This window comes from Thunnus albacares, chromosome 3 (assembly GCF_914725855.1).
Source record: "Thunnus albacares chromosome 3, fThuAlb1.1, whole genome shotgun sequence".
In the NCBI taxonomy this organism is placed as follows: domain Eukaryota; kingdom Metazoa; phylum Chordata; class Actinopteri; order Scombriformes; family Scombridae; genus Thunnus; species Thunnus albacares.
This window is the reverse complement of record NC_058108.1, coordinates 29,734,526-30,004,855: the sequence shown is the minus strand read 5'-3', so window position 1 is coordinate 30,004,855 and position 270,330 is coordinate 29,734,526. Positions and strand designations below refer to the sequence as shown.

Here is a 270,330-nt window from a genome sequence, read left to right as displayed (position 1 = left end):
TGAGGTGTCATCTGAAAATTTATTGCATGGGGTCATGTAGCATGTTTGCTATTTCCTATGAGTGTGTGCGTGAGTGTGTGTGTGGGAGGGGGTGGGTGAGGGGAAGGGGGGAGGGGGGTTGAGTGTGGACAAGGGGGCTTTACCATTGTAATTAAGCAGATGGGTGGAGACACATTCCTGTTGATGTTGAGGATTTTTGTGTATCCTCTAAGGAAGTCTACTGCAAATTTCGCTCTTTGATGAGCAACTCTGCAGTTGTTGTCACAGTAGGCCTGTACTGAATAAAAGTCCTGTGGATTGATAGAAAACTCCATGCACAGTGTACTGAGTCTTTCATCAAAATATTTTACGTTTTGATAATATCGTGTACAGTAATTATATATTCTATCATCTGCCAAGCACTGGAAGAAAATTATCTAGACTGTCATGGATTGTGATTTTGCAAAACCTAATGGTGGGCCATTTGTTTATCTTTTTTGTGGCAAAGGGAAATTGCCTTTTATCATGGAGGTAGCTGGACTGGACTGGCCTAGGTGTGTTTCATGGCTAACTCTCCCAGGGTTTTACTCACTGTGCTGTCACCTGTTAGATGACCTCTGAGGTCTTTCATCCACAACTATTGCAACAGACATATGTCGTTACAGTTTAAATAACACCTTATATCCAGGTTCAAACCCTTCTAAGTACAGGCAGGTGCTCAGAGGCTGCATACACTTTGTGAAAGCATGCGATCACACACCAAGAGGTAAAACAAAGCTCTCTTTTATGAGTGAAAAGTGGTACCATTTACTCAGGGTGCTAATATCAATGTAGAGTGTCACAACAAGTATGTTAACACTGTACATTACAGAGCATTATAGGACATGAGATGGGAACCACCGAATGTCGGACAATATTTGTGAGGTGATTTCATTTGTGAACATGTCTGAACATTGGCTCATTAGAGAGATTTATACTTGAACCTTTTTGCATGGACATCCCTGGATTAAAAATCTTTATTTTATATGATCGATCCTCTATATTTTCCAAAAGAGATTACACTGTAATATTCATGATGTCCAGTGAAAACTGTTCCTGATGTACAAAGACAGATGGTCTGTTGATGTTTGGTGCAATCCTAAATTAAGATCATATTGTCTGATGAGAAACAATGACAGTGTGGAGTCTTATGTGAAGCAGGATTTATCCAAAAGTCAAAGATCTCTGTGTGCACAGTTATGTTCAGGTACATTACCATTAAACGGGAAGGTTTACTGGTGTCCTTGATGAGAAAATACTCTGTTTGCTATGTGATACAGGCAAGACTTAGGACAAAGTCCATTTTATGCCTCATTGCTCATTATATGATGATTTAAGGGATACACGCTTTTGTAAAATGTCCTTAATTTATGATTCATTTAAAAGACACAGTCCTTTTTTTTTGCAGTGTCATGTAAGAAGTGTTGTCCTTGTCCATGTTTGGCAAAAGTTTCACAACTGCAACTGTAGGCGGAGCACTTGTATGTGCAATAAATACGTAAATAATGACCTAACTATTATTGGATCCAGTTTAATAGCATGCACAATAGATGTGTCAATCAGGCTTTATCCACATAATGTTTTATGTTTTTGTTATTTTAGATGTAATAAAATATAAAAATCTATAAGTTAGGTTTCTAATGGTTTAAAGTTGAGGACACTGTCATCCTGGCAACATCAAGTGAGAAGTTAACCTAAAACTTAAAGGATAGGTCCACCGTTTTTCTAAGTCTGTCTTAAAACAACAGTCAGGTGCTCATAGGAACAGTGAAAGAGGTTTTCCTCCTGCTCATACTGGCTATTAAAAGATCCTCTTCAAATGCATTCTCAGCGTAAGTGATGGGGGCCAAAGTCCACATTATGTCTACACAGTCATCTTGTACAAAAATGCATTTAAATGTTGATCTGAAGCTTATATGAGGCTTCAGTGGTCCGAGTTAGTCACATCAGGTGGATATCTGACACATTTACAGTTTTTTAAGCATCAAATTCTCTCTTTCTGTTTCGTTGGACAGTGTTTCCCTGTTCCCTATATTAATTGTGCACAGAGGGCAAGGCAAGTTGATTTACATAGCACCTTATCATACATAGAAAGTGCAAGCAAAAAATTCAAAAGATAAAAGTATAAAATAAGATAAATAAAAGTACAGACAAGTTTTAAAACCAAATTAATAAAATAAGTACCATAAAACTAGTTAATTTAAAGCAGTGGAAAATAAAACAGTCTTTAGCCTAAAATGCACTAAACAAAGATGGTGAATATGATAAACATACATGTTATAGCACGTTACCATGCTTACATTAGCATTTAGCTCAAAATGTGCCGTGTACAGGCTTATAGAGCCATTGTCATTAGTAGAACTACCTTCATGTTCTCTTTACTGCTGATGTGGGGTAAATTTCCTTGTAAACACAGAAATAAAACCCAGAACATGCAAATTCAAAAGGTTAGGCTGTTCTCTGGAGGTGTAATGTTTAACCAGCTTGAATTTGAAATTGACGTTTTATTACATAGATACAGTGTGTGAACACGGCAGCGTTTTATTTATTTATATGATTCTTTGCATAAATTGGAAATGTGATGTAAGTTTCCTAAAGGGAACTCTGTAGTTGTCACTCTTTTTCAAATTGCCTTTCCTGAGTTTTTACACATCAAAATGTTATTTGAATTCATGGATGAATGAATGTGAGGTACCTATATAATCCTCACTTTGTCTAGTCAGTTGACATGGCAACAGCTCTTATGAGTCCGTGTAAACTATATGCTATTAGCATAACATACAGTATATTTGTCTTTTAAAGGAACAAAGCCCAAGGGCAGTCTTTGTATTTACCCTCTTTGTCAGAGACGCAGGAAAACAACAGCCGTCTACCTGATGTTGTGATTACTTATTTAAAGCAGCTGTAGCTTACAGGTGTCTTCTGCCATAAGCTGCAGACAAGGGTGTTAATTGTCTGTGTGATCTACTAGCAACCCTTTTTACAGGATGGATTCAATGTTAGCATAAAACATGTGGTTTGAAAAAATACAAGAGAAAATACCACTTCCATGTATTACAACATATTGTGACAAACCAGTTAGTGACTTAGCTTTTACAGAGGAAGGGATCATTTCACAACCAACAGTGACTGTTACATTTCTGTAGTGCCAAGTTTCGAAAGCATTCACCTGTATTTTTGAGAACAGACCCAACGGCAAAATCTAGTTCTGCAAGGACACTCTGTGACCTGAAGGTGTGAAGGATACATGTGAAGGCCCCGTATCACATATCCTTTCTATCCATGTCTCCTGAGCTTTAACATTTAAAATTGATGATCTCATATTGTGTAGACATTTAAACAGAGCTTTCCAAAAACACTAACCGTTTCTAGAGGTGTTAAGGTGCGAACTTTAATCTCAAAATCTGTTTGTGATCGCATGTTTTGTATTAAGCCGGAAGGTTTTATGAACAGAGAGCGTCACAACACTTAACATGTCAGTGCAGATGTTGGAGTAAAAGAAATGACAGTGCACAAAGTTGAGCTGATTTGAAAGTAAGTTTACCAAATGCTTGCTATTGAAACTAATTCTTAATTTTGATGTAGTATTCTGTTTGTTTCTTTAGAATATATTGGCCATTGTGTGTCCAAACTGGTCTGACCAGGTATTATATATGTTCCCTTTGTGGTTAGTTTTCTCTGTTCAGTTTGAGGAAGTTTGTGAAGTTGTTATAGCCTGAGGTTAGTTCTGATTAGTTCACCTCTTTCATGGGCCTTTTGTTTCCTCTCTGCAGCCTGTTACCTGTTTGACAAACACTTGTACACGGATAAAAACCTGCATTCTGTATTTATACTGTGTCCTGCTCAGAGGCACATGAACCGTTTCTACTGGCAGAATGAGTTTATATTATTTATCAATTATTTGCGTCTGTATTTATTGATATTATGATTGTGAATTCATTGTTTAATAACCCAGAATATGATTAGGGCGTCTTTTGAACACTGGAAATTATTTATTAGGCTAAACGTTTCAGGGAAACATTTGGAAACATGGAACTTATGTCACTCATATCAAACCTGATGCTCGGGAATTTTCAGCCTCACATGACTGAATGGAAATGGCAATGTTTCTTGCTGACAGACAAACTCTCCATCGACTCATTTTATCCATAAAAGCTAACGGGGGAAATAACAGATCACGAAAAGAAAAATCTTTCTAATAAACGAAGAAAGTCGTTTATGGTTCTCTTGTTGATCAGACCGACAATTAACAGATTTTCAACTAGATTAATCAGAAAACAAATAAAATATAAAACTTGGGAGTGATACACTTGGGTTTAATCTGTAATCTGTCTCCTCTGTGGTATGAAATTGCAGGAATGTTGTGATGTATCAGATCAGTCCCATCAGCTGCAGCGTCCAAGTGGCGGAACAGAGTGACTTCCGGTTCAAGTGAGGATGAAGGAGCGAGGAATAATCAAATGAGAGACTTGAGCTGTACCCCGGGTAACACAAAGGAAGCATTCCTTCCCATGTTTTCATGCTTCTCCATTGGTAGACAGGTGTTGGTGGTGATGTGCCAAGGAATGTAGCAATGCACCAATAAAGGCAAAGAAGAAGACTCTCAGCTGGCAAACATGGATGTAGAGAATGCTGGTTCATAGTGTGTATTAGGCCCTGTTTACACCTAGCATTAACATGTGTCTCGGGTGATCCGATCACAAGTGGACAGCTCTAAGTACAGGTGTGAACCCGAGACACATTGAGATCCAATCATATAAACCACATTTTGGATGTGGGCCACATTCATTTAGCAGTGTAAACGCCTGGGCCACATTGAAGGACTATACTCAACTGATTTTCCTGCAGACTTGGCACGGGAATTGCATTGCTGCCTCCTGTGTTCAACTTGTTTGATAACAGGATAAAGAAATGCATTATTATGTTTTTCATGTGAATTAAAAGAACGTAATCCACCTCCTGTTTTTTCCCGTTCTCCTAACCCGTTTTTCTCATCAAATCGACAATTAGAATAGAAATTAAACCAAAACCAGAAAATAACTTGTTTACCTCTTGTCTGTCTAAAACAATATTTCAGAAGTTAAACGTTGCTGGATAGTTTCCTCTGTCCTGTCAAGTTGATAACTGCAGTTTTTAGTTTTGCTGCGCTGCTCGATAATGGAGCTCAGGATTTATGAGGAGGACGACTGCTTCACTCCCAACAGTATGAACCTGGACTGTGTTTGTAACAGCTGACCTATTGGATGTGTAGAAGAACACAGAACATTAATTAACATTAGATCCTGACCAATCCTGTCAGCGTGTCAGGAGATTTAAATAATCACTGAAGTTAGGCTGCTGTGCCTCGTGCGTAAATGCGTACAGTGTCTCTGAATGGGGAGACGCAGCTGTGGGGAGATCACTGCATGTAATTCTATATTTGTTACACATATATCTTCCGACGCTGCACAAGAGCAAATCAATAGGACGGGCATTTGATTTTTGTGAGGGGTAAAATAATGCATTGTATATTTGTTTATCCTCAAACAAGTTGAACACAGCTTTGGAGGGTACACGGACCCCCGGTCCTCCCGCCGGTTAGAAACAATTTGGTCTTTGCAAACGGAAATGATGTCCGTGTTTATTTACATAGAGCGGGGAAGTGAGATCCGATCACAAGTGGTCACTCAAGGTGCATGTGGAGACGCATGTTAATGTCTGGTGTAAACAGGGCCTTAGTTAGAAACGGTGAATGTTCGGTAAATATAACTTTGTTTACTTACAAGAAAACTCCACAGTTCACCTTTCACCTATAGCAAGAGTGCTTGATGTACTGTTGCACATACTGCAGGTTAAACTCTTAACAGTGTATCATAAAGATAAAATGCCATTTGGTAAATACTGTGTAGAAGATATCACAGCTACTGAAGAACTGTAAAGTACTTTAATATTTACTTCATATCTGTACATCTCACACCATAGGATAAACTGCCGTGACTTCATCTACCCACAATTTGACAGGCAGCTCTTCAAACATGCAAATATTTAATTACAAGGTGTTACACCAGACAGATGGCCAAATCATGTCACTCCAAAATCCAGTGTCCTGTGACTAAACAGCTTTTAAGCTTTTGGCTATGAAATTGTTTATTTCACATGTTTGTTTTTTACACTGATAAAGATTTAAAGGCTATATAAAAGCCATGGCTGATCTGCTACCACTCCTTTCTTACATCTCTCAACTATCAAACCAAGGAACCGGTTTAAGCAGGAAGGTTCATATTTTCTTCCACACCTATGATAAAGTTTCTAGGAAACAGAGTCATTCAATACACTGAACATGTTTATCTATCTTCTAGATAGATGGGGCATTTCTACCTCTGTTCCATAACACACACACACACACAAACAGTACAAAACTCACTCGCACGATCACACGATTACATCACATGATTTTTCTTTTGAACTGTTCCTTTAAAACTACTGAACCTGAACCTGTAGAAATAAAAATCCAGAACCAGCATTTCACAACTAAAAGCCAGCTGAAAGTTAATAAGTTAATAAGTTAATAATTATTTCATCATGTAACTCTAACCTATTGTGAAGTATTTTTTTTATTATTTGTCCACCTTTTATTTTTTTTTATCAATCTCTTAAAATTGTTCCATTTTCTCTGTTTTATTTTAAATTTTTCTTGCTTTTCTATATGCAACATCTACATCTATATGCAATTCAAATTGAATAAAAACACAACTTTTATTAAAATGTCAAAAAAATACACACAGTATAGGGTGTACTGACTTCAAAACACAACAAGAAAGTGTTTTTTTTCATCTGTTTGTGTTTATTGACATTATGTCATTGTCACGGTCATCAACACTGGTGACGTCCTTGGAAAGTGTTGCAGTGGCCCTGATGTACAAATCACATCTGTTGTCAGTTATTAAAATTCAGTTTTCCAAAATGTAATGAAAACTACATTTATACACTTTACATTTGCGTAAATATTTTTGTATATTGTATGATATATTTCGGTTGAAACACAAGGCACTTGGACACCTTTGAAATACTGATTAGGATAAATCAATGTGCAAACAAGAAATACAAGATAACACAGATACTGGCCACATGTGGCCATTGTCAAACGTCACCCCTTCAAAAATACTTGAGAGACAGTTTTTAAAACAATTGTTTGGCTTCTTCTTGTGTACCTTTTGCATTTTAACATTCATCTGAAGCAAATGTGTACTCATTATTGCCTACTACACACCTTTGTCTACTTGTTCCTACTTGAATGTGTTCCTCAGTCGGTAAAAGGCAGGGCAGATCCTGTTTAGATCTTTGTCTTGGAATGATTAATAGAGCAAGGAGTAGGTAAACTGAAAGCTAAAGAGTAAACTTTAAACCTACATTCATTTGCGTCAACACAGTCGTTTCCTTCTTCTTGCGACTTGAAAAATCACATGGTCAAACATAGCTCTGTGTGCATTATAACCTTTCGTCACACATCGTGGTGTCGTAAAATCTCCCAGACTAATTATGAATCAAGATCTCTCTCTCTCTCTGTGAGAAAATGGTGGCCACACCAAGATCACTTTACAACTAGTAAATCAGCGAGATAACTGTGTCATATTTTGTTGTCATAATTGTTTTGTTTGCTGTGGGCTTGGAAATGAATGAGCTTATCTGAGATGTACATGTTGCACAATTAGTGATCGAAGTCTGAGTCAGACATTGAAGAGTTTTATTACAAACTGTTCTACATGCGTCATGGTATAGTAGGAGACAGCTGTTAAGAAGATAACAACAGTTATCTTCTCAAACACGTCAATATTTTGCGGGTAGTTGTAGTAAAATGATTGGTAGCTTTAACAGTAACCCTTTTTTAAATGCCGGCAGTCATATCATGGGAGAAGAATTATGGATGCTTTATATTGGAATTCTTGACTGTCCCTGAAGATGGATGTACTGTGAGTAGCTAATGTTACATTAAATTATTGTGTATGGACTGTGTTTCCCATTGCGCCCCATAATCCAGCTTTCCACCTCCATATTTATTTATGAATAAAAAGTCAGTGGAAGCGGTCAGTGGGGGTTGTCGTACATAAAAACTACAAAATGGTGAGAACACCTGCTCTTTTCATGACCTGGTGTGGTAAATCTAATACAGGTGATTGTCCACTGTGAAATGCTTTTTGACTGTGAAGTCAAGGTGTAGATGAACAGGTCCACCCAAATTTCACGACTTCCAAGGACATGAGAAGTAGGAGTAGAAGTAGAGTAAAACACCTGCAACCCCTTGAAACAACAGGGTAGGATGGAATTTACCATAAAAACCCAACTGTTCACCAAACAGAGACGGATATCTCAAAATCTCAGCCGATAAAAAATAATCTGCATGGCTTTCTTTTTTCTTTTTGTAATATGGGTGAACTGACCCTTTAAAGTTTAAAGACAGCTGAAACATGAATGGTGCAAAATCTTGCTGCAACCCAACACTCAAAGGTCTTGCTTACGTTTCGTACACTCAACACAAAAACAACTGTAATTTTCAGTCTTATAGTCTGTATTTAGTTGTTTCTGGGCTGGAATGACTGAAGTGCTTTTTATGGCTCTGCAGGTGACAGCAACCTTTGATTTCTGACACACACACACGCTCCACAATCACCCATGCATGTCTGTAAACACACACAGCCAGACATACATGCATGCAAACACAGACACAGAAAAACACAAACACACACTCCCTGGTCTACACGTCGCTGAGTGCACATCTTAACTGACAACAGCTGGTTTGAGGAGGAGAGCCCTCGGGGGAACAACCACCCAAGACAAAGGGTCGCTTTGTCTGGGCCCCACCCCTGCAGACAGGTTCAGCACCTCCCCCTCCAGCTCCCCCTCTCCTTCTTCCTCTTCATCCTCACCTTCCACCTCCTTGCCTGCCATCCGCCCCAGACTTCCCAGAGCTCCCAGCCCCAACATTGATGCAGCTGAAAGTCCAAAGTGTAAAAGAGGGGAGTCGGAGAGGCCGAGCGGTCCCATGCCGCCTCCTCCTCCGCCCATGGAGAACAGTGGTGCCCCATGGTGTCCCAGGGCTCTGGCGTGGCAGAAAGCTGAGAGAGGATAAGTGGTCCCCAGACCCCCAAGTAGAGCTGCAGCAGCCCCAGGGATGATAATGTGAGCCCTGCCAACAGACGGCAGATCAGCAGCGCTCTGGTGCCCGGGGAGGCCCAGCCCAGTCCCCAGCCTGCTCGGAGCACCTTGCTCCTGGGCAACAAAATGCCCATGGGCCTTGATGTGCTTGCGTAGCGAGCTGGGATCTGTGTAGCGCTTCAGGCAACCTGCCATCTTGCAGTAGTATGGCTTGTCCACATAGTGGGTGCGGGTGTGCTTGAAGCGGTCGCTAGAGTTGGAGTAACGCTTATTGCAGCCCTCATAGGGGCAGATGTAGGGTTTTTCTCCTAGAGAAAGAAAGGGAGACATGCGATGAGGAAACACAAGGACAAAGCAAGCAAAGGACAAAAGAGTTATCAATGATTTATTATTTATTTACACTATATATAAGAGAACCAGAGAAGGATTGTCTGAACAGGTGATATTGCAGGCGAATGAGCCACATATTGTGATATAACATTTTGAAATTCTGTACTACTACCTCATTATGCTGTACTGGTGCTGTCATGGCCAATAGCTCTCAGCTGACCATTGTAGAGCAACACAGTTTTTTTGACCGTTACATTATTATCATACAGTGACAATTGAGGAAATAAACCAGGGGAGAGAGATAAGGGGAATGACCTGTAACAAAGATCAGCTTAACGGTTAGAGGTTAAAGCTCCAAAACAGCTAGATCCTACACTTCCCATGATGCAGCACAATAAGCCTGGTAAATACCCACATCAGACTCCATACCCACAGTTTTTTATGCCCTCTGTTAAAAATTTGTAGTCTCCATTACTAGATTTTAACTTCAGAAATGTTTCTCAAGAGACACAGACAACATTAAAAAACTGCCGAATTGAACAATAACAACACAGAAAACAGATGTGCGCTCAAAGAGTCATTAGTAATGACAACTACCTACCGCTGCACAAACTACTGCACTGAGATGATATCTGAGAGAGGGAGAGGCTGAACCACTAACAACTGCATGAAATCTTTCCTTTACCAGAACAATACATACCTTTTGTGCCACATCACAGTTCCTGATACACAGATAAGAGTGACAGGTAACAATCACCGTGAAATATGAGACCAGTCAATGTGGCCGAACACGTCACTAACCATCAATACTGCATTATTTCACAAGGCTTCCTCTATTGTTAGAAAGTTCCTCCACATGCAGCAAAGGTCTCCACCCCGAGTCAAACTGGGAATATGGTTGAACGATGTGGTTTGCATCTTAACTACAAGGCCACCTGATGCCTCAACTAAAAGTGTTTTAAATGAAAATAGTAGCAAATGGAATTTAAAGAAACTAAGATAAAGTCTTTCCATCTGAAATGTTCACAGAAACAAATAAACATGAAGTAAATTCTGATGGTATGGTATATATTTTAGAACCTGGTAAATGTATTTTTCATTTCACTGTGTCTTTAAAGAAAGTACCAGACCTAATCAAGTTGTGCAAAAGTGGAGATTCCTCCCATCTCATGCTTGTGGTGAAAACACAGAGATGACATATAACATAGTCATAACAAAGTCGAACAAGAGTCACTGATTTTAACACACAGAGTTTGACAGTTTGTTCCACAGTATCTGTTCCCTTCAAGGCCAAACAGATTTTTTATTTTATCTGCTTAGTAACAAGCCTAGTTTCCACTGTTACACCTTTAAAGTTACAGTTTGGATGCATCACACTAAATGAGAAATGAATTCAGTAGCCTTTTCCAATAAATAAAGCCACTGTTCACCAGTTATCTGTCAAGACTCAGAAGCTGAAAGTTCACCTGAACACGGACACAGGTCAGTCTGTTGTTGACTTTTTAAACCAAATGCAATAAAAGTGATGAAACTGATAAGCAGCAGTGAAGAGGAGGAAACAGAGAACTGACCCCTGGCAGTACTGCGTCAGCAACAAAAGGGTGAAACCGGATGAGGGTTTTGGTTTTTTTTGTTTTTTAACTATTCAGAAGTAAAAAGGAAAAAAGTACATAAAAAGGAACAGGCTCCACCAACTTTACACTCTAAAATTAGTTTACTGATCACAGGGAGGGCTGCTCAGCCTGTGAAAACATTTGTATTGTGGTTTTGGAGGATGTTTTGTAAGACCTGAGAAAATAACTCTTCTAACAGAAAGCCTGCTTTACAAACTGGGGGTATGGAGTTTGAAAGAGGCAGGCATGTACAAGGCAGGGAGGGTCTAATGAAAAACTATTATAGAGTTGCATTATGGGAAAGAGTATGATCCGATGTGCTTGGAACTTGAACCATAGTAGGAACCAAAAGACACAATATCCTGGCTTCTGCGGCTTTGATTTTGACAATTCTTTTTAAAATCTCAACCATGTTCACCTTGAGTTGCTGTGTTGATCAAAGGATAAGACCGCTGATACTCTATATATTTGTTATAGTCAAAAACACATGAAAATTCTATTTTTTCATATTTTCTGACTTCCCTAAACTGTCTGTGGTACTGAGGACATAAATCTCTAAAAACAAGTCTTACATAATTTGCTCTCAAATATAAAGTTTCTTTTTTTTTTTTTTTTTTAAAAAGTAATTACGGTTATTCTCTAAAACAGCTGCAGTTTTTAGCAAACATTACTCGAACATACTGCATTTGTTTGGAACTATTTTCAGCTGCAGATTTGGTGCTCCTGTGAGTATTTACAGCAGCAGGACAAATAAACTACAGCGGCCATGTTCACTGTAATAAAAGAACATGTCGCCAGTGGAACAGTGTAGCAAATTTACATGTTTTTAATAGATTTGGACAACAAAGGAGCTCAATGGCACAAAGGAATATCAGGCTGTTAGTACAATTAATTCATTGTTGATTTTAGTCTTTTCACTGGATTTGTTGGCAAAAACAAAAATATAGACTGTTACCACACTTTAAATTTGTCTTGTTGCATTTTTTTCATTATGAACTTGCCTGTGTGTGAGCGGGTGTGTATCTTCAGGTTCTCCAGACGTGAGAAACTCTTGTTGCAGGTGGGACAATGGTGCGGCTTCTCATTGGTGTGCGTGCGGATGTGAATCAGCATTTTATACCTATAAGAGACAAAACAAATTATGTTGACAGCACACACACACACACACACACACACACACACACAAATATGTACATTTCAATCAGCTGTGTCAGCATGCAAAGTTGCAAAAACGATATCATCATATATACTGTACAAGGCCATGTAAGGTTATGATCCAGTCAAACAGCCCACTTCAGTTGAAGCTGTGACCTTACTTAACTCTCATCTCATTATAAACAAACACTCTTCCATCTAGTGTGTCTACTGTTTGAGAGCTGCAGATCACATTGCCTGGGACTTTGTTCATCAGGAAACTATTTTTGGGTTGCTCTGCATGCAGCTTTTCATGGGACAGAAGTAATAAGCATATGATGTGTGTGTTTCAATTCGTAATCAAATGTCCAAATATCCTGCCACTGCTGTTTCTTGCCTTATGTTGCTACACTGGCTCTTTTCTCTCCATGTTCTTAAAACTATTTAAAACAAACTGGTGGGTCAAACTGAATCTCAAGGTGATAATATGACTCCCTTATAGTGCTGAAATTTAAAAATATTAATTTGTAAATTAGAGTAATTCACCACTCAGTTATTTTTTAAATCGTGTATCGAGTAAAAAAGCCTTTCAAATGTAAGGATGTGCTTTCTGGTCGATATTTCATATCAATTTAAACTAATTATGCTTCTGGGGTTTTTTTTACTTTTAATCTGGAAAAATGTATAATTTCAAGCAAAAATCCTTTTGCACACTTATGACATTTTATGAGCTACATGATTTGTGATTTATTCAAAAAAACTAGTAAACTATAATTGATTAACATAACTCATTAGTTGCACCCTTATTCACTTGTGTAATTGCCTTTATGACTGTGATGTACAGTAGTGACATTCTTTAAAAAAACACTTAAATGTACAATTTTTAACAACACTACAATCTACAGTTTCAAACATTTACTTCAAATTAGACATAACAATTAAAAACTATGATTTTTTTCAACCCAATATTGTTACACAACCATTTACTGATAAAAGTTCAAACACAACACAAGCTGGTTGTTATATGGTACACAGCTCGTGAGAGTTGCATCACACCAATCCCAAGCAGGATGTTTGCAGTCAATTATCTGTCATGTTGCATGAAATATATTGGCATTTCAGTAACAGGATCAGTGTACCTGGCATTGAAGCCCCTCCCGTTCCGAGCACAGCCCTCCCACTGGCAGCAGTACCCGGAATCCTTTTCAGGCTTGACGTGGAAGTCGTTGATGTGATCCACCAAGTCCTGAAGTGAGTCAAACAGCAGGTGGCACTGCAGGACAGAGAAGGAGAGGGTGATCAGTCACTGACTGTTTCCAAAACTATGCAATTGCTCCAAATGCAGTGAAAGGAAGTTGATGTTTTTGCAGTTTCTTCCACGTTCCATTTTATACAAACTTCATGATTCATCGTTTACTGAAATCATGGTTTTACATTTTCCACTTGATTTAATTTTTTCCACTCCACAATAGCGTGAACTTTTCAGCTCTTCTCCACTTTTTCTCATAATGTATTCTTATATGCTTTAATCAAGTCTTAACAAATGTCACATCAGTAATCTCATTGGGTTTTGTTTTATTAAAAAAAACAGGTTCATAAGTACTCTGACCTGATTGAGACACTGAGGTCATAATTTTCATGAAACCATTAAATTCACTTGATAATATCTTAATACACTGTCAATTAAGACCTTGTTTTATGCTATTGTATGCTTTTTGCTCACTTTTGGTTTATTTACAACTTATTGCAACTTTCCATGCATACAGACTGTCTAAGAATGTAATACTTTTGTTTTTAAATTGATAAGCAACTTGCATTGATTAATCATTTAGTCTTTAAAATCTAAGAATATACTGTAAAATGCTCATCATAAGTTCCCTGAGCTCTGAGTCAACCAATAATCTAAAACCCCAAAATAATCAATTTACCAATAATAATAAAATAGAAAAAAGCAGCAAATCCTCACATTTTATGCAAGAATGTGAATGTTTGGCTTTTTGTGCCTGATAATTTACCTAAAAGATTAGTTGACAATAAATTTTAAGCACCAACTTCTTGTATTGTAAACTCTAGTTATATTTATCCTATACCTCTCTTTTTCCTGACTGCCAGCTGTGATTACATTTTGCTCTCAGCACCACCTAGTGGTCAGAGTAATAGTTGCAGTGTTTTTCACCCAACCCCTTATTATAGGATAGATTCAGTAGCTTGTTGTTAATTGATGTGGATCGATTGCTCAACCGAGACTATTTATACTGTAGTTTTTTTTGTGTAAAAAAAACATAAAGCCTGTATAAAGCATATCTGATGAAGCCTGTGGTGAAACATGCTGTTCTCACAGTTGCACTTGTGATTTAATTAACATAAACCTGTGAAGAATATTGACACAAGCATCTCATTTTGCAATGATTTACTTTTGTTTTCATAATTATATTTACCTTCATCCAACGGCAGGCCAGCTGACCATCCAATGAGGGCTCCGGTGAAACTTGCTTCTCTCTGTTCTGACCAATGAACATGGAGGAGGGAAAGCTGTATCCCTTAGGTGGGCTTGCAATCGGCAGGTAAAACGGATAACCCTGAGGCGAAGCTCCGCCCTCTACCCCTCGATGACGAGCTGGTTCCTGAAAGAGAGGAGGATGGAGAGAAAGGTCACAGAAAGGTCACTGCAAAGGAAGGAAGATCTCAACACTGAAACATGGAGGCGGAAATCCATCTGTTATTCAAAAATTAAGTTATTCAAAATTAAGTTAACATTCTGCATTTATCTCACAATTTTGCTTAAGATTTGGTCGATAAATTTGTCCGATGCACCTTGTAGTTCAATGAAGCATTTACATATGTTATAGGTTATTCTTTTAAGTTTCTGTGTGTGGCTGTCATTGCATGCCTATCTAAACCAGTGACTCCCAACTTGGGGGTCGAGACCCCACAAAGGAGTTCGCAGATGATTACTGTACAAGGATAATAAAGAACTAGATGTTTCTCTAAAACAAAGTGATATATTTTTTAATTTTTGTCTAATTTATTGCTTTTTCTTGTGAAATACAAACATAAGCTGTTAAGGGCCCTAAAAATTGTTCAAATGAAAAAGTCATAGAAGAAGAAAACCAATTTTCAGCTGAACCGCTCTCACTTCTTGTCATGAAGGGTCACAAGTAGACATTGCTTAATTTTAATGGTCCACAAGCTAAAAAGGCTGGGAACCGCTGATCTAAACAATGATGGTAAAATGTTTGAATAATTAAATAATTAAATTTAAATAACTTTAAATTGGAATGAAGACACTAAGTTTGGACAGATGTGGTTATACTGTTTTAACTTGTTTCTGAAAAGTCAGATAACATCCATATATATTAAGCACAAAATACTAAAAGGATAAAATTGGGATAGCGGTACATTTTAATTTATATATCCAAGGTTCCACCCTGAAAAGTAAGAAAATGACTGGGCCATGAATTGAACCCTGTGGTACCTCACATTTCACCTTATTGAAACAAATAACTTGTCAGTGATGAGGGGAGAAGGTAATAGAATAAAATTTGATGATTTCTGCTGTGGAATCTGCTGCCTCTGCTCTGGAAATATTACTAGTTTGTTTATTTTACTCTGAGCACTTTCACTGTTGCGAAAGCTTTGTGATCAGTTTAATATTGTCAAAATTGTTGTTTAAAATGCTACATTGTTTGGCTAAATACTTCTGTCTGTGGTAAGAAAAAACAACTTGTTCTATATTTATGCATAATGAAATCAAGGTATTTAAAGAGGGTTTGAAGTCTTGCATGTTTTAAATCAGACGGGAGATCCACACTGGTCAGCTAAGTGAATAATTATGGACAAAAAGCTGCTGCTAAACATTTCAAAGACATATTTGAAGAACCTAATAAGTACATCTGTGAGGACATAATGAATGCTTCTCACAGTCCACTTTAAATGCTTAAGACAATTTCAAAAAAACATACTTTTTGAGGTAAAAGATGAATCTAGGCCAAGAGGGGGAGAGATTTAATGTCTGTGCTCCAACAAAGAAGCTGAGTGTTTGATGTTTTACCATTCAAGCACGGCTAGAATTTGATTTAGACAGAGTCACTGGACGGCTGTGTGCTGTGTGCAGACACTGCCGCAACAAATTAGATTCACTCCCAGGATCCCAATTCAATTCAATCCTGTTGAAGAAGAGTGGAGCACATTTAGCCCCAATCAGTCACCGGCTGGATTATTCTGAGAAGACTGTGGCCATGCTTCTGCACAAGATTAACTGATTACATGAAGGCACACACCTACAGTGTGTTGCCCTACAGTGCGTACTGGTTTTCAGAAATCTATTTAAAATGTAAGATCTACCACAATGTAATGAAAAGAGAGGAGAATGTTAGTGTTATAAATGTATAGTGTTTTAATCATCAGGAACTAATTAAAACAAGACAGAAACACATCACACAACACATGCAAAGCAATGAAATGGGGAATATTAATGTTAATAGAAATAAGGAGTGAATAAGACAACACAGTGCTGTATTATTAGCCAAGAACTGAAACAAGCAGACACACATTTATATATAAAAAGCCCAGACACCACATAAAATACATCAATCACTCTAAAAGCAAAGCACAATAAAAGATACACATGCAGGTACATGAGGACAGACTGGTGACTGCAACACAGTGATACTGCATGTGACAGCTGAAAGCAAGGCACACAACACAGTTTTAGGCAACACATTTTTCTTAGATGGAAAATTTTCAGATATCCTGTAAATATGTATATATATTGACAGTTATCAAGTATTTGTAATGCACTTTTTGCAAAATTTGTGCATGCATTGAGGGTGTCACAGTGGCCTAAGCAGGGTAAGATGTGTAGCACGTAACTGCAACATCCCCGGTTTAAACTGAGCGAGGATCTTGTATTGCATGTTCAAATCAGGAGCCAGTGTCACCAAATTTGAGGATGTGCAAAATGCAATTTGCAACATGAGATAATTTCCTTTCCAGTTAATTTTGACACATTTTCAATCACAACTTGTGAACTCTGCATGATCATGTCAGAAACCTGTAGGACTTTAAAATTTATAATGCAATTTGCAAGCAACAGCTACATGTGAAACTTGACATTGACTTGTGTAAAATGGGCCCCAGGTCTCTTTGTTATCAGATCTTCAAGCTATTTGTGTGCTCAGAGCTGCTCATCCCTCCAGCTGGAGAGCAATGGGAATTCAGTGTTAAGAATCAAATCTCAGAATCGACTTTGAAACATCAGTTGTCACTGTCAAATCTGATGGTAATGTGTGCGTGCAAAATGTAACTTTTGTATGCAAACGCCTGGACTCACCCGTGAGAAGAGATGTGGCTGGGGGCTGCTGCTGCTGTGAGGAGACTCCAGAGGTGAAGAAGGGGAGGGGGAGGAGGGGGAGGAAGGGGACGGGGACAAGGAGGAGGTGTGGCGGGAGGAGGGGGACAGGCTGAGGTCCATGGCCGGAGGGGTGAAACAGGACCCGTGTCGTTCATGAGAGGAGGATTGGGAATCTACAGTAAAGTATAGAGTAGAGTTACAACAGGATGATGTTTGGTTTGTCAAACTGAAGGAAGATATTTCTGCATGTGTAGTTTCTGACACTTTCCATATAATGGCTTGTTAGCAATGTTGAATTCTAGTTACTGCACGTAGCTTAGCTTAGTTTAGTTAGCTTATACTTGAGGTTACAGTTGCTCTTAGTTTACATTTGGACATTTTAACCAACATTTTGTGAACATATTTTGCACAAAACTTATGAAGAGCTTCAAGCCGTTATTACAGTTTGGGTGAAAAAGGGAAAGAAGATGAAGAAAACACGGTGTGTTTGCTGTTACAACCACTGGTACCTCCTTTGATTCATGTTGAAATCAAGGAAAACAGAGTTAGAAGAAAAAATTCACTAATATGTGTTTTCATTTGTCTTTTTGGATTTTATGAAGTCATAAGTCCTTTGAATCAAAAACAAGTTAACATTTTTCACTGTCACCTGGAGTTGCTTAGAGCTCCATTAAATCCTGTCAGAATTCCAAACTTGATTAACTGTTAACAAACGGCTCCTGTGATATTGCCGCCTGAGCTGTTGATAACTGTAATGCAAATTACAAACAATCCAGCCTTAGAACATCTTATTCAACAGTATGTCATGTGGTTGCATGCCAATTCTAAAAAAAGACATATTATTGTGTGTTGTTTAGCTTGGCCAGGTGTCTGCAGTTAGTTCAGACAGATTATTTTTTAGACAGCTGGAACTACAGCTAAAACGTTGGGAAAATGACATTATATAGCATTGGTGAGTATCATGTATATGGGTGAAGTTAGAGTGTGCTGGTTAGTTTTCACGAGATCTGTCTGGGGCCTCAACTTCTAGTAGCAAAGTGCTGTAGTGGATAGGCTGCTCATTGACTTAAACAGTAAACCAGAAAGACCAATTTCATCGAATGTGCAGAGGCTAGTCAAACAGTAGCTAGCTTGGAGGTGACGTCAGCACTTCAACTCTCTATAAACTTTTATGGGTAAATTGTGTAACTGACCAAGCAACTAATTCCAGTTCATTATTATTTTCCTATTTGCTCTTGTTTGCTCCTCAATAAACTCTTTAGAAATGTAGTTCTTTAGCTGTAGATGATACGTTCTTCACCAGATAATCCCAAACTTTGTCTGGATGGGTTAGTTTAGTAAGTAAACAGTTTTCTAGTAAAGCTGGTGGTGGTGCTGTTGGGAATCATACTGTTGGGAAAATACTTTAAGGACTCCTGGTGCCTCCATTTGGGAAAGTTAGCAGAGCTATATGTAACTACACAATATAGTGCGAAATCACCCTAACAAAACAACAACACAACAATCACACAACAACAAAACACAACGAGTAGACTATATCAGTCATACATACACTTTGGACACTCTACATAATACTGAGCTCTTGGACTACACCAAGGACGAAGGTATACAGTCCATTCGGACTCTCATAGAGGCCGTGTTGTGGTTTTCTTTGAGGTCACCTCATGTCAGTGTCACGCTCCTCTTGTTATGAGAAACACCGACAAATCTGGGGACAATGTATGTCTATTTGAGGACTGAAGAGAGCTACCATTCATGGGATTTACAATATTGAGTTACTGGGAAAGTGAGAACATAGAATCCACTTATTATACTATTGCATTATCAGAGTGATATGCTTAATCACTGCAACGTGGCATCAGCAAAGGCATGTCCTTGTGTATTCGAGAGAGAGGAGAAACGATGGAGACTTTGTCGATATGTCTGTCGACGAGAATACGCTCTCCTTCGAACTCTTACCTGGAGAGGAGGGTGGAGACGGAAAGGTTGTATATATCAGGCGTGGTCGTGTGGCGCTGAGAGGGGCACAGATAGAAGAAGAAGTCCTCTTCCCTAATCTCACTGGACCATCTATCCGACCTGAGGGAAGCTTCAAGTCCAACGGCTCGTCCAATGACAACATGGCTTCTGGTTGCTCAAGCCCACCTGGGGAGAGAAAAACAGGTTGACTGGCTGACCACATAAGTATCCAGTTCCAATTTAGTGTTCAGTGTATCGAAACAAAAACAATCCTTGAAATGTTTTTGTAAAAAAGCTATTATGAAATATTTGGATTACTGCAGAAGTTTCGCACAAATGCCTTCAGCTATTAAATTTAACATCTTTGCAAGGCATGGCAATATCAGTGATTTTTTTTTTCTTTTTTGGATTCATACTTAAACCTGATTTGTTTTTGTTTGTTCTGTCATTTGGCAGCATGTAAACACAACATTGACACACTGTCACCTCATAAAGCAAACCGCTGCCTATTCACACATCCACCAGACGTAGAGCAACATCAAAATCCATTCGTATTTCTGGCCACCTGATGAATGTAAGTCCAACAGTCACTCTTCTTTTAGCTTTGTTTTTGGTCTCCAACAACTCCTGAGGGAAATATCTGACTATTTAGCAGTTAAATACTCAACTATGTTCAACAGCTAGTCACTAACTCTCTGTCATTTGGTGCTAGGCACGTAGTGTACAGTGTGCTTCTCAGAGCTTGAAAACAGCTTCATGCTGTGTATGAAAACCACACTGGTGAGAGTGAATCAAAACAGTAAAGATGTGGGCCATAAAACCATAACAATGAACTGAATGACACTAAAACACAAAGGACTGCAGGCTTTTAGGAGTTTATATAAAAGTAATCTTCTTCTTCTCTATGCCTCCCTTCCAAACTTCTTCAAATACTCTCTCTCTCACTCTGAGAGGGATCCACAGTTCTCTTGTGGTTGTTAACCACTAGAGGAAGTACCTCCCCGCCCTCACAGTGAGCTGTCAGTCAAAACACACGTCTGCTACCTAGAGAGCAAAACAACCTCATGAACAGTCTGCCACAGTGACTGCTGACAAATCAGGATATTAAATTATTTTTGCACCAATCTGCCACTGACATCAGTGTAAAGCGGAGGGAGAGTTGAAGCGATGGCAAAGCAGAACGTCTGTGTGAGGAAAACACTTGGTCACAGCCAGCTGTATTTAAATCTTCTCCATAAAAAATGTCTAGACAACTTTCATTTTAGTCATTTGCTGATCACTCTCACTTTTGAATTATTGTGTAATCTTCAGAGGAACATTAGTCACTTCTAGGGTCGGATTCCTTGGAGATCTTATCAAACTACTATGCAAGTATTGCGGTTTATACCCAAAGTGAAGCATATGAAAAACAGCCAGTGTAGCTGCTTTAGTGAACATGATACGTGGTTTTACATCGTCTGAAAATACACAGCTTCAGATCCAACTTCCAACTTTTCTACTTTATTGTTTCAAGGGGAAAATTGTCTTTCAATCAGCACACAAAGACTTAAAGACACACATAAAACATCATATATTACCTAAAAAACATAACACAAATATGTAAAACAAACGCTACAACCGCCACACAAGCTCACATGAGACGACGTGCATCAAGTGACATCATAATGTACATTTGGGATTCAAATTATTTTGTATTCATGCAAATTTTACTTTTAGATCTTCAGCAGATGCTTTGATTAATATTACCAGGGCCAAAACCAGTCATCTTAATCATGAGGTATGAAATCAATCTGATCAAACAATTGAATGTGCAGATACAAGAAAGAATTAGAAATACTTGCATCCTGTGCCTACGTCCCATAACCCATCACATATATCACAATCACAATTGTAAGTTTGTTTAATCTAGAAAGAGGAGGAGTTTTCTTTTTTTCTACTGATCAAAATGGAAAATAAAATTATAACTTCGAAGCAGCTGTTGTTCGGTGCCAGTTTATGTCTTTACAGATCATTTAGTCAATCTGAGAATGATAGCAGATTCCAATCCTGTGTTTTGAATTTTAGTTGTTGCTCAGTTCCTGAGGGAAAACCTCTGCAAACCATTATGATGTGGATATGTTATTGCGATCCTCTACATTTCTGTGGTCCAGCTTCACTGAGGGGCCAAACGAGAGTTTGCAGTAGTTTTCCACCCATAGCGGTATGATACTCTGGTGAAGCATGGGACAAAAAGCTACCCTGGTCCATGACTCAACTCGTGAGTTCTTGTAACTGAATGACTCAAGACCTAGATATCTGCATCAAAGAAAAAAAAATCTCACAGGAGGAAACCAAAAGGGGAAAAACTCTGCAGTGAAATGGACCAAACCTGCAGAGAAATGCTCGACATCTGCTGGGAAAGTTGACACAGCACACGCCCTCAGTTTTTCAGTAACACTCTGCTCCCCACTCACACTGTTATACAAGATTCACACCTGAGAATGTCCTCCTTCATCAGTTTGTTTTAAAGTTATCTGTGCAACTGCAATATCTGCTCCGATTACCATCACTCACATGATCTTAATATAAATCTGATTGCTTGAAATCAGAAATCTGCCAATAAGATACAAGAAGTGGTGGTGAAATGTTAAAGTATACAGTATATGTCTGAGGTCATTTAGACACAGGGTTGCTATCAAATAGTTTCTCCACCAGAGAGCACTGACACATTTATTTTTCAAATGTTTCAACGTGCTCAGTACATAGTTTGATCGTAATTTTAAAAAAACAAATTTGAGCTGTCTTAATAAAAATGTTTGCCTATATGTTGAGGGTGTCGTTGCTTGAGAGTCGCTTTGGATGAAAGCGTCTGACAAACAAAAATATATAGTTGCAGAAATAATGGCCGTTTTCTCTCTATGATTTTATTATTCAGCTGAAAAAACCTGTTACAGGGAGAAGGTCAGGGTGAACGGATACATAGTGTACAAAGTGTGTGACCTTTGGCTTTTTTTTATCCATCATGGGTATCTTTCCCTAACCTTGAACAAGCAGATTAAGTCGCATAAGGATAGAAGATTAAAAAATGCTCATTTTTCAACAGTGATTCAACAGTCATGTGGGTCATTTTGGAAAGCAGGATGACAAACAATCCTTCTTGTTATGTACTATATCGCTGTGAGGACTTGAAGCTCTGACGCTCATAAAAAGTTAAAGAAAAACTGTTAAAGGAATAGTTTAAACACACTTATTCACTCTCTTGCTGAGGGTTAGAGTAGAAGACCGATACCCTGCAAAGAAGTCACGCTGCCCGACTGCTGTTTGCAAAGAAATAGTTAAAAAAAATCACAACTTGTTTTCTTTTTATTTTTAATTTGTGAGTTTTAGAGGTGCTGGTATGTGTATTTTTAAACTTTGGATACTTCAGGTCTTTACGCTAAACTAGACTAATTGTCTTCTGGCTCCGGCTCCAAACTTCACGCACATACACGAGAGTGGCGTCAACTTTCTCATCTAACACTCAGCAAGAAGACAAACACACGTATTTCCCGAAATGTCAAATTCTTCCTTCAACCTAAGTTTGGAAACTTTGCAAACTTTTTCACTTTCACATGAAACTTTACACCCACAGTACACAAAAAAAAAAAAAAAATCAGGTGTTTCTTTTTTTAAGCGGTTGTTATGTATTTATCCGGTATTTGCCTCAAGTAGACTTCTCTATGGCGCCAGACGTGGGTTGCAAGTAGATTTGTGACACAACTGCAGAACCTCTATTGGGTGTCTCACTATATGGCTCCTTAATGATAGCTGGCAGCGAGAGCATTCCTAATTTACTTTCACTGGCTGGATTTCCAAACACAGTCTGGGATTCAAACCGGCAACTTTCCAGCTATACGTACACCTCTTTAACTTCTAAACTCGCTGTCACCACAAATTCTTCCACAATCACCGACAGGATCCCCCGACATAATATGAGGCAGAGGCTAAACCACAATGAAGTCAGTGTTTAGGTCCTTCTGCCAGTCTGCCAGCTACCTCACCACACTGGTTTCACATTCCACAGCAACCTCGTTGACTTCTCTCTCTCTCTCTCTCACACACACACACACACGCTGCTATTTGGAGGTATTGTGAAGGCACGCACATAGAGGACCATATGTATCTAGGCACGCATGCAGACTGAAATCACTCCAGCAGGCATGCGCAAGACTCATAGCCACACGTGAGCCCTCCACCTCCAGCAGCTCCTCCCCCTCTTTTCCCTCAATGACCTGCCTTTGGGCAGCATGCCCGGACCCTCTTATGGATCCCCTACTGCCTAGCAAAACACATACTTTGGCTATTCACACACTTGCACACAAACATATTGTGCACATGAGCACGGACACACACTCACTTACAGTGTATATTCTAAACACATGTAAGGAGAAGCACTTTCACACACACACACACACACAGTACATGTGTACATGCATACATATGAATGACATGTATTCAGTCACACCTATATTCTGTGCACTGGAGCTCTTTGAGGAACTTAAACCTCATGCATACTGTGCACACTTGCAACATGCAAAGACACACCAAGTCACACTTTCTGATAGAAACGTAGCAAAAAGCTGAACCTTTTTTCACACAATTATATGTAAAACTTTACACACATACACAGAGTGGATGCCCCCACGGGTGTAACGTACGTATGTTAACACACACATGAGAATATCTTTCCTCCTCTGACAGGAAACCTTCGCCCTGATCTGGCCTCTCCCTCGCCTGTATTTACTCCTCTGTTTCTCTCTCTCTCTCTCTCTCTCTCCTTACTTCCCTCCCTCTTACTCCTTCCTGTGGTTTTCCTCTCCCAGTCCTCCAGCAGAGCATACCTCTCCTGTTCTCCTCCCCTCTCCTCTGCACCTCCCACTCCCTTTTTTCTTCTCTCCCATTTTTTATTCTCCCGTGCATTTTTGAACTCCTTTTCCCGTATTTCATGATTATTTCTTGTCATTCTGTTATAACAGATGCCCAAAAAAGAAAACATCTCCCATTAGCGCTTTCTTTCATTTTCCATCATGTATGGTTGTGTTTAACACACTTCATTTAATAGTGTCTTCCTGATTTTTTCCTCTCGGTCCTTTCAACAGAAAATAAATCGGATGAATTACAAAAAGAAGATAAAATCTCAAGTTTCTCAAATCATGAGCTGGATTGAAGAATGAATGCTGTTTTCAGAAGTAGGAATTTTAGGGGTTTTTTGAAGGAGGTCAGTGGATTTCAGGGTTTGATGTAAAAGTAGAGAAGGTATTAGAGGAGGGAGGAGAGACATAAGACCATCCATCACTCCTGGAACGATGTCAGTCCTTGTTTTTTTAAGGGGTTACATCCTTTGATCATTCCATCCCACGTCCTTATAAGGTATTACGCAATGCCGCTGCAACAGCACAGATGACAGGAGGCTTTGTTTTTGTGACTCAGAGGCATACAGAGTCATGAAGAGGAAGACTGTAAAGGCTGACGTGAATTCATGGGAAATGGCTAGAACTGAGAGAAACTGGACACCTGTTTGAAAAGCAAAGAGCCGTGCTCGTTTCAACGCATAAAAACAACAAAAACAAAGACAGAGCAGGGTTTGCATTGAGAAGGAAAAGGGATCTTAAGGGCATATGTGGGGTTGAGAAGGATCGAAGAATGGAGAAAACAGCGGGGGGTTCCTCTTACCACACAAATTGTGGTGAGATGGAGACATAATGAAACATAATGTAGTTTTTGGAGACAAATGTTTGTTTTTTTTTAAAGAAGGAAGACAAAAAAGAGCTCTTCGTCTGTTATTGGCATCCAAGTATTTTTTCAAATAGCACACTATGTTTTTGACTTCTTCATCTTCAAGGGCCCACGACTATGTAGATCATCCAAAACAGTAATGACCATATCACGTTTCGAGCTCAAGTCACAAAAACAAAACCACCGCCACTGCAGTTAGGTGGTTTTCTGCCGCCACGGCAGCGAAAGGAAATTTACTGTCAGTGTTCACAACTTGTGAATGTGTTGAACCACTGTTTTATATGTCAGCTCTGATTCACAGTACACTCTCTGTGCCAGCATTTGAACGAGTGAATTTCCCTCAGGATGCGAAAAATGGCATCGCATGGGGAGACTGGGTGTGAGCGGGTGGTAAAAAAAAAAAAAAAAAAAAAAAAAAGAACGGCAAATAGAAAAACTGAGAGAGAAGAAAGCGGGGGAAAGAGAATGGCTGGAGGGAAAGACAGAAACTGAAGGAGTCAGATGTGGGCTCCCACCCTTTCCTCTCCTCACTCTATTCCCATTTTTTTGTCTCAGTATTATCCTCCCTCTCTCTCTCTCTCCCTCTCTCTCTCTCCCTCTCCCTCTCTCTTGCATCTCAACAGCGCTAAGTGATGCAACTCTGCAGAGCTAGTCTGCAATAGCCACCAGTAGAGCCTGCAGTGTCTCTCGCACTGACACTGGCGTCTTCACCACTTAGGAGGGGAGTGGTGGCGGCTGTCAGGGGAGGAGGAGTGGGGGAGTAATCTCTCAAGACAGGGATTATTAAGTTCTTTGCTTGAAAAATGCTCTTTCCAGACTCTCTGTACATCTCTAAACTCATTTTTGAATCACTCTAAGACTCAGTTCAACTTTTTAAAAAGGAGTCGCTGCAGAAAGCCAGTTGATCTTTGTACAAAACAAAATAAAGATGGCTGCTCTGGCAAGTTGCGAGTGTTTTATAAAAACTGTGGAACTTATTTGAAACAGCCACTTTGGGACTTAATATTTTTCATACTATTAGCATTTGTCATAAAGTGGTTCAAGGAATGTGACAAGGAGTTGAGTCCATGAAAGAGATGTATTTCAAAAATGACATTTACTGAAACTTATCTAACATAAACGGTAAAGTGTGGAAATCAGTAACGCATGTGTGGGGTTGTTTTTGTAGAGCAAAAGGAAGCAGCCACTGCCTGAAATGCAGAGTGGATGCCTGCTTAAGGAAGGGTGGAAAGGTGCTGTTGGACTAGATTTTGCTTGCTAAAATTTACTTACGTGGTGTGGCAAAAAAGGACAGGAAGCAGCATGGGGACGGTTGTTAACATAGATTACGGGAGCTAGCATGGCTAACGGGCTAACAACAACAGATTTTATCAATCACCTATCGCTGTCCTTGCACACACTACAGCCAACCAACCTTCTCCCCTCTCTGCTGCCCGTATTATTTTGCAGTGCAGGTACATAAACAATAGACCATTCATATTTCCTGAATCAGAGTTCAACGCAACCCTCTTTCTCAAACATTGGAGAGATTTTGCGATTGCGATTTTACGTGTCAAAGTTCAATTAGCTTGAACTCTGCACAAAGTGAAAGAGGCAGGTTAACTCACAACACATCTCATCCACTAACTCTTATAAATGAAGGGGAAGCAAAATGCAGTTGACTGCACCTGAAGACTAAGCTCATTGGCCAGCTAAAAGCCCAGGTGAGCTGCAGCTGACGAACCTCCTCAGTCAGCCAATAGACCCTTTTCAAGGCATCCATTTTAACATGTCATACCAGGAAAAGCACGAGAGTAGTTAATACCATGAAGTATAGCTGCATTATGTGTGCAGGTTTCACGGCCCTTGTGTTGGCCTTGTATGCTGGCACACTGGCATGGCTTACTGGGACATCTAAATGGAACAGGAGACATTGTTAACGTTATTAGTAACACCTGTGCTTTTCCTGCTATGACAAAATGTCTGAGAAGTAGACATGGTGGGAGGACGCACTGCAAAAAGGTATTACTAGTATTTAGAAACGTTACTATTTTTGTACGCCTTCTCTACATCACCACTTACTGTAACCGAATCTTTCTATTTTTCCGTCAATTCCCATCCATCCACCCAGCACTCAGTACTATCATGTAACCGTATCTGTACAGTATACTGTATCAATCAATAGTGTCTGCACATCAGAATTTCTTATTCTACTTATACCAAAGAAGGGGGGTTTCTCAAAACTTTCACAAGTCAGAAACTATTGACAAAAAAATGTCTGGAAGTCGATTTTGTGGTCTTTGTAGTGTTGCACACCTGGCACTGCCTGAAATGTTTCAAGCAGGCTAAAACAAGTCATATTCAGCATAGTCTAGTCTAAGTCAAAGGACGAAAAAAATACAATTAGTTATGTTACAGATGATAAAGTTTAAAAGCAGAGCATTTTTCTATTAAATATGTTAATACTACTACTATATTAAATGGTGAACTTGGTTGTCAGTTGTTCTGAATCTTTTTTTTTTTCCTACTGACAGAAGTTCAAATATCCCAGAATGCAATGCAGCCTTGACACATGTTGCATTCGTAATAGGCAGAGTTCCATTTTTCTCAAGTGAAAAAAAAACTCTCTATAATGGAACAAGTTCAGACACAGTCCCTGCGTTGTCTAAATGCCTTCTGGAAAATGTTGAAAATCTAACTGAAGTACATGAGGCAGGTTGACAGAAATTGATCAATTACACATTCTTGTCGCAACATACCAGTAACTCCTGGAGTGGTATATGAAGGTGAAAATTACCTTTCAAAATGTAGAGAGCAGGTGTGATTTTTGGAAATGGAAATTGCTAGAGTTCATTTCAAACAAACAGGAGACTGTAGGTACATGAGCTGCACAAGACTACCAGAACTACAAGACTATATCAGTTGAGGAGAGTGGAAGGATGCAGCAGTGCTTAATACAGGATAAAGCAACCTCATCCCAGTTTATCCCGTCATAACTCAAAGATAAACTGAACCATATATAGTCATGATAAACAAACTGGTATCATGCTGATACCAGTGCAGAGCAAGTTTATATGGACCTGATGATGTTAACAGGGACATATCATGCTTTTTGTGATTTTCTGTTATTTTTATACTGTCAAAAGTCAAAAGCCAGGGCTTCAGCCTGCTCTGAACTCTGACTTTGCAAAGTTACCTTTATTTCTCCATTGACCTGACATCAGACTATTTGCGCAAGCCAACAAATGGTTGTCCGCTCCATAGTCTTTGTCACTAAGGTTGCTCCATGGGTCGATCACATTGTCTACTTGCATATTTCGGATCAGATTCTGGCTCAAACATCTACGGATGTATTTGAGAAGTTTATATTTTGAGTAAAGAACAAGAAAAAGAAGTGAAGTCTGACTACTGTTGTTTATTTATGTGACTTCCAGAGTTGACAGAAGTCTGCCAAAAGGCAACTTTTGGGAGCTAACTATTAAGAACAAAGTGGGCTCATCGGGAGGGGGGCCTTAAAGAGACAGGAGCTACAACGGTCTGTTTCAGACAACGGCTAAACTGAGGGGCTGCATGAATGACCAGTATAAGATAAATGAGTTTGTATAAGTTTAAATAAGTTTTTGAACTGAATGTCCTCTTTGTCCTCTGCTCTGATAAACCAACTGCACACTACTTGCCCAGCATCAAAGTTTAAAAAACATCACCACCACCCAATAGCTACATGGGAAATGCATCATCAGCTGAGTCATCATGAGTATTTAAAATTTCTGTGACCAGAGAGATAAATATTTTTTCAAGATGATAATATGTCAAAGATTGTTTTTACAGCGTGTTCTGCTGCTCCCAAGTGGCAAAAAAAATCAATTATTGCTACTTTAAAGTTTCTGGTCAACACATGGTTACAGCTCTTTCACCAGTTATATGGTAAAATCTGTTGCTGTTGTTACCTATTAAACTATTGACCAGATTTGTTTACGGTGTCCTGTTATATGATTTTAACAGACACCTGCCAGTCAATCAGAAACTAGTATTTCCCATGGCAATGGTATAAAAGTCCATGAGCATTTCTCAGTCTGCATTCTTGTCTGTATTTCTTGTGGACATGTGAAACTTAATCAGTCACCGCCAAAGTACTGTTCCAATTCAAAGTCTGCATCTAGCCAAGTAAAGTCCAAATGACTGGAAGTGTTCTTGCTCAGCTTGTTTTAATGAGGATAAATTGGGAGCTGACTTGTGTGGACTTGAGATAGCCAAATATCCCAGAATGCAGTGGAGATTTTGAGACAGACTAAAAGTTGTTATCTTTTTCATCCTAAGACTGCTATTATGTCATTTTCGGAAAAGTGAGGACCCACTGGCCAGGTGAGATTGGTCGGTTATCTTGGGAGCTGGGCTGCTAGTGGAAAACAGTCTTATCTCAGCAGTCCCTTCAGTAATTTACCACTGGTTCTCTTGTCCCTGTACCTCCTTAAATGTTGAGATATCACCACATTAGAATAAGAATGTATATGTAAATTAAAATGAGAAGATCAGATAATATAATTGATTGCATCTCACTGTCAATTGGGTTATTTTTTCTTCTGAAAAAGTCTGTTCGTGGAGCTTTGAGTTGAGATGATTGTGTCACAATACAGTAAGGTACAGTTGTGTTGAACTGTAATCACCAGAGTTAGTGGTGTTAGCAGGAACGCTGTGGTTCCACTTGCAAATAATTGTACTATGTCCTCCTGTCCTCGGGAGTATGTACTCCCACGTTAAACTTGCCAAGTTCGAACTCCTAAGTATGCAAGTCCAAACTTGGCATACTCTGTATTGAGGAAGGCCTCGTCTAAAGGCCATGAGGGTCTTTTTAAAAATAGAAATCTTTACAACTCTGAAATTATATTTAGAGTTTGATTCATACATCTTGTTCATAGCATAACTGAGTACAAACAATGAGTTTGGGAGAGACATCACAGTCTTCCACAAACCCAAACACTGGGATGTACTGAAGGACAAGAAGACGGCAAAACATTAAACAGGCCGCAGCAATTACACCACAGGAGTTGACACAATGTGAAAAGATGGCATCCCTGTATTTACAAGTATTGTACATTCATTTTGTACCATGAATCTTCCTCTTTTTCAGCAATTTAATTGTGTTAGAGTTTTGTTTGAGCCTCTGAATTAAGACTTATTTGTGTCTTACTGTCTCACTCTCCCACCATGACTTTCTTCCTCCTCTTTTTCCTTCCATATTAGTAGGTCCTCTGTACTTTTCTCTTTCTCTCTCCATTTATTTCTCTCTCTATCCCTTCTCTTCACTCATAACCCCCACCCATAATCCCTTGCACCACCACCATCCCACTGTTTGGCAGCGGGACAAGGTCAACACAGAAACCTCTTCACTTCTCTTCTCTGCTTTCCCTCCCTGTAATTCCTCACCATCAGCGGAGCAACAGATCCCTCCCCCTCCCTCTGCCCCATCCTTTCATCCACCGCCGAGGAGCGAAGGAAGTCAGGGAAAGAGAAAGACTAAAGATGGAGAAGAGGGTGAAGGAGAAGTCCGTGGATTGTCGACGAAGAATGAGTGCATATATCCTGGGCTGTGTTGAAAGTATAAAGACGGGGAGGACGAAAGAGGGAAGGAATATTAGGAAATGAAAGGCAGAAAGAGGAAGGAGAGGAGTTGGTGGAGAGAGACAGAAAGACTGCGGGTGAAAAGTGTTTTTAACCTTCCTTGTCAGGCGAGACAGACGAGGCCAAGAGCGGTTCCAGAAATCAATCTTTCTCCGCCTCTATCACTCATTTTCCTTCTCTTTCTTTCTGTTTTGTCCTTCTCTTTCCCTCCATCCCTCTCATTCCATCAGCCCTGTCATCCAGACCTAAAACACACAAACACATGCGCCTCACATTCCTACGTGCAGAGCAGATTCACCCAATTTGTTTCCACTGCGTGTGTGTGTGTGTGTGTGTGTGTGTGTGTGTGTGTGTGTGTGTGTGTGTGTGCCAAGCCTGTAAATAATAACCAATCCCAGCTGTACTGTGGGCTGTTCCTCTCGTTCTCTGTGGGGAAACAAAGAAGGAGAGAAGGAAAGAAAAGAAAAAAATAGAGGCTCCATCAAATAACAGAGTAATGAGCTGGAAAAAAGTCAGCAGAGAGTTAAGCAGGAAGAATTAATAATGTTTTAATGCTAACAGACATTATGAGTCCTGTACAACTGTTAGTCAGTGGTCTCTGTGTATGCTGTAGGAGCTGCAACTTTTATTCCTTTCAATGTGGAGTTTCAGACTTTTCTATCCCACCAGCAGGCACTTGTGAGGACAGAAATACTGCTCCACAGGTAAATAAACTCTATAGTTTCCTTCCAAATACTTCAAAACAATGCATCACTATAAGTTGCCTTCCTCACACTGGGGGGGAAATCGCCTATCAATTTCATACTGATTTTCCGGGTTTATGTGAAGTAGCTCAGTCTAATTGGGGCTGAATCTTAACAAAACAGAGTATACTTGTTTTCTACCTTAAGGGAAAGGAAGGAGTTTGAGATGAAAACAGGAGATTAGGAGAGAACAACAGTGAACAATGTTGATAGACGTAGCGAGAAAGATCGATGGACAGGAAGGGAATTAGCAGAGAAAACAAGTTAACTGTTGAAAGTTCAAAGTTGACTTGAATGCACTTGTTAATACAAATATTTCCCTCTTAGGATTCAGTCTTGTGTAGGGCTGCAACTAACAACCATTTTCACTATCAATTATTTTCTGGATTCATAGATAAATTGTTTGGCCTACAAAATTTTAGAAAACAGTGAAAATGTCTGTCACGCTTTCCTAAAGCCCATGGTAATGTCTTCATAAGACTAAGAATAGCAACAAATCACAAAACACAAGCTGGAAATGGGGAATGCTTTTCATTTTCATCAATCAACTAATTGATTAATTGACCAATTGTTACAGGTCTAATCCTGTGTTTAAAAAGTTTTAAATCAGTCCATTTCCAAAGTCAATCCTCGCGGAGTTAAAACTTTGACACACAATTGCAAATTATGTTGACAGTGCTAACATAAGACAGGATCCCTATCCTATGTCTCTTCAATTAACTTAGGCCTCATCGTGGTAGCTTAGTTCCGGTTTCAGCTCTTTATTGTGGCTAGCGTTAGCATGTTCTCGGGTTGCGCGACAGCCACACCAACGAGCCCCACAAGTAGTCAGGACATTAGCCATAACATTAGTGTTACTAGTTTGCTTGTAACAAAAAAAAGGCATTTATAGACTAAAATATTAATTAATGTATCAAAAACTAATCAGCAGATTGGTAATCCTTGGTGCATTCATCTGTAGAAGAGTGCTACAAGTGAGAGGCTGACACTGAAGTCAACATCATCAAAGCAGTCATGAGAAAAGAGAAAGATGAAGGAAAGAAGAGAAGCTAACAGTCCATCCATTGTTATCCACATCTATGAGCCACTGGGACACAGAAAAAGTCCATTTCTGATCCTACGCCCATCTGCCATGGCACTTGATCCTTCTTTACAATCGTAATTCCCTCCCTCGCCAACACATCTTTTTTTTTTCTTCCTTACATATCCATTTTTTCAGATTGTCCATCTGTCCGTCCATCCCATTCTCGTGAACGCGATATCTCAGGAACGCCTTGAGGGAATTCCTTCAAATTTGGCACAAACTTCCACTTGGGCTCAAGGAGGAACTAATTCGATTTTGGTGGCCATAGGTCAAAGGTCAAGGTCACTGTGACTTCACAAACCACATTTTTGACTGTAACTCTAGAATTCATATGCTTATTATGACAAAGTTTCTCACAAATGTCTAATAGGATAAAACGATGAAGTGATGACATTTTATATCCAAAAGGTCAAAGGTCAACTTTGCTGTGACATCATAATGTTCTGTAAAAACACTTTTCTGGCCATTATTCAACACCTTAACTCAGAAAACAGAATGGGAGACTGTGACCATATTTCACATTTTGTCAGATACTGAATTGGTGACACTAATCTTTGATGCCCACCTTGAAACTGTGGTGATTGTATAGTAGTATCCACATTTTAGACTTTGTAGCTTCTTTGCAGCAACATCCATATCTGAAGCTTTGTCTACTGTCATGGCTACAACTTTGTGTGCTATCAGATTTAGCTTTATTGGTCAAGCATGTGAACACATACAAGGAAAATACACTTAATACCTTTTATTAAATACCTTCAAAGTCTTCACTACAAATGATATATGAGTCTGGACACACATGGATGTAAACTGCAACTTGACTGGTTGGCAGAGTCGGAGGCATACAACCACGAAGCGGTATTTCTAGTTTTCTCTTTTTTTCATGGAGGCCTGCGTTTCGTTTGCCTCTTTCCTCAAACGCAGACCGAACAGAAAGAGACAGACAGGCAGCGAGAGGGAGGGAGGAGAGGGGAGAATAAGAAGGGAGGAGAGGGAGAAGGGGAGAGATGGAGGGGGGTGTCGGGGTGGGGTTTGTGGAATTTGGTCTATGTTTGGTTTGGAAGTAAAGGCCCCGGCTCTGGGCTCTCAGGAGGATAATGGAAAAGAGAGGGAGAAGAAAGGAAGGTTTATGGATGTGTGTGTACCCTCACAGGTGGTCGGCACATACTGATGGGGGGCCTTTTTGTGTGTCAGAAAGTGTGTATGTGTGTGTGTGTGTGTGTGTGTGTGTGTGTGTGTGTGTGTGTGCGCACGCAAGTCTGTGTGTCTACTGACTTGCGTCGGCATGATGGCACAGCTAATGCTATGTGAGCTCAAAGCATGTGTGTGCATTTGTCTTCGCAGATGTTGGCACGGGAGTACTTTAACATGTAAGAATCAGAGAAGGAAGACAGAGAGAGGAGGTGAATAAGACATTCCTAGGATGGAGGAGGAGGAGGTGGGGGGAGATGCAGGGAGCCAGTGGTTAGTTAGTGGTTAGAAACTAAGGAAGAAAAATGAATATCTGGTCCAGGGCTGGGCCCAGAAACGATACCACAACCAACCATCGAGCCAAGCAGGAGGAGAGGAGAGGAGAGGAGAGGAGAGGAGAGGAGAGGAGAGGAGAGGAGAGGAGAGGAGAGGAGAGGAGAGGAGTGGAGAGGAGAGGAGAGAAGAGGAGAGGAGAGGAGAGGAATAAAGTTGAAAAGAGTTATGTAGAGGAGAACCAGGGAGGCCTCCTCCAGCACCACCACCTCCCACCCGCCTCCCATATGAGGCCTGCTAACTCCTGCTCTGCCGCAGGGGAGAAAAAGGGGGAGTGGTGCTTTTATAGCTGGGCTGAACCCACTGAACCCATCATGTACAAACAGCAGGGAAAGTATGGAGACAACGGAGGGCCGAGGCCAGCAGCCAGCCACACAGGGGGGCTTCAGTGGTCGGGTAGGGTGGGGGTGGAGGGGTGGGGGTCAAGGTCGGGGAGCACAGGAGGGCCGGAGGTATGAGAAGAGGAGGAGAGTGATGGAGAAGATAGAGGAAAGCAGATCTCCTTCTACTCCCTCTCCACACCATCAGTTAGGGTTTGATTTATTTCTCTCTCTCTCTCTCTTTCTCTCTATTGTTTTTTCTCTTTCTTTCTTTCTTTCTTTCTTCCATTGTTTGTTTCCATCACCTTTTTTTTTTTTGCTTTCCCAATTCTGTTTCCTTCACATATTACTTATTTCATTCCTTCTTCGGCCATTTTTGCTTCCACTACTTTCTTTCTTCCTTTTTTTTCTTCACATTTTTATTTCCTTTCTTTTTCCTTCTTCCTTCTTTCCTTCTTTCTTTTTTCTTTCATACTTATATTTAACTCCTTCCTCCCTTTAGTCATTCTTCGTGCCATTTTTTTTGCTTCCTTCATTCCTTTTGCCTTTTTTTACTTCACTTCATTCCTTCCCTTCTTCGTTCCTTTCCCATTCATTTTATTTTCTTTCTGCCATTCCTTGCCACCTCTGCTGTCTTTCTTTCTTTGGTTACCTAACTCGCTCCTCTCTTTCTTGCCTTTACATTTTCTTTGCTTCTTTCTTCATTTTCATCTGACTTAATTTCTTCCATCTTTTTCTCCTTGTCATTGTTTACTTCGCTCTTTGCTTACCCCACTTTGTTCTTTTCTATTCTTCTTTTTTCCTCTTTTTTCTATATTACTTTTTAATCCCTCCTTCCATTCTCTCATTCCTTCATTTTTTAAACTAATCCTTTTGGCATTTTATGCATTTATTTGAGAGTTGACAGTAGAGATGATAGGAAATATGTGGGGAGAGAAATGGGGAAGGACGTGCAATAAAGGTACTTTTTCTTTCTTCCTTCCTTCCTTGACTTTCTTCCTTCCATCACTTTCTCATTACTCTTTCTCCCATTCCTCTTTCCCTTCACTTTCTGCTATTCTTTGCTTCCTTTACTTCCTCCCCTCCTTTTTTTCCTGTCTGGATAAACAATATTTTAACACTCACACAGTCATATATGCCATATATATGAGCAGTACTCCCACCCTGGAGCAGACAGTGTGGGTGGAAGGGGGCTGTACGGCAGACGCACCCAACAACAACAGGAAAGGAGTTCGCTTAGCTCTGCGCCTTTTTCTTAAATCCATCCATGTGCGTCGGTCCAACCTTTAGAGAACAGCATGATGCAACGAGCCTGCAACCTGCACGTTGCTGCCATCACATGAAAACCACACATTCTACAAAACACTTCACCCTGACCATCATGATGCATTTTAGAAAAATTAAGTGGGGCTGACGCACCCATGGGTCACTCCCAAAGCCAGCCCTGCCTCTCGGGACCCCGAAGGTTTTACTTCAAAATCAGTCCAGCTTGAGATAGGATGTTTTTTTTTTCTAATGCAGAGGCGTATCATCCTTTAGGGAGGATTAGGAGTCATGATCAGCAGTGCTGTCAGGGGGTTGGAGGACTTGTGGGATTTGATGACCCAAACTGCTGGGAGGAGGACAAGGGAAACAAAGGTCTTGTCTCCACCCTGCCCCACTTTGGAGTATGTGCAGTATATGCAGGCAAGCAAAAGTCTGCATGTGTATTGTTCTATGCCTCTATCAAAGTTCTCACATTTTTCAAAACATGGATTTACAGGTACACATTAGTGGTCAGACAGGCTATCTCACGTCCAACTGCATAATTATACATACTGACGTACTGTAAATTACATAATACCACAGATCCTCATAATATGAGCTGGCACCCACATTGGGAGGATGAGCAGTACATTTTAAGTTGAGGTAACTAAACATACGTGGTTAAGGTAATCTAAAGGTTGTGAACATGTTTAAAAGAAAGGAAGATTGCCTTTTGACCGGAGATGACAACCAAATCCCAGTGCTGAAGTCAAACACTGTACATCTACCTATCAACCCTGACCTCCTCCATAAGAATTGGAAGTATAAAGACATCACATGCATCCAACAACCCCTCCCTCCACACCTTTCTGAGGTGTGGGGACGCTGCATACTACAACTTTTGTATATTTCTCAAACCAACAGTCTGACAAGCACGCCCTCTTCACACAACGATTGGTACAGGTTTGAACTTCTCCATCCACCTCTCTTTTTTCTCACAAACGTACATTTTACACTTTGTAAAACATAGTTTGTTTGAAGCATGCTGGACTCTTCAGAAAGTTACCCCACATCTTGCTTTGTTACTGAACTTTTCTGTCATTAACTCATATGAACAAATAAATAATCCAGCTGTTTTCCAGGTGAGGACATGCACATTGTATATACATTACATGTGTCCAAAATCAAACACTACACAAGTATTTCATCCGATCCAAAGACTTCCGGTCTGCGTTTTTACGTTTGTATCATAGACATTTCAGTAAAAATGTTGTGTTTTTGCCAAGCAGAAGTACATGTGGGGAAAATAATATAGTTCCCAGAACAGACCCTTGAGGAACTCCGCAACTGTGATGAGCTAAAGGAAGTTAGGGCTGCAACTACCGATTATTTTCATTGTTTTGTAAATAAAATGTCAGAAAATTCTCAAAAATGTCCCTTACAATTTTCCAAATTCCAAGGTGACATCTTCAAATGTCTTGTTTTGTGTAACAATAGTCTAAAGCCCACAGATGTTTGGTTTACTATGATATAACACAAAGAAAAACAGCAAATTCTCACATTTTTGGAGCTGAAACAGAGCTTTCTATAAGCGCCGGTTGCCAGCCAAACAGCCGACTACACATGTAAGTCCAGCCGGCTATTTATTAATGTTTCATTCTAATAAAATAGTTTTGATTAAGAAGTTGCAATTCACAATGTACATGTACAACCACTATCCTCCAATTCAAAACAATGCAAGCATGATGATAAAGAAACATGCTTATCTGTCTGTATCAGTCCCACATGCTCTATATGAATGTGTGTGCACGCTCTCAGCTGAGAGGTTGTGTCCTACCAAATAGAGAGTAGGGAGTCGTCTTCAGTGTTTGACAAGTATCAGCAAATAATTGATGATCAAACACATTAAGAATTGCATTGATTGCACAGACAGGGGACATCCTCATTAGACAGGTTACTTCAGAAAATACCAGAAAAACCCGGGGGCAGCAACCTGACAATTGCATAGTAACCATTAAAAAAGTCCACTGACAGATCTGTATTCTCCATATACACCACACAGAAATGTATGGCTTCATGAATGAACAAATTAATGAATTATCTTTATTTACATTGCACTTTTTACAGCAGAGCCATCTCTAAGACACATTGCAAACACACGCTAAAACAGGCAATGTTGTCCAAGTAACAGGCCTGTGTCATGTGAGGAAAATGTAGGCTATGCCTCGGCCTCACACTCAGGATGATAGCCAAGATGAAAATGAAGACAAAGATGACTAGAAGTTGAGTTGATTCTGTAGATTCACATGATTCACATGATGTGAGTCAAGTGATTCACATGTTTTGTTATTGTAGAGTTATTTTTGGCATAGGTTTATTTTATAGCTAATTTAATTTAAAACCAATACATAGGCTAGATAGGACATGGGATTGAAAACATGTTCCCCTGGACCCTCTAGCTGGCTACTTTTTCCCATTTGCTGGTTACTCTATATCCATGTGGACAGCCCTTCAGCCAGACAATATTGGGTATTTTTGTCTGAAGAATTACTCAGATGATGAATCAATTATCAAATTAGTTTCCAATTACTTTCTTTCAATCAACTTATCATTTCAGTTTTATGTAACACTATATTTGTTTTATGTGAGAATAAAGGTACTGGTATAATAATGGTTCTTTTCACATACACATACAGGGCCTATACCAATCAGAAAAAAGTTCATCTGTTCTTTTTATATATATGTCCAGGTTTATGTGAATTACGGAGGACCTAGGAGAGATCCTTGAGGAACTCCGTGTCTGTTAAGAGCTGGATGAAGAGGAGAATGTAACTGTTTCGATAGTTTTGAAAACCCATTTTCAAAAGAGGCAAATATAACACTAACAGTGGACAAATAAGTCTCCAGTTGACTTGTAACTTTAAATAACTTGTCAGTGATCAATCAACACCTGCAGAAGTTTAAAACTATAAAGGTGTTTGTTAACTTTTAATGGACGTGGAGTTAAAAACACTAACACTGTTGATTTTTTTACACTTAAATATTAAAGATTTTTGTACGTGTAAGCCTCACATTGATAGAGAGAAGCTTTTTATAGGCTATTTGTTCTTATCACATCTGAGAATATATATATATACATATGGTATATATATACATATGGTATATATACATATCATAAGAAAAAATCCCCCCATAGGAATACAGTATATCACGATTAGCCTTGAAATAGCAGATAAAAGCCCCTTAATGTGTGATGTCAAACTCATGTCTGAGCAGCACAAACACATTTTAATACAGTTATACAAGAGCATCAATGGATTGTTAGTTACCAGCGGATGAATCTGGCAAGGACTTACCTTATGACAGCCTGTAGACAGCAAGACAGCCTCCTCTGCTCCCGGCGATCTGTCTGAAGATGCTTTTGATCCTCCGAGAGACACAAACTGAGGACACAAATGACCAAAATCAAACCAGTTTGTCCGACGTTTCCCGACGTGCCATCATCGATTAAGTTCTCAGTTGTCTCTGGATGATTTAAAAGTAAAAGAAATCGGTATTTTAAAAGCAACTCCTCCCACGGGGGGGATCGTTCAAGAGGAGAAAAGAAAATGCCTGTTGCGAGTTTTCAGATATGCAATCTAAAACCTTGTCTTGTGTGTAGTTTTCTCTCTAAGATAGAGTGACGTAGACTAAAGATATTAACGACGAGGAGGGAAAATTAATTGTCAATCAGATGTGAGGATGTAGGCTGCTATGTGAATGTCAAATCCGCAAATAGGTAGACGCTCTCCTGGAGGCGCATCGCTCAGTTGCGACGCTGGTCAACTGAGCTTCCAGCGGTGGTGATGAGGGAAGAGGCTGCCTGGGTGGAGGAGAGAGAGAGGGTGGAGAGACACTGAGAGAGACCGAGAGAGAGAGAGGGAGGGAGCGAGAGAGAGAGAGAGGAGATAGGGAGGAATGCCAGAATACAGATCCAGCCTCCTTCACCAGCTGTTGACTCTCACGACAGAAGTCTAAACTGTGCTTTGTATGTGTGTGTGTGTGTGTGTGTGTGTGTGTGTGTGTGTGTGTGTGTGTGTGTGTGTGTGTAAAAGTTGGTAAAAGGACCATTACAGCAAAATACTACATTACAAGTAAAAGTCCTACATGAAAAATCCAACTTAAGTAAAATTACATAAGTATTAGCAGCAAAAATGTACTTATTTGGTCCTTCTGATATATTAAGATTAATTAAGATTTCTTAGCTGTCATTTCTCAGCACCCACATACATTGAAATTAAATTGATCCTCTGCATTTGACCCATCCTATGCACACACACTGGGTTCAGTGGGCAGCCGCAGTGCAGCTCCTGGGGACCAACTCTTTTTTTGCTAGTGCTGTGGTCAGGGGCACTGACAGGATTATTAACCCTAACATATATGTCTTTGATGGTGGGAGGAAACCAGAGCACCCAATGGAAACCCACACAAACATGAGGAGAACATGCAAACTCCACACAGAAAGGACCTGTGATTGCCAGGGTTTGAATTCAGGACCTTGTTGCTGTGAGGTAACAGTGCTAACCACTGAGCCACAGTTATTATTATATATGATATTAGATTATTAATATTGAAGCATCAGTGTGTAAGCAACATGTTTTTGATGTAGCTGCTGGAGGTTGAGCTAGTATGAACTACTTTATATACATTTATTGGTCCAGTGGTTCCCAACCTAGGGATCGGGCCACCAGACAAATCTGAGGGGTCGTGAGATCATTAATGGAAAAAAACAAAGTTCTGATACACAAATCTGTTTTCAGTTTTTGGACTTTTTCTCTAATCTTTGATCTTTGGTGAAATATTGGATCATTTGAACATTTATTGAAATGAAACCATGTGAGAAGTTTGGAGGGAAAAACAATAACACACAAAAACTCAGAGACATCTGAAATGTGACCCTGACTACACACTGCTTTCTGTAAGATGTCAAAAGCCAAAAAGGTTGGAAACCACCAGCTTCATCTTTAACAATGTGTTGTATTTTAAAAACTTGTTATATTATCGATTGTGTCAAATCCTCATCTGAAAAGTGACTAAAGCTGTCAAATAAATGTAGTGGAGTAGAAAGTACAATATTTCCCTCTGAAATGTTGTGGAGTGGAAGTATAAAGTAGCATCAAATGGAAATACTCATACTCATACTATTAATACCACTGCAAACATTTCATAGAAACTAGAATGTAGTTATAAGCAGATATAATGACATTTTAAGTGTTTGTTAATGTACAGTATAACTTCTTATATGAATACATATTTTATATTATTACAACTCTCATTTATTATCTGTTTATCCTCCAACCTCCACTTATGGATGTCAATAGGAGGAGTTATAGATGTTCACAAATACATTAATAAACACATATATCTGCTAACAACTACATCATAGTGTGTTATAAGCATTTTATTACATCTTTATATACTGCTTATAAATGCTAAATAGGGGGGGGCTTAACAAATGTGTGTGTTATCCTTCCACCGCACTGGCTTTATTATTTCCGTGTGAGCTGTGTGACACATTTTGTTCAAGAAAAATGAAGTATGCCGCAGGCAGTGGTGTGTGATTTCAAGCAAGAATGCAGCAGAAACCCTGGAAAGCAGCTGGACCAGACAGCGTATCATTTTAGAGCATTGCACTGAGCAATTAGCCCCCACATCCACAGACATATTTAACAAGTTACTTCAACTCTGTACGGTCCCTGCCTGCTTCAAATCCTCTACCACAGTCCCAGTCCCCAAAAAGAGATTACGGAGCTCAGCGACTACAGGCCAGTCGCTCTAACCCCTGTGGCCATGAAGGTTTTGAAAGACTCATCCTGTCCCAACTTAAGTCAATCACTAACCCCCTGATGGACATCATGCAGTTCGCATACCAGACTAACAGGTCTGTGGATGACACAGTCAACCTAGGCCTTTAAAGGCTTTGTCCTCTAGCATCTAGACAGCTGGAGATCCCATGCCAGGATCCTGTTCATTGACTTCAGCTCAGCATTTAACACTGTTGTGCAAGAGCTCCTCCACACCAAGCTCTCCCGGCTGACTGCGCCTCAGTCTCTCTGTCTGTGGATCACTAACTTCCTGACAAACAGGAAGCAGTATGTGAGGCTGGGAAAGCACACCTCCAGCCCTCCCCTCCCACCATCAGCAACAGAGCACCACAGGAGGAGCACCCACCTCCTCTACTGCCTGCATATGAATGACTGCACCTCCACATGCTCCTCTGTAAAGTTCGCATATGTAGTCATTGGTCTGATCCAGGATGGGGACGAGTCTGCGTACAGACAGGAAGTGGCGCGGTCAACATCCTGGTGCAGCCATAACAGCCTGGAGCTAAACACCCACAAGACAGAAGAGTTTATAATTGACTTCAAGAGAGCCTTGGCATTAAAAAGTACTCTATGATCATGTGAAGACCTTGTTATTAGTCTTTAGAGAACAGAGTGCAACAGTGTTAAAGGGATAGTCAAGCAAATTAGTATTGCACTTCCATAAAGTTGGAGGACACACAAAGTAAAAAAAAAAGAAGAAATTTGGAGCAGTAGAGGCCGAGATATGCTAACTGTTTTACCCTAAGTATGTGTAAAGCTTAAAAAATACTGGATACTACACTTCCCATAATGCAACAAATAGTTTTTTGTTAAACCCTCCACACTGGTAAACACTCACATCTTTCAAAGTCCACAAGCCTATTTTGTAACCTAACACATGCTTTCTGTTAAAAAATGGCATCTTACAAGGCCAAGCTGACAAGTGATCTCACTCGGGTAATGTTTCTCAGACTTATATCTGTGCAGATTCTCAGTCACCCAGGTTTAAAAAATTAAACAGACAATACAGAGGGTTTGTGACCACTAAACTGTATAATTGAGCTAAGGAGTGGCGGGATTGCATGCAGATAGGAATATAAACAACTATATATTAGGGTTGAAATAAACAAGTCAATTAATTCCATCAATAAAACAAGATCTGCCGCTTCCCCTTGTCTCATGTGATGGGTTAACTAAATATCTTTAGGTCTTTTAACTAGAAAAATAATCAGCAGATTGAAGCAACCATTACCTGCAGCCCCTCTGTATATACACATATGCACAAGAATACATACATACACATATACTGTACAGCCGTGCATACACAGCTTTCTAAATGAGGATGAAAACATGCTGATAGGTAAAAAAAATAGGATAAAATTCCAAACAAGATGGGTTTCTTCATGTTGTCTCAGACTTGACGAAGCTCCCTCTGAGCCACAGAGGACTTTACATGTCTGTTTTCACAGGTTGAGATGTACTCATATCAATCGATCGATAGAGAGACCGTTTAAATGGGAGTTATACAATCATATTAATGAGTCGGTGTAGGTGTTGTGAAGAGCAGGACTGGAGAAGGAGCTGTCTGAGGAGGAGCAGGAAGGAGGAAGGACCTGGCTTGATCAAAGCTTATATATACAGGACTGAGTTCAGGTGTAAGCTTTTTCCATTTACCTGCAGCAGAACCCTGGACTCTCTACTGGCCAACAGTTGTTTGTCTGAGTGAAACTGTGAGTTCCTTTGTTCTTAATTCATTTATGTCCACAGTATCTGGAGTATCTGTAACCTGCCATACCACTTGTAACAAAGACGTACAATAAACTACAATTTGATTGGATTCTTCCAGTGTTTCAATGCGCCTGACTGCACACCCATAGTGTTCATTATATTACCTGGAATTACAGTCATTAATAGTAAGTATTTCATAGTAGGGTAAGTAAGGTTAAGTTTAATGAAAATATAGTACATAATACAGTAAGTATATGAATTATCATTAATTGTGTAAATTGGACATTGATGTGACAATGGCCAAATGGGTCACTTGTGTAGATAAATCAAAATCAGTGGTTCCACCCCCCCAATAAGACATCCAACTGCCTTTATTTTAGCACTCTATTATTAGAGCGCTACCTCACTTCTGTTTTGCTCCGATTTGTTTTTCATCACATAAACCTAAAGGCCGACATTACATTTTTTTTGCTGGTATTGTGTGCCAATCATCATTTCAACATCTCAGAAAGTCACAAAAAACATTGTTTACATGAGAAGCACAAATAAGGACTGTGTTTTAATATAATGTATGCTGTTGGCTGGCAGAGGACTGTGGTGAAAGGGCGGCTATAAATACACACAGTGATTAGGGAATAAAGAACGGGTGAGCAGGTGGGTGTGGGAATCAGGTGAGAAAGTCTGGGGACATCTAGTGGACAGGTAGAGAATGGCAGAGACTGAGGCAGAAAGGACCAAATGAAGTGGACCAGGCAGTTAGTGTGACACTATATAGTACATCATCTGAGACTGTGCACCTCTGGCTGAGCTGCTGTCTAACAGTGTTCATTGTCTCCCTCTAGTGGTCATAAGCGGGAACCTCTCATCACTTCACTTCACAACTAGAAGTCTACTCAGTTATGACGTAGCAGCTCTGTCTTGATCAGACTTATAAAATTCCAAGTTATGTTTTATGACATGAGAATTGAATCTTTTGGATCTTTTAATTTTTCAAAAACATATGGGAGGTTGGACACTAAGGGAGGAGAAAAGGAGTCGTACCGATTGGATAGACAGAAGGTACGAGCTGGGAGGATTTGCAGCAGGGAGACGGAGAAGCAGGAGAAACACTGAATCAAATGAAAACACAGCGACCTCCACTGTTACATAATTTAATTATTTATGCACAGTGTCACATTCAATTTATGCTTTCATCACCTTCATATATTCCATACACTTCATTTCTTTGTCCATAGTACAGTTCATATTTCCTTTGAACAGTCAATATTTTCATTTCAAGTTTTATATCCCATTTCACAATTATCATTATTCCATTTTGTAAATAGATTTTAAGCTTTTCATTTAATTTTAGTGCTACTTTGTTCATTTCATTATTATTACATTACTCTTGTTCTATTTGTATTCTATGTTGCATTTGTAGGAACAAATGCCGAGACACATTCTTTGTATGCTGCATACTTGGCTAATAAACAGATTCAGATACATGCATGTTTCCATGTATGGGTGTATCTGTTATTGAGACAATAAAATAAAATGGTATTACAGAATAAGATAAAATCAAATGCGCCTATTACTCTCTCATAAATGAACGTCAAACCCTCTGAGAACATCACATTATTTCATACACCTCATAGATCTTAATTTTTAATAGCTTATCTTCAAAATAAAATGAACAAAAAGGACAATAACTGGTTAATACATGTTTTACAGCTCTCTATAATGCAGTTGTCAGTTGATATGCGTTTATCAATGTATTAGTCAACAACTATAACTCCTCCTGTGGACACCCAGAGGTGTTTTCTGCTGTATAAATAGATAATGAGTGACAATATAGCAGCTGTAATAATATAAAATGTCTTCACAGGAGAAGTTAGAATTGTTAATGTTGAACAACGACGCTCGCAGCTTTGTGCACATCTGTATGATATATCATAAGTATAACTTTACTCGTACTGTAATAGCAAAACTGAAAAGATGCAAATAAAACTGGAAGTAAGGAAGAATGTTGAATCAAAAAAAAGAAAACAGCATTTCAACAACTGGATAAAGATGTTCAGATGCAGAATTCTGATTGTGAGCACTGAGAAAGAGTCCAAATATCTGCAGATAAACATCAAAGAGCATCAGCTCAGTATTTTCATGTTGCTCCACTGAACTTACATTCATCACGTCAGAAGTAAAAAAAAAAAACAACATGGTGCAAAGCCAAAGACAAAAAAAAGGAGCCAGTTGTCCAAAACACAAAAAGGCTTAATTTCATGCACAGATGTTTGTGTTCTGGCTCCTTCAGTGTGCAACAGTCTTTTAGATTCATCGTTGAGTCTTTTTAAGTTTTCACCTACACTGTAGGTAGGTAGTATCAACCATCTACAAACAGGTGCACTGAGTGGCTCCCTGTAGTCAGAGGCGTCCTCAGGTTTCCCTCACAGGACCTCCTAACATTTAATCCCATCAGTCTAACAACCAAAACTAAATTATGCAAACATTCATAGAACTTTATACAGATTATATAAACAAACGGATCCCCAAAGTATAACTTCCAGCAAAAACAAAGAAAACTATATAATGAAGATACTAAACAGAACCTTGATGTTGCAGAGTGAACGAGGACTTCATAACTGATTTATTATCGACAGCCAAAGAGCAAAACCTCCCATCTGAAAAACGCACTTTTTTGAGAAAACTAAAAAAAAGAATGTCAAATTTGGAGCAGTAGAGGCCAAGATATGCTAACACTTTTACCCCAACTATGTGTAAAGCTCAAAAATACTGGATACTACACTTCCCATAATGCAACAAATAGCTTTTTTTTTGTGACCCCCTTTTGCAGCAATAACTTCAACTAAACGTTTCCGCTATCAGCCCCGCACATCAGCTTGGAGGAACTTTAGCCCATTCCTCCTTACAGAACAGTCTCAACTCGGGAATGTTGGCGGGCCTCTTTGCATGAACTGCCCGCTTCAGGTCCTTCCACAGCATTTCTATAGGATTGAGGTCGGGCTACAACTTAGCCACTCCAAATCATTAACTTTCTTCTGCTTTAACCATTCTTTGGTAGAACAACTTGTGTGTTTAGGGTCGTTGTCTTACTGCATGACACACTGTCTGTTGAGCTTCAGTTCAGACAGATATTGGACATTTTCCTGTAGAATTTGCTAGTACAACTCAGAACTTGTAGCTCCATCAATGATTGCAAGCTGTCCTGGTCCAGAGGCAGCAAAGTAGCCCAAACCTTGATACTACCACCACCATGTTTCACAGATGGGATAAGGTTCTTATGCTGGGATGCAGTGTTTCCTCATCGTCAAACATAACGCTTGTCATTCAAGCCGAAAAGTTCAATTTTGGTTTCATCCATCCTCAGAACATTTTCCCAACAGCCTTCTGGCTTATCCACATGGTCTTGAGCAAACTGTAGATGGCAGCAATGTTCTTTTTGGAGAGAAGTGGCTTTTTCCTTGCAACTCTGTCATGCACACCACTGATGTTCACTATTACACGCCTGCTCTTGATGTGATCTTTGTTGTTCGACCACTCCTGCGGAGGGTAACGATGGTGTTGGATGTCTTCAATTTGTACATGATCTGCCTGACAGTCGACTGAAGGAGTCCTAACTCTTTAGAAATGGGTTTGTAACCAATATCAGCTTGATGAGTATCAGAAACTCTTTTAAGGTCCTCAGAAATCTCCTTTGAGCCATGACACACTTCCATAAACCTGTGTTGTGAAGCTCAGACTTTGATAGTGAAGACCCATATTTCTTTTTTTTAAATAAGGCAGGGCATCCCAGACTGACACTTAATTGTCATCCAGTTTATTGAAATAACCAACTCTAATTTCCCCTTGAAATTAATTGATAATCCTAGAGGTTCACACACAAATATGTAACATTGGATCATTTTCCTCAATAAATAAATGAAAAAGTGTAAGGTTTTTGTCTCATTTGTTTAATTTATGTCTCTTCCATCTAGTTTTAGGACTTGCATGGAAATCAGATCACATTTTAGGTCATATTTGTGCAGAAATAGAGCAAATTCTAAAGGGTTCACAAATTTTCAAGCAACACTGCACTGTTGTGCATTGTTATACTTATCAGCTACCTGGCAGTGATATTTAATCCAAATGTATTAAGTTTAATGTACAGTGATAATATGATATCTACTTTCTGTTTTCATAAAAAAAACAGCATCAGTTGTTGTCAGCCTCCGCTGCCTCGATCAGCTACCACCTGTCAATATCAGCCTATAACCTGCCAAACCGCCTGTAACAAAGACGTACAATAAACTACAATTTGATTGGATTCTTTTGGTGTTTCATTGTGCCTGACTGCACACCCATAGTATTCATTATATTACCTGGAAATCAGCATACCCTTCTTACAGTCCTTATTAGCAAGTATTTCATAGTAGGCTATTCATAGGATCAAGTTTAGCGAAAATATAGTACATAATACAGTAAGTATATGAATTATCATTAATTTTTTAAACTGGACATCACTGTAAAAGGGACCAAATGGGCCACTGGTGTAGATAAATCAAAATCAGTAGTTCCACCCTGCGATAAGACATCCAACTGCCTTTATTTCAGCACACCATTATTAGAGCACTACCTCACTTCCATTTTGTTCTGATCTGTTTTTGATCATCACACAAACCCAAAGGCCTACATTACATTTCTTTTGCTGGTATTGTGTGCTAATCATCATTTCAACATCTCAGAAAGTCACAAAAAACATTGTTTACATGAAAAGCACAAATAAGGACTGTGTTTTAATATAATGTATGCTGTTGGCTGGCAGAGGACTACAGTGAGAGGGCAGCTATAAATACACACAGTGATAAGGGAACGCAGAACAGGTGAGCAGGTGGATGTGGGAATCAGGTGAGAAAGTCTGGGGACGTCTAGTGGACAGGTAAATACTATGAATAATTGCCTTTTTAAAAATCCTCCTTCTAAAAAATCCAGAATTTATGAATATGCAAATATTGTTAATTTCAGAAGTTTAACTGTTGGACACAAGATGTCTCCTGCTTCACTGAAAAGTCCGTCAGGTTCCCACATCACACTTGTGTATGTTGCAAACTGGATCATGATTTGCTTCCAAGCTCAAAAGTATCAAAAGTCTTCCATACTACTATGTTTTGTTTTCTACATATTTTCCAAGTTGTCCATTCTAATGAAGAAATGATGAAAGCTTACTGATATTAACACTTTTTCAGTGTCCTACAGACATACTGTATAGCCACAATCTGATTATTTAAATTAAAAGATTCATTTTTAAAAAAGGAGGAGGATACCACTCTTGTTCATGAATGCTTGTAAAAAAAATAAAATGCTAACCTCAGGCCATAGTATTGAGACTTCCTGGAGTGCTGCTGTGTCTGTTTTATAAGTTGTCACTTTAGCACAGTGCAAAATTCACTCTTGCATAGATATTAAGTAGGCTTTATTAGACAGTGAAAGAGAAAATTCAGGGGTTTGGCCAATGCTTCTTCAATTTAAATAACCAACGAACAGGCCTTTTCTCGTCATGAGGAGTACTGACCTCTGAATACGGTTGCATAATGTCTTCGGCTTCAGTTTCCCTTTAGTTTTCCTTCAATCTATGACAATTTTCTTTTATGAGACCATCAAAATAACATTGATCTTGACCTTGAGACTACAGGTTTTTTAATGATAAGCCTATGGTACGTGCTGGGGTTGTGGAGTTTGAAAGACTTGGGCTTTACTGGATAGGGAGGGTTTAATAAAAGATGTTCTCAAGTTGCATTATGGAAACGTTGAATCCAGTGTCCTTGAAGCATGACCCATACAGTAGAAGGAACTAAAAGTCAGGATATCTCAAAATATGATGCTCTAGTTTTGACTATTTCTTTTTTCTTAATCGCTTTTTCTAAATAATTAGAACCCCTTTAAATACTTGGGAGATTGACACTTAATATAGCCACAACCTAATCAGCATGTGATGTGTGAAATAAGACGGCTTTTTTTTTTTTTTTTTTGAAATGATGAAGTCAAACATTGACACATCTTGCACATATATTTGTGCTTTGAAAGGGTGATACTGTGTCGAGCCATCTGTTTCAAGTGTAAAGCCACTTCATCACAGTTTCTGGGCCGTATGGTTAATAGTTTCTGGTACATTATAGGACAAAATGATGTAGCATTTGTTTGCTGAGCGTCTTTAAAATATCAAACATGCTTTTTCTTCATTGTACATATAATCAGTTATTGTGGTCCACAGTTATGTCATAATCCAAAGAGACATCTTGGTGAAGGGACATGAAGATTTTGATACACGTTGACCACATCCTTATGCAGATATGAACTATGCAGCTAATGCAGCAGTTGCGAGGAATTGAAATATAGTGTGTCCACATTTGGCAATAGTGGTGAAGGTCTGAATATTTTTGCTACACTCAGTTTTTTCAAACTCTGCAGACTTCTCTGTCTGTGCTGAAACTGATTATTAAACTGGATGCCCATGATCTACTTAGTTGAAGCATCTGGTACTGACAGTCAATAGCTGTGTGGGATAAGTTGTAGATTATGTATAATGATGACAGTCTTGCAGGTGTTACAGGTCCCTCATTATTCTTGCGCAACTGTCTTAAAAAATGTTTCAATCCTGCGTTTTGCAGACAAACAAAATTCAATTAAAATTGCTAATTGTTTGAATCGCTTTTGACCAATTTATATAATAGGAATATAGGAGATGGTCAACAATATGATATGATCGATATAGCAACTTTAGCTAACTAATATAAGAAACATTGTTTACAGGCCCAGAGGAGATAATCAAACACCAAAGCTGGTGTTGCACCATAACAGTTTTTATTAATCAATATGTCTGTTCCCTGCTGGTGAAGAGGTGTACAATTCAGAGAACTAAAATTTGCATTTACATTGTTTTCCTCAATTTGGTCTTAGTGGTTATGGTGGTGATGTGCTATATGAAAAGTCAGTGGCTCACTGGGATCCATCCTAGGAACCATGGATCTATGTACCAATTGTTTTTGCCAAACCAATTAGTTGGGATATGATTTGTAAAGTGTGTTACAAATCATATTACATTAAACCTGATCTGATCATAGCACTAAATTTGGTTCATTTCCAGTGATTTGGGTTACTGGAATCTTTGCGACCCCATCAATAAAAGGGAACTTTAAGCAACTGGTTAATTAAAATTCTTCATTATTTCTCAGATGATTTCGATTGTTTTGCTTTTTGGAGATATTTTCATTCTGTTTGCCATCTGAATCTGTGTGAAAATATTCTTTGGATCAATATTTGTTCTGCCTGATAAATGTCTCCATTAAATATAACACTGAGGCAATGCTGTCATGCATTCATCTGGACCAATGTAGGACCAAGAGGACATAAAACAGCTCCTAAGCAACATAATATCAGTGAGATTATATATGTTTTCTGCACCACAAACCAACCACAGATAACATTTTCTTCACTGATAGCTCTGTGACGTTCAGCTCCCACTCTAACTTCGTCAGCATCATATCACAGTTTAATACTTTTGCAATACACTCACCTAAAAGTGCCAAAAAGAAGAAATGTGGTTATTGCTTAAGTGTGAAGAGATTAAAGTGCCTTTAGATGGAATCAAGAGGATGTTTCATGTAAAATTGTGACTTCAAATAAATGATATCAGATATACTCGCAGCACACTTGAGAATAAGTTAAGTACGGAAAGAGGAAGGAAGATGTTTTAATGTCAGAGCTGCATGTTGTTTATCCGCCAACTTCACACTGACTGGCCGTCCGTTTTGTTCTCTTCAACTGTTCCTTTGAAAAAAAAAAAAAAGACACTTGGTTTTGATCGGTGAGTTGCATGATTTATTTGCTTTTTTATTTATTTATTTATTCATTTGGGTTTTCTTCTTGGAGCCACTGTGAAATGGCCGATAGAAATGATATTATGCAATCAATTTTCTGATTAGAAGCTGAAGGACTACAACAGCCATGTTGTTGGCAGAAGCTTTCTGTGTGTTTGTGGGTTTCATTCTGTGCATTTCAGGTATGAATTATTATCTATCTCTTCTTGTACAGTACTCGTACGATACGTGTGATATACGATTATTAATTGTAATCTGTAAAAATCAAAGGGGAAAATGATTGTTTTACATAAATGTGGGGGTTATTGTGGAAAACTATATTTACTAAAATTTGAAAGAACTGAATACATTTTATAAATTATTTTATTTTATTTATATGTTATACAGAAGCAAAAAGAAAAGAAAATGCATATCAACTCTAAAGATTATCACAATCTACTGGCCTGAGCTCTTCAAATGTCCTTAATTTATTGTATATCTTACTATCATGATTAGTAAGCATCCAGTATTTAAAATGTATAAAATCTGTTTACATGTTCGCTAATGAAAGCTTCTGTTAAAGGGGTTCAGGGACAAGCAAACAGCATCTGTGCCTTAAAAGGTTCATCAGTGGATCTGCCCTGCTCAGCTCAACATCCCACTTCGAGCATGAAATGGTTCACTGTAGACCAGAATGGCTCAGAGTATGTTCTGAATGAGCTCTCTATAGATGGAAATCGTGTAACGTACAACATGTCTGAAGAAAGTAACTACACTCTAACGATCAAAGATCTGAGAGAGAGTGATGAAAAGTCTTACTGCTGCAGAAAGACTACAGAGACACCAGAACTCTGCTGGCACAATAGAACTGAGCTCTATGTTTCAGGTACAGTGGCTGCCAGTTATATGTTATTTTAAGAATGGCATCATTATATGAATTCTTACATTATTCACCGTCATCTCAGATCTGCAGGTGAAGGTGATCCCTGCCACAGAGTCAGAGACAGTATCACTGATATGCAAAACCAGCTGTCCTCCGACTGCAGCCTACATCTGGTACAAGAACAGAGAGTTTCTCTATCAGGACTGGTCTCCCTGGTACCAACAGCTGGTCAGCGGCGAGGAAGCAGTCAGATACTCCTGTGCTATCAAAGGCTACGAGGATCTCAGAGCTCCTGAAGTCTCAGTGGGTGAGTGACAACATTACAAAATCCTCAGCTTAATATGTTATACTTTCAAGAAAAACTAAATAATTCAGGTAAATCCTATGACTATTATTAAGTTCAACATAAAAAATACTGAAGTCATTTCTTTTTGCTCAGATTCTGTCACATCAACCTGCTTTACTGTGACCTACGCTGAAGGAAGAATGTGTCCTTATAACAAGACATCAGTGGATGAGCCCTGCTCCATCACATATCCCAGAGGTTAACTTTCCACAAACATACAGACATACCTCCAAATATATCACAGTGACTAATTTGTAATTTCCCAACAGAAGTACATGTTGAGAAGACTCAGGAGAAGAAATATCTCACACTGACCTGTGCAACCAGCTGTCCTACGGTTGACCCTCATACTGTCTATAAATTATTCATGGCCAGAAAGTTATTAAATCACTGCAACAAGCAAAACATTATGATTTTTGGATCGTCTTATGTAAGCTTCTCCTGCGCTATAGAAGGCAATGAAGATCTGCGCTCTGCTGAATTCTGTGAGTATGAACTAACTTAGTCTTTTTTTTTTAACTTACTAATATTATAACCTAAATAATGCTCAAACACCACAGGGGGGATGTACAACAGAAAACACCTTACAATAAAATGCAAATAGCTCTGATGTAAAAACCAGTTTGAGAATTCATAAAGTTTTATTTTTGTCTATTTCTGCTTTCCTTTTTTTTTGTTATTCATTAAATATAACATATTGTTTCGATGTAAATATATTTCAATGAGTGGTTGGTGATGTGATTTTAGCTGGTGTGCCGCCTTAAGAATGCAGTCTTCCCCTGTTTGTTATTATTAATGTTTAGACTCCTCTTACCTCATTAGATACTTTTTAGTTTTTGCAACTTAACATGCAACATGGCTGTTGCTGTCTTTGTGCTTTATGAGTCATCGCTGCTAGAATTTCTGGCTTATCAGTCTCAGAAACTATTACTCACAGATTATGTTATACCACATAACACGCATTATGGCTGTGCAGTGGTTAACACTATTACCTCACAAAATGAAACTCCAGGGTTTGAATCTGTCAGTCCGTGGGAACCTTTTGGTGTGCATTTGCATGTCTCTGTGTTCACATCCTTGTGATAGAGAGGTGATAAATCTGGGATAGGCTCTAGCCCTTTGCTACTTTGCAAAGGATTAGGAAGTATAAATAATGGATAGATGGATGGAAATTAAAAATGCAACTTAAACAATTACTTTATGTATTATGGGGGTCATTTTCTTTTCTTTTTTTTTGACACCAGACAGTAGAGAGGTGACTCTCTCCCTTTATTTCTTTGGAGGAATAAGGGGAGAGAGAGGAGGTGTGACATGCAACAAAGGTTGAACTCTAACCAGGGATGTTGCAATTACACATTCAAGCATTTGCATTTCTGCATTTCAGTTTTTCAAGTCTGTCTTAAAATAACAGCCAGGTGCCCAAATGAACATTGAAAGAGGTTCATTTGCTGTAATCATTCCTCCTGTTCATACTGACTATTAAGGGATCCCATCCTGATGTGCTTTCAGTGTAAATGATGGGAGACAAATCCAATATGAAGCTTCAATTTTTCTAAGTCAAGTCAGCATCTTTCAAACTTACTGTATTTTTACTGCTAAATTCTTTCTTTTTTCCCCCACTGCAGCTAAACAGAAAAACACTGTCTGTTGAGACACAAAGAGGGAATTCTTTACTAAAAAGACTGTAATTGTAAAGATAACCAATTTATTTGACTATCTCAGATGGCTGAAGCCTCATATAAGTTCCAGATAAACTTTTAAATATTTTTATATTTTTAAACATTTGAAGGGGATCTTTTAATAGTCAGTATGAACAGGAGGAATGATTACAGGAAATGAACCTGTTTCGATGTTCATTTGGAAACCTGAAAAATTGTGAACTTATCCTTTAAGACTGGTTACTTTTTTGCAACCACAGACGTGTATGAAGAACATTTTTAATCTGTTTTTTAAATCTATTTTTCAGGCATTAAAGATAAAGGCTGCATGCAGTGGAATTACGTCAGCGGGAGAATCTGCGCCCTGGAAGGCTCTTCAGTGAACATTTCAGTTGAATACTCTGGCATCCAGCAAGGCTTTTCTAAATTATGGAATAAAACAGAGATAGGTGGTTACAAGGATGCTGAGAGTGAGATCAACAAAACAGGTCGTGTAAAGTATGATGACAGCATGGAGAACCACCACATCCTGACGATTGATAACCTGCAGGAGAGCGATTCAGGAGAATACGCATTCAGAGTGAAAAACTACAAAGAACCGAAAGATTTACGTAGAGTGACGTTGGTTGTCACAGGTAACTCTTAAGCTGAAATACCTGCATACCTTTCAACAGAGAATTGGTTGCTCTCTCACTGTACACTAGCAGCAGTCAGCAGATTATACTCATTAATGTCTTTACAAAACGACCAAAGTCTGGTTCATGCTTAATGAGATAACATGATAACATGATGATTTAATTTTCTGGGTAGGAGCCCTGCATTCTGCTTTTTCTATTGTGTATTAAATAGGTCTGAAGTTAAAAAAAAAAGTCTCTTTTTTCTGTTAATTGATCTATCAAACCATCTTTCAGGCCTAAGAGTGAGGTTTAATCCTTCTGCTGAGGTGACAGAGGGCCAGAGAGTCACACTGACCTGCAGTACCAGCTGTCCTCTGACTGACAACACAACCTACATTTGGTACTTGAACAGTCAACCTCTGCCAGAGAGCCAAAACAAACAACTGGTTCTTGACCCGGTCAGCATTCAGCATGCAGGAAACTACTCATGCGCCGTCGAAACTCCCCAGAACATCAGCTCCAGTGAAGAGACTCTCACTGTCGGTGAGTGTGTCTTGAAATGTTTTACAGTTAAAAGTGAAGCAAATGTCTCATATTTGGCTTGTGGCAGGGGTTTGAGCTGTGGACGGTGCAGTTATATGGTATGCACCTTAACCATTAGGCCACCGAGGCACTGCATGTCTCAGTTTTTTTAATGAATAACATCATTCACCCACTTTTAATCTTACATGTATATCGACTATGCAAAATTTATTCCAAAAAACCCCCTCAAGTATCTGTTAAAATAATGGATTGCTGTGACTACCACCCCACCACAGACGCTTTACCAATTTACATTTGGTAGAGGGAAAATGAAGACTGTGGAAATTATAATTACAGTACAGGGCCAGAGCCTACAAAATACAGTCCTGAGTCTTACTTTTCATTGCTCTGAAATATGTTACACTGGTAACTCTCATCTCACATCCATCTCTCTCCAGCTCGAAGGAAATCAGTAGCAAGAATTATGACCGTAAAACTGACTACATTATCACTGAGCCTGTCTGCTGTGGTTCTCCTCTACCTGTGGATGAGGTAAAAGACTTGAAAATCTGCCATTTTTTCATTTCTCATATTCAAAGTCTTGACTTAATAAGTCTGTCTTAATAGTAATTCTTTGCATAATCTGACCAATAAAATCCAGAAAGAAGAAAACTCAGACCTCCGCCGGTGAGCTACATGACAAAACACAAACTGAAGAGGTGAGTACAAGCCTGACACCTAGAAATGACGATAATATACATAATATAATAATGATTATTTCAATTAATCTGTTAATCTGTTTAAGTTGTTCGGTCTATAACAAATGTCAAAAAAAGGTGAACAATGATGATTACAAAGACGTCCTCAAATGTTTTGTCCTGACCAACAGTCAACTAAGCAAAGAAAAAAATTACACAAAATTATTATTAGATTATCAAAATAGTTGGCAATTCATTTTCTATCGATTGATTGAATGAGTAAATTGTTGCAGCTCTAGTGTAAGTCTGTGTGTGTTCCCTCTGTCATCTGTTTTCTCTTCCCTGCAGATGGAATCGTTTTATGCCAGCATCTCACCCAGGGTCATGAATCCTGCAGCACAGAGAGGACTGGCAGAGGAGCAGGAAGACACTCTTTAATGACTTACTGGGTTGGCTTGCTAACTGCAAAGGCACCTATATATGTTGTACAGCCAAACACGGAGGTCACATAAAAGCCAGAAATACTTGTCTTTTATCCTTTCTGACATCTACTTCCTCCTGTGTAGCAAATACCAGTGGTTGGACACGGTGTTCTTATCTACAATTACAATCTGTTCATAGAGACCTACTGCATGTTTGAAATGCTAATTTTAGCTCCAAATTGACAAATGTTCTTGCTAACTTCCTGTCAAACAGGTAGTGAACTGCTGCGCACTGCTTTCACCATTAGAAAACATCCATTCAATTTAGCATTGTCAGTTTTCTTGTTATATTTCATGTTTTAATGGCATATTTATCTTGTTATTATCCTTGTTTATTTTTTCTTGTTTGTTTGACAATCATGTCTGATGTAATTACAGTTCTGTGAATGTCATATTTTTTATACACTGGGGATAACTTTAACCCTCTTGACATTCCTCCTCCTCAGCACATATCCTAAATGGATATGTGCTGAGGAGTTTGTTTGTGTGCCATGATGCTGTAAATGTGCAAATGGATTAAAGCTAAATTACAGCAGACAGATTTATTTTTTTAATAGCTAAAAATTATCATATTTTATATGTTTTAATGTAGTATTTTTTGTCATTATTGCTTATTTTTTGTTTGTCTGACAATTATGTCTGATATAATTACAGTTCATTATATATAATACTTTTTATACATTGAGAATAACCTTGCACAACCCTCTTGCCATTCGTCCTCCTCTGCACAGATACATGTGATGGTTTTATTGCGCAAATAAATTCAAGCTAAATTACAGCAGACTGGTTTCTTTTTTTTTTTTAAACTAAAACTTTTCTCAAAATAGAGCTAGTGGACCACCCAGTTATCAAGTTATCCTAGTGTTTTGGGGAAATTAGTACTGTGTCTCATGCTATTGTTTATATTGTACTGTAGAAGAGACTTGTAATGTGCATTTGCTGATATAATATAATACAATATTAATAATCATTTATTCTAATCATTATAACAAATGATTCATCTAAACACAAATAAACTAAGGATGCGCTAGCAATGCTACAGATAAAGATTTTATAAAGGCTAAACAAGCAAATTACATGCATAGTTAGAAATACGTCGAAGTTTAAATGGAGGAAATGGTGTGGTCTTTGTTGCAATTATACATCATATACAACCATTACATTTATTATTTACTATTGGTCAGTAATGGGTGTTATATAAATAGGTAAGACCGTAAGATATAGTTGAAAGCTCTGAAAAAAAAGTATTTCCAAGGCAGAGATATGCACCCACACACAAGTACATAAAGGTTTATTTAGCAGATATTTATCATATTTGTTTGCAGTAAGCAAATGAATCACTGTGATGAACTTTAAATACTTTGAAGAAGAAGACCAAAATTAGTCTGATAGTCAGCCAACTATTGTCCGTTAGTGTACTCTGTATCTCCCACAACAGCATAGCTCTGGATATGAAGGTGAAAATGAAGCTGCAGAAGAACCTGCAGCTCGGTTTTAATCAGCTAGTTGTACGTGGAAGATGTGGAGTCATTCCCTCTGACAATCATTGCAACCTAAGGCTTCTGTTTAGTCTTCTAAACTTTTAATTTGCTGTCTTTAGCTGTCACTGGACTGTAGCCAATTAGAAAGCATAAATAAAAACAAATGGCAGATGCATCTTGTCTGATAATATTTTAGCTTTTCATATAATAATCTCATCAGTCAGGAAGTATGCTTAGACTTCAGTGTGACCCTCATAAATTTAATAGAGATCAGTCACATTGCAGTGTAGGGTTAATATTGCGGTTTTCAAAATATCCCATAGAGGGCACCAGGTGCCTGCAGAAAGGATCCATATTCAGCTGAGATCAAAGGGAGAAAAGTAGAAAGAGAAGAAAAGAGTAGAGTTTGGTGTGCAAGCCAACTGCGGTGAGAAGAAAAAGTAGTTTTACTAATTAAAGGTGCAGCTTGTAGAATTTAGTGGCATCTGGCAGAACAGACTTGGTGGAAATGGAATACAATATTCATAAGTATAAGTTTTAATCAGTGTACAATCAGCTGAAAATAAGAATCTTTGTGTTTTCGTTACTTTAGAATGAGCCCTTTATATCTACATAGGGAGTGGGTCCTCTGTCACGGAGCCTGCCATGTTGCACTGTCATGTTTCTAAAGTAGCCCAGAATGGACAAACTAAACACTGGCTACAGAGAGGGTCTTTCGCATTTTTCACGAGTTTCACAACCACTGTAGTGCACCCATACACTTGGAAGGGAGAGGAGGGGTATTCAGTTGGTATTGCAATATGCAACCTCACTGCTAGATGCCACTACATCCTGCACACTGAGCACGCTCCATGGATGCATTTGGCCATAGAGCGTGCGCAGCATGTTTTCATCTGTCTATTTCTTTACAGCAGGGAGTGGATTTTTTGGCTTCATGTGCCACTGACCAACTTTCATTTGAATGAATGGGCCTTGCCTTCGCCTTTCTTTATACATCCATGAACATTTCTTATCGGACTGAATGGGCACCATTTTTGGTCCAGTATCCAGCTCTCATAAAACATCCATGATAGCAGTAGGAAGTGGAGACGTGTTGTCCATATTTATACACAGTCAATGTTTTTTTTTACATAAAAATTGTTTATGAAAACTGAAAGTGGAAAGAAAAAGATGTAAGAAAAAGCTGAAGAAAGATTAAAGCTGATGTTACAGTGATTGACATCGCAGATGCAATACACACTAATGTAAAAGTTTGAAGTAGGCCAAAAGAAAAAAGCTGAAAACTTCAATGATAAGTCAGTTGAGGCAATTTGAAAGTTCTTCTCATAGGAATCCATTAAAAAAGCTGAACAAAGTTGAACAAGTTAAAGGGTATAAAAGGTAAGGACAAGAAAAGTAATAGCATGCATCACCTGAAGAAGACGCTGGGTAAAAGTAAGTTTGAAACAACCTTTATTTGGTTAGTTAATTATTGTTATTGTAGATTGTGTTAAGTCACTAAATATTACTCTTAAAATATACCAACCTGGGTTTAATTTAATACGGGTAATAAATTCTATTTATTTAACTGATTCTCACAACACTGCTGTACGTCCCTCATACGTGTGACGTAACGACGCCGCGTTCCTATTGGTCACGTGATTTCTGGCGTATGGAAATGAGTCGCTACATCTAGGCGTTGAGAGCGATTGATACTCTGCTTCAAGAAGCTACCGGGCTACCTGTGTCGACTGAGCAAAGCACGAATATACCATGGACGGCAGAGGCTACGGTTCTGGTAGATATACACTGGCTGTTAACCTACGCAACGCACTAACCCCACAATTACCGGCGCAGACATATTAGCCTTGGCTGCAGTCATTAACGTTTATTAGTTGTCCGGTTAGCCACATGCTTTGTTGCCGACAAACGTAGCTTAGCCTCCGTACGTTACCGTTAGCTCTCCGCTAGTTCCGATTTTTAGCCGTCATGCACAACCCACGCATGGTTGTGAGTTGATGCGAAGAAGCTTTTGCTGACTGTTAGATAATATTGTCCTATCTGTTATGGTAATATCAACCGTTAAAAGTCGTAACGTTTAACGCCACATCAGGCCCGTTAGCTAACTTGAACGAAACATTGCAAGCTAGGTGATCAGGTTAGCCACTTCGCCACTGGGCATTTATTTGCTAACAAGCTAAAATAGAGGACTGTGGTAGCCCATTGTTGTGTTGATGAAGGGTGTGTTAGCTGCGTTGCTAACTACGGATGACCGGCTAATTCCATTAAAATGGAGTCAGTGTAGGAAAAACTGACTTTTAAAGGCTAGTCTGTAAAATGGCCGTCTCAGCAAATATGCTTCCAAAACCCTTACCGTTACTAATCCTGTTCTGCAGTTGTTCTGGCAAGCTATCAATGATCAGATGCATTGTCCAATTATAAACTATAGAAAACCAGACTGAGACTCTGTTGAAGAGTTGAACACTCTTGAAACATCTTTCAGCTGTTAAAGGATGAGTTCACAATTTTTCAAGTCTGCCTTAAAACAATATTCAGGTGCCCAAATGAACATTTGAAATAGGTTGTTTTTGCTGTAATCATTCCTCATACTGGCCTTTAGAAGATCCCATCATGATACATTTACAATAAGTGATAGGGGACAAAATCCACAGGCCTCTTTCTGTGCAAAAATGTATTTAAAAGTTTATCTGAAGCTAATATGAAGCTTCAGCTGTCCTAATTAGTCAAATCAAGTAGATATCTTTCAGTGTTAGTCTTTTTAGTGCAAAGTTCCTCCTTCTGTTACTATATTTCCACTGCAGCTCAACAGGGAAACACTGTCTGAGGAAACACAAAGAGGGACTATTATGCAAAAAAGACTGTGTATGTGTCAAATATCCACTCGATCTTTTAATAACCAGTATGAGCAGGAGGAATGATTACAGCAAGGAAAACCTAACCTAAAAGTCCAGTGGGTTTTGCTTTATAATCTGTCGTCTCACTACTCAGATGAGCTAGGGTAATGACTCATTAATAACCAAATGTCATCCCTGATTAAAGTCTGAAATATCAGAAGTTACTATTCAATTTGTATACATCAATCTTTTCTCTCTTGTAGGTTACTCCAGTTGGGGAGGTGGCGGGTCAGGCAGCAGAGGTGAGTCATCCATCCACCTTACTGATAAAACTATAGTCAGTTGATACTGACACGATCTCACATCATAGAACATTCGACTCTGTAATCCGATCAATATTGTAACAGAGTTTGTGATTTTATTATTGGTGTTTTCTAACAACTTGTCAACTAAACTAGGGAGGTTGGAAGCAGCCTTTCCTCTGAGGGAGAGATCAACCCCTTGCTTTGTGAAACAATAAATGAATCATTTAACTCTATTTTACAATTGATTATTAACATTTGACTTTGACTGATTTTTCTGTTCATCCACTTTTGATTAAGGGACTAGTGATTTAACCACCCCTTGATTATTATAAGGGACGGGATAACGGTCATATTCAAATCTTTTAATTCCTCACCGTATTAGGTTCTGGGAGCTTTGACCTGTATGGGGGAGGTTATAAGGACTCCATGTCGGGGCTCGGGGGTTATGGAGGAGGAGGAGGCAGCCATATGAAGAGAGGGCTCTCGGGAGCATCCCTGCTCTCATCCACAGGCACACACGCAGATGCAGTCATTGCCAAGATCAACCAGCGCTTGGACATGCTCACTCAGTTGGAGGGGGGTATGAAAGGGTCTCGAGACAGGTAAGAATTTTTTTTCTTTTTTTTCTGCTCCATACTGTCTTTATCAGTCATCAGATACCACAAACACACATACATGCCATTGAGAGTATTACATTTTGCAGTAGTGTCTGTCTTGTTTTAAAACAAAAACTTGTGTGGTAGGTTGAGAACTCCGTTTCTGAATTTTCCCTCATGCCTGGACAATGTCCAACCAGTTAAATGTTGCTTGTTTTTAGATTCATCTGAAGAAGAACCCTCAGTAAATGTCTTGGTTCACATTTTGCTATGATATTTAGACACTTAGGCCTTCTAATGCTATTGGTAATTGAAGAAAAGTCATTTCAAGTTTGGGATTCTGAAGCGGCCTCGTTGTAGATCAGAATTCTGAACAGTTTATGCAAACAATTGAAATCAAACCAATGTGGTTGTAGAACTAGTTGTTGTTGTTTTTTTTTTTTTTAGAACGGAGAGGTTGCTCTAGTAAATTTGGCAGTTTAAGCCTGCTAAGACATTTACATACACTGCACATTCAGCCTTGGGGAAAATATTTCTGTTCCTTTCAATTTCAATTCCTTTTTGAGGTGGAGAAGTTGTGAGTTGCTCACAGGCTGCATTTGAATGCCCCAGCATCTGAGGGAGCTTTGATCCGTCTCCATTTGCTATGTTCTGGTTTGTCTGGGAAGAAAGTGCTGTGTTCCTGCAAAACCTTAAGACGTCATGAAACTGCATGCCCCCCTGCTGGAAGTACAAGTACAGACCAGCATTTCCATTTTGTGTCAGATTGGCATGCTTGCACGTGAAGCCAGTCCTTCTTTACCTAGCACTCCTTGAACATTGCCTTTTTGTCTTGACTTTGTTTTCATTTGTTCACACTTTGTTTTTCTCATCCATGTGACCTAACCCTACATTCTGGCTTTAGGTTACGGAACAAAGATGAGTTTACAGGTGTTGGCCTGATATTATTTTTGCTGAATTGTTTATTGAAGGCTGCCAGCTGTATCTACAAAATCACTCTTACCCCTGGAATAAGCCCAGTTTGTATTTCATCCCCTTTCTTGAGTACTTACTATAATCCAGTCACTTCCTTGATAGTTTCCCTCTTGCATCTGTCTCAAGACATCATTGGTTCTAATGGACCATGCTCATGTCTGTTTAAGGTTTCAAAGCCAATCCTTTAACAAGGAATAGTGGTGAAAAGACATTGCAATTCCCCTCCTCTGCAGGATACTGCTTGACCTCCAACAGAAAATGTGGTTGGATGAGTTTCTGTAAATGTAATGATCAGAGGAAAATTCAGTATTATACAATAAAATACCACAAGCAGTGTTAACTTGTTTTGGATCACCAATTTCTGATCTAATGTGGTTTATGAAATAGAGCTGGGAGTGACAAAAAAATAAATGGAGAAAGCGAGACCATGGAGGAGAAGGAATAGCAGGTGGAGAAATCCAAACCTGACTGCCTTTCTGCCTCCCTTGCTCTCTGCTCTTTATCACCCCTCTCCCTCCCTCCCTCCCGCAGGTTTGACCAGTACGAGTCTTTCGACTCGCGTTCCTCCGCTCTCACCTCCTCCCGAGATCTCTACAGATCTGGCGGCAGTAGCTATGGTTATGGCGATGGCCGTGGGGACAACATGCTGTTGGGTCAGCGAGGAGGCTCGGGCTTCGGAGGGGGAATTGGGCTAGGGGGAGGAGGAGGCTTCGACAGCCCTTCCTCTTCCTATGGAGTCGCTAAAATGCGACAGAATATGAGGGAGTCCTTCACCAGTGGCCAGGGAGGAGGTTCTGGAGGTGGAGGATGGGCCGGAGCAGGCCGACGTTCCCCCAGAAGGGGTGGAAGTGCTGGGGGTCGAGGAGCTGGAGGAGGGTTTGGAAGCCGCAGGTCAGACCCCACTCCATTAGGAGGAGGTGGGCGGGGAAGCGGTAGTGCTGGCCAGACCCACCGTGGCCACTCTCCAGGAGGTGGTAGAGGCAAGCTCCCATCCCTCCTGTCCAACCGCATGTACCCTGAGAGTGGGGGTTTCCATCAGGGTTCCAATCAAGGGCCTCACGACTTTCCTGGGAGGCATTTTGGAGGGGGCCCACGGGCTGGCCGCCAGCGAGGCCGCAAGAGACCCCTCAACAAAGTAAGTACCTCCAGCCAAATTAGGAAGCCCTCTTCAGACATTGGGCAAAAGTTAAGCCCTTTCCGATTCCCTCCTTTTTGTATCCTCAACCAAACGGCAAGTCAGCCTCACGTGCTAGTACCTGCTTATGTGCCACCAAAGCAGTTTGTCACAAATAATCCCAGACACACATTTGACGCGTCACTTGCCTTTCCATCTCCGCCCAGCCCTTATTCAATGTGGTCAGAAATGCCTCATGGAGCTAAACTGCCCTTTTTGTACATAAAAGGCAAGTGACACTCCCTGCCCTATTCTTTTTCTTGTTTACATGCGTCGGTGTCAAACGATTTGACTTGGGGAATTATATTTTGATTAATTTAGTTTAAGGTTGGTTAAGTGTAAAGTTTTTTTTTTTTTTGTCTTTTGGGTAATCTCACAATAAGGGTAATGCGAGTGATAAGGACATGCCCAGAAAATGAAGACGTGTCAAGTGTGCTAATTGGCTTTCACAAGCATATAAGGTACCCTGTGGAGTTTTTGACATCTAGTAGTTGGAATATCCCGAGATGATCAGTGTCAGGGTAGGTAGATATAAGTATTGGATTTGGTATTGGCAGCATGTTATTAAAGGACTTGGCTCAGGGACATCTCTATTTAGTAATGTTATGGAGCAGCTTTATTATTAGTGTTTCTCCCTTGTATTTGCCTCATGCACACACATGAGGATAGACATGCAGAAGCCCTGCCAATTGTTTTGACGCTATTCCACTGACAGGTGGCACTAATGCCCCAAGAAAGGTGCCAGCAAGGTCAAGAAAGAAGACTGCTAGCTAGTAAATGAGAATGTATAAAATTCAGGATTCAAAATGTTAAAAGAATTAGGTTTTCAAATGTTTTATTCATCATGTTTGTTAGACCTTAAGAATATGGACAGTGCATGTTCAGTAATACAGAATGCAGTTTTGTTTACAAAAAACTCCACAGAGCACCTTAATTCATTGATATGAGTTTTTGGTTTTACTTCCATATGTTTTTGTCAGCAAGTATCTGTGAGTGCAAATTGATTTTGTTGACTGTAGCAGGTGAAGCCACAGCGTGATGTCCAGAAGAAGAGAAAGCAGACACTTAGTGGAACTGATGAGCCTGAGTCCAAGATTAACAGGACTGAGAGTACAGGATCAGAAGCTACCCAAGGTAACTTATAAAAAAAACAAACAGTAGAAATACTTGATATATTGGAAATAAACAACCTCATTACATGACAGACCACAGTTCTTTTGCTGACTTTGGCTGTTGTTATTATGCTTTACTTCAGAGCAAACAGAGAAAAACGGTGATGACAGTGAACCAAAGACTGACGCTGTGGTGAGTAAATCAAGCTTGTTTGGAGACTCACTGTTGACAGGAACTTTGTTTCTTCTGTCGGTCAGTATGGCCCCTAAATGAAATCTGATAATCAGATAATTAGTTTTCCTTATTGTGCTATACCAAAACTGTTTGTCTGGCTTTATTAATCATGTAACTATGTAGGTAGCATAGCAAGCATCAAATACATAGGTTATGTAATATATACTATAGGTATAAGCTGTGCTACTCCAATAAGCTATGGCAAGAAATATGTATTTTTTAATACATGTAATAAATTTTGGGATGCTTTTCTTCACAGGAGACAAAACCTACTGCTGATGGAGATAATGGTAAGCTTAACTACAATTACCTCTCACTTTTTCCCTCCTGACATTCTTTGTTTCCCTTCATATATCAGCTATTTGTACAGTTAACCTTCAGTGGAAAACTCGGCATACTTAAATTCTCTTCTTGTGCTTAGCTGCATCAAAACAGGAGGATAGTTCCCAGTTGAAGAAAAAGCCACAGGGAAAACAGATCCCAGCCCAAGGTCAGGACAAGCCCCCAAAAATGAGGAAGAGGAGGGGCTTCCTGGAAAGGTGAGAGAGCATACTAGATACTTAAAGGGGTATTTAGAGATGTGTGCTTTCTTTCTTAGAGAGATTGGTTTGTTGTCTCTTGGTTTTGTTGCAATCACAAAGCCAGGTTTATGTAGTGATAGGGGGATTGTTTCATGTCACTGTGCTTGTTCCTGATGTGCTTTAATACTTAATTTTGTATTTTTTCCTCCAGGGTGATGTTTGCATGCTCTGTTTGCAAGTTCCGTTCGTTCTACAAGGAGGAAATGGAAATTCATCTTGAGAGTCGTTTCCATAAGGACCACTTTAAGTTCCTTTCCAGCCAGCTGTCCAAACCCACTACAGACTTCCTACAGGTGACTGAGATTGATATTACATTCACACCATATGCCACGCTCACAGATGCACCAAGAAATAGTGTGTATTATAGCATTTGCTCTTTGTAAATGCACTAAAATAAGAGTACAAGTAATGATGGAGTATAATCGTAGGACTTTGCCCAAATCAGAATTTTCTAGTCACATCTGATTAACTAGTTTGAACTGATGCCTCAAATTTTCACTCCATATCATCCTTCCTGTGGGTTTAAACAAAATATTTCACATGTATGGTTTTCATGGCTGAGTTATTGTGTTGAATTTTATTTGAATTTGGTTTCTGCTTTTTAAGAGAAGTTACACCTATGTTGTGATGTTATATAATTAAATTCTTTATAAGATTAGAACTCACACACAAAACTGCTGGTTTTAAGTGATTCATGCATGTAGAGTGTAGGTGTTCTCTTTATTTTAAATACAAGCATAGTAACCTGGATAGGAAAACATTGGTTCATGTTTTTGTGCATGCAGGATGTTTACTAGAGGAACTGATTCTTATGCAAAGTTATATGCGGTGTAAACTATCAAAAAACATGCCCTTTTGTGTTCTCTAGGAGTACTTGCAAAACAAGTTTAAGAAAACAGAGCAGAGGGTCAGCCAGTTGGAAAACCACAGCGCTTCCATCTGCCAGATGTACAAAGAGCAAGACCTCACCAGGGGTAAGCAGCAGCAGCAGCAGCAGTGTGTGTTGGTATATATGTAAGACAAAAGGGAAGAAGTCACCTGATTGCTCATTGCAGATATTTCTCACACTTTCATGTAGATCTTGGTATGGAACATTTCATGAGGAAGGTGGAAGCCGCCCACTGCGCAGCGTGTGACCTTTTCATTCCAATGCAGCCCCACCTGATACAGAAACACATCAAGTCACCTGACCACAACTACAACCGTAAGGTATGGCCCACTGACCAAGACATCTTAATAATCTGTTGTGACATTAACAGTGTATAGAAAGGTAAAGAGTGAATGTGACAAGTACCGGGCTAATAGGGGTTTGACTGTGTGAAAAATTCACAGTTCTAATATATTAGTTTGTTTTAGGTTCAGTTACAATTAATTGTTGAAATTTTAGATTCTGCATAATTTGTGTTGTACAAATTAAGGCACTCAAACATTTGTACATGGTCTTTCAAAAAATTAGGCAACACAGTCTTTGTTTTGTTTGTGTTTTGATGTTATAATTTACTGTAAAAACCCATAATGATCCAAAACAAGATGATATAAGAGAGTCTTCAACTGCACAATGATGCACTGATCTGAAGTCCTATATTGATAGGTCTGGTACAAGTACTGTCACACCCCTGTGGCCACCGCTGGATGATGTAACGCTTGCTCTTTGGATGTTTTACGCTGTCTTATGTATGACTCGGGACTGTCCTCTCTGTCATTCAAGGGTATGATGGAGCAGTCCAAGAGGGCCTGTCTGTCAGTTGCTCGCAGCATCCTTAACCACAAAATCATTGGCAAGAAGCTGGAGAGTTACCTCAAGGTATGTAGAGTAGTTGCACTTAATTTACTGTTGCTCTTTAAATGTACTAGTACGCCATCAATATATTGTCATTACAAATTTGTTTTTAGCCACAGTACAAGTGAAACCAGAACACTGCCCTTAATGGTTTCATCACATCACACTTTCATACATCGCATCTTTTTAAAATTCTAGTGTAAATACTCAACTCAAGATAATAAAATGATAAAAAAATCAAATATTTGAATAATTGTTTGAATACTTTACCATTTTTGTTCTTTTGTGAAAGGCAATATACAGTAGTATGACCAAAAGTAAATGACCTAAGTGCTCCTGTGTGCTATATTTTGCCATTTTGCTTTTAACTGCCAGTAAGAAAAACATGCCAGCACTCATAATGGAGCACACTTCTTGTATAAATTATACCATGCAAGCATAAATTAAGCCAGGGCCATGCTTTTAAACGTATGACTCATCTAGCAGCAAGTAAAAGATGAGCATTTTTGGAGGAGATAAGCTATTGTATTCTCTAAATTCAGATCCTGGAGTAATGATGACATAGTATACACTTATGATTCCACTTTCAACTAAAACAATGCTACAGTATTAAACTATAGGCGACTAAAAATGTGGTTAAATGTTAGCTAAAGCTGTTCTGTTACTGACTGTACTTTGTTTGTTGGAGAGTGCCACCTTTAAATTTGAAAATCAATGATATACTTTGTAGTGGGTTGAAGATATGTTTGAAACATGCATACACAGATTCACAGATTTACATTTGAACTCATCATGAATGCAAGGGCTCTTAGACAAACAGATATACTTACAAATCTTCTTCCTTTTTTTTTTTTTTTTAGGGAGAAAACCCATTCATTGGTAACCAGGACGACCAGGATCCAGAGGACTCCATGGTGATGGACGTGTCTGAGTTGGAGTTAACCAGTGAGACAGCAGACAACCAGACGGAGGTGGCAGCAGTTAAAGATGAGCAGGTGTCTGAGGGAGAGAAGGACCAACCGGCGGTCGAGGGTGAAGAGGCAGAAGCAGCAGCAGCAGCAACAGTAGTAGCAGCAGCAGAAGCAGCGGAGGAGGAGGAGGAGGAGGAGGAAAAAATGGAGGAGGGGCTTGAAATGGAGGGAGATGAGGAGCTGGAGAACCAGGAAGAGGAGGAAGGTTTCGAAGTCGGAGAAGACGAGGAGGAGGAGGGATATGTTGTACACGATGAGATTGGCGACGAGGGATTACAAGTGGAGCAGGAAGCGGATGAAGAGGAAAGAGTGGAGGCAGCAGAGGTTGAGGAGGAAGAAAAGAATGATGAATGACTTTTGCACCCTGTGTGACTTGTTGATCTTAAAATAAGTCTGGACCAGTCATTGACTCCCACAGTCCCATTCATCCCAATTTTATTGCCAGGCACATTAATGAAAACTACATATTTTGCTCCTGAAATTTGTCACTGTCTATTGAGTCTGAACTTAAATAGTTATATTTTTTTTGTTAAAGAAATAGTTTGACATTTTGGGAAATACTTTTATTGGCTTTCTTGCAGAGAGTTTGATGAGAAGATTCTTTTTATGTATGCCTACCATCTCTCTTAAGAGGAGTTGCTAAGCGTATGTTGGGGCTTTGGAGAGAGCCAGGCTGGTAACCGGACGCACCAGATGGCTTGTTACACTTAACCATCTGAGAAGTCGTCCTTGGAAACTGTTCGGAAAAAGGGCAGGCACTTTCAAAAGAAATACTTGGCAGGTGATTTGATGAACCATCTGTCTATCACCGTCTTACCTTGCAAGGCAGCTGGATTGGCGAGATCACGTGAGAATCCTCATAGGACGCTGATTGTGGTTCGGACCAATCTAGGGATGTAAATTTCAGTTGATTTTGCTTCCGATGCCCATTAACTGGTAACTTACCGGTTAACTTTGTCAGTGTCGGAGCCTCCGTGTGAGATACCTCGGTCAGTTAATTTGCGTTTTTAAAAATTTTGGGGCTGCACTCGCTCTCAGTCCCGCCAGGCACTGAAATTTGGCACCGATTGATCTAACGTGAGGTAACGAGTTCAGCACCCAACCCTAGTATGCAAAGTAACTTGCGTAACCAGTCAAAAATATTCTCGGTGGTTTACCAATTAACGATTAACCACTGACATCCCTAATTCGGACACAAGCGCATAACTTGACGCCTGAGGAGATGGATTCTCGTGTGATCTCGTGATGTTGTGATCTTGTGAATCCAGCTGCCTCGTGAGGTAATCAGGTTAGTGGTTTTCCCCTGCTTCCAATCTTTATACTAAGTTAAACTAAACAACTCCTGGATCTAGTTCCATGCTCGGCACAGACATGTCTCATTTTAAAACTTGGCAAGAAAAAGCGTATTTCCCAAAATGTCAAACTATTCCTTTTTAAAAACTTTTACTTGTGCCTTTGTTCGAATTAAACTTAATTTAGATTATTTGTTTAGAATTGTTTAAGAAATCTTGAGTATTATGAAGTTGAGAGATATACTTTCTTTTCTTATCACATGCCATAGCATTCTGTTCATTGCAAGTATTTATGATGGTGAATGGATGATTTTTCCAGTCTTTTGGTAAAACGTGGAGCAGGATGGGATTTCTATTCTACAGCTAGGGTGAATGGGATAATTGAGATTATTGTGTTTGTAGGATAAGCATGGGGTAATGAGAGTGGATATCAATCATGTAACAGTTTTGTTTCACTGAGTATGAAATAAACTTGTTGAATAAGTGACTGTTTCATTGTTTATGTATATGAAATTTAAATGCCACAATTTTCACCACATTTGAACATGCATTTGCTAGTCGTTGTATTAACATCAAAGGTGTGAAGGTTCATGGGCAGGGTAGCCTTTTTTTTTTTTTAAAGCTACAACCCAAAGTGATAATTTACATTAATTTAGCTGCTAGTAATTTATTAAGTCTCTATTGTACAGCTTGTCTCATGGCCCCATACAAGCTTAATCTGGCCAATTTGCACTACTTTGGACGACTGTGCCAACCTCAGTCAAATGTGATTACATCTTCCTTGGATTTAACACCATCCTTGAACGCAAGGCGGCAAACTAATTCCCTCGTTCCCACACATTAATTATGGCTGTCACAAATACAAGGTTGAGGTGCAGCGTAATATTTCACACTGATAGGATTTCATTTTAGTAATTGTGTGTGTATATATAATATATGTATGTCACCATCTACTGAAAAAGTTTTCTCAGTTATATTCTATGACAGAAGATTTTGCTGTTGCCTCACAAATACACTGGAGTGCGAAAAGTGTAATTAAATAATCAAATTTCTGATTTTGCTCTGTGTTGTCAATATGTACTGCTCTGCGGGGGGGAAGTAATGGCACTTCGGTGCGCATCTTAGGCATTTAGCGCCAGCCGGTGGTGGTGATTAGGAATTAAACATGCGTAATGAGATTATTTTTCACTCGGCTTTATCCCTGGATAGTAATTTAAAGCAAATGTATCATTTGTGTTTCAAAAACACCATTTGTGTTATGAGAAACTAGCTGGTGTCTCTCTGAAACTGTTACGGAGTATTGCATGATGCCACCCCGGGGGAGGGGGTGGAGTCCTGGGTGACATTTCGACTGACAACGTCCAGCCTGCCCCCGTGCGTCTGACGTCATTGACGTCGAACGGGACTGTTTGTTCTGGATTTGGGGCGAGGAAGGTCTGCGAGCGCTGACAACCGACTGAAGAAGGTAAAAAATAGCATTTTATGTCCTTGTGTAGATACCAGTGATATATCAAACGAAAGCGTACAACCCCGGGAATCCGGTAAAAGCTTTACAAGGGACATCGGTGGCGTATTTCGCGCGCTGTCAGTGTGCGCCTCGGCAAGCGGAGCATGAGCTGTCTTCGCAGGCCTTGCACCGGTTCGGGCACACGAGATAGATGAATTTCTGTCTTTTAAGTTAGCGCGATTTGGTGTTGTTGTGCATATTCTGTGTTGTGTCTTTCTTCTCGTAATACTTGTGCTAAGGTTGTTTTCGTGGCGTTGGACACTCCGTACTGTCAGTGTGCACGTTAGCTGCAGGTCGGGATCATGCTAGCCAGCTAGCTTCTTGGCTGTTTGTTTGTAGCCCCGTAGGCCGTATTCGTGACATAAGTTACGTCCCCTCGGCAGCGTAATTTACGCATGATGGCGCAGAAGCTCATGTGAAGTGTGACGTACGTCATTTCGAGAATATCAATCCCGTCCAAGTTGTATTCTGAAAGGCCGTTTACGTGCGGAGATGTCAGTTGCTCACAGTGGACATGGCGATGTACTGTCAAGGAAGGTTAGCAAAGGTGTAACGTTGACGCCGTGTAGCAGTGAAGTAATTCCTCATTAAAGTGTGCCTTTTTACTCATTGTTAATGATAAATATTCGTTTATGCTTACATAACGTTAGCGGTAGTATGAAGAACACAACGCTAAGTTACGTGATACGAAATAGTAGCAAAATGGCTGATAAATTTTGTAGAACGGTTAATTTAGGTGTCAAATTACGTTTATTCGCTTCTCTTTCTAGATGTTTGATACTGTAGCGTCGGTCAAAGTTATCTCCGATATAGTATTTGCTTTACACCTAACGTTAACTGTATACATTATGTCAACACACCTGCTTAGTGTCGAGACTGGGTCTTTTGAGTAACGATAGATTCTTAGTACATGATTATACGTCGCTGGTCAGGTAGAAGTGATGTCATTATGTATTAACGGTAAGGTTTTGACACATCTGGTTTTATAGGACATAGATAACAACATTTGACATTGAACATAAAGAGAGTTGCTCCCATTTATAGTCCACTATTCTAAATTCTGGCGGTGTAGATTCATGTCTCAAATATTCACCACCTGTAATGTCCGGAAGCCTGTTGACAACATCTGATGTCACAGTTTTTGTTTCGGTTTTGTTTCGGGGGAAAAGAGGCACACCTAACACGACACATTTGACAAGAACTTGTTATTTGGATTTGTAGAGGAAAATGGACATTTGTCTTACAGTATTTCCAAGAATTGTATATATACATAGTTAATAAATCAATATAAATATGAAGATTTAGGTCTTTGGTGGAAACTCAGCCACCATCAGAGGATGAAAATGCCAGTTTATGACAGACAAAAGACAAGTTTTTTTTCTTTGAGCATTGGAAAGAGTGTCTTACATAGAAATAACTCAAAAGTACGTTTGACATACACTATCAAAAGGCAACTAGAAACAGTCAAGATTCACTGTATTCGTCAATAAAACCATGGAAATCGCAGTTCTTGTCAGCAAGCTCGAATGAAAGTCACACAAAACCTGAAACAAAGCACATAAAACCTGTAAAATGCCCACATAATTATCTATAGGCATATGAGGAAAAAGCGCCACATAGAAATGATAAAAGAACCACAGGAATACTGAGACTTATGTTGATTGTACTCTTTAATTCCCCAGGGAATGAAGAGAAGAACATGTTTAATTTTCTATATGTACATAGCCCATAGTTTGTACATTTCCATAACTTGGGGGCAAAACAGGCAAAGCAGACATAAAGTAGATCGACAGAAGAGTGAAAATACACTTAATAAGGGTTTCTTGCTTGCGGAGTAAAAAGGCCCAGCCAACAACAGTAAATAAGAGGTAATAAACAGGGGTGTCTGGCACACTGATGCAGAGACTTTAAGGGTTATGTTGCAGCTCTCAAACCTTTTTATTACAAAAACGGGATAGGAGTATGTAAGAGCTAAGAATTGCGTATTATGTAAGTCTCTATTCATCTGGCCGGTTCCAGTTAGATCAAGGTATTTTGCTTTTTTAAAAATTCATAAACATTTTTAATTTACTATGTAAAAGTAGAGTAAGTCTGGACTTTGGACATGTAAGAGACTTCATCAGTTCTGACTAGCGGGGAGTCCCGTCCTTTTTTTAACCTCTGTGGGTTGTTCACACCTTTATTTCACAGGAGAATAGTGAAGATATTTCGTTAGCACATCATGAACTGGCTGGAAAAAGAGGGGGATGTGACAGACTGAATGTTATGAAGGATTGCAACAACTGTCTGTGTCAGTGTTTTGTATGAAAAACTTGCTTTATATCATGATCTCTAAACACAAAACCTTTTACCTTTTACCTGACAGTTCTGACTTCAATTTTAATCTCTCATTTCTCTATTTTCTGTCTCTCAGGTGACACTCGGTCCTCTCTCGGTGTGTGTCGTCGTTTCCTTGCCCCCACAGCGAGTCACCGTCGAACCGCCGGTCTTTACCTCAGGAGATCGCTGCCTCCCGACTGAGATATGATCACACAATTGAATTAGATCGCGGCTGCACGGAGACAAACATGTAAGTCTTTATAAAACAATTTGTCTTCTTCATATTTAAATCAGAATTGACAACTGACTTTTGTCAACAAAATGCTTGATACTAGAAATTTTGAGCTCCCCAATGGCAAATTTCTTATTTCTTCACTTTTCAGCCTCAGTTTCTAAAGTGGAACGCTGCTATTAGTTTGTTGGAAAAGTTATTTTCCCTTGCGTCTGCTCCAAACGTGTAAAAACAAAAATAGTGCTTCTGAAGATATATTGCATAGATTTTCTAGCTGAAATTTTCCACAGATATAACCCAACACTGACTTCAAATTTTGAAATTCTAAAATAGCACTATCATTTTTACTGCTGGCCCGTCACTGTGTACATAAATCAGGGTTTTTTATCCATCATAATTGCATGTTAATGTGTGCTTGATGATTGCATTATTTTGTATCTTTGTCCATTATTCAACTGAATGGCTCATTTGACCATGTGGTATTGCATGTTAATGCACATAAACATGAACATTAACCAGAGCCGGGAAGGCTCACAGTCTTTATTTGATTATCAGCAGTGAGTCAATATTTACTGTAGGAGTCTGACATCCAACAAGTTGTAGTTGGTCTGAATGCATTTGTTTGAATATGTTAACAGAGACTTTGTGTCTTAAAGGACCGGTGTGTATGATTTAATGGCATCTAGCAGGACAGACTGATATTCATAACAATGTTTTAATTAGTGTGTAATCAGCTGAAAATAAGAATTGTTGTGTTTTCGTTACCTTAGAATGAGCCCTTTATATCTGGATAGGGAGCAGGTCCTCTTACATGGAGGCCGCCATGTTGCACCACCATTCTTCTACAGTAGCCCAGAGTGGACAAACCAAACACTGGCTCTAGAGAGGACCTTTAGTGTTTCTCATGAGTTTCGCAGCCACCGCAGGTTCTCCCACACTCTAGGAGGGGATAGGGTTAGGCTACGCTGCCAAAGAAGAGTCGGTGCGCTACGAAAACGAGTCGGTGTGCGACCTCAGTGTGTGTAGACATGAGTCGATTTCAGATTCGAGGCGTCATAATGATGCTGAGACGTGTATCCTGAAATAGATGAGTCAGAGTTGGCTTCACTAACAAGCCTAATAATGGCAGCGGAAGTGGTGATGATGCTTCTTGTCGATGGTCCTTTCAGAGAGACGAGTGAGGAGTGTAATGGCCTGAGGGGGCTCCCCCCGGTCCCACCTGCCCCTGCCAGGTCAAATCCGCCTAAACTGTCCGCTAAGCCACTGCAACCCACCACTGCGATGGGAGACGGCCTGGAGGCAGGCAGCAGCCAGAACCCTCCCTCTGACCCACCACCTCTCCCCTTCAACCCTCCAGCCCCTGAAACATGGAATCCCTCCAGACCCAAACGACAGACCAATCAGCTACAGGTAGGGAGCTTTCTGTCTGTTTGTACATGTAAATTTCGTCTGATGTTTGCATTTAATTTAACTGATTTAACTGATTTTTGCTCTTTTTTTTCCAGTACCTGCTTAAAGTAGTGATGAAGACATTATGGAAACACCACTTTGCATGGCCCTTCCATGCTCCTGTAGATGCCATCAAACTCAATTTGCCTGTGAGTCGCGTGTTTATGTGTTTGCGTGCCTGTAACGAAACTACAGAGTCCAAAACAGCGATAGCATCAAAAAAGCCACTGCATTCATTTTATATGCAAAGCGGCAGCGAAGTACACAGTAGTGTGGGTAGATGTACCGCCCTGAAATAAAATCCGCCTCTGTCCTCTTCCTCTGTATTGATGCTCCAGAAAAAGCTGCATTTTTTTTTTTTTTTTTAACAGATTTTCTTCTTCAATTGGTACATTGTGACAACTGTCTCCAATATTTCTTCTGTGGTCAAAGAGGAGAAACTTAATGAATAAATGATCAAAATATTATATATATTAATTAATCATCTAATCATTATGGTTTGGACTAAAGGAAGCAAATAAGAGTTGTTGTTTTTTTGTAAAGACATACATGTATCGTGTCTTTGTTTTCTCAGATTCTTTCTTTTACTTTTGTCCAGACGTCGTATTTAATCACTGTACTTACCTCTACCTGCTTCCTCTCTCAAGGACTACTATAAGATCATCAAGGTCCCCATGGACATGGGCACGATAAAAAAACGTCTGGAGACCAATTACTACTGGAACGCCCAGGAGTGTATCCAAGACTTCAACACGATGTTCACAAATTGTTACATCTACAACAAGGTCAGCCACATAAGCAGTCCTGCTCCCAGATTTTGTAGTTCAGATAAACAACAGAAACATTGTAATTTGATCACTTAGATAAAGAAAGAAGGCTTCATGCCATCTTAACATGTATATGTGTTTGTTTGTTTGTTTAGGCTGGGGATGATATTGTGTTAATGGCGGAGTCCTTGGAAAAGCAGTTTCTCCAGAGGATCACAGAGATGCCGCAAGAGGAGACAGAGATTCCCGTGACATCCAAGGGACGGCGCGGAGGCAGACGAGAGGCCGGTATGATTTTTAGGACATTATTTTGGGCTTTAAAAAATGTCATACTGTTGTTGTCGCTTCCAGAACCATCCTCTTCGCTTCAATAGCAAAGATTTAATGACGTTATGATGAAGGTTGTGTTAGTCTGAAAACTGTTAGAAGAAGTAAATGATACCAACTTAACCAGTCAAGCTTGTATGTTTGGTTTATATGTTGTCTGTACTGGTTCCTCCTGTTCATCCACCACGCCTAATATGAAACATTTATTAAGTGAAGGTTTGATAGGCTCTTTAGGAGAACAATTATTGTCTGACAGGTTTCAAGTATGTCTGGATAAGAATGGTTGGTTTCATTCTTGTGTTCACTACTTGTTTGTCTTCTTCCTTCCAGCTCTGATCTCTAAGTCAGATTCAGGCAAAGACTCACCAACCCTCTCCCCTAACCCCCACACACGAGGCTTTTCATCCCCTCCAACCACCCCGCAGACCCATGCCTCATCCACCCCTCAAGGCCCTCCCGCCCTGCCTCTGGCCCAGCCTCAGCCCCCACGCGTGCCTCCTACACCCACCTCCCACGCACCCCATCTGGGACCCCCTTACCCACTCTCAACACCAGACGTCCTGGCCCAGAGCATGACCTCTGTCCCCCCTCCGGCCCCGACACACCCAGGCCTCCACCCTACCCCGATGCTGCAGAGCTCCCCCGCCCTCATCAAGGTAAGGAGGCGGAGGTCGCCGTTCTTATTAAACAAAAGTCGATTTGTTATAATTTTCTAACCTCTGATCTCTGACGTTCCAACAGCAAAGGAAGAGCCAGAAGAGGAAAGCAGACACCACCACACCCACAGCCAACGACCAGCTCAGTGAATCATCTCCCGTCTCTGTTGACACTCGGCCGCGCCGAGACAGCAGTCGCCCGTTAAAGCAGGCCAAAAAAGACGCGTTGCAGCCGGACTCTCAGCACCACCTGGGTGGCGGTTTGGAGACGGGAGGGACATCAACGCCCAAGCGTCATGAACAGTTGCGTTCCTGCGCACGCCTTGTCAGAGAGATGCTGTCCAAGAAACACGTAGCATACGCCTGGCCCTTCTACAAGCCTGTTGACGTAAAAGCTCTTGGCCTCCATGACTACCATGAAATCATCAAGCATCCCATGGACCTCAGCACCATCAAGGTGATTTTATGTGGATTGGTGATGAATATTCAACGGACCTGGCGTCATTAAGACAATACCTTGGGTTTAGCACAGATGCCAAAAGGATTTTTTTTTTTCTCTTCTAAAATTACACTCTAAACTGATCAAAGTCAAAATCAGGTAATACAGTGTTTCCCCCGATAACAGTACAACGAGAACCCCCGCCAGGCCAAAAAATATTTTTTTAAATGTCAAAAATAACACCAAATATCCAATGGCGTTTGGGAGTTTCCGAGCAGCGCTCAGCAGTCCGCAGCAGTCGTTGCCTGGGACTCCTTTTTAAGGAATAGGGCAGAGGTTAAGCGAGAGAGGGAGCGGCAGAAAAATAACGGTGAATTCGAGCGGAGCAGAGGAAAAGATTAGCAGTAGGTTGTCAGTGTGGAGGTAAATGTTCAGTACAGACTCCAGTGTGTCAGTTAATAAATGCTGCAGTTTGTCAAGACCATGAAAAGTCATGTTTGTTGTTTCCCCAACTGCTGGAAAAGTGAAGGGGTTAGCTCCAAAGTTAGCAACAATGGGTTAGCCTAGCCTGACAACGCTAAACAAATAAATAGAAACCATTCAACCTAGAGGGAAAGACTGTAATATGTGATTGAGAGATAATTAACAAAAATCAAGCATCGTGTGCCACCTTTTGGTACTTTTCAGCTCAGTATTTGGTTTTAAGGGTAGTTTTGTGGTTGATGTTCAAGTTCAGGATATTCCTCAACAACCCACAGATTTCTGTAATACAAAAAAAAAAAAAAAGGTTTTAAAACTTTAAGGATTTGGATTGTTTTTGATCACGGTTCTCCGTTTGGTTTTGTTTGTCTCCTTCAGAAAAAGCTGGACAACAGACAGTACAGAGACGCTCAAGAATTTGCAGCAGACGTCAGGTTGATGTTCTCTAATTGTTACAAGTATAATCCACCAGACCATGATGTGGTCGGCATGGCACGTAAATTACAGGTAAGCATTGCGTCACGCATAGTGTCAAGCAAACCATAGTCAGCATTGTATACACTATGTAACCAAAAGTATGCAGACACCCCTTTCTTGTTGAAATCCATCCCAGAAGAGCGCAGGCTATTATAGTAGGGAGTTATATTTGTGCCCTCGTTCCTCAGCACATGACGGGATATTTTGAGCAATGAATAAACAGAAATCTGTTTTGTCCTTATTAAATATATTTGCTCCACAAAACATACGTTTATTTGCTTGCAAAGAGTCTTTTTCTTTGCTCCAAATGATCCACTGCGTGTGCTCAGGAAATGAATAAGTATTCGTTTTATATCATATATACTGGAGCATGGTAAATCTATCCATGTAGACTGTTTTTAAATGCATATTACAGAAAGAATGATACGTTTCTTTGCAATTAGCACATTTAATCCTCCCGCTGTCCTCCATCCTAACAGGACGTGTTTGAGATGCGTTTCGCCAAAATGCCTGATGAGCCAGAGGAGCCCGCCCCTGTTCCCACCCCATCATCGGCCCTCCACCCTGCCCCCTCCACTCGACAAGCCCCGCCTCCTTCCGTTGTCTCGGAAGATGACAGCTCCAGTTCCTCCGAATCGGAGTCCTCGGCGGGAGACTCAGAACATGAAAGGCAACACCGATTGGCTGAGTTACAGGAACAGGTTAGAGGATGGAAAATGAAGGGGGAGGGAGGCTTATGAGACACAACAGGTGGGTGGGCCATGCAGAACAGCTTTGCCGAACATGGGTAAATGCTGAAACATGGAGAAACAAACATTCGAAGGCTGCTGTCTTTGCGTCTCTGAACACCGCCGTTGTGTCCGTGTCTTTTTTTTTTGTGTTCGTGTCGTCTAGCTGAAGGCTGTCCACGAGCAGCTGGCCGCACTCTCCCAGCCGCAGGTCAGCAAGCCTAAGAAGAAAGAGAGGGAAAAGAAGGAGAAGAAGAAAGAAAAGCACAAGAAGAAGATGGGAGCAGAGGAACCTGTGGAGGCCCCTCCCTCTGTGATGCTTCAGACTTCCAAGAAAAGCAAGAGCAGCAAAGAGCCAATCATTGTAAAGAAGGACAGGAAGAAGCCCGGGTAGGTTTCGCAGAGGTAATAAGATAAGTGATGTTATTGCAGCTGCATTAACTGGAGCTAATTCAATCATTTGTCAATAACAGTAAGAAAGAAGGAGTTAAAAGCAGTCGTCCAGCTGTGCCCCCTCAGACCGGGCCGACCCCTCTCGTCCCCTCAGCCTCTCTTGAAGCAGGAGATGACATAGGTATGTATGTTTGTCTACCAGATCAGTTTATATCTTGACCCAGTATCAACCTGCTGTTACTTTTCCCTCCCCAGATGTGTTCGGGGGCGTGTCCACCGACAGGTGCAAGCCGATGTCGTACGAGGAGAAGCGTCAGCTGAGCCTGGACATCAACAAGTTACCCGGTGACAAACTGGGCCGCGTCGTGCATATAATCCAGACGCGCGAGCCTTCGCTGAAGAACTCCAACCCGGACGAGATCGAGATCGACTTCGAGACGCTGAAGCCCTCCACGCTGAGAGAGCTGGAGAAATACGTCTCCAGCTGCCTCAGGAAGAAGAAAAAGCCGTCAGGTAGGCCGTTAGCATCCGTGCTCAGGTCTTAACATGCCCTGTGAGGGACTGTCACGAGACCGCCGCGATTCCAACTATTCTCATATGAGCCCGAGCTCTTGCATGAGAGTGTCTGGTTCTACCACTCTAAATTAAATCTGTGTAGCCCTTCAATTGAACTGTCAAATCATCTTCAACACTACATACGTAGACTGGTCCCTCTGGTTTTACAGCTTGTAAAGAGGTCACGACAACACAGGGATGACTCAGACTGCCTCATAAATCACTACTTTAAACAGTTTGTTTGCCTTTTATATCAATCAGTGACATCAAACAAGTTTGATGGTACAATAATTGCAGTATTTTTCTCCAAAGTAATTACTGCCTCACCTGATACAAGGTTTTACATGTTAGAACTTGCGGTTTTTCTATTTTAAGACTGAACCTGGTCTACATCATTAAATACAATCTATGTATTTGTGTATTGATTCTCAGTGGAATCCTATAGTGTCTAAATAAGTGATTCTGAGTAAACTACAATTTAAAAACAAATCATATTATTATGATTATTATTATAGTTAGTGTAATGCATAGTGGTGGAACACTGTTTAATGCTTTGAACATCAGTTTGCATGTAATTAATCATACATTTGCTATACTGCATTGTACGTTAATATTGGAAAAAATATGATTATCATGATTTTGATGTCATGCATGTATCTTTGCCCTGTTAAGAAGCCATCAGATGCATCTTAAAGGAGCACAGTTAATTGCATTTAGTTGTCATTGATCAGTCTGACTGATCAGATCAGTTGACAACTGCTAAATAATTCTCTCACTAAGAGGTTTCTTTCAGTGTCAATTTATTTTTAATGACACCGGCTGTATGTCTTGTGGTTACACAAGTGAGACAGGAGCTGTCAGTCCATCATTTTCTGAATGTTGTGGGTGCGTTTGTTGCAGTAGAGAAGCCTCTGGAAATGACAAATGTGACAAAGATGAAGACGGGATCTTCGTCTTCAGGCAGCAGTGACTCCTCTGATAGTGAAGACTCTGAGAATGGTAACAAAAAAAACTCACTGTACACATTCACAGCATAATCAAACAACTTTGAACAGCTGTACACACACAGTGTACAGTAGCTGTAATTCTTCAACATGTCATATTTCCTTCAGACAGTTTATATCCCTGTGTCTCTGTCTACCAGGGCTGGTTCCCAAGCTGCAGAAGAAGACCTCGACTAACAAGGACACCAAGAGACCGCACCACCAGTCCCTCAGTAGCGTAGCTGGCCCAGTAGCTCCTCAGCTTCAACCTCCAACGCAGCCTCAAGTAGTCCAGTCCAAACCACCGTTTGTCCCTCCTCCTCCTGTCCCTGTCCCTGTCCCTTCTCTGGACTCCACCCAGCTGTTCGATCCTCTGGCCCACTTCATGAACCCTCACCTGACGCAGCCCAACACGGAGCCCAACCCAACCATTACTACTGCTGGTGCCCCCGTCGCCTCTGGCCTCCTCAATGCAAACACACCCACCGGCCAGACGCCCACTGAGACGCACCCTTTCCTCAACCAACATCCCATCATACCTTCACCAGGTGCCTGCTCTTCTGTAACACTGATTAATTGATCAATTTTTTTTTTTAGTTCATAGGCCCTCACTGGCTTCCAGAGCCTAAGATGATGCTTCTTGTGTCTTACCAACAGTCCAAAATTGAAAGATTTTCAATGATATTCAAGGAAAAAGCAGGAAACAAATTAAAAAACAAATTATTTGGCATTTTTGCTGATTTTCATCATATTCAACCCAATTTCTTAACTACTTTTTATGGCTGGTATTAACTCTATTATAGCTGTTGTAGAGGTCTAGCTATTGATGTATTTACACTCACTCATTACACTCTTGCACTGGATTTAAATGGTGTGCACATACTGGACAAAATTCAGAAGACGAGCTGGTGTATGTGCACATTGCATGTAATATGTGCATGTACACATACAGTATGTTATGTAATGATGTAATAGCTGGTCCTGGGCATTTTGAGGAGGAAACATATTTGCATATAGTATAGACACAGACATTTATAAAGAAGATATACATTTTCATCATGGCCAAATAACTGGGAAAAAGACTAATGAGTAGCAGCTGAAAGCAAGTTTCCTGCTCCCAGTAATCAATAAATTATTCATTCGATTTAGGAATAAATTGACTCATCGTTTTAGCATTGATACTTTTCTAAAGATGTCATTCTCTGTCCGCCTTGTTGTTTTTAGGAACTGTATCTCTGTTGTCGACCTGGCTTCTTAGAAATTTAACCCAAAGTTTCAGGAGCAGGTTTCTATTTTGTCTTTAAAAAAAGAAAAAAACTTAATTGCTTGTTTTTTAATCTGTTCTTCTTCTCCTCTTGTCTTTGTTCGCAGCGATCCACAATGCTCTTCCCCAGCAACCATCAAGACCTAGCAACCGCGCGGCGCCACTGCCTCCCAAAATCTCACAGCCTCCCCCGTCCTCGCTCCCCTCTCTGCCTCCATCCTCCTCACCCCAGCTCCAGCCCTCGCTCCCGCTCTCCCTCCCCCAGCCCGTCCCCCGCCCGCGCGTACCCTCACCCCCGTCGCACGGCATCTTGGGTACCCTCTCGGCGCAACCGCCCCAAGCCCTGCTGGAGGACGACGAAGAGCCTACGCCCACCAGTTCCGAAACCCCGCCCCTCAGTCAGGTCCAAACCTTCCTGCAGTCGCTCCAAGTTCGACCACCGGTGCAGACCCAGCCGCTGCACACGCACTCTCCCGTGCAGAGCGCCTCTCAGCTGGTGGCGTCGATGCACACGCAGGCTGTGACGACACCCGCCCCTGCTCTGACGCAGAGGCACAGCTCAGGCCACACGCACATGCAGCAGCCGTTCCCAAACACGCACACCTCAGCGTTGCAGCAACAGAAGGGGGTGGCCCTGCAGCAGAAGGTACAGCAGATGCAGCAACATCAACAACAGCCCTCACCACGCAGCAAAGCAGAGCATTTCTCAACAGGTGAGATACATATCGAAACTCAAGACTGTGGTTCACAAACTGAGGGTTCCAGACACTCAACATAAAATGATGAACATGTTTTTGTAACATGTTTTCTCACCTTTACTCTATTTTTTCTTTGTTTGTTCTTGTGAAATAGTGGTTAGTTTCACTCCTTTGTATAAAATCATTCAAATGAAACGATCAGAGAAGGAAAAAAAAAAAACAATCTTTGGTTTAAATGCTCACAATTCATGTCCACATATGATTATAACAGGTCACAAATAGACATTGCTTCATTTTAAGTGTGTTTGAATGTGGCAAAATTGTACAGCACTTTGGAACAGTCCATTTACATCACACTAATGTTTTTTGTCCTTGTTTTGGCTTCAATCTAAGTGAAACCAAGTTTAATGTATTTGTGTCATACCTGCGTTTGGCCATGTCGTGGAGCAAGATAGCTTCCTGCAAAGGCAGCAGATGCAGCTGAAGAGGCTACTTTTTTTGGAGCTTTGCAAATTAAGCTGCTCCTATTACGTAACGTAGCACCGTAAAACACTCAGCAGAGGTAAACAGTACTTCACAATCAAAGCGCTGAGCCAGAAAATTGCATCACCATCTGTTTTGATCGAAGCTGCTTTTTGAATTTGACTTTATTTATTTACAAAGTTGACTCACTAGGCTCGGGGAATCACTGGACATAACCGCATTGTAGATGTCATCCCACATTTGGAACTATTTAATATTGCATTGAAATGAACAGTTCAACATTTTTTGTTTTTCTAGGTTGCCTGCGTGAGAGCCCCTCTCCCCTGATGATGCATTCTCCTCAGATGCCTCAGTTCCATACAATGGGACAGCAGTCTCCCTCACAGATCAAGAAACATGTTAGTGATCCACCTTTGTTCTTTGTTCATTGTGTTTGCGGTGACTGTCTGTGTTAGCCACATAAGATCTGCTCTGCCTCATTTAAATGTCAAGTGTGTTATTTTTACACAAATGTAGCAGGAAAAGTAATCAGTTTTAATTGTGAAACATCAGTTGACAAAAACAGACTATTTGTATGTTAATGTGCTGTATGTCTGCCTGTAGGACCCAAGGTCCAACCTGGTCGGAGTCAAAGAAGAGAAACCTTCCCAGTCGCCAGTGCTGCCCCCCTCCCCATTCAGCCCTGCCATGCGTCTGGACACACACAAACCTGATAACAAACACAGTGAGTTCAAGAGATCGCCGCTTTGCTATCAATGTCTACGTCATAGTCCGTCATATCTAAAGCTAAAGCAGGTAACATTTACGTAGAAGTAGTACAAATAAATTTAGGAGTAAGTTGCTGCCTTCCATACTTATATACAGTCACATTACAGAAGCGGTATTACTTACATTCAGTGATTTAAGGTGCATTTATACAATTAATCACCACTCGTATAATTCCTTCAGGATTAGATCTGAAGCCATTGGATGGTTCTCGCCCTGGTCCCCGCCTCCCAGACTCCCCGGCGCCACCCTGCTCCCAGCAAGACAACAAAATCAAGCAAGAGCCTAAAACTCCCATCGCTCCTAAGAAGACACAGGTGTGTATGAGCGTAAAATAAGAAAATAATGGAGAAGATTAAGTTATATTACATCTGCAGTCCCTCATCTGGTTTCTCTCCCTTTATTGAACCTGTCACTGTCCGATGTTTTCCATTCTTATCTTCTTTCTCTCTTCTCCAAGGATGTGAAATTAAAGAACATGGGTTCTTGGGCCAGCCTCGCTCAGAGGTCTCAATCCACGCCCGCGTCCTCCGTTCGCTCCTCCAGCGACAGCTTCGAACAGTTCCGACGGGCCGCCAGGGAGAAGGAGGAGAGAGAGAGACAGCTGAAAGCTCAGGCCGAACAAGCCAGGAGAGAACAAGAAAAGCTACGGTAAGCGGGAGGAAAACGGGAAAAGTGTGTAATAGGGGAAAGCAGAAGTCAGTGGCTGAACTGACAGCATGAGTTAAGGCGATTTCACACCTGCCTTGTTTAGTTCGGTTGAATCTAACCTTGAAGCGTTTGCCCCCATGGTGCGGTTCGTTCGGGCAGTTGTGAGCACAGCAGTCGCACTCGGGTGCAAACCAAAACAACCGGACCGAGACCTTGTTGTAGAGGTGGTCTCATCCTGGTTACCAACGAAAGCTGGTGCAGTTCATTAGTGGTATGAACGTGTGTTCTGACCTAGATCCAAACTGCAGAAAGCATTGCATGTTTTTTGGATTAAACCAGCTCCTGTATCCCGTAACCCTAACCCTGCGCTCTGTGTGTAGGTGTGTGTGGGTGTGTGTGGCTGTGTGTGGGTGTGTGTGGCTGTGTGTGGGTGTGTGTTGGTATGTGTAGGTGTGTGTGGGTGTGTGTGGGTGTGTGTTGGTGTGTGTAGGTGTGTGTGGGTGTGTGTTGGTGTGTGTGGGTGTGTGTGGGTGGATGGTATGTGCTCAATATGCGCTCCCTTCTCCTCTTTAGCCGACTGAAAGCAGCAGCACATCTTCGCGTAACGTGAAGCAACACGTTGTTCTGTGGATGTCGCCTTCCAACGTGCCATTCTGCTGGCATGTTTTGTTTTGGTATACGGCCCAAACGATGACCACAATTATGAAGAAATGTCAATTCTGCCGATTGTCCATTTTGAAAAGTTATCCTGGAAGAAAAACAAACTCTCCTTTTATTGTGCCAACTCCACAAGATTTCTGACCAGTGAACAGAGTGACAGCTCCCCACATGGTTTTTGTTGATACATTTTGATTCACTTGAAATTTTGCTGAGTGAAACCGAACCAAACCAAAGGGGAGAATGCAACAAACTAGCAGCTCATCCACTGATTCAGACCAAAGAAAACAGACTATAGGTTTGAAAACGTCATTAGAGGCAGGACATAGAGGGACTTGATGAGAAAGGATCCAAGGTTAAAGAGTCAAACTACAGTTTTTACATGAAACTCGGTTCTCTGCGCGTCTTCCAGCAAAATACAACAGAATCAGCTGCTTCTCAGCTCAAGGAGAGCAAACTTCCTGAGGATAAAAAGGGACTTTAGAACGCTGATTAATTCACAGCCTTTAATTGTGCAAACAGACTAACGTTTTGACACTACTGCATGTTCATCGGAGTCAAAGTGGATAAAGACATGAGGCATATGTAGTCAACCTAGACCAGGATTACAGTTGTCATTGCATAATTGGTTGAGGAGAGTTTCAAATCTTTTGGATAATGATGGATAAAGGGTTGGAGCTGCTATAGTCAGTGTCCCAGTGCCCAGTACAAAAATCACAGGTACTAACATCCATCATGTGTGACAAATTAAGAGGAAGCATGACAAATTCATTTCCTCATTTATGCCTCTGTAGAGCAGTGACTTAATGATGTCATGACCTCTAGGAGAGGGTGATTTATTTTTCCATTCTCCTCTGGTAGGGTTATTACATCTTAAAGCCCCACATCTGTTTATTCAAAAAGATAATGTAATCATGCTTTATGCTGGAAATGAGACACCTTGACATTTGAAACTGCCAAATTCATATGATCATATTCATGTCCGAGTCCTCTTCGTGTTGGTTTGATTTCCAACATCATGCATTAAATCATGGATGCCATGTTTTTCAGCAACCAGCACTTAAAATAGCAACCGGTACATTAAAGACAGCAGCATCTCGCCAGTCCCTCCAGGAAACTGCGATTTTGCAACTACAACAATAAACACACAAGAAATCTCTGTAATATTTGCGAGAGCGTACAGTTTTGTTAAATTACCCTAACTTTGCCACATGAAATGGGCAAATCAACAGACCGCTCGTGATTCGCATTTCGTGTTGTGGTAAAGATATCGCATCGTGCAATCAGCAAGCAGCTGCAGCAACCACAAACCAAAACCTTGTCTTATATCACAATCTGTGATCAAAAGAGAAAAACAGTCAAACTAAAACAACGCTACGCTACGGAGAATGAACAGCAGCAGAAGTTTTAAGTACAGTACTTGTGATTTGTGGTAAATTGGCAAAAACAGTTTGACTGAGTTCCTGTTGATTGAATTTACACACAGTATATACACGCAACACTGTGTGTATGAAAATGTGTATAATGGTCGTGAATTGACATATTTAAACGTTTGTATGCTGTAATAATCCCAAAACAGTAGTTGCTCCCTGGTAACTGGAGATAAATCGTGACTAATCAGTCTTTTATGTGCTCACTGGTGACTCGGTCAATATTTTATCCAGTCAGCTTTTTCAAATTTAAAAACAGGATATGTCTGATGATGAGTAACATAACTGCATAAAGTCCTGAGATATTTATAAAAGAAATATGAGGTAATGTAGAAACAATGTCACCGTTACATAGTTTGACTATTAGTATGTGTATTTTTTCTCGGTCACAGTTCTTGCATCTTCAACTTTAAAGGCTCCTTGTCAAAAATGAATAAATATCAGCTTATATATAGTTTTCATTAAAAAGAAAATCACAGGTACTCAGATACCGACCAGACTCATCAGACCTGTCACGATCAACCCTCTTACTTGTTTTTTTTTGTTCCGTAGCCGTGACGACGAGGACTCCATGGAGCAAGCTCGTCGGGCGCAAGAAGACGCCCGCCGTCGCCAGGAGCAACAGTCACCGCTCACTCCCACGCCTCTGGCTTCTACCCCGCCCACTCACTCCCCACAGGCCCCACCCAGCCAGCAACAAGCCCCGCCCCCGTCCTCCTCAGCCGCACAGAACGCTCTCGACCAGCAGAGGGAGATGGCACGCCGCCGCGAGCAGGAGAGGCGCAGGAGAGAGGCGGTACGCGCTAAAATTTACTAAAAAACCCCACCAAACTGTGATTTTCTTTTTTTTTATTGGCAGCCTGTTAACGCTCCTTGTTCTCGTCTCCTCTGCAGATGGCCGACACCATTGACATTAACTTCCAGAGCGACCTGATGGCTATTTTTGAAGAGAACCTGTTCTGAGAGGGAAGGGAGGATGATGGGAACGAGAGAAGGACCTGTACACACATAAGCAAATTTACAAAATGCATATAGACCACAATGCTCTGATACACACGGTCGCTGCTCACATTAATGTACACACACACACATACACACACACACACACACACACACACACAGACTTAATAGTAACTGTCCCTTTCTCTCAGTAGTTGAAACAGCTGGCTTGTGTCATGTGAATGAGAGGGGGGGAAGTGTCATCGAAAACAAGCAACCCTCTTTCCTCCAACCTCAGATACGTTTTGGTGTCTGGCTTGGTGTTTATGGTTGTTGGTTCCGGGTCTCCGGGGACGACCGGTTGAAAACGGACACTGAAATAATGCGATTGTCGGCTCCCCCGTCCCACGTGGAGTAAAACGAGGAAGGCAGAGTGAAAAAAAAAAAGGAGGGGGACAGAACTTTTACATTTAAAAAAAAAATAAATAAATAATAGTGTTGAAGAGGAGGATTTTAATTTAAGAAAATTACGTGAAAATTATGAAAAACCTTATTCTCTAATGTCTGAGAGGAGGAGAAAGGGGGTATAAAAGGAACAAATTACAAACGGATAGATCACTCTTGTTTTTGTTGTTTCCTCTCTCTCTCTCTCTCCTAATCTTGTCTCTTTGTATTTTAAGTTGGATTTTAACTGGGAGGGGTGGGCTGGTGCGGTCTAGTTTGTCAGGTCCAAGCGGTCATCTTGAGAGTCTGTTGTTTTCTCAGGACACAGCGGGAACGAAACAACCCCGGGCCACATTCACACACTTTTCAAAGACATCCTTCCTCCTTTCACTTCCTTCTACTTCTCTCTCTCTCTCTCTTCAGTCACTAAGCGCGGAGGCTTCGGCGATGTGACCTTCGACAAGAGAGGGCGATGAGGAAGGAACGGTGGCGTTTTTGAAAGTTTCAGAGTGTGTCCTTTGCCTTTTAAACGCTCTGGCCTGTAAGCTAAATGATCACACCCTACAAATTATACATATTATATATAAATAGATACATGAATATATATTATATACGACGAAACGTCAACGAAAAAGAACATGAGAGGAATTTGGATTGCGGGGAGCAAAGCTCGTCTCTGTGTTCATCTCTGAGCTCTGGTTTTGATTTTGTAGAATTTACTGTAAAGAAGAAAAAAAAACTTTTTTATGATTCTATTGAGAGGATTGTTTCGTCTGTCTTATTCTCTCTCATACCTTTTCTGTTTTTGTTGTTTTGTTTTGTTTTTTTTTTCTCTCGACTCTATGCCAAAACCAATCTCTTGAGTGCTGAAAGTTCATTCACATTTTGTACATGTAAAATGCATCTTCTTTTCACTTTATATTAAAGGCTATGTTTTTATTGCTATTTAATTTTCCTTTATCCCTTTTAAATCTGAGGTTCTGCAGCAGTTTGCTCTGTAATAGTTTGAAGAAGCGGTTCCAAATCATTGTATGGCACTACTTTTACTAGGCCCCATCATTCTGTAGCTGTTTGATCTATCTGCACTTAACCGTTTCATTACTTACATCTTCTTACTCCCCTCTTTGTCTTTTTTTTTTTTTTAATTTCCTTTCATCATGTACATGTTTTTAGTCTTTCATAGCCGTCTCGTCCACAACTATCTTCTTCACAGCTCCTTCAGTTTGTATAATAGGTTCTTGTTTGTCATTCTGTCTTTTAGTTTTTATTTTTAAAATGTTTCCACTGTGGATGGTGACAGTTTTTTGGGATGTCATGTGCCATTGTGTTTTTCTGGAAGCGGGAGGTTTTCCCGCTTTCTATAGGTTGGCCCAGAGATCCATGAGTGTTTATCAATTCTATAATCACTTTTTTTTAATGTTTCATTAATTTCTTTTCCCCTTTTCATATTTGATTGTTTTGAGTTTATTTTGTTTTCTTTTTCCTTTGCTATTTTTCTCTGATTTATTTTACCCAGAACAACCTGTTGGTATGTTGGTGAGTGAGGCATTGAGGTCAATAGATTCATCTTGTTCAGATTATGGAGTACAACATCTTTTTTTAAGAAAAGTATTAAAATAATACTTAAAAAAAAACTAAATGTTGGTGTATTTGGTTTTTTTGTCTTCTGCAGTGTACTGCAGTTATAATTTCTTAGAGCTCATGTTCATGTCTTCAAATGCCTTGTTTTGTCTGATCGACAGTCCAAAGTCCAAAGAAATTCAGTTTAGTATCATGTATGTCACTTAAAAGCTGCCAATCCTCAAATTTGAGAAGCTGCAATCAGCAAGTGTTTTGGCATTTTTGCTTAAAAAAACAAAAAATATTCGATTATCGAAATAGATTCATTTTTTGTCAATCAGCTAGTCGATGAATCGTCTAATCGTTGCAGCTCTACTGCATATATGTGGACAAACAGCGAGCTCTGCTTTAATTATCCAGTTTCAGCCAAAGGGGGGAGCTGTAGAGAAAGAAGAGGTTAGCTACAGTTTGGTTTCTCAATCCCAGGTGCTTGATATATGGGACAGTGGTCTCAGGCTTTTGGACCCTACTGTATACGGACATCACTTACTGTTTTTCATAGTTTTGATTAGGTCATGTTGTTCCAAGTAAGAGAAATGTTAATACTGTACCAGACAATGATAATAAAGGCAATAGTTTGGGGATCACCATTACCTGTTCCTCATGCACAAAGCAAGGTCCATAAAGAAATGATTTTCTGAGTTTGGTATGGTTGAACTTGTCTGGCCTGCACAAAACCCTGGTTTCAACCACATCCGACGCTATGTGCCAGGCCTTTACACCCACCAGTGGCCCAACCTCGCGGATACTGTTGTGGCTGAAAAAAAGCAAATTGTTGTAGAAAGTGTGAAACCTGTACAGTGGAGGCTTTTATAGCAGCAGATTGGCGCATGGTTTTAGAAAGAGAAGTTCAGAATATTTACATATTACATTCACATTTGGGTGTCATGTGCATGTGTCCACATACTTTTGGCCAAATAGTATACATTTTCAGGATATCTGAAGGTCATGGAAAGAAATTACAAAGGTCTTGAATATTTATTCTCTCCTGCCGTAAACAGCAGGGTGAGTATTGTTAAAGTGGGACACCTGGCAAATTTGGGACAGTTAAGCTGTGCAATGAATATCTTTTTAAGGAAAACACCAAATAACCCAAAACCAATGCTTATGCACCGATAAGGAAAAAAGGTCACATGGATATGATGTCATATAAGTGGGTGTGGCAACGCGTGCAGTGACACTTGATTCCAGAAAATCAATATATTCCAGTGTGATGTAATTGTGTATCAAAATTTCTATAAATCACTTCTATACTCCTCTCAGCCTTTTGAAAAATGTATCCCATTTTTCGAATTGCCTACTGTGAAAATGAGACACTGCTCTTTGTCATTTTGATAGGAAAAAGTGTTTTTGAGGATCACAAAATACATGTTGTCTTGAGGGAAATCAATTTTCTAAATTGGATTAAATATAATTTCTCTTAAATATGTTATCAGCTAGCTTGCTAAGAAGAGCTAGCATAGCTGTGATTTTAGCTACTCTACTAAAAATATTACTAACCAATAAAAGCTCTAGCTAGCTATTCCTAGCTATTTTACTTGTTCTCTTAACATATATATCATATTTCTAATAAATATTATATATAAATATTTTTTGATAAATAAATAAATTGTCTGAAACACCAAAATTTATGTACATTTCAGAGGAAAGGCAACAAGGAAAGACAAGAGAGGAGAAGCAAGGAAAAGGCAGGGGATTAAATACAATCCGTGGAGTGAGGACGGAATAAAAGGTGCAGTTTTAGAATATGAAGAACTAGTAGAAGCAGGGCAAGTACCCCAGCCACGACTGTTGGCTCGTGCATGGAACGACCCAAAAAGTATACTGCAGACGAGGGTGAAGGGTGTAGTTTAAGGATATCAACATGTCTCAGGGAGAAACTGATTGATGAGGGAAAAGGAAGAGGAACTGGTGACGCTGATTAAGACACTTGCCAAGCAAGGTTTCCCACTGAGGAGGCAAGAAATACAGGCCCTAGTATATCAGTATGCAGAAAAAAAAACATCTGACTGTATTTTCCAAGTTAACTAAGAAGGCTGGGCAGTACTGGTTCAACCATTTCCTAAAAAGGCATCCAGATTTAAGTATGAAAAAAACCAGAAGCCCTTCCTGCTGCCTGGGCAGCTGGGTTAAATCAAACTGTGGTTGAAAAGTGGTTTGACGGCTACGGGAAAGCTTAACAGAACTAGGATTTAAAGATCTCCCATCACATTTGTGGAACTGTGATGAAACAAATCTTCAGGACCACTTTATGTCCCCAAGAGTTGTGACAGAAGTAGGGAGTGTCTGCTATGAGGTCACAGCTGGGGAAACCAGGGGAAACCAGTACAGTTCTTGCCAGCTTCAGTGCAGTAGGAGACTACATGCCTTTGCTTGTCATTTTTAAAGCCGAGAGCTTGAAAGCGGAATGGCTCTACCAGGCACCACCAAACACTCTTGTTAAGGGTTCAGATGGTGGATTAACAGCGAACTGACCCTGGACTGGAGAAGGCTATTTGTGAAAAACCTGTCAAAACAAGACCCAAGGGTACATTTTCTTCTTCTGGATGGACACAATGCCCATGTCTACAACATCAACATTCTAAATTTAACGAAAGAGAACAATGTGCATGTCATGTTATTCAGCACACACAGCACATTGTCAACAGCCTGCAGACAAGTCCCTCTTTAAAAGTTTAAAAACAGCTGGAATGAAGAGGGGAGGAGATTTACTTGGGAAACAGGAGGTTGGAAGTTGAGAAAGACAGAATTCTTCAACCTGTTTTCCTGAGCATGGAAAAATGGCTTCTACTGTGGAGATTGCCCAAAATGAGTTTAGAGGAACTGGGATGTACTCGGTTAATAAAGACACTGTAAATGCTGACGTTTATGAACCAAGTAAAACCACTGAGAAAGTTCAGCAGCCAGCAAAACCAGAGCCATGGGGACTGCCACCACAGTATGGTGTACAAGTGGCGTCATGGATTGGTGCAAAGGTGGAAGTGAGAAATTTCCAATACACTGTTCCTCAAAACAGAGAACTCGGCACAGAAAATGGCATTGGAGAGAAAGTAACTTTTTCCTCTTATAGCCATACCAACATGTAAGAGAGGGGCAACAAGAAAGACAAGTATAAACCTGGATCTGACTCACCTTCCAGTCTCCTTACAAAACCATGGCTTTACCTACTAAGGTATCCCAATTAGACCGACAATATCACATCTAGTTAAAGATGACTTCCATTCAAAAATCCTAACAGTTGGTCTGTTTTAGATGCTGGTCTCCATGTTTCTGTTATAGAAATGAATATACTTCCACAAATCAATTTCTTATTTTCTACGCTCCCTCTCTCTCTTCCCCCACACATTTTTTTAAGGATCTTGACTCTATGTGTAGGAATTTTATTTGGAATGGGAAATGTCCCAGGATCAGCTTTTCCACTCTTTCTTGTCCCAAAACATCTGGTGGTTGGACACTTCTTCAGTTACATCATGGCACTCTTTATGCTTGAATCTTTTCCAATCAGGATTTGACTTTCTCTGCCATCAAACAAAAAAATGCACAGAATCATGTATGGGTCCTATTATGTCTAACACACTATCCATTTGGCACTGTATAGGAAAACATTTATCTATTGATTGTAAATACCATGATTTATCACCCATTTGGCATACAATAATGCACTCTTGTCTTGGTTTACACCTTTCATTTTTCGACAGCAGTCATTCATGTGTTAGGCAATGTTTTTAAGAAAGTGTCCCATTTTAACAATACTCACCCTAACATTAGTTATAACTTCTTTTAGTATGTGGTTGTGGGCTCTCCAAAGAGGTTATACCTCATTTAACGAGAAGTGAGACTGGCGTGACAGAGGATTGTGCTCCAGGAAGCTGGTTAATTTACTTTTGTGGAGTTTCAGTCAGCACAATTAGACCTGTTGCAAACCCTGTCACCACTGCTAGGTCACTCCAGGTCACTTTAATTAAATTACTTATATAACTAAGAAATTATCGTCATCTACAACTGACAAGTACTGACTAAAATGTGATATAATTGTTAAAATATGTACTTGTAATAATTGTAGGCCTTACTGTCCCTGCTGGTTTTCCATCTTTTTTTGACTGATATGTAACAGAAAAGGTATTAAAGCTGGAGTGTGAAACTTTTGTCTCCCCCTTCTGGCAGTGAGAGTAATTACAAAAACAGTCGACACACGCTAACGTCACAGGCTCCACTGTAGCCTACTCCATTGCGACTGTTGCGACTGTAAAGCAGTGGATAAATTGTTTTGAGCGTCACACAACCCCCACGAAATGACTAATTTTACTATCAGAATTTGATCCATTTGGTCCAATTACATTTGGTAAGTATAAAAGAGCCTCACGATTAAATTATTTTATCCCCCATTCAAGTTAGCAGAAGGCCAACCAGACATTAGCCGTCTCGGCTGGTGGGAGTCTGCATTCATGCATTCATGCATTCATGCATTCATAAAAACAATGATAAACTGAGGATTACAGAGAGAGGCCAGAATGTCACGGATGTTCATTTGTATGCAAAACTTGCGCACCGCAGGTTTAAGTTACAATCTATGTGGTATTAAAAAGTCATTTGGTGAGTTAAGTAGAGTGTACTCAGCACATTGATCTGTGAGGGAGATATTAGATTTGTAAGGCTGATACTGATAGCACTACTGAAAATGTAATAATAATGTATCATCTGACAGATATAGTGAGTGTGTGACAATATGCCTGAGTATAGATATTTTAATGCTGAAAAATAAACCTAGTTATTGCAGATATATGTGGCAGTAAATACACAACTTAATTTCAGTAAACATAACTGAAATTTGAATTATTTTAAGGTGCAGTGTGTAGAATTTAGTTGCATCTAGCAGAACGGACTTGGCAGAAATGGAATATAATAATAAGTATGTTTTCATCAGTGTATAATCACCTAAAAATAAGAATTGTTATGCTTTCATTACCTTAGAATGAGGCCTTTATATAGGGAACAGGTCCTCTACGGAGCCCGCCATGTTTCTACAGTAGGCCACACGTTTGGAAGGGAGGGGGGGTGAGGGTAATTCAACTGGTTCCAGTGTGCAACCTCACTGCTAGATGCCACTAAATTCTACACACTGGTCCTTTAAGTACTATCAATAAAGAAAAACACATAGATATTGTGCTGTACTGTATATATGATAAGTGGACTGTGAAAACGTCATGGATATCGATGGAAGAATGTTGTCAATAAACCAAGCGAAAAAAACTTGGAGGTTAGAAAATTATGGTCAAATAAACCAAAAATATTCTTCCAATGAAACATTTATTGCTGCAGTTTCCTGTTTGAGAATTTCTGTTCACACATTAGACAGTGATATGAAACTTACTGAAGCTCTGGAGGCTGCTGCCATGCTGTTGTAAAATGTTTCTATACTCGGACTTCCATATAATATAGTGTGCAACGTTATGACGGATTAATTAAGATTCAACAATCAGATGGTCACAGGTAGAATCAGATGTAGGAGTAAAATGTAAATATTTGAAAAGCTGATTGTACTGTATGACTGCACTTGAGAAAAGGAAATAAAATAAGTTAAAAAAAAAAAAAGTAGGAGTAAGAGGGATAATAATAGGAAACAAAAAGGAAATAAAAGCCATTTTTGTTGAGTTTGTTGAGTGTTTTCATGAGACAATAAGATACACACTCTATAAGTGGACCACTGTGCAGGATGTACTTTTACAACAGAGCAACAGAGGATGTTGTGGTTGAGACCAGTTCAAACCAGCCACCCGTCGGAAAGAAGCAGCAAACAGACTGAGACTTCTGCGTTACTGTCACAGGACCAAAGCAACTTTAGACATCAACGCTTTGCTTATTAAGATGAGCTCCAAGTATTAGACGCATCATCAGCAGTATCACACATCTGAAACCTTGGCACGTACACTGCTAATAATACTGTACACACACTGTTATTTAAACTGTATCCTAAACTATGTCTCCTGTGGCCTTGAACAGTCTGATAATGCACTTAGTACACTGATAAACCTGCTGTTGTGAGGATCTGTTCTGTTCAACATTTCTTTGTTTTTATACAGCCAGCAGAGAGCTTTTCCTCATTTTTGACTTTCAAATGAATTCCTCTGTGGTTTTGCATAGTATTTGTTAAAATGAAATCCAGGGGGCGTGACAGAAACCTACTGCATTTGCAAACCCCCGCTTGGAGTGGAGGTCAGAGAAACTAAATGTGGGAAAACAGCCAAGCATGACAATGAATTTATCAGGTGAGAGGATGAGAAAATATAAAGATAAGACATGCTGGTGATGCCCAGCACTCTCTTCTTCCTTCTCCAGACAAGAACGGCAAAAATACACTTGAAAAAGAACAGTAAAGGCTGAACATTTGTGACGAACAATAGCAGCAACCTGGAAGTGAGATTCAGAAATGTGACAGGGAAAATGGGATCCGGGAGCATTAGTGGGTTTTTAAATGAAGAAGTGTGCCATGAAACAGACAAAATGACAAGACATGTAAGTGAATAGCAGGAAAGGAATGAGAAACATTAGTTACTACTGCATGTGGCAGATACTAGAGAGCTGTCTCAACCGAAGCTGTATGTGTTTGTTCATGCAGCAGTCATGTGATCCTCTCGTAGAAGCAGAGAAGCATGGCTCTTTGCATTCTCGGTGTCCAAACTGCTCAGGTCCAGTTTGTTTTGTGACTTCTACTATTATAGGAGTAACGTAATTTCTTTTGTTGGCACTCGATGTGTTGTGTGATACTTTTTTTCTCTACATTTTACAGGAAAATGTACTTTTAAATGTACTTTTTACTCCACTGCATTCACAGGGCAGCTGCAGTTACTTTACAAGCAGCGGTCAAACCTTTTTTGCAAATAAACAAGTACATCATTTCTGTTTGCAAAGACCAAACGTGTTGTTTTTAACCGATGGCAGACAGCAATGCACTTCCCGTGCCTAGTCTTCGGGAAATGAAAAGAAGTTTGCAAAGACCTTGGCACACAGGGAAAATCAAAACTCTTCGGCCCAAATGGAAATTAGACAGCATGTTCATGAGAATCCACTACTTCTTCATGTTGTTTCACACTTTAATATGACATGGTTGGCGTTGCTTCCCCTTATCACTAGTTTCATATACCTACTGATTGTGTCCAGTTCTCAAGGATTTCATTGGACAAATGACATATGTTTTTCTGCACAGATGACAAATAAAGTTGAACTTGAACTTCAGCCAAAAAAAAATTATCCAGTAGTATCATTATCCAGTGATTCACAAGACAAAAAGCAAAGATTAGAGAAAAATCTGTAGCAGAAAAGTATTTTTCATCTGCCTACCTACTCTAATGATTCTGACCCCTCAGATTTATCTTGTAGCCTTTATCTTGTGCTTTACAGGACAACATTTTTAACGCAAGACACTTGCGTGTGAGATGTTTGAGATGCGCTTGAGATGTTGTCACGAATTGTTTAATTTGACTGTTCAGATCTTGGGACCTAAGTTGAGACCCCTTGAGGAGGTCCTGATTCCCAGGTTTGAAACCTCAGATTTACAATCTACATCATTTGAATGTTTCTTTGTTGTTTTCATGTGAATAAATGAATAATTCAATTCAGAACTTGTGCTTTTGATAAAATGTTTTGCTGCTAATACCTTCGTTCCTTTGTTTAAACCTCACCATTCACTGATTTATTTATTTTTTTGGTCTCGACCAACTTCTGAGGGAAATATCAGGTTCCTCAGCAGCTAAACGCTCCACTGTGTTCATCAGATAGTTGCTAATGTCATCTGTTTGCCATTCGGTGCTGGACAGGTAGCATACAGTGTGTTTTAGTCTTAGCTTTTTTACTGAATGATGCTGATGGGACAGTAAAAAACAGTAAATACAAAACAATCAGTGGAAAGATGTTAAAACGGTCAATAAACCTGAGGGGAACTACAGAGTTGGGTGATAATTTTCTGTGGGTTAATGAGTGTTTTTTCCCTGCAGTACTCATATTTTCCAGATCAGTTTTGTCACTTGTACTGAAGTAAATAATTTGATAACATTTCCATCTCTGCTACTATTGATCATTAACAGATAAAGTCAATTTTATATTGAGACATTTTCTCTCTACAACAGCAAACCAAAGCAGAACCTTCAGCGACACGTTTGTCGTTTGCACCCCTGCTCTGACAGGCACAACCACATCAAGTGTCTACTTAGAGTTACATTTCCTGGGAACTGTGATGTCATCTTTTAAGAGGGAAATGTGTGTGCACTTGTGTGTGTGTGCGTGTGGGTGTGGCGGGGATTTACAAATGCACAGTGCCACATACTAGAAGCTTACACTGTACACATATGGCCTTCTCTCTGCACTCAGATTGAGTAAGAACCACTGCAGTCTTCCTGTTAACGACATTAAAAGAAGTGGGGGGTGGAAATTGGTGATGAAGGCAATCACCGGGACATCAAGGCCCTCCCAAAATCGATGCCAGATGACAATAAGCAACTCCATATGTGAAATACTCACACACAAACACATACAGTTACAATTCAAACACATTGCACAAGACTGCACACACTCGCTGACACATTTCTGCTGCTCACACGCAACTTGCTCTCATATTCTGGATCTCGCTGTTTTATGGTGCACATGGTGGCCCGTGGGAGGTGATCTGGCTGTCATTCAGTTGTTGACTGGGCCTTCCCATCTCTCTGCCTCTGTTGTTTCACCACACTGGTCAAAAAAATGATCACGCCCTCCTCAATAAATCACTCTGAAGCACCTCTGCTTTTCCTCCATTGTTGTCTTGGGATCCACACAACCTTTCCTTTTCCTCCTTCCTCTTCCAAAATAGAACTTTCCTTTGTCTGTTTTGGCTTTTTTAGTAACAAAACACTTCTGAAATAACCTGCCCTTGCTTTGCTATTTTATTATTACCTTATGAACTCCTTGGTTGCAACAGCTGTTCACACTAGTTATAACATAAGTGTTTAGTGAGCGGAGATTACTAGATTACATCACTAGATTGAAACCGGTTGCACCACACAAATTTATGTAGAAATGATTTAATACTAAAATATTTACACCTACTAACTTCCAGATGAAAGTGTTGCGTAAATTGGCTGAATGAGCCAACTGACGAAGCTAACGTTAACCCATTGAAAATGAATAGAGGAGGTCAAATGGAATATGACACTTTTGACCTAACAAGACATTATACTTAACAGAAAAAAACCCCAAATACCTCAAAGTACAAAACATTACGTGACACTTAAAGACCAAATAAGGTCAGTTACATTAGCATAATCCGATATTTCCCTCTCACAGTCAACTGCATGAATACTACTAACTCTAAAACACATAGTATATTTCTCCAGGTACGCAGATATCTGTATACCTGGAGAAATATACTATGTGTATAAGAAACGTTATGAGGTGAATGTTTTTTGCTGAGCACAGTTTAACATACATAAATGGTCGGTGTAGATAATAAACACATTGATTGATTAAAGTAAAATTGATAAGGCTTTTAGGAGCCAGCAGCTGTTACTATGAGCAATCATGACACATTCAGGGAAATGCGTCATGGTTGTCATCTCAACGGCAGCTGTTGAAAACACAAATAGAACATGTAGATGTCCTAAATTATCGTATGTTCAACACGGTATATATTCATCTCGTCCTTTTTGTATTACGTCATGTAAATTTCCTCACTTATTCTTCTGAAATCAATCTTTTTAAATAGTTTGCTCGAGATGAAACTCTGGATCTCGTTGCAGTATCCACACGGACGGTCATGGTCACTAGATAGACTGAAAACACCTGTTAACAATCAAAACGTTAAATTAAAACATTAAGTTAGAACAGAATCATAGTTGACTTCACATTAATGACATTGGAAAGTGACATTGTTAGAGCTCTGGACCTGGTCCCGCAATTAAAACCAGGAGGAAGGCGTTTTAAAGATAGGAACCTTTTGGTGATGCAGGTGTCCATCACGTAGAAATGCTGTTGTAGGCAACCGAGAAAGTCAGGGAAGGTCTCATTTTTTTAAGTTTACAATCCGTTTCTTCACAATTCTTACATATTGCACCTTTAATGTTTACTTAGTTGGTTGCTTCTTAGTGGACCTACAGTAGCACTACAGATGTTTTCTAGCAACAGATATACACATTATTAAAGTGTTTAATGGATAAGACATTTCTTAAGTTTTAATGGTACAAAGTTAAGTTTGAAACTAGTTAGAAGTTACTAATAATTTACAAAAAACTTAACACACAAACTCAGTGATGGATTTACAGCTGGTGCAACCCGGTCCTAGTCACATATATAGCACATTATATCTACTGAGCAGTTACTCTCAACCAAGAACATAGGACCTCTCACAAGGGGCAGCAAGATAAATTAAAGGCTTCTGAGTTTGTTAACATCATAGGGAGATGAAAGAAAGAGTTATAGGTATTGAAAGCTCATTCTTTAACTTTGAAACAGCTGTCGACGAAACAATATCACTACAAGGTCCGTTTATTAGCTGTTCAGGAGCTTTCAGTTGTATTAAGATTCATATGAAACAATCTGAGAAGAAAAAAATCTTGCAGCTGTTGGAAAACACTAACATAGAGTGCAAATGTACTTAATCATGATTTTTAATGATGGTAAAACACGACAAGTAGCACATGTTTTGTGCTGAGTGAAGTTCTTAATACTGCTGTTGAGACCATGTTAATCCGCTCACAAACTCACACCAGTCTTTGCTAATAATTTCACACAGTGTTTGTAGTCTTTACATGTTGAACTCAAAAACATAAAACCAGCTGTATTTCACTTTGCAAGCTGGTTCTAGTCTTACGACAGATGATTCAAATCAATTCCATAGAAGAAGGAAACCGCATGAAACAATGTGTGACCTACAATCAGGGAAATATGAGATTCTAATGAATGGAGAGTATTCAACCCTTGACTTCTGCTTTTGAAATCAACCTCTCACAGAGTTGCTTGAAATGTTATTGTGTCGTCATGGTGTAGATGTTGTGATAATACTGACTCATCAAAGGTTGGACTTTCCAGATACAGGTGCATTTATACTAGCAACTGAAAGTCACTCCTTAACCACACAGCTGATCTCCATTTAACTAATAATCTGACATCTAAAACTAAACTGCACCAGTGATGATTTAGTTGTGTCCTATTAAAAAGGGGTGAATACTTACACAAACATGTATTTTATATTTGATACATCATCTTTTTTTGTCTTTTTCTGTTGATCTGTCAAAAACGCCACATTAAATCTACTTTGATTCAATGTTTTAAAACTATAAAACACAAATTTATATGTACGTTTATTATTAAGAAACTGTTTAACCATGAGTACTTTAGTTCAAAGTTGTAACTTTGATCGTTTGATCACCAGAACCTGTCTGTGAAGATTCTTAGTCATCCAGGTCACAGTTATCCGAGGAGGGTTGAATCAAGGGCAAGTGGACTCGGTTGAAGATACTTGAAGACATTTCTTCAGTTCAGTTCTTCTTCAGTTCAGGACTGAAGAAGCCCCTTGGATGAGAGGTGAAACGTCTTCAAGTATCTTCAACCAAGTCCAGTTGCCCTCATTCAACCCTCCTTGGATCCCAGGAACTCATCCTGGTCCCAGATGTTGTCACCTTTTCCATGTTGCAATCATCTCCGAGTGGATTTTCCTCCTTAGCGGGACATTATTAATCATTATTGCCATAATTTAATGCCTGTTGCTGCCAAAGGATATAATTTATGGTGTAATAATAACAAATTTACAACCTTAAATTTAATTTCTAACTGATTTGGCCTGTTGTTAACCCTGGTCTGGTAGGCTCTAGCATGAAGGATGTGTTTGGTCATGTAAAGTCTCATGTAAACAGGTGTGGAAGGCATGGAGGGCAATCAGCATCCTCGCTGCCGTGGCGATGGCGCACTCAGCCTCCAGGCAGCTGTCTGTGACGCTGAGAGGAAATAAGAGAATGGAGAGACTCGTTATGGATAAACTGGAAACTATGACCGCTGGAACACACACGTCGGCTACACACTGGCAACACGCAACGCCACCTAATAAGGAGAACAGATCGTACATGTTGAGCAAACACGCCTGTCACGTCTCTCTCATGCTAACATCCACACACACACTCCGTTCATGTAAACAGGAAAGAGTATCCACTTTTTCCTCGCTCTGTCTTTTCACTCCTGCTCCATCTCTGTCTGTCGTGCAATCTTCCTGTTATTTCCGTCTTATCTTCTCCCTTCTTTCTACCCTCATTTTCATTATGATACAGTAGTTTGCTCTTCTGATAAACCTCTGGACTTCCATAAATGTTATTGTAGCAATCTCATGTGCAAACAGCTCATCTTAAGCCACGCATTCGTCCACCGTATAGGCTGCGGTGTTTTATTCCACTCTTAAACAATGGAAGAAAAGCAACATACTGGCTTCATTTTGTTCCTGACATGTGTCCCTGTATCATTGTCTGATGTAAAAACAGCCTCTCTGGATTCTGCCCTCTCACTGGCGTGGTGAACCGGGTCGCTTGTGGGCCTCGTGCCCTCCACTTCTGAATAAAAGATGAGCCTGACAGCCCATTGTTGCTGGAGAGTGGTGGTGTTTCTGTGGTTGTCAGTGTCATTATTGTGCTATACTGGTGGCAGCTTGGGTTGTGATTTCGATCAAGATGAGGACAAGGTCAGTAGGCCTGATGAGCAAAAAAGATCTCAGAGTGAAAAAGGTTTCTTCTGCACTGTATGGAGTTATTATCATCTGAAGGATTGTGTATTGCCTCTAGAGTAGGTAACGTAACAATATCTATATTATGTGGCTGTAATTCTGTCCCAATTCATGTATTTGGTCACCATTTATATAGTTCCTCACAAAGTAACAGCATCTACTTTCAGCCTAAAAGCTACAGCTTCTCTCCTCGGCTGTTTTAACAAAATGCAACAGTAAAACTAACATAGTGTCAAATATTTTGCCACTTTTTGTGATTTTCTGTGTTTCTGTTATTGCTTCTCTTCTTATTTTTATCCTTCCAACTGTACATATTTCCTTTAGTCTGTCCATCAGTCCTTCTTTACCCTCGACAAAACCCCAAACCTGCATATATGAAGTTTCCATGAATTAAATTAGGCTAAACTGGACTCCTGTTTGCTAGAACTAAACCTTTATTTTAGATACATATTGTACTGCTAATTAATGCTCCTTTTAAATTGAGTAAAGATTTGAATGCTGGGCTTGTAATTGAGTTTTTTTCTCTCCCACCAGGCTGTTGCTAGTTTTACTCAAGTGAAGGATTTAAGTGCTTCTTTCTAGGGCCGTAGAAACCATAGAGGAAACTGACGCCATATCCTCTGTATTTTAGGAGATTTTGCAACCAGTCATAGTGTGTTTACATGCACATTTGTATCCCAGTTTTATCCTGGTTGTGACCATATTCCAGGATATGGAATTTACAATTTCCCTGTTTACATGGTTGTAACAGCATCCTGGTTTCCGCCTGCAGGTGTGTTTTTATCTCTTAACGTCTCATCCACTTATCTCTGCACCCGGCTGAGTTTCCTCAACAACTGAGAATGAACACAGTTTAGTTTCTGGCTGTCTGGACTTCTCCATCTGATCACCAGCAATGCGACCACACATTTCACAATCTACGTTACCTAGGTCAGACTTTCCCTTTCAGTGTGTCAATCATCATTACATCATTTATCTTCATATTTCTTTGTATTGCTGAGTTTATGATGCACCCATGACATGGTAGAAAATGTTCAGGAACCTGGACATGGGTTTACAAACAACAGTATCCTGGTTTCTGGTACCCCAGCTAGCATACCCTGGTTTCTGAAACCAGGATATGCTGGCTGGTTGGATACTTCAAAGACCTGATACCGCCAGGATATAATCAGTGACTACATCAACTTTTGTTTTGAAATTTGGGGTTTGGCTCCAATATATCATCTGACTGGGTTGTATACGACCTTATATAACCATAATATAATCATGTCTGTTTCATTTTATTGTTTTATTTCATGACCTCAATATTTCTAAAATCCTGGCTACGGCTTTTGTTTTTCCCCACGCTGATGACGGAGACAACTGACAATTTATTTTATTTATAACTGCACAGAAATAACATCATAAAAGTCTTGCAGTAACGCCTTAATAAGTCAATACATGGTGTCAGTTGAAATTTATAAATGGGCAAATACTTCCTTATGAAACTATAGCTGTAAGCTAACTCTGGTGCAACACATCAAAACATTAATGTTTAAAGGGTGGGTTCGCAATTTTTCAAGAACAACAGTCAGGAGCTCATATGAACAGTGAAAGAGGTTGTAATCATTCCTCCTGCTAATACTGACCATTAAAAGATCCCTTTCAAACACACTTACAATGTAAGTGATGATCAGAATCATGATGTGTTTATTAGCCAACTATGCAAGCATACAAAGTATTTGTCTTGGCGCTTGCTATAGTGAAAAGTAGCGGCGCACACAGCTCCAAATCTTGAGCAAAGTATTGGGTGCATGGTTGTAGCAAGGAAATAAGAAGCCTCACGCTGCTTCCTGTCAGTCAGGATGTTAATGATCCATAGACAGAACAAACAGCAAGAATTATTACAGCAAGAAAAACCTGATTCAGTGTTCATTTGGGTACCTGACTATTGTTTTAAGACAGACATGGAAAATTGTGAGCCTGTCCTTTAATACTGTAAATGGTCTCTTATAAATAGCATTAAATAAATAAATAAATAATAATGTCTTACCCACCACAGTATACAGGAAAATAACCTTAACCTCCGGCTAACCTTGAGCATCAATAGTTCACTTTCTCTTACAATCAAAAATCACACCAACTAGCCCTTGACTGTCAATCACTCTCGGTTCACTCTGTCATTGGTTGTTCCGCCTCGCAGTCAGCCAACAGGGGGGCAGCTGGGGGGCGGATACAGAGATCTCAGGTTGGCAGAGGCAACATACCGCCAGTGCTTTCACCCGCTCCTTTGTGAGAGAGGCAGCAGCAGCAGCAGCAACAGTGTGCCGCACCCTTCTGCTCCTCCTGGGACTCACAGCGCGGATCATTGCGCACAGGTAACCACAGCTCAGACTCCCGGAAGCGACGGAAAAGTCAACACAGGTGGTGGAGACTTCTGCTATCAACCAAGTTTGTGGGACGAATTAAGAAAAAAAAGAAAAAGAAAAGCTGGAATGGAGCATCGCTAGAGAGAGAGGAAAAAACATTTTTACTTTTATCTCTGTCGCGTTTTTTCAACTCCCGCTCAGAGCGCGTTGAAAGGTGACCTCAGGTGCGGCCGCGCACTATTTCTCAACTCGACGATTTACTTGATAAACGAGTTCAGGAAACAATAAAAGGTAAGTACAGTTTTTTTTTCTCTCATGTGTTTTAGTTCTTTTTTTGTGTTAAGCCAGAGAGTTTGAAATGTGTGCAGTTGGGATAAAGACAGAGTGGCGGTGGGGGTTTTTTTGTGTTTTTTTTTTTTTTTTGTTCCTCTGCCGGGAGGTGCTAGGGCATCTGCACTGTGTCAGAGTGTCGTGGAGGTAGTCTGGAGTTCATTATAGCCTGAACATCCTCAACACTGTCAGTTGGACCATGCCCTTTCTGAGAAATGTGTAATGCAACCATGCAACTTTTGTCCTGCCTTCTAAGGAGGGTTTTCTTTCAACCATGCAAGATAAAATATACACATTTAATTTCTTGAATCTTCGTTTTGAAGATTACTGTAGAAACGACCCTACATTAGGCAGCACTAAGACGGTATAAAAAAGATCATGCATGAGTCCAGTTTTTGAGCAAAACAGGCAGATAACATGATAAGCTGTTATGGTTCTCATTTTACAGTACAGCTGTTGGTAGCTTTAGTAGAACCTGTACAGTACAGCAGCAGCCCTGCAATAAATCCTGTCTTTGTGAAGGTTGTACTGTGCTGTTGGTGTGTTTACTCAACTCTGTCTGGTTTCTGAGGCTGTAAATAGTACTAATGTGGTATTGGATTGCGGTAAATTAAAAGGTGTTGGGGTGCGACGGAGCATTTTTCATTATCGATCAATTTGCCAATTATTCTACTGATTAATAGTTTTGTCTATAAAATGTCTTGTAGTGTAATGTAATGTCTTAGAGCTCAAGGTTGTGTCTACAAATGTCTTGTTTTGTCTGATCAACAGTTCAAAATCCAAATATATTCAGTTTACTATCATGTATGACACATAAAAGTTTCAAATTCTCACGTTTGAGAAGCTTCAACCAGCAAATATTCAGCATTTATCCTTAAAAAAAATCAAGTCTAAAACAATCATTCAGTTATTAAAGTAGTTGCTGATTTATCTTTTTTTGATTGGCTAATTAGTAGATTCATTTATTTGAACGCTTAAACATCATTAAATCATGAACCATAGCCAATCACATCCAGAGCCCAAGGTGAACTCTTCAAATTGCTTTTTTTTGTCGGACCAATAGTTTAAAACATGAAGGTATTCAGCAATAGCAGCAAATCTTCACATGTGAGAGGCTGGGACCAGTAAATGTTGAGTTCAACAATTGTGTATATATTATTATATGTTTTATATAATCCAAAATGTGGCAGCAGCACCCATTCACAAACCACCAGTTTCCACATCTTGGCACACGTGTCTGGCAAGGTCGCGGGAAGTAGAGGGTGGCACCAGAAGTAGGGGTTCCCCCACTTATCCCTCCTCCCACATTCTTTTCAAGTGGTAAAACACTCTATCCTCACAAATGCCCCTATTTTGCATCATTTACGGTAAAAAGATGTGTCAGTCATTCCTAAGACATGACGTAAAATAAAGCAGACAAACATAAAATGAGAATAATATTTAGATCCAATCAAAGAGGACGTCGTCACACATATCTGATGCATACAGTGTGCATTGCAACCAATACAAATGCTGTGTGTTATATTGTTCAAGTCCGTTTATGATTTATACAGCACATTTCACACAGGGGTAGACTCAATTTGCTTCAAGATAAAAAGCAAAAAAAATAGGTAAAGATCATACATGGCAGAAACATATAAGAAGGTATTACAATAAAAAAGGGAATGAGATAAGAAGGTATCATTATTATTATTATAAAGGGAATAATACTGATTGTAGAATAAAAGTTTTACCTGTTAACCCCGTGCTTTAAACCTAACTAAAAGCTTTCTAAACATATGTTTTCAGTCTGCTTTTAAAAGAAGACACAGTTGTAGCAGACCTTGGTTCATTTGGTAGAGAAAGTTGGATCATAATGACTCAAAGCATCATACAACTGATTCATAATTTATTCTAGATGTAGCGAGATGACCTTTGTTTGATGATCTCAGGGATCTGCCCGGTGACTCAGCTAAGAGCGAAACCATTAGTAGACTTAGAAATACTTCTTATTGTTTTTAAATCAATTCTCTGTTTTACTGTGAGCCAGTGAAGAGAAGTTAAAACAAGAGTGATGTGTTCAGACCTTCTGGTTTTAGTTAATACTCTGGCTGCATCGTTCTGAACGAGCCTATTTATTTATTTAACACCTGCTTTGTCAGTCAGGCAAAAAGTGCATGACAGTAATCTAGCGGACTGGAAATAAACCAGCTTTCCAGAGTCTGACAGACTGTGACAGGAAGCATCTAACTTCAGATATACTTCAGAGGTGATAAAAGGCAGGAGGTATCTGATACGTGCTCCTGGAAGTTGAGATCAGCATCCAAATTCACAGCCAAGCTTTTTGACGCACTCATAAGGTTTTACTAACAGGGGAGATAACAAAGAGTGAATCTGGTGCCTCAAAGCTTTTAGACCTACTAAAACAATCTCTGTTTTTGTGCAAAGCGTTTCCTTTTCGAGTGAAGGTGCTCCCGAAGTTTATCTAGGCTGTCGTAGGCTATGAGTGACATTTTCACAACAGCACGGCAGCTTACATCACAAACACAGCGTTAACATTCCTAACGCCTGCTTGCTGTTACTCAGCCGCAGAAGTGTGTGACTGTCCTGTAGACTCATAGTTTTGGGTAATTGAACAAAATAGCTTCTATCCCACAAGCATGAGTTAGCTGCTTTGTATTATTATCATATTATATTAATTATACCACCACCCGGTGGTGCAAGCAAGCTATAGTTACTCCGCAAGAGTCTATCTACCGCAACACACACACACACATATATATATATATATATATATATATATATATATATATATATATATTTCTACACACACACTTTTTGGCTCCCACACTTCTGAAATGAATCGGGCGTGCCTGGTGTCTGCTGAGATTTGTAATCTTGTTGACTTCTTCTTTGATGAGATGGTATCTGGTTCTGGGATGTCTGCTTGTGTTTAAACATTGAAAGCTTCTTTGGTTAAATGAACAACTTTTTTTTGTTGTTGTTGTAAAAAACACGTTTATATTCCTCAAAGTAAGATAGAAAAGGAATTATTTTAGTATCGTACTGAGAAATTTTGAAATGATGATCTGAAATCAGCGACTACTACAGCGTCAAAGTACCATTCAACTTAATTTTTGCTGACATGGTATCAATAACAACAGAACATTATAAGCGTCTTAAATCGGGCTGTAAGTCACAATTATTTTTGGTATTGATTTGTCTGTATATTTTGTTTTTAATTTTTTGGTCCATAGTTGCCCAAAACTCGAAGATATCTAATTTTAGATGATATAAAACATATAAAAAGCAGCAAATCGTCTTATTTAAGAGGCTTGAACTGGTGAATGTTTGGGATAATTGACTTCACCAATCCTCAATTTTTAAAAATTGTTGATTAAATCTTACTTAATCGAATAATTGTTTCGGCACTATTCACAAACATCGCTTTGCCTGTACTGGATGCTGGTGGATGATCTGAGACAGTTAATATCATGTTTCGTGTTTTAAACAGTTGGCTGTGCTGTTGATTTATAGCTCATAACGTCAACAGTTGATAAGTTCTGTCAAAAGAGATAGAAAACGTCATTCGGGGGTGAGGGGAAGTATTGATGACATAAAACTGAAACCGTCTTATCAAGTTAACATCAGGTCACCCTGCAGCAAACACTGATGGTGTCAATATAAACAGCACTTCAAAAACAGTCTGCTGCAGGGATGTGTTTCTCAGAGATCAGATATAACTGTATTTATTTATTTATTTATTTAAATACATAATCCTAAAACACAGACTGCAGCTTCAGAGCTCTTGTAGAATGATATTTAGCCCTTTTTTTATTCATTTCTTCCAGCGTCTCTAAAGGCTTTGATAGGGAGAAATTAATTTAAAATAGTCACTAATTACAGAAATTCAGATGCATTGTAACAAATCATGATTGTGTTATTCATCAAAATGTATTCTTACAGTTAAAGAAAAGATTCCACAGGAAATGTGTAGTTTCCTCTGTAGTTTTTGTGCAATAGGCTGGTGTATCAACCATATTGGTTTTCTTGTGTTATATGGGAGGGAAAGTGCCCGTGCAAGTGTCTGTGTGATTAAATGGCTAAAGGTAATCATTATGCAGACGACACCAGGTCAGTCCCAGCGTTTACATGTGTGTACTTCACGGCTGGATGGACACGCTTCAGATCAGGCAGTTAATGTGAACAAACACATCCAGAGAGAGAGTGCTTCCGAGGAGGTGAGCAGAATTTCCATTTTTACCTGGATTTAGGCTGTTCAAACAGAACCGAGTGTCTGTCACACACTGCAGCTGCCTCTGTTGCAGTGTGTGTGTGTGTCCGTGTCTGTGTGTGTGTGTGTGTGTGTGTGTGTGGTGTAAATCTTTCCTATTGCAAAGAAGTGCTGTCTCAAGTTGATGTGCCAAGGCTCTTCCTTCAGTGAGAGAGAGAGAGGGGAGGAGGGAGAAGAGACTCGGGTGTGGCTGCTCTGGTAATGACTGGTTTGCATTCAAACTGGTGTTTACTGATTCAGCCCAGTCACACACAAACACAGATATATCATACATGAACACACAGTCATGCAAATGCCAGTCCCACAGAGACACACAGAGTGGAAGAGTCAGTTAGGAACACTTAGTATCCAGCATCAAAGAAGGCAAAACACACTTATACACATTAAGAGCAAGTTTAGGGATTTGTCCAAAGCTTTAATGAGCTATGCTGGAAATGCTGTAATTGGTTAACTCTGATACTGACTTTTTGCATATCTTTTTAAAATCTAAATCATGTTTTATTTGTTTTATTGGGAATTCACTATTAGCTCTGCATCATTAAACAAAAACACTAAAAGCCCTTTATAACTGCGGCCGATTTACCAGTCAATGAACCATCCTGAGGTGGTTTAAAGGAATAGTTTGACATTTTGGGTAACATTAGCTTAGCACAAAGACTGGGAACAGAGAAATAGCTAAACTGGCTTTGTCAAACAGTAATAAAAAAAAAAGGTACCTCCATGGTAAATGGTATCAAAAAAATCTTGTTTGATCCACACAAAAACGGAAGTGTAAAAATGTCAGTGCTCTGCTTTTGCAGGGGTTATGTGCCAGACTCCTGGAAATTAAGTGCTCAAAGCCAAAGTCATTTTTACACTTTGTGTGTGTGTGTGTGTGTGTGTGTTTGTGTTTGTGTTTAATGCATTAAAAAAAAGACAAAACATGTTAATTGGTGAGCTTTAGAGGTGCTGAAAGGCAGATTTTGTTACTTTTGGACAGAGCCAGGCTAGCTGTTTTAAGTCTTTATGCTAAGCTAGCTGGCTGCTGGCTGTGTAGCTTCATCTCATATATGAGAGTGGTATCAATCTTCTCACTTTCCTCTAGAAAGTGATAAGCATATTTCCCATCTTTTTGACCCTATTTAAGTCATGAATAACTTAATATTTAAGAACCAAAACTTTTAGCTTAATGTTTTCAGTGAGACATTTATTAAGTCCTTGGCTAAGACCTACATTAATTAGCCTAAGATAGGTGGATTTTTTATATTTGGACAGAGCCACACTGGCTGTTTCCAGCCTTTATGCTAAGCTAAGGTAACCAGCTGCTGGATTCAGCTATAAATATATAAATAAAAACTTATTTCCCAAAATCTTGAAATATCCTGTTAAGCACCATTTTGTCTGGAAACCTTATGATTGTAAGTCCAATATTTCCTCTCCTCTGAGTTCTGTTTTGCTCTCCACTAACACTTGAGAAAAATGTCCACTCAGCCGCTGAATGCTCCACTTTGTGCACTCGCTTTGTCGCTTTGCCTGTGTCCTCTCTGGTGCTGAGCAGGCAGTGTACATTTGGTTTATAGTTGTTTTTTAGCTGAAACCAGCTAACCGCTGCTGCTGAAAACAGGTGTGATGAGAGCAGGTCTTCTATAGCATTTAAGCTATCAATTTTATTGTGGTAATTCCACATCCTGTTATTGCAGCTGTGTTAACCACAATGTCATTGTCTGGTTTCATCTGTTTCAGTCCCGTTCTTCATTGTATCTTTTCACTTTTTGAGCAGCAGTGAACTCATAAAAAATGGCTTCAGTCTTGATCTTTTATATGTACTGAAGTAAGGCAGTTAGGAGTTAGCTGCACTGAGAAAGAGCTTTGTTGTTCTGTGACCTTTAGCTCAAACGTTACACAGATTCAAATTCACTTGACTGCTTTGCTTGTCTGTTTGCTACTACACTGCAGAAGACGATCAAAGACTGTGCAGAGTTTCCTATACATTGATTTGCGGCGGCCGCCACGTATTGATTTTCTATTTTTGGAGCTCCCTTCCACTCTGACTGTCTTTCTCTCTCACACAAACACATGACAATGGACCTGTCTGTGAATAGCATGATATTACACACTCTGGTACAATAGGTTGCAGCATGCACCTTTTTTAATGTTGGTTCATAGTCCAACAGTAAAACTGAAGAGGAAGAGAAGGGGTTTATATGTGCTTTTCATTAATCTAACATGTCTCTTCGCTTCCCTCACTCGCGTCTGTTCCTCGCGTCTTAGCTCTCAATATGTAGAAATTATAAGTAACAGATTTTAAACTCTAAAGTCTAAACTCAGTTAACAATTTAAACTGTCACTTAATCATTTCTACATAGTGATAGCTGGAAGGAAAACACTGTTTTATTATTTGATTATAGATCTATAGCGGCGTCTGTCTGTCACAGAATAAGACACGAATAGATAATTTAAATCTGTTAATTACTGAAAGAACAGAACTGACAAAAAAGGAGCAATAAAAACAGCTGTAGCCTGCAGAATATGTTTAAATAAAGTATTGCTTATTTAGTTTGTGAAAGTCTGACGTCCTTTTCAGGCTCAGGATGATTTTATAGGAGACATATTATATGATATTATATTTTCCTGAAGGAGCTGAGACGTAGTTGAAATGGAAAAGAGAAAAGAAAAGAGTGTGTTTTTTTTGTGATGGATTCATGATGATTCAGTAATTCTTCTTCTTACTACCTTTTAGCCTCCAGACACACCCTGAAACACAAATATTGTACAGTCAACACTTGATTGATGAAGCACACACTGTTCAACCACAACACACACAAAAGAGAGAGATAAATATCTTTTTCAAAGTTTCTCAATACTAACTGATCCTTACTTTCATGAATATACATGTTTATCATATTGCAAACAAACAGTTTTAACAAAAATAAATTGTTATGTGGACTTGATAAAATCTTTATTTATATCAGGAGCTGTCAGTTGATCCTGACTTTGTCATTGCACGTTTTTCAGGTGGGAAAAAAAGCTCTGACGTTAACGAATCTGTCATCAAACCGGTTATCTCTCCTCACTCTTTCATTAGAAAAGACCAGTTGAAAACATACAGCAGGCATATAGCAGGCTTCTCATGTTTAATGACGGCAGATTAGATCAGATTTAGCTAATTAACATTAATTCTGTTGTGGCTGAAATGAAAAGTTCGGCTGCTTTCTGGTTAATTTGCCATTTTAGGGAGGTATTTTGTGTTAGACTATTTTTTGACTGGTGTTGATGAAGTCACTGTCGATGTGTTTCACCTTATCTTAACCTGCACCCAACCTAGTCTCAACCTCGACCATTTATCTCTGCTGCACCTAATCACAACCAAGACCTAAGCCTTAACTCCAACTGTGGAGGAGGCGCTACATAAAACACAGTCCTAACAGGAGGAAAACACTATTCGAGGGAGGAACGGACTTCGTCACAAGACCTGGTCTAGTAACTTCCTGGTTGCCTGGCAACTGCTCAGAGCTGTTTTAACACTTTGGCTTTTGTACAAATTAAACAAAAGAGATATAGCTATTGATTAGCTCGCTTTAGAGGAGCTGGGAGGCAGATTTTGCTCAGGAGAGAGACAGGTTAGCTTTTTCCCAGTTTCCAAGATAAACGCACTGCTGGCTCTAGCTAAATATTTACTGTACAAAGGTGAGAGTGGTTTCTTCTCATCTAACTCAAGAAAGCTAATATGCATATTTCCCAAAATGTCAATCTATTCGTTTTAAGCAAAAAAAAATCCCAATGAGTCCTATGAGATTTTAGATTTGTGAAAGAGAGTACTGGTACCAGACCAGTACTCACTGTAACTGATGTACTGGTAGAGAAAAGGTATGATTGTGTTTCCCTTTAGTGTGTTGAGATTTGCAGCATGAAGAACTGCAAAGCTGAGGCATAATACTCATGAAAGACAGAAGAAATGTTAGACTTTTTATTTGTGTTCTTAAGCTGTCATTTAAATTCATTTAACCGGAGAAACAGAGATATAAAGATAATTGGAAAAGTGACGTAAACTGTAAAGCAGTAAAAAAAAAAGAGTTCACAGGTTTTTCCTGATGTAGGAAATAGAGCGACTGTGTGTGCGTGCGGCAGTGGTCTGAAAGATTTAAGGTCAGAGGTCGACTGTAGTGGTTGTGCTTGATTGACAGCTTGTGTTTCCGATAGAGACAGGCGTTGAAAAGAAATAGAGAGAAAAAAAGAAAAGGTTTCACTTCCTCGCTGAACAATGTCCGCAAGTTGCCATCTATGTAGTATTCAGACGGTTTCACAAACGCACATTACTGCGTAACACTCCGCCGTACTTTTGTTCAACTTTCCTCAATCGTCTCACATTGTTGCCTGAATCATATCCTTTCTTTTGAGGTGAGTCTCCTCCATCATTTCATTCTCAAGCCTCTAAAGTTCTCACTCTCCCACATTTTTCTGTTTTTGATTTGGCATCGCTCTCCACACACCCTTGGTAGGAGAGTGGGTCACAGAGGCTCCCTCCCTGTGTGTGTGTGTGTGTGTGTGTGGCGCATGTTTGGATTGAGATTGGGTTACATAGCTGGATTGTGTAATTGTGAGGTGTGTCTCCGCTGTAGGGAGCTGCTCTGCTCTTTCCATTGTTGAGAGAGTTGAACTTGGAGTCGACAGTACAGTGCGCGTCGCCGTGCCGTGCTGGCTTTCACAGGAAAAAGGAGAATGTGTGAGGGCAGCGTTGTTTGACTCAAAACGCGCCATGCAGCATGTACAAGTTTACTGTAAATAGAGGAATCAAGCTCGTTGTTTCCGCATCTTGAAATGAAAGTTGCTCTGAGTTGCGGTTTGGTCGTGATTATATCTTCACTGTCATAACACCTCACATGTTCCTGTTTTGACTTGTATGTTTAGGTTAAAGTTGATCATTGGGTTTAGTAGTAGTAGTAGATTGTAGTAATGGCTGCTGTTGCTGCTAACCAAGATTTTCTGGTTTAAGATGGAAATTCTTTAACATGTCAGTTTTGTAAGTTAAATACATTATGTTTCTCTTTTTTGCAAACATATTTTTTCAAAAACAACAACAAAAAACTGTAAAAACATCTTCAGCAGGCTGCATTTACTTATATTATTATGTAGTCTTCAGACCATTGAGGTGCGACTGAGTTCACTCAGTTCAGTGTTAAAACAGATGACACATCTTTTCTCAGCAACAACTTACTTTACTGACAATGAAACTAAAAAAAAAAAAGTCAGCAGAATGTTTTTCCATTATTGATTAATCTACATCTGTTTTCCATATGAATCATTTGGTCAATTAAACACAAAACAGTGAAAAAGTCACAGTTTCCCGGATGATCTGATTCAAATGTCTAGTTTTGTCTGACCAAAGATATTCAATTATGATGTAAGATGAGACAAAGCAGCAAGTTCTCCCACTTGAGAAGGAATCATTAAATATTTGGCATTTTTCTTTGAGAAATAACTTTTGACAATCAATCGAACATCAAAATGTTTAAAGATTAATTTTCTGTCGGCATATTAATCAAATAATTATCAGTTCTAATCAACTTTCAGCAGAATTATGTTGTGATTTAGCAAATTTTACTATCTAACAAAGTTTTTCACATATGAACAGTAATTTGTTCCTGAAGGCTGGGAAACAGCTCATTGCTTTGACCATTAATTTAGAAAAAAAAAAAAAAAATTGCATGCATTTTGCTAATCAGTATATATCGATCGACATTACCTCTCAGATGGTTTGATGTTCACTAGTGTCTTTTGTTTCTACTGATGGGACAATAATAGATGAAAGTGACGGCATTTTGCTAGAAACTGAAGTTAGTTGCTCGACATGACATTCATCTGCAGATATTTTGATAATTGATTAATCGTTTGAGTAATTTTGCAAGTAAAAAGGCCAAACATTCTTTGTTTCCAGCTTCTCACATGTGAGGATTTGCTGCTTTTCTTTAGTTATGTGATTAGTAAACTGGATATCTTTGGGTTTTAACTGTTGGGTGGAAAAAAACAAGCAATTTAAAAACGTCCTGGATATTGTGTTGGGAATTTTTCATATTTATTAATTCATATTCAGAATTTAAAAAATATTTTGCAAATTAATCGATAATAGAAATAATTGCAGCTTGAGACAAATACCGGTCTACTGGTGAACCTTTGCACGCTCGTTGCAAGGCTCGTGTCTGATACACGTTCGTACTGATTAGTTAATAAGTTTGGCTGGACTGTGGTGGCTTAATTGGTTGGTTGAGTGAAATTAATGTCAATTAGTCGATCAGCAGACAATCTGCAATAATGTTTTCTAAATAATCAATTAATTGTTACAGTCATTTATCATGCAAAAATGCCAAACAGTCACTGGTTCTTACTGAAAAAAAAAAAGATCAATGTGTAAATCTGTACTGTTGGTTTATAAACTGTTCCTTCAGATTCATAATCTGTGCCCTCAAATTACTAATTAAATTCCAATTTTGAATAGTTCCATATATGTATATGTATATTACATAATTAAAAAATACACACTGTATATGAAAGCATATAAGTAGTAATTTACTGTAAAAATAATCTACTGGTTAATGAATTTAAATTTTAGTCACTGCCATAATTGTTGTAGTTTTAATCAGCTTAAACATATACGATTCACACAATTATGTTCTGAAAATTGCAATTTGCATACATTTATGTTGGTAATATCATAAATTGGATTTAGAGCTGCAAAGATTAGTCGATTAATCAATTGACAGAATATTAGTCCCCAACTATTTTGATACTCAATGAATCATTTTGAGTCTTTTTTTTTTAAGAGAAAATGTCTAAATTCTCTGATTCCAGCTTCTCAAATGTGAATATTTTCTGGTTATTTAGTCTTTTATGGGTCGTGGACTATAGTTTGGGACAAAAAGACATTTGAGGACGTCACTTTTGATTTTGGGAAACTGAGATTGACATTTTTCACCATTTTCTGACATTTTATAGGCCAAACGGCTAATTGATTAATCGAGAAAATAATGGACAGATTAATCAATAATGAAAATAATTTAGTTGTTTATTACCCACATTTTAAACATAACGTTCAACAGGGTATTTTAGAAGGGACAAAACGCCTCAGCACATTGATTCATCATGAATAGTTGTTGTTTGTCGTCTTAAAGTAATAATTAATTTCTCCACAGATAGACGTGGATCCAAAGTCCCACACCGCCTCACAGTAAAGGCCTGAAACTTCTAACTGGATCCTTCCAGTCCTCATCTGTGCAGCTGATGGCATGTCGATCTCCAACCCACCAGAGAGGGCGAGTCTGAATGGCACCCTAGTCCTTCCCGTCATCTTCCTGTCTGAAAGGCCGCTCTCTGCTCCAACTTCACCAACTCTTCTCTGATCCCACATCCACCAGACATCTCAACATGGGTGTACAGACTCACAACCCAGACGCATGCTACGACAACCGGACTGTCAAATTTTTCTATGAGGAGAGTGGCAAGAACATCAGCGACCACTGGCGTCGGCGTGACTATGTGATCGTCACTCTGGGCATGACGGTCTGCTTCATTGTCATCTTTTCCAACCTTTTGGTCATAGGGGCCATTTTAAAAAACAGACGCTTTCACTTTCCCATCTATTACCTGTTGGGTAACCTGGCCTTGGCAGACCTCTTCTCAGGTACCAAGTTTATTAATACTTTTGTCATTTTACTTCATGTGCTTCTAGGTTATTATTGTAACTACTAGTACTATAAATTATATAAATATACTATCTAGGTTAAAGGGCAAAATCTCACCTCTAACAGATGAACAATACAGGAAATGTCTTCTGACTGCACTGTGAATCTTTATAGTCGTTTCTTTTTAGTCAGCTTCCTGTCTTTAGGAACAGGGGCTGTTTACAAGGTTAATAATAAAGGTGAGTGAAGGATAGGTTTACAGTTTTTCAAGTCCATCCTTAAACAATAGTCAAGTGACCTAATTAACACTGATACATGTTTTTCTTGCTATAATCATTCTTCCTGTTCATACTGGCTATTAAGAGATCCTCTCACACAAGCCTCCTTTTGTGCAAAAATGTATTTAAAAACACATGTCCCTGATTAATTTCAATGGGATCACTGTGTAGAGGGCATGCCAGGCGTTGGCCAATCAAATACCTGCATGCTGACATTTCTCAAAGATTACTTCATAGTATGAATGGAATAATTCTACTGGTTGCCTTGCGATCATTGCAACAGAGAATGCAATTATTGTCTTTTTATTATTGTAAAATGCGGTTTTTATGCTACAGTATTGTAAACTATTGTCTAGTAGTCTGGTGTCTGATGAGCCTTTTAAACTCATTGGTTTATTATTCAACCTGGACTTCCTTGTTTCACCAGTACCCAAAGTAACATGCCTCCACCAACACCGCAGCAGGCCTTTTTTTTTTTTTTTTTTTTTTTTTTTTTTTGGTGCTATTGTTAGTCTGAAAAACTGACACCTATAGCAGTAATCGGAAACAGTAGGCAGTTTACTGTAGTCAACGCTGCCAATGTGTGAACCTGCAAAGAAAAGAAAAGTGGTTGTGTGATTTGAGACTTTTCATAAGCTGCCTTTGCCATAAAGAGGTCAGGACCTGCTTCTCTCAAAATAAGGGAAATACATCTATAATGCTGAGGGTTTAATATGTCAGATTTTTGTGCTGGTTTTTAATAAATATTTTCATAAGTACACACCAAATTTTACATTATCACTTGGAGCTTCTGTTTCTGCAGCCATGGCTGTGGGTGCATGTTAATGGTTTTCTCAAAAGTGAAATTAGTGACTAAAAGTGACACTAAAAGCACCACAGATTATTTACCTACTCTTCCAGCTGAGCTTGTACTGATCCCATAGACATTCAGGAGCTGTGCTAAAAATGGCAAATCTCCCAATTCATCATATTCACAATGCATTGCATGCAAAGACTTGAAACAGACATGTCTTGATAGGTAGGACAGCAATCTCTAAAACTCAAATTACTCCTTGAAGGCAGCACAATACATAATATGCATAACGCATCCTGTAGCTTGTTTCTTTGTTTCTAATGTTTCTTTGTAATGAAACCCCAACTTTCCTCTTCCCAGGTGTCTCCTACCTCCACTTGATGTTTCATACTGGTCCCTGGACCATTAAACTGTCCATTAAACAGTGGTTTGTGCGACAGGGGCTGATAGACACCAGCCTGACAGCCTCTGTCCTCAACCTCCTGGCGGTGGCTGTGGAGCGTCACCAAACCATCTTCAACATGCAGCTCCACAGTAAGATGAGCACCCGGCGTGTTTTCATCATCATGCTGTTTATCTGGGTGGTGGCAATAATCATGGGCCTGGTTCCCACCATGGGCTGGCACTGCCTGTGCGACCTGGAAAACTGCTCCACCATGGCGCCGATGTACAGCCGCAGCTACCTGGTGTTCTGGGCCGTCCTCAACCTGTTGACCTTCTCCATCATGTTGGCCGTCTACACCAGGATCTTCCTCTACGTGAGGCACAAGAGTAAGCAGATGTCGCAGCACACCACCCAGATGAGACACAGAGAGACGGTGTTCAACCTGATGAAGACTGTCTCCATGATCCTGGGTGAGGCAACACACTCACTACTACAATAAACCAAACATTTACCCAAAAACTGACATTACAGATCTCTTACCAAGGTCATCTTGGTACAGAAAATGAATTCCTTCAGACTAGATGGCATTTGTAGCCAACCGCTTCATTGCACTTGAAAGTACAAACAGCCTATCACTGTCAGTCAGTGTGTGCTTTTGTCCTTTTTGTGTGGGTTCATTCATAACACATAAAGACAATTTGTTGCTCCGCCTAGCAGTTTTAAGTACTATAATTAGCCATAAGTGTAGAGAAAACAACTAAAATATCAAAGAAATTGCAGCTGGTGAAGCAAGTGCAGAGGAGGAACAGCTGGTACAGAAAAAAGAGACCAAACCAACAATGAACTGATCTACTTACAAGTATTGTGTGTGAGTGTGTATCTAAAGTCTGAAACATCTTATTATTTTGTGCCATAGATCTCCGTTGTTGCCCAAAAACTATTGACGTAGTTCCGTTTACAGAGCTTCGCTAGCTTGTTGTGCTACATATCACACCCTCTTGACTTTGTACTGAAGTTCTTTGAGAAATTTACAATGTAGTACAAAGTCAAGAGGTTGTGATATGCAGCACAACAAGCTAGCGAAGCTCTGTAATCAGACCAGCATCCCAGTGCATGCACAGTGGCGTCCACACTTTACACAGAACTACTCTCTGGAGATTGAAAATGCGATCACTGTTATTAGTCTTTGGAGCCATTTCTAAATAAACTAACAAGCCTGTACTCTTTGTGGTGAAGGAACATGTCACCAAGTGCAACGATGTGGCTCATTTATGTGTTTTTAATAGTTTCTGGACAACAACGGAGCTCTGCGGCACAGAGCAATAAGTTATATCAGGCTTTGGCTTTAGATGCGCACACAATACTAGGAAGTAGAATCATTTCATTGTTGGTTTGGCTCTGTACATGAGGTTTGTTGACAATAAGAAAAATATAGAAAATCACCAGCCTTATCCATTAAAATGAGAGTGGTATTTGTTTCAAACTCCAAAACTCAGCTAAAGAAGCAGATTTGAAAAGTGGTTTTCAGTTATATTGTTGCTCAGCGTACAAGAGATACAGGCAGTTCTCAGGGAAATTCTCGCCTAAATCTCCACATAGTCACTCAGATCTCTCAAATCTATGCACCCTCATAAGCTGTTATGCAGGCTCTTCTCTTAGCTTGTCTGTACATGTTAAACTAGACGCTACTCCCCCCCCCCCCCCCCTCACCCACACCCACACACACACACATCCCCCTCACTCCTCTCCTCCTCCTGCTGATTCCTCTTGTTTTCTGTTGAACTGGCCGCACACTCTCTCTCTCTCTCTCTCTCCTCTGCTCTGTTGCCCATCCTCCCCTGCCTCTGCTCTCTCGCATTTTGAACTTTGGATTAAATTCCTCAAGTTTTAAAAACGTTACACGTCTTTCTCCCGTCGCTCAGCAGCCAGTATTCAGCACCTCTGGCATGTGAGGAGGTTCGAGGAAAACCCTGAGCATGCCCTGACAAGGACCTGCATACTTCAGTTACTGTGACAGAAAACAGTCTTCTCTCATGCCCATATGACACACACATGTGTACGTGCATGGGTGTGTATTCTTGTACTTTGTACTAAACTACTGTTTATGAGTTTTTGACCTTGAGAGAGAAGACATTCTGGTTTATACTCATGTCTTCACATAGCTATGTGAGGATTAAGACATGTAGTGTAAACACGTGTGACAGTTAAGGTTATGGTCAGGAGCTAGGGAATGCGATTCATATTGTGTGTGTGTGTGTGTGTGTGTTACCATGTCATTTTCACATTTACATCTGTAGCTTGTATGTGTGCATATATTAGTGCTGAACGTGCTGTGAATGTGTGTACAAAATGAATTCCTGAGCTGCCTAATCGAGTATTATGATAATGAAATCTGATAATACAGACTAAACCCAGTGCACATACTGACATGTTATGTATCTGTGTGTGTGTGTGTGTGTGTGTGTGTGCGTGCGTGTGTGCGTGTGTGTGTGTGTGTGTGTGTGTGTGTGTGTGTGCGTGCATGCGTGCGTGTGCGCGTGCATGCGCATTGTCTAGAGAGGAATTTACAGTACATTCCCTTTATCCCTTAGCTACCCCCTACTTCTTCACATTCTTCACCACTGCCTGTCTGCTCATTTTCTTTCCTCTAGTTCCTCCTTCTTTATCTGCCACTTTCCACACCTTTTTTATATTTTTTATTCTCAACGTTATAGCAAATCTGACCTTATGTACCCTTGATCTCCCTCTCCCTCCCCGCCACCACTCTCTCGATTCCTCCCTCTACAGGCTGTTTTGTGATCTGCTGGACGCCCGGCCTGGTCGTGCTGCTGCTCGACGGTCTGGGCTGCGACAAGTGTAAAGTGCTGCGCTACGAGAAGTACTGCCTGGTGCTGGCCGAGTGCAACTCCCTCGTCAACCCCATCATCTACTCTTTCAGGGACAAAGACATGAGGAGGACCTTCAAAGAGATCCTGTGCTTCCTGTGCCGGCGGGGCGGCGACCCCGAAGGCATCTCTGGAGTTCATTTTAACACCCTGGACCACGAGGTACTGTCCGAGAGCAATGGAGCCCATGACAGCAATCACAAACAAAACAACCACTCATACTAAGGACCGTTAGCAGTACAACCCTGAAACCACACTGACTGTAGACTGATTAAATGGTTTGAAAGCTACGCAGTGACAAACTGACAACTTGGATGACTTAACAGCTTAATGTTACATTTGAATGTGGCTCATTATTTTCAGTTTTACTTATAAAATAAAAGTAAAAACTTCCAGTTGCAAATTATTAGATTTAAAAAAATACCATTTGCAGTAACCGCTCTGTAACCAGGTCTTTTTTTTAAATGACTTTTTCCATATTTAAAGGGAATTTGGTTCGTAATCAGAAGCTCTGTTTTCTCTCTGATTTCCTCTTTGGTCTCTATTTTACTTTTTATTTCTATTTTTTAGATTTAAAGTCAGCGATGTCTTGCAGAAGGAACTCATCTAAACTCATCTGCTTGTTTTTTTTTTTTTTTTTTTTTGTGAAAATCCTTAAAAAAAAACGAAAATGATGAGCCTCACAAATGAAAAAAAGGTCCGCACATGTTCGTTATTACCGTGATCTGTCACAAGCAAAACCATCCTTGACATAACAGATTCATCATTAGATACAAATGTGGTGATTCATTATTTGAAAGTTGCCGGTTTGTTTGTGTGGTTTGTGTTCTAATTGCCCGCTTTAACCAAATGTAAACAAAACACGCTTCAGCTTTTTCCGGCCCTCTGTCGGTGCATTAACTCTCAAGTTCAGCAGTATCACTGTGTTTACTGGAGAATATTTAACTGTTAATTAATGTCGCACTTCGTCAGCCTGCAGTCGATACTTATTTGACAGCGCTGCGCGGAGGATGTGGAACTCTGTGCTGCCTAGAAAGCGCTCAGTAGGATTTCTGTAAGCGCTGCCCGTTGCAAAAAGCCGCATCCTCTCCTCACATATGTGGCTACAGCGAATGCATCGCATCTGCATCTTCCTCTCACACAATACTAACCACTTAGACTATATACGTGCCATTTGAACACAACAGTTGTGTACGTGTGCAACTTTCATATGAAAATTAAAAAAAAAAACATTTGAATTTATTTACATCCAGTAAATACAAGAAGCGTTCACACACCGAAAACAAGCCAGAATGATCTTTTTTAATTCTATAGTTTCAGTGAAGGAGAAAAAACTGCACAGATGTTTAGGTCATGTCTTTTTCAGCGCATAATAGTCGTTTAACTCCAGCGTTTACTCTTTTTTTTTTTAACCTGTCACCATTAATGAGTGTCATCAATTCATAACCAGCAGGTGTGTCAGACGGCTACCTCTGGATAGATAGATGTCGCACTGATAGGTCCGCTTACGGTTACAACATTAAATCTTGTTACTATTGAAGCTGAACGACTATAACACTATTTACTCTCCTGTCCTGAAAAACTAAACAGAAAAAAATAAGTTTGGGTGTGCAAACTCTTTTTTTGCTTGCTGAACTTTAACTGTAGTTACACACACCCAAACACTCTGTTTTTGGTTAAGCATGATGTTTTTTTTTCCCCCTCTTACTTCATATGTGTGGAATTATATTTGTGTCTCTGTCCTGAGCACAGAAACATATTTTTTTTTTGCCCCCACATAAGTTTTTATTTTGTGGAAAAATGATTTAATTGGAGCAAACAAAAAATCATTTCTGTTTTGGATCAATTTGTTACATACATCCACAATAGTAGTTTCAACCTGACAGTGTTATAATACACCACAGTTTCAGCCAGAAGTTGTAGCGGGTAATTTCTAATCGGCTGTTTTGTCTCCGGTCCAGTGGTTAGTATGAGTATCTGTCTTGCCTGATAATGTTACACAAAGAAGAATTTGTGTGTTCAAAAAAAAAAAAAAAAAAAAAATCTCAAAATGTGCTGTTGCATGCTCAGAATCGTGACACAAATATAAGTCCGTACATATGAACATCCATCCAGCCAGGATGTCAAACTTTCCGTCCGGCAGACTTTTAGAAAGACATACAGGAATGACCTCGTTTAAACTCTTAAAAACCTCGTAAACCGAGACCTGAACCGTCACGCTGCCTCGTACTATAAACCAGTTTCTTATTTAGAATTACCCAAATGCCTGGAAATAGCGTCGACTTATCCAATAATTATTTAGTTTCTACTAAGCACAACGTTTGTATGTTCTTCGTGCTGTTTGCGCTAATGTGTGTGTGTGTGTGTGTGTGTGTGCATGTGTGTGTGTAGAGTCTTAAACCAGTCCAGATGTGTGCTGGTGGTTAGAGTGGGTCATGCTCCCTGCCATGTTTCCTCTGACGTGTTACTCTGGCATGTGTGTATGTTGGAGGCATGCACTCTGTCATTCTCGCACACGCAGCCTAGTTACTCTGTTATTGCTGCTAGCAGGAAGTGCAGTCTTGAGTGTGTACTTTTGTGTGATGTGGTGTGCGTGTGTGTGCACATGCATATGTGAATGTGTATACTGAGCGACTTTTAGATTAGTTAGTAGGCCAGAGGCGAGGGAAGGCAGACATGAGGTAGTGAGGACATATTTGCATTTTTCCCTCACCTTGTGATTTGATAGTAAAATATCCACTGACTCCCACAATTTAAAGTTAAACATTTATTGATAATAGCAAATCATTACTTATAACTACTTCTAACGGGAATGGCAATACAAGGAGCTATTAAAGGGATAACAGCATATTCAGATTATATTCTTTGTCTTCAGATTCTTCATATTATAAGCTTACTGTTGTTATTGTTTTCACAGTGCAAAAACATTATTATATTACTCTGGGTTTATTTTTGTACAAACATTGTTACAACTAAAATAAATAAATGCATAAATCTGCCAACATCTGTGATTTGTTTGGTCATGTCTGTCTGCTTTGTCTGCTTCGCTCGCTGTGATAACCGGTGAAATTTACATTTCTGAAAAACACTGTCAGCGGGATAAACATGATTTTCAGTCTCTCAACTCATTTCACTCCTTTTGATAGTTTGGATATGACTAACCCGTTTTCTCCTTCCTTTCACCTTCTCCTGCCTGAACCTAATCCCCCCCCCCCTCCCCCACCCATTCCCTCCACCCCCACCCTCCTGATTCTTTACCTCACTTCAACTCTCCCCACATCTTCTCCTCTGTCTGTAGAACGATAAGTCTCGTACCGCCGACCCCGTAGAGAGGAGCAACGGGACGCTTCTCACCCGAGCAGGCTCGAAAGACATCCTGCCCTCTTCAGAAAAGTGGAATTAACTCAAACAACGATAAACTTTAAACAGTCACTCAATGATGTGCATAAACACACTTCACTCTGCAGTCTGTTGATGTGTGTATGCACCGGTAAACATGCCTTAAGACCCTTTTTTTCCCTCAGAGAAGGTGGAAATATTTATTCCTTTTAAAATGTTGGATTTTACCTTTTCTGCAAGCAGACAAGATTCGGCCTGTTGTGTCTCTTAAAGGGATATTTCACATCTTTAGGGAACATGACGGTGGACTTTTCTTCTAAATGGTTAATTTGCGCTCCATCATTGACCTTCAGCAGACGTAAGGAGCCAAACCCCCCATTGCTGGACCAGTTACACAACACTGAGGACATTGGAGGGCGAATTTCCTGTTTATACATAAACGATCTGCCAGTTTCACCCAAACAGACGGAGGTGGAAGAGGCAGCGCTAATGGCTGCTGAACAACTGGAACATGCCGACAACTCATGGAAAAAATGACAATGAAAATGTGCGGACAGTCGCGCAGCAGAATAACAGGCCCTGCCTCGAATGTTTTTTTTTTTTTTTGTAAAATCCTCATGATGGCTTAATGTATGGAATCACTGTAAATGTGATGTGTCCAAGCTAATCTGCACCTAAGACATGAGTTGCACTCAAAGGCCACTAGAGCTCGATACCACTCTGTACTGTATAAAGGGTTATAAGTTGCAACTAATAAACCTGTTAACACTTTAATAAATCATTTACATTTTTTATTAGCAATATGTTGGTCGCCAGGTTGTGAAAAATGTAATTTAACCTGCTTTGTGTTTTTTTAATTAGCTCTTTAATTGCTGTAGGAATAATTTGAAAACTTACAGAGCTTACATTACTTATTATTCACTGCTGCTGCTTTTTGCTACTCATATGGTCCAACCACCTGTTTTAAGCTCTATTCAGTGATGGTTTTGGCCTCCTGCTTGTGCCATGTAGGTACCTTTTTGGTTCCAAGTTGTGTTCAATGTTTGGACCCCAATATATCTGCTTGTAGTTCTATTTTTACCCTTTTGTACAACTTACTTTTAATGACTTATCATTAGAAGTAAGATTTGTTGGATTATTTGATTTTAAAGTTATTACCAAATTAATAAGCTGCAGACCTGATGGATTATTGAACTGAAAGACGCCTTTTAATAGAGATTCCCTACATTTGCAACTGCAAATTTAATTGCTTACTGTTAAACTCATGACCTTTTTTATAGGCTCACAGTAAGAAAAGACAAAGCACATTGTGCCGGAGGAGGATAAACTCCAACCAAATACATTTGTTACAACCTGACAACTCAAAAGTTGTTCTCATTAATGGCTCGTTACGAATCTAAAAGCTTAAGTAAACAATTTATTAGCATTTATAAAGCCGTAGGTAGAATTTACACACCTAAAATGTTTATTCTCCATTTGTTCGTTAACAACTCTGGTTGGATTGTTACACAAATTTTAAATGTAGGATATTTACAGTTTTTACCTCAATATTTCATAATAATCATAAGTGTATGACACAGGTGTCGGTTAACTCTCTGCCCCATTAAAAACTGAGAGGGACACAAATCTCCAGTCCTGCATGACTCACATTTCCGTCATTGTACTTTTTCTCATGAAACCAAAGAGAATATACTGACAAATAGCTTTATGATCAAGATCCTGTTTGCGTCAGCAGTGTCGGTTAAAAACCCCCCGCTGTGCTTAAAGCTCATTTTTATTTTCAACAGATTTAAGCAGTTTGCTGTGAGCTCCTCCTTAATATTTAATGATTGATTTTTTTTTTTTTTTTTTTTGCTCACACTGCCTGATGTAAATTGTCTCTATGAAGGAATGAACAAACAATACTCCTTTGTGAATAGTTTGTGATGTAAAGCTTTATTTATTATCACATTGTGACAGTAGATATAATGTACAGTATTTAGTGCAATTAAGTCATAAAGGGAAATAATTTTTCATTAAGTTAATATCCAGAAATTCTTTTTTTTTTTTTTTTTTAATGCTACCTTTTTGTTAAGCATGACTGAGCGTACAGGACAAGTGTGAGTTAAAGCCGGAGGATAAATATAGTGCAGCTGATTGGTGTTTTGTATTTTGTTGAGTAAAACTGACAGAGATTTTAATAGGAAAAAAAATGTAACTTTCAGTTTCCTGTGTCTTGTTTTCAGCCATGATAATCTGCTCTCAGTAACTGACAATGACGTCATTAAAAACTTTGAAAACATGTATCTCTCTGACTCAAGTGGCCTGTCTGTTGTTCTCTGACATGTTTTCTACCAAATTCAAGGTTCTTTCTCTCTAAATTGTCCATTTTGACTTGGATCCTGTTGGAGAATCATGAGCGAATGGATCTCATTGAGTTTCTTTTTTAGACACTTTTGCTCCATTTGTCTCGTCCTCCTTTGTGCGCTGCACCTTCACAGAGAGAGGGACAACCTCATGTTGATCCCTTTCTTATGATCTTGAGAAAGTTTCCTCTTTATCTGCCCTCCTATTTTTCCCAGCCCTCCTCCATCCTTCTTCTTTCCCAGTGAAACACTCAGAACTGACCCCTTCCTCGTGTTACCCAGAGAGAATCTCCTCAGTGATATTGGTTCTTTCTTGTCTGCTGTCAGTGAGAGTTTCCTCTTCTTCTTTCTCCTCATGCTATCCAGGCTCAGTCTATCCAGTGACAGAATATTCTTCTTCTTGCGTTTATTAGGTAGCGCCCCCCTCAGTTGACTCCAGGTTTTGTTCAGAGGCGACTTCTTCTTCTTTTGCCAAAAAAAGGTGCTTTTTGAGGAGGAGCCACCCATAGCCAGTTGCCCTGCAGGAGGAAGGGAGGTGTTATTTAGCCAAGCACAGATTGTTCTGGAGGCTAGTTTGATCTGTCGCAACAGAGTTATGTACGGAAGCAAGGAGAGGCCAAATAAAAGAAAAATATTTTGTTGCACAATAAGTCAGTAGAGGTTAAATTTCACAATTAGATATTCAGCTGCTTATAAAATATGAATTATGGCTTTTCTTTGCTTCCACACAAAGGCTGATTACTAGATTCTGTTGTAAATTAATATGTAAACATTTCTATAAAATAAAAATAAAAAGATGTCACTCACACTGCTGCTAGGAAAGGTGTTCTCAGCTATTTAATCTGGAAAATATTTCCACACAAAACTACATTGTCAATCATGCAAAACTAGGAAACTAGGAAGTTGATGTACATACATTAGTAGATGCCAGTAGCTGGTCAGCATTGGGACTGAACATACTCTTGTTCATAATAAATATGACATTCCATATCAATAGAGGCAATAAAATGTGCTATACAAGAGATGATGAAAGAAAAAATTGGAGACTATAAATCATTTCAACACAAGTACTGCAGATGTAGTTTCAGTCATACTTCTTAATCCATTATTAAACTCTGCATGCTCTGAATCATGAGGTAAAATCCACATGTGCTCTTGTTTATGCAAACACACACAAAAACCTACACAAACATACATGTACATACACACCTTGCGTCTTCTCAGCAGTCAATCAGAGCAGAAGTTTTCATCGCTGGTTCGTGTTCTCCATGCTGAAGTTTAAACAGAGTCTAAAAATAAGTCTGTTCTGACCATCATGGAAAGTAAATGATGGAGCAGATCAAACAGCACCTTTGTTACACCTACACTTATTCTGAGAGATTGATCACCTACAAGAGTCACTTATTCCTCGTTACCACCGTGATCTCGTCACATGCAATCAGCCAGTAAAACAGGAAAAGAACAAACTTGGAAAAACTGGTTTTGTTACATTCTTACTGGTGGAAGCTGCTTTCTGCTGTTTCAAACACACCAAAAATGTTTGACCCTAAAATGTCCCTGCATATGATTATTTCATGTATATGTATAATTTATTTCAAAGACTTCCCTTGTTGACTTGATATAAGCTGTTATTATGTGTGTTCAATGTTTTTAATGTAGCAAATTGAATAGCTTTTTTCATAGCAGACATTTTGACTTGTCATTGTAGGAAAAGCACAAAGTGTTATTATAACATTAACGATGGCTCGAGTTTATTCACAAAGACCCTGAAACTGAAGCAGCTAAATGGAAGTTAACTAACATTAATTTTTATTATTTACACCTGTGCTTTTTCTTGCAGAGACATGTCAAAATGTCTTACATGGAAAGTGTCTGTCTTTAAAGTCTCATAGCTGGACATTGGTCCTACTAGAAAAGTCTAAAAGTTGTTTGACACGTACTGAAGTATCGTTTGTGAAAACCAAATAAGGGAATGTTATATATAATAGCACAATCAGAGTCAGCTTTTGAATGGAAAGGCAAATTTTTAATTTTTTTTGATTTTGGGCTTCTTTCACTTGTCTGAAAATCAGCCAAACTGTTGGTACTGGTACGTTGTTGAGTGCTGATAAAACACTGGATGTTTTACTGAACACCATCACAAGTCTCACAGAGTTAAAATAGATACATTCATTACATTCATACATATGGTCAATTAATAGCTTCTGCTTCACTAGTCTTGCATATGTTTTGGACTGTGCAAGGAAACCAAAGCAGAAATTATCTGTTTTCTACTGTTTTTGTGTGTTTTGTTTTGGGTTTTTTTTTTGCACTTTGACAGATTTGTCTGTACTGCAACTTCTTTCACAGCAACTGGGCGCGATATCAATGGCAGGATTTCACTGACAGTTCAGTTTAACAGACAATAAGAGCCTGACTGAGTATAGACCTCATTGAACTAAAAGGTATAACTCATTCACTCTTCTCTTCATCTTCTGTTTAAGTGCTGTTGACTCAGAAAGGCACCGAAATCACTTTATCAACACATAAACCACCCTCAGACTGTACATATGCTCAGCTAAGTGTTACATCTCGTTTGCAGCTCAACAGATGTGAATGCTAGATATTATCTTTCTTAATAATCCTACATAATCTTTAGAAAAGATAAAATGTTTCTCGGAACTCATTTAACTTCTCCCACAGTGAAGTTCTGTGTGAGGTCTGTTTTAAAGGAAACCATAAACTTCTGGGTAATGAAAAACACCATGCAGCTATAGAAGGTTTGCTATTTTGATGTGATAAGGTCAGACTAATAATAGTTTTCCTGTTTCAGTGGTTTTTGTGACCTACATACACAGAACATGCAGACACAAAGACTGTGACAACTGTGCTTATGTGTATAGATGTTATTTCTTCACTAAACTAAAACCCTTCACTTATATCAAAACATCAATACAAACAATGGTTGAACATTATTTCAACACAGATTTGATATCTTATGGGCGAATATGAATATTAATTATGTCAGGGACACCTTCAAGATGTTTATCAGCACAGCAAGTAAAATACAAACTTTTATTCTGAAATATAGGAAATCATTAGAGGTGGTGTAGGATATATTTTCTGAAAGCAATTCTGCTCTCAGGTCAGTTTTCATTTACACAAATTACAAGTTTGGCTCAAGGCGGCTTTACATCCTTTCCCTCGACCTCTTGACCCTGTTGACTGCTGTCAAACATATTTAAACTGCTTTACCGATCGATTTTATTACGAATTTAATGTTTTAATTTTGATGTAAGTGTAATATTTACTGCAGACTACAGTGAGTATGCTTCAAGCAGCTGTATTATGAGGGGAAACTGAACAAAGATACAATAACAAAAAAAGTCTACAGCTAATCTTGTAGATGTTGAGATATTTCACAGGATAAGTCCATCCATGCACCTGCTCTGAGAGAGAAATCCATATGTAGGTTCATTTTGCTGAGGTCAGGCCTCATGACTATAAATTTACTGAATACTACCAGAGACACTACGGGGATTTGATCAATCCACTCCTGCTAGGAACACTTTGATTTGGGCTCTGTTACCTCTAAAATGTTTACAGTATGTAGAGATAATTTACTCTGCTGTGATTGTTTGTACATTCAGATCAGTTAGTTCACTTCTTCTTCACTATGCAATGCAAACAAAACCTTCCATTGTGTCCGCTGATCGGTTCACCAGGTCAGTCGATGGGGTTTAAGTGGATGTCTTGCTCAAGAGCACCTCCATGTGGAAGAAGGAGACACTGCTGCTGGTTTATTACCCAGTTAGAAACTCTAATATGCGATCACAGACAAGATATAAACAAATGTAGAAGCACTGACATTACTGCTGCTGCTTTAGCTTGTGTGGAAAATATGAAGGATATGAAAAGCATATTTTCTATGACATCCCCACTGGCCGACATGTGACGTGTACGGGGGCGTGGAGCCGAGCTGATGACATAAGTGAGGTATTTATCCTTTATAATTGATTTTTGATTTTGTTAATAATAAAACTACATGTGTGTAAAGTCTTCCTTCTTGTTTAACTTTTTTTTTGCTACCCTGTTATCATTCATTTGTGTCAGTCTGCATCACAAGATCCTCCTCCATCCTTCCTCCTCCTCCTCCTCCTTCTCCTCCATCATCCTTCCTCATCACATTTTCCCAGTGCTGCTGCTGCTGCTGCTGGTGCTGCTGCTGCTGCCTGCCTGCGTGTCCTCCGTGCGGCACAGCGCAGCCATGGTGGACTCTCCCAGCGCGATGAAGAAGACCTTCTCGGTGCCGGAGATTAAACCGCTGGACCAGTACGACTTCAACCGGGCGAAGATCTGCGCCAGCGTCCGGTGGCTGCTGTCGAAATCGTACGGCTCTGCAGGTTAGACCCGCGCTGCCGTTCACATCACCGAGGCGCCGCTTGGGTGGGGCGCTTAATAATTCATCCATCCCGCTATATATGGAGCTCAGAGTTAGATTGGCGTTTGTCGTTTTATTTGGTGTTGAAGCATCCTTCTGCTCAGCATCCATCCTCCAAAAAAAAAATAAAAAAAACCGCTGCTCTGATGCTTGTTGACCTGCTTTCACCTCCGAGGCTGTGCAGCTTTAATCCCGCAGAGTGTATGTAGGTTACCATGTTGAACAGGATTTTCAGCCAATTACCGATATGAATATGAGGCTTGTCAGACGGAATCTCCTTATTACTGCGTGATGCTTGAAGGAACTGGAGGCTGTCATCGCTGCAGTGCAACAAAGCCTTTTGTCAGTGCCGGGTTACATCAGGCCTTATGGAGGGTTTTTTTTTTACTAATTAACCAGGAGGAAATAAATTGGTGTATAGCCTATAATTTAATAAAAATGCAAAAAGATATCTATATATAGCTTATGTGTGGGCCGGCTGTAAATGGGTCAGGACCGCATAATATTTGTGTCAGTGTTACGCACGCACGTTGTATAGCGCGTGGCAGTATAGCCGGTGAAGGTGACACAGTAGCTTTTATCAGACAATGGGGTGTTTTTGGTGGTAAATGCTGCAGAAGGTTCAATTTCATGAAGCGCCATAGAGATTATTTCTCAAAAACGTGGCATGTCAGAACTGCAAAAGCATCTTTCTACATGTAAATAGATTTTTTTTTTTTTTTTGCATGTCCAGTGTTAAGTGTTGTGATACAGATGTGGACACGAGAGCAGAAACATCTGCACCAGTCTAACGTGATCTCGCTGAAGCTGATTTGATGTTAAAGATTTGTTGACACAGTGTCACAGAGATGCTGGTTCAGCTCCGGTTTGGATGACATCATCTTGTAGTCCATGTTGTAGTTTACCCTGATTATTATGTTAATTACTGATTAATCTTTTATGTTGTTGATTGATTGTTGAATCTTTAAAATGTCACTAAATAATACATGGCCCTTCATCACGTTTCCAGAGCAAAAGGTTAAGTCTTCAGTTTGCTTTGACAAACCAACACTCCACCTAAAGCTATATTGGATTAACATTATAAATCCAATATATCTTTGAGAATGTCTGCCTTTGTTTTTGCCTTTGATAAATGACAAACAACAGATCAATAATCAGAATGATTGTCGATACATTTTCTGTCGACCGACTGATCTTTTCAGCCTGATGTAGGTTCAGGCTCTGCTGACTAACACAATAATGTCAGACTGTAGATGATTACTGCAATAGTAAAGTCTCATAGTTATTCTTTATGCAATAATCCATGCTTTTTTTTGCTGCAGTAATAGCTTTAGACATGGATTTTCAGATTACATTTGTTGTCCGACCTACCAGTCAGTGTGACAGGAGGTGAGATGAGCTGAAACCCTCTCAGCGGGGAGGCCTCATTGTTGTCTGTCAACTGGAAAATGCCCACCGGGTGCCTCATAGACTTTTAATGGAAGCCCAGAATAAAATAGCACTAATAAAGGCACACATGGGGCTCACCACACGCTGCTGATTCAGCTGAAATTTATTCTACCAGACACAAAGGATGGTTGCTACACAAAATACTTACAGTATGGAACACATGTCTTTCTTGTTTTCTTGTGGTTTTGTTGTGTTAGATTAAATCACTTTTAAACCCAGAGAGAATAAATGAAACCTTTGTCCTATTGAGATTAACAATGGTGTGAATTTACAAGTATAACAATCAGTAACCTGCCTTATATACCTTTATTTAAGAGCTGCAACTAAAGATTATTTTCATTATCGATTAATCTGCTGATTATTTTCTCAATGAATCATTTTATCTATAAAATATCAGAAAATAGTGAAAAAGGTCTCATCATAATGTCTTATAGCTCATGGTGGTGACTATAAATATCTTATTTTATCCGACCACAGTCTAAAATTAGAATATGTTCAGTTTATTATCATGTATCTGACACATAAAAGCTTCAAATCCTCACATTTAAGAAGCTGCAACCAGCGAATACGTGGCATTTTTTCTTTAAAAAAAAAGACTAAAACAATTCTTCAATTATCAAAATAGTTGCCAATTAATTTTCTGTTGATCGACTAATCGTTGCAGATGTACTTCATTTAATCACAAGTGACCTTACTGGGATTAAAAATGTCCTGGCCAAGACATCGTAGAAGCACACAACATAGACAGACTTCTAATGAATTGTATTAAGTATGAAAAGAATAAACAAGGGTCACAAAACAATGTAAGACTAATAACATATCAATATATGAATATATGTTGATTAAAATTCTTAAAAACAAACAAAAAATAGATGAATAAAACCTAAAACAGATAACACCGATTATCTTGTAGAGCTGCAACAATTAGTCGATTAATCAATTGGACCATTGGCAGAATATTTATCACCAACTATTTTGATAATTGATTCATCGTTTTTAGTCACTTTTTAAGCAAAAATGCAAAAAAAAAATTTGCTGGTTGCAGCTTCTCCAATGTGAAGATTTTATGCCTTTCAGTGTCATGCAGTTATTCAGTTGCAGCCCGTCTCTCTGGAGATAAAATTTCATCAGATTGTGTAGTGTTTAGTCAATCTCTTACTTTAAAGGGTTGTTTCGCCCAAATTACAAAAAACACGTATTGCAGCTGTCAGTAGAAAGTAATTCTAGTAACAAAGGACTGTTTCTGGAGAGATGTGTAGCTGTTGAATCTTTTAAATGTCATTTTTCAATGCTTTGAGCACCACAAATTCCAATTCATGTCCATTGTGGATTGGATGGATATCTCAAAATGTAGGCAAATAAAACCAAAACTATCTGCATGGCTAGATGCCACTAAGGCTAAAAGAGAAAATACATATTTTTTTGTCATTGCCTTTAAATTTCCAAGCTGCGTCAAAAAACAGCTTCGTGTGTCAACGTTTGTTTGTATGTGTTAGGAAAAAAATATCAAACACCATCTTGTCATAACACTGTTGTGCAGTTTTAGTGCAGCAGCCCCGTTTCTGTTTCTTCCAGATTAGATTAGTATTATTCTAAATGGGTTAGCCGGGCCCTACTCTGCAGTCCAGTCTCATTGCTTCTGCTGTGATCGGGACAGAATGGCCGCTTGCCATTTCCACTGTTCCCATAGTGACGGCAGTCCTATTTCCTCTCCCGGTGCTGCAGAGTGTGAAAGGCGAGGGTTTAACCCCAAATACGGTGGATCACTCCAGTGTATGTCACACTGCAGTGGAGTGTGTGGTGACACAGATAGATTTTATAGTCACATTCATTGTAAACTGTGGAAATGGCAATCGGCCGTTCTCTTTCTTCTTCTCTTCTCTTCTCTTCTCTTCTCTTCTCTTCTCTTCTCTTCTCTTCTCTTCTCTTCTCTTCTTCAGGATGGGAAGAAGGAGTTACAGTTACATAAGAAAGCCTTACAACAGTAGGTAGCAGGGTCATAGTTAGATGTGTATGGACAGATAAGAGGTAAAGGAGTAAAGAAGAGTTAGTAAAATGGCGTAGAGGGAATGCGGATTGACTGTAGAGTAAATGGAAGAGATTTGGACTCTGATATTCCCTTTAGGAAGTCCACTCCAATCTTCAGGATTATCCCGACTCCTTGAGCAGCCTTCCAGAGGCTGCAGAGTCGGAATATGGGTCAGTCAGTGAAGTGTGTGTGTGTTTTTTTGTGTGTCGTCTGTGTGTGTATGTGTCTATGAAATGACCCACTCATAGTGGTCTGAGCTTCTTGTACATCAGAGATTACTTGACATGCACACACACACACTCTCGTCTGGCTAAACTAGCTGAGCTGTTCATGCAGATGATGACATTATCCTCTCTTGCAGGCTCCCCGCAGACACTGTCACGAAGAGTCACCTAATTTCCATTGTGGTGAAACTTCCTCGGTTTTACTCATTATTTATGATTTACATAATTACATTACCAGCCCACGATTTACAGTGTAATGGTAATGAATCAGCTACCAACAAAATACTTACTTCACATATGTAAATAAAGGTAGAGTGGAGGCAAACAAGCCCTTTGATGAACAAGGAACAACTGGGTATTTTGGAAGAATGGAGAAGTAAATTATACTTGTTAAGTCCACTATAGATACGTTGCTGTGCTCCATAAATGATTGACGAGTCCTAAACTATTTCAAAATTTGTACCCCTTTTCTTTGAGCTTCCTACATCATTTTAGAAATGTAACCCATCTACAGTATTTTATATAACCCCTCCAGTTTTGACCGATTTTCCCAAATCCCCTTTCATTCCCTCACGGTAGAGCGCTCTATGCATCTGTTGTCAGTTAAGGGTACATCAACTGAGACCTCGGTCAGAAGGAATACACGGACACTCTCGAGATTAAAGGGGACATGTAGATACATTCACAGGTCTATATTTTTGCTGTTGGAATATCTTTGTATGAGATACACTTCAAAAAAACTCCTTATTTATCTCATACTTGACCTTTATGCAGCCCCTCAGTTCAGCCTCTGTCTGAAACAGGCCATTTTAGCTCCTGTCTCTTCAATGCCACCCGTCCTGATAAGCTCACTCTGTTCTGGTTGGTTAGCTCCCAGCAGCTCCGGAGGCTATGTAAACAAACCATGCAACAAACTATAGTAGTAGGATTTCACTATTTTTTTCTCCTTCTTTACTCGAAATGTCAACTTCTTAAAGACATCCGACATGTTCGAGACGAAATTCGATCTGAAATCTGAGAGTGAACAACGCAAACAACACATGGAACAACCTTAGCAACAAAGGCTACGGAACAGACGGCCGTTTATGCACAATAAACCAACCTTAGCTCGTCAGAAAGGTAGAAAAAAACTTTGCAAACGAAGCGTTCAGAGCAGGTTGATGCCCTGGCTTTTGACTTTCAGGCAGCATTTCTACATACATTCACCTCAAGTTTTGGAACTTTGACCATGTTTAACATAGATATCTGACATCATAGTAGTATATAAATAACAGAAAGTCACAAAAAGCATAATATGTCCCCTTTAAGTTCAATTCATCTTTAATCACCACCACAGACGGTCAAGGACATGAGCACTCCGATAAGTTGGTATATTTGGGTTTATGTGTGTTTGTGTGTTCACATGGATGCACACAGGAATAAATCTGCATTACCATGTTTCCAGACATGTAGTCTCAATAATTTGCTCACTGAGCTCGCTACTGCTCTCCTGACAGAAGGAGAGCAGCAAGGAGCTGAATAACAATACACGAGGTAAAGGAAGAGTGCATTCTGTAGTTTTAAAACGACACATTCTGCTGCAAAGATGATTTAGTCAGGGAGTTCATCAAATTTAGTTTTGTTTCTGAGTACTGTACCTGTCGATATCCAAAACGAAAATACTTAGAGTATAATTTAATATTCCATTCCTCTAAAATGCCCAGTTGTTATTCCCTTGTTCCCTTGGTCTTGTTTTTTCCAGAGTACATACCATTAGGTACCAAGAGGAAATGTAAGTATTTAATTGGTACGTGATTCGTACACCAATATTACACTCTAGATTAGTAAATCATACTGTTTCCTCATCCAGAACAGATAATGCAGTGGAGCTGCAGTCTCTTGGTGGAGCCTGCTTGGCCTTTGTGACCTCTGCCACGTGGGACAGCGCAGTATCAAAGCATTCTCTGCATTTAATTTCCCCTCCTCCTCAGAGAACAATGCAGGGAAGCTGACTCAGTTTTCTTCATGCTTCTGCTTCTCCTCACATGCAGCTCACAGAGTGTGGATGAATGAGCACCTCCGCTTGTAGTTAATGACTGAGTGGACTTCCGCCATCCACTGAAATATTAACTCTGAGCTTTTTTTTGAGTTCATTAGCACCGTCATGTCTCTCTCCTTCTATATTTTGAAAAGCTCACTGAGCCGTCCTCTCTCCGTCTGCAGAGAATGTTCCTGTGGAGTTGCGGGAGCCGCTTTACAAGGACCAGTATGAACAGGAGCACCTCAAGCCGGCCGTCTCCAAGCTGCTTCTCTCCCCGGAGATCTACTGCCGAGCTCAGGCCCTTCTGGCCCAGGCGCATGGGGTCTCTCAGCCAGCGTCGCAGGGGTCCCCGGCCGACAACTCCGCCCTTTTGCAGTTCCTCATTAAGAAAGGTTTCGCCCCAAAGATCCAGGATGTAGACGTCACAGAGGAGGACCTCAGCTGCGTTCCGATCAAGACGGTGCGTGTGTGTTGGCGTGATGTGTGAGTGTGTCAAGGTGTGTGTGGTCTAGTGGTGAAAGGAAGTACTCTGATCTTTTACTTAAGCAAATACCACATTCAAAAAATACTAGATGATAAGTAAAGGAATAAGAAAACAAGTATTTGCAGTAAAATTAACTACAGTATCAAGAAAAAGTGAAGAAAAAAAAAGTTTAGCGTCATTGTCAGGTGAAAATGTTGCGTCTTTTGTTGACGTTAAGAAAAGAGGTAGTAAGGACAGAGGGAACAAAAAAATGCTAGAGAAAAGGAGGAAAGGAAGAAGAGAAGGAGAAAAGTAGGAAAGAAGGAGAGACATAAGGAAATGAAGAAATGTCTGAAATGTAATGAAAAAAAATAGCGATACTCACTGTATCCTGCGAGAAAGTCATGTGCTTAAATCGTCCTTCTTGTCCCTGATTGGTGCAGAATGCCCACCTCGCCCTGATTGACGCGCTGATGTCACTGGCTGCTAAAGAGACAGTGGGCAGGGTGAAGATGGCGGCGGAGGCGGAGCAGATGGGTGTCGGCGCTCCGTGGGAGAACGCTCTGCTCTTCTGGGTCAACAGGGTGAGATCACATTGCCACGGCAACAGCGCAGATGATGTCACTGTCAGTCGTTGCTTTGCTTTTCATTCACAAAATAGAGAAATTTAATTGAAGAACGGATTTAATGTTTTTAATCCCGACCTCATGAAAATGTTGTTTACAATCATTTATAATCATGTGAAATATAACATCACTGAACGCTGTTGTGCTGAAAATCGGGGCCTTCAGGAAGCAGGATGAATCTCATTTTAGGCAACTGTTTTTAATGGTTTCACCAAAAAACTGTCACAAAACAAGCTCTTCTGTCAGGTTCTACTGACTTCATTCTGAAAAGCTTTCTGTTTTTGGCATGCATATAGAGAGAATTAATCATTCAAACCTGATAGAAAACACCACTGTGATCTATTTTTAATACTAACTATACAGACATATCTGACAGAGCTGTGAACTTCCTGTTTTTTATAAAGGGGAAACATGCTTTTTTTGTAATTTTCAGTTATTTTTATGCTATTATGATGTCAGACGTCGATGCTATATATGGTAAAAATTCCAAAACTTGGGTAACCATTTGCAGTGTCACCTCTACTTCCCCATCAAACTGTCAGATTATTCACACATGCCCACAAATAGCCGTCCGTTTCGTAATCTTTGATGCTACGGTTGTTTCCGTGGGCTGTTGACGTTGTTCACTCACATTTGTCATGTCAGATTTCGGCCTGTTTCAGACAGAGACTGAACTAAGGGGCTGCATAAAGAGCTAGTATAAGATAAATAATGCGTTTTTGGAACTGCAAATCATGCAAAGATATTTCGGTACAGCCCCAGAATCTAAATATAGAGTTGTAAATGTGCATGACATGTCCCCTTTAAAAAAGAAAGAATCATTATTTTTGCAGAAAACTATTGTCCCATTGTGCTGCACTAAAAAAAAAAAAACTTTCAACTCTTTCAAAGTAAAAACTGTTGAAGTTATGCTATGAAAGATGAGAAACAATGTTTTAAATAGGAAAAATGATAGATGAATGCTACTTGAATCTGACAGTAATTAAACACTATTATTTGTTCTTATATATTCTTAAAAAATGTCATTTACATCATTCCTTTTTTCAGCCCATTGGAGCTTTTTTCTTGTAATTTTTAATTTATATTCCTTTGTATATACTGTATGTTCTAATCACTATTATCTTGGTACTGTTTTCATTTATTTCATTTAGTACCGCAACTAATGATTATTTTCATTAAAGATTAATCTGCAGATTATTTTCTGAATAATCGATTAATACATTTGTCTATAAACTAATAATTATAATAATAATAATAATGAAAAATGCCCTTTCCAATTGTCTACAGCCTAAGGTTATGTCTTCAGGTGTCTTGTTTTGTCTGATCAACAGTCCAAAATACAAAGTTATTCAGTTTACTATCATGTATGACACAGAAAAGCTTCAAATTATCACATTTGACAAGCTGCAACCAGAAAATATTTGTGATTTATCCTTAAAAAACAAAAACTCTTTACGAGTGGTGCTGGTGTTTTACACATGTGTTTGATTGAGGTCTGTATTTATAGGACAGGCTGTAGATTGCGGTCAACACATCATATGTAGCCAAGTCAAAAATAGCCTTTTAATATTTTGTTCTTTAATGATGCGACATGCCTTGAATTTTGGGAAGGAATTCATCTCCCGCTCTCATGGACAACATTTAAATAAAGTTTGGGCTGATAAACAGTGAACTTGTCCTTTAACTATAGTTGTCTTGTCATTATAGCTGAATCAGAAGTTGAGAGAAAGCACAGAAGAAGAAGAGCCTCCCAAGCCACAGACGTGTACAGACATGCAGCCTGCTCAGGACACGGTACGAATACACACTTAAACACACACACACACACACACACACACACACACACACACACACACACACACACACACACACACACACGCTTTGAAGTATGGCTACCTATCAACTGTCCCTCATGAAGCTGTGTTGCTAAAGCTAACATCGACCTTGCTCTGCTTCTCTGTTTTCTCCCCCCTGGTTCGTCTCTGTCATGCCTTGCTCTCTGGCAGTGTCAATCCACCCGTTGGTACTGGAAACTAGTCCCCGTAAGTGTACTCTTCTTCTGTCTATCTTTCTTTCTCTCTCTGAGTCTGTCCATCCGCAACGGCTGACATTATTGTGCCTGCTGGAAATGTCACACGTACCTCTTATCTGTCCCGTCATGAAAAGTGCCTTTAATATCTGCTGACCTTTTTCAAATGACCAATAAGATGCCACTAATATGTTTTTGTTATTGATTATTATTATTAGCTGGTGATGTTTTGGACACTGAGGTGTTTCTGACTTAACATTCAATCATCAGTTTCATCTCAAACTGCCCAGATTATCAGAGCTGAGGGGGAGAAGGAGATGTTGGAGAGGAGGGAGGGAGGTGAAATTAATTCCTCGCTGATTATTAAATCAACACCCACCTTGTTTGTCCCCTTCCTCTCTCCTCCTCCCCCTCCTCTTTCTCCTCCCCTGCGGCTCCTCTCTCCCTGAGCAGTACCATGTGACTTTGTGGTGTGGCGGTTCCCATGATGACCGGCCCCCTTGTCATTTATGCTTGTTTCCCTCTCTCTGCCATCCCCCATCCAGCATGCTATCGCTTTTTGTTTGAAGGAGTCGGGGAATAAGCCGCCAGTGGTAACGTATAACACCTCGCTCTTCTCTCACCCTCATCCTCCACGTCTCCCGTAGCAACGCACCCGACTGACTGACCGACAGACCGACCAATCGCCACACCTGTCCCACGCTGTCGATGACTGACTGACTGACTAACCGACAGACTGCAAACTAATCACCACTCCAACCCCGAGGTTGGATGGATCCGTTAAAACTCATTAGCTTTTAACACTATTAATGCATTTTTATTTACTTTATTTACTGCTTTTCTTTGAAGTGTTTGTTACAAAGCCATGTTATAGGAGGCATAATAAGACTGGATGTTACTCTCCGATACTGATCTTTGTCCTCCTGCAACAGGGCCGCGTAACGTCATTCAGCATAAAGTTGATGCACTTAGACATTTAGCATTTTGTTTTGTTTTGGATTCTCCTGGGTGTATTTTATCTCTTGTGCACATTTAAAAAAAAAAAAAAAAAAAAGCAATACAGTATGAGCACTTTTGTTTTTGTTGAGTTCACTTTTTCTTCTCTGATTACGTACATCTTACCTGATCAGAAGCAAAAGCTCACGGTGTTGTCAGTGCCTGTTTCTGCTGCATGGACATCAGAAGGCAAAAGTCCTCATCCTCACTTAAAATCACTGACATTTTTTCTACCCATGGTTTTCTGTGCATTATTTGTTTTTATTTTTTCAGTTGTTGTATTTTGCGATGCCCTTTTCGAGCTTTGGACTGCACCTTCTGGTCGGTGTATGTGTGTGTTTATGTCTGCAAATGTTCATTAACTGAGGCATTACTGGTCTTGTGCTTTGTTTCTGTGGGATTTCCTCTCTTTGCAATTTCCTTGGAGTTTGGCTGGCTTCACAGTTTGACTCGACTGTGTTATTTCTTTGCTCAGCAGTTTTTGTCAGAGGGAGGGACAAACTTGGCTGGTTTTATGTTTCTGTTGCCACTAACTCTTTCAATTCTTACTTATAACTTATACATAACCCCTTAAATCTATTCTCAAATCACTAATTTTTAAAAATCTCTTACGATCCCTCCTCTCTTTCCCTCGCCTGCCCGTTTACTGTTTCTGTTCTTTGCACAACTCTCCCTCTTTCCTCTCTCATTTTCCTCCTCCTCCCCTCTCTCTCTCTTCTCTAGATCCGCTATAGGAAGGACAAAGTGCAGTCTAAGCTGACTCCTACTTTCCCTCTGGTTTCCGCGGTCAAAGATCTGTCTAATGGCTGTGCTATAGCGGCTGTGTTGCACTACTACTGCCCCAGCTTGCTGCCTCTAGAGGGTACACACATGTATTCAGACATAAACACACAAGCATGCACGAACATACTGGATGATAAAATATTTATATTTAGCTGATGCATGCTTCCAGACACCAAACAACTTCATTCAGAGAGAAAACTTAACCTTTTACAACATTTGTACAATCGTTTTTACTCTAAATGAGCCTTGACATGATATTTTGGAATATACAGTACATGCATTATATGTTCTATTTTGTTGCTGAAATTCAGTGATTTGTCATTTATCAATGCATTTCACAAGTATAAATAGCATTTGTTGTAATGTTTCTATTATTTCATAGCTACAGGCACATAGATACACAAACATTACACATGTTATCTGCTTCTTCCAGATGTGTGTCTGAAGGACACCATGTCAGTGGCCGACAGTCTCTACAACCTGCAGCTGATCAAAGAGTTTTGTGAGAGCAGTTTACAGAGCTGCTGCCCCCTCCCCGTGGAGGACCTTCTCTATGCTCCACCGCTTCTGCATGTAAGCATTATGACCTTTTACGCAAGAAAGATTTCGTAGCCTGGATGTAGTTACTCATTAAAGTGTTGTCAGTCCACTGTTCATGCAGTGTCCTGGTGCTCTTTGGGATGATGTCATTATTTTCATCTATTCTGACACTGTGAGTTGTCGCTGTTCTTTATAATCTGTCCACATGTGAGTCACCTCCATGGTAACCTAATATGTTTTGTTTTTTTTTCCTCCTCAGCTGAACATCATGAGCTTCATAGCTGAGCTGCTTGAATGGTTTGAGGTTAAGAAGCCTGATTTTGTCAAGCCAATACAACCCATCGACCTCACAGGTCTGTGACTTACAGTTTGTTACTAAAAATATCCCTGTAATGTTAGTATGTTGGCTGTTTGAGTGTTTGATAAATAAATAATAAATCGATGATCAGCTTCTGTAACTGCAGTGCTTCTTTCAGATGTCTCTGGATTACTGTACTGCACGAGTCCTGTCAGTGGGAACAGCAACAGGTACCAGCATCCCAGTAACACAACCTGCACACATTCAAAATGTTGTCAAGGGGGGAAAACTCTGGCCTAAACCAGTATGAACCTGAACTACTGCAGCACTTAGACAGATAGAATCAAACATGATCTGATCTAAGTACAGAGAATAAAGAAACATTAGAAGTAGAAGTCAGACAGGTGATCCAGACTCAGAATCAAAGCTGTAACACACACTATGCTGTGCAACATTACATTTGCTTTGATAAAGATTTGTGAATGAACAGCATTTTACTGTATTGTCCTGTTTCAGTGGTTCTCCTTCCTTCATCTTCAAACAACCTTTCGTGCCAATCTCCTCCCCAGTGTCACCAGGTGAGAAATGGACATTTGAATGGATTTAACCAAAAATGGACTTTTATAGACTCATTTGTTTCATCTATCTGTCTTTCCAGAAAACAAAAGTTGGACAAAGAAACAAATCAGGTAGTTACACTTAAAGCTGTATGTGATTTCTATAGTAAATGTTGTGTTGCATTCATATTTTATCTTAATTTTTTTAATCCTCTTACTTTGGCTCGTGTGGTTTCTGCTTTTTCACGCTTATCTCACACAACCCATCCATTTCTCCATCCCTCCATCCTAATCCACCTCTCTGCAGTCGTCCTCTGTCAGCAGTGACTTTCAGCATCCCATTTGGGCTGGACAGTGATGTTGATATTGTCATGGGCAACCCAATAGATTCTGTCTTTCGCTCTGTCAGCACTGACAGCCTCACCACCGGCATCCCTGCAGTGAGTTCACCAGTGAAATCAGCAGGGATGACTCGTGTCCCATACAGCCCCCCAGAGGACCTCAGCCACCTGGTCAGTGCTTCTGCGCCATCGCAGCGGGCTTCCTGGGGCCCTTTCACACACACAGCGCCAATGGGGGAGCTGCCGACCATTGAGGAGGCGCTACAGGTGGTTCACACTCCTGGCAGCAAAGACCAAAAGAAGGGAAGGACACCAGAGAAAGGTGGAAGAGGGGCGTTGGGAGGAAGGCCAGAGCCCAGGTTGCGTCCAGAAGGAGCCCCTGCTGGTTTTTTCCTGCACTCCCCAGAGGAAGATAATCCTCAGCTCAGTAGCTCTGCTCCCTGCCGCTCTGGAGTCCTTTACCGACCCGTCGGAGGAGAAGTGGGTGATAATGAAAGGCAAGGAAGAGGAGAGAGGAGGGAAAGATCAGGACGGACCACTGATATGTCACGTGATGACGACTCTGTACTACGAGATGGCAGTGTTGACTCTTCTGAAGCATCGGATGATACACCTAGAAACGCCCCTGGTAATATTCGACCCAGCAACGGTAGCCAGGGTAACCACAGCACCAGCAACAGTCCAGGCATGACAAGCTTTGCTGAACGACGAAACAACAGAAGAAGACACCCCGCTGCTCCTGGGGAAGATTCAGCCTCGGCTCCGACCCCAACAACCCCGGGAACTCCACATACACCCTCCACCCCAGCAGGGGCAGCAGGCCAGCAGGACAGCCCGGGTCTCAGAGGCCCTGAGCCAGGCTCCGAGGCCTGGGAGTTGGGGGCTCGTCTGGAGGAAAAACGCAAAAGCATTGAAGCCCAAAAAAGACGTATTGAAGCCATCTTTGCCAAGCATAGACAGAGGCTTGGAAAAAATGCTTTCCTTCAACTAAAAAGAGAGCAAGGAGAGGGAGGAGGGGAGGCAGCAGCTGAGGATAATCTCACGCTGGAGGAGCGCCTCACTCGCATGGAGGAGCAACTGAAACAGGAGGAGGAAAAAGAAAAGGAGAAAGAAAAAGATGGAGATAAGGAGAAAGAGAAGCCATCTGTTTCCAATCCTCCTCGGTTAGAGAAGCAGGTCACATTCTCTATTGACAGTAAGAAAGGGGCAGAGAAAGGAGCAGAAAAAGAGAAAGGAGGTGAGACTGTCATAGTGGAGTACAATGAAGTGGTGCAGAAACTGAGTGAAGCTCTGCAGTCACTACAGAAGGACATGCAGAAACTTACAGAACAGCAACAGCAGCTCATGAGCAACCAAAGACCCAGAAATACACCCAAAACTACTCCAAAAACAACACTTAGAAGTAACGCAAAAACACCACCCAGAACCCCTCCTCACACCCCAACAAAGACGCCACCTAGAACCCCGACCAAGACTCCTGCCAGGAGCACCAGTAAAGCTTGGGTGATTTCTGCTGGTCCCAAATCTCCATCTGCCTCCTCTCCATCACGCCGTTCTCACATTCTCTCCTCGGCCACCTCCCCAAAAACTGTCATCTCTTCCTCCTGCCCAGCTCCTCGCACTAAGATCCACTCCTCCTCCACTCCCCGCAGCCCCAAAAATCACTCACGCACCCAACCTCATCCACGGCCTTCCGAACTCAAGTTCCCCCCTCTCAATCGTGTCTTGACACCAACCCAGAATGTGGACACCCTCCCCCACCTGCGACGTGTGTCCCCCAGCAAGTGTCAAGTTCAGACCTCCTCGACCTTCCGCATTGGTGGGCCTCGAACTCCTCAGGGGTCTCCTCAGCCTACTCAGCAGCCACAGCCTGACGAGAACAACTCAGACACAGGTTCTAGTGAGACCCCCACCCAGTTCAACCTGGAGCTTGAGCAGGAGGACATAGATGTGGTAGGTGGGCTGGCAGGCCTGCCACAGCCCAGACAACTTCATCCTAGAGCCACTGGTGGCAGCAGCTCTGGTGCTCCTTCTGAGTGCTCGTTTGAGAGCGAGACTTTGTCCCTTTCTGCTGCATACAGTGCAGGAGGTGAAGAAGGGAGAGGTGGAGATGCAGGGAAGCGGTGCAGCCTGCTTGAGGTGTCACTGTCATCTCTTGGAGGGCCAGAGGGGGGCAGTGATGAACCAACAGATGAGGGGCAGGAGTTTTCCTCTGATTCTATGAGCGACCACACAGAATCTGCTGTGGAACCTGTTAGAGGACTCGTTGCAGAACCCATAGATCCCATGGAGCAGCTGGATCTGGCCTTACAAACTGTGAATTTGTCAGAACAACAAACTGAATCCAAAGAAGAAGAAGAGGCAAAACAGACTGAAACTTTGGAACCAAGTGAACAGCAGCATGAGCTGGAGACCAGAGGAGGAATAGGATTCTTCTATCAGGTGAGTGTTTGCAAAAGAACATAGAGGAGGGTATGCAAGCACATGAATCCTGTCATGACAATTGATTGTGTGGTTGTGTGATTTGTAGGAGGAAGTACGTTGTGAGGGGGAGATGGCCCAACGAAAAGCATTGCTTTTGGAAAGACAGCAGAAGAGAAATGAGGAGCTGAAGAAGAGGAGACAATGGCATGAGCAAGAAAGGGAAAACAGGTAAAACAACTGCCAACAACAGTTTTTAGCATCCTTGATCAATACTTTGTAATGATTGAATTTGTCATCTCAGAAATCCCCATGTCAAAGTAACGTAATGTCTTCTGTTCTCAGACCAGGATCCTCAGACAAGAGAGTAGCGTCTCCCTCCAATACACCTCCCGCTGGAACCCCTTCCCCCACACCTCCCGCTACTCCAGTTCGTCGTGGAGATTTCACACGAGGGGAGTATGCACGGCGGCAGCAGCTCAGGATCATGGATGACCTGGACAAAGTGCTGCGGCAGAAATCAACCAATCATGGACGATCTTCCGTTAAGAAAACCCATTCCCGGCCTCGCAGCATGACCAGAGAGGAATCACAGCTGTCTCGGAGCCCAGCCAAGCAAACAGCAGGTAAAGAGGTCAACTAATTAAATATGTCAAGTAGATGTTGGTAGATGATTTCATTAACTAAGCTGCTTATATGTCTTTATGCTGTATGTCTACAGCTTCTAAGCTGACCAAAGTCTACTCTCACTCCTCCCTCAACCTGGCAGCTACAGATGAGCCAGGAAACAGTGGTGGTGACCCCATTAAGAAAACCCACAGGTATACTGCTGTAAAGCCTCTCGTCCTCTCTCTGGTTAATCATTTCTGTGCCTCTTTACTTTTATTTGTACAGTTTTTGGCAACAGTTGTAGCTGGGCTGTAAAGATAGCAATACTTCTTGAGCAGTTGTCCTTTTTGTCTTTCAAATTGTTTAGTCCACAGTGAAATATTTTACTAACTATTGGATTGAATGCTATGAAATTTGATAAAAATATTCATGGTCCCCAAACTGTGAAAGATGATTTTGGTGATACCCTAACTTCTTGACAGAACCACCAAGTCGAAATTTCCACTTGTCCAACACTTAATCAAGTAAGTGTCAGGATACGCTAAAATTAATTGCTTACATAACATGCTAATATGCTAAATGTTATCATAGTACACTCACAAGCTAATCATTAGTCGGATGCTAACGCATATTGTAGTTACTGTGATTACAAGTTTCTGACTTGTAAATAGCGTTCATGTCATCCTCCAAGTTGTAATTAAGACTAGGAAACTTTGAGTTTTCTGAAAGATCTGATATGTCTGACTTGGCACTTCATAATACACAAGCTCCTGAAAACCAAGCAAACATGGACGCCACAGGTCAGCCAAAGTCTGTTGTTCATGTTAAACCCAAATTTAACTGATATAATGTAATTTTGTCAATGCACAGTATATTAAACTTTCATACAACCAACTCACTTAACCTACTGGAGTTGTTACGAACGCTCGCAAGTCTTTAACATGGGAATCTTTCCAGTCCTTCCCATCCAGCTGACATAGTGTGAACGCAGCAGAATGGGTATTATGCTAACATGCTAAACATTACTAAATGTTAGACCATAGTTCAGCATTTTGGAAAATATGCTTATTTGCTTGATCACCAAGAAATTGTTATACCCTGTAACTCCCGCTACAACACCAAATTTTCATTTTTACAGTACTGTTTGTGTAGAGATTAAACAAACGAGACACATTGCGGTAATTACTGAGTTTTAGAGGTGCTGGTAGGCATATTTTGGAACTTTGCTAGCTGTTTCCCCCTGCTTCCAGTGTTCATGCTATGATGTTAGCATATTAACATTTAGTAATAGTATTCATGTCAACATGTTCACATGTTAGAATAACAAGCTATAATACTCCATTCTTCCAAGTATAACACAAACAAAGGGCTTTGAGATATGAAGAGAAGGCTCATTGGTTCATTGTTTGATTTCTGCCTGACAGCCGTCCTGATTCACCCTCTGGATGTGTGACACCGAGCAGGCTGGCAAATCAGAATGGAGAAAAGGACTGGGAGACTGGTTCCAATGGAACCTCACCTGCCCCAGAATACACAGGTACAGTACAACACAGTGTAGTATCTGTCATTTAATGAGTTCTCATATACATTGCCAAAATGCTTACAACTGTAGACATGGGTTTGCGTAAACAAGCACCGCTGTTTTTGCCTGTGCAGGTCTAAAGCTCTTCAAAGAACCAAGCTTCAAGTCCAACAAATTCATCATTCACAACGCTCTCTCTCGCTGCTGCCTGGCTGGAAAGGTCAACGAGACACAAAAGAACAAGATAGTTGAGGTATGGCATTAAATTTCTGCATAATCTTTGTGTATTTTAGTATGAGCCACTTTGCTACCACACTTGCAAAATGCATGACATTAATAATTTAGGTCTTGGCATGAATTCTGCTACCTGTGCATTTTTAGGCACCAAACTAGGTTACTTGCATGTTTGAAGATCATAAAAGCAGATGAAAACTAAAACACAGGTTGTTCTTTCTTCAACCGCAGGAGATGGAGAAAAGTCCTGCCAACCACTTCCTCATCCTCTTCCGTGATTCCAGCTGCCAGTTTCGGGGCGTTTACACCATGAACCCAGAGTCCCAGGAGCTTGTACGTTTGGTTGGCATGGGCCCAAGGACAATTAGCTCCACCCAGGTGGAGTCCATCTACAAATACAGTTCAGACAGGAAGCAATTTAGTGCCATCCCCTCGAAAACCGTGGGCATGAGTGTGGACGCCTTCACCATCCCCAGCCACCTTTGGCACGGTGGAGGAGGAGCAGGAGGAGGAGGAAGCAGGAGGGCAAGCATTACTAAGAAGGCTGTCATTTCCAAGTGAGGGACACATCATTAAAGAATCACTCTGTAATTATCAAAAAAAACTAGTAAATCATAAAAAAACTGTTGCATACATACACAGCGTACCTCTCTTGCCCGTGGATTTTTAGTAGAAATACATGATATTAACATTTACTTGTACTCCCCTTAATGTGCATGAAAATGTTAACAGCACAACTTGCTTTTCCTCAAGAAACAACACTCAAATCCTGTGTACAGAGGAAGGTTTGCACAATGAAAAGTTACTTTTAAAAAGTCTCATTACTTATACTTTCATTGTTTGAAGTAAAAATTCGAAAAATTACTTTTTTTTTCTGTCAGAAGAAAAGGAAACATTAATAAGTTGTTTATTGAAAAACACTGACTTTCATAAGACATATGATTACTGTCTGTTCCCTCTCTGGTTCTGTAGACTGAAGTCCTCCAGTAGAGTACCAGTTTTATACATTAAGCCAAACAGAGAAAATGCCTTCTTGTGTCAGAGTGACTGGCGGGACTTTTATTTTATACAACGTTCAACTTTAATTCTACCAACGACTGTCAGTAGGTGGATTAAAAACACATTTTTTTTTTTGCTAAATGAAAGATAGCCATAACGATATGATGCAGAAGTGAACTATAGGACCGTGTCAAAGATCTGTAAATGTGTCAGTGGTTTTCAGAGATGATTACCACAGCATGAATGGTCATGTACTGTATGTGGTATAAGCTTATTTCAAAAATAATATCACAGTGAAAACTTGTGGTTTGATGGAACTATGTTGATAATGGGTATACGTATGAGCATCAGATGCCAATTAAAATAACTTTTGTACACTGAACTAATAGCATATTGAGGATGACCTGTGTCATGCCAAGCTACATTTACAAGTACCTTGATTGTCGCGCTCTAGGTGGAGTGCACACAGTTAAATTGGTGTGTTTCAGACCAGCATTCATGTATAAAATAACAGACTGGATTAAACTCCGCTGATCAAGCTGTCTCTCTGTTTCAGTCTTGTCTTTTTTCTCACTCTTACTGTATTCTGTTCAGTTCTTCCTGGTTTCCGCTCACATGGCCTGTTGTTTCTCTCACACTAATTAATCAGATCTTGAGAGTAGTTTATGATTTAGTAATGAGCAGAGCTGGCATGAGGAATGAGCAGGGCCCCGATGGCTGCTTCAGCTACAAGGGGGCCCTTAAATAATTGAAAATGTGAACTGTTTCGGTTCCTCTGTTCAGTCTTTTGGAAGCTGAGACAGATGGGAGGGCATTTAAAAGGTTTTGGGGACAACTATAATGGTTAAGACCCACTCGAGGTGAACAAATCGCACAGCATCGACACTTTTTGCTCATCGCTGTGGGTGTATCAACGCTTGTAAGCTAGTGAATAGTTTGCTTTTTTGCAAACAGTTTAAAAAAGCTCCATTTAACAAGTTATTTGCTTAGCTTAGTCTGTAGTGCCGGAGCGTACAGTGCATTAGAGTCAAGTTATTTAAATGATAGTCTCTAAGTACAGTATAGCTAACTAGTTAAAGGGGAAATCTGATAAAAGGATCCAAAATGTTTGAGCCAGCCCTGTATGTGTGTCTAGAGAAGGGTTTACAACAGCTGAAAAAAAACTCTTCTCTGGTGGACAAACTATAAAATGAAAACACTGTTTTAAAACATAGGGGAGAACGGGGTAAATAGAGTCAGTGGGTAAAATGAGCCACCCCCTTTATCTTGGTAACCATAAACAAAAGTAATCATGTGATCACAGAGTGGTCAGCAAAACAGAGCAAAAAAAAAGATTTTTGTCATGCCAAGTGAATTCATCATGTTACTAAAATCATCAGTCTTGTATCTTAATTAAAAAGATAGTTTTTGGACATTATTACATGTTAATTTAAGTCAGTGTAAGCTACAAAACAAGGTCCTAAACTTAGCATAACTGTGGATCTGAACCACTGTGTGAAACAGTTTTGTCAAAATGGAGGTTGTGGGGTAAAACGTGCCAGTGACATTGGGGCAAGTTGAGTCAATGGCTCAATTTACCCCCAAAAATATTTCCTGATATTCTAGAGACTAGAGACCCTGTTCATGTTAATGTTTGATCACTGTTAAAAGTGCTACAATGTCGATGAATAAATACCTAATTGTTGATTGACGTTAAGTTTAAGCCACACACAAACATGCTGTATATACAGATAGGTGGCACATTAAAGAAAAAGCCGGCATAAAGTGTCTTAGTAAGTAATTTTTATATCAGTATTTAATGGTAACACTATTTACTCATTGAGCGCTCATTTTACCCCATCCCCATACTCATTTTACCCCTAACTTGGGGCAAATTGTGCCATTGGACTAACTTTTTTTGATGGGTCATTGTTCTAAAACCATAATAATTAGATAACTTTTTTTAATTTCCATGAGTACACAACAACCTGAGGTATATATAGTTACTATTATTTGAAACAAATACACTTTCATTTTACAGTAAAATCATCAAATGTAAAAAGTGGCTCATGTTACCCCGTTCTCCCCGATATGTTTTGCATTTCTGTACCTCAGGTTCTTGTCATTTATCAGATGACTTATACACATACACTGTGTCTATAAAGGGTTGATATTGGCTTGGCCAACTTATCAGTCAGACTCACTAAAGTAAGTAATTTTCAAATGTCTACACATATGTAGTAGCAAAAAAATTGAAGGGTGTGCTCTGAAAGTAAATTGAATCCAAACCTTTAAATAATACACTGAGCCCAACAAGAGTTTGGGATGGATTTTTAATGCACCTTCCTCAGAACATACAATATGTAGCTCAGAGACGCATAGATAGAGAATGACATGTGCTAACTGATGTAATCATTATTGCATTGGTTGATCAGGCATGATTCTTTGGGATCTTTGAGGCAGTCCAATGACATTTAGACTCTGGGTAGCTTCTGAAATATACTACATGATCACTTGCAAACAGTTAGCAGAACACGATCACACCTAGGCTAAAAAATTAAGCTTAGTAATTGTTTTGGACTGACTATCTAGGTATAGATACACAGAAAAGTGAGTCCAAGTTTTAACATTATGGCAGAACTGAGTTAGGACACTATTTTCTACAATGTGCAAAAATCTAATTATTTATATCCTTTAAGACCTAAAAAAAATGTTGAGTGTTAAGGGTTTTAAAACTTAAACTGTGAGAATAAACGTCAAACTTCAGCACATTACTGCCTCCAACTGTTAAGACTCTTTACAGTCAGCAGAAATGTGTTCAGATCACTGCTGACCTCACGTCACAGTGTTTGTATCCACCGTGTGCTGCTAGAACACCAGATGCAAACAATACGTTGACGCGCTCAGCATAACATTGTAATATTGCAATCGATATGGCCAATTCGTTTACAGGCACTTTTGAGCATAAAATAGGAGTGGGTTGGTTGGATTCAGGATAAAAATTACATTTGGGAATTTTGTAAATTATATAGAACTTTACAGTATCAGTACGTAGGTTTAAGGCCACACCACAAAGATCCCAGTGAATAATCACACTTAATTTATAATGAATCACCAATATGCTGCCACATACAGTATATCATGAAAATAAATGACGTGAAGCTAAACAGAGAGCAGAAGCTTGTAGGATGTTATGGCTGGAAAGTAGCAACAGAGAAAGTTTACAGAATCACTGATTAACAGCATCAAACTCCATTTTCAAGAGTAGCTAGAACACAGTAAGATCAAGTTAAGTGTCCTCTGATATAACAGCCCAGTGTAGTTAGTCCCAGTAAACACTTCACTTATTAATTACAGATAGATTTTATTTATAAGTTACTAAGTTAGCTTTTGGGTTAAACTGATGTTAAAGGGCGTCTCTTCCTGCCTTCAGTGTTAGCTAGATGAATCAACACAATTACTCTGAATTCTAATTTTTCTAACTAATACATATATTTTACTTAATTCTATGATGCAACAGTATGATAATCTTAGAACGACAAAGAGGATAGGCATGTGTTTGCTGATACAAGATTGCAGGTGCAAAGCTGTGGTAGAACATATAGTTAAACATTAAGTGCCATAAGAAGGAGTTGGTGTAATACACAGGGAGGGAAGAGAACAGCAAGTTCATCTATCACACACATTCACTCATCTTTTTGCCACAACTCTGCAGTTTCCTTTCTATTTATAGCTTCCATGTTAATATACTTGGAATTGCTGTTTAAATCAAAGGTGCAGGTTTCTAGTGAGCGTCATCTGGCTCGACCATAGGATTACTGTCAGCTTGTGTGTCCAGAGAGCTGTGCGCTGTGCTGTTCCACACGGCAGCGTCACCCTGGGGCTCAAGGGACGGGCTCACAGAGACGGGATCAGAGGAGTTGGTTGTTGGGTCCACCAGGATCTGGGCGGTGGTAGGGGCATGGCTGAACGCAGCCTGGGATGGCAGGTGGGATGAAGGACTAGGAGGGGCATCGGACGGCGGGAGAGAGGGTGTGTCAGAGGGCGTGCCTGAGGAGTTGGATGTTGATGTGTATGAGGACATGTTGGAGGGAGTGACTGAGGGTGAATCAGAGAGTGTGTGTGGGAGAGGGTCAGATGGAGAGCCTGTGGGTGAGTTGGTCAGAGTTGGCCGAGGTGTGTGTGCTGGGGTCGGTTCTCGTGGATCTGTGCAAACTGGCTCCCCCTCGGCAACATACCACACCTCATTGTGTCTATTCAGAAGCTTCAAGGGACTACACACAAACACACAAACACACAAACACACAAACACACAAACACAAGGAAAGAGTGAGAAAGACAAACATGACAGTTAGAAATGCCACTATAACATCACCCAAAACAAAGAACAGAGAAGCTCGGATAACAACACACACAGAGGAAGTGTGACTTTATTCACTGCTCAGGTCACCATTACTCCACTATATCTTTACACAGCAAATAGTTGGTTGCTGACATCCAGTGAGGCTCAATGTCATTTATTGCATCTTTAAGTAATTTCTGTGAAGAATAGAACTACAAGTAATGGTTATTGTTTAAAGTTGATATCATAATTTAGAAAAATAAAGATATAAACTTAAAAAATGTGAGGATGAAGGCACAAACCGTATAACAGAGCCTTCACTCTCTGCTAAATTAGTGTAGCAAGCCAGCTAAATAGCCTAGTTCTGCATCACAAAGGTACACACTTAAAAACGTTAATGGAACATGGGCCAAGCGTCAGGGAGAAGAGAACACTGAATGCTTAAAAAAGAAGCCTATTAAGTATGTATGATAGTTAAAAATAAAATACAAACAGAATTGTGTAAGAAATTTCATCTGAATTGTCAGTTTTACACAAACGTCCTGCAGGTATTGAGTTCATAATTTAGTTTTATTGTACACTTATTAATTGTTCTGCTCTGTTATTGATATACATTGACTAAAATATAAAATATTATAGTCAATACTAAGATTTGTTTGTGGGGAGGTTTAGTTCACTCAATGATAAAATAGGTCACCCTACATACATAACATGCTAAAAGACTAAGGTTAAAGCCACATGTCCCAGGTAAAAAGTCAACATCCTCATCAGTTGATGATCCATGTAAAAGACTTGGACATACAGAAAGAGTTTGTATTGCAGTGTAGTGTAGAGCTAGGTAGTGTTATATGTGCTAAATATAAGATCACACTGTTCATGTGTTGATCTTCAAAAGTTACAGATCAAACAAGGATGTGTTTGTCTGTTTATTTTAATACCTGTCATATCCGACTCCATAGTGGTAGCTGTGGTTGTAGGAAGCTCGAACTCTCTCCAGTTCTTTAATCAGCAGGTGAGCATGTAGCCTGGAGGTGACTGACAGCATCCAGCCGCCATAACTCCTCACATAGACGTCCATCTCTGGCATCTCAGTGAAATAAAGCTGTGGAGGAGACACAGAGTCAGCGTTAGGGATGCTTACTGCATTAGGGACTTTGCTGTATCACAGTAGAGACTGCAGAGAAGAGAAGCGCAGCAGGTGACACAGCACAAAATACTACTCCAAACAGATGTGCAAGCACAACCGTATGCAACGTCTGGACCCCAAACGCATATTAGAAGATGTGAGATCAATTATCAAGATTCAGAATTCTTGTAATTGCAATTCAAGGGATAAGATTGGACTTTTTTTAAAATCATTTGAGTACAGCATGATATTTTTGGAGACAGTATCTCACAGTAAAACTGCAGCTCAAGACTTCACCACAAAGCTGTTATGGTTGCAAGTGAGAAAACTGCCAAAACTGGAATTAGGAGGTTTTTACTAATGAGTATAGCACACAGTTGTAAAAACTAAGGAAATATATTGTAAGGTTTTCTATATAAAAATTTAACAGATGGTCTTTGAATTTCCCTTATATAACAAACTCAATCTGTTAAAGAAGATCCAGTATTTTAAACTCAAACTAGGTGCAGGAACAGATGTTTAAATAAATAGTTATTTGAGTCTTGTATGATGAGTTTTAAGTCATTATTTTAATTCAAGATACATTTTGCAATTGGAAAATAAACCCTGAGCTCACAGTAAAGAGCCACCAAACAGCATGAATATTAAAATGAATGTTAACAAATAAACAGAATAAAGATACTGCCTTTGGGATGAGAAAATTCCTTAATGTTTGCAATAGTATATGATGACTTAAAAAGATATATTATAACTTAAACCAGTGTCAGTTGTTGAAGTAAAAGATTAATACGCAACACGTTCTGTATTATTAGCATAATTACTGGATGTAGTCTAATATATTTGGCAATAGCTAATTAAGCTGATGAATGGTTAGTCAGTCACAGCCACTAATGGAAGCACAGTGCTGAAACATGACTGGACAAGAAGGAAGAAATGATTGATTACAATAAAAGAAAAGTTACAGAGTGCAGTCATTGTTGGATGTAGACAACTGTAACTGTGAAATTAATTGTCATAAATCATTAAAACATAAAACCCCAGTAGATCTACTGTGAACACTGGACTTAATATATTTAAGTTATTCATTCTGTGGATATTTATAGACCATCTCAAATGAATTAAATAGATCAAGAATGTAGATTTGCTCAGACTTTGAATAATGGAATCATAAATTGATAAACTGAGAACGCTGATACCTTCATGAGCCAGCGATATCTTTCCAAACTGCTGAGAGCAGCAGCGGAGCCAGCTGCACTAAATAGCCTACTTTATATCCATCAATGGTCTTTATTGATCTTGAAACAAAAATCAACGATCGAATTACTCACAGGCACCGGGGAGATAAAAGCATTTGACCTCATGACAGACAAGGGCAGCTAACCAAAAAAAATGAAACCGCGACGTCTCTCTGCACCCGTCGGGCTCAGCTCACCTTGTCGTTGGTGGGTGCGGGCGGCTTGTCCTGATAGGCTGCAGGCAGCGGGAAGTTGAGTGTGTAAATAGCTGGCTCCCACATCTTTGTCTCCTCGGGGATCTTGACCAGGACAGGTGCGGTCATCTCCATCTGGACGCCTGCAGAGGACACATACAGACACAGGATAACACACACACACACACACACACATACAATGAAATGAATCTCCACCTCTGTCCCGTCTTTACCTCCTTCATTGGTTCCAGTGATGTACTGGAAAAGTCTCCTGAAGGCCATAGCTGCTCCCACTCCCATGAAATAGGCCTCAGCATCTGTAGATACCCAGCGAGTGGGGCTGTAGTGTCGCACCTAAACACACACACACATACACACATTGGGGAAAAGAGAACCAAACATTGTGAGAAATAAGAGCTTGATGAGAATGTAAAGTGTGTTTGAGTGCTGGTTGACAGTTTCACTCACCTCATATTCATCTGTTTTGCAGACCAGCTCATACTCAAGACACTCCTTTGACTCAGTGCAAAAGCTGGTGTTGGTACTTGGTCTATAACAGAGTGATTTTTAATTCAGTACATGGCCAAAAGTATGTGGACAGGATTTTTTTAAATTTTTTTGGTCTGGGGCAGCTAAGCTAAATAATAAACTTAATTTATAGCACTTTTTAAAAACAGAGGTCACAAAGTGCATAAGGGGGCAGAGAGAGACAGAAAAGATAATTTATTAAAATATTATATATGATAATGTATAACCCACTAAGTAAAAGAAAAAAGAAGAAAACAAATGGGTTTTAAGATACTTTTTAAGGATGTGCACTGATTTGGATTCCCTGATACTTAATGCGAGGCTGCTCCAGAGTTCAGGGGCAACAACAAAAGCAAAAACATGATCACCTTTCGTTTTCAGCCTTGACCTTGGAACAACCAAAAGTCCCTTCTCTGATGACCCGAGGCTCCTCCCAGTGGTCAGCGGGCACAACAACTACCTGACCTGACCACGTGATGCTTTGTATGTCAAAAGTAAAATGTAATATCCGTATCAACTTCACTCATGCTATTGTGGGAGCGGATCCCTGTGGCCAGGTTCCAAAATCTTGTGGAAAGCCTTTCCCAGAAGGGAGGAGGCTGTTATTGCAGGGTAATAATGTGCAGTGTTAATACTTTTGGCCTTGAAGTACATCTATATCCCTCTATTTATGTATCAGAGGTGATCGACTTACCCAACGCTTCCTTCAACTGAGACCACTAAGGCCAGCATCGCCAAGACTGGGATGAAAGCCCTGAGGAAGGACACACACACACACACACACACACACACACACACACACACATACACACACACACACACACATATCATGCTTCCTCATTTAAACTACATTTAGGATTGTCAAGTTGTAGCAGGGATAAACACAGCCACAAATATCCAAATGAATAAGAAACAAGAAAATAAATGAGTCTGTGTTCAAGCTATTAGGCAAAGGCAAGTGTTTTGAGACTATATTCTAAAAAAAAGAGAACATATATTTACATATGAACAATATTTTAGTTAATATTGTGCAGTGAAAAAAAGGATAACAAAATCTTTATTCTTGTTTGACTGGCAGATTTTTAAAAAGCTTTGAGTGTGTATGTGCCAGTATGCGCCTCGGTGTGGTGCATTGCACTGCAGAGATGAAATGGGACACGTTTTCCTGCTCTTTGAGGGGAGAGAGGGAGAGATGTGCTGCATCATGAAGCTCTGTTCTTCACAAAAGCAAAGACGTTTTGAGGTCATGAAACAACAGCGTTCAGTAACTCATCACAACCGCATTATAGTCTTTTGATATTAGAACTTATAAGCAAACATCCGATTTAAGACTCTAAAAGGAAAAAATGAAGGTTAGCCTATTTAAGAATGGGATGAATCACAATCCCTTAAAATGTAGCTATATTTATATTTCTGCATATCTGTTATAGCAGCTTGTAAAAATATTGAGTAAAAAAGCTCAGATTTCCCTGCATGCACGTACAACCGATGGAAAATGACGCAAACATGAACTTTACCTGCCCATGACGCCGCAGAAAAGTCGCTAAAATAAGCAGCAGCTATAATCTAACATTCCTTTTAAAATGTCTAACAATCTACTTTTCTGATATTCATCTAAATAATGATACCCGAGAGCTCATACTCACATTGTCCCGGCTCCGTGTGTATGTGCGTGTGTGTGTGAGTGTGTGTGTGCGTCCTTTCCACCTGCTAGGGGGAGCGCAGGGAGGAGTGTGATGGAGACTGCAGTCTGCTGCACACTGACAGGCGCCGGACTGCAGTGAGCACCAGTGTCCGCCTGCCGCTCGCTGGAGGGCGGGGCTGAGCTGCCACCAGGCTGCAAAACTACTGGACCGATACTGGACAGGTGATACGAGCCTGTTATTGCTGTGAGTTCATCCACAGCGCTGCAGCAGTGAGAAGAAAGTCTGACCGAGAATCCGCCCTCTGTGATGCATCACGCAAATATTAAAGGATGAAGATGAGGAAGTCCCAAATGTATAGACTGCTGCAGTGTTGCTATGAGTTTTTCACATCAAGGACCCCCATATAGTAAGATTTTGCCCCAGGGTTCCCCATCTGATAGTATTTTTCCTTTTATATAACAGAAAATGTATGAAACCCATGACCAAAATAGTCACACATTCTGTCATTGTTTTACTTATAGATGGAATTGCAGTAAAAATAAATGATTCCCCTTTTTAATGGGGACCCCCTTAAGGACCCCAGACCCCACTTTGAGAACTGCTGGCCTACTGCTCCTCTGATATGGGCTGTTTATGGTCTACAGTGGCCTGTGTTTAAATAGTTAAGACAATAGAGCACAGCAATATTGTATTGTCAATGAATTTTTGAATGTTTTGCAGTGTTGCATTATCTTCGTGTAGCCTGGTCATTTAGTTTAGGTTTGGTTTAAGACGTCTGTCCTGCTTCACTTATAATGTTAATGTCATTGATAAACATTACTGCAGACTTGATGCTCACTGTGATGGATTAACTCGAGCAAGTTTCCAGAATCTGTGAGCATTATTTCATTTTGCACTGAAATGAATGGAGATCAGCTGTTGTCTGCATCAGAACAATACATTCAAATACCTAATGGTTTACTAGTTGTGATGTAAATTAGGGTAAAAGTACATTTTTTTATACTGAGTGACCAAATACCCTCTGATATGGAAGCAGTATTTATTATATATATATATATATATATATATATATAGATAGATAGATAGATAGATAGATAGATAGATGTGAAAGGTAATTGATCAAAAGGAAGGAAAGGTATGATTCATGGCTTCCTAAGTTGTTGTTTTTCATAAATACCTGATGTACATGAACACATTTTTACTTTGGGGCGGGTATGAAATCAGAGTTATCACTTAAATCTGAGAAAATAACCCCTGATGATGTCATCAGGGTCATCTAGTATTGGGGCTTTAAGAGTAAATTTTTCATGGAAAGTCTGTATAACAAACTGGGAATGTGAATTCTGAAAGAAAATACCATTTAGCATGAAGGGATGGTTAAACAAAAATATGCTATAGTTGCATTATGGGAAGTGTAGGGTCCCATTATTTTAGGTCAGGATATATATCGGCCTCTGCTGCATCAATTTTGACCATCTTTTTTATATGTCTGTTGCGAGTCCTTTATTTATGCAAATGGAAAATGCTTAAATGCTCTTTGAAAGAACTAGTATGACATTTTTGGGAATATGCTGTTGTTTATTTGTCTGTTAAATATGAAGCTACAGCCAGCTGTTAGACTGACACAGAAGGATAGCTTAGCTTAGTTTAGCATTTGTTTAATCTGTTAAACAAATGTAAATTAAGTCTAAAAACAGCATGTTTTGGTTTTACAGGGGGGGTTATGTGCAGGACTATTTCTTGGCTGGGTGCAGCAACTTTCAGGTCAACAGTCTTTTCATCACTGTGATGTTGCCAAGCAACCAGCAGACTCGCACAAGGAGAGCCAATAAACCCAAAATGCTGGACTATTTCATTACACAAGGCTGAGATAAAAAAAAAAATACTGCAAGATACACATAGACACACATATACATAACTGCTTCATTTGAGACTTTTCCAGAACACCAGCTTTATTGTGACAGTTCACATAGACATCAAACAGCCCTCTGTAACAAGCAGGAAACCTTCTCCTAACCTTTACTGACTGTTTACTCTCATAAAACACATCAACAGTCTGTAAACACTGTTTTAGCTCTGTCATCCCTGCACAGGAGTGCCTGTAGGTAAATCTCAGTAGTCTTTCTTTGATTCCTCACATTTACTCTCCTCTCCATCTATCAAAAGGAATCAAAAAATCTTTAATTGAAATTGAACTTGTGTCATTATTGTCTGAAACACCGTCTATAAAGCTTCTACACAGTTCTTATGAAAGTGTTATGTGCCTCCCCTCGTAAATTATTTACAAATGGCCATCTACCTGCCCGGCTGCACACGTTTCTGATCTTTCATAACCGATAAGTCGTCAATAATTAATAAAATAAGCTTCACATCAAGAGCAGAAAGGTAAAACCAAAAGCAGACAAATGCAAAAATGATCAGTTAGGTCACTTCTCTGCCCAGATTGGCACAGAATGGCCAAAAAGGGGGAAAAAAAAACAAAGGCAGTCTTTGAACACAATTAGGGCCACTGCTCTGGTTATTGGAGAGAATGATCCAAAAACCTGTTTATTCATTAAGAGGTCCACATGTTACCATCTGGGCTGAATTCACAGAGATGGAGTTGACCTCAACCACTAAAGCACTAAATTACAGCAGCGGTCCATGTAATGAACTGGAAGGACCTCTTACACCTCTCCAACATAAACAATAATACTGAAATATAACATATTTCAATATGCAATAAGTAAATATATTGAAATATACAACCTCTAACATCCATATATTTCAATATACAAATCAATTATATCAGAAAAAAGTAACATATACTGTTCTGCGTGGTGATGAAGTTGTACTGTATAATGACCGAATGGACATTACTGACCCCTGAATAGTGGGAGAGAGAAACAATGTGTTGCTTAAATTTTTTAAATATACTGATTAGCCTTTTACCTGAGTACGGGCTATCGTCTCCGAAAAGGAAAAAAAAGAGAAACACAATTGTGTCCGAATCTCGTGTTGTCTGACATCCACACACACGTGTACTCACACCACACACAAAAAGGTATACAGCTAATAGGCTCGCAGAAGTACCATTTTTAAATAGCTGATATAAACACACCCAAAAGCAAGTCTTTCTCTAAAATGATAATTATCTTTGGAGAGCAAGAGAGAGAGAGAGAGAGAGAGAGAGAGAGAGAGAGAAAGAGAGAGAGTCAGTGAGATAAAGAAAAAGAAAGAAATGAAAAACTGTAAAGAACATCGGAGCTCTCTTCTGTTCCTCCACCCTTCCGATGTGGCAGGAGCCCGTCTCATCCTGAAACCTTTCAGAGATTCTGGGTGGATTGTTCCAAGGAAAAATGGAGAGCGTCCAACAAAGTTAGTCTTTTTTTTTTTTTTTTTTTTTTTGCATAGCCAGACAGTGGGCATGACCACTGCAACCACTTTAAGAGTTTCAAAAGGAAAGCTGTCACTGTGGGGGGTGGGAAGCCTTGGTCCATGTGCACCCCCTTTTGTACCAGCTGGCCTGGGGTGATGTTTAGTGGGTCCCTCCCAAATTATGCAGCCTCTCGCTCACAAGGTGGACTCTTTCTGGCGCTCGCGTCCGTTAGATGTCTTCTTCACTTTGGAAATACCCTCCAGTGCACCTGACTCGGTCACTCTGGACACGGGGAGAAAACACAGAGTTGAGTGACAGAATCCATGAAAACCGACTTATTACTTTAACTACACATTAACTACTCAACAGAAACAGTCTGGTATTCGAAGGTGTGGGCTCACGCAGACTGTGTATGCTTACACTTCATCCATCTCTACGTCCTCCTCGTCCTGGGGAAGCTGGAGGTAGGGGTTATTGGACGCTGGTCTGAACTTGTAGCCCGTCAACACGAAAAAGATCAGAGTAGACACCTCTACCAGAAACTGAAGGAACAGAGAGGAGTGGAGGGGCGATGAGAGAGTGTAAGAGTATCAGACAGGAGGGAAGAAAGATTATTAAGACATGTGAACTAACAGTAAAAAGGTAAAAACTGCTGACAGTTAGCTTGTAGCTCCATAGCTACCAAAAGACGATTAACAACTGAGCAAAACAAACTGTTTTCTTCCCGACCAGCAAGCTAATTGTCATTCTATGAGATAAAAGGTCAGTTTATGATCTACAAGCTCAAAATCATTGCTAATAAGCAATTATTGACTACTCCATGAAACGTGAAAGGGTTTCTAGCACTACCAATCCCACTGAGAATCAACCACACACTCTGAACCGTGGGCAGATTCTCCCACCACAGAGGTTGAATCTTCTCTACTTGTCAAGTAAGAGATGGTGGAGAGACAAGCTTCTAATGTAATTCTGACTCCCAGTGCAGCTACTTCATCTTAATGTTCATAGAATATACAAAATATACATGAGTTACACGAGTGGAGCCTCTCTCTAGTAATGCTAATATCTTATCAAACCTCTGGGGTGAAGAATTGTATTTTTATTTGCTAAGTCAGAGAAAGGTACAGGATGCCTTTGACCTTTTATAAACAAGTGTTGTTTCAGTAATGAAGCCAGAATGTTTACGTTGTCTTACCTCATAGCACCACTGCCACTGGAAAGGCATGGTGACCTTGAGCAGGATGGCTATGATCCTCGTAAAGTAGATATAACACACAATCTAAAGAGAGAAACAGCAAAAAGAAAAAAAACGTTTGATGCTTGATCGGATAAAGCGTTAAAAGTGAATCTTCCTCTGACCATCTTGTTGCTAACGCTCAGTAAAAAGGGCTTTGTGACCGGCTTTAATGATATGCATTAGCAAAAAGGTCGAACAGTATGTGGGGTTGTTTGCAAGGCTTTTGTTCTGTCTCTGCTGCAGTGACTCGGCTGAATGAGGAGCCTGCTGTGGCCTTGCCAAATGCTGTGACTCAGTATAATTTACTAAAGGAATAACGCTTGATGCCAGATAATAAATACATGTCTCGTTAAAAAAAATATTTAAAGCAATATCAGCAACATCATAATCATCACCTACATCGGTATTCAATGCAATCTGAGGCAATATTTGTTGGGAATATTAATTTCACTGGCCATCTAGTAATGTGTCAGATTGTACAGATGAAGGAATGAAGGGTTGTTGAGCTGAACTCCTTCTTACCATCACATAATAATGCCGGAAGAGCTTGAGCTTCTCCAAGTTCATGGCAGCTGAAGGAGAGATGAACCAAATTACATGAATAAATTCATAAATTCAACTCATGAAACTTTTTTTTGGCTGTGATTGATCAGGATTCTTACCTTTGCCATCGGTGCTAGAGGCCTCTTGTAGATGACGGATAGACCTGTAAAAGACAGACAATGTTTGAGAAGTGCAAACACATTCGCCTACATGCACCAAAGATATATGTATCGTCATGGATGTACTTGCGTGTATGGTCCATGTAACATTTTACCAGGTTAAATTTGCAGTAAAATCTAAGCAAAATCTATTATTGAGTCAATTTTATTTTTCTTTTTTTAATACATATTTACATTTTTTTGGGTGCATGTCATGCCTTTATTAGATAGCGATAGTTGAGAGGTGACAGGAAGTGAGGGGAGAGAGTCTTATGTGGCATGCGTCTTAACCAGTAGGATACCAGTTTGCGCCTAAGTGGAGATTTTTAACTGCAAATTGTTGTTTTCATTACTATTCATGAGATGAGGTGAACTTAAACCACAGGTGGCGCCACTCTCCCAGCCTATCATCACACAACATTTTGCTTTCTTGCATTTATTTTGGTCTCTAGTTAATCACCACTTTCCTACCGCTGTCAGTAGCTTAAACCTCCCAACACACACACAAAATACACTGAAATTTTTGCCATAAAAATCCTCTTATCTCAACTAACCTCTGTAGAAACAGCAAAGCTTCTTACACACAAGTCTCAAAACTAGTCTTGACTCCACTTTCCAATTTTCCTATTATTGATTTGTTTTAATGGAAACAGACACACACTGACCAGACAACAGGGAAAAGGATGGCTCCGCAGCAGATGAGGTCGACCAGAAAGAGGATCTCCTTCCACAGAGCGTATTCACTGGAGCCTTCCTCTGTAGACTCGATGATGATGTAGGCGACATTAGCCAGGACCTGGAGGTGAACAGGTGAGTGAGTCAACAGAACAAACTCCACGACTATAAATAATCACACACACATACACAACTACTGTTTTTATGCACACACACACCTGCAGAGGGATGACAATCATGAAGATCTTCTTTTCCTTGTCAGACAGGATGTATTTAACGAAAGCCCAGCCGGTGCCGATCAGTGCCAGTGTGATGAACAGGAGAGCCCCCTTGAGCCTGGAAAGTATATCAACACAAACTCATTTACACATGAAACATATAATAATATACTCTTAAATAACTTCACATTCCTGAGAAATTGTACTTACAGATGTGTGATATAATACATGACAGCCCAGCCTTCGATAGGATGCCCCTCAGTGTTGATGAAGTGATAGTTGATCTGAGAGAGAATGCAGAAAAAAGACAAGACATCACTATAAAAGCCTAAAACAACCATGAACGACTACACAACAGACTAGTCCATCTGTGGTGATGGTGCACTTACACTATGGAAAACCAGTGAAATGGACTTGGTGAAGGCCAGTGCTGCCATCAGCCAGTGGATCTTAAACACGCTGTACCTGTAGACAAGAACACAGGGGAAGATGTTGTAACTGTTTATCTACCGGTGAGTTGGTGCTTTTTAAGATGATGGAGGTAATTACAATGGAAACCGCTTACAGTGATCACGTCTGTCCAGGTCAAATTGATCACTCTCATTGGATGACTATTATAACTGATTTTTTTTTCTTTGTCTTTATTTGTCATGCAGATGACCATTTCTATATTTATTACATGCCTATAAAGTAATGAAACAGGCAGCTTCAGTATTTACTGAATTGTATTGACCGTTTCAAACTACAGAGCAGCTGTTTCAAACATGTGTTGTTCCGCTGCTGTGTCTCGTTGGCTTGTTTTGGGCAGTTTGTTTTAAGCTTTTTCATTGAGAGACTTTCTTTTTCCTATCATGATTTCAATGTGCATGCAGCACCAGCCTCAGGTAGCCAGCCGAAAGCAGACGGGTTGTGCATTTAGGGTGCGGGGGTGGGGACCGCAGCGGCTTGCAGCGAGAAAGTTAAACCAGAATCAACTTTTGGAGAAACATAATGTAACTCTGCGGTGGCCAAACATAGCCAGATCAGACTGATTAGAGCTGTAACCCTGCCGTGTAGGAGGACAAAAACATTACTAGGAAGAGAGGATGATATTTCTCTTCTTTTGATCATGTTAAACGTAAAGTTAGGCTTTGCTGACGGCTTCCCGACTCATTTTAAAGAAGAGGAGAGAGAGAGAGAGAAGGAGAAGCAGTGGTCGAGTGTCACTGAAACAACAGGAAAATGTGTTCAAATGTGTATAAATCATCTATTAAATGTTTATATACTGCTTATAGATATTGAATAGGGCGGTTAAAGTAAAGTGTTACCAAGTAGATGATTTTTTTTTCTTCCTTCCCAGTTCACGACTGATGTTACTGGTATGAGGATGTGTCCGTTGTCTTAGCTAATAAGGTTTTTAACAGACTTTTCTCTTGTCACTAGTTAAGCTCTGAATTTGGGGGAAGTGGCGTTTCATTTCATTTCACAACAGTTTCACAGGAAATGCACAAAAAACAGTTTGCAAGATACCACACCACACGTTGCATGTGCAAAACCAAAGTGTTTTGGCATCTTTAAATAAGGAAGCCGTAAGAATCAGCAATGATTATGAGCCTGCGTGCATGTGTACCTGTGCTTCATGAGCGTGTACACCCAGATCATGGCGGCAGTGAAGAAGACTCCGGCCATACAAATGTAAAGGCGAGAGAGGGGGATTTCTGCCGCAGACAAGTAGCCTCCTGGATTCTTCTCTGTCACTTCCACCTGCAGAGGATACGTTCAGGTTAACACATGCACACACCTGGGTACGCATGTACGGCCAGAAGGACGTTCCGCTTACGGTGAACGAGTAGGGCAGGTCGATTCCAGGCACCATGTTCTGACAGTAGTGGAAGTTGAAATTGTACAGACCCTCGGCCAGCAACCCGACCTCCATGTGGAACTGTGGGAGAAGGGGCAGAGAAAGTTTCATGCGACGTAATTCAAATTGAACGTTGCTTGAGATCGGGGGGGAAAAAAAGAAAAGATGTACTTACTCTGAAGTTGTAGGAGCCGTTGACTTTCTCCAAAGCTAAAGTCAGCTGGTTGGTCTTCCCAAGCTAGAAGCAAATACAGGTTAGAAAGTGATTTTGTATATAAATCACGTAAGCACAAAAAGATAAACAACTCTTACCTGGAATTCATTTTCCTCCACTTTCTTAGCTTCTACTGCAACCTCTGTCTTTTCTTCTTTTATCTCTGCTTTGTTCTGATCCACACTGCCATTTGGTTTCTCATTTAATTTTTCTGGCCCGGCTGCATCATCTGATGGTTTACCCCCTTTTGGATTCTCAGTAGGCTGGGGGGGATCTACGGCAGCCCTCCTTTTCCTCTGACCTAAAAGGACACAAACAACCAGCTCCCTGTCATGTTCTCTGGCCTCAAGAGAATGGTTGTGAACTTGAGCTATTTTTAAATTCTCACAGGATATACAGTGCAGTGATTAAAAAAAGATTCTGCCATTATTCTAGCACTTAAAAATAACTGGGAAGTAAAATGCTGGAGGGTTTTGCATCAGTTGTTAAGTGTGAGCGACACTGACCTTTGTCTTTGGAAGGTGGCATCTCTGCCTTCAGTTTTGCTCTCAAGGTGTTGTCTTGGTCACCTAGTGCTCTTACATTGACACTACACAAACACACCACAGTCAGGACAGCATTAACCTTCACATCAGACTGTTAGAGCACAGTCATGCACACTTCTAAAACACCGGCGCTGAAAATTACAAACCTGAGGTTGCTGACATCAATAAGAAAAAGAATGAGTGGCTCATTGTTGGTTGACTTTGTGAAAGTGAGCGGGCACGTCTCCGTCTCCTCCGCCTGGACATTTAAAAAAACAAAAACAAAAACAGAACAAACAGTCATTAAACAATCATATTTACACAGCTCAAAGCAGATTTCACCACTAAACCTACCCTTCATATCAATAATCTGATGACATGTGACAAAGGTTTTCCTTGAAAGCATACTAGTGAGACTAATTTAAACAAGTCTGAAAATAACCCTGCGTAATGGTAGACTGTATATTCATGAACTGATGTACTCACTGTGTAGGACAGGACTCCACTCACACGTGATCTGGAGAGGCTGAAACCAACCTAAAGAGAGTAGTATGAATGTATTATGAAGCACATGACTTCCAGTACGTAGCATATTTTACTCTGTGTGGCCAGTTCACAACTGAATATATCGTACATCCCTCCACGCAACAGAACTCTGGCTCCATTTAAGAAACTTTCAATGTTTTCCACTAAGTACCAATGACCGAGTGAAACTACTCATCTCACAAGCTAGAAAGCAAAGTTGTTTTCTGTCTACTAGTTGATGATTTTCTTGTTCAATTGCCATGATATTTCACTGCTGCTGGAAATACTTAATCACCAATCCAATAAATTACCTCATGGGCAGGACCAACGGTAGTGCTCTTTAAAAAAAACTCAAGACAAAACGGTCTTAATATAAAACGGAAGTTATCCCAAGTTTCAAGGTGATGGATTGCAGCACACAGAGAGCAGAGGAGAGAAGAGAAACTAGCGCGACCATAAATGACAGCAAAACGCAGAAGAGACTCTCACACTGAGCTGAAATGAAACAAGTGCACATACATACCATAAATAACATAAACAAACATATTTTGTTTCATTCAGGAAGGGCGGTCTGCCCCTCCAAGGCAATGGTAGGGGAAACGCTGAGCATATAGTTGTGACATCGCAGGCTTATGAAAGTCCAAATGGCGCGTTTAAAGGCACAGTTTCTAAATATAGCCTGCTTGCATTTCTCTGTGGACTGCGCGTTTTGATACTTTCATTTTATTTATATGGCACTTAGACCTGCTTTATAATCAAAAAAGAAATGTAAATCTCCCTGCCTACAATATGTCACCTTTAAACTTTGAACAACCTCCTTTTGTATACAGAGTGTAACTGTTTTTGATGTTTGATGTAAATTTTAATACTGGCACATCCCTAATTGTAGCTACAACTCACAAGTGATGGCGACTCTTTCAAATACATCTGCACCTGTACAAAGTGTACGACACACACACACACACAACAAACAAACAAACTTCTTACAGGGTACTTGCTGTAGTTCACCAGCTGTTCTGGGAGGCGCAGAGAAAGCAGGCTGACATCTAGAGTCCCATTAGCATAGAAACCAAAGGTGTTGAGGTGGACGACAAACCGAGTTTCATTCTGGGGAAAAATGAACAAATTAAAAAGTGCTGAGCTGTTTGTAAAAAAACTGTTCAGATGGGTAACATTTACAACTCAGCTGTTAACATTGTGTTTTCATCTTTTCTTTAAAATAAGTTTTATATTATCAAAACACACAACACCATGTTTGTTTCATCGTCTGACACTGAGGCTTTTTTTTTTTTTTTTAAACAGCTTCTTTATTTATACAAGTATACAACAAGTTTACAGCACCTTGTGTATACAACTTATGCATACAAAAACGCCAGGGGGACTAAAGGCTGTAATAAAAGAAAAAGAAATAGTTAAATAATGATTACTGGCATGTTTGTAGACACAAGTTGTATACACAAGGTGCCGTAACCTTGTTATAAACTTGTATCAATAAAGCTGTTTAAAGGATTTAATCAGCTTTAGTGTCAGAGGATGAAACAAACATGGTATTGCGTGTTGTTGTGTAAAACTAATGAAAAGCCAATGTTACACAATGTTAACAGCTGTTAGATAGAATTTTTTTCTTAGTTAACTTATAAAGCTTGTAAAGTTACATGTTTAAAGAGCTATTTTGTTGATACATTCAGATAACCTATAGAAGAAATGTACTGTTTGATATCGACAGTCAGCTCTGAAAGGTTGCCTTTTTGCTTAAGAATTTTGATGTGCGAGTTTAACATTTGGTCAAAATAGTAGTAATAGTAATAATAATAATAGCAATAATAATAATAATAACAATAAACTTTATTTGTATAGCACTTTTCTTAGTGCTTTACATACAACAAAACCAAGGGAGACAGTGATGTAAAATTACCACAATTAGATAAAAAAGCTTAATAATACAGAATACAATTAATAGAAGAATAGTAATATTACTAAAAACAGGAACAAGAACATACGAGAGCTAAAAATAATCAACAGTAAAGTAAGCACATTAATTAAATAGACCTGCTTACAGAGATTACTGTCACATTCAGTAAGTCCAAACAATACTCTTTTTAAAGCTATTTTTTTATATTCTACAGCTAACTAAAACATACAAGCTAGCTAATAAAACGCCGTCAGGGCACCAGCGTACTCTCCATGTTAGCTCCCCAGCTAACACAGCTCTAGTTTGAGACAGTCGCCTTACCTTTAGGGCGAGCTTGTGTATCCTCGCCTTGCATCCAGCCAGAAGAAATAGGAATAAATATCCAGCCACGACACATCCTCTGTGTGCCACAGCCATCCCCAGGCAGTAACCAACCTGCTAACGGCAACTGACTGCTAATGTTAGCGAGCGACAATCTTACCAGATGGCTCAATGGCAAGCTAGCTGGCAGTCTAAACCGTAAACGAGGCGCGTTACAGTGATGCAAATCTTTAAACTCCGTGTATCAGCTCTTTAATTACGTCGTAATATCAAATTATATCCATTTATGTAATGTTTTCCGATTCTTTTGTGCTTTCATCGCGTACGGTAACAGCTAGCTTGTAGATGGCAAGAGCTCGCTTCCTGGTGTTGAACAAGGACCCAAACATTCATCAAGGTACGGACAGAAACGTCATCCGCTGTAGGCTTACATCCGTTAAATTGCCACATTTATGATTCAAGAGGCGATATCGTGCACCAAAAGTTACGAGAGCTGAACAATTGTGATTTATAGACGCTTTCTGTATGAACAACCCCTGGTTGTGTGTTATTTTTCTGTCAAAGAACGGAGTTTTTCACTTCAGAAGTCCTGACTGCACCTTGTACTAATTGTCCTAGCTGGGGTCACGTGGTTGAGCTTTGACAGTGAACTTCCGGCTCAAAGTGTTCACGTGAGTGACCCTCCACGTCGGATGAAACCATGGAGCCTGCCGGTTGCCATGTCTGCAGATATGATGTTTGACATGTTTGACACGTGGAACGGAAGTTATTTTTGGGTTAAAGGGCTGTTTTATCTTCCCTGAAAGAAAAATACTGACAGAATTTGTGTTTTTGATTTAAATCTTTATATTTTGCATGCCAAATTTTAAATCAATAAATTAAAAAAAGAAAGAAGTTTTACTTTTGTACACCTTATCCTTTTTGCTTTGTTTTGTGTTCTTACATTATCAGAGATGTTTTAACATATATAAAAATAAAAAATAAAAATAATATGTATTTGACATGGTTTTCCGCTAAAAAGTTCTGATACCTAGTTAAAATGACATCTACTCCTCTTTTAATAGTTCAGAATCTATGAATATGTTAATAGTCTTCATTCCAAACTGCTGGACACAAGATCTCCAACTTTCACTGAAATTCTGAGTGTTTGTGTACTGGAGGTTTTACATGCACTTCAAACTTGTGTAAATTGCATGCTGGACCATGATTGGTGCATTTTTGATGCCACAAATCAGTTTGTAAGTATACGCCATTTATATACAGTCACGCGCTGAACTCAGGTTTTAGGTGAGCATAATGCTGGGAGGTTTGAGTTGTCTCAGTACACTCTGGACTTCTAAATGTATTGAGTATTCTGAGTTTTCTAGTACTGGTTGTTGTTCACCTCTCAGACCACTATAATGCAAGGCACTCTAACCAGATGTGTGTGCATCAAATGGTAGTAAATGCATTTTTTTCTTCATTATCCTCCCAAAATATTAGGCTGTATGCTAAATACAGCTGGTATTAAACATTATTAAATCAATTTGTTTTTTATTTACTTACAGTGATAATTGTGTTGATGCTACATCTGTATAATTTTTTACAGTAAATAAAGAAAAGTACCAACTCCTATTTGTATCATGACAAAATAAGAAATGACCTGGGGAAAATAAAGACATTTCATTAAAAATTCAAAACAATTATTCACAGGCACCAAAGTAGTCTAACAATTGTATCAAGCAAACTGCAGCAGAGAGTATCTCCAAAGTCAAAAGGCAGCTAAGTATCCACAGGCTAACAAGCTAACAGGCTAATAAGCACCAAGTCTACTGTCTCCAAGCTAACAGGCTGGCAAATACTGTCTGACTCTGGTACATGAACGAATCTGGCAAGACCCCAAGCCCTTGGTATTCTTCAGCATAGAGGAAGCAGATCACCATGTATGAGATGTGTCAAGGGCAGCGACTGTACAAGAGCTGCTATCAGCAGTCGAGTCGAGTACAATTTTGAGTACTGAACGATGTAAGCATAGCAGGGAGTCAAGTATACTTGTTTTTAGTGGCTAATGAACGGTATCAGTAACAGGAACAAGACGAAAAACATATTTTTTGACTGGAGGGTGACTTTAAAGCAACAGTTTTATAACTTTTACTGAACAATGTCCACTGTGGCAAAAAGTGACAATTAACTACTGGATAATGGCACAAGATTTTATTGGTCTTTTGTACATCAGACCTTTTGATTTGTCACAGTAGAGAAAGCACATTAATAATAGCTCAGTTTTATTCAAGTGTCCCAGTAAGTCATGACAGTGTGACAGCGAGTCAGCATGCACAACACCTGGACACTGAAACTGAGGCGGCTAAATGGAATTCAACCATCATTAATTTCATTATTTACAGCTGTGCTTTTAAAAGCCAGCCCCCAGGAACAGTGATGGGCTGTGGGGTGAATGGGGAGAGCCCTGTCAGTCAAGTGACCCTCATCTTACAGGTCGTTGCGGTCATTTGAGAGTCTCCAAGGACAAATTTGACAGTGGCCACTGTTGGAATTGCACGTCACCTGACACCTACTACTTTATGTATAGAGTTGCGAAGGTGCGATCCTGTTATTTTTCCCCGTAGACATTGTTACAATGATATTTATAGTTCATTCTTGAAGATGTCTATTTTTTTTTGGCAGTCCCCAAAATTGACCACTAGATGGTAGTTGCAAGTTATCCAGTCATGTGACTCTGACATTACACTTTCTTCCTTTGTCTGCAAACGTCTGTCTTCCTTATCACACATGTTGAAAGGTAGGCCTAATTAGTGATTTAATTTAATTTAGTAAGTACAGTTTATTTAGGTTAGATTCATGTACATAGATTAACATTTCTTATATAGTTAGTGCAAGAGGATATACACATTTTGTTATTACAAATTTGTATATTGAACTTGAAAGGTTGAAAGGTCATTCTAATTAATTGAAGATCATTGTGAATTAAAGATTGAGGTTAATTAAAGATGACATTTTTGATAAAAAGAAACGGTGGTCTTTGTATTCGAGTGTCTGTGTGTCTGTGTGTGGGTGTGTGTTTCTGTGTGTGTGTGTGTGTGTCTGTGTGTGGGTGTGTGTTTCTGTGTGGGTGTGGGTGTGGTCAGGTTTTTGAGCAGCTATTTGAAAGAGGAAACAGTAAGGGTAAGTGTCATGGAAGTGTGACACTTTATAGCCAATAAATAAAACTTAAATAAAGTGATATGAGTATATAATTACATTATCGGCTCCAGTTATTACATTTTTTTTTAACCCAGCTTATAATGTAATAACTTATTACATTATGCGCAAAAAGTTATTACGTTATTGGTTTTGAAATTTTATTACATTATGGGTAAGTTATTACATTATCGACTTTTATTACTTTAAGAATGGCTCTCCTCTGACTGGCTTCTTCTCCATAGCAACAGCGGCTGAGGATCATGGGTATTGTAGTATTCTTAGCCATTCACTATGCCAAAATCAGACAGAAAAAGTGGTCATAAAATAAATCTATAAGATCATTACATTATCCTATGTTAAGTAATATTGAGGAAATTGTTCGAAGAACCATTGAATAGTTTATCTCTGACATGTTAAAATACAGTTGAAAAGACCCATGAAGTTCAGATAACTCGTTTATTATTGCATATAATTCAACTTGTCATTTGTAAGAGAAAATTTGTGTTACTTTAAGTACAGTTTTTAAAAACGTCTGCAGAAATTAATCAACTTTAACTGTAAAGAAACCCCAGTGGTGATTTAGGCTATACAGCTTTACACAGGCTGTATAGTTTAAAGTAGGCCTAAAGCAACATGGACGATTTGATCAAATTTGAATGCGGTGTAAAACCATTAAAAGTCAACAACAGAGACATTTACTGTGTATTTATGTTCATGTTAATTGATACACCAGCGCTGCTGCCGTCGATATGTGGAGCCACGATAACGCTTCTACCCTGGGCACAAACTGAGGAACCGGCAGGAGGAGCCACACCAGAGGAAGAGGAGGCTGAGGAGGGAGGTGTACCAGGGTTGGGTTGCCCAGCTGTTGATCCCCCTGGTGGAGTAATATGGAAAGAAAAGAAAAAGAATAGCAATGATCTTTTCTATTTAAAACAAAGCTTGTGCAGAAAGATGGAAGCCTTGACTAGTTGAAGCACTTCCTAACATAGAAACTCGTGATGCACCTGCATATGCTTTCTTTAACTTCTCCGCCGCATTGTTGTGGTTTATCCTCTTCAGGATTTGGATCGTGATGTTCACAGCTGACTCTTCGCCGTAGCTGTCTATCATCTTACCCATAGTGTCTTGCCGGTCTGCATTCTCTAGGTGGCCCTTACGAAGGGGCTGACATCCGTCCAGCACTGGCTGAGTAAGGTTCCACAGAAACCTTTTGAAATCATTAGCACACAACTCATCCAGAGTGTCTAAGATCAGCTGTGGAACCTGCATTTCTGATCACTGAAAGGAAGGAAAATAAGATTTTTCAGTTTGCAGATTAACCTGCAATGTTGAGCCACTTTTTATGTTTAGTTGAAAGTTCACCCCTATCCAGCATGAAAGCTCTGAGACTTGGTCTTCCTGAATGTAAAAAAAATCTGATATTCTTGGACGCTTAAGATCAATTTGCAATAAAGATTTCAAAGATTTATTTCTTTAACTACCAACAGTGCTTTGGAGGTAGAGAGACGCCACACTTTTAAGATACTCTCCCATTAATTGTACCTGGATTGATCTTTAATTACATATTCATATAAATATAACTTTTCATTCACTACTTTCAACTACACTGGCAAAATGCCAAAAATAACTAAACTTACTTTTATGTGACATATGCACATTACTGTGGAACTGAATATTTCTTTTAGCTTGGTGTATTTGATATTTAGCTTCAATAATTCGACAAATCAGAAGGGAAGTCTACCTTTTTAAATATTTGTCTCAATACATTATTTTAAAAACACACAAATAGAACATCAGACAGCATCAAACTCAGAGTCAACTACATGTAAGCACAATAATAATAATATAGTAAAGTGTTATATTCAAGCATCCGTGTCATAACTTTGATTTGAAGTCTAGTTGTGACAAATCTTTTCTTAAATATTGTAGTAAACGTCTTACCGTAGCAGCACCAGTAATTAGACAGAAGTCCTACACAGAAGACAATCTACTTAAAATGCAGCAGCATTGTGCAGTGATAGACAACTTTTACTTTCAAATTTAGAGCAAAAAATAGGAAGTTCAACAACTGCAAACCACAAGTACATACATATAAGTTCAAGCTCATGTTAGAAAGAGAAAGAAATGCTGAAAAAGAGAAACAAAGTCAAGACAGAGAGACTTAAGGTACTAGTTCTCCTTTGAAAAGTCACGTATGAAAGCGACACAAAGCACAAAGCACGTGTCAAATTTCCCATCATCTGACTCATCTAACCACTAAGGCCACATCAGGGATTTCATTTATGCTTTTGAAGTTATATAAACTTGTATACCAGATGCAAATTGCTCATAGAACAGCATATTCTGTGAGTTTTGAGAACTAACAGTCTTGTGGAGTGCAGTTGTTTGATATTTTATATCAAAGATTTGACAAATCAGCAGGTAAAACTTTAGTCTGTTCTGTCTTTTTAAGTATTCATCTCCACAAGGTTCTATAAAGAAACCAACACAAGACAAGTAGAATTCAAAGATCACAAATATGTATTTATTTCACAATCCTCGTCGTTCTGGTCTTGGGTTGGTCCAAACTAAAATGATATACATTCATCTGCATATTCACTGCTTTCCCAGTTATGTAAAATAATCACTGGTTTATTTGGTTTTAAACAATTTAAAGAAGACAAAGCTTTTAAAGAATTACATGGTGTCTAACAAAGGGTCCACTGACTGACAAAACCAAACACATACAATGAACTTAAAATCACAATCAGAAACAAATCTTCTTAAGACTTTCAACTGTGATATGAGAAATGGCACACAGAGTGTTTTTGGTTATCAGCCCCTGAGGTTTTGCTGCTGCAGCTCCACCTGCTGACGTGAGGTAGAGATGACAAAGCACCATACTGACATGTTGCAACTATGAAAAGAGCTTGAAATCAAAATCTGTTTAAATCCGAGCAGTGACAAACTGGTGTGAATTATAGATAATGAACAGGCCCTTTTCACAGAGAACATGTTGATGTGTCACAACAGGAAAATCACAGGTGTAAATAATAATATTAATAATGGCAGACCTGAGCAATTGTGATGTTATTAGTAACATCTGTGCTTTTCCTTTTATAACAAGTCAAAATGCAAAAGACACTCAGGACAGACAAAGGAATGATAAACACATCATATGTTCAAAACACACATACAGAATACTATTGCTAATGCAGAGTTATAATGCTTAAGATTTTCATATCAAACCCTGATTTTGAAACCAGATATCTACTGTTGAAATAGTTACAATATTTGTTTTGATATTTTGTAGCAAACCTGTAGAAAAAAATCTGATTAAAAATACTGATAGAGGACATGATGTAACTATAAATATTATGATGACAGCTGTGAAAGGAAATTTATATTCTGCCATACTCAATGTCATATCATTATAATTGTCATGGTCATCATGAAATTTATTCTTTAAGACTTTAAAAACAGGGTCAGATGTGAATGGTTGTCAAGACAACAAGATATGATGTGAAAGATCATAGTGATCAAAAAGTTGTTTTACCTGGATACATTTAGCAAAAGTTAAAAGTGTCACATTTCCAAAAAAACGTAACTATGATTGTCCCCTAACCTTAACCCTGTGGTTATTATTGTAGCCATGACGACGAGGGTGATCATTTGAACCCAAACCATGATTTTTACCTAAACCTAACCAAGTGGTTTTTGTGGCTCAGCCTAACCCGACCGTAACCACAGCGTTGTCACATCATAAAACATAATTATTTTTTAACAGTGGTTTTGGAAAGAACAAACAAATGATGTCCTGCTGACTGCTGCCGATAGGGGCACCAGATTAGAAAATGCTCCTATATGTCGTTCTAGAGTCACATGGTCAAAAGATGTATTTGGTCGTTTAATTTATATTTATGAAAGATTCCATCTTTAGGTGTTACCAACTGGGTTACACTGGGTCAAGCATGGGCCTTGAGGTCACAGAGTAAACACCGGTGTGCCGATGGTGACCTGAAGCTCCATGCAACGTGACCTGAACTAACGCGGGTAAAGTGCAGTTCCTTGTTTAGAAACTAATGAGCCAATAGACTAACTTTGCATACGGTAGATGCACTGAGTTTGACCATTTCTGGGCATATAGTGCTTATGATCTGATCTGTAGGGGTTTAAAGACCAAAGTCAGAGCTGAAATCTTCAGAACATTAGAGACGGCATCAATGTACATTCAACTTTGATTGATAAGGGTTTCTGTTCTCCGCTTGGCCAAATGTTCAATAAATATTCTCAGCATAAGACATCAAAGGCTCCTGGACACTTTCTTCACTGATGAGAGCTCCTCCATAACATGAACCACAACCTCATGATGTATTCCCTTCTAGTCATCCTGGTTTGGTTTGTTGTTTCATGAGTTTATTTGTTGATGGTTATCTTCCATGATCCAGAGGTGCCACCGTTGACTATTGGGGCAATGATCACACTTCCATTCTGAGCAGATATTGCAGCAGGAGGAGCAGGAGCAGCAGGAGGTGCAAAAGCAGAGGAGGAAGTGGAGGATGTAGCTGCTCTTCTCTCTGTAATTGAAAATAAAATACAGATACAGTTAAACAGTTAAAGACACGTGAAAACAAAGATGCAATTTTGATTCATCAGTGAATTTAACAAAGTCACCATCTACTGCACCTGCGTATGCTTCCTTTAACTTCTCTGCGGCGTAGTTGTTGTTCATTTTCCTCAAGATCTCAACAGTGATGTTCACAGCCATCTCTTCACCGTAGCCCTGTCTCATTTCATCCACAGTGTCCGTCCGGGATGCTTTCTCTAGACGGGCCTTAGGAATTCGTTTGCAGCCGTCCAAGACATTATTTGTAAGGTACCAATTAAACGTTTTAAAATCACTATCAGGCAGGTCTTCCAGAGTGTCAAGGAGCAGCTGTGGAACCTGCATTTCTGCTCACTGAAGAGATAAAAGAGGGGAAATTAGTTTTCAGTTTTCAGATGAGCTTTCAATGTTAAGGGATTGGTTTGACATTTTGGGAAATAGGCTCATTTGCTTCGTTGCAGAGTTAAATGAGAAAATTGATATGACTTCTGTATCTGTCCATACTGTGTTTCTGTGTTTTACAGGGGGATATGTGCTGGTTTGTTTCTTGTTCAGGAGCAGTGACTTCCTGGAGTCTTGTCATCACAGTGAGGTCGCCATTCAACCGGCAGAGACACCAGGAAGTCACCACTCACGCTGAAGATGTAGTCTGGTCTGTACAACCACAACTTGAAATTTTTACACCTCAATCATTGTAAAAATGAAACAAACAAGATAAAATGTGTTAATTACGGCTAGCTGTAGTTTTTATGCTAAGCTAAGCTAACCGTCGGCTAGCTGTAATTATACTGAACGGACAAATAAAGAGATTCTTACCGATCTTCTCATCTAATTCTGGGCAGCAAAGCCATTTCCTAAAATTTCAAACCACTTGTCAGTGTCAGTGCTCGCTGGCAACAAACACACATGACAGAAAAAGTTGAAATTTTGACACACTAGAAAGAAAACCATCTAATTTTATAGATCAAACAAATCGTCATATTAAAATTGATAATGAAAATAACTGTTAGTTACAGCCCTAATCAAGTCTGTAGCTGTGAATGTTAGTAAACTGTTAATGAAATGAAAATGCACTCTGGTCCAGATGTAATAATAATAATAATAACTTTATTTGTATAGAACTTTTCAAAACAGAGGTACAAAGTGCTTTACAGAATAAGATAAAATACACAGTCATGATAAAACCTGATAAAACAGAGAGTATAAAAGGAACAGGTACAACAGATAAGCAACAGATTTACTGTAGAAAAGCCTTTCTGTAATAGCAAGTTTTGAGGATTGATTTAAAACAGGTTACTGAATTTGCTGGCTGAAGTTCGTCAGGTAGGGAATTCCATAGTAGTGGGGCAATAACCACAAATGCACGGTATCCTTTAGTAATGAGGTGGGCTGTGGCGACAGTAAGGAGGGTTTTATCTGAGGAACGCAGGCAGCAGCTAGGCTCATAGGGTACAAGTAAATCTGTGATGTCAGTGGGAGCAAGTTCATGTGTGTTGCAAGTATGGGTATGATATGGTCTAAGGCTGCTGTGGTCTGTGAAAATAGTCACATGGAGGCCTTCAACGTACGGCCTAAAGTGTTCTTAGGCCCAAATAACGGCCAGACACTCTTTCTCTGGAGTTGGGTGTGGTTCACCAGAGGGTGACTAGCATATGCCACAACAACATCTCTGCTTTCATCATCCCTCTCTCTCATGTGTCTGCATGAATGAAGAAAAAGATGTGTAAAGTCCAGGAATCTCAGGACAGGGGCTGAAGTTATGCAGCTTTTCAGGAGATCAGTCAGGATGAGTTGCCATCGTGAGTTGTTTTTGAAAAGCTCTAATATCAGTTATCTTTTGTATTACTCAGATCAACGATAGCAAACAGGGTTTACATAACCACTATAGCATATAAAATTATAATGTGAAAAGACATCAAAACATTATACTCCTTAAAATCACTCTTCTCCAGAAGAAAAAACTATATTGCTGGAAACACTTGAAGAAGAATACACATTTGATAATCAAGTGACGTCTTGGAACAACCCCTTGATCGACCATATGCTAACTGTGTCTTTCCTGCATCTGACCTTTTTGATCCTACCTGAATGCAGGGCCCCCTCGTGTTTCTGCCCCTTGATTTCAAGGTTTTCAAAGTTTAGTTGAAAGCGGTGTTTCACCCACAGTAGGCTCTGCAAAGCGTCTGGGCATGCCCGTTCATAACTTCGATCTTAACGACGTGCGCAGCTAAACCAGCGTACAGTTCAACACGGCGAATAAAAAGGGGTGAAAATCACTTCACCTCGTGTAGTTGCACTGGTACCGTTTCGTTAAGGACATGCAGACTCCGGTCGTCAAGAAAAATGTCAAAGGAAAAGGTGTTCGGGCGCCACTTACAACAGTTTGGTCCGTGTTTCTTGGTAGAAGTAGAAGAAGACGAGATATCGGAATTTCCGCAATGCTCGTCGTTTATTACTAATATTCACATCAACCTTACCGAGACCGGTTGAACGGCTACTATTTTATCATACACCAACAAAACAGAGGCGACACGTAACCAATAGGCTACTCTTGGGTTGAGGGGCAAAAACAAGACAGGCGCTCAATAACACACGTCCTTTCCCAGGATTCGCGCCGTTCTTTCAAAGAGTACAGGGCGCTGTCTGATGACGTTGGTTCTCTCGTAGCTACGCACTATATCTTAAAGGTACGTTTCACAATTTCGACTTTTAACAATGTGTCAGATTTTTTATTCTGTAAATCATGAAAAAATCATCAAAATGCATTAAATTAGTGATCACAGGTTACATATGCCAGAATTATAATTCTGTAAATCATGAAAAAAAACCACAAAAATGATGAAAAATGTCCCGTCTCACAACGTTAAGAAATGCAGTGACCCTTTTTCATAAGTCACCTTTTGTAAAGGGTTTATAAGTTGTAAATAATGACTTTATTAATGTTTAATGAATCATTTACTAATGTTTTACACATCAGTTTAATAAGAACAACTTTGAGGTTGCCAGGTTTTGGAAAATCCTCCTTCAGCATAACACTTGCTTAATCTTTCTTAGCTAACTATTAACTTAACCAGGAACGCCCCTCCTTCTCCAATTGACTCTTCAACCTTTTAAGTTCTGGAAAGGGGCTGCATGAGTAATAAGTTTCACACTTTTTAATGAGACATCAAATTTATAAATGTAAGTAAATCATTAATAAAGGGTTGTGAATTCACCATGTTCAAATAAGTCATCAAGTCGGCAGTTATAAGTGTTAGTAAAGTCATTAATAAAGGTCCCAGGTTTCTCTCTATTACTGCTATAATAAGCAAACATTAATAGGTAATCTACAGATCTAAATATAAATAAATAATAAATTCTTGATCCATCAGTGATTAATCAGTTAATTCATTAGATAATATAAGAATAATTGGCAATTCTGATACATTTTTCAAGCAAAAATGAAAAACATTTGGTAACGCTTTAGAATACAGCCCGCAATATACAGTGTAATTACTCCGTAGTTACAATGTAATCTTTTGTACTAATGGTGTACCAGTATTGTACGTACCAATACATATATGTAGGTACAGGGGAACAAGATGTGAAGATATGGAATAAGGGGGTAACAGTTTAGAAACTTACAAATTACTTATGCTGTAGTTATTTTTTTAACTATTCTATGATTACAGAGTATGTATGACCTACTGAACAATAATCTGGAAATTTGGGAAGAATTTAGAGAGAATTGATACTTAAGTTGGTAACATTTTAAAATACAGCCCTTGTTTTACTGTGTAATTTCCTGGAATTTACGGTGTAACTTCCTCATATGAATCCGTACATATAAAATACTTACTGGTTCTTACTGGTACTAAAATGTATGTATAACAGAGGAAAACAAGACAATGAGGAACAAGTGTGTAACAATTGGGGATTCTCCTGAAATTTTTTTTGTATAACTACTTGCATACCTTATTATTGTGTAATTAAAGATATACTATGTATATTATTACATTGCTGTATTGTTATTTTTTCAATAACAATGACAATACAAGCCTTCCATGGCTGTGCACTTCAGAAAGGTAAGTTTGCCCGTTATGCTGCAGTGCTGGACCAACATGGCTGCTAGGAGATGGTCTTATAGTAGAGACACATTTCTCGAGTTGTTCTTATTCAAATTCATACAGTGAAGTAGAAGACAAGCACAATAAATCCCTGGAGTGTGAGTGAAGCTTGCCTGCCAAACACACATGCATAAAAAATGCATAATGCATAAAAAATGACTGTCATAACTGCCATGGGCAAAGGGCAAAAACATTAGATTTTACTGCACTTCATCCATATAAATATGTACTGATTCATACAAGGAAGTTACACCAGAAGTTCCAGGAGGTTACACTTTAAATCCCCGATTGTTACTCCCTTGTTCCTCGTTGCCTTGTTTTCTTCTTTTGTACCTACATTTTAGTACCAGTAGGAAAGGGTAAGTATTTTAAAAGTTACCATGGATGTATTCCAAGAGCTAGATAGGGCTCCGCCACTCCGCCAATTTTTCCCAGTGGCCACTCGTTGTGAAAAATCCCCCTGCAGCCCAAAAAGCATTTTCCCCATAAACCACCACTGTAAAAGAGACGTCTGTAAAACTGTTGACAGGACACTTCGAAATGCAAACAAGGTCAACTCTTTTTATTATGAATATTTGATCCATAAGGTTTTATATTTGTAAAACTTTCCTCGAGCCGAGAAAAGCGATTTAAAGATCTGTGATGTCATCAAAACGTAAAGTCTATGGGCCAAACGGGAACTCGTGGGTGGGGTAGTACACAATATGCACTATTGTGCATATTCAGTGGGCTGTACAATGCGGAAGCAAACCTGGAATCTAGGAACTTTTTTTGCCATATGCGCCTATGGATGTATAAAGAGAACTGGATACAGCGTCAGAAGCGGGGCCCCGTTCATTCCTATGAAAGTTGCTCGGTGGCACATGAAGCCAAAAAAGTTAAACTTCTTCCGCATTGCTTCCGCATCTGTACGGCCCATAGAGCAAATGCACTAGTGACTTTCTCAGGCCGAGTCGGCTACTTCTGGTTTAGCCCTCCGGCTAACCTGAATGGGGATAAAACAATTCAATCGTGTGGCTCTTCTAGGCTTTTGAAATGTGATCGGACCGAATGGATCAAATTCTGATACTGAGTCACTTCGTGGGGGTTGTGATGCTCAAAAAAATATATCCGCTGATTTACAGATGTCTCTTTCACAATGTAAGTCTGTGAGAAAAAGCCTTTTTGGGCTAGTGTGCATCACGTGACGTTGTAATTACATGGTTTGACCGCTATGACAATGTTCCTGTATCGAGTTCTCTTTATACATCCATGTATGCGCCGGCAAGTGGAAAGGGTTCAGCTGAGGCCTTGCGGACCCTACAAACCAGACTCACATGTACATGACTATGGTGGCTGAGGAAGACAATAGACTATAGCAGATCAAAAATAAACGAGAAAGTTATTAAAGGTAGCAATCTTAGCAACTATTGAGCAAAGAAATGAAGGTAACTTAGTCTATGTGTTTGAGCCACAGCAATATATGACTGTCAGTGCAAATAATGTGGTCTAATCAATGAATGAATGCAAATAAAAGGTGGCTTAGGAAAGTATGAATACTAAGTAATATTAAGTATGAATGTAGATATTTTTGCAACTATTAAGCAGAAATAATGATGATAAACTACAAATTGTGTTAGTCTAACTGCTAATTAGCAAGACAAAATTTAATTTTAACCAGATTATGAGAAGTCAGGAGATCAATGTTAGTGCAATTCATCCTCTGAGGATATATTCAATTAAGGACTAAACAGTCAAACTGATGGTGGCGCAAGTGGAAAAGTCAGAGGATCACCAAATCGCTATAATGTGTCTTTTTAGGTCTTTAATTATCTGCTGTAAATTTCATGACAAATTAATCCATCTGATAATTGAGATATTTCACTCTGAACCACAACCTCATGGTGTATTCCTTTCTAGTCTTCCTGGTTTGGTTTGTTTCGCGAGTTTATTTGTTGATGGTTATATTCCATGATCTAGAGGTGCCACCCATGATCGTCGGGGCGATGATCACACTTCCATCCTGAGCAGACATTGCAGCAGGAGGAGCAGGAGCAGCAGGAGGTGCCAAAGCAGAGGAGGAGGTGGAGGATGTAGCTGCTCTTCTCTCTGTAATTGAAAAAAAAATACAGATACAGTTAAACAGTAGAGACACGTGAAAACAAAGATGTAACTTTGACGCATCCGTGAATTTAATAAAGTCACCATCTACTGCACCTGCGTATGCTTTCTTTAACTTCTCTGCGGCGTAGTTGTTGTTTATTTTCCTCAAGATCTCAACAGTGATGTTCACAGCCATCTCTTCACCGTAGCCCCGTATCATTTCATCCACAGTGTCCGTCCGGGATGCTTTCTCTAGACGGGCCTTAGGAATTCGTTTGCAGCCGTCCAAGACATCATTTGTAAGGTACCAATTAAACGTTTTAAAATCCCTATCAGGCAGGTCTTCAAGAGTGTCAAGGAGCAGCTGTGGAACCTGCATTTCTGCTCACTGAAGAGATAAAAGAGGGGAAATTAGTTTTCAGTTTTTCAGATGAGCTTTCAATGTTAAGGGATTGGTTTGACATTTTGGGAAATAGGCTCATTTGCTTCGTTGCAGAGAGTTAAATGAGAAAATTGATATGACTTCTGTATCTGTCCATACTGTGTTTCTGTGTTTTACAGGGGGATATGTGCTGGTCTGTTTCTTGTTCAGGAGCAGTGACTTCCTGGAGTCTTGTCATCACAGTAAGGTTGCCATTCAACCAGTAGAGACACCAGGAAGTCATCATGCCTGCTAAAGACGTAGTCTGGCACATAACCTTCTGTACAACCACCACTTGACATTTTTACACCTCAATCATTGTACAAATTAAACAAACAAGAGATAACTTGTTAATTAGTGAGTTTGACTTTGACTGTTTTTGTTACATTTGGCCAGAGCAGGCTAGCAGTAGGTTTTATGCTAAGCTAAGCTAACCGTCTGCTAACAGTAGTTATACTGAATGGACGAATATGAGAATCTTATTGATCTTCTCATCTAACTCTGGGCAGCAAAGCAAATCATTCCCTAAAATGTCAAACCACTTTGTGTCTGTGCTCGCTAGCAACAAACACACATGACAGAAAAAGTTGTTTATTAGACTTATTTTCATTACTGATTAATCTTCCAATTTTTTTTTTGATTAATTGAATATTGTTTTTGGTCTATAAAACATCAAAACAAAGAAAAATGTCCATCACACATTCGTAAAGTCCACAGTGACATCATCAAATGTCTTATTTTGTCATATTTTGTAATATTTCGCTCTTTAAATGTTGGCAACAAATACACATATAAATATAAAAACAAAAAAATTTACATAAATCATGTAAATATTTTTTTCAGTCCGCATCTTAATCTGGTTCGGCATTAAATTAGTGATCACAGGGTACATGTGCCACATTTATTCTGTAAATCATGAAAAAAATCACAAAAATGATGAAAAATGTTCCGTTTCACAATGTTAAGACATGTAGTGTCACCTTTTGCAAAGGGGTTACATGTTGGGTTTTACAGATCAATTAACAACTTTGGGGTTGCCATGTTGTGGAAAATCCTCCTTCAGCATAACACTTGCTTAATCTTTTTAGCTAACTGTTTAATTAACCACGAACGCTCCTCCTTCTCTAATTGACTCTTCAACCACTGAAGTTCTGGAAAAGGGCTGCATGAGTCATAAGTTTCACACTTTTTAATGAGAATCTATAAATGTTAGTAAATCATAACATTAGTCATCACATTAGTGCTTTAATGTCATCATGTTTGCCATAAAATATTAGTAAATCATAAATAAAGGGTTGTGAGTTTATCATGTTCAATAAGTCATTAAGTCTGGAGTTATAAGTGTTATTAAAGTCATTAATAAAGGTACCAGGTTTCTCTCTATTACTGCTATAATAAACAAACATTAGTAGTCATAAGTAAAGGGTCTTAATCCATCAACGATCAGTCGATTAATTCACTAGAAGAATAATTGGCAACTTTGTTACATTTTTCAAGCAAAAATGAAAAACATTCCCCAGTTCCAGTTTGTCAATTGTGAGGATTTGCTGCTTTGTTTGGTCTTATGTGAGAGTAAATGAAATATATTTGGCTTTTAGAGTGTTAGTCAGCCAAAACAAGCATTTTGATAGCATCACCCTGGGCTGTAGGAAACTGCGGCTATTGTCTGACATTTTATAGATAAAACAAATCATCATATTAATTGATAATGAAAATAACTGTTAGCCCTAATCAAGTCTGTAGCTGTGAATGTTAATAAACTGTTAATGAAAAGAAAAAGGATTCTGGTCCAGATGTGGTCAAACAGCTCATTACAGCTGACTTCATGATGAATTAAAGAGCTACAACCTGGCAACCCAAATCATATTGACCTACTTTCTATTTACTCATGATTCATTTTTAAAGCTTTAGTCAATTGTTTATTAAAATTAATAAAGGGAATGACTACAGTTTCTAAACTATTACAGAAATCCTTTGAAATACGGATGGATTACAGAGTGAGGGTCCCTGGCACAACTTCACCTACTTCCAAGGTGCACGGAGAAGGGAAAGAAGTCTAGAGAGATGAGAACTAGTCTGCCAACTAACAGACACACAAATTAACAAATAATCGTCTCTTTCACCCCGGAAATAATGTCATTAAGAAATGGATACTGATTTAAATGAATATTTACAGGATTCTCTCGGTAGGTTTACTGCACGAAGGCACAAAAGTTAAAAATCCAAGAGCGCATCGATCACCAGTCAACTTTTCAAAATGCCAGATGTGTGTGACGGCGCGCTGTGCGTAAAAACACTTTTCATGTACATCTGAAAACAATCACTACTAACAGGCCTCGACAACACGACCAGGGGCCGCCCGGTTCGATGTAAACACACTTCTGTAACTTTACATTTGTATTTTGACCAATAAGTGTTGCACCAGGATGGCTGCACCGTCGCAGAACCAACGTGCCAGAAACTGCGTTTTAATGAGCGTTAGATATAATTGAAAAGAACTTACCGTGTCAACAACAGCCCACGGACACCAGTTACATATGATACCGCACAGAAAACCATCTAGTTTCGTTTTCAGCAAGTTACAGGAAGTTTTGCTTAAGTTCAGAGCGCAGCAGCAGCAGACAGACGAGACATGAGTTAATGTTTAAGTGGAGAGAAACTAGAGTCAGGGTGACGTTTGTTCCTTTGTCTTACAAAAAAGTTACCTATGAAAGAACAAAACACCCTAAATGAATGAATGAATGAATGAATGAATGAATGAATGAATAAATACCATGTTATTGGGAAAGACGCTCATCCTGTGCCCACCAGTAAAGATGATAACCCTTTAGTAAAAGCTTCCATTTGTAAATGTCCATCTTGCTTTCTTTTGTTTTGGAATTTTGAATATTAACAGATTTTAAGGTAAGTTGATCTAATTTTTCCTCACTGGTTTTAAAGGATCTGTGTGTTTTAACAAAGGTAAACACAGAAAAGCATTTCAGTAACAGTTAGGAAATTCATGTGAGGAACTATTCATTAGTTTGATGCAAAATATAAAATTGATTAAAACTGACATGCACATACAATGTCATGTATGTGCATGTGTTTACACGCTTTCATTCCATCCATTTGCAATAACACACGTTACAAGTTACTTTCACTGCCTGTTGACAACCTAAGTGACCGTCTACAAAATTAAACAAATGATGCAAGATGCTAAGCGACCACAAACACCACAATTTAATATTAAAGGACCAGTGTGTAAGATTTAGTGGCATCTAGTGGTGAAGTTGCAGATTGCAACCAACTGAATGCCCCTCCCTTCCAAGTGTGTAGGCGAACCAACAGTGGCAGTAAAAAACATGAAAGACCCTCTCTAGAGCCAGTGTTTGGTTTGTCTGAAACACAGCGGTGCAACATGGCGGGCTCTGTGGAGGAGGACTGGCTCCCTATGTAGATATAAAGGGCTCATTCTAAGGTAATGAAAACACAACAATGCTTATTTTCAGGTGATTATATACTAATTAAAACATACTTATGAATATTATATTCCATTTCTCCCAAGTCTGTTCCACTAGATGCCACTAAATTGTACAATCTGGTCCTTTAAAGGCACATCCGCTGTACATACATCCCTGTTATGTTAAGCTCTTTGTCAATTTTCTTCCCCAGTTAATCAAGTTCAGTTCCATTTTTCATATTATTTTTACTAATAGTTACTCACTAAACAACTACAAGGTCCATTCACCTATTATTTATAGATATTTGAGGGTTGTTACGGTTTACTGTCACCCACAATTAAATACAATGATCATTCATAGTCCACAATAATAATAATACATCAATAATAAACTATACCAGAATTATGGACTACCCTTAATTGAAGGTGCCAAAGGTGACCTTGTGTTTTTCTGTGCTCTCTACAAAGGTTTTCATCAAAGACTCGAAGTCCAACCTGTTCATAATATCATGATGGACATGCAGCAACTGTTAAATAATAAGGGTGTCAGTCTTTTTTGCGTCATGGTGCTCCTTAACCACTTTAAATGTGGAGAATGACCTCTCGGAGGAGGTGACAGACGCAGGCAGGCACAGAAAAAGTTCCATAAATATTTCAATCTCTCTCAGAAGTTCCCGTGTTTGTGGTTGCAGTCCCCCAATAAAATCAACTGTTTAGCTACTGTATTACTGTAAAATCTCTGTTAACTGACCCCGACCCTTACACTTTGACCTGATGTGTAATTCATTAAATTCACACATTTTAACCATCTTTTTTTCATATATTTTCTCACAGGCACCTTGTCATATGCTGCTCAAAATTTAAAACAAATGTGCAGGTAGCCCATAATTTATGGTTAAATAGCCAACTATTTACACATTGTGTTCCACCCTTTGAAAACACGGGGTGCTACAGCACCTTCAACACCCCCCTTCCTGTGCACATGATCCCTAATGGTTTGGGGAAAAATGCTCTGGGGGCATCTTCTCCCTCCCCTGTATTTTTCAGTGCAGTCTCATTGTTTTGATGTGTAAAATTAAATAAAAGACACAATTAGCATTCAGATAAAAAATATGATTAGTGAAGAACATAACTACAATCTACAATAATTTACTCACAGACGTGTCTTTAAATCATAGAAATGTTGACAAAATTGAAAAACTATTAGATATTTCACTTTGTTTAAGGCCTTTAAAGCTACACATCATTAAAATTAACAATTGAAATGAACTTGGCCTTGTTTAACTTGGAGGACTTGTTGAACGTTTACCACGTTCCCCTTGTTGGTTTAGCATGTTAGCATGCCAACATTTACTAATTAGTGAGACAAAATTTCATTTTAACCAGATGATGAGAAGTCAGGAGATCAGTGTTAGTGCAATTCATCCTCTAAGAATCGTGAATGTGTGTAACAAATTTCACAGCAATCCATCCAATAGTTATCAAAATATTTAATAAAAAAACTAAACAGTCAACCTCATGGTGGTGATAGAGGAAAAGTAACCAAAGTAACCAAATCATCATAATGTTTTCTCTGAGGACTTTATATCTGTTTGAAATTTCATGACAATCCATCAGATCAGCCCCTGAGGTTTTGCTGCTCAGATGTGGCTCCAGCTTCACCTGCTGATGTGAGGTAAAGATGACAAAGCACCATACTGACATGTTGAAAGTAAAAGTTTGTTTAAATCCCAGTATCAACAGTTTTCTGGGCAGTGACAAACTGGTGTGAATTATAGATAATGGACAGTCCCTTTTCACAGAGGACATGTTGATGTGTCACAATAGGAAAATCACAGGTGTAAATAATAATATCAATGATGGCAGACCTGAACCATCGTTAATGTTATTAGTAACATCTGTGCTTTTCCTACTTTGACAAGTCAAAATGCAAAAGACACTGAGGAAAGACAAAGGAATGATAAACACATCATATGTTCAAAACACATATACAGAACATTATTACTACTTTAGAGTTATAATGCTTAAGATTTTCATATCAAACCCCGATTTTGAAACCAGATATCTACTGTTGAAATAGTTACAATGCTTGTTTTGATATTTTGTAGCAAACTTGTAGTGAAATTCCCATTAAAATGTTCTGAGAGGGGACATGATGTTACTGTAAATATTATGATGACAGCTGTGAAAGGAAATTTATATTCTGCCATACTTGATGTCATATCATTATAATGGTCATGGTCATCATTAAATTTATTCTTTAAGACTTTAAAAACAGGGCCAGATGTGAATGGTTGTCAAGACAACAAGAAGATATGATGTGAAAGATCATAGTGATCAAAAAGTTTTACCTGGATACATTTAGCAAACAGTAAAAGTGTCACATTTCCAAAAAAACGTAACTATGATTGTCCCCTCACCTTAACCCCGCGGTTATTATTTTAGCCATGACGACGATAAATAACTAAATAACTAAATAACTTAAACCCACATGTTTCTCTAACCTTAACAAAGTGATCATTTGAACCCAAACCATGATCTTTACCTAAAACTAACCAAGTGGTCTTTGTGCCTAAGCCTAACCCGACCGTAATCACAGCGTTGTCACATCATAAAACATAATTATTTTTTAACAGTGATGTGTAACGGTTTTGGAAAACACAAACAAATGATGTCCTGCTGACTGCTGCCGAAAGGGGCGCCAGATTAGAAAATGCTCCTATATGTTGTTCTGGAGTCACATGGTCAAAAGATGTATTTGGTCGTTTAATTTGGAGGACTTGTTGAATGTTTACCATATTCACCTTGTTGGTTTAACATGTTATCATGCTAACATTTGCTTATTAGCGCGACAAAATTTAATTTTAACCAGATTATCAGAAGTCAGGAGATCAATGTTAGTGCAATTCATCCTTTGAGGATATATTCAATTAAGAACTAAACAGTCAACCTCATGGTTGCATAAGTGGAAAAGTCAGAGGATCACCAAATCATTATAAGGTGTCTTTTTAGGACTTTAATTATCTGCTGTAAATTTCATGACAAATTAATCCATCTGAGAGTTGAGATATTTCACTCTGAACCACAACCTCATGGTGTATTCCCTTCTAGTCTTCCTGGTTTGGTTTGTTTGTTTCATGAGTTTATTTTTTGACATTTATATTCCAGGTTCCAGAGGTGCCACCGATGATCGTCGGGGCGATGATCACACTTCCATCATGAGCAGACATTGCAACAGGAGCAGCAGGAGCAGCAACAGGAGGTGCCAAAGCAGAGGAGGAGGTGGAGGATGTAGCTGCTGTTCCCTCTGCAGTTGAAAAAAATACAGATACAGTTAAACAGTTAGAGACACCTGAAAACAAAGATGTAACTTTGATTCATCAGTGAATTTAACAAAGTCACCATCTACTGCACCTGCGTATGCTTTCTTTAACTTCTCTGCAGCGTTTTTGTTTCCTATACTCTCCAGGATCTTAACAGTGATGTTCACAGCCATCTCTTCACCATAGTGCTCTATCATTTTATCCACAGTGTCCGTCCGGGATGGATTCTCTAGGTGGGACCTAGGAATTCGTTTGCAGCCGTCCAAGACATCAGTCTTAAGGTACCAATTAAACGTTTTAAAATCACTATCACGCAGGTCTTCCAGAGTGTCAAGGAGCAACTGTGGAACCGGCATTTCTGCTCACTGAGGAGGTAAAAGAGGGGAAATTAGTTTTCAGACGAGCTTTCAATGTTAAGGGATTGGTTTGACATTTTGGGAAATAGGCTCATTTGCTTCGTTGCAGAGAGTTTAATGAGAAAATTGATATGACTTCTGTATCTGTCCATACTGTGTTTCTGTGTTTTACAGGGGGATATGTGCTGGTCTGTTTCTTGGCCAGGAGCAGTGACTTCCTGGAGTCTTGTCATCACAGTAAGGTTGCCATTCAACCAGTAGAGACACCAGGAAGTCATCACGCCTGCTAAGGACGTAGTCTGGCACATAACCTTCTGTACAACCATAACTTGACATTTTTACACCTCAATCATTGTACAAATTAAACAAACAAGATATAACTTGTTAATTAGTGAGTTTGACTTTGACTGTTTTTGTTACATTTGGCCAGAGCAGGCTAGCAGTAGGTTTTATCCTAAGTTGGATCTTGTCATCTAACTCTGGGCAGCAAAGCAAATAATTTCCCAAAATTTCAAACCACTTTGTGTCATTTCTTGCTGGCAACAAACACACATGACAGAAAAAGTTTAAATTCTGACACACTAGAAAGAAAACCATCTAATCCTCAGCAAACACAGTATGATGGAAATCAGTGATTCCACATCAGAGTTATGATTCATTACTGGTGTTATAATAACAAACAGTGACTTATGATTATTTTCATTACTGATTAATCTTCTGGTTATTCTTTTGATTAATCAATTAATTGGTTTGGTCTATAAAACAACAAACAGAGAAAAATGTCCATCACAACTTCCTAGAGTCCACAATGACATCATCAAATGACTTAATATCAAATATCAAACATATTAAATTTTCTGTAATTAAGACAAGGAAAAGCAGCACATTCTCAAATTTGTGAATATGAAACCAAAACATTTTTGGACTTTTTTGACTAATTGTTACAGCTCTAAAAAATATTTCACTCTTTAAATGTTGGTAATAAACACACATGTAAATATAAAAACCAACAAATTAAAATAAATCATGTTAAGATTTTTTTCAGTCTGCATCTTAATCTGGTTCGGCATTCAATTAGTGATCACAGGGTACATGTGCCAGATTTATTCTGTAAATCATGAAAAAAAATCACAAAAATGATGAAAAATGTCCCGTTTCACAACGTTAAGAAATGTAGTGACACTTTCATAAGTCACCTTTTGTAAAGGGGTTATATATTGCAAATAATGGCTTTATTCATGTTTAATGAATCATTTACTGATGTTTTACAGATCAGTTTAATAAGGCCAACTTTGGGGTTGCCAGGTTGTGGAAAATCCTCCTTCAGCATAACACTGATCTTTTTTAGACTGTTGAATTAACCAGGGACACCCCTCCTTCTCCAACTGACTCTTCAACCACTTAAGTTCTGGAAAAGGGCTGCATGAGTCATATATAGTGAGTTTATCATGATAAAATAAGTCATAAAGTCTGGAGTTATAAGTGTTATTAAAGTCATTAATAAGGGTACCAGGTTTCTCTCTATTACTTCTATAATAAGCAAACATAGTAGGTTATTTACAGATCTAAATGTATAATTCATCATTAATAAAGTGTTCTTAATCCATCAACAATTAGTCAATTGATTCACTAGAAGAATAATTGATGACTTTGATGCATTTTTCAAGTAAAAATGAAAAACATTCCCCAGTTCCAGTCTGTCATTTGTGAGGATTTTCTGGTTTTCTTGGTCTTATGTGATAGTAAATTAAATATATTTGGCTTTTAGAGTGTTAGTCAGCCAAAACAAGCATTTTGATAGCATCACTCTGGGCTGTAGGACACTGAAGCTATTTTCTGACATTTTATAGATAAAACAAATCATCATATTAATCGATAATGAAAATAACTGTTAGTTGCAGCCCTAATCAAGTCTGTAGCTGTGAATGTTAGCTAATAAACTGTTAATGAAAAGAAAAAGGATACTGGTCCAGATGTGGTCAAACAGCTCATTACAGCTGACTTCATGATGAATTAAAGAGCTACAACCTGGCAACCCAGATCATATTGACCTACTTTTTGTTTACTCATGATTCATTTTTAAAGCTTTAGTCAATTGTTTATTAAAATTAATAAAGCGAATGACTACAGTTTCTAAGCTATTACAGAAATCCTTCAAAACACGAATGGATTCACATCTGGATCTGGATCCACGTTTGGTCCATGGTCTAAACTTCCACATTTTATTAACATCTGTTTACATGTTTGGAGATATTCTGCCAACTAACAGACAGACAAATTAACAAACGAGACCGAAATAATTTCATTTTCACTCCGTAAACAGTTTGATTAAGAAATGAACACTGATTGAAATAAATACATAGCCTACAGGATTCTCTCGGTAGGTTTACTGCACGAAGGCACAAAAGTTAAAAATCCAGGAGCCCATCGATCACCAGTCAACTTTTCAAAATGCCAGATGTGTGTGACGGCGCGCTGTGCGTAAAAACACTTTTCACACGATATATTAATACAGTGATGTACATCTGAAAACAACCACTACTAACAGGCCTCGACAACACGACCAGGCGCCGCCGGGTTCGATGTAAACACATTTCTGTAACTTTACATTTGTAATTTGACCAATAAGTGTTGCACCAGGATGGCTGCACCGTCGCAAAACCAACGTGCCAGAAACTGCGTTTTAATGAGCGTTAGATATAATTAAAAAGAACTTACCGTGTCAACAACAGCCCACGGACACCAGTTACATACGATAATGCACAGAAAGGGGCGAAACTTTCTAGTTTCGTTTTCAGCAAGTTACAGGAAGTTTTGCGTAAGTTCAGAGCGCAGCAGCAGCAGACAGACGAGACATGAGTTAATGTTCAAGTGGAAAGAAACTAGAGTCAGAGTGACGTTTGTTCCTTTGTCTTACAAAAAAGTTACCTATGAAAGAACAAAACATCCTAAATGAATGAATGAATGAATGAATGAATGAATGACTGAATGAATGAATGAATGAATGAATGAATGAATAAATACCATGTTATTGGGAAAGACGCCCACCCACTCATCCTGTGCCCACCAGTAACGTTGACAATATTTAGTAAAAGCTTCCATTTGTAAATGTCCATCTTGCTTTCTTTTGTTTTGGAATTTTGCACATAAACAGATTTTAAGGTAAGTTGATCTAATTTTTCCTCACTGGTTTTAAAGGATCTGTGTGTTTTAACAAAGGCAAACACAGAAAAGCATTTCAGTAACAGTTAGGAAATTCATGTGAGGAACTATTCATTAGTTTGATGCAAAATATAAAATTGATTAAAATTGACATGCACATACAATGTCATGTATGTGCATGTGCTTACACGCTTTCCTTCCATCCATTTGCAATAACACAAGTTACAGGTCACTTTCACTCCCTGTTGACAACCTAAGTGACCGTCAAAAAAATGAAACAAATAAGTGACCACAAACACCACAATTTAATATTAAAGGACCAGTATGTAAGATTTAGTGGCATCTAGTGGTGAAGTTGCAGATTGCAACCAACTGAATGCCCCTCCCCTTCCAAGTGTGTAGGAGAACTTACGGTGGCAGTGAAAAACATGAAAGACCCTCTCTAGAGCCAGTGTTTGGTTTGTCTGTTCTGGGCTACTGTAGAAACACAGTGGTGCAACATGGCGGGCTCTGTGGAAGAGGACTGGCTCCCTATGTAGATATAAAGGGCTCATTCTAAGATAACGAAAACACAACAATTCTTATTTTCAGGTGATTATATACTAATTAAAACATACTTATGAATATTATATTCCATTTCTCCCAAGTCTGTTCCACTAGATGCCACTAAATTGTACAATCTGGTCCTTTAAAGGCACATCCGCTGTACATACATCCCTGTTATGTTAAGCTCTTTGTCAATTTTCTTCCCCAGTTAATCAAGTTCAGTTCCATTTTTCATATTATTTTTACTAATAGTTACTCACTAAACAACTACAAGGCCCATTCACCTATTATTTATGGATATTTGAAATTTGTTATGGTTTGCTACCACCCACAATTAAATACAACGATCATTCATAGTCCACAATAATAACAATACATCAATAATAAACTATACCAGAATTATGGACTACCTTTAATTGAAGGTGCCAGAGGTGATCTTGTGTTTTTCTGTGCTCTCTACAAAGGTTTTCATCAAAGACTTGATGTCAAACCTGTTCATAATGTCATGATGGACATGCAGCAACTGTAAAAAAAAAATAAAGGTGTCAGGCCGTTTTGCATCATATTGCTCCGTTAAATGTGGAGAATGACCTCTCGGAGGAGGTGACAGACACAGGCAGGCACAGAAAAAGTTCCATAAATATTTCAATCTCTCTCAGAAGTTCCTGTGTTTGTGGTTGCAGTCCCCTAATAAAATCAACTGTTTAGCTACTGTATTACTGTAAAATCTCTGTTAACTGACCCCGACCCTTACACTTTGACCTGATGTGGAATTCATTAAATTCATACATTTTAACAATCTTTTTTTCATATATTTTCTGACAGGCACCTTGTCATATGCTGCTCAAACTTTAAAACAAATGTGCAGGTAGCCCATAATTTATGGTAAAATAGCCAACTATTTACACATTGTGTTCCACCCTTTGAAAACACAGGGTGCTACAGCACCTTCAACACCCCCCTTCCTGTGCACATGATCCCTAATGGTTTGGGGAAAAATGCTCCGGGGGCATCTTCTCCCTCCCCTGTATTTTTCAGTGCAGTCTCATTGTTTTGATGTGTTAAATTTCATAAAAGACACAATTAGCATTCAGATAAAAAATATGATTAGTGAAGAACATAACTACAATCTACAATAATTTACTCATAGACGTGTCTTTAAATCATAGAAATGTTGACAAAATTGAAAAACTATTAGATATTTCACTTTGTTTAAGGCCTTTAAAGCTACACATCATTAAATTGACAATTGAAATGAACTTTCATTGAAAATATTATAATGACAGCTGTGAAAGGAAACTTCTATTCTGCCATACTTGATGTCATATCGGTCATGGTCATTATTAAACTTATTCTTTAAGACTTAAAAAACATCAGATGTGAATGGTTGTCCAGACAACAAGAAGATATGATGTGAAAGATCATAGTAATCAAGAAGTTGTAATACATGGACACATTTAGCAAACAAAAATATTCCAAAAAACATAACTACAATCATCCCCTAACCTTAACCCCATGGTAATTATTGTAGCCATGATGACGAGGGTCACCTAACTTTAAGGAAGAAGTAACTTTATCCCACATGTTTCCTTAACCTTAAAGGGATTGTTCAGATTTTTGAAGTGAGGTTGTATGAAGTACTTATCTGTAGTCAGTGTATTACCTGCAGTAGATTTGGATCAGCACACCCCCAGTTTGGAGAAGTAGGCAGGAGTATCTTTCAGATAGACAGAATCTAAGCTATGTACTGCTGTAGAAAAATGTCAAGTCGTGGTTGTACAGAGGGGCAGCAGCAAAATGTATTTCAGCCCCCTAAAAAAATCAGTATCAGTTTAAGTGTACACTATATTTAAAATATTTTCACCACTTTACCTTGTCATCAGACAGCCCTTTCCTTTGGCACACATTTCTGCTCACTGAAGAGGTAGAAGAGGGGAAATTAGCTTTCAGGTGAGCTTTCAATGTTTAGGGATTGGTTTGACATTTTGGGAAATAGGTTCATTTGCTTTGTTGCTGAGAGTTTAATGAGAAAATCGATACAACTTCTGTATCTGTCCATACTGTGTTTCTGTGTTTTACAGGGGGATATGTGTTGGTCTGTTTCTTATCCAGGAGCAGTGACTTCCTGGAGTCTTGTCATCACACTGAGGTTGCCATTCAACCAGCAGAGACACCAGGAAGTCACTGCGCCCATTCAAAACGTAGTGTACACAGTGTACTACACAGAAGTGTACTAACAGTTTACTTTCAATACTCAGTACTTTCAATTTTTCCTACATAAGCATGATTTATGCCACCCTAGTCTTTAGTATAGTGGACTTTTTACATAAATTATAACTATCACAAAAATGAATGGCACTTCCATTGTTAAATGTAATCTAGCAGAGATTAATTCATTGTAATTGAGATAGACAATATATGTGAAGGAGTTTTTTTAATATAAAATTTTACTTCAGTATTGCAATTTGCATTGCACAGTTTTAATTCACTGGCTTATAGTTGCATATTTATAAGATAACATGCATAAAACCAACAACGTGAAGTGATTGACAATGTTGAGAAACAGCCCCGTAGCCAGAACAAATTGAACAGGGGGGCTTTTAGTTTTCACAGGAGTGCTGGACATTAAACATGGTTGGAAATGTACTTTTACAGGGTAAACATGCCAATATCACTGATACCCCCCATATTAAGATAATGCTTAACAACCAATACTTTAATACAAAAACACATTACGAATTTGTTAATGACACACTCTTAACACAAAAAGGGTTCACTTGATGTCTGCGTCAGAGTGCATCACAGCATAGCACAAGCATTTTCTAAAACAAACTTAATGAACAAAAACAAGAATGCTGCTGAAGCAAAAGCTGATTGATTTCACCAAAATGGACAACATAACAAGCCTGAGTTTAAACGGGTTTGTGATCTGTCCTGAGCAGCTTGAGCATTGCTGGCTTCAGTAGTGAACCATGACTCTTAAACTTTGGCCCTCTGACCCCACTTCCCTCATCTGCACCAAATTAAGCTCTGGTGAAGATCTTCCTTTACAGATTAATTCCTTAATCTCGAAAATGGCATGGATAATAAATTTGCAACAATGTCCTCCTCACTAGCAGTAATGTTACTCACAGCTTGTTTATCTGTTTATCCCCAATGGTGGGTTTAACCTTTAACCCTGCATTCCAAAATAAGGTGAATAGAGGGCCAAAGGATGCTACATGCCAGGGAAGAGATGACAGCTTTCGTTGTGGTTTAAAAACCTGCAGAAAGCCAACAGTTGCTACAAACTAGAGAGAAGAAAGAGACTTCACAAGGGGCAACAGATAAGAACATTTTTGGTTTAACACAATTGATTCGTAATATTGTGAGAACAATGCCTAACAACAGGCAATGGCATCCTTTCAGGGTGACAGGCTGTGGTCTCAGGGGAACAACATGTTGTCTTATCATCTTAGTCCTTGCAATTATTGTCCCAGTTGTATTGTTTAAGGCCGTGTTAATGCTACACATATTGACTGACATGAATACATTCTTGATCAAGCCCCTGACAGAGTGGGGTTCCCCTATTCCTTGAGTGTTCATTTTTACGGTTAAGAATTATCAAAAGAGGGGGATTGTGAGGGAAATTACACATATTACATATATAATCAAGTCTGAATATATTTATTGCACGTTTGAATACAGTTACTGCACATGTAATCATATTTAATTACCATTATGTTTGATCAGGACTATCAGTGTAACAGAAGGGTTCATGGAATGTGACCAAAGATATCTAAGTCTTTGGGAGTGTGAGCAGAGAATTTGCTAACTGTTAACTGTTTAGAAAGGTTGAGGCTAAAATGGTGCCTCAGAGGGTAGCAAGACTGCCACAGTACCTTAGATAGGAACAAAACCTGATAAGGATGTTTACTGGAAGAAGCAGCCTTGACAAGAGGGAAGAGTTCCAAGGTATAAAAGGTGTAGACAGTTTTCCATCTGTGTGCATACCACAAACTAACTTTGTGCTGTGTACCATTCCCTGAGCATTAATAAAGTATGACAATACTGTAAGAGATTTTTGTCTCGTTCCTCTTTGTCAAAGTGGAATTGCAAAACTGCCATGACACTGTCAACAATAATCTTGTTCTTTTTTGACTCCCCCTCAAGATAGTCAATTTTCCCATCCAGTGATAGTGCAATTTCACGTACCGTACCTGTCTCTGTGTGTATATCTGCACTTTGTTGCAATCTTGTCGCTGGTCTTTTTCCGATCATCCACCTGAGTTTGTGTGTAGTCCAGGCTCCGTTTGTATTCCGTGACATCTTACGAGGTTGTCAACTTGCTTGTCTATTTTCTCCATGAATAAGTTGTAGAAACATTTTGAAGTTTGTTTTTTTTTTTCCTGGAGATTAATCATGTCTTTAAAGAAAACTTTTTTCTGTTCTAACATTTCTGTCAGGACATTGACAGTAATGTATTCCTCATCAACAGCGGACTATTTGGGGGCTTTTTCTCAGGCATTTCTCAAAGTTTGTAAGGTAAATCAAGGAGAATGAAACTGTGTAGGCTTCAAGATGGTCACACTTCCATTGATGATGAACATTCCACTCTGAGCAGAAGTTGCAGCAGGAGCAGCAACAGGAGGTGCCAAAGCAGAGGAGGAAGTGGAGGGTGTAGCTGCTCTTTCCTCTGCAGTTGAGAAAAAAACACAGATACAGTTAAACAGTGAGACATGTGAAAAGATGCAACTTTGACTCATCAGTGAATTTAACAAAGTCATCATCTACTGTACCTGCGTATGTTTCCTTTAACTTCTCTGCAGCATTGTTGTTGTATATTTTCTTCAGGATCTCAACAGTGATGTTCACAGACGACTCATCACTGTAGGTCTGTATCATTTCAGTCACAGTGTCCGTCCAGGATGCTTTCTCTAGACGGGACTTAGGAATTGGTCTGCAGCTGTCCAAGACGTGAGTTGTAAGGTAAAACTTAAACTTTTTGAAATCATCATCACGCAGATCTTCCAGAATCTCAAGGAGCAGCTGTGGAACCGGCATTTCTGCTCACTGAGGAGGTAGAAGAGGGGAAATTAATTTTCAGTTTTCAGACGAGCTTTCAATGTTAAGGGATTGGTTTGACATTTTGGGAAATACGCTTAATTCATTAGATGAAGAATAATTGGCAACTTTGATACATTTTTCAAGCAAAAATGAAAAACAATCCCTAGTTCCAGCTTGTAATTTGTGAGGATGTGCTGTTTTTCTTGGTCTTATGTGATGGTAAGTTAAATATATTTGGATTTTGGAGTGTTAGTCGCTAGGCTTGCCGCGGTGGTCGATGTTACCGGTGTTACACGGTGTTGGGACATACACGGATTACATTAGCCTACTTGCCCACCGCCCATACCGTAGTTTTGCTTTTTTCAATAGATTTGTAAAGTATCAAGCATGTTATCAATACTAAATTACTGTCTGCTCCGGGAGCGTCTGCAGCAGCAACAGAGTCACAGCAAAAAGTAGCAGAGTGAGACGTCTGGTCTCCGTCCTGCTGCTGTAATCAAACTTAACGTAACAAGTTGTTCATCGGCTTAGGGCAACAATGTGATTCTTTTATTATGATATTATATTATGTTATGGTTTTATAATGTAAATCATTTAAGATATGGATATGTCACTGAATTAGTTGAATACGGAATTGTGACAGATTTCCCTCATACAGCTAGACAGAGGTTTGTTCTCACGACTCAGTTCAGGGAGGTGTAGGCAAGCTGTGGCTTTTACTCACTCCCCGCCAAACAGGGAGGAGAGGTTTCCAGTGCCATGCACTGTAGTGACTGGACCCACTCGGGATGATAGCCATATTTATGGTCATCTCACCACAGGAGCAGCAGATCCCAGTTTGGAGCTTTGTTGCTCTACGGTATGACTGACTCCATCATTGCAGGTAGAGAAAATATTTTGATGCGACTGTAAAGTCGCAAAGGGGGGAATGTGGTGGAAAACTGCCTTTCCATGAATAGGCCAGTAAATGTGCAAAGATAAGATTTACGCCAATAAGAGATAGTTCCCAAAGGAATACGGAAGGGGAGGATCAGTAATGTCACATTTTAATTTTCTGTGTGTGATGAACGAAGGCCACTAGGTCATGTGTATCGGTAGAAATGCGAAGATGCCAAGTACAATTGATACATGTTAGAGAAGTGTGAGACACCATTGTTTTCTGAGATGAGTCATGTCTGGATTATTACCAAAGTGTTAAGATCAAGCAAGGTGGGGTTTAGCAAATAAGCTCCACATTAGGAGGGGTTGTGAGAGGTATATAATTTAATGTTTTATGATTTTTCATTAGGTTCTTTATCCCGGGATCAAGGCCTCGGTTTGTTTTGTATTGCTCTTAATGCAGAGTAAACCTATTCACATTGAACTCTACCAGCTTCCAGTGTATTTCTTTGAGTCTTTCTCTAATAGGTTTTGAGTTTAATACTAAGTTGTGGGTGACCTGAAGATTTATTGGCCCATCTGAAGATTTTCCACAACATATAGTGAGCCGTGCCAGGAGAGTGTCGGAGGCTGCTGAGGACCGGACAGGGCATCTGTTGACCAAAACCAACGGGCCCAGTAAGAGAGGTAAGCAGAATAGTAGTATACCTACACTAGGATGCCACAGGGTTGCTGTGAGAGTCCATTTTCCATATTTAACAGAATTTGCTCCAAGATTTGCAGCACATAATCATTGAAAGCACACTGATACAATGTGTGTTTGCTAATCTGTAGTTCATCAAGAGAACAGTGTGAAAAAGACTCAATAGCAGTGCTAAAAGGACTAGCAGAAGGAGGTCACAAAGTAAGTAACGACAAATTATAGCTTTTGTTGTCAAGATGTAGAATATCTTATCAGAAGACTAATTGGTGAAGATAGATATATTGCTCCCTGACAAATTGAAGTAATAATTAAAGCACCCAAACCACAAACAGTGACCCAAATGCTTTCCTTTTTGGGCATTGCAGGGTATAGCAGACAGTAGATCTGTGACTATGTATTGAAAACATATGGGAGAAGACAGAAAAGCACAAAGCATGTTTATTTTTTTATATTTGAAGTTTGTTATGGTTTGCTATCACCCACAGTTAAATACAACGATCATTCATAGTCCAAAATAATAACAATACATCAACAACAAACTATATGAAAATTATGGACTACCTTTAATTGAAGGTGCCAAAGGTGACCTTGTGTTTTGCTGTGCTCTCTACAAAAGTTTTCATCAAAGACTTGATGTCAAACCTGTTCATAATGTTATGATGGGCATGCAGCAACTGTTAAATAATAAGGGTGTCAGTCTTTTTTGCATCATGGTGCTCCTTAACCACGTTAAGTGTGGAGAATGACCTCTCGGAGGAGGCAACAGACGCAGGCAGGCACAGACAAAGTTCCATAGATCTCAACAGTCACATTCACAGCCATTTATTCACCATAGCTTTCTATCATTTTACTCACAGTTATCATCAGTAGCTCTTCAGACAGCCCTTGGCCACCAGTTTACAGCCCGAGAGCAGTTGAACCAACATCTCTGATCACTGAACTGGAGGAAGAGGAGACATGAATTAGGATTAGTTTATCAACAGGACATTTTAAGAGCTGTGATTAATTAAGTTCTGGTGGTTATTGAGCCTTAATCTATTTCATCTCTTACCACCATAAACCTTTTTGAACCAATAGCTAGAGCTTATACAATTCATATTAACCTTTATACCTGAACACATTACTGTGGAGTCTTTTCACAGCTAAAATATTAAATTTCCATACTTATACAGCATTTATGGGTATTAATCTGTACTAACTAGTATATTGTCATGTTCTCACTTTTCCATTATCTTCTATTTTGCCAAGATATAACTCCATAAGACCAAACACATCACAAAATGAACTGAACCCCATACCAGCGTTTAACAATAGTCATGGCTTAAGATCCTTTTTCTTGAAATTCACTAGAAATTTGGAATAAAATCCCAGATCACATTAGAAATACTCCCTCCTTTTAACTATTTCAATACAATACTCAGTCTCTTATTCCCCATTTGCATTTTGAGTAACCTGTCTGTATTAATTAAAATGTTTTAATTTTTCTTGCAATATTCTGCCGATTGTTGTGTACGTAGAATTAACGTAAAGGCAGGAGTATCACTAAAAGTCATTTTAGACATTTTTCTGTAGAGGGTCCTGTCTGATCTTTACAATTCACCCAAACATAGAACCTTCATTAACCTTATTACACCCTGATTTAGCTTCTCTTCACGTTTCTAACATGTTTTCTAAGGTTTCTGATAGACATACTCCATTCAGAACTTAGTGGCCATATAATCGCCACCTGCATTGCACATATATTTAATCTACCAATCATCACTTGTGAGATTCCTCTGCTTAGATTATTCCACTTCATAAAGGATGTTCCACTGACAACATGAGCAATTATCGTCCAATTTAATCTCACCCCACAATGTAATCTCTGGTTAGAGCTATGCACTTATCTAACGCCTTAAAACTGTACCCTCCAGCTACAGCAGTCAGGATTTAGGCAAGGACATGGTACAATCTCAGCCACTATACTTACACACTGCGCTGCACTATTTGTTGACTTCTTCAAGGCTTTTGATACTGTTAACCACTGCATTTTACTAAACAAGATACGCTGTCTTAGTTTGGATGATTATGCTTAGAAGTGGTTTCATGCATATTTGTCTGACAGAACCCAGATGATCTGTACTGATAATCTAAAAAAACCCTCTTTTTTAATAACCATGGGGTGTACCACAAGGTTCTGTGCTTGGCCCATTATTATTTACAGTGTAAATATATTATTACTCCAAGACATACTTTTAAAATAAATTTTTATTCAGATGATGCAATCTTGTATGCACATGGCTCTTCTTCAAGTCAAGCCACATTTAGATTTCAGTCTGCTTTAAACATTCTTCAGACATCATCACAGAACTGCAGAGTTGTGCTGGATGCTGATAAATGGAATATAAATGAATTACAAAGGACATTAAAAATTGAAAGTCTCACCCCACTGGATGAATTTAAACATTTTTTCTTTTAAATTTTTAATATTGGACCATTTAATAGATATTGGTGATCATTTCTGATGCTGTTTGTATGTCTTTGTATGTGACTGGCTGTGTTTTGTTGTGTGTCATATCTCTCTTATTATTTCCTCTGATGTACTCAGGTCTCTCTTCCAAAAGAGATCTTGTTCTCAGTGAGACTACCTGATTAAATAAGGGTTATAATGTTAACAAACATAACCATGCAAACTGAAACATTGAGTGTAATCATTTTTGACCACTAGGGGGCAGTGCAACATGCTATAAACACTGACATCACCCTACAAAGATGGTACAGCAAGCACATAGGCAGTCCATGGGCAAACATGTCAACTAACAGTTGCCTACACAACCAGCAGATAGGGAGCAAAATTAACATGAATTTGAAGTTATGTTTGTGTCCACCTGTCCAATGTTCACTCTCCTCTTAGCTCTGTTTTTGGTCTACAGAGCTAAATATCACTATATTCACCAGCAAGTCACTAACTTTGTGTTTGCTTGGCAGGTAGTTTACAGGAGGTTTATTCAATTTTTTTCACTGACCACAGCTGCTTGATGCATCTGAAAATGACACTAATGAGAGATGAGAGACACTGAAATGCTCTGTAGAGCAGAGAGGAACCGATAGTTCAGTGGGTTTGTCACTATGAGAGAGAATATTGATTATAGCAGCTTTAATAATTCCCTTTGAAAACCAAGAACTCTATTTTGGGATCAAAAGGGGCATAAGAGGAATACAAGAATATAAACGCTCGACCTGAACAGTTTCAACAGGCAACAAAGCATTTGCCATTCATTGCAAATTTGAAATGGCTGTAGACTCTTGGTTTTGTTAGATGTTGTTTTGCCCTGAAATGTAGAGGAATTTGAAATGTAGAGGAACACATGAAAGAGCATCTAATCCTTCAGTTTATCTTAAAACTCACTAAATCACAACATATGGAGCTATAGTACATGGCTTTAACTGGACACCAATGACACATGAATGTTTTGTAGCAGTATAGTAGAAGTGAGTAACACTGAGAAACATAGACATTTCCACAAATGCTGTCATTATATACATCGTGTGTGTGACTCCTCCCATCACAATTTCCTACCCATTCCCCAAAACTAGGTGTATCAATCCCTGCTGTTTTGTTTTTGTGTGAAATAGGCTAATAGATAGTTTTAGTTCTAAAATGAAATGTGTGTGTGTGTGTGTGTGTGTGTGTGTGTGTGTGTGAGTGAGTCTGTTAAAGGCTACATTTGGGGACAAATTTCAGACTTAGGACCAGTTAATTAGGGACAGCTTGTCCAATTGGGCCAACAAAAGCCATGTCCCCAACAAGGAAAAAGCTTATTCAGTGGTTAAGGTTAGTGTAAGGGTAAGGTAAGGGTAAGGATTAGGGTTGGGCAAGTAGTGGTTATGGTTAGGATGAGGGCAAGTCTCCAGGAAATTAATGTAAGTCTATGTAATGTCCCCAAAAGTGACCATGACCTGATATGTATGTGTGTGTGGGTGTGTGTGTGTGGCACACATACACACCCTCAGTTGTTCTTGCCCTCTGTGCTGCCGCACTACCCTGCATTATTCTTGACCCTCCCTTCCTTCCTCTTTTGATATGCAAACAGAGAACGCCCATGGTGGGTTTCAGAGGCCAAAGCAAAGGAATCGCCTGATCATCAGCTTCAGACACATATAAGCAGAACTCACACACCCATAAAAACCTGAAGTATCCAGTGTTTTCTCAGAAGTCTCAGACCGTGTCACTGCCAGCATCAGACAGCCAGCGACTGGTGTTTGAGAGAGACGTCATATATCAGCAGCCAGTATTTGGAGCCAGGGAAACTGATGAAGGATGTGTACTTCTGGATGGCCAATCACGCTTCTGCTGTTTTGCCTGTTTGACTCAGGTGAGTGACATGACAGCTAGATGAGTGCTCTGGGCAGATACGCTGAGACTCAACACTAACAAACAAATCTGCTTGATGTGGAAACAGTTTCCTAGAAATAACATTCATATACTACTTAAGAGGCAGGCTTGGATCATGTAGACTGGTTATCTAAAGTAGTAAAATGGTATAAGTTTGTGGTCACACTTTTGTCCATCACAGTAAAATGATTATTTTTTTTATTTTATAGTCCTTTGTCACAGGTTATGTGTGTCAATAAGTTGTGAGCAGGTCATCCAAAGACTGATTTTTACTTCTTGCATGTTTCAATTAAGAAATAAAACTAACTCACTTTAGGAACCATGAATGTTCTCAAAAGTAAATACAGCACATAAAGGCATTTAATTAATATGTGTGTGTCGTAACTGATAAATAATAAAATGGCTGAATCAGAAAAAAAATGGGGCTCATGAAAGTTCGATTGAGATTCGTGTGACATCATCATGACATTTAACTTTGATTTTTAACAGATTTGTTGTGGTTTGTGTCACCTGCTGTATTAAGCTGTACAGACATAACCTGGCAGTTTGTCTTACATTATATTTACATTTATTCAATTATCCAAAGCAATGAGGCTTTAATAAACATATAAGTGACTAGAAGATTACTTATTTGAAATATTTTTTTTAATTCAATTTATTTTAGAGAGAAAGAGCTAGAGAAGGATTGATAGATAGAGAAAGAGTGTATTAGGTCTTAAAGGATATGGCTGGTGATTTTCTATGTTTTTCCTCTTGTCAACAAATCTCATGTGCAGAGCCGAACCAACAATGAATTGATCCTACTTATAAGTATTGTGTGTGCATCCAAAGTCTGATATATCTTATTCCTCTGTGCTGTAGACCTCCGTTATTGTCCAAAAACTATTTAAAACATGTTAGTGAGCCACAATGCTGCACTGAGTGACACGTTCCTTCACCACGAAGATTATGGTCACGTTAGTTTGTTTAGAAACGGCTCCAAAGACTAATAACAGTGATCATGCTTTCAGTTTCTGGAGAGTAGTTCTTTGTGCTACATTGCAAATTTCTCAGAGAACCTCAGTACAAAGTCAAGAAGTTGTGATATGTAGCACAACAAGCTAGTGAAGCTCTGTAAACGGAACCGCTTTCTCGCACATGTGCAGGGGCGTCTGCCTTACATGGAACTACTCTCCGGAGTCTGAAAACATGATTGCTGTTATTAGTCTTCGGAGCCAAATTAACGTGACCGTAATCTTTGTAGCGAAGGAATAATTTGGACACACACATAATACTTATCAATTCATTGTTGGGAATTGTAGACAATTAGAAAAATGTAAAAAATCGCCAGCCTTTTCCTTTAATGAACTGTGATTTTGCAGAGAAGAATGTGGGAAACATAATAATACATTCTGCCATTCAGCTGATATGCCGAGACAACACACACAGACACATGTAGACACACACACACTAACGAGCTACTGAGAGTGAGATCATCTGATAGGCAGGAGAACAACCTCAGGATTCAGTGGAACAATAGTCATAGAAAAGAGGAGCGAGTTCTTTTGACTTGGGCAGGGTGTCCTTCCTTCCTCAGAGGAACACACTGGGTGTATTCAGTGCGCTATGAAACAATGGTTCACAATAGATCAGCTAAAAACAGTATTATTTCACAAGATAGCAAAATCCAATTGACCCCTGCCTGTATTATGTAAGGACAGAGAAAATGACTCATTAGTTCATACAGCACCAAGATAAACAAATAAAGAGATAAATCATTGTATTTGAGTCACTGAATGTTTTTTTCTTTCCAAATACAAAACCAAAAGCACAATAACAAAATTATACCCACATATAACTAGTAAAGCTAGAAACTAAGTACCTTGAGAATAAAGCAAATACCTTGTTTTGTTCATTTTTAACTAAATTAAAACATAAATGTACAGATTAAATTATTATTTTATAATTCTCTTTTTTGTGCTTCTTTTTAATAGCATTGTCTCATATGACGCTGGTTTAAACCTGAAGTGCAGGTCTTTTACATAAAAATAAACGTCCGTTACATTCAAGCCCTTGCCAAACGAGTTCACACAATCACAGCCACGTAAATCTCTCTGTATATCACAGTATAAAGAGTTTTTAATCTGGTATTGGGTTTGACATTCCCGCGCTGGCCAGTTGAATTCATACTACACATGCTTTATGGGCAGAGTATGTGCACTAGAGACTTCCACCAGTTGGGCAGCTAACTTCCAGTTAGCCCTCTTCTAACTTGAAGGAGCATAACATAATTTAATTGTGCGGCTCTTCTAGACTTTCCATACGTTATCGGACCGACCTGATCAAACGCTGATAATGAAATGAATCATTTCGTGGGGGTTGTGTGATGCTCAAAACAATTGATCCACCGATTTACAGCCAAAACAATAGCGACGGAGTAAGCTACAGTGGAGCCTATGACATAAGCATGTGTTGACTGTGTTTTTGTAATTACTCTCACTGCCAGAAGGGGGAGACAAAAGTCCTGCACTGCAGCTTTAATGAATAAATCTAACCAGTTTTAAAATTATGCTGCATTTGGACTCCTGTAAAATCACTGACATCAGACCCATACATAGCATATTAATTAATATAATAGAATTGAATCGAAACAATTTAAGATTACAAATACTTTAATATGTACTAGCATACGTTTACCTTTGTGGATTTAGTTCAGCTCTTTTGATTTCCAATAGGGAATATAAAAGAGTTTCAGTTTAAAAAACAAAATGTATGGCTTTTTTATTTTATCATCATATGTGAACTTTTAATCTAAATTAGTTTGTCAGCTTTTTTAATATTAGCATTGCTTGCAATCCTGGAAGGCACAGACAAAAAAAAAAAACAGCTTCACAATTTACAATGTGTGTATGTAATTATTTAAAATGTACATAATCAAATCAATTTCTGAAGAATGTTTTTGGTCAAAGGGTTTCAGTGTTTATATTTAAAAGATGAAATAGAAGAAAATGTTTTGTTAGAAAATGTGTATTCTTTGAGAAAAATAACGTTTAGTGTCCGTTCTGATCATTACTGTAGTGAAACTCATCTAATGCACAATGATTTCCAGGGACCCTTAAGACCTATTCAGATATATTTGTTTATATGTTTACGTATACAGCATACGTGACTCATTGTGTCTTTTTTCCTCTCCTGCTCCTTGACCACACCTATGACCTCAGCTACCTCATCCTCTGTTTCCATGTACACACCCGCTCCACCTCTTCCATCGCAAATTTTACCTCCCTCTCCCTTTCCAGCAATTATATCATCTCTAAAGTCTCCTTCTCAGAGTACACCACCCGCCTTCCCTCCCGTCAGCAGCAACTCTCCAGAGACAACAGAAAAGAGCAGCTGCTCTCTGACGATATCACCCTCCACCCGTGTGGTCAGGTATGGCAGGAATACTGTAGTTGGAAGGACGTGCTTATTCTTATTATTCCCTCCAAAAAAATGTGATCACTTCAACCGAAGAGTGATGTTAAATTATCCAGTAATTCAAAAGACAAAAGATTAAAGGAATGTCTCAGAAAATAATTTGGTGAAACTGGAATATATTTTTTGTGCTTTCTTGTTCTGTCAGTCACCTCATGACGCCTTAGATTTGTCTTGTGATCCACTATGGGGGTCTTGACCTCAGGTTGGGAATCACCGCTCCAATGTTGAGCAGTGGGGAAAGGATATCTGAAGTTGCTCAGACATGTTACTTTGAGAACACTGGACTCATTGGCCCATGTTGAGAAGCTACTAGAATATACTTCAGGTTGACCGTTTTCCAGCCCCATTTTACCACCTCTCTTCTACTCTGAGAGCTATCTGTGCCTGTTTAGCAGCATATACCAGCTTAAACTAGTGACAAAAAAGAAAGGGAGCCATTAGATGTAGAAAAGTAAGAAAAAATTGTATTTGTTCAATTTGTGCACAAATACACTAAAAGGCAAGACAAACAAACAAACAGAAAAAGGCTACTCTGGTTGAAACCCATCTGATACTCATCCTTCAGTGCTTTTCTCACTTGTCTGCATTGAATGACTTCCATCCTTTTTTCTTTGTGTTACCACCAACCCATTTGGGAAGCTTGTTTTTCTGCTGTGTCTGTGTAAATGACAACTAACTGAGTGTAAACTCTCCTTTCACAGATTTGGAGATCCGGTCACAGCTAACTGCTCTGTATCAGGAAAAGATTTTAGTTTTCTGTCATGGCAAGTACCACTGGTAAGTATTAGTGCTCTTCGATATAAGACTTCACACTGGTGGTTTTGAATGAAATGTCACTTTTAGGTGAATTGCTAACTTTGGTGATCCGCTGCCATCATCAGGTCAAACTTTTAATTTGTACTTTACTTACCTACATAACATAATACTTTGCATTAGGACCTAATACCTGCAAAACTAATGACATTCCCATAAGCCTCAGCTGCACTTTGTGTTTAGTGCTACTAGCAAATGTTAGCATGCTAACACACTAAACTAAGATGGAAAACATGATAAACATCAATTTGTCATTGTGAGCATTAGCATGTTGACATTAGCACCCCTGTGCCTGAGGACAGCCTCACAGAGCCGCTAGCATGGCTAGTGTGTTTCAGGAACGTACTAATTCAATCCCACTTTAACTTTTCAAGCCAAAGTTATCTGTGGTCAGGTACTGTACTACATTATATTGAGGAGTTTATAATGTTCTCCCATATTTACATATATGAGGGAGATTTAAAAAATAGCTGTAGTGGTGTTTGCAGTGTTGTTTGGGGGTGTGATGTTGTGAAGCCAGAAACAAAAAGAGAAAGCAAACCAAAAGGGTAGTTGGTGGTGATGATGGTGAGAGAAGGAGAGAATAAGAAATCAGCTTAAAATAGCCTGGGACCAATCAGCCCAGGTATGAGGCATTATGCTGCAGTCATTCCCCTGACATCACTTTTTAACACATGGGGTACCCCTTTAGTGTGTGACAACGCGTTGGTTAAGCTCTGGTTAGGTTTAGGCACAAAAACCACTCGGTTAGGGAAAGATCATGGTTTGCACCAAGCTTCGATATGTGAAGAGTTGGGAATGAGAGCGGGCTGAAATAGCATTCACGTCAACCTCCAAGTTGTAATTACTGACTGGGAGACATCGTGGCGGCGACACTTCAGCTTCAGAAATTACCAAAATTAAGCAACATCTCTTTAAAAGTGTCAACAAAAACTTGACATTGTAAACTTAGACACAGATTTGTTGCAGGACTGTTTTGTATTGGATTGCATTATATTGTATAGGTATACATAAACTAGTACCACCCATATACTATCAATTTATTGCAGTCACCAGTTAAATAGCATTTTGAAATTGTGACCTTTTGCAACTCCAGGAACCACCTTCTCCCACTGTGGAGACATTTCTGGTTTGGAGTGTGAACAGCACTACTGACTGGAACATCGAGCCTATGTGCTGTGCAATGTCTAATATGGGACCGGGGTGCCACCTTAATCTCTCTGTGATAGTCTACAGTGAGTTGAAAACTTTTTTTGTTTTGCTGACATGTTAGAAAATGCATCAATCTATTTCTTTATGGTTTATTTGTTGTCCTGTCCACAGAGCCTCCGGACAGTGTGTCCATCAGTATTGCAAATCATACTGGGCCAATGATTGAGGGTCATCAGTACACTCTGGAGTGTATAGTTCTGGATGTTGCTCCTGTTGGAAATGCCAATGTGACCTTCTACAGAGGACAGACAGAACTGCGCAGACTACAGTCCAACAACCCAGAGAAAAAACCAGTGACTGAGATCTTCACTCTGGACATTATCCCCAGTAAAGACGATGATGGAGTCCAGTATTGGTGTGAAGCTAAGCTAGACCTGGGAGCTGAAGGACCACAGCCTCCTCCAGTGGTGACGTCACAAAACATCACTGCAGAGGTCCACTGTGAGTGAAACAATAACATGCTCTTACATTTATTATGTTTAAATGGGACATATTATGCACATTTACAGGTCTATTTTTAATCTGGGGCTCCACTGGAATATATTTGTATGATATAGGGGAGAACGGGGTGACATGAGCCACTTTTTACATTTGATGATTTTACTGCAAAATGAAAGTGTATTTGTTTCAAATAATAGTTAATATATATACCTCAGGTTGTTGTGTACTCATGGAAATTAAAACAAGTTATCTAATTATTATGGTTTTAGAACAATGACCCATCAAAAAAGTTAGTCCTATGGCACAACTTACCCGAAGGTAGGGGTAAAATGAGCATGGGGATGGGGTAAATTGAGCGCTCAATGAGTAAGTAGTGTTACCATTAAATACTGATATAAAAATTACACAAAATCAAACAAATTTTTAACTTTATTAATGCCATCAATTGAACAAAGGCAAAAACTCATACTTTCCAGTAAAATCATATGTTTGTGTCTTGTTGTTCAACATGTCACCTAAACACTTTCAGTAAAGATTAAACTGTGAGATTTGTGTGTTTGCCACAGAAATAATATGTGTGTAAATGTGCTTTTGTGTATACAGACAGGTGACAAATTAAAGGAAAAAACTGGTCCAGGTCTGAATGCTTGACCCCTACAGTGAGGGGATCTGGTGGCTCTGTTATGCTGTAGTGGGCATTTTGCTGGCATGGTTTGGGTCCACTTGTACCCCCAGAGGGAAGGATCACTGCTAATCAATGCAAAGTTGTCCTGAGTGATCACCTTTATCCTATGATCAAACATTTCTACCTTGATGGGAGTTGTTTCTTCCAGGATGACTGTAGTGGAAATTTAAGATGAATTCACAGAGAGCAAGTTGTCTCTCAGAGTTTTATTGCAATATCCAGAATACGTATTTGCAAGTCCAGATCTCCCAGTTTGCTAGGCTGAAGAGATATTGAATGAAGCTCAGGGTTAGTACTTGCATATACAGCCACATGCATCACAATCATCCCATATTCATCACCCTAACAGTTATTTTTAATTAATTCACCGTATCTCAAGGGAGTTTCTTTCGGGCTCTGCTTAGAATTAAGAGTTCAAGGCCAAATCCTTATCTGCCTTTCCTCCCTGGACATTCCCCCTAAAGTTACAGTGACCGAGTCCCATACCTCATCTTTGATAGTACCTGTTAGGAACATTTTTATACGGGAAGCAGATCATAAAGTCTGTGTATATGTTTCCATTTCAATGACAATGCCTGTATTCACAGGGCACGAGGGGTCACTGAATGGTTTGATGAGTATGAAAATGATGTGAATCATATTCTATGGCCTTCACAGTCACCAGATCTCAACCTATTTGAACACCTATGGGAGATTTTGAACCAATGTGTTGGACAGTGTTCTCCACCGCCACCATCAAAACACCAAATGAGGGAATATCTTTTGGATTAATGGTGTTCTTCCCTCCAGTAGAGTTCAGAGACTTGTAGAATCAATGCCAAGGTGTATTGATGTTGTTCTGGTGGCCCAACACCTTACTAAGACACTTTATGTCTTATATCTTTTCCTTTAATTTGCCCGTCTGTATGTACAGCATGTTTGTGTGTGGCTTAAACTTAACATCAATCAACAATTAGGTATTTATTCATCAACATTGTAGCACTTGTAACAGTGATCAAACATTAACATGAACAGGGTCTCTAGTCTCTAGAATATCAGAAAATATTTTTGGGGGTAAATTGAGCCTTTGACTCAACTTGCCCCAATGTCACTGGCACGTTTTACCCCACAACCTCCATTTTGACAAAACTGTTTCACACAGTGGTTCAGATCCACAGTTATGCTCAGTTTAGGACCTTGTTTTGTAGCTTACACTGACTTAAATTAACATGTAATAATGTCCAAAACTTATCTTTTTTTAATTAAGATACAAGACTGATGATTTTAGTAACATGATGAATTCACTTGGCATGACAAAAATCTTTTTTTTTGCTCTGTTTTGCTGACCTCTCTCTCCATGTGCTTGAGTCCAAGATGGATTGAGTAACGTGAATTATACTTTCTTAATTTGTGATCACATCATTACTTTTGTTTATGGTTACCAAGATAAAGGGGGTGGCTCTGTTTACCCAGTTCTCCCCTACAGTTAAAAACTCCTTATTTAAGCCATACTGAGCCTTTATGCAGCCCCTCAGCTCAGCCTCTGTCTGAAGGAGGCTGGTTTAGCTCCTGTCTGTTTAACGCCCCCACTCCTGAGGAGCCCACTATGTTCTGATTGGCCAGCTCTTGGAAGCTGCCCCTCAACAGACTTCCAGTGGTTCTGCAGCAAACTATAGTAGTAGGATTTAAGCACTTTTTCTTCTTCTTTACTCAAAATGTCAACTTCTTAAACACATCTGTACACGTTCGAGCCAGAATCCGATCTGAAATATGTGAGTGGACAATGCAAACAACACACGGAGAAACCTTAGCAACAACCTTAGCAACAACGGCTATGGTACAAACAGTTGTTTATGGGCATCATTGGCAAGGTAGGAAAAAATGTTGCCAATAAGGTGTTCAGAGCAGGTTGAAGCCCTGGCTTTTGACTTTCAGGGAGCATTTCCACATACGTTAACCTCAAGTTTCGGAACTTTGACCATTAAGCATAGATAACCAACATCATAACAGTATATAAATAACAGAAAATCACAAAAAGCATAATATGTCCCCTTTAAAGGCTAACATTTTTACTTAAGAATTATTATTTTTCAGTCTCTCTCTCTCCTGGACGTATTAAAACATACCAACCTTTCTTCTTCATTAACTGTCTCTTTTTCCTCTCTCTCAGTTGTTCCACAGCTCCTTTGTCTTCCAAAATTGCAGGTGCAAGAGGGGGAGAGCCTCAGCTGTGAGGTGAGCGGAAACCCTAAGCCATCAGTCACTTGGTTCAAAGATGGGCAGGTAGTGTCCCTGCCCACTCATTCAAGCAGACAGCATGCTGGGAATTACACCGTCATGATAGAAGGACAGAAAAACATTACATTGGAGGTGGAGGTCCTCACTGGCAGTGGTAGGTTTATATCTGTATTATTATAAAATGAATGTTGTTGGATTTCCACAATGAATTTCATTTTTCATATTGATAATTTTTGATTACAAATGTCTAAACTTGTCATCTTTTAGTGAATCTTCCTTTCCAAGCTTGAGAGAAATGTTGCTGTTTTTTTTATCTGATGTTTCAAGATCCAGTATTGATGAAATTCATTTGTCTCCTCTTTTTCTAGGAACTGCAAACTGCTTTAATAGGCATTTCCTGTTGGCTGTCCTGCTTATTCAGATATTAACTTGCTGTAAAACCTGAAAAATGATTTGTGATTCTTCTCTCGTTGCTGTTTGGATGAACTGTTCCACCTCCTGTGAGGAATGTTTGTCAGGGAAGACTTTTTGCTTTGTGTCTCTCTTCTTGTGTCTAAATGGATCATTTATGCATTATTGTCATTTTGTACATCCTCACTCAACAAAACAATGCAATCTCCACAGAATTATTATTATTAAGCCTTTATTTAACCAGATGACTCCCATTGAGATTACAATATCTCTTTTTTTGAGGGAAGATGAAAAGGCAGATAAAGTACATAAAGTTCCATTTTCGAGAGCTTTTGCCCAGGTACATTTTCTTATATACACTATGTTGAAATTGTGTCTCCATATAATCTGCTCAAAAGGTAAAAAATCACCAGACTGAAAGCTGCTCTAGAAAGAATTTTACCTGCTGGTCATGTACAATCCAGTAATCCGCATTCCTCATCCTTTTTTTTTTTTTTAAGAATATCTATGAACTGTTTGAACCTTTTGCCCAACAATCGAGGTTAGTTTTCTTTTCTGTGTGAATGTGTTCAACTTTCTGTAATGTCTGCAGAGTGTGCCGTCTACACTTTTAACAATGCAAAGCACTACAAGTCTTGTTCCACTTAGGTTACGTGCTGTCTCCTGTACATAAAATGTCAAACTATCATGTGTCCAAAAGAAATACTTTCTTGCTTAAGACTTTAAACTGCCTTGAAATGTTTTGTACATTTACAGATATGTTCAATATAAACCTCAATCATGTCAAAGTGGCAAATAATTTGATTTGATTTGATTTGATTTGAAACCAGTAACTGGTAACAAAGGATGTGACTGAAACCCCCAAATATGCTGGCCAGAGGACACATCCTTGCATTAGCATGTAGCACTTTACTAACAGACTAAAAGGTTTTCAATACTAATTCATGTGTGTGTGTAACCAACTCCTTAAACTTTTGTTTGACTTTGACTGCACATCACTTTCAATAAATGTATAATACATCAATACTAAAACTTAATGTTCAAATTTGCTAGTGTTGTCCGTTACAGTAAGACAAGTACGCAAAAACAAATTGTTATGCAACATATAATCTTTATTATTTATCAGTTTAAAGTAAATCATTCAAATTTCAAACAAAGCCTTTCAAATACAGAGTCAGAGTTAAAGGGTCATTATCACAGGTGAGTCTTTGAGTACATGTTTCTCATAGGGTTTGGTCAGAAACGGATGAGAGTGATTTGAGGACGTCAACTTCCAGTTCACATCTCTCTTTCACTTTTCCACTGGTAAAAGTGTTACTTCTCCTTTGTCTGAGCTCCCAACATAGGATTAAAGATGACAGACAGACAGAGCACATTTCAACACATTTTCAGCTAAAGACCAACGCTGATGACTGTAGACAAAACATCTGAATAATAATTCATCAACTTTAGCCAGGCAGCTCTTTACCACTGTTGATTTTTTGATAATGTAACTACCACAAGTGTTGGTTAGAATCTTGTCATCTGTCCAGTCCACCTCCAAGGAAACTGCTACAGTCTAGAAAGAGAAGATAAATGTTTTGTTTTGTTTTTCAAATCCCCCACAAGATTACTTTTTTCCTGTTAGTTTGACAAGAGTATTGTCATGGTCACAAGTTGTCATTACCCAGCAAACATTGGTCAGACGGTGATGTGTTCCTGGCCAAAAGTGGTCCTGGTTGGACGGGAAAAAATGCAACATCCACATAGAAACATTAATGTGCATGTATTCGTGTCAGGTAACATCCCGGATGTCGGCACAACTTTCATTTATGAACCATATGGGACGTCTTGAAGGGACGTTCTAATAACAGTCACTCAACATCTCAATGTTTGCTGGGTAGTGATTGATTGGCTTTCAAGTGTCAAGAAGCTGAGTCTTATTCAATATGAAGTAGAGAAGGATTTCTGAGACAACTTCACCCACCTTCAAGGTACATGGAGAAGAAAAAAAAAAGTCTGAAGAGGTTAAAACTCCACCAATACGTTTAAAATTGTGTTCTTTATATTGCAAGTGTTGCTGGAGTCTTATCCGATATGTGCCTGTCAGAGGGCAGATGCAGATGTAGAGATAGGACTGCACAAGAATGGCGTGCTGCTGAGAGCAAGGAACCTTTTTGTTGAGACTGATTTACACTGAATGAAGCTTTTTTTGGTTCAGTTTCTGTCTGCATCTATTTGTTAATCTAATTGAACTGAAACAAATACTGAGCTCAGTGCACAGTTGGTGACACAAAAGGACCGGAAAGCGAGTCAAGCTTTCTGGGGTTCAGGTTCGGCCTGGATCCTTTTCTTGTTGGCGGCAACCGAAAGGATTCTGTATATGTTGTGACCTGTTAGTAGCCAGTACAGCCATAAGGCTCAGTAGTAATTAAATATCCTGACAAATCATTTTACCAGTGCTACCTGTGCCATGACCTCATCCTGGCTGTATTATTCAATATCTTACAGCTGTGTTATTAGAATTGAACATATCAGAATCTACAATTAATCTTTCAGCACTTGACAACTTCAGCTTTTCATTTATCTGACTATATTCTTATTTTGAGGGCTGAAATAAAAAACATGCACTTACAGTAATGTTCAAATCCTCCAATTAAGTAACTAAACAAAATGAGTGAAAAAACATATTTTAAGATTGTAAGTTGTAAAAACAGAAAAAAATAGCATTCACTGCTGCATATTGCGCTATTCATACATGCTTTGGTTGTTGTGTTTTGTTATTTTAATAAGTAGTGATTGTAACTTAGTTATTTGGTTGTGTTTTCTTTCAAAAACAATGTTTTCTGTTAAGATCATCCTAAGTTTTACTAAAAAAAAAAAAATAAAAATAAATAAATAAATAAAAAAAAGAACCAACAGATAAACAGAGACTTACTGCGTGCAAATCTGCGTTGGGAGTTGTCATAGTATGATAACGTCATCGTCATCAGAGATGTGCACCTGGCTAGCATCCCCATGTCTGGTGAAATCCGGCAGCAGCCGAGGCAAAACAACATGACACACTCCGCTCACTGGGAAGCCGACCGGGCTGGACTGGGGAGGTGGAGGAGGAAAAGGAGGACTTTTGGTGTCCACACTGAAGCTCCACTGCTGAACTGAACGTTTGTATTTTGCAACCGCTGCTGCCAGGAGCTCCTGGGAGACTGAGAGAGGTTGCTCTCGAGCCAGTGCTTGATCAGCAAGGACATCCAGAAGTGAATGAACCGGAGCAGAAGAAGTGACATTGACCAGAGGTTTGTTTGTCTCCACAGGTGTAGAAGCACCAGCATCCAATACCACACCTCCTCCTGTTTTACTTTTCACGTTTTTCAAGGAAGCAATTTCCTTCTTCACAGCACCAAGTGACTTTGAACTGGAGATGTTTGAACCTTCGATAAAGACGTCGTCTGTTTCTTGGGGGAGTTCTCCTTTCAGTGGTGGAGTTCCCTGAAAAATGCTGCAGCTATCTGATGTGGTTGGAGCCCCAATGATAGATGACTGCTTCTTCTCAGTCCTGGCCTTCTTTACTCTGAACGCACATTAGACAAAGTTACAATGACAGTCGTTGATAATCTGTCAAAACAACTGCGGGGTGAATTTGTATTCGGACATCTTCACAAAATTTGATCTCAACTCATGATGTACTCACGGTAATGCAGTGAAGAGGCTTAACATTTTCTTGCTTTCCCTCATCAGCACCCTGAAAAAAAACATATAGGGTATATGCACTCAGATGAAGTACTTTTAAAGAAGTATGAAATCAGGTTTTTGTGTTGCGCATACCTAGACTGCATCCACCCTTTTGGCCAAAGCGGTTTCACCTCATTGTCTAGCAGCATCTTCAGATACTCCTCCATCTCCTGGCTCCCTTTCCTTTCCCTTTTATATTTATCCATTTTTGCCCTTAACACTTGGCCCAAGCACTCCCTGCGTGACAAAAAAAATACCAAAATTTACACAATGAAAGAATGAAAATTGGCTGATAAAGCAACTTAACTCCAAGTTCCACAGAGGCTTTTTCTCAAAGATCAGTTAAGTATGAAACTGTTTAATAATCTATAGATATTTTATATATCCGACCTGATCTCCTCGTTCCATTTGAACAACTTCTTAGGACCTCCTCTCTTTCCACCTTTCTCCTCCACGTTGTCCTCTGGGCCATCATTCACCTTCTGTGTGCCATATGTCCCCTCCTCTGTTTCCCTGACATGAAACACAAGTTAACAATGGAAAAGAGAAAAAGTGTTTCCAATCAGGCCAAATTTGTTCTGTTTATTCAATAACAGATGATCCACAAACATCTTCAGCTATTACCCATCCAAAAATCTTGGTGTGTTCAAGGCATATGAGTAATACTTTTAATAACATTGATTCCACGTACAGGTGCTGGTTGCACAAAAAAAAAAAAAAAAAAAAAAGCGAAATTTTCCATCCAGTGAATTCCTGAGATGCCAAAACAAATCTGAATGTATTGAGAACGAGAAGCGACCATATCCTAATCCTCAAGGTAGTTATAGATTTTAAAAAGATATCACTTTACCTTAAAATCTTTACCTAATTCTTTTTGTTCGAGTTTACGCCTGTCTGTGAAATGTGCTCTATAAATAGGGTTGATTTGACTTCCATTACTACATCAACAGAGCTTCCTGTAATGTAGTTTTCATATAGTCACTGCCTTCATTGCACCAAGTTTCTTAGATCTCATTTTCAGTTGTTTCCGATCGCTTTATCATCATGTGTTTATCACTCAGTCAGTCCAACATTTAGAACCAAAAGCAAACTTACAGAAAACTGCAACAAAAACTTTTGACCAAAGAGGAAAAACATATTTTCTCTTACACACACACACACACACACACACACACAGTTGTGTTTCCATCACTTCAGAGGACATTACGCTGACTTACATTCATTTCCTGGAGACCTAGCCTAACCTTAACCACCACATGCCTAACCCTAAACCTTAACCTAACCTTAAAATAACCCTAAACTAACCTTTACTTTAAACCAAGTCCTCAGCCCAAAATTAATGATTTACATTAAGAGGACTTGCTTTTTGTCCCCGTAAGGGAGGAGAGTCCCCCCCCCCCACACACACACACAAACTTACTTTGGAGTCTTGACTTGTTCATATGCTTTACAGTTTTCATAGAAACTCGTAATCTGCTCGGGCATAGCTCTGCCAATGGCCTCCTTAAGTTTCTGCATGGGATCCTCCACATTAGGGGGATCCTCCTGGTCAGTGTCAGTTAAAATAAAAAAAATAAAAAAATCACTTGTATGCAAATGCAATTGCACATTTCATTTTACTATAAAAATGTCCAACATCAACAAACCTCAAACAATTAAAATACTCACCGCATGTGTGAGCAACAGTTTCTTTACACGTTTGAGGAGCGTCTCTCTGCTGCAGGGTAGGAAAGAAGACAGGTGTGTGTACACCTTGGAGCGCAACTGGCCACCCTGCTCCCGACACTGAAACTCAATTCTGAATCAGGACAAAGTCAATAAGCTGAATTATGCCCTAAAATTAATAAATGCACTTTCTTCCAGAGAGTCAGATAATAAGATCAATTCCACTCTCATGACTGTTTGGTAAATATGAAACTAGAACCAGGAGACAGTTAGCTTAGCTTAGCATAAAGACTGGAAACAGAGGGAAACTGCTAGCCTGGCTCTTATCCCTCTAGTTTCATACATACAAAAACTGAGGTGTAAAAACAACAACTTATGGTATTAAAAGCAGTTATGTGACTATTTCTCAGCCATGCACAGCACCCCTCTTTTTTTATTATTTTTTTTTTAATACATGAAAAGTAAAAAGGCTTAGAGTGTGCTGCTGGCTTAGGACAATAGCTGCCAAACTAAAAGGTGTATTCGCTATGTCTGTGTTGTTGGATAACTCACTCTAGCAGGATTGAGTTGATTTCTGGAGTGAAGAATTTGAGTTTCGACTCTCCCTCAGAGGTTTTGGCAGCCTGAAAGTTAAACGTATGTCATCTGTGCATCCATCCTGCACTAGTCCATTTAATTCAAAATTGTCAACACATGCACATAGAGACATCTCCACTTCAGCAAATAACATAATTGACCTTACCAGCATGAGTTTTCTAATGCGGTCTTCCAGTTGTGGTTGAAGTCCCTCTGGCAGGGGGGCACACTGATGAGGCGAAGTAGAACTGGCTTCCGATACGAGCTGGATTTGTTCTGGAGGAGGTTTCAGCTGGGAATTAGTCTTTCTATATGGAGGCTGAGCATCAGAGGAAACACTGGACTGAGTCTGATAATCAGTTTTGGGCTGGTGAAGCTGCGTCTCTGTGGCTGGAAACGATTTCAGCGACGAAGTCTCTTCAGTGACATCTAATAAAGAGTCCAAATCAATGTCGAAATCCACTGTGCTGGCCGCTTGGATGAGTGCGTGGTCATTGGTAGAGCCAATTAAACTCAGGAGAGGGTCGGTCAATCCTGAGCCCCCACCGCCGCCTGCATCTGCCGGAAACAGAGGGATTTTGGGTGCACCCATGATTGTAGCCGCCTTCTGATTTGCTTTTTCCATCTTCTGTCGCTCCCGCTCCTTTTCTTTTTGAAACTTTTTCAGCATGCTGGTGACGCTCAATGTACCAACAGCCTTTTTCTTCTTTTTCTTCTTCTTATCACTCAGTACAATTTCAGATAAAGTGCTGCAATATAAAAAAAAAAAAAAGAAAAACATGTCACGAGAGAATTTTTTTTTAGTCTTAAAATGTCACAAGAGATTCTAGCATCAGTGTCAAACTGGCTCTAAACAAGAGGTAAAACTCCAGTCAGTCTCACCTTGACTTAGCATCCACGTCGTTTTTCGTCTCCCCATCTTCTCTGCACGGTTTCTTCTTTTCTTTATCCTGTACTCCATTAAGTTTGCGTTTCTGAAAAAAAAAAAAAAAAAAAAAAAAAAAAATTTAAAAAAAAATTTAAGGGTGTTACATCTTATCAGTTATGGTCAAATCACACTACAAGTTTTTTTAGGGATAGGATACAAGGTGCATAAACAGTTTGGCCATTCAAATGTGCAAGTTTCAGTTATGAAACAGCAAGGAAAAATGTGTTACTAAACTCAGATCTCAACACACACATCTGAGAAAATATTTCGAGATGCTTCATATAATGTATAGCACTTACTTTTGAGGGCTGAAGTGTTTTCTCTTCTGTTGTGAAGTCCTCAGTCTCAGTGTCTGAAGCCTGGCGGAACTGCAGCACGCCCGAATTCACGTAGAATCCACCGAACTTCGTGGTGATGGAGGCCGGCACAAACTCGTCATACTACAGAGACCAGCCAGAGGTGGTAATAATTGTAATTTAATTCAAATAGATTTTATTAATTAGAGAAAGAAGATTAAAATAAAGCCACAGAACGGGTCTAGGCACATTCTAGCTCCAATTTGTGCCTCTCGTGTCTTAGCATTACATTACAGTCACACTGGTAACCATCTGTTTCTCAGAAAGATTTAAAAAAAACCAAAACAGTCATTTGAAGAGGACATTTCCAGGTCTACATTTTTATTCTGGGGCTCTACTGGAATATCGTTGCACTATTTAATCCTTCGTCCTTTATGCAGCCCCTTAGTTCAGCCAGAGCGTTCTTAGTGTTAAAGGAAAATGTGAATTCATAAAAGTTTGTCTTAAATATTGTACAAGGGAAATCAAAACATGTAACGTAACGCTGGACTCACAGCCTCAGAGTTGTCGATGAAAGAATCCTCATCATCATAACCATATCCGATATCGATCAAGTCCTGAATGCGGTCCTTCTTTTTCTTAGGTTTGTCACCCTGCAATGAGGATATAAACAATTTATTGTATTATGACATTGATTTGATGGAAGAATTTTTCTCTAAGTGTACAAGAACTAAAAATATAGTTAATTCAGGTTTGCAGAGAGTTACTTGCATATTTCTCCTCCAACTTCCTTGCCAGAGCAGCCATCTCTTCATTCTCTTGCTTTTCTTCCATTTCAAATCTGCTCAGTGGGACATCATCTTTTACCACGTGGCTGATCTACAAAGTCCAAAATCTCATATCGATTATACACAAAAATAACAGTTCTGTGTCCTATAATCACAAATTTATCTTGGTACTACTTTTTTTGAAAGATGCTTATGAATTTCATGGATCAGTTATCAAAGGACTGACAAAGACGACGAACTGTATACACCCATCAGTGATTCAGGATCCCACATCGTCCTGGTTCGCTTGTTTTTCAGAGGACACTGAAGCATTCGGAGGAAACGGACACTGAAACCTGACATATTTAGTCTTGTTTGCATCACATCTAAATAAAATAATGGATGACACAGAGGGCTCTTACTTAACCGCCCTGTTAACATTGAACTTTCTGATTGTACTTGTACTTCACGTAAGGTCATTCTGGCCTCATGATATCTTCACTGACAAATTCAATGTACTGTTATCATGAGGAAATTCCTTTCATCACATCAGTGACGTGATATAGAAACCCTTCATGTATCAACTTGTAATATGTAGAATAACATTATTAATTGCAAAAAGATTTCCTATATTCTCATGCTTAAAAATTCTTCACGTCTTCCTTGTGGCCATGTGGAGGGGGAAAAAGGTACTTTTACTCCCTTTTTCTACACACGTTTACTCCCATAAAAATTGCTTAAGATAAATAAAAACATACCCAAACAGCAACATTACAGGGACATGAACAAACTAGTAAACAACAGGGTAGCAACTGCATTAGGGGAAGATACGGACATATTTTTTTAAATTTTAATCAGTAAGCTGGTTGATAAACTCAAATACTGTAATGACAAATGACTTTTAACGCTTGTGCCTTATAACATTGCTAATTTAATGTTACATATGGTGAAAAAAGGAGAAAAGTTCATCTTAAATAATATTTTAATGGTTTGGGAAGCTGTTTGATTTTTAAAAAATGATAAAAGTTCCGCCATGAGCCCTTTAAACACATTTTTTATACTACGAAGTTGCAAGTAAAAACGTGGATATTTGTTTGTTTTTAAACTCTCTGGCTGCAGGAGTACGATTTTAAACTTGAGACCATCTTTGAGCATCAGAGAAAACCTGTTTTCTCAACAGAATTCAGACTAAACTCCCACCTTGTTGTCAACGAGTTGACTGTAGCTGAACTCTGGAAAGTCCCGATCATCAGGCTCAAATAACTTGAGGACGAGCCGGACTGTGTCGGTGTCAGCTGGTCCATCTGAACCGTTTTCTTTTCCCTGCATGACGCATGATGGAGACTTTTGGGCCGAACCTGGTTTGTCAGAGGATGAAGGTACATCACAGGTCAAAGTGGTGAATTGAACTCTGCGAGATTCAACCATTACAACCGATAAAACGAGACGACTCCGCGGTTTGGTTTGGACAAGACGTGAAGGGTTTAATTAAGTGGAAATAAGTGCAGGTGTGCGCGCGTCCTGTTGCACGTGCTCAGCTGCCTCAGCCAATCCCCTTCTTTTACATTGTTGAAGACTTGTTGAACTATACTTTTTAAAAGCTGTGTTTTTCCTACATCTTAATTGTTCTTATTCATATCAACAAGACGTATTTAAATAAGTTTCAGGCTATTTGAGGTCTGTACTTGCTTACCTGCCTCCCACTTAATGATTCATGACCAAAAACCTTAAAGACAAAAATGTTCGTAGCTTAAACATCTATCCTGCAGTGTTATTTTTATTTAATTTGTAGATAAAACATTAAATGTTAGATTCACTCTTTGCTGTTGTTTCTCTAAATCCAAAACGGTATGTGGCATTCATGTGCTGTCGGATTAATCGGAAAAATGAGTTCCTGACTGGGAAAATTCACGTGAGCGCCCCCTCGAGACGGAACAACAACTTGGAAAGTCGGCGAAAATTTTGGTACACGACTTGCAGAGCAGAAAAATAACAGAAACGTCATATAAGCAGAAAAATGGCGGACAAAAGTAAATGTTTTGTTCATGGCAAGAAACGTTTAAGTAATGTACTTACTGTATATCAGTTTTTTGCTCACATGTAATTTGTAGGTTGTAACTGTTGTTGCTGTCTCCATAGAGTGACCTAGATTAGTTCTTGCCCTGATAACAAGTCAAAAGCAATATTTTAGTGGTTTTAGGGGATGTGTTGGCTGCAGCAACAAGTCTGGCACAAAACACAACTTCTCTGTAGCGCCCATGTTGTTTCCACATTAAAACTTAAAAGCTCATGAACACATCGAAGTCACAAGAATAACTTAAATTTTGTTATTTGACAGAAACCCAAAATTGATTACTGTGACCCCAAAGTTTGGAAATCATTGTGATGGACTGGGAGGATTTTGGCACACTAACAAAATGTTTAAAAATGTAAATTATGCAAATGAAAAATCAGCAGAGGAACTCAAACAATGTTCATAATGTTCAGGGCCCCATGGTGCCTGCGGGGCCCCAAGCTAACACTTACTTCACTTAAAATACACCCCATTTTAGCAAATTCAGTCATTTAAATCCTTGTACAAACCTTTATAACATGTATGCACTTTTCTCTGGCCTATGACAGCAACAAAAGGTCTCCATTTGGTCCAAAACACAGCTGCCAGAGTCCTCATAAGATCCAAGAAGTTGGATCACATGAGACCTGTCTTGATGTCTTTGCATTGGCTGCCAATTCAAGCAAGATCTGATTTCAAAACCTCCTTCTTATTATGACTTTTGACCACCGCACTGTTGTTTTTGTGGTGATGTGAGGTATCACAACTGATGAAACTGAGCTTAACAGTTCATTCTTGACCTTCAAGTAAGTGGACCTTGAGTTGGCGTTGTTTTTCTGTGTGCTGCTGTACCAAGATCAAGAATGAACTGTCATGAATTGGTGCACAGAATTAATAGATTATTTCTACATTTCCATGGCAACTGAGCAAACTCAATCTGCTCATGAGGCCCATGTGATGTGGTCGAAAGCTTCATCAGAACTGAATGAATGGACCTTTAGTTGAGATTGTTCAGACAAAAACCAAACGTTTCAGTTTATTTCTATACATTTTCTACACATCAGTCGATACAGATCCATGAATGCGTATTTTGCACATAAATATAATTGAGAATAATATCAAAACAACCATATTTTGTCATTTTATTTACAAATTAACTAATTTTATTCATTTTTAATCTATTTTTGATTTGTCTCTTTTTAAATAAATGTTTATGTTTTTAATGTTCCTGTTTCATGCATCTGTCTTATGTTTTTTCATGTTTTGTGAAACACATTATATCACATCTTTTGTATGAAATTTGCTATTTAAATAAAGTTTTATTATCATTGTTATTATGATTCTCATTCCACTGAGGTTTAACACCAGCTAGTGTCACTGGTCTATTCCCCTTTCTTCCCTCTCACCTCTCCAGTTGAAGCTCAGTGAAATGCAGCAGCCTGACTGTGTCTCTATACAATAACCTGCACTGTGTCCTGCTCACCACACGGGGGCGCTGGAGACCCATGACATGAGGATGGGAACTTTCCAGCAGATGAATGAGAGGGCTGAGATGTTTTATGGGGGCTTTAACTCACAATCAGCAGTTCTTCAAGTCCTCCTTCATTCAAAAATGCATTTTTCTTCTTGTTCCTCCAGTTGGATGTTTGAACTTCACCAAGCAGAATGATATATGTGCAGAGTTTGTTATTCACATTCATCAGTTTCTCTGTGCTGACCTTAAATCCGAGTTTAACATGTGTACCTACCAGCAGGATTTGTGACATCACAACTGGTTTGGAGCCAATCCTGGTCCAGTAGGCATCTGACACAAGTGTGATGTGGAAACCTGAAGCCAACGGTGCACAAACACTGAGAATGGACTTAACAGTGAAGGAGGAGACATCTTGTATCTAGCTGTTTAATTTGCAATGAAATGCATCTGTATATTCATAGATTCTGACTTTTTAATGAGGTGGAGGGAGTAGATATCATTTTAAGGATTTTTAACAAGGTAATTGAACTTTTCTTTTGTGGGAAACCCAAATTATTATTCCAAGCAGAGGATTTTTGTATGTTCATGTCTGGAGGGGGTCTTTAAGAAATCACTGCAGGCCTTTTTAGTAGCTGATTGTTTTGGAATTGCAAAAATATTGGAATGAAATCATATTTACCTGCTTTCACCGGGTGCTACAGGCCTAATTGGTCAACATGTGTTCAGTTAAGATAAGATTTCAACTTAACATATAACTGATAAATAAATAACGTAGAATAAAGTCAAGGCCTAATCTTCAATTCCAGCCATAATTTAGAAGCAACTGGCTGAGTGTCATCATGATATCTGAGGGAAGTTTTTTTTATTTATTTTTTTTAGGGTCAAAAGACAAATCTAGAAAGTCATGTATATATATATGTAAAAAGCTGGTCTCCTCCGTGCAGCCTGCTGCACTCAGCCTGCAGTGAATTGACTTTGACAATTACAATAACGGGATAATTGCAATCTGTCACCATACATTCCGTGTTAGCATATCACAAAATAACCAATTCACTCCACACATGTCCCTGATCTGCATAACACACACAGCACCCCGCTTTGTAATTATAAATGAATTTCACGGTGCGAGGCTTTTAATGCAAATAATATGGATCTTTTTTTTTTCTTTCTTTCTTATTCTCCCCTCTGACCAACAGGAGTGTGTGTATGTGTGTGTGAGAGAGAGAGAGAGAAAGAGAGAGAGAGAGAGTGAGGGAGAGAGTGAGAGAGAGAGAGAGAGAGAGAGAGAGGATCAGATTGCGTTTTGTTTGACTAGCCTCCCTTCTCAAGCGAGTTAATGGGATGGAAATTATTTGCCACCCTGAGCTGACGATGCGAGGTTGAACAGCGTTGGATTTTTTTTTTTTTTTTTAAAGGCGACGATAAATGTGCAGGAGACAATGAACGAAAATACACCCGAGCAGGACAAAGACAGACAGATGGAGACGGCAGGGGTAGCCTCGGTCCTCGTGTGTGTGTGTGTGTGTGTGTGTGTGCGTGTGTTGTGGTTTGGCTGGTGACAGGGACCCCATCGGTGCAGGATCAGAGTGGGGAAATTGGAGGACAATGTTGGACGGGAGGTGTAAAGGAAGGGAGGGGGGTAATTTAAACCGATTGGGGAGGCGGTGTCCCAGAGGTGCATAATTCACTCATTCATTAACTAGACCAAACAAGAGCCAATATTAATTAACTCGCTCCTCGTGCCGAGGCCCCCCACCCCACCCCCCGAGAAGCGCGCGCTTTGTTGTCAATTGGCCACAACAGCTCTCGGAAGTGAAGGAGTTAAAATCAGAGCTGTCAGGCCAGAGGGTGAAGGAGTGTGTTCAACCCGGAGTCATTGTGTGCATGAGTGTAGGTTTTATGGTGGCTTTTATAAAACAATAATAAAAAAAACAGAACAATCTTCATCATCACCAGCATCATCATCATCATCGGTGAAAGTAAATTTACCAGTTAAGTACAATTTTGAGGTTCTTGACTTCAGTAGGCTAATCCCATTTTCTGATACCTTCTACTTCACTATATCTCAGAGGGAAATATTGTTCTTTCTATGTCCACACATTCATCTGACAGCTTTAGTCACTTTGGAAATAAATAAAGATTTTACATTCAAAACATAAGATATGATGATTTACATCAAACTGCCCAACAAATATAAATTAGCAAAAGTATATTTTAAATAGTTCCACCTTGCTGCTCACACATGAATGCATCTGCATTTAATATAACATAACATAACATAACATAACATAACATAACATAACATAACATAACATAACATAACATATGTAATAATATAATACTCAGAAGGAGGCCAATCTGCATGATGAGAAGTTCGGATACATTAAGTATATTTTGCTTTAAGTACAATTTTTTTTTTACATTGGAGGATTACTTTAGTAAAATATCTCAGTATTTCTTTAACCACTTCTTCTTCTACTACTAAAACTACTAATAATAATCATGGCCATCATCATCATTATCATTTGTGGAAAGTAAGTACATTTACTCAGGGACAATTTGAAGTACTTGTAGTCATGGACGGATTAGCAACCGGTAACTGACCTCTAGGGGCCCCTAAAACAACCAGGTTCACTCTGTGGCAACTATTTTTTTTGGTAATTTTCTGAATTGTAACTTTTTTAGGATGCATGGGTTCACATAACTACAAAATCAAAATATCAGCTGATATGATAAAGGCCTTCACATCAGTCCTGCTTTATCACCCGACCCTGAGGGTGTCTGCAAGAGGGGCTCCATATCAACGACACAACCTCAGTATTTCAGCTGCTATTGTGCTTACATGCTGCATAATTCTACATTACTTTATATTTAGTCAAATTACCAAACAACAAACCTGGGGCCACATAATATTTCATGATAGAAATACTGTACACATTGACCAGAGTGGGAAAAAGCAACTCTTTAGTGTTTTTTGCCCCCGGAGCCTCCAAGCAGGTTAATCCGGCCATGTTTGTGCTTTACGTCAACGTTTCCATTTTATACTACGGAATACTTTTACTCTGCTATATTTCAGAGGTAAGTACCCACTACTTATGTTTTTTGTAGATTCATATTTTTACATACAAAACATATGATTATCTTATAGGATTTTATGCATTTGTATATATTAAACTTCCCAACAACATACACAGTAGTTTTAAAGTACGTCCACCTCAACCAGCATTAAAATGCACATGAATGCATTCAGAGTAGTGACTTGGATGGAGGCCAGCCTTCATAAGTAGTACTTTTACTTTTGATACTTTAAGAATATTAACAATACTAACGGGATATTTACTTGTAACAGTGTTTTTACTTTGCAGTATTACTACAGCAAAGGATCTGAGTACTTCTTTTACCACTGATCATAATAATATTTAAAATCAAAATTTTATAAAAGTCAAAAGGATTGTAACCTGTTCTTAGAGCAATTCAAAATACAAACAACAATACAAATACAAACAATTAGTAAACTGATTCATTAATAAATGTCTGGTGATGGAAAAAAAATGTCTTTTGGGAAAACAGACAATGTTTTGAACATATGAAGCCAGTTTTTTTCATTTTTTTGGAAAGAAGTTATCTACTTGTTAATAGTAAAACAGAGCTGATATCAATGGAAAACAACTCCTGGACACATTTCTGATATTATGTTCCCTCAGTGACAATATGAGACCCAGAGAACCACAGCTCTGTTTTTGTTAGTTTGTGCTTTTTTTTTCCAGCTGGAGGTTTATGAACAGATGAAGTCTGTGTTATGTGTTTATTGTATTTGTGTGTATTTTCTTTCTGTATGTTGAAAACTTAAAAACAAAAATTCTCTCTCTGTCTCTCTATGTCTCTCTCTCACACACATACACACAAACACACATACACACATACACACAGACATCCTCCTGAGGGACTCCTTCCAGTCTCGTCCACTGGGGGGCGCCCCTCCACTGAGCCTGGCTCTGCTTTCAGGCCCTGCTAACTTTGATTAAGGTTTAAATTGGCTGAATTTAATGAACGTTGCCTAATTAGGCAGGATAACAGCTTTAATTGATAAGTAATTATCTGCCACAAATTGTTATTAATTCTCCAGCTCTGTCTTATAGTGTACTGCCTCTAAACCCTCCCTCACCCCCCCTCTTCACCCCCCCCCTGCAGCATTTTGTATTTATGTAAACAAGCAGCAGTAAACAATTAGGCATATGTTAGGATGGGATATTCCAGAGGGTGTCATCAGGCTGTGCTTGGTGGACTGGCAGTTTATGTGATATTATTTGCTCTCGTTGAGTGATATCTTTGAGCATTAATTGCTTAAACTAATCCGTCATTTTGGATTTGTGCCATCTACTGCATACTGTCATGACCAGTAGGAAAAAAAAGCTGCAAAAAATGTCACTAAAAGTGGATTTTTGAGTTATAGAGACAGCTGAACTACTTTAATTTTAGAGTGAAGGAAAAGTGCTTTTATGCCATGATCATTTGTTAATCTTTCCCCCAATATTCTTGTAAGTACAATACTGACGGGGAAGTTACAGCTGCCCTAATTATCCACAGTTACTGTATGTGTTTCAATTTGATTATGTAATTTTAGTCTGTGTAAATGTTGATGATATAACTAACTGCGCGGCTGCTTGTGTGCGATCTATCAAGCATTTATCACCAGTAGTTAATCATGATGTAGAGGAAAATGTAAAGCGCTAACGACATTTGTAAGAATATCAACTAATTCCTGAAGGAAAATGTATAAATACTGCATTAATCAGGTTCCATCTTAGATGAGAAATCCATAAATATCCCAGGCTCTTGTAGCATCATAGTTCCTCAAAGGGAGGCTTTAAGAGTACCCTTCTCATTTTTTGAGTCACCTGAACATCTGATACCTACAGTGTCAAGAGTCGTAGAGGTCATGGGTTCACTTTGTGTAGTCACATGTTGGTTGTGCAGATAGACAATAAAGTTAAAGAGAAAAAATCCACAGTTGAGAAATGAAAACACTTTGCACTTCTGTGGAGGGTCTTTTAGGAGTGCATTATGGAGATCCAAGAGCATTAAAAACACATAAGACATGTTTACTTGACCAGATTTTGTGTGAAAAACATACAACAAAATGCATGCATGATGCTAACTTACAGTCAGACTGAGCCCAAAGATCACAACATTGGCAAAAAGCAGAAAAAATTGTATCAGTTTTGCTCATAATTATTCAATGTATCAAAGTTCTGTTTCTATAAAATCCCATTCAACTTTGAAGACAGTACAAGACCTTCTAAAATCCACTAAAACCTTCCAACGACACAAATGTACACACTGAAAACACTCCATGGACGTGGTGTTGTTGGTGTTTGATGGAATTTATACCACTGTTCCTATGAAGTATTTGATTATAGGATTAACAACTGCTAATTGTTACAGATTTGACTTTTTGGCACAGATCAACTCAGTAAATATTGGACAAACTGTGATGACACTGCAGTCAGTGGTGGTAAGACTTACTAGCTTGTGTTAAAAGCTTTAAAGCAAACGTCATACATCTTTGTCTTATTCAGTATGTATTACCCAATCTCCTCTCTCTATTCAGGATAAACCACAAATACAGTAATCAACAGATGAGCTCTAATATTCTAGGAAACAACAATAAATGGGATAAACTGTATATACTGTACCTGGATTTCCTACTATTGTTTTCTCATGATCCTTAATACTGTATTGGATGCTTGCTACTAATATTCAGGAGTAATCCAAATATTATTATATATAATGGAACCAACAACAGTATTATATTTGTATTTTTGCAGACTTTTGTGGTTTCCTCAGGGTGAGCAGGAGCATCTATTTAAATCCATTAAAGTCCCTCTCCACTCAAAAATGTGTTTTTCATCTTGTTCTGACAGTTGGATGTTTGAGCTTCACGGTGCAGAGTGATGTATGTGCAGAGTTTGACGCTAGAAAAACTGTTTTCACAATCATCTGCTGAAGATGGAAAGTCTCTCTGTGTTCAACTTAAATCTGAGTTTAAGTCATGTATCCAAGGTGATGATTTGTGGCACAATCGGTGCCAATCGAGGTCCGGTCTGCAACTTCCATAAATGTGATGTAGAAACTTGAAACCTCCAGTGTTCATACACTGAGAATAGACTTATCAGAGAAGAAGGAGACATCTTGTGTCCAGCAGTTAAGCTGTTGAAATTAAAAATATTAGCATATTCATAGATTCTGGATTTTTTCAATGATGGAGAAGGAGGAGATCATTTTAAGGATTTTAATGAGGTTATTTAACTTTTTTTTCTTTTGCTGGGAAAAAGAAACATATGAGACATTATTATTCCAAGGAGAGTATCTTTATGTCTTGAAACATGTCTGGAGGGCATCTTTAACTAAGCTGAAATGGTACTTATACTATAAATTGAATATCTAAAGGTTAGGAGACACGAGGACCCGGATGAGAAAACAAAACATGAACCAAAAGCAGTGAAGAAAACATGTTTGTCTCCGACAGCATCAGTCCTTTCATTTCAGCGCGCACAGGCCACTCTGACTGATCTGTTCATTAAAGTGATTTAAATGAGATGCGCGTGAACTTGGTTGCTAATTAAAACATCTTTTCTCGTTTACAGAGCTGGTTTAAGCTTTGGGGAGGAGGGAGGAGGGGGAGGAGGGCTTTCTCCTCCTTCCCTCCTTCCCTCCCACCACCACCACCACCGCCTCACTCCCGGCAGATGGTTTTGTTGGGCTCCAGTAGCCAGCCATTGGCCGAATAGGCGGATCCATTTTCCTGTGTGCCCATCAGATCTGAGCATTTGTTTTAACACCCCCTACTTACGCACACACACGCGCACGCACACACTCCAGATGATCAAGAGATGAGGTGAACAGTATTGATTGGGCCACTAAAATGTATATGCAAATAATTCCGACTACTGCATGAAAATTGGCGTTACCATTACTCAAATGATATCATTACTATATTTTGAAAATGTGTAATTTGCATAGCGGATTTCCCTGCGGGGTAGGGGGGTTAATTAGGTCTATTTCCGTGCGGCTTGTGCCAAGACAGCCAAGAAAAAAGGAGGGGTGTGCAGAAGAAAGAGAGAACGGAGGAGGGAGAGGGGAGAGGGGAGAGGGGAGGGAGATCCGACTCGCTGATAACAATTAAAATGGCATTTTGGACTCTTTCATGCATTGAACATTTTTGGCATATTAGGCACGTTTTAGGAAAAGGTGATAAGTCACTTTTAATTGAAATTATTGCTCCGGTGGAAGTTTGTCTTTACTCACTTTAAATGCACATGGAGACTTTGGCGGAGCATTATTAGACTGTCTGGACTCGAACAGAAGCTAAACTGCATCATGTGGAATCTATAAAACAAGAGGTGAATTAAAGAAAATAACTTTAAATCAATCACTATTTGCATATCCTCGCAATATTCTGTCACAGGGGCAATTACGCTCATAATTAGATGGAGGCAAAGTTTCTAATTGCGTGGAGAGAAGGAGCTACAACGCACTCGCCTGGAAATGGGTTCTTTCCTTCTCTAAATTATCAAAGCTTCCATTATGTGTCAGTAAAAAAAAAAAGATTTGTGGAGAAAAAACAAAACATCAATACATTAAATCCCCTTCACTTTTAATTGGAATCACATCTAGTTTCCTGGTTTTAAGGCTGCACAAAGCGCACAGGATCAAAAACCGCCTCCCAACAATTAATTTAGATTAGACTCTTAATTATCAACCAATCGACTAAATAATGAGTGACTTCATTTCAGATAGTTAAAAATTAACTTGCACGCGGTAATTGAGTAATTAACTCTCCACTGCTTCACCTTAGTTTGCTAATTAAAAAATAAATATGACTTGATTCCACCTCTCAAGAGGCATATGGAGGGCTTTGTGACTCAAAGGAGATTCTGATTCTGTGCAGTAACCTACATGCTATGAGTTTTATTTGTTCTCTATGAGCTCTTTTTATTTTAAAAACAAAACAACACACAGTTCTGTAAGGTTTCCTGGACTCTAGTGGAAATTTTTGAAATGTTCAGGCATGGTGTCTCCAAGTCCAAAGGTCTACATTTAATTGGTTAAGTATGTTAACTTTTAACCTTGTTTCTGTCCAGACTGAACTTTTCCTGGTCAGACACAGACAGAAAAATAACACCTGGAATGAGCTTTTTAAAAATAGAATGCATTAATCAAATAATTAAAATGATTGACCTTAAATAACATTCAATCAAGTCTTATCTTTAATGCTTTTTTTCCCCCCTAAACCTTGGTCAGAAATGGGCTGAATAGCGACAGTCTATACTGGATTCACTGTGGGAACTTTAGAATAAGGTGCTGCAGTTGTGTGGTGATAATCAGAAGGGTGTTGGCTCTTACAGAAAGTGAAAGAAATTTGAGTGCGAGGCTCAGTATCGTGTTATGACAAACTAACTTAGGGGACGAACTGGAAGTTTCGATGGCCTCTCCGGATGGTAAATGATTGCTGACTGGCACAAAAGATAACCTGAAGATCCTACACAGAATAGATCTGATCATCTCTCTGAGACTGCCTCCCTTCACAAGACGGTGACCTCTAGTGGTCCAGTTGAAATCTAAACATCTGTGAAAATTCAGACTGTGCCTCTACCCCAAAGTCATTGTGGTGACTATATGATTCAAGAGGTTCCCGGTCTCAGCGCTGTATGGTTAATTATCAATTGGGCAGGATGAAAGATCCAGTTTATACAGCAGCTGTTTGCTGATGCGAGACAGTTTGTTGATTAGCATACTTAAACATCCCCTCCAGACATGTTTTAAGACATGTATAAATACTCTTCCTGGAACAATCATTTGTGTCTAATATGGTTTTCCCACAAAACAAAAAAAACAGTTAATGAGTTAAAAATCCTTAAAATGACATCTATCTCTTCCTCCCTCATTGAAACATCCAGAATCTATGAACATGCAAATATTTTTAGTTTCAAAAGTTTAACTGCTGGATGGAAGATGTTTCCTTCTTCACTGAAAAGTAACTTCTTAGTGTATGTGTACCGGGGTTTTAATTTCCCACATCACACTTGCAGGTAGCATACAGGACTATGATTGGTTTTCCAAACTAGTCACAAATCCTGCTTGTAGCCTCCCAACCTCAGATTTTAAGGCGAGCTCAGAGAAACTTTCCACTTTCAGTAGATGTGAATGTGAAAACTAACCACAATCCCACATCATTAAGTCTGTGTCCTGCAATGAAACACGCCCAGTACAGATGTTTGAATGTCTTTAGTACCGACTGACCAACCAGTGAAGTTGATGGTTGAAGCTAAAATGTTGTTTTTCACTAGAGCAACTCTTCAGGACTTCGTATTGTATATTTTGTCCCATATAGGAGAAAACTGGATGTACAGGTAGAGAGATTTGTTTGATTACTCTCTCCTAAGTATTGTGAAAAAAACTCAAAGAGCAGAAAACACTGCAGACAATATAAACATATTAGGTTTTCACAGTCTTAAGTTGATGTATGCAGGTCTCTGTGCATGTGGCAGCATTTGATTTAGACCAGATTTTATTATAGATATCTTATGCAATAAGACAGAAATAGACTATTTGAGGGATTGTGAAGAGGTGTCAGCTGGATGTTGCATGTTATAGTGTTTAGTGCAGTTGCATCTTATGGTCGGTTTAGTTATAATGTACCCAGAAAATACTTTAGACATCAGCTCAGAGAAGTGGCATGTTTTTTTTATTTAGAGTTTATGATATTTCGCCCCAAATTAGAAATCATTTTTAATTGTTTTTATTCAAGATATGGCTACAACAAGTCTTAGATGACAGCAGCTTAGAAGCAGTCACATCAGTGGAAACCAATGTTTTGTTTTGTATCTTTTTTTTCCCCCTTAAGGGTGGGTTTAGCTGTGGTGCCTGCACAGATATAGAGGAGAGAGGGGAGGAGGGCTGGAGGCTAGGCAAGCCGAACCCTGGCCTGTATGTGAGTCGCCCATCTTATTATCAAGTTAATTAAAGCTAGCATCTGACAATGTCACTCGTGCCCTGCAAAAAAGGAGGAGGAAGGAAGAAAAGCGAATTTAAATGCTGCGGTCTCTTAGGACCTCATGTCAAGGGCTGCTTTTCATCGAGCGCTGCATGTGTTTGGCTCGCACAGCCACTGGGAAAGTGAAGGGAGGAGGGAGGACTTTTTTTTTTTTTTTAAAAAAAGGAAAAAAAAAAAGCTTTTATAAGAAAATGACAAGAAAGATTTTGATGTTCAAAAATGGCAGCAGGAAAATAAATACACATCAGAAAGAGCAGCAAAGAAGTAAAAAGGAAATAGAGAGCGCGAAAGAGAGAGATGACATCAAAAGCACCTCTCAAGCCGTTCAAAGTTGCACTAAGATTGGGGGGAAAAGGGGGTTTTTATAAAAGCCCGACGACCACGCAACATTAAAGAGTCCATTTAAAAACTAGACATTGAAATGCAGAAAGCCTGCTCGTGTGTGGACTCGGGGTCAAGTAACGGAGGGATTATATGGTTCTTCATAATAATATTAATTAAACAATTTACATGCTAATAAGGTAACAATTATCGGAGCTTCTGGTGAAAGATTCAGGTTATTACAACACGCCAATCCCAGGGCTACGGGTCACAGGCAGAACAGCAGAGAGAAATCTCAACTCAAATTAACATTCTGTCAGCTCCAGAAATTGGATAAATAAAGTCGAATTAATTCACAGTAATGGAAGAGGGAGGGGGAGGCACTTATTCAACCAGCTCTGATTACCATTCAGTATTCACCAGCACGCGGGTGGCTTTCTGTCAAGAAATTTAACACAAAATGAAGCAGTCACTGCCTCGGGCAAGATTTGGCCCCTGCGACACCGTTTACAATTTATATGTATAATCTTTCTCTCTCTCTCTCTCTCTCTCTCTCTCTCTCTCCCCCACTCTCTCCCTCCCTCGCTTCCCCAAAGATGTCCACCTGGACACCCGGTTGCTTCTGGCCTGTGCCATGATTGTAAATTTCAAAAACCTTTCATTTTCCAATGCAAACTGCAATTCGAGCACCGTTTCCCCTGCATTAGACGAGACCCTTAACTCAACAGGATTGAAATTTTAATTGCAGTCACCTTCTCTCTCTCTCTCTCTCTCTCTCTCTCTCTCTATCTCTCTCTTTTTTTTGCCAGACAGACATCACATATTGCTAAAAAATCTTCTACATATTCTATTTAGTTTTATCTAAAATGGCTGTTTGTCACTGTCGTCCATTGTTTTCATCCAGAAACCCGAATGTTTTAAACTGCTTTTCTGAAACCAATCAAATTTCACTTTGTCATTTTATGGCTTTCTAACACACACACAAAAAAAAATTATTGGATTTTTCAGTCACTACCCCTTTAATTAACAGATGCATTGCTACAAATGACACATTTATTTGTTTTTCTACAACTGTGCACACCCAGCAGCATTTTTGTTAACATGAGCTCTCACTCTAATTTGAAGAGGAGCAGCAATTTGTGTTTCTTTCCTGAATGTCTCAAGTATGTCTAAGTATGTAAAGAAAATGATTACCACAGTCGCTACAAAGACCCCATAGAATAAATCAGCTGACTTTAGTATCTTTGGGTTTTTCCCATCCTGAGGGCCTATAGTCCCCTTGCTTATTACCACACTTCATCACTTTCTTATCCATATACTTTAACCCAACACCCCAAATTATTCAAGGCTTCTTTAAGGGTTCTTAATTTTAGTCCTGTTTGCTTTTGGGTGTGATTTTTTTGCCCTCTCTCAGAGATTAAGAGGAACACGTTGTCTAAATTAAATGTCTATTTATGTGTCAGGGCATGCAAAGACGTCAAAGTTCAATTTCATGCTCGTTCTACTTGGTGTTCAAACCACCCAGCTACACGGGATGATCGGTTGTAGTGAGGTTTCTCAAACTGTACATAAAGGAGCAATAATGGCAGTTGGCTTGACATCATCAGGGCCCAGGAAACTGGATTTTACTTGTGTTTTTCAAGTATGACTACACAGACCGCACATAAGGAAAAGTCACACAACCCAAAAGAACCAACTGAAAGTTCGCACCTTATGAAAATGTTCCATGTAGATTCATCTATAGTTTATTATATGGTTTATCTTGTCAGACAACAACCACACTGAACAGGATGTGTTACGTTGTTGTATTTTACAGCAGTGAGCTAAACGTACATGTAAATCACATGCTCCACTGGACTGAAGAGTCACCGTGCAACCTGTTCACTATGTATTATCTATACTATATGATTATGTGTGTAAAATTTAGTGCATGACATCGGTAAGTCTTCACTCATATCATTATTTGACTTAATTGAAAGTATTTGAATCAGCTAAGCTAAAACAGAAAACATGACTGATAGAGTCAGTTTGACATAAATATTAAAGTGATGGATGGTTGTAAACACTTCCTACTACTCCATACTAATGCACATTTGTATAAGATACAATATAAAGACTGTATGAGAACATGTTGCATTAGATATACTGAATATATTAGCCTCTTTAGCTAGATAATATTGTAATGATTTGTGACACTACATAAATACTTAAGCTTGTCCTCCAGGGCTCTTCTTTATGGAAGATTTAAAATGCCTAAAAAACAAATCAACCAAAGTAATAAAATGAAATACAATAAACATTGATTTACATATATTTCCTTTTTGTGTGTGCATTTGCTGTGTCATGGTGAAATTAAAACCACATTAAAAAGATGATATTTAGCTTTTTGTTTTTCATCATGAAGTGCCTTTTCCATGTCAATTAAAGCATTTCAGTGTTGTCCAGCATTTTCTTTATTAAGATTGAGACACAATGTGCATGCTAAAATGAAAAATAATCAACAGCTTGGAGGCGGAAAAAGATGAGTGGAGTTTATCATTGCTGAAAGGAGCTAATGGTGGCCATGACAGACAGATTTTCACATTTAGGCTAGCCGATTGGTGACTGTTGTGGTTGACTGTACAGTTTTAAAGGATGGATTACGCTCCAGGAAGCTGTACAAATAAACACATCACCGTCAGGTATGTCAGTGTAACGATGTCAGTATCATAACAGTAGCCTACTGTCACTTTGGTTCTGACGTCACAACAAAGTGCTAAATCTCAGAAAATTACAGTAAAAAGAGACTTAATATGAGTGTCTTTTTGTACCTGCCTGTACCTGGAAGTTAGACTTTCTGCTTTCATCACTTCTAACATGAACTGCAAAATTTATCCATCCTGTAGTCTCACATTCAGCCCTTTAGACAATCCTAGCGATGTACCTTGCAGTTTGTTCACCTGTTTTTAGGGTGACTGTGTAACATCTGTCCAGGGACTACAGATGAAAAATAGCCTCTTGGCTAACTCTGGCGTATTTACAGCAATGTTTATTAATGTGCACTGCCCCTGTTAAATAAACCAACAAATAAAAATAAGTAAGTAGACATCTATTAGCATTAGCTTATCCTCCTCCATTAAACCGGTAAGTCTAGCTAATGCTAGCTAGCTAACTAATACTACTTACTTTAGCTGAGAACACTGCCAAGAAGCTACCTGACTCAGCGGCTCATATAACTATTAATGATGCAGGTGTAGGCTGAATTGTGTGTCTACTAAAGTGGGTATAGCAAAAATTAATGTCATAATTAATACATGTATATAATGCATAACGCATACATGACATTACCTTAAGTTCATTTTCACTGCTCTCTATTTCCATCTATTGGTGGAAGTAAAGGGTAGTATATTTCACTAATCAGGAGCCAAAACTATTTAACACCTACTGAGACTGTTTTGGTTCTCTGCAAAATATTAGTCAATAACTGAGTTTCAAAGTTCAAATTCTTGAAGCCGGAAACAGCAGCTGACAAAACAAGGAGCTTTCGATCATATCACATGATCTTCCTCAGTAAATAGAGTCCAAGAATGAACTTTAAAACTCGTTTAAGCTGACATAGACAAGAAAAATTTGAACACAGAATTCCATGACAACAAGGGCAAACTCCATCTACTAATGAATATCATGTGATATGATAGAAAGCTCCAGAACAGCTACTAAATGGACCTTAAGATGAGATTTTGTCATGTTTACTTTCTCATATTTTTGATGTGTGGCTTTATTTTCTATTGCATTTAATGTAGTATAATCGTTAATAAGTTGTATATTTTTTTCTCTTTTTGTGCGCTTTGAAAAGTGCTGTAATATTCATATTAATTAGGAATGAACGACCCAAAACAATCATTTTTTCCCCCCATAAACATGTTTGAGGAAACCACCTAAAATGCAGTAGCTGCAGAGCCTGTAGCTATGTGTCTGAATTCTTAGAAACGCCACATCCTGCTACAAAGCCACTTTGCTCGTCATTTAGGCCTACAACTAAACATCGGTGTAAGCTGTTCAGGTGAAAAATCGAAATAGCTGATGCGGATTTGGCTTTGATGGGAGGACACACACACACACTGGAATTGTTGTGTGTGTATGTGCGCGTGTGTGTGTGTGTCTGTGTTGGTGGTGTGAGGTGCCCGGGAGATGGAGAGAGGCTTGTAGTTTAAAATGCGATGTGACAGCTCAGGAAAAGGGGGGATGATAAAGGCGCTGTTATTGGATCAATCTGGCCCTGAATGCCTCTGTAAAACACTTACACACACACACACACACACACACGATGCGGGAGCGCGCGCGCGCGCGCACGAGTGAGGGAGACAGAGAGTGAGAGAGAGGGAAAGAGAGAGAGTCATTTCTTTTTTAAGTTAGAGGAAAACGTGTCATCATGAAAAACATAAAACAAGTAGGTTGTATTCCTGCGAAATAAATGGAGTCGGCCTATCAATCAGCTGGCTATTTCCGCGCGCCAGCTTAGCCTCGTCCTCATTGTTTTGACAGGGCTAAATTAAAGGACCGCGCCAGGTGTAATTAGCGATCGATCCGGTGAAAAAAAAACAAGCTCTTTCTCTCTCTCTCTCTCTTTCTCTCTCTTTAGCTCTGCCCTCCGTTACTCCATTAACCGCGTCTCTGACGTCACAGGGCGATTAACGTTTCTTATTGGTCCCGCGAGCAGATGGAGGAGTCCTAATGAGCTGGCTCGCGGAGAGAAAGAGGAGGGTTGACATCTCGGCTGGACCGTAAACGTGAAATACCTCGAAGCCTGGTCTCCGCCGCCTCACTACAGACAGTAAACCGTGGCCGCGGGAGACGGCCGTCTGGGTTCCCTTCTCTCCCCCTCCGCCTTCACCTCCTCTTCCTCGCCGCTTCTTCCTCCTCTTCACTGACTTTTATGTTTTTTGACTGCATGTTCAGCCACACTGCCTCCCTCTGCATCTTCACTTCGGCCCCGCCGCAGCCCGGGCGAGCATGGACAGTCGGGTACTCGAGCATCCTCACGCCCAGTTCGGAGGCTCCTTGGGCGGGCTGGTGGGCTTCCCGTACGCGCTCGGTCCCCATCACCACCACCACCACCATCACCAGCACGTCTACGAGCTCGCCAGCGCGCACCAGCTGCAGTCCGCGGCCGCCGTCCCCTTCTCTATAGACGGATTACTTAACGGCTCCTGCTCGGCCTCGGTGGTCAGCTCCAACCCGCTCCTGTCGTCCGACAGCCAGCAGTTCAAACTCTCAGGTAGGCCTGGTTCTTCTTGTCCTGTGGCTTTAATATCACATCAGTAGAGATGTATGGAAACAATGCGTGTAATAAATATTAAAAAACTGCCATTGTAGTGGACTTTTAGGCAGAAATATACATTTTTTTTAGGCTTTGAAGACAGATTGTGAAGAAGAGTCAGTCTCCAGAGGAAAAAAAACATGATTTTTAAAAAAGTTATGGAGCTTTGTGAATTTAAAAAAAGAAATAAAAAGTTTATTTGCTGGCTCGTTTTTAGAAATTTTACGGTAAAAGCTGCACTGGATGATAAAGGTGGAACAATTGCTTATTCTTATGTGTTTAATGGTCAAAACTGAACTTAGCAATAATTAGGAAGGGTGACAAATATCAAATATAGCACATGTTCCTTTTGTGAGGTGATTTATCCGAGTTCACGAGCAAAGTAAAAGTATTTAGCAAAACAAAGTATTTAAAAAAAGAGAGATGTGACCGCGTTGACTTGTGCTTTACATGCAAATTCTGCCATGCATCTTGTAGCATGAACCTCTCTCTCTCTCTTTCTCTCACTCACTCACTCACACACACATAAACACTCACTCTCTCACACACACACATACACAAACACACACAAACACTCTCTCTCTCACACACACACACACACACGTCGACCCCTGCAGATTCTGGGGACCCGGATAAGGACAGTCCCGGTTGTAAACGAAGACGCACGAGGACAAATTTCACCGGGTGGCAGCTGGAGGAGCTCGAGAAGGCTTTCAACGAGAGTCACTATCCGGATGTGTTCATGCGGGAGGCGCTCGCGCTCAGGCTTGACCTCGTGGAGTCCAGAGTTCAGGTAAAGACACGAAGGAATAAGTCAAACAATTTGAGAAGCATTAATCCATTTGTTTATGTAGAGTTTTGACTTTTTAAATGAGTTTTCAGGTTCGGTTATTCTTCAGATTTTCTTTCTATTATTCTGTTATAAAAGAAATGTCAGAGGGGCGTTTGTTCTGTGATGGCTCATGAAGGCCTACCCCATACTGAGATAGCTATTTGTCAATTATCAAAGCCTCAGTAAAGGGTCCCTTTTGAATTATGCATGGACACAACCTATTGATTTATGGGTTAATAAAAACAAGGCTATTTACTGAGCAAACCAGGGGCTGAAACTAGTAATTTCCCGTCACCTTCAGGTTTTTATATCCTTTATTTATAAAACAATTTATTCACAATTTATTGAATTTATTCTCAGCAGTTTATCTATTTTAGGTGGTTCAAATATAAGGTTTAAGATCATTTAACATTTTTTTTTAAAGCCTTTATAACATTTTTTTACTATCATATTATTTATTTTAGGTTATTATTATATTTTATATAAATATTATTATTAGGCCTATTATTATTACTATTATCACATTTAAAAAGACACATTTATTGTGTAGTATTTTAATAATATGCTATGTTTACACTATTTTTGTAGTATTACAAGAAAAATAACAATGCTATTTAAATAATTAAACAGTTGATAATAGTAATATTAATAATAGTAATAATAATAATAATAATAATAATAATAATAATAACGTAATTGTAATTAATATATTTAATTTCTTACATTGGAAGAGCAATTACTTTTACGTAAAATTTACTTTGTTAAAAGTGACACTATAGCATCTTTCCCAATCCACTATTACATGTAGCTGGTAATAATAATGATGATAATAATAATAATAATAATAATAATAATAATAATAATAATAATAAATTATATAGAAAGATGTAGGTACGTATTTACTGAATATATATGTATTTGTGAGGCTGTATTGGATTCAACGTGTATTCATGTATTTCTAACATACACTGCACATGCATGGCTGGATCGAGTAAATGCGGGACAGAAAGCAGAGCTCGTCGTTGCTGTATGTTGTTTGGGGATTTCGCTCCTAAACCTCAGATTATTGTTCCCTCAAGCTGCTTAACGCCCCTTTATCACCAGGTTTGCGGGGGAAAGATATAACCAACATTAACAATTCATAAGAAGCACCATTGTCGCGCATGATGTTGGGTGTCTCGTCCTTATTATGCAATGTTCGCGGATCCTACTTCTGCATGCTAAACTCCTGCCGTTATCAGCGCCGAACATGCGGCCCTGAGCGCGCCTAGAGGCCGGGCAGTGAGAGCTCTCAGGCGGAGGAACCTCCCTCTCTTGGCTCGGCGCGGAGAGAGAAGAGCCCCTGCAAGTGTTAAGCCCCATATGAGCGCAGGGTTGGGAGTGAAAGAGTATACCGAGACGGGCTGATTTAGCCACGGTACAATTAAATGTAATTGGCGGAGTTGCCTATTACACAGACTCATTGGTAATTAACACCGGCACATCTGTGCATCTGCTGGTCCACCGCTGTGACCTATTAACCTAATGTACTATTTAGATGCTTAAAGCTGCCAGTAAACAAAGACAGGAAGAGACATAAAGGCAGAGGACAATTGTTTCTCTCGTTTCAGGGTTTTATGGAATTTTACAGCACTTTTACAGCATTTGCAGGCAATCTGCTTTTGTCCTCATGATCTGATAACCACTTTGACACTGATTTATCAGTATTGTAATGGCAGGTGTGAGCTCTGTTGTTCTCTGAGGTTGTCTGGACACACACTATGTGACATTTTGTCTAATATAGTCTATGTCAGAGTAATATTCTGTGAGTTTTGTTGAGGGGGGGCAGGATGTTAGGAAGGCCTTAATCCACAACAATGACCCCAAACAACACAAATGACCACAGAGTTTAATCAAGTAACACTCTGACAAAAAGTGAACATTATAGGCTTCACAACATAACGTTTATTGCAGGGATATTGTGTTGGATTGCACTAAATTGTAGGTGTTAATATGTTAATTATGTACAAAATGTAGCCCTGCGAGTCCTGCCTGAGACGAGTAAACGCTTTGTTTCACAAAACTTGTATAATAATTGTAATCTAGCTCTGCCACACATCAATTAATCTGTTTTGATTAATCATTTAGTTTCTAGAATATCTCCAATTTGATAAGATTGTTTTCACAATGTGGACTAAGACAGAGAAAAGCTACAAACCCTCATTTCAGAGAAGCTAAAACCAGCAAATATTTGGTATTGCTAAAATGATTAATTGATCATTAAAATTGTTGACAATTAATTTTCTGGCAATCGACTAATTGAAAAATCAATTAAATCACTTCAGCCAACAAGACGAAACTGCAGAAATTGATTTATGACCTTTTGAAAGATGTTGATGTAGACAGAATACTACTCTCAAACAAAAATCATCTCATGTGCCAGTTTTTTTCCTCCTGTGTATGTCTGTATTTCATCTCTGTGTATATGTGTACATAGGTTTGGTTCCAAAACCGTCGTGCTAAATGGAGAAAAAAGGAGAACACAAAGAAAGGGCCGGGGCGGCCTGCTCACAACTCCCACCCCACCACGTGCAGCGGCGAGCCCATGGACCCCGAGGAGATCGCACGCAGGGAGCAAGTGCGGGCCGAGAAGAAGAAACGGAAACAGGAGAGGAAGCTGCTGAAGTCGCAGAACAAACTTCTCCAAGGCGACAGCTTCCACACACCTGGAGGGTCAGAGAGTGACAGCGGGGTCTCCCAGTTCACCGACAGTGAGCAGCAGCCTTCCAGCGTCAGTGAGACTATTCATATCAAACTGCCAGCATCAAAGGGCGCAGGAGGACACCAAACTGAATCCAGCTGTGACCAAACGCGACACGACTTCAGCCAACTACAAAACCACCAAAACCAAAGAACGGCAGGAGAACCGGAGCAGGTTTCTCCAGGCAGCACGCACAGCTCCAGTCCTGGAGGCCCGAGGTCTTCTGCCCTGCAGAAACGCAACCCTTTCAGCGTGGAGAGCCTCCTCTCTGACGCCACACCTCGAAGGAAATCTCAGCTGGACTTCCCCTCGTTGCCCAATCAGAGGACACTGGTGGGTAAAGGTCACTTCTTGCTTTACCCCATTACTCATCAGCCCTTGGGCTTTCTCGTGCCCCAAACAGCCCTGAAGGCCACACCATGTCAGGACAACATTAACAGGTTCGGCCTGGGACAAAGCCTGGGACAGAGGTGTGTGCCGAGTGAAGGTAGCCCCGCGCCCTCTGACCTCTGCAGCGTTGGCAGTGTCACTAAGCCTATAAACTCGGATCATATGGAGCATAATACGCAGCACCACCACAATCACATTAGCAATAGAGTGGACGGAGCAGACGCGGAGGAGTGTGGTGGTGACTGCAGTAGTGGAAGATTCCCTGTTTCTCCTCCGCTGAACAGTGCGGCTCAGACAGCTCTGGCCAGACTGAGCTCCTCGCAGTCCAGCGACAGCAGCGAGGTGAGGAGTTTGAAAGTTCAAACGGAGGCAGCGACCAACGGCTGCCAAGCCGCCGAGCTGTGTGCAAAAGAGGAGCGAGCATCTCCAGACCTCTCCGAGTGTCTCAAAGCAAACACAGACTGTCAAGAAACACCCGGAACAGATGGAGAGGATGTCGATATGGACTAACACTTGCAAGGAGCAAACATAAACAAAGGACCAGGAACACCGTTCAGACTATTCAAACATTCCCAAAGCTCTGCTGAGACACTCTAAAACATATCAGGAATCAGGAGACTTAATCTCATCTACTTTTTTAATCATAATGTGTGATCAGTCCAGATGGCCCTGAAAGCTGTGGCTGTCCTCATATCCAGGCTTTAGGCCTACACCTTTAGAAGCAGGTTCCTTCTCCCTTTTTTTGGTGACCAACTTGTAACAAAAACTAGGCGAAATAAATAAACATCTTACACACAACAAAAATCCTCAGATATTGTAAAAACGAGAAAATGATATTTATATGTAAACATTTTGATAAATAAAGTTATTGTTTAAATTGAATCACTGTCTTTCCAGGGCCATATTTACTGTAGTGGGGTAAAAAAGGGAGGTTGTAACTTGCTGTGTGGCAGAACCTTGGATCATGGCGGCTGGAGTTTTGTCGTGTTACAGCAGATAAATCCCTCTTTTTCTGTGTGTAGTGAGCCGGAGCTGGGGCTCAAGTCCGTCTGGCTGTTTGTATTTATTGCTTTAACAAATTTATTCATTTGAAAGGCCGAGCTGGAATGAGGTTAGTGGCCGCGGGCTATAGGACCCTGCGCCTCCTGCTGAGTTTTGATATGAAAGTAATTATTTTCCCACTGGCTGCCGCGGGTCTCGAGGCAGTTTTTTTTTCTTTCCTTTCAGCCCAAAGGGTTATTAGACATTACCGATTTCTAGTGATATGGAATCACATAAACTTCCTACAATAATAGAATTAGCATGAAAGGCAGGGGTGTCAAATTGAAATGGGAAAATAATAGCCGCGCCAGCTGCACTGTTTGTGTGTGTGCGTGCGAGGCGAGCGTGCGCGTATGTGTGCGTGAGTGCGCATAGTCTATTGAGCGCGAGGAGGAGGAGGAGGAGGAGGATGAGATGTGGTAGATTCGTGGGGCGGAATTTTCATGAGCTGCCGCGGTTGTCAGACGGCCCTTGTAGTCGGCTATATTAAGATAGATGTTCGATGATATCCCTCATTGTTCTGTCGCTTATATTGATGTTGCTGCGTTATCGCCCTATTGATCATGTGTCGCACATAATAGGACAGGCGCGCGCCCGCCTGCCTGCGCCTTTTTACAAAAGCGCCTGGGCCCCTCGTCATTTGTTCTAATAGGACTGAGTCCCCCGGGGGGAGACAGATAAAGATATAGGAGAGGAAGAGGGAGAGGGAGAGAGAGAGGAGGCGAGTGATGTGCCAAGCTTGCATTAATAATTTTTTTTGACCAATTGTAGGTTGAGCTCAAAAAAAGTAAGAAGAAACGTGGTAGAAAGTGAAGAATGGCGACATTAGGGATGTTTAGGGGCAGCAGGGGAAGACAAATTCTACTCAAACGTGCAGGTGTGTGTGTGTGCCCACGTGCACAGACCGGACGTGAGCGCGCGCGCACGCCCGTTTAGGAAAGAGTGTGTTTAGCTTATGAAGTGTAAACGCCACCAATTCCCTGGAAACTGAAATCCCAATTATTAAAACCATTAATTCTGGCGAGCCTGTGCGCGGAGGAGTCGTGTTGACAGCCCGGCTAAATAGCCTATCCCTGATCCCTCCCGGTCACCTCGCCTTTATTTGCAAATAAATTGAGGAGGATCCGAGGGACAGAGCTTTACTTTGCTGCGCCGACCTAAAATGAATTTCCGTGCCTGAGTCCCTTTAATAATATTTACATAATTTTCGCTCAGTGACTCTGCTATTTGCGCTGTAGGAAGCAGGGGGCTTATAGGAAAATAATTAGACAAGAGGACGAGGAGGGAGCCAGAGTGAAAAACAGCAGGAGGAGGATGGGTTAAGACCGAAGCTGAACACTAAATTCCCAGACAGCTAAAATCAATGAAAGTAATAACCCTATTATTTAATTCATAAGGACATTATTTTCCCATAAGGCCTCAGGAAACGTCCCCTTCGACCGAAACAATCACATTAAATCGTTCATTTCGCGTGGGCTGTGTGAAATTTCTGCTTTTATTCCCTTTTTTTAGAGGGGGAAACGCTTTATTATAATCGGTTAGTTTCAAGAGTGCGATTAATTAGAAAATATAGGTTTGATCTCCCCTCAAAGGCCTTTACAGTGTGTGTGTGTGTGTGTGTGTGTGTGTGTGTGTGTGTGTGTGTGTGTGTGTGTGTGTGTGTGTGTGTGCTGAGAGGCAATGTGCCAAAAAAAAAACGAGTCTTTGTTATAAAAATATGGACACTGCTTCAAATAATTAAAGAAATAAACCCATAAAGGGCAAGAAAATGTTATTTTCAAAAACCTTTAGACTTAAAATGGGCATTCATGTTATTAAAGGCGACATATCTGATCCTTCACAAGCACTTTTAATTGTTTTAGAGCCGAGTGAAGAACTGAAATGTGACCATAAGAGATCTGTTCGTCTTTAAGAGTCTGACTACAGTTTGTTTTTGGACCTGTCGCAGGAAGAGATAGTTTATATGTGTCTGTAGTTTTCATTAATTTGGAAGAGATTAAATCATGTCCCTTAAACAGCTTTCACAGGTGTGGAAATTTGACAGATTAAAGTCTTCTGGTGCGCATCAGCTGAAAGCAAGCACCAGAAACAACTCATTATTGAGACAATATATGATTTTAGTTGCTTTTGTACACTGCTCAGTCATTCCTCGTTTTTAAAAAAAAATAGCTTTTCAAGATGATCAAAACATGTCACTGAGCTGCAGTTTAGTTATTAAAAACAAGAAAAAATATTGATTTTCCTGCAAAAAACTGGGGAAATAAAAGCCTGTATGTCTGTTTTTTAAATACCTTTCATCCATCTCCATCTATCTCTCCATCTGTGTGGTTTAGAGGATGCAACATCAAACATTGAGAAAACTGAGTGAATGAGAGAGAGAGAGAGAGAGAGAGAGAGAGAGAGAGAGAGAGAGAGAGAGAGAGAGAGAGAGAGAGAGAGAGAGAGAGATTTGGTGGCACCAACACAAACGACCAATCGATGGACCGGGCAGGCCCTCCCGCTGTGTCCGTGCAGCTCAATGCATCACACTTTATGAATTCAATTTCAACCGGGAGAAATTTTCAATTTGAACGCGCGATCATTACGGCGTGGGGGGAAAGCGTAAATTGTTTTTGCTCTATTATGCATTCGGACGCCATCATTTTTCTTTCTAATTACCGAGGTGTCAGTGCGGCCTGTCACCCGGGCGCTGATTTTCAATTTAACTGATCATCATACATTCATTTTCCCATTTGATAAATCTGCTATCTAGACGCGCCCGCCATGCCCGGAATATTAAGCGGCGCTGGGGCGCAGTAATAGGGGGATGTGTATGCGGCAATGAGCGCGGATCAGCCAGCTAATTTAGCACCTTCCACATTCCCCGTCTCCATCCCCCATTTCCAATTCTCAAGAGGAGGCAAGAAAAAAAAAAAACAGGAGAGGAGAGGAGAGAGTCCAATGGCTGCCTAACCTCCAAGAGTGAAGAAGAAGAAGAAAAAAAAAAAAACCCTGAGGTTAGAAAGAATCAGAAAGAAAGAGGGAGACCTTCAATCCGGCCTGTTTTTCTTACGCAGTTTGAAAGCAGGATTAATTAGGCTAACGCTAATTGAGTTCTCCAATAGGCCTACGTGTTATTTTTATTTAATAGTAACAAATTTGCACAATTAATTATCAACGTAATTTCAAGAACCTATTACAACCCTCTGCTCCTCCTCCTCCTCACCACCACCACCTCCTCCTCTCTGTGACTCTCCTTCACAACCCTCTGCTCCGCCACGCCGCTGAGAGGAGCAAATTAGTAGCTTTTGTCATTAAGTTTGGCGTGTTTGATCCGGACTGGATGGGCCTACAGCCAACATCAGTAACATCAAGCATCTTCTGTTAGACCTACGTGACTCAGACACCGGTGATATGCTGATATATATGGAGAGATATTGGGCCTAAACCAAATCTAACAGGCAACATGGGGCCTTCACGGTGTCCTGGTTTTATAGAATCCATCCCATAGTTTCATCCAAAGGCTTTTCAAAGTCATTTCAATAAAACGTTAAGACCTAATACATTCATAAGGTGGTTTGACAAAAAAAAAAAAAAAAAAAAAAAAACTCCTCAAGGCCTACTTACTTACTTAAGCTTTTCCGGTACTTTCAACCGCATCTCACGGTCTTCATCACAACTATAAAGTACTTTGTAACTTTGTTTTTGAAAGGTGCTAAATAAATAGTTAGACTTATTTATTATCCATAAGATGATCATTGATAACCGCTGATGAAGACCATGAGATGCAGTTGAAAGCTCCAGAAAAGTAGAACTAAAGGTTATTATTATTATTATTTTAATCAGATCTTCTTTCAGGATCCTTCATGAGGTGATAGACTGAACCAAAATAAAGTTAACCTAACTTTGCCCCCAAAATATAAAATAATGAACTTTATTTTAACTCATTCAGGCATCAATCAGTGTTATTTAACAGACAGAAGCACCTGTTCTCGAAATCTTTTTTCAAATCAATTAACACTTCCTACAAATTAAAGTGAATCTTAAAACTGCCAAAACTAATTAGAGGCAAAGATAATTAGATTAGGCAGCTAAACAAGGCAGCTTTATTTATAGAGTGCATTTTATGACAAAGAAACTTGATGTGCTTTATGTTTAAAAAGAGACATAAAAGTATCAAGCATATTGGTATAACATTAAATATATAATAGTAAAGGGCAGCTTTTACCAGCTCCTGATCTTATTCTGGGTCCGTCCAGAAAGCTGCTGTCTGCAGACCTGAGAGGTCTGATGGGAGTTTAGTCAGTAATCAGATTAGAAATATTAGAGAACTTATTGAAATACTTTATCAACCTGTCTGTCCAACTTCACAGTTTTGTGGTTTTGCTTTTACATATAAAACTACAGCTGGTTTATTTTTTAACACTAACGTTCTGTTTGGGCTCCTGAAGACCCCAGACTCTATTTAACACCTCAAAAACATATTTATCACCTGTGATACTTCATAGCTTTTCCTTTTTGAAGTGATGTTTCAGAAATCAGCAACAGAAAATGACACATCACTCTTGTTTTGGGGTGTCAGAGAGCCCAGCTGTAAATACAACTGATTTTCATCTGCTCTATATCTGTGATTGTTGTTGACGGTGCTTTTTTACGCAGCGCTGTCCCTCCAAAATCTCAAATAAGTCTATTTGTATTTCTGTTATAAGAGTTTCTTATAAGAGAGTTGTCTGATTGGCCCCAAACCTCAGTAATGTCACCATGTAGGCTTAAATATTGTACATTTCTTTGTCTGTAAATGAGTTTTCGGCAAACAACAGACTATATATTTGTTCATGCATTATAACACATGAAAAACATGAACTATTTGGTGTAATAACAATGCTTTATGGTCATTTCTGTATTCTGTCATCAAATGTGCAAAGCTCAGTTTGTACTGATTTGATTTTAATAAGGTCAGAAGAAAGAACAGATATATATTTAAAGAAAAAAATGTTTGATTTTGCCATCATTATGATTATTTTGACACATAAAGTACAACCCATTGCTGTAAGTCCCACTATTTAGCATTTATAACACACTATGATATGGTTGCAAGCGGATATAAGTATTTATTAATGTATTTGTCAACAACTATAACTCCTCCTGTGGACACCTATAAGCGTATAAACAGATAATGAATGACAAAATAGTAAAATACACTTGTAATAATATAAAATATATCTTCATAGGAGAAGTTATGATTGCAGACGAACACAGTGTACATTAATAAACACTTAAACGTGTCCTTATATCTGCTTAGAGGTACGTTATAAGATGTTATAAACCATTTATACAATGTTTATATAATGTTTATGAATGCTATATTGGGGGGGTTGAAGTTAAGTGTTTCCTGTGGGTTCAGTGGGACCCAAAACAATGAGGAAGTGAAACCAATGTCAACAAAACACAAGGTTCTGATCTCAAAAATCACACACACACACACACACACACACACACACACACACACACAGACACACACACACACACACAGACACACACAGACACACACACACACCCTAATAAGCCCACCTTGTTTAAATGCCAATAAGTACAGTCAGGACAAGTGTGTGTTGTGTGTGTGTGTGTGTGTGTGTGTGAGAGAGAGAGAGAGAGAGAGAGAGAGAGAGAGAGAGAGAGAGTGTGTGTGTGTGTATGTGTGTGTGTGTGTGTGTGTGTGTGTGTGTGTGTGTGTGTGTGTTGCTCTGTAATGAACGTTTATGGGCACAAAGCAGCTTTGGTTTTGTCGTGTTCTTTGTTTCATTAGCCCAGTGGTTGTAATAAATGCCAACGAGCCAATGGGATAGATTTTAATTAAGTCAGTGAGAGATGAGTGGAGTGACACAGAAAGCGGGGCAGGGCGGGGAGATGGAAGTGGAGGGGGACAGCTTTTCAATAAATCGGTTCGCTCAGGGGTTAGTCGGTGATTTCCTTGGCAAAGTGTTGGGGCCGAGCAGGACTCGCAGTAATTTGGTTGATAAATCAGCGGCGTTAGGGGCATGAAGCTTGCCGGTCGACCGGTTGGTTCTGCGATTGATTTATGTGTTACCCGGGGGTCGTACACAAGCCCATGACAGTCTAGGATGAATTAACCAGGAGCCAGCGCGCTCCTAATGAGCGGGTATTATTTCCTACACAGCCCTCATCTAAAAAAAAAAAAAAAAAAAGGTGTGAAGAACGAGCCTGGCACACGACCCTCCATCCACCCCCACCCCCCCTAAAACCCGCTCCACACACCCCCCTCCACTGTGCCATCCCCGAGGTGTCGCATTGATTCAGCATCAGAGAGTTAAACACACACACACACACGGAGAGAGCAATAGTGTGTTATTTATCAACAGTATATAAGAGACAAATTGTTCAATAGAGGTCTAGCACCAACTGATTGGGGTTAACTGAAGCGCAGAAGTGACAGACACATGTCCTGGTAAAGGATTCAAACACAGAAAACAATTTCATCACGTATTGATCATCAATAGCTTCATATTCTTCTTGGCTATTAGCTAGACTTTTTTAAAAAAGGGTTCTACACTTGTCCTGTGTTGTGGTGGAGGTACTCAAGAAAAAAGTACCAATAACACTGAAAGTACTCCATTACAAGTAAAGTCCTGCATTGAAAATGTTACTTCAGTGGAAGCAGATAAGTCATAGCAAAGGTTTACTTAGAATGTACTACATGTACTAATAATGCAGAAAAATGGCCACGTGTGTTATCTTATTGGATTATTACTGCTGCAGCAGCTTTTTACTGTTGTAATTGGCTGAAGAGGAACTAATTTTAACATTTTCACATAGTTCCATCTAAAATTAAGCATCATATTTTAAAAGCTCATTATAAGTCTTGTAAATGCAAATTAAAGTAATTAGTTTATTTAACTGTCAAAAAAATAAAAGTAAAAAAGTAGGCCTCTGAATTAAAGGACAGGTTCACAATTTTTCAAGTCCGTCCTAAAACAACAGTCAGCTACCTAAATGAACACTGACACATGTTTTTCTTGCTGTAATCATTCCTCCTGTTCATACTGGCCATTAGAAGATCCCTTCATAATGCACTTACAATGTAAGTGATGGAGGCCAAAATCCACAGTCCTCCTTCTGTGCTAAATTTGAAGCTGATATGAAGCTTCAGCCTTCAGTCGAATCAAGTAGATATCTTTCAAAGTTAGTTCCCTCTTCTTGTTACAATCCTTCCACTGCAGTTCAACAAGAAAACAATGTCCGCCGAGACACAAAGAGGGACATTTTTACGAAAATGATGAAATTCACTCTGTTTGACTGACTCAGACTGCAGAAGCTTCATACTATCTCCAGATAAACTTTTAAATACATTTTTGCTCAAAATGAGGACTGTGGATTTTGTCTATTGAAAAGGGATCTTTTAATAGTCAGTTTGAACAAGAGGAATGATTACAGCAAAGAAAACCTGTTTCAATATTTGTCTGGGTACCTGACTGTCGTTTTAAGACAGACTTGAAAAATTGTGAACTTGTCCTTTAAAGTGGAGTCGGAGTATAAAGTAGCATGAAATGGAAATTCTCAAGTAAATACAAATACATTAAATCTGTATCTAAACACAGTATTTGAGTAAATGTACACAGTTACAACTATTAGTTTGGAAGAGAAGAGAGATTGAAAACAGAGCAGTTAAAATCAGAGCAGCAGCAGCCAAGATATCATAACTGTTAGTCTTTAAGATACTGAATCCTACATTTCCCATAATGCAAGAGTTATTTCCCCCAAACTTCATAAGTTCCTCCAGAGCCACAGAACGCCTTAAACAACTGTTTTCACAGGCTGAATAACACCTATCCTGATAAGTAAACTGAATTAGATGTGAAAAAATAGGCAGAATGCCCCTTTAAAATAAAAACACTGACTCATTTCCTCTCCGGCCTGACTTGCTCAACTCAGCATCGGGACACCACACCGGAGTGATAAAGGGTGATTTATTGAGCCCCAATTAAAAGTTTTTGAAATGCATAGTTGGTTAGCTGTGTGTCATCTAGTGAATCAAAACACAGCAGTCAATCAGTGCTGACTCAGTTGTTTTAGCTCATATGCTCATTAGCCTGTAGCTGAATGGCCACCTAACCTGGAAACTGTAATAATAATGACCCGACTTCAAAATTCATGACTACTTTCATATAAAATTTTAACGTTAAACATTTTCACACACCTTGCTTTAGGTTGAGCAGCATTCCTAAAACTCAGTATCTTAAATTGTAAGACCATTACTGTTTATACAGTAGCAGGAAATCTTTCACACCACTGCTGATGGTTTTAGGATTGTAAAATGTCTCAACTGATCATTTTAATCATTGTAGTGTTTCAGAATGATGCATGTAAGCAATAGAGAAATTCATGAACATTTCTTCTGCAACATTACAATTATGGACATTGTCTTTAATTTCAATGTATAAATGACTAAAATGGACCAGTAGTTGATAACCCAAGATCTCTCAATGTAACTCGTTAAGTTGATTTTCAGATTAGTTGCTACTTATCTAAGTATGGCAGTAACAAATAAGAACATATGTGTCTTCTTTTTTTATGTTCATTAAAGCCACAACTCCGAAACAACTCTGAAACATTTAAAGAGTTTTTGGTTGCTGTTATTGTTCCTTGTGTTCACACGGATCGTGAAGAGATCCCTTTTTAAAGCGATTCAACACATCCTATTAAAAAAAAATGACAGTATAGTTCTAAAATTCAGGCTGGCAAAAATGACCTAAAGTTATATTTACGTCATCTACTGGCCGTAGCAACCGTTACAAATCACTGTTAAATAAAATAATGATGTTTTATGGTGATTACACTGTGGTTAAGGTCTGGTTAGGTTTAGGCACAAAAACTACTTGGTTAGGGTTAGGGAAAGATCTTGGTTTGGGTTAATATGATCACTCGTCGTCATGGCAACAGTAAACACCACAACATTACGTTTTTTTTAAAAAATGTCCCGAACTTGTGGTTGGAAACGGGAAGCAAACAGCAGTCTCCTGCAGCAAAGGTCACAATCTATCCAGCCTTTCACCCAACCAACCTCATCCTAACAAGGCAAAATGATCTTATCAAGTCACCTTATAGTGACGTCATCTGAACTGAGTCACTTCCCCGGGGCATAGTTACTACGCCCGCTAGATGGCATAAACGTAACTGTGGGTCGTTTTTGGCTGACGTTTAGACCTACACTGTCGTATTTCTTGTGAGGACGGGCTGGTGAAAATACACTTAAAATTTCAACTCGAGTTAGTGCAAAATTTCCTCGTTTTGTTTCCATGGACAGTGTTTCCTGCAGAGGGATAGCAAAACAAAACTGAAAAGAGTATAGCTTTTTAGAATACCAACGTGATTCGTCTAACTCAGATTGTTGAAGCCTCATATAAGCTTCAACTGAACTTTAGATTGCTTTTACAGAGTATGGATTTAGTCCGCCATCACTTACACTGAATCCAGTATGAAGAAGACAAACAATTACAAGGACCAATAACTCTGTGTTTAAATGGACATGTGAGTGTTGTTTTAAGACGAACTTTTTTAAAAATGTTATAAAAAAATCCTTTCACTGTAGGATATCTACTGGTTTACACTTTGGACAAGTGCTAAATCAGCAAGCACAGTTGTAATGTCAACATCTGTACCTCACAATCAAAAAAGGGAAATCGGAAAAACAAAAGCATGCAGTGATTTGATAGGCCCTCCTGTATCCTTGAAAAATGGATCTATATCATGTTCACACCGTCTCAAAATATACATTTACAACTGCTCTCAGTGAAAAACTCTCTTGTGGAGCATGACAATTTTTTTGGAATTGTGAAATAGCAGCAGAGAGGCTTTGAACATGTGAATTTGTGGGTCACAGCACACTCAACCGAACACATTATACACATTATATGCTGTATTTTCACTAAAAGAAACTACAGTCTCTCCTGTTTGTGTCGCCCGTTGCACTTGTTTTGCACTTGCAGGTTAAAGAATGTGAATGATGTTTTTGTGTGACCTTCTTTCTGCTGGTGCCGCAGACCTTTTATTTACAAATTGTTCACTTTTCCGGTTCATGATTCCTCTAAAGGGCCCATAGCTTTTATTGTTCTGTCAATAAATGTATGTGGTAACGTAGATTAACCGTGATCTGCACACAACAGTTTTCCATAATGCTTTTCCTGCTGATTCCAAAAATGAATACTGATTGTCATCTTACCCACTCAGTGTTGCCAGATATATGATAATTATTGTCTTTGTACAATAATTTTTTCTTTACATTGTACAATCAATAATGCCAAATGTCCCATAATATATGATAATGTGATTATTTTGTGACACTTAGTTGTAATCAGTCTAGGCTATCTCATTTTCATTCATTTCCTGACACAATCAGGATAGTAAAACATAGATCCTACATCTGTGTTTATGCATCTCTTTTCATGTGACGTCCTTCCAGCCAATCATGGCTATTTGAAGATTGCACAATGGTGAGCTATGTGGATCTTTAGCTGATAAAGTAAGCATGTTACTTATTTAATTTCAATGTAGATGCTTAACAGGCTACAACTCATGTTGTTATAGTTTACGAGCATAGACTTTATTCTATTAAACAGCTATGCTTTTGTTTTCAGTGTTGGGACTTTTTTTATTTGAGTGAGTCCGAAACACTACCTCCTTCCACACATCATTTAACTACATGAGGAATTTTTAAAAAAAAATTATTTTAAACAATGTGGCTAGATTTTAGGCGGTGTCAAAAAGTTGTTCATCACAATAAATGTGTTTTCTGAAATTACACATTTATGCCAATTTGTTCTCTTGGTTATGACAGGTTATGATTATCATGTATAATAAATTTCCTCACAATACAATAATTTTAAGCCTCTGGTATGATACTTTAACATTTCCCATCTGGCAACACTGTATCCACTTAACCACATGAAATTAGAGCAAGTTTGCTCAGTGTTCATGCTGCACTTTAAAATAAAGGAAAACGAATTCAGTTACAGAATTCCTCCAATCTACACTGGAGCAAAAATGTACATTTCTGAACACTTGCATACTGCAGGTTTTACCCATTTTTACATTTAAGAGCAGTAAAACACCCCAAACAACAATTTTATGACTTTTCCTAAATTATAAAAAAAAATGTAAGTATTTCAATTTTTTTTTTACATTTTTGTGCAGCTGGTACCCATTTTTGTACATAAAGGTTGTTTTCTGGGTCAAACTTTAATAATGGTTGTCATGTTCTCCTGCTTTAGGTAACAGAATCATTATATAATGTGATTGTGAATGTTTTTTTCTACATAAACAAATGATGTAAAACCTAAATGATACACTCCGCTCTGCTCTCTGAAACATTCATTAAGGATTAATCACTCATTTATTAATGAATGATGAGTTCAAAGTAGATTTATGGTTCAAAATTTGGTGTATTCTCTAATTAAGAGGGGATACTGTGAAGGGTCAGAATATAAACTGTATGTAAGGGTAAATTTGTGCCTTTTACCAGGATTTTTTTTACCATTGTCAATAAATCTATGCATGCTGACAATGAACAATGGAAAGCAACTTCTTGACGTCAGTATATTAGAACATAAAATAGCACAAGGAGGGCAGGGTTATATCCAAGTAGACATTCCTGGTGCTTCTAGCCCTTCACTGAGCATGAAACTCTGGGCTGATTCATCAGCAACATGTGCTGAAAATATGATTCATTGATCAGGAGTCAAAAGTACAAGACCTGCATTAAGACTTTAAGGGATGACTGGAAGTGACAATGAGCATTAAATCACAAAACCTAAAATTCAGCTGCCCACGCCGCTAACTGTGGGCTGAGAACTCAACTATTCAGCGGTTTAAATAGCCTAAGTTCACTTGAACTCAAACTGCAGCAGGAAAGGCCGCCAGGATGTGGGATGAGATTGGTCCTTGTCTGAGTTTAGATTGTAGCAATGTTGGATTTAAATATTCTCTTTGCTTCAGTTAAAAAAGAATAAAAGTACATTGAGAACTGATTCACCTGTCAGCAATTTGCAAAGTAAAGATATTAATGAACAGCAAAGGCAATGCTGTGAAATAAAAACTGTTAAATTGTGGTAGAGGCATTACTATGACTTGTTTAACTGTGTGCATAGCCAAACCTTTAATGTAGATGATGCTGACTTCCTCCAAGGCATGTTAGTGAAGAAGAAAGATGACATTAAGGCGTGTGAAACTGATCACATTACTGCTTAAAGGAGGTAGGTTCCCCATTTATAAAGTATTTCTTAAAACAAACACTCATGTGCTCCTAATATATGAACATTAAAACAGGTTTTGTTTGCTGTTATCATTCCTCTTGGTGGTACAGGCCATTAGAAGATCTCGTCTTTATGTGCTTCCAGTGTAACTGATGGGGGACAAAATCTACAGCTCGCCGTATACCAAAGTTTATCTGAAGTTAATGTGAAGCTTAAGAAGTCTGAGTTAGTTAAATAAAGTGGTTATCTTCTAAAGTTACTGTCTTTTTTGTATAAAATTCCCTCTTTGTGTTTCTATGCTGATGGATAGAAACAAAAGGAGGGAATGTTGAGCTAAAAAGACTGACATAGTTTGATTAACTCAGACTGCTAAAGCTTCATATTAACTTCAGAACTTTTAAATACATTTTTGAGCAGAACAAGGATTGTTGATTTTTTGTGTGTGTTGGTACTGTGTATCTATCAGACTATGCAGATGTTTTCTTTGGACCATGGGTCCAAAATACAGTGAACTGACTGACTTGAACTGATTGGTAACAGACAGTAATAGCATAGTATTATTAAATAATTTACATTCTCACAATACCATGATTTAATCTTGGGAGAGAACTTCAGCTTTGTCAGTGGCTGCATTTATATAGCACTTTTATCAATTCATTTATTGCCTGACCATTGGGAGCAGTATGGGTTGTTTCAGTTCAGCGTCTCGCTCAAAGACACTCTGACATGTGGAGCTGAGGATCGAACTGTCGACCCTGTGATTAGTGGACAACCTGCTCTACCTCCTAAACCACAGCTGCCCCATCCTTCAGTTTATTTATAGTGAACATCACAGGAAGACTCTCTGCACACTTCATAGATTAAATATAATCATATATATTCATACAAGCACACACACATTCAGAATTCCCGTCATCACGGGGACAAGATATGATCTTGATATGATTAAAAGTTACTTTCAGGTGCAAATACAGTAGGAGAAATATAACTTCTATCCACCTACAGTATTGCTGTTTGTACTGTGAGTTCGTTGTTACTCTTTTCTCTCCATTACACCATTCAGCAGAAAAGAAAGGTGCAACAGTGGATCCAAACATATATTCACAAGGTATCAAATGGCGCATGGACTAAACGTTTGAGGTGATTTGTTTCTATCTGATTCATTCAGGAGACGTGAAGTATCTCTTCTCCTTTAGTGGCTGCTGTTGACTAACCTGCACTCCACAACAGTGGTAATTTCAGCTGAAAGCCATCATGCAACTACGGTAATTGGCAAAATGATGAGTGGGCTTTCATTCGCCCTGCTCATGGATTCAAAAGAACAACAACACAGCGATGGTACACTTTTCTTTAAAAGCACTGCCACTTGTCTTTATATTGTTTTTTTTACCTGTTGAAAAGTGTGTAAAACATGCATTGTTATTTTGTAGTATGTTGGTAGCTATTTTTATATTTTTTATACTGATGTGGTAACTTTTTGCATCTTCTATGTGGAAATAAATAGTGAAAAATTCGCATCCTAAATGAGAAGACTCTTAAAACAGACACATTAACTACGGAAATGATCTTGTCAATACAAAATATCAGATGTAGCAGCCTTCATAAGCCCGCTGGTACAATTTATGGGTAAATATTCTTGAAATTTGAGTCATCTTAAAAGCCTTTCTACTGTGACATGAGTTTTTTATTCAGATATCCCATCTATTGAAATGTATACATTTTACTTCTTGTTCTCAACAGATGAATCCATAAAACACAGCTCAACTTGTCTTTGTTGGGTGTGGAGGTAACAATAAAACACATACAGTATGTGAATTCCTGCCATGTAAAATGCATTTCACATGTAGCTTTCAGATATATAATGTGTTAAAGGTGAGACATAACAAGTGAAAACATCAATTTAACGTATGTTATCACATGTGAAACACATTTAATGTGTGGTGATGTCACATACAGGCACATGTGGTTTTCAGAAAATTTCACATGTGAAAACATGTTTTTCCTATCAGGTCAGACACAAAAGGAGCTGATATGTCCATATAACAACATGCAACCCTCCGTCTGCTAGAAGATATATGGATGCAGGATTCACGTTAATAAACATGTGGTGCTTTAAGTCACTGCTGATTTTTTTCTGTATTAAACCAAGACCATCATCTTTCTCTCTAACCTTAAAAAAGAGAAAACTGGATATTTTGGTGGAAAAAATAAATAAATAAATACATAGTCACTGTTAGTGTTACTCATACATCACATGCGGTATCAATTTATATTTTAAATTCTTTGATTTCATGATGGTGCCCCCTAGTTTTACATTATTTTGATTAAATACCGTTCCGCCATGCACTTACATAGCTGGAGTCCTTATTTCACTGTAGCGAATCAAATCTTGAACAAAGCGGTAATGTGGCGTTCGATCATAAGCAGAGCAGACGGTCACACTGAGCCTGATTGCATCCTGCTACATGACACAAGAGCCACAGACTCTGAACAACAACCCACATTAGCTTTCCTGCTAAAGTCTCCTTCTTATCTAACTTACAAACATGAACACACGTCTTGTCCTGCAGCTTAGCTTGTTGAACGAGCCACCAAACAAACAGCCAGTAGCCTGCAAGCTAATGTCGACCAATCAAACAAGCCTCCAACATGGCAAAATGAACATTTCTGATATTTTTCCAAACACCTTTTTTTCTTCATTCTAATAATATAAAACCATTAACAATATAGTTAAAAACATGTTGACATTATTTTTGATTGCAAAGATTTAAAGTGATGTCAATTGGACTTTACAACCATTTCCTTAATATTCAGATATTAAGAAACTACAAAAGCTATGTACATTAGCCATACCCAATCACATACATCACACATCTCTACCTGGAAAAAAGCAGCTATGTTGAATCTCCTAATCCAAACAGTCCAAACAGTCTGCATTGAATAATGTTTAGGTAATAAGTCTTTACCGAAATATGGTATATTAACTGTAGTCTATGAGGCTGAATGTAAATTTGTCGGTTTGATTTGAGTTATCATAATTTAGCTCAATGGTTGCTATGTGTCCATGTGTTCTCCTTGGGGAAGGGGAGGATAGCAGACGTAACGCTGCAGGAACAGTGTTTATATATCAAGTTTTTTGTTTTTTTTTGGTTTAATTCTTTCTTTTTGTAGGCTATGTCACACAAAATCATTTTTTTGTAGAGATGTATCATTTCTGTCATTTTTTATACGGTGTAAAACCTGTAAGACACAAGGTTTGGATGGTCATGTAAAAAAATCCCAGAGGGTGGTAATCCTTGAAATTTTTGAGGGCTTTTGAACAGGCAGCTAAAGCCACCCTTAAGCAGAGTCTCCAGATGCTACTGTTTGTAAATCTGCCAGTTGGAAGACATTACGGATGTCTATAGAAATTACAGAAGATTCAAAATCTCATCAACAGAAAGAGCAGGACAAACAGAGAGATTTGCTTACACACATATGGAAAAGTCTGTGCCGAAGGAGCAAGAAGAATATTTCCATATTTCCAAAAAGGCGGAAAAATCTATTAAACCAAAGAATTAAATACTTCATCTGCTGGATCCCAGTGCTCACATGCCAGACGTTTGTATTATAAACGCACCGGTAGTTGAAACTTTTGTTTTACTCATGTGAGCTAATCTCCACCCTATCCTGCTCCTACTATAATTTTGTTAGACTTTTTCATATTTATTTAATAAACGCCCAGAATGCAAATTGTAACTTTGTGTGTCGAGAATTAATGGGAAAAGCCCCAACTGTTAAATCGTAAAATTTGAATTAGAAAGTTCCCATGTAATGCATATCAAACATTTATTAAAGCCACACTGAATAATTGAATTGTTCTGCTGGTCTAGGTCTGATTTGTTTAACTAAATTCTTTGGGTGTCGAACTGTGATACAAGATTTCCTGCAAATTCCATTAAAGACACAGGTATCTTTTGTGTATTTGTGCATCTTTAATACATATCAAAAAAAAAAAAAAAGGTATCTTTCCTTTCCTCTCCTCTCCCTATCTAAGCCTCAGCTCTGTCACTGCTTATCCACATCTTCACTGCTTATCTGCATCGAGCCCCTCAGTGAGATTTCAACCACTGTGACATGCAATGAAAGCAGAGGCTGTCAGTCAGCTGTGCCAAAAAGATTGAAATCAGAGAAGGAAAAGGGAGGTACAAACCGAAGGGACAGGAGGGGGGGAAAAAAAGGCAAACTTAATATAATTTCATTTTTGACCTCCCATGACAGAAAGCAGCCTTGATATACAGTAAGCTTATGGCAGCTGAATGCATTAAATCAGCTTCTTCTGCTGATGTAAATGTCAGCTCATGTATCCCTGCAAAAGAAAAATACAAACACATCTAGGAGAAGGTCCGCTCTCACTTATTGGGCTGATTATTAAGCAAGGCTTATAATGTCAGCCTCCTATATAGACATAGCGTGTCTCCCAAATACACACACACACACACACACACACACACACACACACACAGTAGCCTAGTAGGAACTTTGTGTTTTAGTAAGCTAAGTTTCACACATTGACTAGAGGTGTCCTTGCTTTCTACTGGTGTAATTATCACTCCGGGAAAAGTGTTTCATTAGGAGAGCTCCTCTTTCAGACACATTACTCACAGAGGGCTGGACACAGAAACCCCGGACAACACGCGCACGCACGCACACAAACACACAACACATACACAATCTAGTGTTTAATTCATCACCCCTCATTCTTGTCCTCAGTCCAGTCTGTTTTTCCTGGACTTCTTCACACCTCTTCCAGTTCATCTACTATATTCTGCTCATCCTTTGGCGTTAACTCCTCTAAGATCCTTCTGTTTTTACCTGTCAGCTATTAAAACAGTGTTTTAAGCTGCCACCAACCAATTAAATCGAACTACGATATCTCCTACTGCTCTGGTGAATCGAGCACACTTCAGTGTATAAATCTGGTAATTGAACTTTCAGTGCAGCTGAGCTTGAGCGCTCAATTTTCCTTGGTTTTCAAACTCTCCCTTCATTCCCTTCCTGTATACCGACCCATCATCCCCCTATCTGTCCTTCCTCCTCCTCCATCCACTTCCCCTGCTGCCCTCTCTCTTGCTTGGGAGGCCTGCAGGTTAATGAGTCGTGAAGTGTGAAAACTTCCTGAGACTCAACCAGAGCTAAATGCTGTTTCCAGATGTGAGTCTACAAACGTCTGGATGTCCGCTTGAAATGAGTTAGAGGTATGGGTGGGGCAGTGTTTGGGGGGAAGGAGGGGAGGGGGGGCGAAAAGGAGAAGGGAGAGAAGCAGAGAGGCAGTAAATTAAAGAGGGAGGGATAGAGAAATTATGCTTCTGAAAATGAGAGATCAAGAAAAGACAGAGAGGGCTGGATGACTGAAAGAAAGAATAAGAAACAGGGAGACCTGAAAGTACACACTGCTGGTGATCAAACCAGTGGTGAACATCACATCATGTACTCGTCATTATACCTCTGAAACTTGACTAATGAGAGAAAATGTGTGATGTCACTCTTGAGGATTCTCCTTTAGCGATGATTAAAATGTCATTTTTCCTCTTGTCAGGTTTACAGCATATGACACACCTCGTAACCTTTCGGAAACTAAACATTGTTTTAACCAAAGTGAAAGGAGCCGAACACACGAGAAGAGCCGTGCGCATATGTATCCTGTCTTTTGGTCATCCTGGGAAGAAGCTGTTAAATCAGATGACAAATAATGGAGCTTATTTAAAATGTGAATGTTAAATGAAAAGGTATTTTAAGCCAGTTATACTGTGCATAATCAGGTTAGGTTGATTAAAATGGGAATTAGTTGGAAAGTTTGTCATTTAATTTCACTGTGCAGGACGAATTGGACACTAATCTCTATGTTTTCATATACAAATGATGGAAAAACATCAAACCTTATCCTACAGCATGCGACTCTAAAGGCACTTGCCAAATAAAAAGCTGATCCTCACCCACTGTACATCTGCAAGCATGTGTGTGTGTGAGTGTGTATATGCACGCATGTGTGAGTCAGTGTGTGTGTGTGTGTGTGTCCATAATCTGGCGTAAATAATGACATCTCTGTCCCCCGTCTCCTCCGGTGCCAACTCTACTAATTATTTATTCTTGGACGCTGCGCTGGTGTCAAAGCTCACACTCCTGCCTCTTAAAAACAGTATCTACCCCCCCTAACCCCCCCACCTTACTGGCAGTGAAGACTAGTATTGTTTGTGTGTTTGTGCATTTCAGTACAGTGTAACTCTCTCATATCTAAAAGTAAAATATACTGATCTTACTATGATTTTCATTCCAAAATCTTGCAAAACCATATCTTCTCATCTACCTTTATTGGTATCCATATTGGTTTCATGCACCCAGATTTTGATATGTTCATCTCTGAGGTTTCGGCCTCCGCCTCAATATAGTGGAGGTGAAGGGAATTTTATTTGTGGTGCTCAGAGCATTGATAAATACATCTAAAACGACGTCCCCGTTACTTTAGATGAACCACAGACGTCAGTGTCGACAGTTTTCACGTTGGACTGTTTCTTTGGTAAAAAGGTGTTCCAGTGAAAACTGTTCACATTGAGGTTCAGATTTACATTCTGGAAACATGTGTTACAGTAAAATATTGCTGCAGAATGCGTCAATGCTGTGGGCATCACAAGTGAAACTCCATTTGCATCATTGTATCGGGGTGAAAACAAAAATATCTCAAATTCTCAGCAGATAAAGTCAAAACTTTATCAGCATCACTAGATATACAGTGGTGAGAAAATGCAGTATACTGTTTTTGTAATTTAGGTGAACTAACCTTTAAACCTCTCAGCTGAAATGTTGTCATCCATCTCTCCATGACACATTTGGACATACAGCATCATGCATGGTCCTTTGAGTATCTCTCCTTGAGTATAAATAATACTTTTATAATGTACTACACTTATTTAAATTGACCAATTTTATCACCAGACAATAATGTCCACAATGGATGATTCTGCAAAACTGATATATAAAAACAAATACTCTGCATTAACATTTTAAAAATGGCATCTCATATACTCCTCCATGAATATGCAAATATTGTTCATTTCTAAGGTTTAACTGCTGAACTCAAGATATCTCCTACTTCACAGTAAAGTCCATTCTCAGTGTTTGTGCACTGGAGGCCTCAACTTTCCACATCACGCTTGTGTAAGTTGCATCCTGGATCACGATTGGTTCCAAACTAGTTGTGATGTCACAGATTTCAGCTGATGAATGTGAAAACAGCCTTCTAGTGTCAAACTCTGCACACACATCATTCAGCACAGTGAAGCTCAAACATCCGACTGAGGGAACAAGAAGAAAAACATATATAACAACATATCTGATTGGATCTTGTATTGAATTATCAAAAATGTCAGTTAACGGAATCCGGGATTTTGCAGGATTGTCCGATATAACCGTTGTTTCGGTAACAGGGTTGCATTGAAAACACTCACTTTCAGCTGATACAAACATGACTCGAGTGGGTGGACTTCAAGCAGCTAAAACTCAAGCCAATTAAATCCAGTCGACACAAACGCCGATCAATTGGAAGCAAAGACAATACATTGACTGAAAAGGAGTGGCTTCAAAGGTAAATAATTCAAGTCATCAGTGGAATTTTTCCATCATCTATTTTTCATTTGGGTCAACAAATGGCATTTACAACAGCACTTTGTTTCGCTGCTGGTGTGTGTGCACTTATGAATAAATGTTTGTGTTTGCATGTGGGTGTGATTTAAGAGACTCTCCATGCTAGTCAGTGAGTGTGATTGAGCTCTGAGGGGTTATGAGAGAAAATAAGTTGAAAACAGGACAGAATCAATACCATTTACCCAACAGCCTCGTAGCATGTGTGTGCATGTTGTGTGTGTGTGTGTGTGTGTGTGTGTGTGTGTGTGTGTGTGTGTGTGTGTATTTGCCAGCATGGTGTGTGTTTAGCTGAAGTGTGACTGCATTTAACGTGTCAAGTTGAGGAAAAACAACCAATTGCCTCTTAGCACACGCTTTATTGACCAGCGGAACACACACACACACACACACACTCACACTTTAACGCACACTGCAGGCATATCGACTGGTTGAAGGGAGAAACAGGTTTAAGGCAATTAGAGTAGTGTACTTTCCGCCAGAAACCCACTATGATCCTTTTCACTGCAGCCAACTACCCCTAAAGTGTGACTAATATTACATCAATGGAAGAAAGTAAAACCAGCCACTTTGCTGAACACGGTCAGTGCATTAGTACCATTTTTACAAGTGCAACATGGTAGAAAAAGTAACGTCCTCCTAGAATTTAGTGGCATCTAGCGGAACAGACTTGGCAGAAATGGAATATAATATTCATAAGTATGTTTTAATTAGTGTATAATCCCATGAAAATAAGAATTGTTGTGTTTACGTTAGCTTAGCTCGAGCCCTTTATATCTATAGAGGGAGCTGGTCCCCTTCCATGGAGCCCGCCATGTTGAACCGCCACGTTTCTACAGTAGCCCAGAATGGACAAACCAAACACTGGCTCTAGAAGGGGCCTAGAGAGGTGTATGCAGTTGGTTACAATCTGTAACCTCCCTGCTAGCTGCCACTACATCTTACACACTGGTCCTTTAAAACATCTGCGAACTTGGACAGGTGCACATTTTCACCGCAAGCAGGAAAAGGAGATATTGGCAAGGATAACATGCCCAATGACCATCATATTATAGCTACGTTGTATCAAAACATGGTGATGTTGACTTGTAACACTTTCTGTGACGCCTATGTCTATGATGCATTATAAACATACTTATAATGCATTATAATCTGCTTTATAACAATAATCATAAGACATTATTAAGCATTTTATAACGACTTATAATGTCAAGTATCATAATACTTCATAATTGCTGGTCACTCACTGACATTTTTTTCTTGCAAGGATCATAGTGTATTATAATTCTCAGAGTTGTAATACACTATAATCATTTTATAATGCATTATAATCATTGTTATAATGCATTATAATGTGATTATAAGTTACTCTAAGTGGTCGTTCGGTGCTTTAAGTAAAGTGAGGAAAAATATCATTAAATCTATGTGTAGTGAAGGAAGGTTCCCTCAATGGGTCTCGATTCCCAGTCTCCCAGACCACAGGCGGCTATGCTAACCAGTCAGCCAAAGAATTTAGCCGCTGGCCAAAGGCCAGCGCATCTAGTCATCCGTGGTCGTCACTCTCTAGAGGGCGGGGGCCTGCACCCTGACACTATGCAAGAACAACACAAAATGTTGTAAAATTAATTTATGTTTAACATGTCATAACAGAAATTGAGTTCTCCAATTTGACACAAGTTTTTAATGATGATCAACTGAATGGTGGACATTTACATTTCACTAATGTAATGTTTCTTTCTACTCCACAAGCCTAACATCAGGGAGCTCATCCATCCCAAACCACACCCTACAAGAATGTAGCTTTGTGGACCACAAAGAAAATGACAAGTATTTGGAGAGAGATTTTGAAAGATATTGTATAACAGCAACAGGCGTAACATTAATTTGCCATCAAAATTGCACCCATTTTCTTTCAGGGGAGAAGTTAATAAAAAGAATTAAAACTTATAAGTTAATTCATGTTGCATGAAGAGCCGTGATTCATCACATGAGACAAAGGGTTAAAAACAAGTTATATAAGAAGAAAATAAGCAAATAAAGAAACTTACTGACAAAAAGATAGTGATGTTGCCTTTGTCCTTTATGCAAACTGGACACTAAAGGATCTCGTCTCCTCACATCCAGCTCCATTGATAATCCACTGTGAGTGTGTGTATGTGTCGTCTTTGCAAATAAGAGTCATTAATAATATTTCAATTTACTGCAGTGGTATCCAATCTAAAATCAGGAGCTTTCACAGGGAGTCCTCTACAAGATAAAAACTTTAGGGGGCTTTTTCTCCATTTTTTATCCCTCCCTCTGTAGTA

The 270,330-nt window shown here is 39.3% G+C and overlaps 15 protein-coding genes across 24 annotated transcripts; 7 read left to right on the top strand and 8 right to left on the bottom strand.

Annotated features, from left to right (window-relative positions):
* Window positions 1-7,642: 7,642 nt before the first annotated feature.
* Window positions 7,643-39,652, bottom strand: LOC122979853 (zinc finger protein GLIS2-like). Its single transcript, XM_044347628.1, has 7 exons — window positions 39,161-39,652; window positions 19,540-19,725; window positions 17,560-17,753; window positions 14,666-14,851; window positions 13,367-13,500; window positions 12,095-12,213; window positions 7,643-9,458 (listed from the first exon to the last, which is right to left on the bottom strand). The coding sequence occupies exons 2-7, from the start codon at window positions 19,700-19,702 to the stop codon at window positions 8,773-8,775; spliced, it is 1,482 nt and encodes a 493-aa protein (XP_044203563.1). The 5' UTR covers window positions 19,703-19,725; window positions 39,161-39,652; the 3' UTR covers window positions 7,643-8,772.
* A 10,158-nt stretch (window positions 39,653-49,810) lies between these two features.
* On the top strand, window positions 49,811-57,172 carry LOC122977060. Of its 2 annotated transcripts, none has more exons than XM_044345508.1 (11): window positions 49,811-51,212; window positions 51,334-51,407; window positions 51,788-52,090; window positions 52,170-52,394; window positions 52,527-52,631; window positions 52,703-52,918; window positions 54,400-54,726; window positions 55,003-55,251; window positions 55,689-55,782; window positions 55,892-55,949; window positions 56,277-57,172. In XM_044345508.1, exons 2-11 carry the CDS (start codon window positions 51,353-51,355, stop codon window positions 56,364-56,366), a joined length of 1,722 nt encoding a protein of 573 aa, XP_044201443.1. In that variant the 5' UTR covers window positions 49,811-51,212; window positions 51,334-51,352; the 3' UTR covers window positions 56,367-57,172. The 2 variants fall into 2 exon arrangements, with proteins under 2 accessions (XP_044201443.1, XP_044201442.1); XM_044345507.1 differs by having other exon boundaries at window positions 51,331-51,407.
* Window positions 57,173-59,525: 2,353 nt separating this feature from the next.
* On the top strand, window positions 59,526-70,230 carry akap8l (A kinase (PRKA) anchor protein 8-like). The gene is made up of 13 exons (XM_044347627.1): window positions 59,526-59,668; window positions 60,989-61,027; window positions 61,413-61,632; window positions 63,133-63,736; window positions 64,795-64,909; window positions 65,031-65,080; window positions 65,382-65,412; window positions 65,544-65,661; window positions 65,855-65,996; window positions 66,572-66,677; window positions 66,782-66,912; window positions 67,412-67,507; window positions 68,344-70,230. The coding sequence occupies exons 1-13, from the start codon at window positions 59,644-59,646 to the stop codon at window positions 68,806-68,808; spliced, it is 2,142 nt and encodes a 713-aa protein (XP_044203562.1). The 5' UTR covers window positions 59,526-59,643; the 3' UTR covers window positions 68,809-70,230.
* An 875-nt stretch (window positions 70,231-71,105) lies between these two features.
* LOC122979851 (bromodomain-containing protein 4-like) lies at window positions 71,106-90,025 on the top strand. Of its 2 annotated transcripts, none has more exons than XM_044347626.1 (22): window positions 71,106-71,211; window positions 73,667-73,822; window positions 74,974-75,214; window positions 75,310-75,402; window positions 75,901-76,038; window positions 76,176-76,308; window positions 76,678-77,003; window positions 77,089-77,460; window positions 78,301-78,429; window positions 78,879-79,100; window positions 79,294-79,517; window positions 79,601-79,701; window positions 79,776-80,033; window positions 80,979-81,074; window positions 81,220-81,606; window positions 82,430-83,035; window positions 83,801-83,901; window positions 84,107-84,227; window positions 84,452-84,585; window positions 84,729-84,919; window positions 87,559-87,802; window positions 87,901-90,025. In XM_044347626.1, exons 3-22 carry the CDS (start codon window positions 75,086-75,088, stop codon window positions 87,967-87,969), a joined length of 4,074 nt encoding a protein of 1,357 aa, XP_044203561.1. In that variant the 5' UTR covers window positions 71,106-71,211; window positions 73,667-73,822; window positions 74,974-75,085; the 3' UTR covers window positions 87,970-90,025. The 2 variants fall into 2 exon arrangements, with proteins under 2 accessions (XP_044203561.1, XP_044203560.1); XM_044347625.1 differs by having other exon boundaries at window positions 80,976-81,074.
* Window positions 90,026-104,990: 14,965 nt separating this feature from the next.
* Window positions 104,991-127,313, top strand: lpar2b (lysophosphatidic acid receptor 2b). Its single transcript, XM_044347620.1, has 5 exons — window positions 104,991-105,381; window positions 116,860-117,347; window positions 118,780-119,274; window positions 121,592-121,851; window positions 124,988-127,313. The coding sequence occupies exons 2-5, from the start codon at window positions 117,092-117,094 to the stop codon at window positions 125,090-125,092; spliced, it is 1,116 nt and encodes a 371-aa protein (XP_044203555.1). The 5' UTR covers window positions 104,991-105,381; window positions 116,860-117,091; the 3' UTR covers window positions 125,093-127,313.
* Window positions 127,314-131,522: 4,209 nt separating this feature from the next.
* LOC122979847 (calmodulin-regulated spectrin-associated protein 3-like) lies at window positions 131,523-150,477 on the top strand. 4 transcript variants are annotated; one of them, XM_044347616.1, is made up of 20 exons: window positions 131,523-131,755; window positions 137,698-137,975; window positions 138,422-138,562; window positions 140,312-140,398; window positions 140,611-140,646; window positions 141,179-141,226; window positions 142,353-142,491; window positions 142,846-142,985; window positions 143,212-143,305; window positions 143,429-143,480; window positions 143,767-143,828; window positions 143,909-143,939; window positions 144,115-146,590; window positions 146,679-146,800; window positions 146,915-147,195; window positions 147,291-147,390; window positions 147,661-147,702; window positions 148,603-148,715; window positions 148,835-148,953; window positions 149,166-150,477. In XM_044347616.1, exons 1-20 carry the CDS (start codon window positions 131,620-131,622, stop codon window positions 149,493-149,495), a joined length of 4,827 nt encoding a protein of 1,608 aa, XP_044203551.1. In that variant the 5' UTR covers window positions 131,523-131,619; the 3' UTR covers window positions 149,496-150,477. The 4 variants fall into 4 exon arrangements, with proteins under 4 accessions (XP_044203551.1, XP_044203553.1, XP_044203552.1 ...); XM_044347618.1 differs by lacking the exon at window positions 141,179-141,226; XM_044347617.1 differs by lacking the exon at window positions 147,661-147,702.
* Window positions 150,478-152,226: 1,749 nt separating this feature from the next.
* Window positions 152,227-159,123, bottom strand: soul5l (heme-binding protein soul5, like). Its single transcript, XM_044347615.1, has 7 exons — window positions 158,984-159,123; window positions 158,032-158,091; window positions 157,278-157,359; window positions 157,043-157,163; window positions 156,813-156,952; window positions 155,193-155,356; window positions 152,227-154,186 (listed from the first exon to the last, which is right to left on the bottom strand). Coding segments are annotated over exons 1-7 (1,059 nt in total). The 5' UTR covers window positions 158,986-159,123; the 3' UTR covers window positions 152,227-153,696.
* A 1,782-nt stretch (window positions 159,124-160,905) lies between these two features.
* On the bottom strand, window positions 160,906-171,098 carry LOC122979841 (protein GPR108-like). Its single transcript, XM_044347608.1, has 18 exons — window positions 170,509-171,098; window positions 169,263-169,382; window positions 168,237-168,287; window positions 167,918-168,009; window positions 167,733-167,815; window positions 167,325-167,527; window positions 167,188-167,250; window positions 166,992-167,093; window positions 166,782-166,915; window positions 165,562-165,637; window positions 165,383-165,456; window positions 165,173-165,290; window positions 164,945-165,075; window positions 164,241-164,284; window positions 164,101-164,150; window positions 163,537-163,620; window positions 162,762-162,883; window positions 160,906-162,623 (listed from the first exon to the last, which is right to left on the bottom strand). Exons 1-18 carry the CDS (start codon window positions 170,602-170,604, stop codon window positions 162,536-162,538), a joined length of 1,731 nt encoding a protein of 576 aa, XP_044203543.1. The 5' UTR covers window positions 170,605-171,098; the 3' UTR covers window positions 160,906-162,535.
* Window positions 171,099-174,130: 3,032 nt separating this feature from the next.
* Window positions 174,131-175,851, bottom strand: LOC122979843 (caspase b-like). The gene is made up of 3 exons (XM_044347609.1): window positions 175,633-175,851; window positions 174,696-174,969; window positions 174,131-174,565 (listed from the first exon to the last, which is right to left on the bottom strand). Exons 2-3 carry the CDS (start codon window positions 174,958-174,960, stop codon window positions 174,384-174,386), a joined length of 447 nt encoding a protein of 148 aa, XP_044203544.1. The 5' UTR covers window positions 174,961-174,969; window positions 175,633-175,851; the 3' UTR covers window positions 174,131-174,383.
* A 450-nt stretch (window positions 175,852-176,301) lies between these two features.
* Window positions 176,302-187,520, bottom strand: LOC122979845 (caspase b-like). 4 transcript variants are annotated; one of them, XM_044347613.1, is made up of 3 exons: window positions 187,389-187,520; window positions 178,357-178,630; window positions 176,302-178,247 (listed from the first exon to the last, which is right to left on the bottom strand). In XM_044347613.1, exons 2-3 carry the CDS (start codon window positions 178,619-178,621, stop codon window positions 178,087-178,089), a joined length of 426 nt encoding a protein of 141 aa, XP_044203548.1. In that variant the 5' UTR covers window positions 178,622-178,630; window positions 187,389-187,520; the 3' UTR covers window positions 176,302-178,086. The 4 variants fall into 4 exon arrangements, with proteins under 4 accessions (XP_044203548.1, XP_044203549.1, XP_044203547.1 ...); XM_044347614.1 differs by lacking the exon at window positions 187,389-187,520 and adding an exon at window positions 180,654-180,706; XM_044347612.1 differs by lacking the exon at window positions 187,389-187,520 and adding an exon at window positions 180,361-180,700.
* A 2,280-nt stretch (window positions 187,521-189,800) lies between these two features.
* LOC122979844 (pyrin-like) lies at window positions 189,801-194,925 on the bottom strand. The gene is made up of 3 exons (XM_044347610.1): window positions 194,725-194,925; window positions 191,742-192,015; window positions 189,801-191,634 (listed from the first exon to the last, which is right to left on the bottom strand). Exons 2-3 carry the CDS (start codon window positions 192,004-192,006, stop codon window positions 191,471-191,473), a joined length of 429 nt encoding a protein of 142 aa, XP_044203545.1. The 5' UTR covers window positions 192,007-192,015; window positions 194,725-194,925; the 3' UTR covers window positions 189,801-191,470.
* Window positions 194,926-200,243: 5,318 nt separating this feature from the next.
* Window positions 200,244-201,217, bottom strand: LOC122976278 (caspase b-like). The gene is made up of 2 exons (XM_044344692.1): window positions 200,493-201,217; window positions 200,244-200,389 (listed from the first exon to the last, which is right to left on the bottom strand). Exons 1-2 carry the CDS (start codon window positions 200,755-200,757, stop codon window positions 200,244-200,246), a joined length of 411 nt encoding a protein of 136 aa, XP_044200627.1. The 5' UTR covers window positions 200,758-201,217.
* A 331-nt stretch (window positions 201,218-201,548) lies between these two features.
* Window positions 201,549-216,045, top strand: LOC122976265 (vascular cell adhesion protein 1-like). Its single transcript, XM_044344671.1, has 9 exons — window positions 201,549-201,619; window positions 202,205-202,326; window positions 206,471-206,697; window positions 210,028-210,128; window positions 210,875-210,950; window positions 212,083-212,221; window positions 212,310-212,639; window positions 215,474-215,695; window positions 215,910-216,045. The coding sequence occupies exons 1-9, from the start codon at window positions 201,549-201,551 to the stop codon at window positions 215,984-215,986; spliced, it is 1,365 nt and encodes a 454-aa protein (XP_044200606.1). The 3' UTR covers window positions 215,987-216,045.
* Window positions 216,046-217,043: 998 nt separating this feature from the next.
* LOC122979840 (ubinuclein-1-like) lies at window positions 217,044-225,395 on the bottom strand. 2 transcript variants are annotated; one of them, XR_006402939.1, is made up of 15 exons: window positions 225,096-225,395; window positions 223,900-224,007; window positions 223,683-223,781; window positions 223,132-223,272; window positions 222,787-222,878; window positions 222,071-222,653; window positions 221,881-221,951; window positions 221,332-221,461; window positions 221,084-221,208; window positions 220,054-220,176; window positions 219,757-219,900; window positions 219,623-219,673; window positions 218,870-219,502; window positions 217,450-217,510; window positions 217,044-217,281 (listed from the first exon to the last, which is right to left on the bottom strand). XR_006402939.1 is itself a non-coding variant. In XM_044347607.1 (14 exons), the coding sequence occupies exons 1-13, from the start codon at window positions 225,321-225,323 to the stop codon at window positions 218,896-218,898; spliced, it is 2,502 nt and encodes an 833-aa protein (XP_044203542.1). In that variant the 5' UTR covers window positions 225,324-225,395; the 3' UTR covers window positions 217,044-217,510; window positions 218,870-218,895. The 2 variants fall into 2 exon arrangements, 1 of the variants encoding a protein (XP_044203542.1); XM_044347607.1 differs by having other exon boundaries at window positions 217,044-217,510.
* Window positions 225,396-242,202: 16,807 nt separating this feature from the next.
* On the top strand, window positions 242,203-247,943 carry LOC122978074 (homeobox protein unc-4 homolog). Its single transcript, XM_044345592.1, has 3 exons — window positions 242,203-243,057; window positions 243,717-243,892; window positions 246,408-247,943. The coding sequence occupies exons 1-3, from the start codon at window positions 242,793-242,795 to the stop codon at window positions 247,569-247,571; spliced, it is 1,605 nt and encodes a 534-aa protein (XP_044201527.1). The 5' UTR covers window positions 242,203-242,792; the 3' UTR covers window positions 247,572-247,943.
* Window positions 247,944-270,330: the final 22,387 nt, after the last annotated feature.

Coding starts and splice junctions, on each gene's coding strand:
- soul5l (XM_044347615.1), bottom strand. Junction 157,164..157,277: donor GCAAAACAGATGAATATGAG/GTGAGTGAAACT, acceptor GTGTGTGTTTAG/GTGCGACACTACAGCCCCAC. Junction 156,953..157,042: donor CACTGGAACCAATGAAGGAG/GTAAAGACGGGA, acceptor TGTCCTCTGCAG/GCGTCCAGATGGAGATGACC.
- LOC122979840 (XM_044347607.1), bottom strand. CDS start 225,323: ATGGTTGAATCTCGCAGAGTTCAATTCACCACTTTGACCTGTGATGTA. Junction 223,782..223,899: donor GGAAGTTGGAGGAGAAATAT/GCAAGTAACTCT, acceptor TCCTCATTGCAG/GGTGACAAACCTAAGAAAAA. Junction 219,674..219,756: donor AAAGGGTGGATGCAGTCTAG/GTATGCGCAACA, acceptor GTTTTTTTTCAG/GGTGCTGATGAGGGAAAGCA.
- LOC122979851 (XM_044347625.1), top strand. CDS start 75,086: ATGGGAGACGGCCTGGAGGCAGGCAGCAGCCAGAACCCTCCCTCTGAC. Junction 77,461..78,300: donor TGGACCTCAGCACCATCAAG/GTGATTTTATGT, acceptor TGTCTCCTTCAG/AAAAAGCTGGACAACAGACA. Junction 84,228..84,451: donor CAAACCTGATAACAAACACA/GTGAGTTCAAGA, acceptor TAATTCCTTCAG/GATTAGATCTGAAGCCATTG.
- LOC122979843 (XM_044347609.1), bottom strand. CDS start 174,960: ATGCAGGTTCCACAGCTGATCTTAGACACTCTGGATGAGTTGTGTGCT. Junction 174,566..174,695: donor GTTAAAGAAAGCATATGCAG/GTGCATCACGAG, acceptor TTACTCCACCAG/GGGGATCAACAGCTGGGCAA.
- LOC122976278 (XM_044344692.1), bottom strand. CDS start 200,757: ATGCCGGTTCCACAGCTGCTCCTTGAGATTCTGGAAGATCTGCGTGAT. Junction 200,390..200,492: donor GTTAAAGGAAACATACGCAG/GTACAGTAGATG, acceptor TCTCAACTGCAG/AGGAAAGAGCAGCTACACCC.
- LOC122979853 (XM_044347628.1), bottom strand. CDS start 19,702: ATGTTGTCATTGGACGAGCCGTTGGACTTGAAGCTTCCCTCAGGTCGG. Junction 14,852..17,559: donor AGCCACATCTCTTCTCACGG/GTGAGTCCAGGC, acceptor CCTCTCTTTCAG/GAACCAGCTCGTCATCGAGG. Junction 9,459..12,094: donor ACACACCCGCTCACACACAG/GCAAGTTCATAA, acceptor TTCTTTCTCTAG/GAGAAAAACCCTACATCTGC.
- LOC122979844 (XM_044347610.1), bottom strand. CDS start 192,006: ATGCCGGTTCCACAGTTGCTCCTTGACACTCTGGAAGACCTGCGTGAT. Junction 191,635..191,741: donor GTTAAAGAAAGCATACGCAG/GTGCAGTAGATG, acceptor TTTCAACTGCAG/AGGGAACAGCAGCTACATCC.
- LOC122979845 (XM_044347613.1), bottom strand. CDS start 178,621: ATGCAGGTTCCACAGCTGCTCCTTGACACTCTGGAAGACCTGCCTGAT. Junction 178,248..178,356: donor GTTAAAGGAAGCATACGCAG/GTGCAGTAGATG, acceptor TTTCAATTACAG/AGAGAAGAGCAGCTACATCC.
- lpar2b (XM_044347620.1), top strand. CDS start 117,092: ATGGGTGTACAGACTCACAACCCAGACGCATGCTACGACAACCGGACT. Junction 117,348..118,779: donor CTTGGCAGACCTCTTCTCAG/GTACCAAGTTTA, acceptor TCCTCTTCCCAG/GTGTCTCCTACCTCCACTTG. Junction 119,275..121,591: donor GACTGTCTCCATGATCCTGG/GTGAGGCAACAC, acceptor CTCCCTCTACAG/GCTGTTTTGTGATCTGCTGG.
- LOC122979841 (XM_044347608.1), bottom strand. CDS start 170,604: ATGGCTGTGGCACACAGAGGATGTGTCGTGGCTGGATATTTATTCCTA. Junction 165,638..166,781: donor TACACGCTCATGAAGCACAG/GTACACATGCAC, acceptor TCTTGTCTACAG/GTACAGCGTGTTTAAGATCC. Junction 164,151..164,240: donor CTCTAGCACCGATGGCAAAG/GTAAGAATCCTG, acceptor TCTCTCCTTCAG/CTGCCATGAACTTGGAGAAG.
- akap8l (XM_044347627.1), top strand. CDS start 59,644: ATGGACGGCAGAGGCTACGGTTCTG. Junction 61,028..61,412: donor TGGCGGGTCAGGCAGCAGAG/GTGAGTCATCCA, acceptor TCACCGTATTAG/GTTCTGGGAGCTTTGACCTG. Junction 65,997..66,571: donor CCACTACAGACTTCCTACAG/GTGACTGAGATT, acceptor TGTGTTCTCTAG/GAGTACTTGCAAAACAAGTT.
- LOC122978074 (XM_044345592.1), top strand. CDS start 242,793: ATGGACAGTCGGGTACTCGAGCATCCTCACGCCCAGTTCGGAGGCTCC. Junction 243,058..243,716: donor CCAGCAGTTCAAACTCTCAG/GTAGGCCTGGTT, acceptor CGACCCCTGCAG/ATTCTGGGGACCCGGATAAG. Junction 243,893..246,407: donor TCGTGGAGTCCAGAGTTCAG/GTAAAGACACGA, acceptor ATGTGTACATAG/GTTTGGTTCCAAAACCGTCG.
- LOC122977060 (XM_044345508.1), top strand. CDS start 51,353: ATGTTGTTGGCAGAAGCTTTCTGTGTGTTTGTGGGTTTCATTCTGTGC. Junction 52,091..52,169: donor AACTGAGCTCTATGTTTCAG/GTACAGTGGCTG, acceptor CCGTCATCTCAG/ATCTGCAGGTGAAGGTGATC. Junction 52,395..52,526: donor AGCTCCTGAAGTCTCAGTGG/GTGAGTGACAAC, acceptor CTTTTTGCTCAG/ATTCTGTCACATCAACCTGC.
- LOC122976265 (XM_044344671.1), top strand. CDS start 201,549: ATGATAGCCATATTTATGGTCATCTCACCACAGGAGCAGCAGATCCCA. Junction 212,640..215,473: donor CATCACTGCAGAGGTCCACT/GTGAGTGAAACA, acceptor CCTCTCTCTCAG/TTGTTCCACAGCTCCTTTGT. Junction 215,696..215,909: donor GGAGGTCCTCACTGGCAGTG/GTAGGTTTATAT, acceptor CTCTTTTTCTAG/GAACTGCAAACTGCTTTAAT.
- LOC122979847 (XM_044347616.1), top strand. CDS start 131,620: ATGGTGGACTCTCCCAGCGCGATGAAGAAGACCTTCTCGGTGCCGGAG. Junction 140,647..141,178: donor GGTACTGGAAACTAGTCCCC/GTAAGTGTACTC, acceptor TCCCCCATCCAG/CATGCTATCGCTTTTTGTTT. Junction 143,829..143,908: donor CTCCTCCCCAGTGTCACCAG/GTGAGAAATGGA, acceptor CTGTCTTTCCAG/AAAACAAAAGTTGGACAAAG.